Below are 288,358 nucleotides of genomic sequence, written 5' to 3'. Positions count from 1 at the left end.
AGGATTGCAGAGGAGGAAGGCGGGGAGGGGGTGAGGCGCGCGGAGGCGGGGGGGGAGGGGCGCCTCCCCTCGTCCCTCCTCCACCGCGCCTCTCCCAGCTGCAGGCTGGGGCTGAGACCCCTGGCCGCAGCGCAGGAAAGAAACTTATTAATGAGGGAGCTGGGTCTCCTGCTTCAGCAGCTATAAACACAGCGAACATCTGGAGAGAGGAAGAGTCGGCGGCCAGACGCTGAGAACAACAGGCTGCCTCTGCGCATCCCTCCCCCCGCCGGACTGCAGCCCCCGCTCCCTCACCCACCCAGCGCTTCATTCACCGAGGGCGGCAGAGGGAGGACTGACGCCAGGCGGCTTCCACCAGGGTCCCCAGCCCCCGCTACCCCCAACGAGTTCCTAAGAGGGGTCAGACCGCTTGAATCAAATAAGAACTCCGTGCCCCGGGGACCTTTTCCCAACTCGGACCAAATATTTGTGGTTTGAAAAAGTTAAGAGAACTTTTTTCTCCCCAGCCCCCTGGGACTTCCAGTGCAATGCTGTTACTTCCTAGGATTTTTGAGAAGCGGCACTGGAGGACTGCCAACTGAGAGCTCGCATCCTCTCCGTAACTCACTAACCGCGGCCCCGGTTTCTCCCACTAGGTTACCTTCCCTCCCGCGGAGCTACAGAGGTGATTTACATTTGTGAAGGTCTTTACAACCCTTCCTACTCTGTGCTGCTGGAATCACTGCAGAGAGACACAGGTCTCTAACCCGCAGCTTCTCTTTCTGGTCCTCACCCGGCTCCCTTCTCCTTTCACTGGTAAAATGGGACACAAGGGAAGGTAAAATTGGCAGGTGTCAGAAGATTAGTCTGGGGCAGGGTGAGCGTGGGCAAAACTCCTGAGATAAGGGTGGGACACCAGGTTTCTTGGGTCACTTAAATTCACACTCAGATCATGGTGAAAGGAAAAGGTAGCATCCACTGATCACCTTCTATAAGGCCCTTTGAGGTACAGCACCCCATTTAATAGCACAAGAACTCCTTGAAATAAGTGTAAGGATCCCACCTGTTAAAGGTGAGGGGACAAGATCCCAGGTGAGTTCTTGCTCTTTCCACCACGCCCCCTAACCCTTTGCTAGGACCCAGTACCTTTCAGCTTATACTCAAAAACTTATACTGGGGCTTCCCTGGTGGCACAGTGGTTGAGAGTCCACCTGCCAATGCAGGGGACACGGGTTCGATCCCTGGACCGGGAAGATCCCACATGCCGCGGAGCGACTAAGCCTGTGCGCCACAACTACTGTGCCTGTGCTCTAGAGCCCGCGAGCCACAACTGCTGAGCCCACGTGCCGCAACTACTGAAGCCCGCTTGCCTAGAGCCCGTACTCTGCAACAAGAGTAGCCCCCACTCGTCGCAACTAGAGAGAGCCCGCGTGCAGCAATGAAGACGCAATGCAGCCAAAAATAAATAAATAAAATTAATTAATTAATTTTAAAAAACTGATACTGGAAGTGATTGTAATCTGAATATGAAATAGTGTAGGCTGGAAAGCTACCGAGGTGGTGGTGGAGGGGTGGAATAGGATGGATGCGACAGTGTAACATTGGCAAATGGGAGCAAATTCAATCCACAGCCAGAGAAACATCCTTCACTTATGGAGAAGAGGTTCAGGCATTTGTAGAAATCTCATGATCAGAAGAACAAAATGATAGAGCAAGGGCGTAGGCTAGTCTTTGTACACAGATGCTCTTCGTAATGCACTGCTAGGGCGAGGCAGATCCGCGGCTCTTCCCCCAGCCTCTCCTCCTTGCAGTCTTTGGTCCTCTCGGAGGTGGGATGCAGGTCAGGAGAGGGCTTCCTGCATTAAGCTTCCATCAGCGCTGTCCCCTGGAGGCTGCTTGTCAGGGCATCTCGGCCCCCACGGGAGCCTCCCGGGAAAGGCTGAAACCTAAGATAGGGCTACAGTTTCCCCCTTCTAAACACAACTACCAAGTCCGATTCTGAGAAGGTCGAAATTTTCCCCAAGAGGAACGGTCCCCATTACGACATCCCAGACAAAGGTACGTGCGCGCACACACACACACATACAGAATCAGAACTGTTTTGAAGAACAGAGAACCTGGAACAGATCCTTTAGAAAAGGAAAACATACCCCAAATGAGGAAAGAACAGATATGTGCAGCAGACAGAGTTTGAAAAACCGTTTTTTTTTAAACCACAGGGCCGACTAAGATGGCCAGCAGAAAGAACAAGGCTGCTAGGAGAATAAACATTTCAGAGCAAGGTGAATCTCCATTTAACAAGCCTCTCTGGCATTCCCTCAATGTTCTCAACACTTAAAAGCCAAATCAGAGGCATCTGTTTTTCCTGCTGAAACTTCCCACCTGGTTGTCGATAGCCCTTTCCAAACACTGGCCCAGGTTTGATCTCTCCCAGCCGCCTGGCCGTCTGGCCCGGGAGAGACCATGAACTCGGACTCTCAATACACCTCCCACTTGAACTTCCAAAGTTTACTTGGGAAAGACACTCTTTTGTGCTACAACTTTGCTAGTAAATTTCTTTTAGAAATTTTAAATACTGTAGTGAGAGCCAAAGTCACCCCAAACTTTATCTCATAAATAAGTGTGATATTTCATCTAGGAACCATTTCTCCTCATCGCATAAACGTAGCCTCACATACACATCCGAATACAAGTTGCTGAGAGACGAGGCATGAATCTTCCCCTTTCTCTCTCTATCTTCTCAGTTTCCAGTGCCTGGTACCGGCCACCCAAAGTGTTCATCCCATCAAGGGGTCACTTTCTGATTCAATGATACCCAGACATTTTTGGACTCTCAGGCGCTTTGGGACAATGAGTTACGGAGGCAAACGTTCATATCGCGCTTGCTTAGTGACGGCGCTGCTTTACGCTTGACATACATCAACTTAGTGGTTCTCAACGTGTGGTCTTCAGACCAGCAGCAGCCACAGCACCATCTGAGAACTTTGTGAGAAATGCAAAATTTGAGCCTTACCCTAGACTCAGTGAATCAGAAACCGTGGGGATAGAACCCCACAACCTGCGTTTTAACAAGCCCGCCGGTGACTCTGACACACTTGGAAACACTGGTGTCGAGGAGGAGACTGAAGTACAGGGATAAAGTAAGTTGTCTAAGGTAACACAGTTAGGAAGGGCTGATGGGCAAGCCCCATCCCTCTGGGTCCAGAGGCTGGAGTCTTCACCTTAGACTGCCTATACTTCCTCTCTCACAAAGAATGAGAAGTATGAATGTGGGTAGATGAGATTTTTACTGTGACCCATGACAAAAACATGCCAAACTGCATGATACAAGAAGAAAAAAAGTATTGTCTTGCTTCTCAAATCAAGGACCACAGTAACGAGACCATAGGTTCAGTCCCACGAGGGTGAGTTGGGTTTACTGTGTTCTGAAGCGGCAGACTGCTTTCCAATTCTAAGCAACTATTTTGCAAAAGTGAACTTCGGTCAGAGAGCACCTCTGTAAGTTTAGCTGTTTCAAGACAGATCCATCCCTGAAATGAAAACTACTTTGATAGTCTATCACTCTGAAAGTGTGTCATAGTTTCTGATACACACTATTGTCTTTCACGGTCATCCTAGCTCTGAGGTTCAAGTCAAATATGGACAGCTATCAGTGGATGGGCTGGACTGCGGTCGTGTGGCCGGGTGTTCAGTTGGGTCTCTGATGTCGCGCCTCTGGTTCCCTGTGGAAAGCAGGCATCGCATGACTCCAGCTGGGTCTGGGCACCACTCTGAGCTCACTGCCTCTGTCTGAAAATAGTTTGCCATCTACTCCATCCCTTCCGTGGGGCTGTGGATAAGAACTAGTCATGACAGCTAATGGTAGTGAAATTCAGGTGACCTCCTGGAGACGAGGAACAAGAGACTGACGTTTTAATACAATGCTTCTTGCTATGATGCTTGAGAGAAAGGGCTGAGGTTGGGGGACAAAACAGAGGACGAGAACAGAGGGGAGGCAGGGCCAGTGGACTCCACTCTAGTCAGACTATACACAGCAACAGACATTTCAGCCGTGTCTCATGTAAGGGGCTCCATTGATTCACGAGTCTCCCCGACAGAGGGATGAGGAGAGGCTTAGAACAGAAAGAGCCCATTCATTCATGCAGAACCCCACTCTCCGTCCCCATTGGCTCTCGCTAATGGCTCCAGGCTGATCCGGAGGAGGAGGGGGAAGAGGCGAGCCGGAGGAGGTAGAAATGAAAGAAAATGATGACTACAAGATTGTCATGAAGGAATGTACAGCTGCACAGGCAATTGCATGCAAATGTGGCTTCCTTTTTTAGCCGGAGAGTTAATGTCCTGAGATTCATCTCTTTTTCTCTTTCATGTTATCCTCCCCTCCCCTTCTTTCCCCTTCCCATTCATCTTTCAGTCTATCTTCCTTGTATCCTCCATCTCTCTACTAATGCCCACTTTTCCTTTTCTGTCCATTTCCACACACCGTTTCTTGTTTCCTCAGAACCAGCTATTCTGGCCAACCGATTATCGTCTAGTCTTGATTACTGAGTATTCTGTCCCACTCGCCTGGTAACCTCTCCCCCACTCACGTTCTCTCTCAGCTTGACTCTCTCCCCCCCTCCCTCCCTCCACTCCTCTCCCCCCTCTCAGCCTCAGTCCCTTCGGAACAGGAACAACATTCAGGGGAAGGACCCTAATGCTCGATGGCCCCTCCTGCCGGGCATTCCAGGCACTGACAGACGTGTAGTCCTTACAAAAGAAGTACCTTCAGCCCTTCTGAGAGCACAAACGTGAGATGGAAGCAGGGCTAGGGGTGGCCAGGAGGACAGGAAGGAAACTGAAGTTATAAATAGGATAAAAGGAGATGACAAAACTGGAGAGTGTTTTTTTTCTCTCTTTTCTTCTTACTCAACACATCTCCAAGGAAACGTGCTGCAGCTGGAGAAATCATCGATTGGTCTATGTCTTCATCTTCCTTCTCCGTAACCCCAAGATCTCCTTCCAAAGGACACCCATCACTGAGGAGGGCTGGACCACAGCCCAGAAATAATTATCGCAACCCCTTCGTCTGGACAGCTCAAAAGGCAAAGGAGGGGCTGGGAAAGCTAAAAGTTCTTGCGAGATCTTTCCATCAGAAGAAGCCTAGGACAGAGAGAACTACAGACATCACGTTTGCCACCAAAGCACCATTCCCACATGGAAGCTTGTTAGCATTTCTAAGCTGCAGTTGGTGACAACCCAGGCATTTTAGGACTGGTTATTATGTGCCCTCGTCTTCCCATCCTACCCAAGAACCATCAGTGTGGGTGACCCCGGCTTCCTCCTTCTTGAACAAGTAAACTGTGGAAAGTACACTCTATTACACGACTATCAGTCCTTGCATTTTAAAGCAGCTTCCTCCTGAGGTTCTTAAAATTCTTTAGAGACACTGTGTCTCATTGGCCCTGAAATAAAAACTATTTTACCTTTGAGAACTTTGACAAGGAGGAGAATCAAAAATCATCTTCACTTAGGAATTTATGTATCAGTACTTCTTAGCTAAAACAAGAGATGAGCCAAGACTCTTTGCTATGAATATGAGACATTCTGATCCTGAGGCTATGGGAGAGTGTGGAGATGACCTCAGCTACTCATAGCATGTATTAATAAGATGTAGTGAGATGTAAATTGGTAGCTACAGAAACAGCATCCAGAGCTGAAAGCGTTAAGGCAAGGGAGCTTTAATCTCTGTTGCACTGGGAGATATAAGACTTCAAAGCCTAGTGGCATGAGCTCAATACCAAAAAAACAAACAACCCAATCCAAAAATGGGCACAAGACCTAAACAGACACTTCTCCAAAGAAGATACACAGACTGCCAACAAACACATGAAAGGATGCTCAACATCACTAATCATTAGAGAAATGCAAACCAAAACTACAATGAGATATCACCTCACACAGGTCAGAATGGTCATCATCAAAAAATCTACAAACAGCAAATGCTGGAGAGGGTGTGGAGAAAAGGGAAGCCTCTTGCACTGTTGGTGGGAATGTAAACTGATACAGCCACTATGGAGAACAGTATGGAGGTTCCTTAAAAAACTAAAAATAGAACTACTGTACGACCCAGCAATCCCACTATTGGGCACATACCCTGAGAAAACCGTAATTCAAAAAGAGTCATGGACCACAATGTTCATTGCAGCTCTATTTACAATAGCCAGGACATGGAAGCAACCTAAGTGTCCATCGATAGATGAATGGATAAAGAAGATGCGGCACATATATACAATGGAATATTACTCAGCCATAAAAAGAAAAGAAATTGAGTTATTTGTAGTGAGGTGGATGGACCTAGAGTCTGCCATACAGAGTGAAGTAAGTCAGAAAGAGAAAAACAAATACCGTATGCTAACACATATATATGGAATCTAAAAAAAAAAAAAAATGGTTCTGAAGAACCTAGGGGCAGGACAGGAATAAAGACTCAGACGTAGAGAATGGACTTGAGGACATGGGGAGGGGGAAGGGGAAGCTGGGATGAAGTGAGAGAGTGGCATGGACATACATATACTACCAAATATAAAATACATAGCTAGTGGGAAGCAGCTGCATAGTACAGGGAGATCAGCTCTGTGCTTTGTGACCACCTAGAGGGGTGGGATAGGGAGGGTGGGAGGGAGATGCAAGAGGGAGGGGATATGGGGATATATGTATATGTATAGCCGATTCACTTTATTGTAAAGCAGAAACTAACACACCATTGTAAAGCAATTACTCTCCAATAAAGATGTTAAAAAATAAATAAAAGAAGAGAAGATAATTATTGATTAAAAAAAGAAAGCCTAGTGGCATGAACAGGATTCATGCTTATACAAACAAAATCTATATTTTGTTTAGAATTTTAAAGGATCAGCTTTTTCATCTGTTAAAATTTTAAGTCCTTAAGTCTAACCTGTGACCAGCTACAATATTCTCTCTGCCGCCTCATGAAATGGGTAGATAGCCGAGACCTTTGCATTTATGCCTGGGGGAACTGAGATGCCACGCAGAAAGTGGCAGCATAAATGTTATCCTGTCTGAGATCCAAGATAGTACCAGAGAATACCTCCTAGATCAAGGGCTATTGAGTCAAGACAATATGGAACACCGGAGTCGATTTCATTCTGCCCCGGAGAAGCGGACTTCCATCCTTCTCAACCTCCACCAAGCGCTACGGCATCTCACTCTGTGTCTGTCTATTTTCAGTGAAATATACAGTATGGACCACAAAGCAAACATTTTCTTTATTTCTCCACTATTATAAAAGAAGTTTACCATATAGTTTTATAGGGTAAAGAGATACTGAACAAACAAAATTGCATTTAAGTTAGTTTCCAGTGGCTTTTCCCCTATGTACTTCATCAGAATTACATGTTTTCAATCTGTAAGAGTTATGAAATTTCTTATGCTAAGAATTCATCCTGGGAGAAAACACTGGCTTTCTGGTACTTGGATATATTATCATACCCTGATCTCATGAAACATTGAACTTAATGTGAGAATCAATCACTTCAGAAGCCCTACATTTATGATTTACATTTTGTATTAAAAATAAACCAAAAAAAAAAGCTGGCAGGTGAGCAAGGGCTAATGGAATTTGTGAGAAACACAGCGATTCTGGCAAAATAGAATGGAGTAAGGACTTTGAACTTCTCCAGTCCTTGGGAGAGTGGCTTCTGTTCACCAGAGGGCAGCACCATGACCAGCAGGTTAGGAGTGAAGGGAATTTCAAGAGGAGCTTCTGTGAGGAAGAGTTAAAGAGAGAGAAAGGGGACGAGGGAAAAGAAGACAGATGCAGGCGGGCCTGGGCAGAGCGGGAGAGGATGACGGAAAGAGAAGACGAATGGAAGAAAGTATGTCCTGTAAGAAGGCTGACTAGTTCACACACCCTCTGTCCATCTGTCACACTTCATGACTGCAAACCTTCTAGGTCCTTTGTCAACAGCCAGGCTGAAGTGGGTAAGGCTCGGGACAGGCACAGTGGAGAGAACTATTTACAAAATGAAGACCTAAAGCAACCTCGCGTGGGCCCGTTCCTAAAGTTTAGTCTTCCTGTCACTGGAGAATAAAGTCACTCAAAGGGACTGAAAAGTCCTGGGACTTTCCATAGAATAATAGCATCTGGTACCCACGTGAGCCAGGGCAGCTGTGACGGCAGAGGATGCAGGATGCAGCCCTCATCCAATTGCCATTGTCCTTCAACTCCATCCTCAGTCTCAGCCTCCGTTTATGTTCCTACCTGAGCCGCAGTGTTCAAGACCAGTGGGCACTTCCTGAGTGGCCATCTCATCCCAGAAGGGGTAGCAAGCTCTCGGCGGGTGATAAGTGGACTGGAAACCACAGGCCATTCGAGGATCTTCGTAAGAGCTGAGAGGTCCCTGCCTCTGTGACCAGGAAAAAAAGGAAATATATCAAGATTCCCTAATGGAACAGCAACTTCATATCATCCGTAAGTAAGACTCATCCACAGATGATAACAGAATAGAACCAACTATTGATCACTACCTCCCATCCAAAAAAAAAAAAAAAAAGACACAGGGAATAGGAAGGGTTTCTGACTTAGACGATGTATACATTTATTTTCATCCGTTTCCCCAAGCATTTGAAGAATTTTTTAAATTTTCAAATAAGGACCCATGGTTAATAGCAAGGCAGAATCTTGGTCATCTTTACACAATCCTGGCATTTTTTCTTTTTTATGTAACCTTACTCTATAAAAATACCATGAAAGGATATTCCTACGAGACATTCCATTATCATAGAACCAATAAGTGACAAATGCCAAAGGAAAAAAAAAATGGACCTAAATGATACAAATCACTCCTTTTTCAGTTAATCAGTGTGCATAGGTTTTAACGATATTGATTGGTAGACTGGAATTCTCAGTTTTTCCCAACATTTGGGTACTTGTGCAACTCTCTTATCAGTTTTATAGAATCCACAAAATATACTCTCCACCCAGTACTCTCTAAGTAGGACAAATACACTATGTGGGAGACCATGATTTGAAGTGTTTAAGACCCTATTCTTTGAAGCCACATATACATGGATTCAAATCCTGGCTCCATCACTTACTGATGGGGGCCTGGGCCTGTTCCTTTATCTAAACCTCAGTTTACTCAATTATAAGATGGAAATAATAATACCTACCCCATAAGGTAGGAGGATTGAATGAAATAATATGTGTAAGAAAATAATACATAAAGCAAAACAAAATATGAAATACATGTCATAAAATTATGTATTCCTATATTAAATGCATGTAATAAGGAGTGTACATGGAGCCTAATATAAAGTAGGTATTAATATGAGACCCTTAACATTCCTGGGATTAAGCAAGAAGGTTAACAATTAAGACACTAAAGAAGGAGCAAATTCATGGAAAGAAGATTTCCTAAGAATAGGAGTCTAGTCTACACTGGCCCACCCTCAACTTTCTTTTCTTCTTTTTTATTCTTTCTCTCTCCTGTTTGGCCCCTCCACCTCCATAAAGACCCCAGTTAAGAAAATGGAACTTTGCTAGAATCTGATGTGATTAAAACTACCAACGTTAAGGTGCTAATTAATGAATGTAACCCCTCAGGTGGAATTCTCATCCCTGAAGAGTAGCTTGCTAACCCGCAGTCAGAGCCTCTAATTGGAGAACCCCTTACATCCTCTCTCCCCTTGAGCGGCAGCCCTATTACGTTAGAGTCAATCATTCACTGTCTACACTCTTCCCCATTTTGCAATCATCCATTCGCTTAAGCTCAGTAAAAATAGCATAAGAGGGTATATTGGCACAGAGAAAAATGGCAGTCAAGACCAAAATGTAAAAGGAGGTTCTGTGCACATTAATTTACGTGATATTTTTCATAATATTCATAAAATCATTCAGACTATGGCTGGATGAAGTTTACTTCGGGGCTGCTCCTCTTCCAGGTGGGTTAAAGGTGCTGAGAATGGAATAAAACCCTGGGGACTGAACGGAGTCACATTGAGTTCTTGTCTATCAAAGGCTAACGTCCTTGGCTTCCGCTACCAGGAGGCCCTGGTGAGAGCCACAGGAATACAAACAGAGCAATGGCAGTCCTGCCGTTTATGTTTGGGACCGATATTTAGGGAAAACATCAGAAAGAACGCTCAGCTGAGCTCCGGTCAGAAAACGTCTCCTTAATTCCGGCATCAAACCATATTGCTGACATTGTATTTTAATACTGTAAGCTCCTGAAGCAGCTACATTAAGATTTTCTTTTTGGATCCCCAACAATCCTTTGCAACAGAATCAATTTCAAGCACATTTCCTAGATGAGCTGTGTGCTCTCAGTGTCTATCCCCATTTTTTCATATAGAGTATTTCTCAAAATTCAGTGTCAAGTATCAGAGTTGTAGGAATAGGGTCTCGCGCGAGGAAATTTTGTATTTAAATGGCTTAAAGGAGCACTCTAAGTGACCTGGCCCTGTCTTCTCTGGGAGCAGTGTGTGCATGGCTTGCCTAAACCACAAAGTCCTTGTAAGAAGGCAGTAGGTGGTACCAGTAGGATCCTTGTAGACAGGTGGTGGGTGGTTTGGTGCAGGCCCTGCTAGGATGGTGGGGACAAGAGGAGAACTTGAATTCAGGTGAAAAGGTTGAGGCTTTCTCTGCTAAGGAAAGGTCACTGAAGGTGAGGCATGATTCGCAAAGAGGTGTTTAAGGAAAATGATCTGAGAGCGCTGTAGAGGGGAGATAGAGGGTGGGAGTAAGTGGTGGGTTAGGGAAAAAGCAATGAGGTTCCAGACCCAGGCGATGACCACGTGGCCATACAGCAAGTCAGCACACAGCTTTGACCAACAACCACGTAGAGCATCTCCTTGAGTTTCGTGATTGGCATTTTTCGTGGAGTCTCTCCAGCTCCCACAGCAGGCTCTTTGTTGTCGGGGAGGGTTCACTTATTATTTTATACAGGGAAGTCAATTTTTAAGACATCTTTCCTCCTTAGCTGTCCTCAGTGGTGCCAGGGGAACCTATTTTTAAGAAGGAGAAGGAGATAGTGCGCCAAGCTTACCATGAGCCACGAACATCTTTGCTCACAGATGCTCCTGGGAGTATCACGACCCTTGTCACCTAGACACCTGCCTGTTTATTAGACATTTCACAAACTGACTGAATACCTATTTCACAGAGTACGAAAATGACATTTTTACTCAAGAGAACCACAGAGCCAGTTCCGATTCATTATGAAACCTTCTCAGTTGAGGAGAAAGAAGCTGCTTATTAACAAGTCAGAAATCTGGGAAGCAAAGCACCCACCTCCGTGCTTGACAAGGGCACCACCCAAAACAAGTTCAACCTCTTCCTTTCCTGGCTGCTGGAGAATGGAGGTGAGTTCAGGAGATGCAAGCAAGCTTCCTAGCCCCCATCACTGTTTAGGGAACCCATCTGATGGGTCCTCACTCATTCATCCCACAGGAGATTATTGAAAGGAACTAACGTATGTCGCACACCACCCCATGCCCATCAGTGATCTAAGCATGATGGAGAGATGGTCACGTTTAATCCTCACCATAGCTGTGCAAGATTGGTATTCTTATCTTCATTTTACAGAAGAACAAATTGAGGCTTTCCGAGGGCAAGTAAATTTCCAAAGACCACACAGCTAGTAACATAATGGGGATAGAATTCTAGTCGAGGTCTACCTGATTTCAGATCGTCTTTTTCTGTATCTGTGCACTGTGAACCTTGTGTGGCTCGGACTGCTCAGGCAGGGAGGCTGCCATCCCATGGTAAGTACTAGAGGGATTATGATAATGGACACTTGTGAACAAATCTGTATCACACAACTAGTCTGTGCCAACTATTATGTGAGATGCTAAGAATACGGTATGAGCAATATATGAACTTTACCCTCAGCAGTGCACAGACTAGTAAACAGGAAATTACAGCAAGGAGATGTGACAGGGTTAAGTACCGATGGGTAGGGGGAGGAGAGTCACAGCAGGTAAGACTTCCTAGAGGAAGCAGATTAAGGTAATAACCGAAAAGTCAAGTAAGATTTAGCCTAGAACATGAAGGTCTAGAGAGCAGAAGAAGATGACACACCTAAAGGTGCCAAGGAACGTAGATGGCGATGTAAGGAAGGACCCGAAAGACTCGGCTTGGCGATTTAGATAAAGACTGCTGTTTGGAAGTGACAAGCATGAGGGCAAAGTGTGCTCATGGCAATGAGAACGCTTGCAATGGAGAGCAACTAGCAAGAATGAGAGCTGGAGGGACAGTGTTGAGGGTCAGAAACACCAGACCAGAATTTGGCTGCAGGAGAAAGGCATTAGAGGTTGTATTAAAGCTAGTAAGAGTGACATGGTGACTCAAGATGTCCTAGAAGGACCCATTCGATAGCGCTAAGTCAGATGGACTTAGCAGGATCAGGTGAGGAGGATGACAAGGCAGCCGCAGTGCCTGCAGAGCCAGGTCACAGCCTGAGGCGTAAAGGGAAAAATCAGTACTCCTGATCCTAACTGTATTTATTTATATTAATTTATTTTTTTAATCAATTTATTTTTGGCTGCCTTGGGTCTTCGTTGCTGCGTGCAGGCTTTCTCTAGTTGCGGCACGCAGGGGCTACTCTTCGTTGCAGTGAGCGGGCTTCTCACTGTGGTGGCTTCTCTTGTTGCGGAGCACAGGCTCTAGACGCGCGGGCTTCAGTAGTTGTGGCTCATGGGCTCAGTAGTTGTGGCTCGCGGGCTCTAGAACGCAGGCTCAGTAGTTGTGGCGCACGGGCTTAGTTGCTCCGCAGCATGTGGGATCCTCCCGGACCAGGGATTGAACCCGTCCCCTGTGTTGTCAGGCGGATTCTTAACCACTGTGCCACCAGGGAAGTCTCCCTACTGTATTTAAATTTTTTAGTTCTTTTAGTAATTTTTGCATTCATTTTGATTGTCAAAATTATTGCATTAAGATTTACGTAGCTTGAGTACTGTGTTTGGGGGCCACCCTTCGGCTTTGCCCCCACTTGAATGCTTCCCCTCAGTGCTGGTACTGAGCAGTGGCCAGTTATGAAGAGTTGGATTAAGGTCATGAATGCAGAGGTGAAGAGGAAACTAGAAGTGTAAGATACCTTTCAAAGGAAGAGTCAACATGATTTTATGGCTCATAGGAGATGAAGGCAAGGGGGGATCCAAGATCATGCTTAGATTGCTTGCTTTTATGATAGTGAAAATGGTGAGTTTAAGTACGTAAGTAAGGAGGTTGGAAGAATATTTCTCTTTTGGTTGTGTTCAGATGGAGAGATGGCAGAGCAATTTGGTGCAGAGGTCCCTAAGGTGGCAGCATGACAGGAGAAGACAGGAAAGGATACAGTTAGATCTAGAAGTGTAAAGGATCTAGGTAAAGTATAGAGTCAGGGAAAATGGCAGTTAAAAAGAAAAGAGAGGGCTTCCCTGGTGGCGCAGTGGTTGAGAGTCCGCCTGCCGATGCAGGGGACACAGGTTTGTGCCCCGGTCCGGGAAGATCCCACATGCCACGGAGCGGCTGGGCCCGTGAGCCATGGCCGCTGGGCCTGCGCGTCCGGAGCCTGTGCTCCGCAACAGGAGAGGCCACAACGGTGAGAGGCCCGTGTACGGCAAAAAAAAAAAAAAAAGACAGAAAGGATCATAAATGGCTCTACCGCATCATCCAGCAATTGCATTTCTGGGTATTTATCCAAAGAAACCAAAAACACTAATTTGAAAAGATATGTGCACCCCAATGTTTACTGCAGCATTATTTACAATTGTCAAGATACAGAAGCAACCTAACTGCGCACTGATGGATGAATGGATAAAGATGAGATACACACACACACACACGCGCGCACACACACACACACACACACACACACACACAGGAATACTACTCGGCCAAGAAGAAGAATAGAATCTTGCCATTTGCAACAACATGAATGGACCTAGAGGGTATTGTGCTCAGTGAAATAACTCACACAGAGAAAGACAAGTACTGTATGATTCCACTTACATATGGAATCCAAAAAACAAAGCAAATGAACACTAACAAAACAGAAACAGACTCACAGATGCAGAAAACAAACTGGTGGTGGCCAGAGAGGAGGTGGGGTGGAGGGATGAGTGAAATAAGTGAAGGGGATTCAGAGCAGTTATCAGATAAGGAAGTCATGAGACTACAGTGCACAGCATAGGGAATATAGTCAGTAATATTGTAATAAGTTTGTATGGGGACAGTTACTAGACTTATCGTAATGTATAAAAATATTGAATCGCTATGTTCACTTGAAATTAATATAATATTGTCAATTATATTTCACTTTTGAAAAAATGGATCTATGAAGTTTCCTGTCGTTGGGAGGAAAAGTAAGGGAGAAACAACAAAGAAGGGCTAGTTAAAGACACAGGAGGAAAAACACAAAAGTGCTCGGTGTGGGAGACACCAAGGGCAGAGCTTCAGAACCGTGTGGGTTAGCAAGCGGCTGCTAAGGAGAGGGTGGTATCCACGCAGCCTTGGAGGGCCTGGGTCCCCAGGTGTCTCAGGAGAGTGTGCACTCCTGCCCTGCTGTGTCACACGCTGTGAGGAGCCTCCCCACCCCATCTCCAGGGACCAGCACTGCTGTCCTTGTCCTCTGACAGGCTTCAGAGGACTCGAGCCTGCAGCCTAAATGCTTTGCTTTCCGATCCTGGAAAGAAATAGCATAAAAGCCCTGAAGTCTGGAAACTACTAGGACGAGGGACACGCACTTGTCTCTGCTCCAACATGAGCCAGCTGTGACGTCACCTCCACAACCGACCACTGCCCTCCTGCTGCAGTCAGGGCTTCATGTATGGTATTATGTCCCCCTTGTTGCCCTGTCCTGCCGGTTCCCCTCTCCGATGCTTCCACCAGGGACCTCCGTCTCCCCGCCCCACCCACGCGGCCCCCTCCCTGTGGCTACTCTTCACCTACCCCCCAGCCCTGCCAAACCTCCCAGCATTGCCTCTGCCCAGAGGCTTCCTTCCCTCCACCCCCTCCAAAGACCCCCCCAATTGGAAAAGAGTAGTTTTTCAACACTACATCGCAAACTGATGGCGGCCGCCTTTCTGTAAGAGTTCGTTTCTGTCTTGAGCCAAGCAGTCTTAAATGTCCAGGCATTTGCTCCGCAAACCCTTCCTGACCCTTCTCGTGTATGTGTCACTCAGAGCACAAACTCTGTGGGAGTGCATCTGTCTTTCCCTTAACCGACTTCAGAATTTTAGGGTTTAGCCTTAGTACCGGGCCGTAAACATATAAGACACATAAATATTTCTAGATCCTGCTGCTTAAAAAAATATACATGCCCAGACGCAAAGCTGAGTTAACACTGAATGGATGAGCACAGGGGTTTGCCATCCGCGGGGATAACTCCGCATCATTCTAGGCCTGGCATAGACGTTCATACCCTCTGGTAGGAAGACAGGAGACTGGAAATCAGGAAGCCTGGGTCTGAGTCCTGCTCTGCCCCTAAGGAGCTGCGTAGCCTCCAGCCCATCTCTTAACCTCCTTAAACCTTTGCTTCCTGAGGAGGTTGGCCCCAGTGATCACCAAGTTCCTTTCCAACTGCAAGTCTCCTTTCTGCTGATCCATCCACATTCTTTCTCCTGATCTTGTAACTGACAACCTTCATTTGATTTAAAAAAAAAACCACCCCAGGGTGGAAAAAAAAAGCCTAGAGAACCGGAAGTTGTCATCATTTAGATTCATGACATACAAGGTCCCCTTGAAATGCATTAACACCTTCATGTCGGTCATGCCGTTCTGCCACCACCTTTCCCATTTTTCAGTAGAGAAAGTAGAGTTAGGAAGTGCCTGCCTAGCTGCTGAACCGCCCAGGGGCTCTCACATGCGAGGCGCCAGTCTGTGCAATAAACGGGGAACTTCTCATCTTAAAACCTTTCACCTCGTTGCAGGCAGTTGCCCTCCCAGGCTGGCCTGACCGACTCCGCAGACCTGTCATCGAGTCTGGGCTTCCTCATCCTCAGAAGATGCTAGACCAGTCAGCACCTCTTTACATTCATGGAGAAGCGCTTTGGCATCGCTGGGGAGGAGTCTGGGGCAGACTGTATCTGGGGCACCTCTGCTTCAGGGGGGCACGTGCATCCTGCTCCCTCGAGAAAGGAAAGAGGCAACACAGAAACACCCCTCAGCTCTCCCACCAAGGGGGAGGGGGCGAGGGTGCTGCAGCCACAGGAGAGGCAGGAACAGACAAAATAGGAAACCCTCAAAGGGCGATTTAATTTTAGACTCAAGGCCAGGAAATTCTTTTTAAAACAATAAGAGTGATGGGCTTGGGCCTTGGCGAAAGGGCAGGCCAGACCACTGTAGGTTTCTGAGACAAAAGAGAATCAGAAGCACAGAGAGAACAGAGATGGGAACAGCGGATTCTGCTCTCCATGAAAAGCTGTGCTTGGCCCCCACACGGGCCACGTGGACCACAGCTGAGGCCACCCTGAGACGCCCCCAGGCCTGGGGCTGCAGACCAAGGTGAGGGAGGGGGGCAGTGACTGATGCTGCAGCTTCTCACGCCAGCCTGAGACCACAGCCCCCTCCACTCAAGATATTACTCGGTGGGACCTGCTCCAGTTCTGGGCGCCTGGACTTGACATTCTCTTGCTGAGAGATATGGGGCGTGATGCGTGTCACACATCAGCTTCCACTCGCTTAGCGGGAAGCCTTCAGACTCCCAGCGACTCCACGGGGTGCCAGCCCCAGGCATCCATCCCAAGTGTGGAGACGGAGGGTGAAGCTGACTCAGAGCCTCCTGATAGGACATTGGGAGAACCTCCCATGGTGGAAAAACTGGGCAGGAATTTCGATTTGCTCAGCGCTCTACAAAATGGAGTTCTGGGGCTTTTTTGTCCTAAATTCAATTCAGCATGAAAAAGCATATGAATCCATGAATTGTCATAAATTCTTATCCATCTCCACATTTCTTAAGAATGATCAAGATGCGTTTGATGGTAAGGAGTTTCCTAAACCAGGAGCCGGGAGATCTGGACCATATTCCAGATCATACTTCTAAGCTCAGGCAACTTAATTTAACCTCTCAGGACCTAAATTTCCTGATATTAGGAGATGGCCTCTAGGTTACAGTCTGGCTCTAAAATTCTCCAGTTTGTGCTAACTAAACACAGTATCTTAGAAAATCCCCACTTTCTAAGATGCTGGAAAAATACACGTCTCTTTTTTCCTTCACATTTTCTGACTCCCACTAAGAGTTACGGCTATAGATCATTTCTTAAACATAACGTTCCAGCAACCTCTCCAGAGGTGAAGCCATCATCACCCCAAGTGACAAGAAAACATTTTCTTTTCCAGTTTCCATTTACATTCTAAATTTCTTTTTCTGTATTCTCATTTCTCTAATCTGGAATACCTGATCCACTGCTCTCCAGGATTCCCAGAGAGAAGGAAAAGGCATGTGTGCTAAGTTTCATAGAAACGAGCACCAGCCCTTCCCAAATTCCCAAGAAGCGCAGGGACTGCACAGACACCCCTGTGAACACATCCTAAGGCATGTGGGGTGGAGGTGAAGAGTGAGAACAGCACTGGCTAAGAAGGGAATTGCTTCCCAAGGAAGCCCAATTAAACTGCAATTACTCAAGATAAGAGAACCAGGTCTGTTTACACAATGGGGTTGTAAACCACCAGCCCATTACAAGAGAACTTTGATCTGGTGGCAGGAGAGCTATTTCTAGTGCAGGGTACTGATGAAGCAAGGAGGTTTCTCAACAAGAATGTCTCCATCTTGACCCCCACAGCCCCATCTTGCTCTGGAAACACCCTTGTGTGGGCAATCAGTGGAACCATCTCCACTCCTCCCTGTATGTGGCCATCTCACACGATCAAATAATCCAGAGAAACATAGAGAAGTGATGGTAAACACAGGGAAAGGGAATTAGCTGAGGTCATGTTTGTGGCTGGTATCACAATGACCTGCTATGGTAAGTTACACTCTGTGCTTATCTTACAGATGAGGACATTGAGGTTCAGAGGGAGTAACGTGCCCAAGGTCACATGGCTGAGGAGTAACAGACCAGAATTTAACTCAGGTCTTTCTGACTCCAAAGCCTAAGTGCCTTCCATGGTACTTGGCCGGGCTGTGTCCCACAGCTGCCTGGCCCAGGATGGAAGGCTCGGAGCCTCCCATGTGGTCTGGCCCCCTGGACAGTTACTTGCCCGGCATATCGCTATATTCCCAAAGGCCTGAGCGCTGAGAGCAGGTGAGTGGGCGGTCGTCTATTCCTTCCCTCTGTACAGTTCAAGGTGCTTCCTAAGCTCACATGGCTCGGGCCATCGATCCTCAAGGACCTCCTCCGCATCCTCCTTGCTGGGGAGGTAGCCAAGGACAAGGACGTGTTTGGTCAAAATGAGGGGCAGCCCATCCGCCAATGCCGGCCCTCCCCCAGCTCTGTGGACTCAGCGGCATGAAGGGGAGGATGAGACAGGAGAGGACCAGGGCTTCGAGGGACTTCCAGGGCTCACGGCGGGCTCACTGAGCCAGCATAACAGGAAGGAGCGCTTCCTCCCCTTGGATGAAAGGGTCCCTGACACACAACCCATATAAGTACCTGAAAACGTCACCCCCTCCAACACAATGGCCAGACAACTTCCAGAAGTGTCATTTCCCTACCACCCCAGCTGTGATATCACTTCTTTCATGAAGGTCTCCCGAGAGGCTGACCTTACAAGGGAGAGAACTTGTGTCCTGCTTTTGACAAAGGGGTCCCGAGGCAGATAATGTGAGTTCTGTGTACAATGGCCAGTGCCCGAAGTATGGGATGAATTTTACAACTGTTGCTGTGATTATTTTAAGGCTTCCCCTGGTACGGCAAATGATCGAACCACACTAATGCTACCTCTAACACACAAACAAGGAATCTGCGATTTAGCAGTCTTCAGAGCCTGGAAACTATCCGTGTCCTAGTTTACAAGATTGTTTCTTGGACAACTAAAGCAGCCTGCTTAGCAGAACCCCTCATAGCATGGATATAGTCTCACTTTTTTTTTCTTGTTTAAGATTTCCCTTTCTAACGCAATAATTACAAGTAGATACACACAGTACCACCCCACCTTCAAACCTGATCGTGTGTGTATTCTAGGGCAGGGCTTCTCAACCTCGGCACTACTGACATTTGAGGCTGGACAATTCTTTGTCATGGGGAACTGGACCGTGCGGTGCAGGATGCCTAGCTGCACCCCTGGCCTCTACCCTCTGGCCAAGAGCACTCGTGCCCGTCAAGTTTTGACAAGCAAAAATATCACCAAATATCCCCTGGGGACAAAATCGCCCCCAGATTGTAAAGCAATTATATTCCAATAAAGATGTTTAAAAAAATCAGCCCCAGATTAAAAATCCACTGTCCTTATGGTTTTCCTTTCACCCTCAAACTTCCCATGCCCGGGACAGTTTCTCTTCTTGGTGGCCCAGGCTAACTAACCCAGAGACCAGGGCGCCGGCCAGGAGGACCTGAATGATCAGATTAAGCACCACTGGTTGAGCTCCAGACAGTGAGGCTAGAACAGAACTGAGAAGACCCAGGTGCCTGGGACGTTAACGTTCTCGTCTGGGAAAGTCAATGAAGCTGTCCTCGCTCCTCCACAAAACCTTAGATTGGGATTGAGAGCGTGAGGTTTGCTAGTTTCTCTCATATGTCAATGTCCCGAAGGTATATTCTGTAGACAATGTACAAGTTCTTTGACTGTTATGACAGCCCAGCCTAAAGTTGGATGGAGGTTGTCTGTAGGAGCTGGCTCATTGAACTTGAGCTTGTACTCACCAATTTTATTTACCTTTTTTTTTTTTTTTTGCGGTGTGCGGGCCTCTCACTGTTGTGGCCTCTCCCATCACGGAGCACAGGCTCCGGACGCACAGGCTCAGCGGTCACGGCTCACGGGCCTAGCTGCTCCGCGGCATGTGGGATCTTCCCGGACCGGGGCACGAACCCGCGTCCCCTGCATCGGCAGGCAGACTCTCAACCACTGTGCCACCAGGGAAGCCCTATTTACCTTTTTTTTTTTAAATTAAAAAGGACGTCAGTGAAGAAGTCAGAGGACTTTTCTGTATGTTCTATGGTTCTGAAAATTTGCCTAACCAGTTCCAGTGATGGAGAAACTGAGGCCCACAGAGAAGTTATGAGCAAAAGTGCTAGAACAATGACATAGAAGTTCTCCCATGTAACTTTCTGCTATTACCCAAGCAACTCTGAAATATGGGAGTGAAAAGGATCCCACGTGCTGATAACGTTTTTCAGGTATGGCTGCTGGGTTTGGGGATAAATGGGTTCTTTGTTGTGAAACCAGTGGAAACCATTCAAAAGGCCTTAAAAATATCCAGGGTATTCAGCCAGGGCTGGGGTCTTCAGTTGAAAATACACACTTAAGAGTTGTTCTTGGTTTTTTTCTAAATCTCATACAATTTCCAGATGCCCTGTCTAGGATAACTTAATATTATACCTGCAATGTGTATACTTGTAATAAAATTTATTTCAGTGCCTAAAATAAAATAAATGCAAATTTGCATGGCATCGCTTTTTCCGACAGGTTATTCAACTTTTTTAATTGGATTACAATACGGGCAAAACGAACTAGGCTGGCATTTTTTTTTTTTTAATTCCTGTCCTGCCCCTAGGTTCATCAGAATCATTGTTTTTAGATTCCATACATATGTGTTAGCATACGGTATTTGTTTTTCTCTTTCTGACTGACTTCACTCTGTAGGACAGACTCTAGGTCCATCCACCTCACTACAGATAACTCAATTTCGTTTCTTTTCATGGCTGAGTAGTATTCCGTGGTATATATGTGCCACATCTTCTTTATCCATTCGTCTGTCGATGGACAGTTAGGTTGTTTCCGTGTCCTGGCTAGTGTAAATAGAGCTGCAGTGAACATGACTCTTTCTGAATTACGGTTTTCTCAGTGTATATGCATAGGCTGGCTTTTAAATCTACTTTTCCAAGGCAATGACACATTTTGCCCTGAAATCACAATATCCTTGTTTATTTTAACAAATCTCTACAAAATCACCTTTAAGAAAACTTTAGTGTCATTTGTGCTGACCTTAGACGATAACCTTTGTGTGAGAAGCAGCAGGAGCCTTTCCCTGGCAATGCCTCCAGCCCTGTGGACCTCAGCAAGCCTCTTGGCAATTTCTAAGCGGAATGGAATAACTTTTGGTCTGGACTTGTGTGTGTGTGTGTGTGTGTTTTACACATATTTCTGAAGTAAATTGTACTCTAAACGTTTTCCTGATTCTAATTTTTTAATAGTGAAAGGCGTTTATATGAAAACAGAAGCCACTTAAAAAAGAAGAAATATGTATTACAGAACAGCCAGTGAAGAAAGATGTGTTAATCATTCCTTGAACATAAAATACCTTTTTAAGTAATTATTTTTTCAATACTACAGAAAATAATTTTCAAACACGTCAAATCTTTTGATATACAATTACAGTGAGAGGTCATGGCAAACTGAAGGGTACCAGTTAAAAATTCTGCAGAACCTCAGACTGGACAAAGCCTACAGTCAAAAAAGAGCTCTGGTAGACTGGAGTCTATATAGACCCATAAGCGTATTTGGAAGAGTTAACAGTAAACTTATCTGTCCATATCCAGATTAAGTAAAAAAAGTTCAACATTTATGATGGCTATCTCTATACAAAAACACGCAGAATTTAGAATCAATAGCTAATGATTCAATGCTAATATTAAAAGTTCACTTAACATTGGAATCAATGAATGACAGCATTACGGGATCTCTCACACAGTAAATTTATAAGAAATTTAGCTGAATATTTCAACTGGTCAGCACATAGCTTGGGTGAGAGCCTTCTTCCCTAAGAGCAAAAAACCTTTAGTCCAAGTTTAAAGTTCCTTTTACCCCTCTTATTCTAGGACTCAGGAATTTTTCCTACTAATTTGTTGTTGTATTTTATTTCCAGTTTCAAATTCTGTTATTAGAAAGCTTGTATATTTTAGCTTTTATGTATGAGAAGAAAAATAAGTTCAATTATGCTAAGAATAGGTGTAAGGTACCTCAATGTGTGAAAAACCTTCACCAAATGAACTGAGCTGTGAAAAATCACCTGGCTTTAACCGTTACTCATGTTTGAGTCATATTCTCTGCAACACAAAAATCTTCCTCAGTAAATCTATCAGTCTTGGATGTTTTACTTTATACGGTGATAAACAGACAGATAATCTCACAATGTAGCCCCTCCAAAAAACTCAAAGCTCATTCCAACCGTGGAGTTGGGTCCCCAGCTGCTTCTGTCCAGGAGATCAGAAAGCAGGAACCGAGGGAGGAGAGGGGACGGCACGGTGGGCAGGGGGAGGGCAGGGAAGGGGTCCCACTTACCACTGCTGCAGGTCGCACTGCTGAGTAGGGGGCAGGGCCACTCACTGCAGACTCCACAAAGTAGCTCATCACGCCGTCAGCACCTGTGTGGGAAAAAGCATTCACTGAGCCACTGGGTGCAGAACACGTGTGGACCAGCGACCAAAGGAGGGCTCGGAGCAGGTCTCCTTAGGAACCATGGCGTTCACTTCTTTGTATTACAGAGAAAGAAATTAAAACGTAGAAAAACAAAGTGGCCAACAGAGAGTAAGGCAGACCCCAGACAGAGCCAGTCCCCTGACTGCAAGGTAGCCTGGATGGTGACGGCTGCTGCAGACAGTAAGCAGTCAGAGTCCATAAAAAGACCCTTTAGGGGGTTTCTGGGCAGGAATGGGTCTTGTGTGTCTTTTTAAAAAACATTTCCATTCCTGTATCTCCCTCCCTCCACCCCAACCAGGTCTGGCCCTCCATACGAAGTGTGGCATTTGTCAACTGATGAAGGACGGAATAGAGAAAGGATTGGAGAAAAGAGGGATGGAAAACCTCCGTCGAGGAGGCATGTCAACCAGGACCCTGAGACAGATAAACAGAGAGAAGACCCGAAAAGGGGAGTGAATATTATCCATCTTGAAAAAGGAGAAGGGCTAATTAAATGTCTTGTTGAGAGCTACTATCTCCATTCAAAGTCTGAATGACCATCACGTTTGAGGAATGCTCTAGCGGAAGGGACTTTCCAGTTAGCTGTCGGTCATCAGGAAAATCGTTTATATACAAACATTTCTGTTGAGCCAAACGCTCTCTAAAGTACACTAGTTTACACACTTTAATAAGTTCAATATTACACACTAAAAAAATGCCTTTCTTGAATGATTTAGAAGATTAAATTCCTAGATATGTCATTCAGAGGCCAAATTCCTATTGTTAGGGAGTGCATTTGAGTTTGCACTTAGCTACTTTCCACTTTGTATTTGTCTGTCCTTTTCCTTTATTCTTGGGAATAATTAAAGCCACTGACCCCATTTCAAGAAATATAAAGAATACGATACGTCTTATGTTCAATTTACAACTTTGTTCACCATCTTGATACAGCTTGACAGCCAATGAGCGTATATATCTTCTCTCATATGAAATGTATTTAAATAACATAGTTAAGGGACTTCCCTGGTGGTCCAGTGGTTAAGACTCCGTGCTTCCACTGCAGTGGGCATAGGTTTGATCCCTGGTTGGGGAACTAAGATGCCACATGCCACGCGGTGTGGCCAAGGAGAAGGAAAAAAAAAGCTAGACTTCAAAAATAAGTAAATAACATAATTAAAGTTCTGCACTACAAAGTTATACTGAGGGCTACCATCACATAGCAACTAATGTCATACAGTTGAGAAGTAAGTTAAAAATCTTCTGAAGACGTAAATTATCCCAGAGCTGTGCTTATTGTTTTTAACTAAAACGGCACCTTTTTATGATGTCTTTTCTCCCCAAAGTAGAAGCCGTCAAATTAATATTAATTTTTAAAAAGTAAAATAGCTAAGGGTACCTATGTTTCTCAAGATGTTGTTTTCTAGTTTTTCAGGGACTTGATGGCCACAAATGGCCCTTAGGAAGAATTCCCAGGTGGCAAAGCGGAAGAGTAGAAAAAGATCAAAGTCTCTAGTCCAAGGACACTGTTCCCATCTGGAGCCGTGGTCCCCTCTTCAGTGCTTCTTTCTAAAAACAGTAAGCAGCTACCAAGTATCAGACCCCGCGCTGGGTAGAGGGCCTGGAGTAAGAAGCAGCCGACCACAGGTCGGTGTGGACACCGCCCATATACTGTACAGAAGCGTTGCTGCTTTTCGTCTTAAATTCAAATTTTACAGTCCTAATGAGTCATCATTCACCCATCCACCTGCACTTCACAGTTTTGGATCTACTCAGAGATGAGACTTCAACGTTGACAACATAGATTGTGTCATACTGAGAACGGCATAACCAAGATCTGATTCCGTAGGGAAAAGTTGCTCATCCCTCCAGGGACCCACAGGGCAGCCTAAACCTTTGGGAAATGTCCAGGTGTGGCAGTGCTGCTTTGCGCAACCCATCCAGCCCTCCAATTTCCTCCAAAAAGCCCCCCCCGGGCCCCCTGAGTCATCACAGACCCCAATTATTTATTCAACAAGCACGTCAAAGGCTTCCTTTGCCGGGAACTTGTTAATCATTCAGTAAATAATTACCCTGTGCCTGCTATGTGGGTGCTGGAGATACACAGGTACACAAAGACCCCGCACCTCTTGGACCTTACGTTCTATCAGATCCGGGACAAAGCTGAGACAGACAGATCTCCATCTGCAGGCAGTGGGGAAGACGGGCTCCCACAGAACTAAAATACAAGGTGGTGAGGAGGTTACCAACAATATGGAAGAAAATAAGCAGTCCGTTTTGCCAAAGGCTGGGGAACAGGAAACCATGGAAGACTGCACAGTGCGAGGTGTGACCACATGGCCCTATGGGTCCTCCCTAGACTCTCAGGAGCAGCAGAAGACCTCTACCCATCTGAATTCCTGTTAGACTTACACCTTTGTAAAAGAAAGCACTTTTGGAATCAGCAGCCTTGTCCTGAAGCCCAGCTCTGAGGCAACCAAGAGCAACCTTCCTCCTCCTAACAACTCTCCTCGGAGCTGGGAAAAAGGTTTAGGGGAAACGTGTTTTCTCTTTCGGATGGACAGAGTGAGTGAGGAACCCCCTGGGCCCACATATGGTCCGTCCTGAGCTGGGCTGAATTCTCGAAGCTTCATGCTCTGTGACTGACGCTCCCCTTGGGGAAAAGTCCTTTGCCCGTGGAGGAAGCTGGAAAGAGGGAGTTGCCAGGGCACTCAAGGGTTCTCATCTCAGGAAATAACTCTGGGACAGAAATGGATGACGGCTTCATTATTTTCTGGAGAAAGAAAAAAAGAACCCACCCTGTTTCCACTTGTAGGTGGTGACACAGACCAGCTGCTGTAGATGTAAACCCTTTCAGAAAAACTGTTTGGGTAAAAAAAAAAAAGTTTTTTGACGTGTTGGCCGAGGAGAATTCCCTCCCACATGACAGCTATTTGGACATCGGCTGGACAGACTTTTTTGTCTTGGCATTATAAACATTTATGCCTAAACACAAAACAACTGTGTGAGTTCAGATTTACTCCCCAGCCTAGAGGCATCCAGAGGCTTGTCTGAATGCAGAAATGGTTTGAACCCTTGGTAACAGAGAGCCGTGAAGAACTGCGTTCATTTCCTTGAATGGGACCAGCAGTGCCGGAGCAGCAGAGTAAAGTTGTCCTCAGTGAGTTTGTGCTTAAGAGGCAGCTGGGCTCCCAGCTGTGGTCCTCCCTGGCCTCCAGGACCCAAGTGGTCCTCCCCGGCCTCCAGGACCCAAGTGGTCCTCCCTGGCCTCCAGGACCCAAGTGGTCCTCCCTGACCTCCAGGACCCAAGTGGTCCTCCATGACCTCCAGAACCCAAGTGGTCCTCCCCGGCCTCCAGGACCCAAGTGGTCCTCCCCAACCTCCAGGACCCAAGTGGTCCTCCCCAACCTCCAGGACCCAAGTGGTCCTCCCCGGCCTCCAGGACCCAAGTGGTCCTCCCCGGCCTCCAGGACCCACTGTAGCTCCATTCCTCACCACCGCACTGATGTCTCCACTCCTCTAACTAGAACTCTGTTGTTTTCCCTGTGTTATGTCTCACGTCCCTGCCCTTCTCCCCCGATCACCTCTGTTAGAAACGCCTTGCTACCCCCTTGCTCCTCAGGACTAACTAACCCCTTCTCCTGAAGCTTCTAGATTCATCTCAGAAGTTTTAGCCACCAGGGATCCTTCTTGAACTGCTGTTCATCCCAGCCTGGGCTGGCTGTCCCTTCTCTGTGTTCCCCACGTGTGTTTCCCTCACTGCGCACAACACACTGTTTTATAAATGCCTGTTTCTACCCGCCTCTCCCACTCAACAACTCAGAGCTACCTGAAGGCAGACACTATGTTTTTTTCATCTTTGTATCTCCAGAATGTAAGACAGACTGAGGGGTGTCAGAGAATTTTTTTTTCAATTAGTGAATGAATGAAAGAACAAATAAATTGGTCTCGCAAGACTGAACATGTAAGAGATAGATCAGAAGTAAATGTATTCGATTCTCCAATCAGAGGCTCTGAATAGACTGCAGATCTGGGTGGAGATTCACTGGAAGTAATAGGTTTGTTTCGTGATCCCTTTCTAAGTGAGAACTCTTTCCCTTTATTCACTAGCCATTCAATGTCGCCTCATCCAGAAGCCTTTCAACCACCTCATGTAAACAGCAGCTTCCTGCTCCTGGTCTGACACTCAGCTGCTCCTTTCTTGTGTCCCCGACTCCTACCCCACTAGAAGTTAAGTCTGTCGAGGACAAAGTTTAGTGTATTTCTTCACTCTGAATCCCTAGATCCTAGGCCAGTGTTGATAGGCAGCTGGCACGCAAATAACTGTTGAAGGTGAGAGTGTAAGTTACAAAATTTTTACAAACACCTGAACTCATTTAAGCCCCTTTTTTTACGGGGCTGGGGCGAAGACTCGGGCCAAGCTGAGACTGACACTAGCCCACCAGCCACCTCTCCTGTCTATCCTCACCACCCTGGACTTTCAGGATAAAAATGGGCAAACCGTGCAGAGGGAAAAACAGGTAGCGGTTTGGTTTCCATGGGCATCTCACACCCAGTAAAGCCTTTGGGACTCTGGGGAGATCGCGATTCTTCCTAAAATACATGACCGCCCCTGGAGACTCCTGCCCCGAACAAGCCCAGGACCCAGGCCAGGATCTACAGGCTGACACTTCCTTCCATCCAGGTCTCTCCAGGGGCGGGGAGGGTGATACACAGAAGGAAGGGAGCGGGGGACTTGGAGGGGTGTTTCAGGCCAAGGCAGCAGAAGAGCAGGGAATCCCAGAGACCAGGCTTAGTGGAAGCTGAATCCAGTTCCTACCAACTCTGCCCCTGCTTGGCTGCCTGTCTAGGCGATAACTGTGACATCACTTAAGGGTTTTTCATCGGGGTTATATGCTCTTCAAAGAAAGACTATGCCTTTAGGTAAACAACCCCATAAACCACACTTCAAAATGTTTTCTTTTGAAAATAATTTTTGCCAAAATATATATATTTATTGAGAAAATTACAAGAAAAATACAGAAAAGTCTATCACGAATGTCAAAATCACCTGAAATTCTACCATCTGGAGATAATTGTACTGATACTTTATTCAACGTTCTGCTGGGTATTTTTTAATGTGTCCGTACACATATACACACGATCAGAATTTTACCTTCACGATATTATTCTCTACCTGCTGTTCTACAATCTGCTTTGTTCACTGACATTTGCATGATGTTACGGATAGTTTTCTATGTCAATAAATATAGTCGTACATCCCAAAGTATCCAGCTGTCGAGGATTCTATTGTATGTATGCATCCTACCTTTCTTAATGAGCCTCTTATTACCATAAAATTTATTTGTTCCCAATTCCTTGTCATTATAAAAGTTCCTAAAATATTTCCTACTCCCATTAAATGACAAAAGTGGTATTTTGGGGACAAAGAATATGTACAGTGTACAGTCTATATTTGAATACATATTGACAAACTTCCTTCCATGAGAGAGAAGCCAGAATTATAGTACCACCAACAAACCCATTGTGATTTAAAAGTGACCTTGCCCTCTCACCTTTGTGTTAGCCTATAGGTCAAGAATTATGGCTATAACATATGAAGCCTGCACGCAGGGAATACAAAAGTGCAATAAAGCTGTCACAGAAAATACAGATGATGCATTTTTTTCCTCTTTGCAAGTTGGACTGGAATGCAGGAGAAAAAGAATTCGGTTTCCAATAGGACTAGCCATTCAAAGGACACTTTCTCCGAATGACAGCACCTTTGCCAAACTAAAGACAACAGCGTCACCCACGTCACCGAGGCAACACCTTTCATGTGCAATGGAAAGAGTTTGAATTTCTTCTTTCCAAATGACAGGTAAATCTGTTTTTAAAGACTCAGACTGAGTGTTACCTCTTTCAGGTAGTTTTCCCTAAAACTTCTTCTCAGTTAGATAGACATTCTCGGTCCTCCAGCGTGGGATTCACTTTCACAAGGTACCGACCAAAGTTCAGAGTACTTCCTGCATCTCAGTTTCTGCTCCTGCATCATGAGTTGCTAGAGAGTAGGGACCGTGTGTCTTTAGCTGGTACACCATAGACGCGCAATACTCCTGTTGACTAAATGAAGGAAAGACCTGTACGTGAAGAGTTAGAACGCGAAGAGTTATGTCTCAGTGCTTGAGTTTATCCAAGACAGTGAAGATATCTCTGGGACCAAAAAAAGGGACATCACCTGTGATGACACGTGTCCGTATGCAACCCCAAGGTTAGATTTCTTTAATGTTAACTGCAAGCACGATCATACTTTTCTCTAAACTAACAGACATACCCCATTGACGAGTCGATTGTCTTCCAGTATCTTCTTTCTAATTCTCTCGAGTAGTCCATTTGTAGTTTGCAAATCATTCTAGATCTCTCCCTTGATCTGGCAGTGTAACAGAAGCTACCGAGTCCTGTTCTCCAAGAACTCAAATGTAAGCAGCTTTAGATAGCTGAACAATCCTCACTCCCCCAAGGAAACTCTGCGGTTACCATAAGTAGAAAATAAACTGGTAAACAGAATTGAAGATGGTTTCTCTCTCTCATTCCTAACTCTGTAAGAACCTCATTTTCTTGACTATTCCAACATGACCGTAATAAACATTCCTTCTTATTTCAAGGAGCCGGCACCCACCCATAGAGGCCATGTTCTGATCCATGTGCTATTGGCTTCTGGGTCTTAAACTCAATCCACCAACTCTTTCACTAAGTTCATGAGGCATCAGCTCACAGATCAGTGAACGCGTCAGTCTTGTTTCTCCCCGCCTTTACTGCTAACAATCCCCCAACTCTTACTTGAATAGAGGCTTGAAAATGACTCATGTCCATCTCCTATTTCTCTGAAAACTCTCATCTCCTAATTAAGCATAAGGCTTTCAGGTTCTTTATGAATTGACAGAGCTCAACTAACCTTTCTTAGAACACTAAAAATGGACTCTTGCTATTGTAATATTACGAGTCACTCACTAACATCTCCTGAAAGAGACAAAGAATATAAGATGGTTTTAAAATGCTGAACCATAACAATCAGGGGATAAGAGTGCCTCGTAGACTATTTTATGTTTCCTCCTCCTGGAAACAAATCCCTCTTCATCGCTATGCTGGAATGGCGCTGTCAACACTGGGCAGAATGGTGCTATCTGTCATAAACATCAAGGGAATACATTAAAACCTGTCCAGGAATTTTATGAGCACAATGTCAATCCTAGTCTCTGAAACTTTTCAGAAACTAATGCTCTGTTCTTTCTAATGTGGGAACATCTTTTGGAAAACTAAAGGTAACATTCAATCAGCTGTTTGACTGTAGAAGTGGCCACAGCCTTGTCTTCAAATGCCATTCCTCAGATCCTCTATCGAACCATGAAATTCAGCAAATAACCACCATTGTCCTTCAGACGTACTCCAGGGCCACGCACATAGTAGGCACTCCACAAATAACTAAATAAAAAATTGGGATTTTTATCTAGCTAGCTGGTATTGAAGAGCTGCTCGGCCCTGTATTAGGTGCTATGGTAATTCCAAAAGTGAGAGTAATTCACTTTTCTTCTTTACATAGTTATTTTTCTAGTTGATGAGATGAGAAAAATGATGACCTTGCTACTCAACAGTGGGGTCCTCGCAGACCAGCAGCATGGACAGCACTTGGGAGCTGGTAGAACTACAGAGCTCAGGTTCCACTCCACGTGGTTCATATGCACGTTAAAGTTTGAGAAACCCTGGTGTAGGTAATGTATTATGGGTACATAAAAGATGAAGAAATGACTTACGGAAGGATGCTAAGGGAAAACTTCAAGAGAAGGTGGCGCTGAAATGGGCCTTGAAAAATGGGTAGCTAGAGGTATGCACAAAGATTCAGAAGCGAGAAAACAGTAGATTAGAGAACAGGGAATAATCCAATAAGCAAATAGATTGTGGGGAAAACGGGAGATGAAATTGAAAGATACTTTAGGGCAGATTATCATACCAAAAGCTTGGGCTTTTGTAGTATAGATATAAAAGCATGATTGCTTGAGTTTTAAATAGTAATAATAATACTAATAGTAAAATTAACAATAATACATTACTAAAATTAAAGTTGTAGTATAAAAAATTGGAATTGTTTTCTTACTAAGAAACTAGAAACAAAAAAGAGCAAGCTGCAGGAATGATGTGAAGCATCTTGGCTTCACGAGGGTGGCTATAGCAGAGGTCACAGTATATGAGACTCTTGGCCACGTCGAACCCAGAGAAGACCTGCAAGCTAAATGTCAACACTTACCCCATAGTGGCTGCCAAAGAAATCCTTCAGGAGCCTAGAAGTTTAAAGAGTTACTTTTCAACTCACAGTGTGTGGAGTTATGTCAGATATAATCTAGAATTTAGATATGGTTCTGGGTCTTAAGAAGCTCTCCACAAAACTGAGAGATGCCCTAAATATAGAGATAGCTATTGAGAGAATGAATGGTGCCAGGAGAGTTTTAATAATGCCCTTTAACATTGAACTAAAGCACACCAGCTGCCTGAACTCTCTCAAATCCAGCGAGCAACTTCTTGCACTATGTCTGATGGTCATTTTTCACAGTGAGGTTTCATTTGTTCTATTGCCCAAACTGTAAGTTTCAAATTTCCCAGCATACTGCTAAACAGCTTCCTGGCATACTTATATAAAGAGGGATTTTGTAAAGTCAATGAATTTGGGAATTGGAAAAATCTCATGAAATCTGCCCATTTTCTTTTTTTCTTTTTTTAACATCTTTATTGGAGTATAATTGCTTTACAATGACGTGTTAGTTTCTGCTTTATAACAAAGTGAATCAGTTATACATATGCATATGTTCCCATATGTCTTCCCTCTTGTACCTCCCTCCCTCCCACCCTCCCTATCCCACCCCTCTAGGTGGTCACAAAGCACCGAGCTGATTTCCCTGTGCCATGCGGCTGCTTCCCACTAGCTATCTATTTTACGTTTGGTAGTGTATATATGTCCATGCCTCTCTCTCGCTTCGTCCCAGCTTACCCTTCCCCCTCCCCATGTCCTCAAGTCCATTCTCTAGTAGGTCTGTGTCTTTATTCCCGTCTTACCCCTAGGTTCTTCATGACCTTTTTTTTTTTTTCCTTAGATTCCATATATATGTGTTACCTGAGCCCAGAGAGGTTAAGTGTTTAGCAGAATGATAAAAAGAACTCCAGGTGACAGCCTATGCATTGACCGGGAGTTCCTTACCGAGTGTGGGTCACGGGCAAATTTCTTTATCTCACAAAGTCTTAATTTCCTCAACTCTAAAATGGAGATAATGATACCAACCCTTTCAGAATTATTGAGGAGGGTTAGAGAAAATAAAACCCTTGCATATTACTTTATACATGATAAAATGGTCAATAAATAATGGTTATTATTATTGTTGTTGCTATTTTATCACAGTGCCTGGCATTAGTAAGCATTGACTAATTAACAGTCATAGTGGTTTTTATTCATTATTATTTTACTGCCCAAAGTGGCAGAGGTTATTTATTCAGATATTAGAACCAGAACCCAGACAGCCTATATCCCTTACCTCTTTTTCTAAAAGACTTGCATTTAAATAATCAAAAAAGGATTCCCTTCCATAATCATAGGTTGAGTAGCCTAATCAAGAAATTCACAGGAGAAAAGTGCCACAATTTCTATTGAATGGCAGTCTGTTTGTACCATTGTTATGCCTAAAACCAAGAAGTAAGCATTCTTCTTACAGTGAGGAGCAAACTCATTGAAAGATTGCATAGCACATATGGGGAAATATTGCAGCTTCCTGAGATAACCCGATATCTTTTTGATAGAAATGTGAATCTTCCGTGGAGTAACACTTTGGCAACTAGATATAAATATAAGGAAGTTATAAGCTGCAACGGAAAATATTGCGAGAGGATTTGTTTGTTGGGTTTTGTTTAAATTTGTTTTGTTTTGTTTTCTTCTTTTTCTTTAGAACGGTGCTTCCCAAACTGATTTGCATAGGAATCATGTAGGAATCACCTGAGAATCAGGTTACAAGGCAGAGACTGACCCAGCAGGTCTGAGGTACAGCCAGCCTGACGGTCTGCACTTCCAACAGGATACCCGGACATGCTCGTTTTGAGTAGCGAGGCAGCGTCTGGATCACTTGGTTAAATTCATGAGTGGTTATAACAAGAAGGTGTTTGGATGGCAGAGGCCACCGAGGAACAGGCAAGAAGAATCCGGGCCACACGCTGAGCAGAGGTTTGATTTTTATCTTAGCTGCGACACAAGCCCAGCCAGGGAGAATGTGCAGCTCAGCACCCGTGCCCACCTCTCAAGCCACGTGCCAGGTAATGGCTGCATCTGACAAGGCTTCCTGCCTTTCCTAAGAAGCCAGGGTTTGAGTTATTTCACCTCTTATGTCAAGAAACTGGCATCACCGCTCTTCCCCTACCGAGAGGAAACCTTTTGGATTAAGGATCACTGGAGAGCACCAAAAGGCACTATATTTTTCACAATTTTAAGGGACTTAAATCTTTTGGAAATTCTTTGTACTATGTTTTGCAACTCATTATGCACCTAAAATTATTTCAAAATGAAAAGTTAACACATTTTAAAAATGCACAAAAGACTAAAACCCTGGGAGTTTCTACTTTCCCACATCTCTTGAAAATACAGATTGCATTTCCCTCATTGAGAATATTTTCTTGACATCTTCACTAAAAGTTTGCTGCTTGACTTCATTCTAGTAAGTACTGTCCAAACTGTGCCCTCTGTTTTCTGGATGCAGCACACCAGCACGTGGTCAGCAGGAATATGGAATCTACCCTCTTCTCCGAGAATCAAAATTGATCAAAAAGTATCCTTCCCTCACTGCCCTAGGTAACTTTTTCTTTTCCATCTGCTCTCCCAAAGCATTCACAGACTGCATCACATCACTTAACAATTATCTTTTATTTTTAATCTCTTTTCAGGTAACATCTTGCCTCCTAAAATAAATTATGTTGATTCTTTTTTAAAATGAAACATATATTTCTCCTTCTGTGTCTGTCACAGCACCCCACGAGGCTCGGCACAAGGGAGAAATTCAATCAATATCTGTCCCATTAAGGGATAGATTTGCTAATCCCATCAACCTGACCTTGTAGCCTTTCTTCAGAGTCTGTGTCTTTCTAACAATGAATCATTAATCCACAGATTCCCCTTTGGAAAATTGGCCTAAGCCACGGTATTCTCCCAGATAAGCAAACCATCACTCTAAGCAGAAAAATTTAGCCTAAATTTGTGTAAGTGCCTCAAAGCTACTGAGGTTCCTATGAGATATGACTCCAGCCACAGCTCTGAACTCACATGCCTTTGCTTCTAATCAGGTCCCACCACCAACCAAGTCGTTCATGGCACCAAACCTCGGAGTCCTCATCTGCTACATGGGGATAACAAGACAGCCCACCTCACAGACTTCATTGTAGATTAAAGAAGGAACCCATGCAAAGCACCAAGGGCCCTGAAACATACCAAGTGCTCAGTAAACTTCGGGGATGAGCGTCCTTCCTTGGGTGGAGTGGAGAAGACCAGGTATTATATCCAGAGAATCATCTAGATTAAAAAGTTTGAGTTCCCTAAAGCTACATTTTCAGTAGAGCAGGGACAAAGAAGATGAAGGGCAAAAGAATGAGTTGTCTTCATACCTAAGGTGGCCCAGGATTGCAAGACCTCACAGGATTCCCCTCAAATGCCACTAACTTGCTGTTCACCACATTTATTTTGCTCAAATACTAAGTACATTTTAATTCCCATAAAGAAGGAAAGAGAGAGACAGAGGAGGGAGAGGAGGGAGAGGAGGGAAGGGGGGAGGGAGAAAGGATGCTCCAGCTCCCTTCTGCTGGTTGATGCAGAAGTGGGAGTTTTGAGTGGGTAATTAGAGAAGGAACATTGCTGTGGAAAACAGATCTGATCACCAATCAATAAAACCATGAGGAATGGCAAACTTTAATCAGTAAGAAATCAAGCAAACACTTTGAGGCAATCAACAAGGGAAATGGCTGTGGCAACTGCTTGTTTCCAGAGCATTTGTTTGCCCTCCAACTCACCCTCCCTGGGCACCTGCACCCACACACCCAATTTGTTACAATGTTACTTCAGACTGTCCCTCAGCCTTATTGGCAGTATTCTATTCTTCAAAGCTCTATGCTATTTACAACTATTCTCTCATCTTCATGAGATAGGTGGAGCACAAATCATTATTCACATTTCTTTCATTATTCACATTTCAGAGGTGAAGAAAATAAGGCACAGTCATGTCAGATAACTTGTTCTGGGCTTCCCTGGTGGCGCAGTGGTTGAGAGTCCGCCTGCCGATGCAGGGGACAGGGGTTCGCGCCCCGGTCCGGGAGGATCCCACATGCCGCGGAGCGGCTGGGCCCGTGAGCCATGGCCGCTGAGCCTGCGCGTCCGGAGCCTGTGCTCCGCAGCGGGAGAGGCCCGTACCGAAAAAATAATAACTTGTTCTCAGTTCCAAAGACAGTCTCTAACAGAACCCAAGCACACTCTACTTTCCTGACTCCAAAGCCAGAGCTGGTGCCAGTTCTGACCCTCATCTCCTTTGAACTCCATTATCATCTGAGGCAGGGAACTGGCCCAGATCCATGCTGTCAACCCGTTCTCCAAGGTCACAGCCGACTCATGTTGAAGGGTTACACCCTGTTACCCACCCTCCCCTAGGCTCTACTCTTGGACCTCTTCGCACCTCTAACAAACTAGCACCTCGGTGTAAGGAGCCGGTAAGGCAAAGATGCCCTCTCTGTAGTCAGGCCCTCAGCTTCCCACGTACATCCTCAGCGGCAGAACCAGGACGGAAGAGGCTGCCTGGCCGCCTGCACTGTTTGTTTTTTCACTACTGAGTTGGCAAGGATGTTGATTTACAATTAGAAGCAGCACGCTTCTTCAAATATTAATATTAATAACTACAATGTAGAACACATGAAAAGGTCTTTTCATCTTCAAAGCACTTTGCAGACATTAACTCATTAGCTCTCCCTCCCCTCCCTTCAGAAACAAGACGTAAGGAAGAATCTCCACAGTGATAGTGGCCACTCAGTGCCCTCCCTGCCCGGCCCACGCCTGCAGAAGCAAAGGGGTTTCTCTTTAGATAAAAAGAAAGCAGGTGCTGCCATCCAGAACCATAGTTGTTGAAAGAGTCAGAGCGCCAGGCATTTTACAGATGAAATGGAGCTATCAGAGTTACCGTTTTTAGAACCTGGATTTCCTGTTGTTTAACAAATATCTCTCTTTTCAGTTGCACGGTAATGGTATGAAGTAGGAGGGAAAATGGCCTTGTGACTTACAAAAAACAAAAATCTTACCCAAAAGGTAATAAGGAAAACCTGCAATCGAATGCCTTGATCTTGGTAACCCAGTATCTTTTGAATAGTTCGCCTACATGAAATGCAACTTTAAAAGGGGGTAACAGAGATGCTTTAATAGTAGAGGAAAAGCCCCCAACAAAGTGAGATTGCCAGATATAAAATAACCAATGGAGGAGAGCGGCCCTCCACACCCCCTGCTTGTCCATAGTGCTGCCCAAGGATTCAAGCTCTGTGGTGGAGGTAAAAATGACCCTCCTTGACTTTCAGAATCCCCCTGCCTCAGGTACAAGTCCCAAGGGAAAAGTACAGTCCCTTGGAAAACTGTGAGTCACAGGACAGGGAAAAACACCAAAAAGGCTAGTTTGACCTCAAATCCGTAGCAATTTCCTCAAAATAAGGGCAATTAATTAAGCTACTGAGGTTAAAATAAAAATTTAAAAAAATTAAAAAGTAAAACAATGGCTCACTAGGAGTGTAAGAGAAGAAAGGAAAGAAATGTCAACATTTAACTACAGCTTTATTTCTTTGGAAGGGCTCCAATATGTGAAGAAAATTCAGTTTCTGACAAGTGCTCGGCGAGTGCCTAAAACGTGCATATGCTTTTGCTCTTACAAAACAGGGGAAAGAGAGAAAAGGTCTTGATTTCAGACTACTCTAACAAGGTTAGGAAGTATTTTTGAAAATGGTTATTAAACAATTGAATTGAAAATACAGAAAAATGTGAAAAGAGAAAGCCGCTTGTATCCTGAAAGTCCCCATCAGTTTACCGGTTAATTCCACCAAATGAAAAAAAAAAAAGGAAAAGGAAAACGGACTGCAAAGTTTTAGGCAGAAACTCACACCCCACTTACCACTTTGCCGGAGAAACTGGGTGAAGAGTAGGTCCTGAGTGAGCTTCCCTCAATGTCTGTGGTCTCTTTCCAACTACCTGCGGGAATCCTCTGCTCGGAGGCTAAAGAGGATGCAAAGACCATAATGTTTCTAATAGAGCTGCCTCCTTAAATTAGGGGGTGTGGTCAAGCCCAGAAAAGCTGGAAAAAAGGCAGTGTTCCACTGGCCCCTGACTCCATGGAGGCAGCCACTAGGACAGGCTCTGTGGTCTAGATGGAAAAGCAAATCATGTTACTGGTTAAGGTAACACCGGATCACAACCTTAATTTATATCATTGAAATTACCCTTCTGTTAAATGTAACTCAGCCACCAAAAGTAGCCGGGAGGGAGATGAGCAAAAGAGAATTCCCTCAGTGGGATAACTCGTGTTTCAGCCTTTGCCATTGCTTTAGATTTACCCTCTACTGAATATTTGAATATTCATGACTCACATTTCTTGACCTTCTCCTCCGAGCCCTCATTTAACCTAGGTCAGGGGTCAGGAGAGGGCTATAGCCTCAGGGCAGGAAAGACTCAGAGAGCAGACTGTCTACCACCCCATCACCTGCTGGGCTTATCTCTAGTAACCTGGCTTATCTCTAAAAACAATAACGTGATGTGAAGTGTGATGTTTCCTAAGGAAAAAACTTAATTCTAAGGAAGAATTAACTCTCTCAAAATGAGAGCTGGGGGGCTTCCCTGGTGGCGCAGTGGTTGAGAGTCCGCCTGCCGATGCAGGGGACACGGGTTGCCCCGGTCCAGGAAGATCCCACGTGCTGCGGAGTGGCTGGGCCCGTGAGCCATGGCCGCTGAGCCTGCGCGTCCGGAGCCTGTGCTCCGCAACAGGAGAGGCCACAACTGGGAGAGGCCCGCATACCGCAAAAAAAACCCCCAACAAAACAACAACAACAATAACAAAAATGAGAGCTGAGGATTCTGAAAATTAAGTCTGGCTTTAGGTGATCTCTAAAATAGATTAGTTGTAGTGACTCTGATTCCTAGTCCCTGGTGCAGGAATAAAAGGGCAGAAATATTCATATATTCCTCATTTAGAGAAAATATAAACAATGTGAAAATCTTGTTCTAGGTGAAAATATACAGCACTTTATATCCACATGTTCAGAACCGTGGTAAGAATATTACAGTATAATATCATTTCTCTGAATAGGATTATTTTATTACAGAATTTTTTTTTTTTGGAAAGTCAGTATCTGGCTTTGTAATTTAAGGCTTTTATCCTAAAAGTTTCCATTTACTTTGAGCAATGGATGGGAGTTAAAATGTGCCATGGTTGACTCCTTTCCCTTTCTAATGAAGACACAGAGGCTCAGCTTTGAAAAACTGTGAAGATATAGTAAGTGTCCTTCAGCGCAACGTCATCCTCACCCTTCACTGTACAAAGGTAGCAATGCAGTGAAGATGGTGTTGTCATGAAAACAAGATTTTACGGCTCATCTTCTGCCTTTGCACATTAAAAGTCTTAGAGAAAAGGAAGAGATAGCGCTATTGGTTCGGTTTTGTTTAATAACTGTCTGTGCCAGGCACTGGGGGAAATGACAAGTCCACACTGGAGTGGGAAGACAGACACAGAAATCAACCATCTCGATCAAATGTAATACATGCTATGAAAGAATCTGTGAAGAGAGCTACGGAAGCTTCAGACTGTCCCCTGCAGCCCGGTCAGCTCCAGCGCACCACCCCATTTAAAAAGTCCATGGGCAATTAAACCAATCACAACCAATTATAATTGTATTCACTATGTTTGCAAGAGAGTTAAAAAAAAAAGCGATGTAGAGAAGACCCGGATTCTTGGCTTACATGGGTGTATAGTGTGATTATTGCAGACCTCTGGGGTCTGGCATTGTCTACACAGAATTCACATAGACAAAAACCCTTTAGAACCTTAGGGCCAACCTACCATGGTGGCCAAGAGCATAGCTAGAAATCTAAATAGTGTAAAATAAGCCACACCCCTGCTGAGAGGGCCTAGAGAATGCCCAGGAAAGCAGCAAGTTTTGTTTTAAACAGTATCTTCGAAAATAGAGCATTAGATGAATATCTACACACAAAAGAATGAAGGGGGACCCTTAACTTACCCCTATACAAAAATTAACTCAAAATGAATTAAAGACCTAAACGTAAGCGCTAAAACTATAAAATTCATTAAAAAAAAACATAGATGGAAACTTCATGACATTGGGTTTGGCAATGATTTATTGGAATCACACCAACAGCACAGACAAAAAAAAAGAAATAATAGATAAGTTGGACTTCATCAAAATTAAAAACTTTTGTACATCAAAGAACACTATTAATAAAGTGAAAAGGCAACCCACAGAATGGGAAAAAAATTTCAAATCCCTTACAATAGATTACAGGATATATAAGGACCTCTTACAACTCATGGATAACAACAAATAACTCCATTAAAAAATGAGCAAAGGAAAAAAAATTTAATTAAAAAAATAAAATTAAATATTGGGATTTCAAATAGATGAAAAAAAAATGAGCAAAGGACTTGATTAGATATTTCTCCAAAGATATACAAATGGCCAATAAGCACATGAAGAGCTTGTCAACATCACTAACCATTAGGGAAGTGCAAATCAAAACCACGATGAAATACCATTTCACACTCATGAGGATGGTGTGTATCAAAAAAGTAATAAAATAAATAACAAGTGTGTGTGGAGAAATTGGAACACTTGTTCATTGCCGATGAGAATGCAAAATAGTGTAGTTACTACGGAAAACAGTAAAATGATTCCTTATAAAATTAAACATAGAATTACCATGGAATCCAGAATCCACTTCTAGGTGTATACCCAAAAGAATCGAAAGCAGGGACTCGACCAGATGTTCGTTCATAGCAAGATTATTCACAACAGCCAAAATGTGGAAACAACCCAAACGTCCATCAACAGATGAATGGATAAACAAAATGTGGTCTATACAAGCAATGGAAAATTATTCAGCCTCAAAAAGGAATGAAATTCTGATACCTGGTACAACATGGATGAACCTGGAGGGTAACGTGCAAAATGAAATAAGCCAGATGTGAAAGGACAAATGTTGTATGATTCCACTTATATGAGCCATCTAAAATAATCAAATTCATAAAGACAGAAAATACAATAGAGGTTACCAGGCTCTGAAGGGAATGGGGATTGGGGAGTTAGGGTTTAATGGAAACAGAGTTTCAGTTCAAGATGATGAAAATGCTCTGGATCTGGGTGGTGGTGACAGTTACTTAATGCCACTGAACTGTACACTTAAAATGGTTAAATGGTAAATTTTAAGTTATGTATATTTTACCAAAGAAAAAATATAAATATACTTTTCTGAAGGAAATATGTATAGCATTAGGGTTAAGTAGACCATCTGCAGAGAAAAGGCTTTCTCCTCCACGTGAATGGTACAGGGCAAAGGTAAAGGTAAATGGTCCTCAAAAGAAGAGGGTATTGGGACTTCCCTGGCTGTCCAGTGGTTAAGACCCCGTACTTCCACCGTGGGCGAGGGGTGCAGGGGTGGGAGCGGGGCACAGGTTCCACCCCTGGTTGGGAAATTAAGATCCCTAATGCCACGCAGCCAAAAAAAAAAAAAAAAAGCCACCACGTGGCAACAAGACCTGAAATGGCCTCTGTTTAAAAAAAAGAAGAAAAGAAAAAGGTCTGAACTCACAGGAGGAGCACAGGTTCTCCCTCCACCTCACAGAGCCCTCAGCTCTGTCATCCATCAAACAGGGGCTAATAACACCAGCCCAACCACATGAGGTTGTTGTAATCACTGTATAATTGGATGACTATCGAAACAGTAAACTGGAAAGGCAATATTGGTTGGTCTTTTCCATGCTCTGCTATATTACATTCTATGGAGAAGGACCTCAGTTGAGATGACTCTATAGTTTAAGATCTTCAAGAAAAATAATTAAAGCCCCGTGACCTCAGGGACATGTATACCTGTGGAACTTGAAAAAAATAGATACGTGTATATGTAGAACTGAATCACTTTGCTGTACAGCAGAAATTAACACAACATTGTAAATCAACTATACGTCAATAAATTATTTTTTTTTAAAGAATTGTTTACTTACCTGAAAGAGCATCTTCATAGCCCAGCCTAAAGGATGGTAGTTTCAATATCATTTAGACCCAGTTGGAATAGGGCCTGAATGAATGTAGAATAATTACCACCAAGCTCTTTGCTGTTTTTACTGTGAAGAACTCTTTTTTCTTTTCTCAGCATAACAAGCTGCATTGCAAGTTAGTATCTCCTAAGAGGAAAAATGTGGAATTGAATTCCCAGAATCTCAGCCTTGCCAGGATGCTCAGCCCTTCCACCATCAGCCTTCCCTCCCTCCCACCCAACCCCCAAAATGCAGGAATGCCCTTCACAACGATCTACAATGATTCTTTTTTTAAAATTTTATATTGGAGCGTAGTTGATTAACAATGTTGTGTTAGTTTCACGTGTACAGCAAAGTGATTCAGTTCTACATATACATGTATCTATTCTTTTTCAAGTTCTTTTCCCATTTAGATTATTACAGAATATGGAACAGAGTTCCCTATGCTATATTGCTTAGCATATAGCATATTCCCTATGCTATATGCTATGCTATATTGTTGGTTATCTATTTTAAATATAACCGCTTGTACACGTCATATACAATGATTCTTTACACCACTGTCAACGCACAAAAAGAGGTAAGTCTGAACTGAATGATGGCTTTCAATGTAATGAGAAACAAAACGACATCTCCCTTTATTGCATTTACATATTATCTCTTCTTTCTTTCCATCTCCCTTGGAAAAAACTTCTGATGCTTCAGAAGACTCCATGTACACAGGGAAGCAGTACCCAAACAAATCACAAAGACTGAGTAGGGGTAAAATCCAGATACCTTTACAAATGCAATCGTCATCAAATATGGAAGAGGCCGCAGACTATAAGATGAAAGGAAAGCAAAGAGCGGAGAACCTTTGTCTATTCGCGCTCCAGCTCTGAAACTTCTTATCCTGCACTTTGTAATGAATCTATCTCCTTTCCGTAATCAGAAGCCAAGTCTTTGTCTTGCGCCACAGACGAATCAGCTGTGGCACACGTACGGGTACATGCACATCTGGCCCCCAGGTGTGGGTCTTTCTGTGCGCCAGGGAGCCTGTGGAGAGGCTGGGCTTCTCCGCAGGGTCCTCCCAGCACCCCGCACCCCTGCAGGGTGGGGCCACTTCAACAGGGCTCGAACCAGCTTTCTGTTGTTTCCTAGCACTCGATGAGGTATTTGACATTTGGAGCTGGGGTAGGACCCCAGATGGACATCCTGCAAAGTAGCTTCGATAAAGCTTGTGGAACGTGCGGCACCAAACTCGTTCTCTTGGACCCACCGAGCATCCTCTAGATGCCATAAATTCACAAAGTTCCAAGCATCCTTTAGATTCCAAATTCACAGAGAGCCAGAGTGGATGGTTGTATGATACACTACAGCCCACTGAAAACCCATCTCTAGTCACCTCCTTCTTGGACTCTATTCCTTTCTCTGTATATTTGTCACTCTGCCCCCGTTCCCTCCTCCGTCAAAATACCTTTACTTTTTCCCTCTGCCAATCGAACTCCTACCAAGTCATTTTTAAATCTCAGTTTTTAATCACAAAATTAATATGTGGTCCTAGCTTATTCAAACAATACGGAAGAGGTTGAATTAAAAACTGGAACTCACCATCCCTGCCCCCTTTCACCCAATCTCACATGGAAAGGTTAACTATTGTTTACAATTGGATGTGCAGCCCCCTAGACCTTTTTCCTGTATGGTTTCCGTGTATAAAATACACATTATATGTATTTTCCTGCAACTTGCTATCGAACACTTGGCAGTGCATTTACTGGGGTCCACTTTCTATGTTGGCCCCATCTGAGTGACCTCATTCATTTCAGCAACCAAGTCTTAATGCTTCATCATATCTCATCAGTTCCAGCTCAAGTGTTTTTTCCTCTGTGTCTCCCTGACACCCCAGTCTTCTCTTCCTGCACTTTTTCATGCAGAGATCATCTTGCTCATATGTTGTCACACTGTGCTATGAAAGTGTTCATCTCTCCCTCTCATGTCTTTCCTGCCTTATCTCCTCAACTCGAATGTGACCCTGGAAGGGCAGACATCCCTATACGACATAAAGTGCCCCCTCAGCAAACTCCCTTAACGTAACGCACATTCATATGGACTGGATGAGTACACAGAGTTATGGCTTGACGGGTCAAAATATCCTGCAGGATGACATCATTTTTTTGAGATCTGCACAAATCACCTAAGTATTAAGTAGTCATTTCTGGTGGCATGGGAGACTTTTTTGTTTTATTCTTGTTATATGTCTGTGTTTTCTGATTTTCATACACTGTTCTGTTCCATTCAGGTGAAGGAAAGAAGCACATTTTATTTTTAAATATGTGACTTTATTGGTCTAAGATGACAGGAGAGCACAGTGTGATAGCAGAGACTCTGAGGTTAAATTGCTGCGACTTAAATCCCAGCCCTTCTATGTTACCATGGGCATTTCATTTAAAATTTCTGGTCTTTGTTCTCCCCGTATGTAAAATGAAGACAGTGATAATACACCTCAGGGTAGCGAGTGCTAAGTATTGAATTCATCGAGGTTTTACTCAATAAATACTAACCATCATTATCAACGGCAAGGCCAGGGCTAGACCCAAGGCTTCTATTTTCCAGCCCAGCGTCATCCTCCCCACATGCCATGAATCCTCAGAGGAAAGCCCAGAAGCTGATTTTTCCTCCTGGCTGGAGTGCCGGGGTGCTGATCAGGAGAAAAGCGACTGATGCAGCACCCAGTAATGCAATGAGGACCTGCCTGATGAGAAAGGGATCCTCCTGGGTCTCTACAAGCACAGCGGCAGCTGGGTCTTGGTGGGTCACACCAAGTAACATTGACCACATTCATTTTTCCCTTTGAAACTGTGTAGTGATTACAGATCAAGCCCGGTCTTGGAGTCAGGGCCACCTTCCCAGGACTACTACAGGGTTACTCTTTGAAGCTTCCAACCATGTTTTCTAGTCCTGATTTAGAAAGCAAACCAATTTCTTTCTTTTTTTTTTTTTTTTTGAATGAAAGATTCCTTGAATTCTACAGCACTTTACAATTTTCAAAAGTTTCACACACATGATTTCATATAATCCCATAATAACACTAAGATACTAATTTGAAAAGATACGTGCACCCCAATGTTCATAGCACTATTTACAATAGCTAAGGTATGCAAGCAACTTAAGTGTCCATCAACAGATGAATGGATAAAGAACCTGTGGTATATACTAACAATGGAATACTACTCAGCCATAAAAAGAATGAACTTTTAGCAACATGGATGAACTTGGAGGGCATTAAGCTCAGAATTAAGTCAGACAGCGATAGACAAACACTGTCTGATATCACATGTGTGGAATCTAAAATATACAATAAACTAGTGAATAAAGCAAAAAAAGAAGTAGACTCACAGATACAGAGAACAAACTAGCGGTTACCAGTGAGGAGAGGGAAGGGAAAAGGGCAATATAGGAGTAGGGGGGAAGAAGGGTTAATATTGAAGGCAAACAACTTTCCTTGGAGGGACGCTGAGCCCTTTAATACATTTCCTGACCTATCAGGATAAAGTGGCCCTAAACTGCCCCCTTCGTGGGAGGCTGTAAGGGCTTCTGTAAGGCAGTCCAAACTCTGCTTTCTCCAAGGTGCTCAGGAAGTCAGCACCAACCTCCCACTCTCTTTGTGCCTTAGACATCTCTCTTCCCGTGCCCTATGCCTGGCCTAACTCAGCAGTATCTGCTCAGACGAGATATGCTTCCCTGAACAGAACTATCATGACCAAAAATTCTAGAAGCCATAAGTTCATGAGCTGGGAAGGATCTTTAGGGATTCTGCATCATCTTTTAGGTAAGAATACAGAGTCAGAGAAATTAATCTCTTGGTTAAGAGAATGCTAATAGATAAAGTCACGATAAATCTTCGAAGCTAAATGATTAGCCTTTCTGTAGGAACCATTATCAGCTGCATAGTAAGCATCTTGGGTGAGTCTAAGTCTAGGTTTGCAGCTAGAGGAACCAGTACTGAAGGAGCAAAATTCAGGTTAATTGAACAGTTGATGGAGTAGTTCTCTCTTTTTCACACCAAATGCCTGGGGATTCAGTTGATAGCTCAGTCGTCAGTAAACCAGGGAGAGGAAAGAGCAATCCATGTACCACAAAAATCATCATGGATTTTGCTGTTTCAAAACATGCTTAGGGGGCTTCCCTGGTGGCGCAGTGGTTGAGAGTCCGCCTGCCGATGCAGGGCACATGGGTTCGTGTCCCGGTGCCGCGGAGCGGCTGGGTTCGTGAGCCATGGCCGCTGAGCCTGCGCATCCGGAGCCTGTGCTCCGCAACAGGAGAGGCCACAACGGTGAGAGACCCGCCTACCGCAAAAAAAACATGCTTAGGAACAAAAGTCCAGTAACCACAGTCAGCCACAGCCATAAAGGCATTGAGAAATTTATGGAAAGCCACATTCATCAGTTGTTAACGTACTCATTCTTTTGGCCTGGTGCTCATGAATGATTAGCAGTAGATTGGTTCGTTTTTGAGCTTTTTTTGGAACACCGTTTCAACCAAATGCCAGGTTTGCTGCGGACATCTTTATCCTGGATACTTCCCTTTTTCCTCAACATAGCCAAGACAGTCCCTGAACTCAGGGACCAAGGAGACAAGCTAGGAATAGCCAGATGTCTCAGACACTCATCTACATCTGGTTTCGACCTGAATTCTACCTCTGCAAAGAGGCTTTCTCTGACCACTGGCATCTCCCTTCTCTCACTGGACTATGTCATCTCATTATATATTTTAACAGTGTACCACTTTCTCATTTGTAGCAAAACTTATATTGGAATTATTTGTGTAATGTCCATCTTCTTTGTTTATTGTAAAATCATGGGGGCAAGAAATGCATCAACCTCATTCACCCTGTTCCTGCAACTCTTATCACTGCCAGAAATCGAAAGTGAAGGCTATATGAGAATCTGATGGGGAGATGAATGAATGAGTGGACGGATGGATGGATGGATGAACAGATGGATATATGGATGGATGAATGAGCAGGTGGGTGGGTGGATGAACAGATGGATAGATGGATATTTGAATGCTGCCTATATACTATCCAATTTACCCATAATTTCTTAACTTTGGTTCTTTGATCTTTAATTTTTCTCCCATTGCCCATTGCTCCTGCTGTTGTCACAGAACATGATACCAAATTCTGTCACCCAACTCTGTCCCTAGAGTACACATCACACCACTGTTTCAACATGAACTTTTTTTTCAATCAAAACAAACATGTCACAAGAATAATTTATCTTTTACATAGCACAGAGTGAAGTGAAGAACTGACAATTAACCAGAAGACTCAGGCTGTATAAACAGACAGAATGAGTCACCACTTCACACCAGATTTCTTTCTGTCTGTTATCTGGGTTAATTCAGTCTACAGCTGGTGAGCTTTTCCTTTACCATTGGAGTAGTTGCCGCAATACATCATTCATCTTGTTTTTCCTTAAGAATAAGTAAGATGGAAGCAATTGACTTGTGATTGCTGGACTGAATCTAGACTTTCGGGTTTTATTTCCCTCCTAGTTTGTTTTCTAAGAGTTGCAGATCTAAAAAATCCCTGAAACATCTCACTCATTCTTAACAATGGCTATTGGACACAGAAAACTCTTCACAGCACAGAGGTGTGTAGAAACGGGATCCTAGTGTTAATTTGGAATGGGATGAGCATGAAGAATGGAAAGAGATACTTTGGTTGTACAATCCAGTATTCTAACTCCCCAATAAGCATACAAATGAGTTACTTATAGCACCATTTTTTTTTAATCAAAGGGCCAGCTAAGGAAATCACAAAAGCTTGAACTCCATCTTTGCACCATCCAGAAAGCGTGTGGACTAGCAAAGATGCTGACCTTGCTCCCAGGGAGAGGTTTCTGACTGGAGAGAATCTGGCTCATTACCTAATGAAGGGCTGTCTCTTGCAACCTACATCACAGCTCATCCTTGACCAGAGCACAACAGGATACAGTGCACCACTTCTTATCTTATTTTGGTGGCATTTCAAAGGTGAGTTTTTAGAAATGTTGGGTGTTTGGATAACAGATACTTCTAAAAAGGGCCAAAAGAAACAAAAACAGTAAAAGTGAAAAAAGCATTGTTACTTCTAGCTCAGAGTAGGGCAAAATCCTCTGATGGGTCAGAGTTACAGAAGGGCTGGTACTTGTTCAGATTGTAGAGGTCTGCTCTCTCAGTGATCAAAATTCAAGGAAGCTTAGAGTAAATAATTTATATTGAAAGTATGTTCTTACTCTTAAATCGTTCTCCAAGATCAAACTTCAAGGACTTTAACCTTGACTCCAAGAACAATTCTTCCTTCTGTCTTTTCCCAGGTACTTATTATCCTTTTTAATCCGAAAGTAATCTATGTTTACTGTTTAAAATTGGAGAAATATGGAAAAAATAAAAACAGAAGATTAAATTTATCTATAACCCTCCCCCCGCTTCCAGAGATATCCAGTAATAACATTTCCATGGATAATATCTTTCCAGTCTTTCTATATAGATAGGTATTTTTTATTTTATAAAAAATAAACTAGATCATATTACACATAGTATTTTAGCCCATTTTTTCTTAACCTACTTTTAATGCCATAAACAGTTGCCTTTACAGTATTTTATCTGGTATGTTCACATGCATTCCTAAAGAGTCTAGAAATTTAGCATAAGATTGAGCCTTCATTTCATACTGACTCTTCTAGCAATGAAAAGAATCATAAGATCTGGATTCAATTCCTAGTTTGACTAACTAGTTGTGTGTTTGGAGGAAAGGTCTCTGGGCATTGGTTTTCTCATCCATGAACTAAAGATCATATACTTCATTTCTAGAAAGTTTAAGAGGAAGACTTCTGACACATAAATCATCCAACACACAGTTTAACTGCTCCTCATTGCTTACTATGGACACTCCATATGAGAGGGATTTCCCCTTTTCCTTCATTCTTCGATTTGCTTTCCCTTTATTTTTCCATTTCCTTTCCCCTGAAACAATGAAATGTGATGCCTTTGATCTGCTCATCAGAAGATGGGTGGTTGGCCTCTTCCCCATTTCTGCAAACTCAGCAACAGTCTCCTGCTGTACAAGGTCTGTTCTGAGCCCCAAACACAAGGCAGGTACTTCTATGTGTGTTCCCACCACCGGGCTCATCTGAGCTCCGAGCCCCTGGTGTAGAAACTGACTCCTGGAACTTGAAATAAGTCTCTGCTTTCTCGAAGGCTCCAACCAGAGACAGTCTATGAGAAAATGTAAAAGGCACATTTATTTTCTTTGGACCAGAAATAGAAACATAAATCTCTTCCTCTTTTAAAGGGCCCAGTAAAGATTTTGTGTTCCACATCAAAGGGAAGCTAGGAAGAGACAATGTTTTTCCACTGTAGCCGATGAAAATGGATGGGAGACTCGATTCACCCGTGATTGGGAATCTAAAGGAATCCCTGAGGTCTGATACAGTAGTTCACAGAAAGGTGTGCCAGGTTTCCTGAATTCCACATATGATCCTGCACAACTGAATTCTTAAGGTATTTCTCATGCCCATTGCCTGCAAGAAAGGACAACCCGCTTCCCTTCAGGTCTAACCAAGCTGCTCATGTAACTGGCCCAAGACCAACAAAGATCAAGAGATTGAATACAGATTAGAATTTTATCTCTGCATATTTCTGGAGTCTGTTAATTTGGGCATCTCAAGAAGAACGAGCATCCCACCAGAGAGCCTTCTGTAGCATATCTATAGAGAAGATATGAAGAAGTGTCTGATGTTTAATTTCATCACGAATGCCATTGACCCCAGAGACTTGTGACTCTGGTGTGAAACAGGAGCAGAGTGAGGAGAAGCCCTGGCGCATTGCATTATCTCGAGGCGCTGATATTCCCACGTAACAGCAGCAGGATTCCAAAGAGTGGCGGCATCAGAACACTGAGCACCTTCCTTCTTGATTATTTCTCTCCCATCCTTGTTACTAAACGTAGCAGTAATCTTCACGGAACTAGGCATCTCTCCCGGCTGTTGCCTACGGTCTTTTCTCATTGAGATGCTGAAAAATAAAATGAGATAATAGAGACAGAAAATGCTTTGAAAGTGAAATGCTTTGCATATGAAAGGGACTGGAGAGTTTGTTTATGATAGCTCTGATGAATCCTGCCTTGTCTCCCTGCAGCAGACGTTATAATATTTCATTGTTGGAATTGAAATGGCCACATAATAGACAAGTGTCACAGAACTTGGATCAGTAGATAAACATTACAGGGAAGCATATTTCAGATCAAAATGATGAAGTGCTTTTGAGCATTTAGAGAGCTTTTGAACGTGTGGAGCCATTCAAAAAAGAAATGAGAGCCTGGAAAAGCACTGGATCCGTAGGACCAGCCAGCAGGGATGCTGTAGAGAAGTTTCTTCCACCGGACCAGATGATAGCTAAGGTTCCATCCAGCTCTATGTGATTCCACTATTACAATGATCTCTACTGCTATTTTTAAATATGTAAAGGGCTGTAATGTAGAAGAGGAAGTAGTTCATTTCAAATGCATCAAACTAGGTCTAGTTGATAGAAGTTATAGGAAGGTGAGCATTGGCACAGCAGAGGAACAACATTCAGATATTTGGAAATGTTATACAATTAATTGTTTCAAACTCAAGTAGATGTAACTATGGGAAAGTAATCTGACCAAAGCCACCAGTGTTAGACCACAAACTCCTGATATTTAATCCAGTTCCGGGTTCTCTGTCTCACATGCCTCCCCCAATCCAAGGCCACACATACTTGGCAAGTATATATTTTAAAAATCAGGGAGTTCCCGGGCAGTCCAGTGGTTAGGACTCCATGCTTTCACTACCAAGATCCCGGGTTCAGTCCCTGGTAGGGGAACTGAGATCCCGTAAGCTGTGTGGTACAGCCAAAAAATAGATAAAATAAAGATAAAAATCAGAAGACAGCCATGTATAGTGACTGTTTGCTGAGAGTCCTCCTCTGGTCCTGCTACGTTATAACTCCTTTTTTCTTAGGCTTTCTTTTTCAGGGAAAAATTAAATTAATAGGCTTATGCTACTCTGAGGTCTACAGAAACTAGACTGCATTGAATAACACCTCTTGATGGGAATGCTCTGTTTGTTTCTGGGTATTACACATGGTCACTGCCATTTGGAATACTCTCCTCACCTTTCCCTTAGCAAAATCTTATTCAATCTTCATCTCCTCTCCTCTCTGAATCTCCCCTGCCAGACTTTACCCTCTTACCAGTAGCATCACTACAAGATCAGGTATCACCAGTAGCATTACTATGGGATCAGGTATTCACATTCCCAATTACCTTGTCCATAAATCCAATAAGCATTTGCTGTCTTACATATTAGTTATTTGTTTACACTCAGGGTAAAGACTATGACTTATTTATTTTTGTATCTCCAGCAACTCGCTTGGTGCCTGGTCCTTAGGAACTTCTTAGTATAGGTTTATTTGGTTGAAAATATGCATACGTTTTCATTTATTTTAGAGCCTAGAAAGTTAGTTGCAAATCCCGTGACAGTCTCCAATGCAACGAAACATGGGTATCTTAAAATTTTAGATATATTTATGAATCCCCCCCCCAAATGCCTTTTTGGGCTACTATGGAAAGGGGTCAGAGAGCAAGGAAGCTCTTACCTCAGGGCCTTTGCACTTGCTCTTCCTGATGCAGTTCCATGAAGTTCCCTCCCTTGCTTCACACATGTCACATGAAGATGTTCACTCTTCAGTGAGGTCTAGCCTGACTATCCTATAAAATAAAACCATCCATCTCCATCCTCAGTATTCCCTATCCACCTTATTTTTTCCCTAGTACTTTCCATCTGACATACTATGTATCCACTTGTTCATTTGTTTATTGTTTACCTCCTCTCTCATCAAAAGGAAAGATACTTTGCAGGTTTTGTTCATTGCTGTATCCCCTAGAAGTATGCCAGGCACATACCAAAGGCTCAACAAACATTTACTAAACAAGTGACTGACCAATGAGTGAATGAATAAATGAATTGTTGAAATTAAAAAAATAGGATTGCCCAATAAAAATGTCAATAACATGCCTGAAAAAAGTCAAAGTCTCTTGGAACAAAGAACAAAAAAATGTAAAGAGACATGAAATATCAAATAATAAAGTTAAGAGACATAGAATATCAATCCAGGATGTGCAACATTCACCTCATAAATTTTCCCAAAATAGAGGAGAGAAAATAAAAGGGAGAAACTATTAGAAGAAATTTATAAGAACTTAAGAAAGTCACCAATCTTAAAATCAAAGTTTCAGTCAAGGATAAGAGAAGATACAAAAAGCTTTTAGAAAGATGAAGGCAAGTCATCTACAAAAGAATGGGAGTAAGATTGGCATCAGTCTTCAAATTAATAGCACTGGATGCTAAAAAGTATTAGTCATATCTTAAAATTTTTGAAGAAACATTATTTTGAACCGGAAACTCTATACCTAAACTATCAATCAAGTATAATAATAAAATAAAAACAGTTTCAGACATACAAAGAATGTGAAAGTTTACTTCCCATCAAGCCTTTCTGAAGAAATAGGATGTAGAGTCACCCTTCAGTATCTGCAGGGGACTGGTTCCAGGATCCCCCATGGATACCAAAATCCACTGATGCTCAAGTCCCTTATCTAAAATGGCACAGTATTTGCATATAAATTATGCACATCCTCGCATATACTTTAAATCATCTCTAGATTGCTTACAATACCTAATACAATGTAAATGCTATGCATATAGTCGTAAACACAATGTAAATGCTATGTAAGTATTTGCTGGCATGTGGCAAATTCAAGTTTTGCTTTTTGGAACTTTCTGGAATTTTTTCCCAAATATTTTGGATCTGAGCTTGGTTGAATCTCAGGGTGCAGAACCTATGAATATGGAGGACTGACTGTACTTCAGCAAAATAGAAATTGAAACAAAAAAAAAAGAGAAGAAAATGAGATCCAAGAAACAGTGGACCTTATCCAGGAGAATGGTATACAGTAGGTATAAAAAGCAATCATAGAACAAGAGAATGTCTTTAAAAGAAGGTAGATTCCCTTGTAACATAATTATTAAAAGTTTGGATGAAAGGTGAAAACATAAACTGCTTTAACTAATAAGAAAAAAAAGCAATCAGCAACACCAGGAAAAACAAAGAGCTATATAAGAAAGTCATTATGAAAAATAGAATGTGATCTCATTTTAAAGAATTCATGGAACATAAGAAAGAGAATTCATTTGATACTAAAACTTGGAATATTTTTCAAGTTTTCAATATTTTTCATTGGCACACAAGTTTAGTGACATAGAATTATACCTCATCCCATAAAGTCTAATTACACAACTTGGTCCTGTGGTGAACCACCTTAATATGAATACATAGTCATCTGAATAGAAATGGGTTTTCAATTTTTAGAATCAATCTGTAGACCAAGCATGAATGACTTAATTATGATAAAAATTGAATGCAAATATTATAACTTTGGCGATATTAGGAGGTAAAGAGTATGTGAAAAGGTGGAGAGAAACATAGGCGTGCTAATGTCTTCATTTCATATGACATGAGGTCAGAGTTGTTGTCCCAAGATGATGAATCAAGAAATTAAAAATTGAGGTGTATTATTCAAAGTTATAATGATAACTAAAAGACAACTAAGAACTAAAAAAATTATTTAAACGTTGGGAAATTGATGGGGCTGGGTGTAGTGTAAGTGAGCTACATTTTTTATATTTTATATTGATGGTCAACTGGTATGGTTTAAAGTGATTAAATCAAGAAATAGCAGAAATGTATTACATATAACATGGAATTAGCCACCAAAAAACTAAAAATATGAGTAGTTGTCACTTCTTGGAAGTGTGACTAGCTGTGGGATGAGAATGTGGACTTTCACATTTTATTTCATAACATTTTGTCTAGTTGAACTTTTCATTGTCACATGAATATATTATTTTTATACTTAAAAAGAAAAACAGGGGCTTCCCTGGTGGCGCAGTGGTTAAGAATCCGCCTGCTAACGCAGGGGACACGGGTTCAAGCCCTGGTCCGGGAAGATCCCATATACCGCGGAGCAACTAAGCCCGGGAGCCTCCAGCCCGTGCTCCGCAGCAAGAGAAGCCACCGCGATGAGAAGCCCGCGCACCACAACGAAGGGCAGCCCCCGCCTGCAGCAACTAGAGAAAGCCTGCGCGCAGCAACGAAGACACAACACAGCTAAATATTAAATAAATTTAAAAAAAAAAAAAAAAAGAAAAACAACTCTACCTTTTAAAAGAGAAGACCATTTGTACTGGAAGATGCTGGCCTGTAACCATTTCCCCTATGACATTTGGTATGTCAGGATGAGAAAAATCTGACCAAGAAAATTCTAAAAATACAAATTTGCCTTTATTTTTCTCTGATTTGGAGTTCAAGGAAGCTATGAGGACCTTTGGAAAGACTGCAGAATTTGGAATCAAAAGAAAAAGTAATCCTAGAAAAATCTTTTAACAAATTTCTACGCCTCCGTGCTCCCACCCTTCGATGGGGTCTTTGCCCATAGCATTCTACTCCTTTATTCAGGGTCCCAAGGGGATGAGACCCGCAAATCCTAAGCTATAGGAAGCACTGCCAGTGTTTCCTACAGCTTATATGAGCCAGGAATTGTGGAGAAGAGCCGGGTAGCTCTTCTGAATTTCAGGCATGCAAATGAATGTGCCCATGTTTAAATGACTCGGTAAGATTTCTAAGTCAACAGCTCCAAAGCCCCCTGTGGCAGAATCAAACTTCTGTGTGAAGGTCTTCTGAGGAAGCTACTGACTTACTGAACACCCTGCAGCCAGCCACCCACACAACTCAGAGCACACCTGGAAACATGTTGTTTGTGTGGGGGGGTGTTAGATGGGGAGCTCCCCACACAGGGACCTGCAGCCAGCCTCAGCCTCCTTTCTCAAAAACCTGGATTCTAATCATTTGTCAGCAGACTCTGAGTAACAGCCATTCTACTGCCCTGGGCTCTGAGAAGACAGTAAAGGTGCCCTGCAGAACTCCTCCCCCTTCTCCTCTAAACAAAGGGCTCTCCAGTTCCCCTCCTGAGAGTGATGGCGTTTCCACGGGTGCACTGGGCCAGGGATGGGGGTGGACAGGAAATATACAGAAAATAGAAAACAAAAATGATTTGTGCAAATCCTCATCTGGGAAGCCTGCATTCCTGGTTGCCTGCATTTATAATATTAAGGGGAAAATTACAAATAAGGCAGTCAATGAGTTAGTATGAATCAGATCTTTGTTCCTTGGCAAACCCCCGCCTGGAAAGCTGAGTGCAGGCTTCCCATTGACTTGCAGCATCAATTTAATAGAAATGGCTTTAAAATGCGCCTGACGCCCATTCTCTTCCCAGGAGGCCAGAAAGAGTAAGAAAAGGTGACCCCACAGCTGGATCCCCTGTGGTCTGGCTTATGAAAGGGGCAACCTCTCTGCAGTGTCTATGCACTCCCCCCAAACTGGGAAGGAGTTGAGAAAATGGTCCCCTGGAGGGAGCTGGGAATAGAGAAAGGGAGCCAACAAGAGCAATCGTTCTCCTGGCTCCATCGTATACCACCCACATCTGTGGGCTGGATACTCTCTCTGAGGTCAAACCTGCCCTCCCCAGTTACCCTTCAGCCAAATGAAGCAAAAAGAGGCAGCCAGACACCCTACAGTCCGGGCAAGAAAAAGAGACTAGACCGTGGGTTTGAAAAAGAGGGAGGCCAATCATTTCATCCATGTGTCAATTCCTGTCCAGGTTCAAAGTGCTCGCAATTTTAATTCATTTGTCTTCCAGGTAAATTTGGGGGGCAAGCCCATATTTTCTCCATTTAATAAATAATGACATCAAAGCTCAGATTTGATTCAAGTCATAGCCGATGTGCACAGATAGGACTGCACTCTGTTCCTTGGCCATCTTGTTTTCTGGTCTTTGCCCCAGGCCACTTTACCAGTAGATATCATTATGCGACCAGAAGACAAGTGCTTGACAACAGAAATTCTAGCCACTTGACTGGAAGTTAAGGTCTGGGGGGACACTTGCTAGAGGGGAGACTTGAGCCCTGTCTTCCCCACACAGAGCTGGGGCACTAGATCTCATCACAATGACTACTTCCTTTTTTACAAACACTCAATGACGCCAGCATTCAGATCTTCTACTTCACTGAAGCCCTGCCACCAAAACAATGGAGGTGTTGGACTACGTGTTTTCCCTGCAGACCTAAAATATAACTCCAAGGGGGTTATTTTTATATTATTATTGTGTATTATTTTGTTTTTTGTTACTTATCCCCTCTGGTCGTGAGTTGGCTACACATCCTAGAACAGGTGGGTTTGAATACCTCCCATTCTAATTTTAACTTCCACATGAACAGATTAAACCTGGATGCCTTGATACCTCATTTTCCTGTGCTGATGGAAAGTAAAAGTCAACCCTTCTCACACTGGACAGCTCGCTTTTTGATGCTCCTGCCATTACTGACATGGCAGCTGTCAAAGCAGTTCGCCACGGAAAGACCCGTTAGCTCATCTGATCCCATCTCTCTGCCAGGACAGGATAGAGGCCCTAAAAATGCTTCCTGGTCTAATGGCTGTTTAGGGGGTTATTCAGCCGAGGTTACAGCAAGCACGGCTTCAAAAAACAGGAAATAGAGTCTCACCTAGGTGTGCAGCGGAGGTTTTCTTCAAGCCAAGCTTGCACTCCCGTGCAAGGCTCTTGGAACCTCATCTGCCGTCAGGGAGCTGAAGTTGCAGCTCTGACAACCCTCGTAGGACCTTAGGAGTATTGCATATTCCTCCTCACATCACATCAGATGCATGCCTGATCAGAAATAAAGAAAATGATATCAGCTCATGAAGTTCCTAAATTGGTCCTAACTCACAGAGCTCCTTATGGACAAGTAAATTGTCTCATTTGTCTTTGATTGTGACCAACACTTAAAACACTCAACAAAATTTTAATTAATTAAGACTGGGTGAAGAGGAGCTCAAGTTTATCAGAGAGAAGGGTGAGGAAAAAAGACACGAAGATTCTGGGTTCATTAGTATGCGAGTGGCCAAGGTGAGTAATGTCTCAGCTCAAATTCAAGAATTTCCCCTCCTAATAACTACATTGTTGATATTAATAACAGCTAACACTCACTGCGTACTTACTACTTGTCCAGCCCTGAGCTAAACATCTGACCTGCATTATCTCATTTAACAGCCCCTCGGGGAGATTTTATTATTATTATTCCCATTTTGCTGAAAGAAAAACAAATGAGGCTACAAGAGGTTAAATAATTTGCCTGAGGTCACATCCAAGCAAATATGAATTCAAATTCAAGCTAGTCTGACTCTTCAACCCATATTATTGACCACAATATGATACTGTCTTTCTGCTCTTGGCTTATTTTTGGAGGAGCAGTGCTTTCAGAGAAGAGAAGTGAGAGACAGTATCATTGCTGTCATCCATCATGTAATTTTAACTCTGCCCTCGCTTCTGGGAGGTACCTGTCCTCCTTTCCCACCCGCCTTGGTCCTCACCTGACCCTCACCACGGCTTCCATTGCTCCACTCTCTCTTTCTTTTTTTAGCGTGTTTTCTACCAAAACTCTGAATGATGGGTGAACTAGAGAACCTCTAATGACAGTCAGCACCTGCCCACTCACGCCCTCCTGACGTGGTGGTCCACTTCATCTGGTGGATTTCAAGATCCTCTCCCTGTGGCACTGGTGTCGTTCATGCAGGTGAAGAGGTTTCTATGAGATCTCACGTTCATGTTGGGCATAGGATTATTCTTTTCCTTGCATGTAAACCACACTTTTTGATTTCCTTTGATCATTTCTGCATTGCTTTGAACATTATCTTGATATAAAGGGGGAAATATGAGGCCTCAGGTATCAATGTAAAGTTTATTGAAAGTCTAAACACAAATACGCATCTGTAAATACAGCGTATGAAGAGCATGAAAGGTGATTCATAAGACCTAGGTTCAAGCCCAGATTTCCCAGTCAGTTCTAGGAAGCCTTGGGAGGGTCTCCTAAGCTCTCTAATCCTCAGTTTCTGCAAAGGAAACAACAGTGCTGGGTGGTAGGTCCCTCTAGGGCCCTCCCAGCTTTAAAATCTCAGTGTTTTTGGACCCCTGGCCATGCTGACCCTGATGCGAGCAGGGGAAGAATGTTCGTTCTGAATAATTGATGTTGCCGAAGCAATAGCAGAAGAAGATGGTGTTTTCTTCCCAGGATAGCCAGGTGAGAGGTGTAGGTAAGAAGATGCCCAAGGAACAGAAGATGTGCGGCGGAGCTGAGTTAGAGCGAGCTGGTCTGCTTGGGAAAGGACAGAAATGCAGAGACCCTTCCCCCAAGAAAGTCTCCTTGGAGCCCAGCTGACGATGCTGGTGACTCTATGTTGGGTGGTCCTCACACTCTTTCTTGTAAGAAACCTGTTACACGATGGGCTCAGCAGGATTAACTCATCCAAACAACAACTGGGTTCCAGATATTTTATAAGAACTGAAAATAAAAGATAAAGTCAGATCTGTTCTTAGAGATGGACGTTTATCAGGGGAACAAGGAAGAAGATGATCTCCATTTTTAGTGGAGGCTTGTACAGAGTTAGAGGCGGGAAGAGTTAGGGATACTAAATCTGGGAGAACCCTTTCATCTCCAAAATTTGTATAATTGCTTTTTCTATTTGAACATCGCATTATCTAGGGCATTTTGTACCGATCAAATTCTCTTCATTTGCTTCCTTGGGGCCTGAAACACTGTATCTAAAACCTACTATCCCCCGTGCCCCATGGTTTACCAGGATATATTATTTTATACCCACTCATAATGTCCTTAACTATTTGATGTGTGATAAGTCCTTGTTCCCCAACACCATACAAAGCTTCTGAGGACAGGATTGGGACTTTGTTCATCAATACCTAACCTAAAATGAAGTACATCCAATTTATTCACCAAATATAGAGGGCAGTTCTTTCCCAATCTGGGCACGAGGTAGAATCTCACTTCCCTGCACCCTGGAAACTGGGAGTCGCCTTAGGACTTGCTTTCAGTGATGAAATTCGAGCCCTCTGGCAGAAACCCGGAGAACGCCTGAAGAGTTTCAGCCATTCTGCTTTTCTCTTGCGCGTGTGTCAGGTGACAGCTGCGGAGCAGCCAGGGGCCCAGAGTGACTCAGATGCCATGGCACAAATTCCCTGCCAACCTGCGATGCTCCAGTAGCCTGGTAGGAAGTGTAGCTTGAAGCACTGAGGTTTGGCCCTTGTCACCACGGTGTCACCAAGCCCGGCCCGACTGGTACGGAAGTGCTCCACAACTATCCCCTAAGCTCTGTCCCAGTGGCTCGATCATAGCCCATAAGTAGGATATGAATCAACTAGGTTGGCAATGCCCTGGGGAAAGCTACCTCCACTGGAATAGACTTTGCTAGGTCTGCCTCATATGCCCTTGTCCTGTTTCTAGAAAATAGCCTTTCAAAGCCACTGACATTTCATATTTTTCTGCGTGTCTTCCTCTTTGAAGCTACTTTCCCTTAGCAGGGAAGGTCTCTGTCTTTGCCTGCAGAATTTAAAAGTCAGAATAAAGAAATGCCATGAATTGTCCTAGAAGAGGGCAGAGAACCTTGGGGAGAGTTAGAAATAGATTGTCTGAAGGAGTGTGCAAAGATTGGAAAGGGAGGGTTCCACGAGAGAGAGCTTCCCAGGGACCTTGGTCAGGACCCACTGAGACACTGAAATCGATGGTGTCAGCCCAGTCCCAGCATTTAATTCACCTACTGGGTGACTCTGGGCACGTTTCCTCAACCTCTCTAGCCACTCAGTTTCCTCATCCGGAAAACAGGGTAAGAATAGAAACCAGTTCTTGAAGACATAGAAGATAATTGAAGACACAGAAGATAACGTTCCTTATTAATAAGGAAAAAAATTATATTATGTGCTTTTTAAAACAGTCTTAAATAAAGAAGATAAGTGAGATCATTTTCTAGTGCATTTTAAGTGTTCAAAAAAAATGATAGCTCTAAGGATAAAAAAGGATATGGAAACATTCACCCAGGGCCCTGGCACATGAAAGGGTGCTCTGCTGGGGTCCAGCCTCCAAGAAACTCTAACGCGTTTGCCCAGAGTGCACTGATGTGGCCATGGGCCCTCACACAGGTGATGATGATGCTTTTTCAGATAGCAGAGCTTGCCTCAACCTCCGCCAGCTCTCTGGAAAGTGCTCAATAAGGTCTTGAGAAACAAGGGAGACCGTGATGAATGACGAGGTCAAATCAAGGGAAAACCTCATTTTTCCTGGGCTGAGTTCCAGGACTTTGCAGAAAGTGAGAAGCCGTTGGCCTTCATTCTGTTCACCTGACTTTGAGACACTGGCCAAAGGTCTCAGGACAAAGGGGAACATGGAAGGTTATCTGTTCCTCACCTGGGGCCATGCTTGTCCTCTTGTTCCAACTGGAAGTGGCCCCAGAAAGGGGGAAAAGTTTGCTTTTAGTTTCCCCACCTTCCTTTTCTGTGCCCTCACTGGGTATCCTACCTGGACCAAGGCAGCTGAGGCTTTCTTAAATATGATTCCCTCCCATGGAGTGGAGAAAACCAAAGGTTTTAATTAAATATCTGAAGCTGATCACTCTCACATCAACTCTTTTGTTTATTGTCCCAAAGACTTAGTTTCCTGGAAATCGTAATAACCACTTTGGAGTAGAATAATTACTTTATTACATTATAGTAGTAACAGATTTTAGTTCTACTTGAACAGCAAAGACCAAAACAGATTCATTTCTGCTTCTGTAGGTAAAGTAAAATCTTTTCAACTGGATAAAATTCCCTTGCTTGCTCACTCCCTTTAATCTTCATCAATCCCTCCGCTCAAGAAACATTTATTCTCTACATGGTATTGAACTAAATGGGGCTAGATACTGAGGACAACAAGGTAATTAAGACAGAGTCCCCAGCCCTCGTGGAGCTGACAGCCTGAGGAAGGAGCTAGATACATAAATAGATTGTAAAGCCAGGCAGTAAATGCAGTGTTTGAAATACGGGCAGTGTATCACAGAGGAGGCCCAGCAATCCACCCTGGAGAGTTCAGGGAAGGCTTCCTGGGGGAGGAAGCACCTGGCCTGAGTGTGAATGAGACCTTAGAGTGAAATAGGTAAAAGAGGCAGAAGGGGAAGGAAAGCAGGGGTGGGATAGAGGAGGAAAGGTTAATTCAGGCAAAGGGACACAAGGAAGCGAAGTGGGCAAGGAAGAAAGCATTTCCGTGTTGCTCCAAGAAGGAGCTGGGGAAATGACAAAACATAGAGATTTTCCTTGCACCCAGTAAACTTTCATTTTAGAAGGGACACAGTAAAGTGCACCCTTCCTCCCTGGAACCACCTCCGTATTCCATCCTCCATGGATTCCCAGGTACATTTAATTCAGGGTGAAAATGGAAGAAAAAATAAAACGTGATTGTCTAAATGTTCAAAGCTCTCTCCACCTCTCTGTCTCTCTCTCCCATTTTCTCTTCCCTTTGTGAGCACCAAACCCCCAATGGTAGGAAGCATTAGTCTAAAAATAGCCCCTCTCAAAGACCCAATTTTTTTCTGAGTTTCATAAAACATCTGCTGAACAGTTTCCTATAACTGTTTTTGGCCATTAAATCAAAGCCGGGAGAAACAATGTTCTGTTTCTGCCTTGAAAGCAAAGAACTACCATCAGGCCTTCCTCTCAGACCCCTACGACAATAGGCCAGAAATAGACCAGGGAGGCTTTGAAACACCTTAAGGCCTGCGTCTGAGCAGGCAGTTACTGGGGTCTTGTTTTTCTTTCTTTTTAAAGAGGCAGAAAGAAAATCTCTTGCTCGTCTCCCAAGAGCAGAAAAGAGACTCACATAGGCAAAACCTCACGGGAGAGGGTACACTCCCCCATGCAAATTGCCACCTGCAAGAGCAGGCTGGTGAGATGCGGGCAGAGATGTCAGATATGTGGTCCCGGGTTGGCAGGAACAGCCGCGTGGGGAGCAGAGGGTAGGGAGGTCGGCGTCTGACTGTAGGGTCGAGGTTGGCTCTGGGTTCTGTCTACTTGCGGGGCGCCCACTGGTTCGTGTGGCACAGACGTGGGAGTTTGCTGGTCCAGGGGGGAAACTCACAGACACAAGGTCTAAAGACCTAGTAGGCACCGTCCAGACTATGCTTCCAACCAGCCCAGGGTCCTGAGCAAGACATTTCACCTCTCTGACCCCGTGTTTCTTCTCACCCAGGAGGTTCGAGCTGTTCTAAAGTGAACAAGCATTGGTGCAATAGCTGCTGGGCCTGACAATCAAGGCAGACGGAGGAAAGAGGAGGAAGCCTGGGGTGATGCAGTCGGGGAGGCTGCCCGGGGCTCAGCTCAGCAGCTGGGGGTCAGGCTCAAGTGCAGCTCAGTGCTGGAGGGCAGCCGAGGGGCCGATCTGGGCAGAGCCAGCAGAGCTAGCCGTGCTGGGCGCTGAGACTCAGAGCTCGTGTACAAGACCTAGCTGGGGGCTGGGGGCACACAGAGCTCGATCCAGCCCCCCAGGGGAAGAGGCGGCCAGGGGCACCTCCTCTCTCTAAGAGAGGCCTGCAGTCTGTGCGGCCAAGTGCAGAATAAGTCACAAAAAAAAAAAAAAAAAAAAATCAAGGCAGCCTCTTGGTGCCAAGGGACGGTTGGAACAACAGGCGAGAGGACCTGTGACCCTGCCGCTCACGGCACAGAGCGCTCACCCATGGTGTGTCTGCTGGCCTCCCTTGACGCACGCTTTGGCCTCAAGACGTAATACTGCCTTAAAACAGGCGATACTCAGTGCCACCTTCGGACTAGCTCAGAACAGAGATGGCCCGGGGACCCAGCTGCAAGCACAGGTGTGCGCGGGTGGGCCTGAGGGGAGTCCGTAGCGCAAGGCTGACAGGGGGCTGGGGGTGGTGAGCTGTGGCCCTTCCCCTGGATCCAGTTCCTTGTGGGTCTGCGTGCTCGCTCTCTGTTTGGGCAGAATGGCCCTCGCAGGTTTGGGCTGACACTAGATTCCACGTGTCATGTCCATCAGAATTTGTGATGGGCTCAGAAGGCCGTGGAGGCTGACCTGTCTAGTCTGCGGACACAGCTGGGTGGATGCCAAGTCTGGGATGGTCAGAGCAGAACCGGGAACCGGAAATGTGTGCCCTTGTCATGGTTTGTGGGCTTGTCCTGAGCAGAGAACGGAGCCAAAGGGAAGCAGCGCTCTTTTCTTTCTTCTCTCCTCCTTCCTCTTTCTTTCTTCTCTCCTCCTTCCTCCCTCCCTCCCACCCTCCCTCTTTTCTTCCTTCTTTTTTTCTCTCTCCCCGCCCCCTCTTTCTCTCTCTCAGTAGATGCCAGTTGGTATCGGTAGCACTCTGGGAAGAGTTTAATTAAAATGACATCGATTAAGATTTTATCCCCCCAGATGAAACCAAAAGCCAATTCAGGTGAAGAAACAATCCCAACTCAGTTGTAAACCCTCATGGAATCTGCCTGAGCGCCCAAGATCCAGGAGATGCCACACCCACACTAACGCTGTGAAGCCAGCCAGCGTTTGGCTTGTGAGTGAAATAGTTTCTGCACACTTGTCACTTTCCAAGGCAAAGAGGGAGGCCTATTTATAGATCTATATTTATTTGATAGAATAAGCGACAGCATTGAACTGTCTGCTTTAGGGATTGCCTGATGCAAATTTAGTCTGTGTGTGCGTGCGTGTATGCGTGTGTACGTGTGTGTGTGTGTGTGTGCGCGTGCACTCACATGGGCCAAGCTGGGAAGCAGTGAAGACTAAGTCGGGCTGTGCTCGCAGCTCCTGAGCCCCCGCCTCACTCTTTCCCGGCCACTAAGCATGGAAACCTGGACCTGGGCTTGCTTCTCCGTAGTGTTACTGACGAGCAAAGCGTATCTACTACTAGTTAAGCAAAACCAGCTCAGCTTGGGAGAGGAAAGTGGCTTAATGTCAAATGGGTCATACTGGGGGCTCCCACATTGTAACTGGGGGAGAAGCGTCATAGATAATAATTTTTTAAATGAGTCTATTTAATTTACCATTTTACTCTCACCTGCCTGCCCAGGGAGACAAAAGACAAGCCCTCAGCTTCCGTGTATCAGGCCAGGCATCACCCGCAGGGTCGGGCAATAGTCAGCAGATCCTTGGATTTGCCACAATTTCTGAACCCAAGTGCCTGTCATCGTCCCAGTCCTGCTGCGAGCCCTGGGGAGCCGCCCTGCCGCAGGTGGCATGGTGACTGCCACTCACCCGGGGTGCCTGGGGGCCACCCGTGAAGTCCAGGGACAGGCCCAGGCCCACCTGGAGAAGCGGCTCCGGGGGCTGCTGTGAGGTGAGAGCTCTGCGCCGGACCTTGGGCACGGGGTAAGGGGCTCGTCTCCCCCAGTCTCTCTGCCCTTGGCCAGGGAGGGGAGGGCAGCCAGTGTCCTTCCTGCTGCTTCTGAAACCCCCGCTGTGCACCCTCTTCACCCTCTCCCTTCCTGTAGAAAAGAGCCTCGGATCCTCGTGGGACGCAGGTGTGAGCCTGACACCTGCTGTGGGCGGGAAGGAACAGGGACCGTTGGGGCCTCTCAGCTGTGCCCACGGTGGGCTCGCATCACGGGGTGAGGGCAGCTGGCTCCTCCTGGGCCGCGGGATCTGGACAGGATGGATCGCGTGGTTGGAAGAGGCTCAGGTGGCTGCCTCTGTCCCCAGCCTCCCAAGGCCGTGTGCTCGGTGCCCAAAGAGGTGGGACTTCTAGACCTTTGTCTCCTTGGAGGCCGCGGGTTTGGTGGGGCTGAGAGGGCAGCAGGTAGTCACGGGACCTCACAGAGCTGGGCACCGGGCCTCCAGAGTAGGTTTCTTGAGAAAGAACCCAAAGTGTAGGGAAGGAGTCTCTTCTGGCAGTGTTTACTGGGCCGAGGTCACCGGAGAAGCCAGCCGTGGATGGACAGCCCTCCCTACACAGGGATGCAGCTGCCTGCACAGTGCAACACTGGGGAGACACACACAGACACGCACACACGTTAGACACACACACACAGACACGCACACACGTTAGACACACACACGTTAGACACACACACAGACACGCACACACGTTAGACACACACAGACACACACACACGTTAGACACACACAGACATGCACACACATTAGACACACACAGACACACACACACGTTAGACACACACACACAGACACGCACACACGTTAGACACACACGTTAGACACACACAGACACGCACACACGTTAGACACACACAGACACGCACACACATTAGACACACACACAGACATGCACACACGTTAGACACGCACATGTTAGACACACACAGACACGCACACACGTTAGACAGACCTCGATTCAAGCTTGGCTCGTCCACCTGGTTCTATGCCTGTGGGCCCAATACCTCCCTGAGCCTCACATCAAATAAGATGACACATGAAACGTGTGCTCACATTTACTCAACCAAAATGTATCAGGAGTCCACTCTCTGCAGGCCTGTGCCAGGGACCGTGAATACCACAGAGAACAAAGCCAACACGCTGTAACGGGGTCACAGCTGGGGAGGCAGACAACAGACGCGTGAGCAGACCCGTGAATGTGAACTTACAAGTTGTGACAACAGGCCTGAAGGAAAGTCCTGGCAGGGAGCACGGGGGGGCCGGGGGAGGGAGACCCTGCTCTATCGGGAATGCTCCCTCAAGACGTGGTGTTTGGCCACGACCTGTGGGTGAAAGACGCCAGCCTCCAAAAGCAGCAAAGCTCCGTCCACTACAGAGCGTCTGCGACATGTCACCAGGCTCTCGGGACTGGACGACAAAGGTCCCGCCACTCCCGGTGAGGGAGAGTGGTAGTGAATGCCATTTGCAGCAACATGGATGCAACTAGAGATGATCATACTAAGTGAAGGAAGTCAGACAGAGACAGACAAATATCATATGATGTCATGTAAATGTGGAATCTAAAACTGGACAAATGAACCTACTTACGAAACAGCAACAGAATCACGGACATAGAGAAGAGACTGCTGGTTGCCAAGGGGGAGGGGCTTGGGGGAGGGATGGAGTGGGAGGGTGGGATTAGCAGATGTGAGCTTTTATATACAGGGTGGATAAACAAGGTCCCACTGCACAGCACAGGGAACTATATTCGATATCCTATGATAAACCATATTGGAAAAGAATGTATATGTATGGATAACCGAGTCACTTTGCTGTACAGCAAAAATTAACACAACATTATAAATCAACTATACTTCCATAAAAAAGACAATCTGATTGAAAAGAAAAATGAAATTTTCTTTAAAAAAAGATAATAATGACTTAAGCACCCGAGGCAAATAAGAGCGCGTGGTAGGGATGGGGGAGCGGGGCGACGGGGCTGTTGCCAGTTCACGTAGAATGGTCAGGGCAGATGGGCTGTGGAGGCGACATTTGGGCAAAGACTGGAGGAAGGTGAGGAAGAGAATGGACGTCCATCCAATCTGGCTTCCTCCGTGAGGCCACCAGCAGGGGCCGAGCGGGGAGGTGGCGAGGAGGCCCTGGTCGGGCTCCAAGCAAGAGGAGATGGGGCTCAGCCTGAGGGTGGCGGAGATGCAGGGGACGCACGGCAGCAGGGCACTGGACAGAGCTTAGGAGTGGAGGCAACATTCAGCTGACCCGCTGAATGTGGGTCAGGAGAACCAGAGGTGTTAGCAGGGCTCTTGAAGACCTCGGCTCAGACCCAGAAGCAGGAAGAAGCTATGTCGGGAGAACCAGCGTCCGGTTGTGGCCACAGGAATTCCGAGACATCCATGTTGTGAGTTCCACGTGTACCTGGATTCAGAGGGACTTTGGGCTGGAGCTATCAGTGTGCGGTGGTCAGCTCTAGATGCTTCCGAAGCCGTGAGACTGGCTGGATTCACCGAGGAGGAGAGGAGGATTGAAAAGAGAGCTGGGGACCCTCCAAAGTCAACAGGAAGCTCAGAGGGGCTGAGTGGAGACCAGTGAGGCGGGAGGGGGCCCAGAGGGAGGGCATCCTGACAGCCCAGGGAAGAAAGCACAGCAAGGAGGGAGGGGGGGACCGTGTCCCACGGCGGTTGAGTGGAAAACAAAAACGAGGACTGAGAACTCACATTCTTCTTTCACCTGAAGGGGTGTCCAGAACCTCCCACGCAAACAGCTCCCCAGTCTTGGCGGTACCCTCCCCGCCCCCATCTGACACTCCAGCACAGAAGCCTCCCAGGCACAGAAGTCCGGGCAAGGGGCACCGCTGATGGAAGGTCTGTTCCAAAGCTGCAACCAGCCTTCGTCTGTGGACTCATGAGTTCATGAATGTAAGGAGGAGGGTCGCAGAAAGTGGAAAGAAGCCTGAGGGAATGGGGCCGCTGGCAGGAGCCTCTTGATAGGAATGGGATGCAAAGCAGAAACTAAAGACAGACCTCCACAGTCCCTCTTCCCGAACAATTTCTAAATTTCCATCTGATGCCTACGCACCTCTCAGCTAAGGGCAGGAGATACGAAAAGAAGCCCTGCTTTAGCATCAAGACAGCAGCATGTGAGGTCAGAGAGGCATGGAGGGAGCACGCAGGGCAGCATCACCTGAAGCCCCAGGAGCAACCTTCCTGCTGCCCCTCTCCAGGCTGTTTATGGATAGGAAGGCGGCAGGCTGGGCCACAGAGAAGAAAGCCAAGGCCCCTCTGCTCGCTGCTGATAACTGATTCCACAAGACAAGCAGAAGGGGTCCAGACTGAGATCTAAGAAGATCCAGACGCTGGCGCAGCGGCCAGTTCCGGAGGTATGACAGCTCCTGGGGAGAGGGCCCCCGCTGAGCACCCCCAGCTCAGAGCCAGGCCCCTGGGCAGAAGAAAGGACCATGTCTATAACCTGATCTCCACAATCCTGGCTGCTTCACCGCACCCTCAAAGGCATGGCCCAGGCCCTATACAGTTTGCAGAATCAAATGTGAGGGGTTCAGCACGTGCGTACTAACTGGAATGAGAAGTGTACATTCAGCACCCAGCCAGGTGCTTTAGATGCCTTCATAGATTCCATCCTCACACACAGCCTCAGAAGTCAGTACTAGTCTGTCTTCATTTGACAAATGAGAAAATGAGACTCAGAAGGAGGAAGTAACTTTCCCAAGGTTGCATAGCTAATAATGGCCACACTGTGGTTCACATCCAGCCCATGCTACTTCCACAGTACCCTCGGGCTTGCTGACTTAGCTGACCACTGAGCTTAGATTCCCTGATAAGCAGGGGAGAAGGACCATTCACACATTACATGCAACTTTCCTGCTCCTCAAGTGTTCCACATCAAGAAAGAAAGGGAGAGAGGACTTAACAAAGCTTGGTACCACTTACCAAAAAGCACAGTCCACATGTTTCTGGGTCCTCCCATCTCTGCATCTTCCCTTCTGCAGAAAAAAAAAAAAAGTAAATTGCTTAGTTCCTTCTCCCATGATAGAACAAAGACTAGAGGACAAAAGCCGGGAATGATGAAGTGACAGGCACAGAACTGTGGCATATCAGCTTGACCCGTATCAAAAAGGTGATAATTGAAACGAGATCTGTCCACGTGTCTGGAAAAAATGAGCTGCCCTAGGAGGGAGGCTCTCCTTCCTATCTTGTAACCACTTGTCATCCTGCAAGACAGATGGGACAGAAACACCAGGAGGTGAGGAAAGAGCCAGAGAAGAGAAAGAAACGGAGCGATGGAAAATGAGAAACAGGAGGAGGAGGAGAGAGAGAGAGAGAGAGAGAAAATGAAGATCAAAAGACTGGGCATGCTTACTTCTAAGTTATCTTCCAACCTTCCAAGTTTGTGAGACCTAGTGATTTAGGGGAATGACCCAGAACCTGGAACTCCAGGGATTTCACTGGAATAATCCAAGTGAAAAAGAAAAGGAAAGCTTCTAGGTTTTCCAACTTCTTGATAACTAGGAACAGAAGACAAGACCAAACACCGGCAGAGAGAGAACTTGGAAAACAGAAAATCGGGATGTGAATATGTGAGAGTGGATCAGAGATGAGCAAAGAAAGAAAAGTCATTGAAGGACAGAACAACTGGTGGGGTGGAGGTGAGGAGGCAAGATGAACCTGATCACCTTAAACTTAACCTATCCTGACCTTCAGATCCAAAGCAGGGACCACACAGTTCCCTATCCCAAACCTTGTTGCTCCTTCCTGGCCCTAACAGCCACCTGTAATCCGTGGTTTGCTGACCTCTTCAGGGTTCTGAGTCCCCCGATAGACTGTGAGCTTGGTGAGAACAGGAGGGGTGGTGGGTGCTCGGTAAACACTGGTTGGAAGGATGGATGGAAGGATGCACAATGGAGTTTTTTTGCCCAACGTGGCGGATCCTCTGAAGATACGTCTCAGACACCACCCCGTGCCCTAGGCTCCGAGCTACCTTTCCCAGGGCTGTGCTCCTGTTGGGATGAGAGGCTCCCGCAGAACAGGAGACAGAGAGGAAACTGGCCCAGAGATTCGACGGGCAGGATTGGCAGAAGCATTGTCTTTTGTGTCCGTTCATCGGCCAGCCTCCAATCTGTGCCAGAGTTGGGGGCAGTGGGGAGATGGAGGAGAGGAACCTTTGCCATGGATATTAGAAGAATAGAGAGTTTGAGCCAGACCCGGACGTTTTGTTGCAAGGCATGAGAGAAAATGCAGGAGGGCAAGGACGGCCTCTCCAAGCTGACGCTTGGCTCAGCACAAAGTCAAACAACTTTGTCAAACAACTCACAGTGTGTTTGGAAGGCAGAATCCTTGGGTCCTGGACCAGCCAGACCCTAACTCCCAAGTCAAATCCAAAACACATCTTCTGTAATTTTTCAACAAAGATCTTCTACTCTGAGCCAGACACTGTGTATTCTCCATGCTAGGGACAAAGCAGAAAATAATACCAGCTAGGACCCCGTCCAAATGGTGCATACAGCCACTGGGGGAAAGTGTGTAAACAAGGAAGTAAGCACGTGATTGCATGTGTGCTAAGTGCTGTGGAGGAAAGCATAGGACGTTCTGAGGGCATCTGTCAGGGGGATCTGACCCAGTCAGGGAAACTGCCCCCCAGGAAGTGACTTCTAGTGGCCCCCTGGGAAGTGGAGGGTGGGTAGGAGTGACCCAGCCAAAGAAGGCAGGAAAGGAGGTGGAGTGGGAAGGCCCTGTCTGGAGGCAGCCTGGCCTGTCCGAGAGACAAAGAGGCTGGGATGGCTCCAGTGCAGTAAATAAGAACATGCCCGGAGACTCCACCGAGGACGAGAAATAGAAAGACTAGGGACAGGGACGTGAAGACACTCCTGCTGGTAGCGTCAAGGTCAAGGATGTTGAAGCTAATCCAAAGCAGGAGACGTGCAGATATGTCAAGCTGAGGCCTGAACTCTCCTGAGACTGGCTCAGGAACAAGGCGGTCAGCCTAAGAGGCCCACTGTGCCTTAGGAGAGGTGGGGCGGGAAAGAGGAGTCAGCTCTGCGGAGCCAAAGGCCCCAGGGCCTCCCAGCTAGGGGCCGGGAGCAGCATGTGGGGCGTCAGGGGCTAGGCCAGCCATCGGGATAAGCTGTGCATAAACAAATGCTAAGCTATGCACTGCAGACTGGAGAGATTGCAAGGACTCAGAAAAATCCTTAGGCTAAAATAATTGGGGGGAGGGAGGCTTGGAGAAGGAAGTAGAGAAGGTTAGACTTGAAAAGCAAAAGATGGGCAAGACTGGGCCATTTCAAAAGAGTGGGGAGTGTTCCCGGGGGTGGTGGGGACTGCAGGAGGTCTGCACCCTGATGGGGGAGGGATGCCTGACCAGACAGAGTGATGCGTCAAACCACTGGGGCACCCGGCCAGGAGAGCCCTTTGACTTCTGGCCAGAGGATTCCCATGAGGGAACCACAGGAGCACTGAGGGTTTTGAAAGGGGGGCACCGGAAGTTTCGGCAGAGGGTGACGTGCGCAGAGCAGAGGAGGAGAGAGAAGCTAGTTAGATGTCACAGCCATCTAGGCCCTAACAGTGTGGGACCAGGGGAGTCATAGCGGGTGAGCAAGAAAGTGCCGAATCCCAGAAACATCTCCAAGGCAGCAGGTGGGAACCCTGCCCCTGCTTGTACTCCTAGATCCAGAGTCTGAACGACTAGGAGTATGGCCGTAGCACCACAGGAAGGGAGAGAGGGGGCTGGCGGACAGATGGGAGAGGGGCACTTTAATCGGGGACATTTTAAATTTCAGCAAAGACAGTTTCAACCCAAAAGTCAAAGATTGCCAAACTTTTTTTTTTTTTTAGTGGCCACAAAAATCTTAGGAGGAAACTAATACATAAAATAGATTAAAGGAGGTAGCTGAAGATACTGACCAGACTCGGGTGGGATTAGAGTCAGAGATGAAGATTCAGCGTCCCCAGCCTAGAAGTGGTAACTACAGACATGCAGGACATCACTGAGGGTGACAGAGCCCAGTGCTGAGAGGCGGACGTTCCTATTTAGGGACAAAGGGAGCAGAGGTGACCCGCAGCCGAGCGTCCAGCCTGTGTCCCTGCAGTAGACAAACACATCTTCCCTCCAGGACTTTCCTTCCCCCCCTCCCCCCTCTGATTCAAGGCTCTGACTCCTCTCCCTCTCCTTGTGTGGTCCCCTGCCCAACCTTCCCCTCCTCCCCCTTCTCTTTCTCGCCTTCCCCCAGCTCCCCTGGCACCCCTCCCTCTCCCGTCCCCACCCCCCCGGGCCGTCGCTGGGGTCTTTTTGGTCATGGTTTATTTTTAGCTCCTCTGCCATCCTGAGGATGTGAACCATATTCCTGAGTCATGGTTTTGCAAGGAAGCAGGGACAGACGGCTCCCTCCACTTCTCTGAAGATCGCTTATCAACCTCTAGCCAGACCGGCAGGGCTGAGAGCTTAATCTGCCAGTTCCTCTTCTGGATGGAGACCCCAGCTCAGCCTCTTAGAGAAGCAGCTGCTTCTGCTGGTGCCAGAGAAGCAACCTGAGCTAAACTCACTAGGTCCACGTCACATCCTCCGAGAGCCAGTTTCAGGGAAACGGACCTTCTGGGAGCCTCTGCTGCCTGTGGCATTGAAAGCGGAGAAGATGCCTGTTCAGAAAAGGAACAAGGTGAAATTGACTCTAAAGAACCCTGAATTGGAGTCCAGAGACAATAGCTTGTCAATTCTACTCAACAAGTATTTACAGAATCCCCCTTCTGTGGGAATTGCCAGTCTGGGTTCTAGTTTCACCTGGGTGAACGAGACAATTATACTAGATTCTAAGAAGGGCTTCTAGCTGTTTTTTTTTCCTTTTTTTTTTTTCCCTAGCTATTATTGATCAATTTCCCTATGCAATGCAACATACCAGATCCTCAGAGACGGCTCTGTCATTATTCATAGGGAGAAACTGAATCTCAAAAGGTTAACAGAGCCAGCCAGTCAGGATTTAGAATCGCTGTCAGTGTCATCCAAATCCCAGGCATTTCCATGTCCCCCTCTGCCTCCCTGGACCTCTTCCAGCCCCAAGCTTTACCTGTCCTGATGCAGCAGAATCACAACCAAGCCGCAAATGTATCCCCTTGCCAGGGACTCATGCTGGTAGCATGAAGTTAGGGTGTCAGGAGTTCACAGTGATTAGGGGTTTGGAGACCCTTCACCCTCTGGACAATAACGGAGCAGATGCCATGTTTGGCTGGGAGTGGGGACAAGCCCCCAGGTCAGGGACAACCAGTTATAAACATCTAAACACATCACATCCCCTGCTGGCCAATATCCCCAAATGCGAGAGAAAGAAATTGTGTTTCTGTGACACTGTTTCACCTGATCCTACAGCCCAAACACCTATAATGGTATCATGTCGTGTCAAATGTGACAGGATTATGGACTATAATATCACAGTATTAAACCTTGGAGACCCAGCTTCTCCCTGGCCATTTCATTCCCTTCTACCTTCTCTCTCTCTCTCTGTCTCTCTCTCCTTTTTTTCAGCAACGCTCCCCTCCCTTCAACCCTACACACATACACCTTTGCCTGCAGCTTGAGAATCTCGGCTTGCCTTTTAGATGCTTTGAGATTTCCCAACAGAAAATATAAAATCATGTGTAAACACACAGCTGGGTGAGAGGTGGGAAAGAGAAATACGTCCTGAATCCACTCTGTGACTAGTTTCTTCCAGATGGACATAGACGGTCCCAGGGGTGTTGCTCTAAGAGGGGCTGATGTGCTGACCCTGAGGCAAGTCCTAGGACCCAGCGGATCCCTGTAGGATATTAGTCACTCTATAAAACCTCCAGGCCAGTTTCCCAGGCTGTGGGGCCTATAGGCAATTTCCCATAGGGTCTCAGAGCCTGAGAACCTATGCCTCTCGCTGCTTGGCGGTGGGTTCGTGTTGCATCAGATGTGATCTGCCTCTTAAAACATGACTTCGAAAGTGTCCCCAGACAACACTGTTAACTTTCTCAACTTCTCTCCCACCCGGTCACCCTCCTCCTGGCCACAAAGCACATCAGAGCCTGGAGGAGCCTGGAGTCTCCGCCACATGCTTGTTTCCAAGATGGCTCACGGGGAGCCCCGGGGGTGACCCTGGGGCAGATGAGGGAGCAGTAGAGAGCTGAGGGAAGAAAGTCTGCTCCCCAGGATACCTCTGAGAGGACCCCGGGACGGAGAGCGGTCCTCACACATTACCCAGCATGAATCCCGCCACAGTAGCCCTTTCTTGGATTTATTTCCTGGGTCTTGGTTTAAAATCCTCCCTTCCCTCCCCAGTGGCCAATTTCATCTTTGGAGTCCTTGCCATGTTATGACATTCCTCTGCAGCTGGTAATCAAGTGTAGGGGAGGTGGCAGCCATATCTCATCAACGACTGGGCAAGGGAACTCATTTATTCGTTATTTATTCCATCTCTCAGACCTCTAGGTGGCTTATTTCCACAGAAAGGAATTCTGATTTAGAAGAGGGAGACAGATCAGAGCGGAGAGAGATTAAAAGAAGAGGAAAGCGTAGGGCATGTGGACCTGCAGCAGACAACATGCCAGTTAGCTGTGTGGGCTGTGCCCTGTCATCTGACCCAGGGAGGCTAACCCAGGCCCAGCCTGCGTGTCTTATGCGGAATGTTCTTGTCTTTTTTTTTTTTTAAGAATTTTTTTGATTTGGACCATTTTTAAAGTCTTACTGGATTTGTTGCAATATTGCTTCTGTTTTGTGTTTTGCTTTCTGGGCCCCGAGGCATGTGGGATCTTAGGGATCGAACCCATGACCCCTGCAGTGGAAGGCGAGGTCTTAACCATTGGACTGCCAGGGAAGTCCCAGAATATTCTTGTCTTGATGTGAACACAGTGGACGTGCTTTAGGGATGACCCCCGGGCCTGTTCCTTCCTCCTTGCCCTGATCGCCAGCAGCCTGAGTCCCCGAGTCTGGGCCTTGATCTATCCCAAAATAACAGCTTAGGACAAAGTGAAAAGCATTCCCCCTAAAAAGTACTACCGGTATTTTTAGAGTATTGTCACTCTTGATGGGGAAATATGTGAACGTTATCACTTTGGCTCCGAGGCTGCAGAGTCAACCAAACAACACACAAGCACAAATGGTTTCTGGAACCTGAGGTCTTATCCTCTGTCCATGGGCAGAGCCAGCGGGTCTTCAAACCCCTGGCAGGGTCTCGGCCTCCCACCACTGTCTCTTTCTCCAGGTCTCACCCAAGAAGCTCGAGTCTGACTCGGAAGCCGAGCTTGAGGGCAGGAGGAGAAACCGAGGCATCTGGAAGAGGACAGACACACACCCAGCTTGCCAAGTTCTACACCGACTTTCTGAGCGCGAACGAGATCTAAGCCTCTGGGTTTGGGGCTGACTTGCGCTGGCCTGGGGTGACTTCCTGTTTTTGAAGAACAGAGGTGGGTAGACGCTCAGAGCCATAATCTGGGCACCAGTCAGCTTTGACACAACGGTCTTCTCCTGACGTAAGCATCAGCGGGGCTGATGAGGTGAGATACAGTTACCCCAGACAAGAAGTTTCGAAAGCCATGTGGCCATGGGCTTCATTGAGAGGGGAGGGGCCCTTCCCTGAGCTCCCAGCCAGGCTGACCGGCTCTGGTCACCTTTTCCTGTCAGGGAACAAAGAAAGCGGCGCTCAAAGAGGGTGACAGAGTCAGAGACACACGCTCGTCGCTGGGAGCTGGCTCTCTTGCTAATCACAGGAAAAGACCTAAGGCAGGGCGGGGACTCCTGAGCAGGGGCCGTGGGACTAAAGGGCACCGTCGTGTCAGCAGGACAACAGCCGTACTAGATGTTCTGGGCGAGACCAGCTTCAATCTGCCGTCCAAATGTGTGCGTATGTGGGACCTCGCTGTCAGACCCCGGGTCCTCCTGCCACAGAGGAGGGGAGTCACCATGCCCACGGGCCATCCTGCTGGGTCAGCTCGGACCCGGCTTTGGGTCAGGAGGCCTTCCCGACGGCGCCGTGGAGAAGAGCACAGGCTCCACACGCGCCCCCTGGGTCTCCACACTCCTTGTGAAGAACAGCCACTGTCCCCACCCGACATGACGCCGTGGGGGTCTTCCCCCACCTCATCCCTGAAGCGTGGCAAACCATTCAGTCAACAGCGGTTAAAGGAGTGAGGCCTTGTAGGAATCTACTATTTATCCCTCCTCAGTCTAAACTTCTTAAGAGCGGGGCCTGTGTCTTCTGTACCTCCTAGGGCTGTGTATACGGTCGGCGCTCTAACGAACAGGCTTTCATTAGATTCTGGCTCTGGAAGAAAGGAGAGAAGTAAAGAACAGGAAACCAACAGGTGGGAGTTATGCTGAGTCATACCAAGAACGCACCCACCGTCAGGCCCTTGGCCCAGCAGCCCTCTGCTGGGGTTCAGTCTCACCCCAGCCCGACAGCACACCGAGGGCTGCTGTGCTGCCCTCTCCCACCGACTTCCATTTTCCCATAACATTCTGTTTGCATAAGCGTTTCCACGTTTCACTCAGCGTTACCTGGTCTCCACAGAGCCCCTAAATACCCACCGGCAGAACCCAGCAGATCACAGTCCAAAGACACAAAAGCCTGGTTTTTACCCAGCAATCCAGACTGACTGCCACCCACCTTCCCCAGGGATGAATTTCTTCAACCAGGAAAAGCACAATCCGTTCAGGGTGGGGTAGGAAGTAAGAGCGGGAAGCGGGTGAAAGTCCTCCTGATCTAACTCTCTTCTGATGCCCAACAATCGCGGGCGTCTTCTGATGAACACGTTTTGCACTTAGCCACCATCCTGAGCACCGCATGCTAGCGTATCCGTTTCCATCTCTCACTCTGGATGGGAGGCACAGAAAGGTCAAGGGCTCGCGTGAGCTGCCAGGAGACCCAACCTGGGGCTCAGGTCCCCTCAGCCCTGGAGTCGCTGTGCCAGTGGCCAGGGGCAGCACAAAAAAGGCCAGGCTTTGGGCTCGGAGAGACCTGAGTGTGAACTACAACTTTGCTGACAGTGTGACCTTGGGAAGGAATTTAAACTCACTAAGTCTCCGTTGATCTCATGTGAAAACGAGAAAATAAGATCTAACCCCCCAGGTGGGTGTGAGATAGAAAACATAAGGTGCCTGGTCGGTGTCTAGGCATGGAAGTCAATCTTTCATTCTGTTGGTAGAATGCCAGGTACCATAGGAGGCCCAGCAGAGATTTCAAAGATAATTTTATGAGCTACCAAGACAGGGAAGAGATGAAGAGGAAGACAAAGAAAGAGAAAAAGCAAAAGAAGAATGAAGAGCAGTTAGCAGTCTATCTGCGTTGAAACAATAAGGACACTAGTAAGCCCACAGCTTTGTGGAAGGTGAACATTGGTAGCCACAGGTAAGGCTGTAAGGGCTGTCACAAAAATGTGTCTGGGGACTTCCCTGGCGGTCCAGTGGTTAAGACTTCACCTTCCGATGTAGGGGGTGAGGGTTCAATCCCAGGTCGGGGAGCTAAGACCCCACGTGCCAAAAAAACTAAAACAGAAGCAATATTGTAACAAACTCAATAAAGACTTTTTAAAAAAATGGTCCACATCAAAAAAACATCTTGAAAGAAAGAAAGAAAGAAAGAAAAGCATAAGAAAAAACAATGTGTCTGAAGGGGGGCGGACACACTCTCTGTGGAGGACAGCCTCACATGGTGAAAACTGAAGTGGGTCTTTATGGACGAGGAAGAATCCAACAAGGAAAGGAAAGGGCATCTCGGGCAGAAGGGATCGCACATGCCAAACACCAAGGTGAGATCGCTGGTACCGGGTGGCCTGCGTGGTGGTGCATGGAGGAGAAGCCACGAGAACTGGAATGGAGATGGCCGGCAGGGCCACACCGTGATGGGCCCAGCTTGCCTGAGCAGTGGGGCTTCGATCCAGGGCCTCAGAGGTTTCCAGCAGGGGGCAATGGGGGCAACAGGACCAGATTTGCTTCAGAAAGATGACTCGGGGGCTGTGTGGGGGTCATGGGGGAGGGGAAGGGGACGGGGGAGTCAGCAGTCTCTCCAAATAGGAAGAGCACACAGGTCGGTGGCCCCACGTAGTCAAGGAGTATAATCTGCAAAGCCAAAGGTGAGCTCCAGACTTGCTAAAAAACGCCCATGTAACTTGGGTTTCCTGGCATGGGCTCTTTCTCCTGCCCTCCTATCTCTGCTTCCCAGCTGCTTTCTAATCCCAGAGATAAAGGTGAGTAATCCAAAGGAAAGGGCCCCCAAAACGAAAGGGACTATTTATTTTAAGTAGATTGACGTCGGTAGGAAGGGGAAAAAAAAAAAACCTACCGAGGCCTGAATGGGGAACTATGACATTCACACAGCCCGGCCATTGTGTAAAGAGAAAAATTCCTCAAGATTGTGTTTGTCCAAGAAATCAGACAGTTTACAGTCCCTGAGTCAAAACACTCAAAGATTGGAAGCCAGGGTTTCCTGGGCTGAACCCAGTTACTAAATAAAATGAAAAGGAAAGAGCAATTAGAAGCTGGGGATTGTTGGGAAGCGGGTGGGGTTTGTTCCAAGGCTCGAATCCAACAGATGCGACAGAAGAAATTCAGGGAGGAGGCCCTTGGGTTTGCCAGCCGCCCTCCCCACCACAACGGGCACTGCCGTGTCCCATAGTGAGACCTTCTGGGGTCTGGAGATGCCAGGGCCGCTGTGGCAATTGTGAGCCTGGCCAGGTCTTACACGGCAGCCAAGCTCATCGCAGAGATCAAAAGACACTGGCCCTCTTCTTGCTAATTTGGGGAACAATCTTCACTGGTGTCCTGCAAAGACTGACCCCCATGAGGAGTCTGCCCAGCCTCCTCCCTCCTTCCTGAAATGTGGCAAGGGCAGGGGTGGGGGCCTTTATCACCTATGGGAAAAAGAACTCATGAGCAGAGTTATCCAGGTAGGAACAATGGGAAGGAAAATGGGGACAGAGAGAGAGCAAGATGTTGCAGAGGCTGCCCCGTAACATCCGAGGCTCCTCCCCTCCTTCCACGGCCCCTGAGCCCGCACCCCCGTGAGCTCAGGGGTCACCGCCGCACGCAGGCTGTGAGGAGAGAACGATCTATGGCAGCAGAGCCCTTATCAGGACCACCCTGGCTGAACGCTAAGGGTAGAAAGACCAGGATGAGGACAGATGATGCTTGACACGTAATGCCCCAACCATAATGCTCCCGGTCACTGACCGTGAGCTGTTGGTAGGAAGTTAGAGTCCAGCTGCCGCCTGCCTGGGGAGAAAACACACCAGCCACTTTGGGCCTGACAGTGTGTGTTTGGGGTTGCCCAGTGACCCTGGACATTGCTCAAATGGTTCCCAGGTGATCACACCTCGGTGGCCTTCAGAGGGTGTGCTTTCTGGGTTGGGGTTACCGATGAAGTGGTGAGGCATCCCCCCCTTGAAGGTTCTCCAGGATTGAAGTCCTAAAGATTGCCTTTGATGAGAGCTCCTGCAAGGGTTTCCTCGTGCTGAACTGAGGATAAGGTTTAGCGCAGCTTTCCAAGTAATGACAAATTCAGAGGAAGTGTGAAATTTCTTCCCGAAGGTGAGGGGCAAAACCATTTAATAAACAGATGAAAGATGAAAACACCCCATCGAAGCCTGTAAACAATTAACTGTATCTCTGTTTATTTCAAAAAAGCAGATGGACTTGTTTTTTATAAATTAAAGGGCTAGATTTTTTTCTCTCTGAAGTCCTTTTTAAGGAAAGCTCTCTTTCCACGACTGACCCTTCCAAGAGCAGAATGAAGAGCTTTCTGGAGTCAGATCTGATTCTCTGTGTCCCCGAGGAGTGTTTCACGGTCGCCCACACTGCATGGCAGAAAACAGAGCTGTCAGACCTCAGCGATGCCTTCAAAGGACTTGGGGGGGCGTATCATTAATATTCAGCTCCATCTCCACCCTTCTCTGCTGACGTGGGTCGGTGCGGAGCGCGGGGGTGTTTTGAAACAGTGTACACAGCCTGGATTGGAGCATAGTTCAATCCACTGAAGTGGTCTCGGAACCTGTACGCGGGACCAGGCTCTGCCCCGACAGGCAGCACTGCATGCCTTCTGGGTCTTGGCCCCTGCCCCTTCTCCTTCCACTTTCCAATCCTAATTTTTGTCAGAAAAGGTGCTGTAAACTAGAATCACACGGAGACATGAGGGGCTGAGTCATCCATCCCTTATGGAGGCCTTTGCACTGTACAGAGCAGAAGAAGTCAGGCCAGGGCTGCAGGAGATGGATGTGACCGTGAAGCCAGGAAGGCTGAGACCAGAATGGGGGCCCCAGGGAGAATGGGCCTCTGAGCGCCCTGCAGACCCCGCCAGATTTGCCCTGATGGTTCTGCTGGAAGTGAGGACTTTTGCATAAAGGTGAACTTTGGAGGGTGAGGGGAGGCATGAGTTGGGGTCGGGGCAGGGGGAGGCAGAGGGATGAGATCTTATCAGCACAGCCCTGGGAAGTCCTGCAAAAAGGGAGGAGAGCCAGCCAATGAAGCTGAGTGATTCCATCCTCAGCTAAGATCTGGTCATTCAAAGACCCCTGGACTTAAATCAGAGGACCTAGAACCTCCACAAAGCCCCTCCAGTAGCTGTGTGGCACTCCAGCCACCTTACTGGTCTGTACCCTATAAAACAGGGTCAGTCACAAGAGATTATTGGCAGAGATGAAAAGGTCTAATGCACTTGAAGTTCTCTCCATTCAGAGATGGGCAGAAAATGCTTGCCACTCATTTCCAGGAGCAGTGAGATTGGAAGCGTTTTCCTTCAAGCCGGGAGCTCTTCCACACTTAGCTCATGCCTGGGAGGAGAGAAAATAGCGACCACCCGAGTGTGCACTGTCTATGGGATAAAAGGGTAATCGTGAGGCCTTTGACAAGTCTCCAAGAGGCTGATGGCAGAGGCCAGCATCCGGGTCAGGCCAGGGAGTGGGAGCGCGGGACTGGCAATGCCCCAGGTGGGCATGGCCAGTGCGCCAAGAATCTGGACCTTTCCTGTTAAAATCTTCCAGGAAAGCCACCCAGTTTGGAACCTCAGATTTGGAAAATAAGCAAAGGGAAAATTGGTCCCAATTATTTTCCCTTTCTCTCTGACGTGTTAGATTCCTGTGAGCAGTAACCAGAGGCAAACATTTGTCTTCTGCTCTCAGTGGTCAGCTAGGCTAAGACTCTGTCCCTGACAGGGTTAAGGCTGCAGAGTCTGACACTGTCTCCAGACTTGTGTGTGCGCGCGCGTGTGTGTTAAGGTAGCTTTATCCTTTTCTTTTTAAAGTACTTGGAGCAAAGAAACAACACACGTTGCGATAAGCTTGACTTCTGAAAAGTCCTCTCCTTCCTGCAGGGGAGCAATTTTGTTTTTTAAGAGCTGTTTGTCATAAAGACAAAAGTCTTAGCAGTTGGGATTTCAGCCTTGGAGTTTCCTTTTTCCTTTCATCATGTGTAATTTCAAATCGTGCTGCCGTCCCTTGGCCCGAACTTGGTGAATGCAGCTCAATGGTGCCCCCTGAAGGCCAACAGGAAGGAGTGCAGCAAGAAAGGACAAGGTGAGGAACCTGTGGGAACCAGCCTGGAAAAGTCAGGGTCTCCACCCAAAGGCAGAGTCAGTAAAACCAAGTTGTCGCACTCCTCCCCAGCTCTGAGGCCACCAAGCTGGCTACGCATGTCGGAAAGAGACTGGACTTTGGCACAGGACAGGCCTTGGATGGAATTCCGGCAAAGACAAGTTACTTAACCCCCTGACTCCCTTTTCCTTTCTATACAACATGGATGCAAAGTAACATTTTTGGATGACTTACTAAGCCACAGGCTGTAGGGTTTGGCATGTGTTAACCCATTTCATCCTCCCCAAAGCCCTCTGATTTCTGTGCTATGATTATCCACTTCATACACATGAGAAAACTGAGGCCCAGAGAGTTAGAAACCGTCACAGCTGGTAACGGGCAGGACCAGGCTGGAATCTGGGTGGTGTGGTTGGGAGCCTGGACTCAATCAAACATCCCACTACCTCCCAAACTACCCCGCGGGGCCCCTGGAGCACTGGGAAGAGAAATGTCAACTGCTTCACTCTGAGCCTGGCACAGAGTAAATGCTCAATAAATAGGAGATAGATTTAATAATTATTAGGTTATATATAATAGGTTCCTATTAGGTTCCCATTCTTGGTCAACCAAGAGTGACTTCTCTGTGCCTCGGTTTCTTCATCTGGAGAATGAGTCCAAGGAAATGCCCTCCCAGGCACCTTCAAGTGCATATTTTATGCTAACCTAAGATTCTCATAGACTCTACTAGACAAATCAAGACTTCACCTCTCAAGACAACTTCTAATCAATGAAAAGAAGTGGTTGGTGGTCCTTAAGAACACCTCGAGTTCAGTGACATTTAAGCCACTTCTGTTGACTCTTGAGAGAGACACAGCACATCATGGACGGCAGGCATGAAAGCCAAGACCCGTGGGTTCTCCCCTCTGCTCTGCCCTTGCTCAGGGTTCTTGGAGCCTTTGTAGCAGGAAGGCTGGTTAGGAGTCCTCAAGATGTGATGAGGAAGCAGGCTTGGAGGGAGAGGGTGGTCCAGGGGCTCTCTGATGTTCTGACCCTCTGGGCACACTAGTCCATCCTGTAACACAGAGCCGATGTTCTCTACCCTCAACTCAACTGGATGTGGCATCAGAGGAAGAATACATGCAGGCTACAGTCTTGCTAGCTGGACCGAGCTCCTCTTCCCACTCTCAGGTGGGAGGGAGAATCCAAAACGAGTTAGCTCCCAGCAATAGAAGTTACCAGACACGCAGGGAACTGGTAAAAAGCAGTAACTAAGAAGATGCTCACTGCGATTTAAAACTCGATTAACTCCTGCTTGAGTGGCTTATTTTACTTAGCACACCGTCCTCCAGGTTCATCCAAGGTGCTAAATGGCAGGATTTCCTTCTTTTCAAAGGCTGAATAGTATTCCATTGTATACACGTATGTACCACATTTTCCGTATCCACTCATCTGTCAATGGAGCTCTACGTTGTTTCCGTATCTTGGCTACTGTAAAAAGTGCTGCAGTGAACGCAAGACTGCAGGTATTTCTTCAAGATCCTGATTTCAATTCTCTTGGGCAAATGCCCAGAAGTAGGATTGTTGGATCATATGTTAGTTCTATTTTTAATTTTTGAGGTACTTCCATACGGTTTTCCATAGCATCTGCACCATTTTGCATTGCCACCAACACTGCACAAGGCTGCCAGTTTCTCCACAACCTCACCAACTCTTGCTGTCTTTTTTTATTTTTAAACAGCCATCCTGACAGATGTGAGGTGATAGCTCATTGTGAATAGAATAGAAAATGAAATAGAATATGAAAATTAAGTGCCAAATTAACGGGAAAAGAAACAAGTAAACAGCGTTTGGGCGACCGGCATTACCGCAACAAAATAAATTATGTTATGGATCTAAAATATACAATTAGCTCTGCCTATAAATTCTTAGTATTCTGATTCTTGATGTTAACTTGTGACAATAGGAGAAAAATTCAGTTCAGGAAGAAATTCCCAATGATACCTGTTACACACACACACACACACACACACACACACACCCCACACACACACATATGTTGTTATAAAGAGAAACTTCTTAACAGATGTAAGCTATTATATATAGGATGGATAAACAACAAGGTCCTACTGCACAGCACAGGGAACTATATTCAATATCCTATGATAAACCATAATGGAAAAGAATATTTTTAAAAAGAATGTACATATATGTATAACTGAATCACTTTGCTGTACAGCAGAAATTAACACATTATAAATCAACTATACTTCAATTTAAAAAATCATGTAGTCTAATTTACGTTTACCTCACCCCATTTGGGGGTTATAGTACATGATTATTGCCATCATAAATACAATTAAGATGTAAAAATAAAAAGAGAGAGAGAAACTCCTTCTCTGTGTACTTTATTGTCACGAAAAGGACAGGTGAGTTTAGGGCTAGGAGGGAGGCGAGAAGCTGGTTTTCTATGGGGAAGGGTCTCGCAGCATCCCTTCCAGCCAAATTTAGGATACTTTCTTTGGAGAAAGGAGAGGTGCAGAGTTCCTCCCGGTGTAGAAGTGAAGCCCGGAATGTCCAGGAAGCCTGGCTTTTGCTCCTCACTAGAGGATGCCCCTCTCGGCAGCCTTCCTGACTGCAGCGCTGGGAACCTGTGTTCTGCGCCTGGAGAGACCCCTTCTGCTCAAACGCCGGTGGTGCAACGCAGCAGACACGGAGATCTCACAGGAGATGCTGGGAAACAGGCGAGGCCAAAACCCAGCGGCTGGGCAGCCCCTCTGGTCCCTGAGGCGTCAGGGCACCGCGATGCCCTTTGCTGTGCTCACCCTGGACCGCGAGTCATCCAGCAAGCTCTGCCCAGCTCCCACACTGGGCGCTGCTGAGGACACAGGTGGGCAGGCGAGGACCCTTTTCCCAAGATGCTCAGAGCCCGAGGCAGGAAAGAACCAGTATGCACGATGATGATGTGGTGGAGGGTCCTTGCCAGAGGGCATAGCAAGGCAGTGACCACCCTATTGGTGGGACACACAGAACCTTTTCAGAAGAGGAACCATTTGAGTTATTGGGAAGGACCATTCACCAAATTCAACAGGGGAAAGAGGTTGGTCAGAAAAGAGTGTGCAAAGCCGCGGAGGTCTGGGGATAGGGGCCTGGCACAGGGGGACGCCGGGGATGTTCGGGGGCTGGGGCATGCCGTGGGAAAGGTAGGATGGGGGGTGGGAACCCAAGCTGAGGGCTTGCAATTTGGCCTACCGGCAACACAGAGCCGCCTTGGTTTTTAGAAGATCCTGGAGATTTACAAGAGAAACCTGAGACTCTGCCAGGATGCCTGGCCTGGGGTTGGAATGACGCAGGGACAAAGTGACAGGACAGTGACCTCCTAATGAGCCAGGGACATCGTCTCTTAGCCTCAGTTTTTCTGTCTACAGTTCATTTATCACCTCTTTCCAGAGGACAGTATGCTGCACTGATGACCAAGTGGCTGGCTGTGGAATCCCCAGATCAACTCCTAATTTAAAGCACATTATCACCTCAAAGAAAAGTCCCTTCCCTCCACGGGACTTCTGGGGCAACCAGAATCCAACTGGGAGGAGATTTGCAACAAAACAGGGGTAAAGAGACAAAAAAAAACCCCAACAAATATGTTAAGAAAGAAAAGCATCACTAAATTCACCTTCACAGCACACACTGTTTTTAAGAAAGGTGAATCACATCAACCCAGCCATACTGGGTGACAGAAGAGGTGACAGAAGAGGTGACAGCTGAGCCAGTAAAGAAATGACTAGTGTCCCCACAGACCCGGACCTTTAGCATCTCTGTAGCCTTTTTAAATGTCCATAAAAACAGTGGTCCCTATGAGACCAAACTGGAATAACTCATTGAGAATCAGAAGCCTGGATCCCAGCTCAAGCAGAGCCTGGCCTCAGGTGGCTAGACCACCAGATACCCAGGGGCCTGTTCGTCCTTGCTGCCCTGGGTTCTGGGCACCTCCTGCCATCTGGGCATCCTGGGTACAGAGAAGAAGGGAAAAGTCCATTTGGCAAAAAGGACCAAATGGAGGGATTGCTTTGCTCGTCCAGAAAAAGCATAATGGCCTAAAACTCCTGGAGTGCTGAACCGAGCTGAGCCCAGGGGATACCCCAAAGCCTGGAGCCTCACCCGCTCCCACAAGCTCCACAGAGGAAGGGGATAGCCTCACAAGTTCCTGTTACCAAGCAGGAGCTCCAAGGCAGGTAACGTGATCCCCCCCGGGTCCCCACCCCGTGGCTTTCTCATAACACTGCTTCCTGGGGCGCACAGGCTCAAAAGCTGCCTGCAGTCCTCTTTCTGAGAAGGAGAAGGAAACGGGGGTCCCTCAGATCCTGGAGGGGTCCCTCCTCAAAGCTTCTTGCCAGAAGGTGTCCACTCATTAGGAAGGGCAGCCCACTCAGGCCCCAAAGTGCAGGGGCCGTCACAGCGAGCCTCGGGTCTCCCCCTTCTCCAGTCTAGTTCATGGTTCCTGGCATGCACTAGGTGCTCAGGCACTGCTTACTGGGTGCACTAAGGTGACAGCAGGGTTACGAGGTCTTGGTCGCCACGATCAATCATCGTCATCATCAAACAGCAGCAGCGTCTAAGCTCCTGCAGCCCAATGTCCTAGGCGCTGTGCCGCAGGAGCTCACTGAGATCTCCCAACGACCCCATGAGGTGGACACCCCTATCACCCTCTTTTCCAGGTGAGAAGTTGCTAGGTGACAGCAGTGCCTAGCAGAGCTGGGCTGCACCCCAGGCCAGACCCACCTGCCCCTGCGCACAGGTGTGCCGCCTCTTAGAGACACGCCCTCCTTGCCCAGCTCACCTGGGGTCTCAGCAGTCCCTGGTGAGGCTGTGGCCTCCTTCCTGCCCAAAGGGGTGATGACGGAGCCAGGACACAGCTTCCTCCCCACTCTCAAGCCGGGATCAAGTATTGTGACATTGACCTCTTCTCCTGCCTGGGCTTTCATTCATTTGGAATAATCACTGAGTGTTTATGATATGTTCTTCTGAACGTGCCACGTGTGGGTCTCTGGAGGTGTGTGACTGTGTGTTTGAGGGGAGCGGGGAGTGAGCAATGGAGAGGCGTGAGCAGGAACCGCCATAAGCAGAAAGCCATTCTAACTAGTCTCCTTGCCTCTAACTTCTCAACTGCCTTCCCAACCACCACCCACTCACTCCCAAATGCCTGCCTTCCTAGACGACCTCCAGGGAGGCATCTTAGGTGCCCAGAGTCGGCTTCTGTCCATCAGCATCAAGTCGTGAGAAAGCACAGACGGTCGAATGCATAAAACCTACGTCTGAATTCCAGCTTCACTGTTTACTAATGGATGACAGACCTGAGCCTCAGCTGCCGTCTGTAGGGCAAGTCTTTCTTTGGTGCTCTTGGATGGGATAACCAGTCCCAACCAGACATGGTTTGGACTGGGTCTGGAGTACATGTCAGGGGAGGAAATGGAAACACCAGATGAAAACTGCCCAGGGAGTATGCGTGAGGAGAGTAAGTGAACTCTGATGGTGGTGGAGAGGGGAGTGTCGTCGAGAGAGACGGGGAAGGAATTTTGCATGTTCACAAGCCAAGGGGAGCAAGCAACAGAGAGTGAGAGAGACGCTAAGACACAGGAAAAGAAAGTTCTGATTCTTGGAAGACACAGAGACAGCCAGGTGGACAGGGAGGCAGGCAGCTTTGGATGAATGAGCCCCGCACCGCGGAGCCTGATGCCTCCTGTTCAGAGCTGGGGAGAGGCGTAGAGACCTGTGTAAGCAGCCAGTGGCACGTGGGGAAGATCATTCCCGATAGGCTCCCCTTTTTTTCTATGAAATGGGAAGAAGAGCAGGTGTGAGAATCAGAGGTCAGAATATTTAAAGGAAGCTTGAAGTGAGGTGGGGGAGAAGCAGATGGTGAGGGTCATGGAGGAGAGATGACCCCAAACCGGTAAAAGCGTTGCTGGGAAGCTCTGAGTCCAGCTGAGTTCGGAGACCATAACTTTGAGTCGAAAACTTGTAGTTTTAAAATGTCCTTTAAAAATGGTAGAGGGTGGGCTTCCCTGGTGGCGCAGTGGTTGAGAGTCCGCCTGCCGATGCAGAGGACGTGGGATCGTGCCCCGGTCCGGGAAGATCCCACGTGCCGCAGAGCGGCTGGGCCCGTGAGCCATGGCCGTTGAGCCTGCGCGTCCGGAGCCTGTGCTCCGCAACAGGAGAGGCCACAACAGTGAGAGGCCCGTTACCACAAAAAAAAAAAAAAAAAAAAAAAATGGTAGAGGGTGATGAAATGTTGAACTGAGGGCTCCTGAGGCTGGACTGGCAAGTGTCAGGGAGGGGACAAGAGAGCAAGAGGGTGTGAGAGCAGCAGCAGGGAGCTGAGTGGACGAGAAAGAAAATTGGCCGAGGGGCGGGGAGGAGGCCCTTGGTGCGATGACCGCGTCGTAGGGATGAGCAGCCTAGGTGAACGCAGCTGATCTCAAATACCTGAGCTTTGGTCCAAAATTATTTTGGAGCCCAAACGGACCTAGGATTTGAGACAGAATTAGGTGCTCCTTCAGGCGGGCGCAAAGGTCTTCATGGCTGCCTCTGTCCCTCAGGCAATGTCCCCCCATTTGCTACTGCTGTAGCTCCTAGACTCTGTCCCAGAGGAGCAGCTCCTTGCTGGGAGCAGTGGGGAGGGACCAGGGCCACCACCAGGCAAGCCCGGTGCCCTGGGTGCAAAACACAAGGAGAGCTCGGTCTCAGTGATGGGTGGGTCGGGTCAGCACTGCCTGCTCCCCTGCAACATGACCTGTCCTCGGTGCAGAAAGAATAAAACAAACACGCCGCCCATTGTGGAACCTGCAGACTAACACTGGCAATAGTGTAGAAACAGGCATAAAAGACAAATGAACAAACTCTAAAGCAAGAAACAGAATAAGCAAGGTACAAACATGCCCTGCTTTGGCCAGGAGAAGAGCTAGGAATCCAGACCACCCGTGTTCTGTTTTCAGTGTCCATACATGATGGGCGTGGTGAGGACCACCCCATCAGCTTGGGCTCTAGAATTTACTCCCTGCACCCAGCCGTTACAAGCATTTGATCACCTCCCACGTGCCAGACTTTACAACACCTCGAGGTCCTTCGTTTCTGGAAGTTTTCAGTTTTCAGCCCTGGGGCAGCCCAGGAGCTATCGTCCTTGGCAGGACCGACTAGGGAAGAGCAGCCCCGAGGGCCTGCCGCCTGGTGGCCACGTCGTCTGCCTGCACATCCAAGGCAGGCAGACTTCCACCCAGACTTCAATGGTAGAGCAGTGGTTAAGAATCCACCTGCCGAGGCAGTTTTTTAAAAAAATAAATTTATTTATTTATTTATTTATTGGCTGCAATGGGTCTTTGTTGCTGCACGTGGGCTTTCTCTAGTGGCGGTGAGCTGGACTACTCTTCATTGGGGTGTGTGGGCCTCTCGTTGCAGTGACTTCTCTTGTTGCGGCGCACGGGCTCTAGGCACGTGGGCTTCAGTAGTTGTGGCACGCAGGCTCAGTAGTTGTGGCACGTGGGCTTCAGTAGTTGTGGCACGCAGGCTCAGTAGCTGTGGCACGTGGGCCTCAGTAGTTGTGGCACGTGGGCTCAGTAGTTGTAGCACGTGGGTTTCAGTAGTTGTGGCATGTGGGCTCAGTAGTTGTGGTGCACAGGCTTAGTTGCTCAGCGGCATGTGGGATCTTCCCGGACCAAGGCTTGAACCTGTGTCCCCTGCATTGGCAGGCGGATTATTAACCACTGCGCCACCAGGGAAGCCACCACGAGGAGGAAAGGCCCTCAGAGACCTTGAATCTCTGCCTTCCGGCTCCCCACCTGTTTCCGTGAATCAGAAGACACTGAAATGTCAAAGTAAACAAATAGCAAAGCTGAGCTGCCCAAGCTTAGAACCTGAGAGGGCTCCCTAGGGTCCCCTGGCCTTCCAGACCCCAGACACCCATGGTCAGCTCAGAATCTCACTCCTGAGGAACCAAAGGCAACAGGAGCCGCTGACCGGACATACGTTTGCTTCTCCCCTCCCTTCTCTCTGGATTGTCCCTCCCCTATCTCTGGCCTCCACGGGGCTTTGCTTGCAGGGGATCCACGGGAAGCAGGGCCTTGGGAACCTCAGGAGCATGACACGCCATCCCATGGCCCACAAAAGTCCACGGGGTCCTCTCCTAAGAAGTTTCTCATGTCTCAAGGGAAAGGGAACAGATAAGGACGCCCCCGCACACGCGTCTCTGCCTGTGCCTGTGCCCGTGCCCGTGCCCGTGCCTGTGCCTGTGTCCCTTGACTCTTTCCACTCCCCTTGTTTCTCTCTCCTACAAAAGGTTGAATCCCAAGGAGGCCGAGATTGGTACCAGCCGTCTGGAGAGAAGGGAGACCCCAGCAAACTATATTTCATTCAACTGTTGTCAAAAGCCAAACAGGAAAATCTAAGAAAAATAAAATGGATTTTGGTTTTAATTAGCGCGTTGACGCTGTGCTCCCTGTTGGTCGTATTTTCACTGTGTTTGATGACTGTGTTGACACAGCCTCCGGCTGGCGGGGGGAGGTCCTCCACGCTTTCTATTCCCTCAAAAACCCAGCTCAAAGGAAAATCCGCAGCTCCCAGCAGACTGGCCTCCTCCCTCTTTAGTGCTCTTGGCCTTACATCCTCCTTTGTAAAACAAGTATTTATAAGAAAACTAGGAGGACCATTGAGCTGATTTCCACACAATGGAGATATTTGCTAAGAGGTCATCCTGTGCTTTCTGCTGTAACACCCAGGGCCTGGGCTCAGATTGGTCCACAGAGCCCTTCTCAAGCCTCATCTCCCCCCATACATCCTGCCCCAGACACAGGGGGCTGCTCTCCTCCCGGACCACTTCAGGCTCCCGCACAGCTTTACCCAGGGTCGTTCCCCCTCCAAATCCAGCTGGAAAATCTTGATTCACCTTCAAGTTCGTGCTCAAATGCCCTGAGAAGGTGTCTCTGATCTGACCAGAAAGGGCATGGTGCCTCTGGCTCTCATAACACTGTGCAGGGTCATTATTTATTAGCTCTGTCCATCCCACTGCACTCAGCTCCTCGTGGCCAATGCCGATCCTCAGATCCCCAGGAGGGAGATGGAGCAGTGCCTGCCTGCGAGGGGCACTCGCGATCCTTCTTGTTCAATGAATAGGTGAATGAGGGGAGACATAGATAGGGAATAGGAAAAAAGAAAGAAAAGAAAGAGGGAAGGAAGGGAGGGAGGGAGGGAGGGAGGGAAGGAGGGATGGAAGGAAGGAAAGAAGGGAAGCAGGGAGGGAAAGAGAAAGGATGGAAGGAAGGAAGGGAGGGAGGGGTGAAACTGGGTGTCCCCATTTCCAGATCCTCAAAGCCCACGTCAGCAGGGCCTCTGCTGTAGCATCTACCTCTGTCTCTCAGGTAATAGCCACCATTCTCCAGATTCTTTAGTTCCTATAAAAATCACATGTTTCGGCAGAAACAGATTCACGGACTTAGAGAATGAATTTATGCTTACCAGAGGGGAAGGGATAGATTGGGGGTTTGGGACTGACATGTACACACTGCTGTATATAATAGATAACCAACAAGGACCTACTGTAGAGCACAGGGAACTCTGCTCAATATTCTGTAATAACCTAAATGGGAAAAGAATTTGAAAAAGAATAGATCCTTGTATATGTATAACTGAATCACTTTGCTGTACACCTGATTGACACAACAGTGTAAATCAACTCTACTCCAATATAAAAATTAAAATTAAAACAAAACAAAAAAGCTCAACCAACCAAACAAACAAAATCACATGTTTTGGGTTTCATGCCTTCAGGACTAGGGCAGTAATAGCAGAGAAACTAATTCGTATTCTAGTATCAGTGAACCAGGGTTCTTAGTTAACATTTTGAAATTTAACATTTGAAATTTCCTTATTTAACATTTGAAATTTCAGCAGTCTTTACTGCCTTAACCTCAGTGAGTGAGGGTAAGGAAATATCACTTCCTCTGCCAGGGCGTATGTTTGTAAGGCAGAGGGGAGACTTTGGAGCTTTTTAATGACCTGCAGATTTTATTCTGCTCATCTGCTTGCACCAAAATAACTGCTTTGTCCAAAGCTGAATTCAGCCCAAGAGGGTCCCTGCCCCTAATAGAGGCCCTTGATCTCAAGGTCTCTGAAATCCTCCTTTGGAATCCACAGAGGAAGTCAGAGGATTTGGAGTAAGTGCGGAATGGAGCAGAGAGATAAGGAAAAAGAAGGAAGGAAGCAAGGAAAGAAAGGGAGGAAAAAAGAACTACTTTGGGGAGTGTTCAACACAATTTGACTCCCCTGGTGCACATGCTTCGTCCATGAGCTGAAAGACTTTACAGGATATGTTGGTTCTGATGGAAACAGGAAACTTATGGAGAAGTGTCCAGAAGAGGAACAAGTGTTTCAGAAGATAAACCAACACTCTGTAGACCCAGAGATGGTGCTCAGTTGGGCACAAACTAAGACCCAAACATGGAGCGTAGCCCCTAGAGGCTGTGGTCTTTGCAGCTGCCACTGTTGTTGCCCCAGAGAAGGGCGCTGAAACCATTATCTAAACGTATAAGCACATCTGCCAATCGCTTTTTCCTTAAATACCTAATATTCCAGGCAAATGAAATCTAATGTCACGATAAGCTGAATGGATCCTGAGTCCTCACTTCCTTCGATAAGCATAAAGAGTCTCGGTCAGTTTCCGCTCCATTTTTCTAGGAAATCATTTCCAATACTGGGGAAGGGACCCCCTCCTACGTGCTCCCAAAGTTTCCAGGACTGTGTTCTAAAATAACTGTCCTGTAATCACCTGATTACCTGTCCGAATCCCTTACTATATAAACTCAGATAAGGCAGAGACTAGGTCCTATTTACTCTGATGTCCACAGCTAAGCACAGGGCCTGGCACATGATAAGACGCATCCGCCCTCTGTCAACCTGGCACAAGACAGGTATTCAATTAATATTTGTTGGATTGAATCAATTATTGGTCCCGTGTGATAATAACGGCAAACGCTTCTCTAGGCCAGCTGATCTCTGTATTAACTCAGTTGATCTTTACAACAATCCTCCCGAGGTATACACTAGTATTCTCCAGGCAGGAGAAATGAAATGCCAAGAGATGGAGTTCTTGCCCAAGGACACTCAGGAAACTAGCATCACAAGCAGGCTCTGGACCCAAGACAGTCTGGCTCCAGAACCCATGCTCACAACGTTACACAGCTCTGCTACTTGTAACTTTTAGAAACTTCCAATTCAACAAGCATTTACCCCAAATCAATGATTCCAGATCCGGAGGTAGAAAGATGAACAAGCTGTGAGGCCCTGAAGGAACTGACAGGGACCCCTCATGTTAAGCAGAGTCAGGGCTGCTTCAAAACACTGGAAAACTGAGTTTTTCTCTCCCAACCTCCTTGAATATTGAAAAGAGCATGCTTTGCAATATACGAGCAGAAAGGCTCTTGGACCTAAAGTGCTACAGAGACCCCTCATTAATTCAGATCTTCCCCACTATTTAAAAGTTTCCACTCATTCCAACTTTGGGCTGAGATCTCCATTTTTGTGATACATGAAAAAAAACAGTATCAACATAACCATGTTACAGGAGAAAAATTATTCCACCACTTCAGAAAGTATATGTTATAACCATTTGATATGGGAATTACTAATAGATATTCTGTTGTAAATATTCACTTAAGCAAGGTCTCTCTGGCATGGCACTAACATCACCAAGCTCTGAGCGACAGGTCCATCCCTGGCATTTGCGGGGTCCAGGGGTACAAATAGAGGCCAACACAAGGTATGTCTAAATATTTAAAACTTTAACGCAAGCTAACAAACTGGAAAATAAATATGTTCTATCCTCCTAATGTGATAAATAAAACTTTACAACACCACTTTTTTTTTTTTTTTTTTTGTGGTACGCGGGCCTCTCACTGTTGTGGCCTCTCCCGTTGCGGAGCACAGGCTCCGGACGCGCAGGCTCAGCGGCCATGGCTCACGGGCCCAGCCGCTCCGCGGCATGTGGGATCCGGACCGGGGCACGAACTGGGTCCCCTGCATTGGCAGGTAGACTCCCAACCACTGCGCCACCAGGGAAGCCCTCTCACTGCATTTTGATTTTTTTTTATTTTTAAATACTTTATGTCCTATTGACAGTCCTAACATAAAGATAAAAGGTAATTCTACCCAAAGTGTAAACATTTTGAATATATTTTATCAAAACCTCAAATGAAAGTGAATGTTAAAAGGGAGAAATTAACGGTTACCTTTGTTTTACAAGTGCCCTTAATCTGGTACCTAATTCTCTACCATTGCTAAAAACAAAACACCAAATATTTCTCCTGCCAAGATCTTCTTTTTCCCCACCTCTCTCCATATTCCCATATGATGAGGTATTTAGAGCATTTTACTTCTCCTTCTTATCCCAAAAGGAATCTTTACAGGGTTTTTCAGGTAAAGAAAAACCCCACTTCAACTCATTTTGTTGAAATTACTTAATTTTAGAACATTATTAGGATTTCCCTTCCAGTCTATATGGTCTAATGGTCTATACCTTCAACAATTGTAATTTAGCACTTATTAGACATTTCCACCCATTTGTTTTATTCATTAGTTGGTGGGTTACTTGACCATCTCCTCACCTCCACTGTTGCAGATAGGAAGTCAGATGCTAGTCTGATAGCTTCTCATCTATACATAATGTGTTCTTTTTGTCTGGAAATTCAAAACAGATTCCCTCTTACTTTGAAGCTCTGCAGTCCTACAAGAATGTGGCTATCCACATCCACTATTTAATGAGTACTTAGTGAATGTTGGGCGCTACTCTAAACAATTTTCCCATATTAAATCTAATCCCTGCAAGAACATTTCGCAGTAAATATGATCATTTTTCCATTTTACAGATGAGAAAACTGAGGCTCAGAGATGAAGTACATGGCCTAAGTCCAAACAGCTCATAAGCGATGGAGCCAGGCTTGAAACCCAAATGGCCTGGCTTCAGAATCTGTGCTGTTCACCACTCACCACATGTGTAGCTTTTTTTTTTTTTAATTAAACTTGACTGGACCTTAGTCGCTGCATTGATTCCACAGACTTAGGCTTTCTTTCAGCTCAGTTGTTTTAATATTGACTTTCTTTCATGTGTTCTTTCTGGAGTTTAATGCATCCCTTCCTATAGAAAGCCTTCCTTGGTCCACTGAGGTGAGTCAAATTTTCCCTCCTTTACTCTCTCAGAGTACCAGGGACTTGAATCAATTTCAGGCTGTAGCACATGTGATCTTCTGGTTACTTGTCAATCTCCATCAATATAATGCAAGCTGCTTAAAAGCAGAGAATGTGCCACGTTTGATGCTGTGCCCCCAGTATTTTACTTTAGTGTCTGACGTGTAGGTTATCAGTAAACATTGGCTACTTTTAAATGAACGGAATAAGCTCTGACTGCCAAATACACTATGCGCTGCTGGCGATTACCCTAGCAAGCACTTCCCTTTTGTTGCCCCACAGGTGTTTCTAGCTAAGTCTGTGCAATGTCTGGTCTGCACCCACCTGTCTTACAGGTTCACACCCAAAGGTCTGTTTGCAAGCATCCTCTCCACTAACTTCTTCCCTCATAATTAGACTTCGGCACTAATTTTTAAGCACATTTTAAACACCCTACTAGAAGGAACAGAACAGTTTTAGGAGATGTAGGAGATCTCAGAGTTACCAAGAAAAGAGGGTTCTATGCACTCTAAGAAGCAGGAGAGGGTCTGGGCTTGTAAGAGTCTTTCAGAGGGCAGCACAAAGAAAGTTTATCCCAGACTGAGGGTCACACGTCCACCAACCACCTGCTGTGTCCTCAGGCTGGTTCTCGCCATTTCTCACCTTTGCCAGAAGTGTTCACCTTAGTTGATGAAGATTTATTTCTATGGTACCGTCTCTCAAATTTTAAAATGAAAGTAAGAAATAGTATTGGGCCTCAAAATAAGTCCTCCATTTAAGACTCTACCAGCCTCTCATTAACATTCTTATTAAGATAGAAAAAGAGGAAATTCCCTGGTCGTCCTGTGGTTAGGACTCTGTGCTTTCACTGCGGAGGGCATGGGTTCAATCCCTGGTCAGAGAACTAAGATCCTGCAAGCCACGCAGGGTGGGAAAGAAAGAAAAGAAAGAAAGAAAGAAAGAAAGAAAGAAAGAAAGAAAGAAAGAAAGAAAGAGAGAGAGAGAGGGAGGGAGGGAGGGAGGGAGGGAGGGAAAGAAAGAAAGAAAGAAGGAAGGAAAGAAGGAAAGAAAGAAAAGGAAGAAAAGAAAGAAAGAGAAAGGAAGGAAGGAAGGAAGAAGGAAAGAAGGAAAGAAAGGAAAGAAAGAAAGAAGGAAAGAAAGAAAGAAAGAAAAATGAAAAAGACGAACTCACAATACCCAAAATGAAGACCATTGAAAGAATCTGAGAAGACTTCCCACTGACTGTATGTCTGGTAGAAGCTGACTGACAAAAACAGCCAAGGGTGTAGAGAACGAGGCTAGTCTGTTCCCCCTGCTCCCCACTCAACTCTGCTATAGGGCTGCGAGATGGGAAACCAGGGCGCCAACTTGTGCCGTGTGGACACATCCATCCCCCAGGGGGCCCTTTCCTCAGCCCTGTCTCACACTCGCATCGGTCCTTGCTTCCACAGCTAATTAGAGACTATAAATTCAGGAGTAAACTGTCCGGAAGCTGGGTTCAGGGCACTGGAAGCTGTGCACTGCCTCCCGCGAAGCATAAGCGTCAGGAGGGACAGAGCAAGGAGAGTCCTCCAGGCCATGAAGGCTGGAGCTTACAGGTGTTCTTGTGGCCTGCAGGTTCAGCTTGATGGAGAAGAGTAGACTCAGGGGGTAGAAGATGCCAGTAGACCAAGCTAGCTGAGACCAGCCAGACCCTGGGAATGTAGCTAAGTCCCGAGGGTCTATCAACCTGACATATACCTGATATTGAAATAGAAAGGGGATTTAACACGTGCCCAAGGATGCAGAGAGTATACACAAGCAACCCACACACTTTGAATATTGGCAAACATTTTGTTCGGTTGACCACGGGTCTTATGAAAACAAATTGCAGAACATGAGAAAGGGCCCACCATCTTAAAGTCTCTAGAAAATATCAGACTTCAATAGAACACCCAAAGGTATGGCCTCTTTGAAAGAGTAACAGAATGCCCAAGGAGAGATAGGATGCGATAAGTAGGAAAACTACCAACAGATAAAAAGGAGATGAGTAAGATAATGGAAGATTATAAGCTAATGAAAAATACAACAGCAGAGTTACATGGAAAGCAGGAAAAAGAAGAGTTGAAATTGCAGAAAAACCGATTGGTAATTGGAATATAAACTTGAAAAGTTCTTCCAGAATGCAAAGTAAAATAGTCGAATGAAAACAGAGAAAAGATACTAGACACAGAAGACAAAGAATGAGAGTGTCTCTGAAGAATAAACCAAAACCACTCAACCAGAGTGGTCGTCAGAATTATAACACTTTTTTGAGGAGGAAGAATGTGTCCTGGAGACCAAAAGCGTTCACCATGTCCAAGGCTAAACAACAACAGCTGCATCCTGGAAATGTACAGTAAACATAAGGATAATAGGAAAACACCCTACAAATATGCAGGTAGGAAACCATGTTACCTACAGTGGAAGAGAAATTAAGATTGGTGGAGCATTTATGGAGAATATTGAAATAAAAGAATTAAATGCTCATCGATGATATCTTTCACTTGCTATCTTTTTTTTGTATTTTATTTTTTTAATTAATTAATTAATCTTTAATTGAAGTAGAGTTAATTTACAATGTTGTGTTAGTTTCAGGTGTACAGCAAAGTCATTCAGTTATAAGTGTGTATATATTATTTTCATATTTCTTTCCATTATAGTTTATTACAAGATATTGAATGTAGTTCTCTGTACTATACAGTAGGAGCTTGTTGTTTATCAGTTTTAAATATAGTAGTTTGTAACTCTAACCTCAAACTCCTAATTTATTCCTCCCCCACTTTCCCCTTTGGTAATCGTAAGTTTGTTTTCTATGTCTGTGAGTCTATTTCTGTTTTGTAAATAAGTTCATTTGTATTATATTTTAGATTCCACATATAAGTTTCACTCGTTATCTTCACAATAATAAGCCAATGTTTAAGTTATTAAATAATTCAGAAAATATAATGCCATACACGTATTTTGAACACTCATACCAAACGAGGGAAGAATTTCAGAAACCAGGAACGGGGATGTCATGGTGTCATCACACGGGCGGGTAGCATTTACAATGAAGTACATCTAGAATTAAACCAAAATAATTGCTTTAAACCATAGTTACAAAATTAAATGCAAGTGTCCGAAGTGGTTCTAAAAGAGAGAATAGAGAATGCAAAAAAAGGATTTTGCAATCATCATTTGGAACAAACACTTAAGAAAAGGAAAAAGGTGTCTGGACAAGTCAAACAGCTTAAATGCATTTTCTTCTATAGGAAATGCTTCAGGAAGCAACTTTGCTCTTTGGATAATTAAAGAAATGCAGATTAAAAAGATTTTTTAATGTCAAGGTAATCATAATGCAGTTAAAAGTATAATGCATTCCTTCTAAAGGGCTGCCTTCCAAAGCCTTTCTCACCACCACAGCTCAGGGTTTCACACAATCAACTAACCCTTCTCTTCCCTCCCAACCAGACCTCTCCCATCAACAATACAGCATGTTGGAGTCTGCACTCCTTAAAATATATTTGTATATATCTTCAACCCCACATCTCCTTCCACCCTGGTGATTGTCAGTCTTGGTTGTGTATAAGCATCGCCTGGGGGCTATAAACTATCTCAGCGCTTGCGGCCAACTCTCGGAGATCCTGTTGTAATTGGTCTGGAGAGTGGCCTTGGCTTTGGGACTTTTTTAAAGCGCCTCAATAATTGTAGTGTGCAGACAAGGTTGGGACCCGTGTTAGCCCTAACTCTCTGCTCCCCTTCTCAGCAAAATTCCTCGAAGTTTTTCACAGCACTTGTTCCATTCTCTTTTCACCTAACCTCTCCTCAATCCACAGTAACGCATCACTTCTCTGAAATAGTTCTTGCTGAGGTCACCAAAAGCCCAAATGCTGTTAAATCCAAAAGATGCTTCTCAGCCCTCATCTTTGCTGACCTCCCCACAGCTCTGGACACTGGCTATGGCCCTGCATTTCTTTTTTTTTTTTTTATATATAATATTTTTTTAATTACTTTATTTATTTATTTATTTATTTTTGGCTGTGTTGGGTCTTCGTTTCTGTGCGAGGGCTTTCTCTAGTTGCGGCAAGCGGGGTCCACTCTTCATCGCAGTGCGCGGGCCTCTCACTATCGCGGCCTCTCTTGCTGCGGAGCACAGGCTCCAGACGCGCAGGCTCAGTAGTTGTGGCTCACGGGCCCAGTTGCTCCGCGGCATGTGGGATCCTCCCAGACCAGGGCTCGAACCCGTGTCCGCTGCATTGGCAGGCAGATTCTCAACCACTGCGCCACCAGGGAAGCCCCGGCCCTGCATTCCTTGATGCCCGCTCTTCCTTTTGATGCTGAGACTCTGCCCTCTTCAGCTTTTTCTGACTTCCCTGCTGTTCCTTTCAGTAGCCTTTGAACGTTTACGCTCCCTACCCAGCTCCTAAAGACCTGCTCTGGACAGTTTTGTGAGTAGGACTCTCGCTCGTTTTCTCCTTCGTGAAGGACAGTCTCCTTCATACCCATGATCGCAATTTCCATTTTATCTTTGAGGACTTGTAGATTTGCTTCTCCAGCCTGGACCTTTCCTATGCGCTGCAGACCCACGTGCCCGCTCCCACGTGACTTCTCCCATGACAGGCTCTCCTGGGCGGACGCCATACTTGTGACGCTGTCTCCATGCGTCATGCTCCAGGCATGGGAACAAAGCCAGGAGCCAAGGTTTCTCCTTGACATCTGCTCTTTCACTCTCCATATCCAACCTGTCCCTAAGCCCATTCCTAGTACTTCCTCAGCATCTCCTCTCCATCCACATCGTATGTCATCAGGGAAATGCAAATTAAAACAACAGTGAGATACGACTGCACACCTATGAAAATGGCCAAAATCCAGAACAGTGACAATACCAAATGCTGATGAGGATGGAGGGGCAGAAACATTATTTACTGGTAGGAATACAAAACGGCACAGCCACTGTAGAAGACAGTTTGCAGGTTTCTTATCAAACTAGACACATTCTTACCATATGATCCAGCAATCATACTCCTTGGTATTTACCCAAAGGAGTTGAAAACATGGGTCCACAAAAAAACCTGCACACGGATGTTTATAACACTGTATTCATAATTACCAAAGCTTGGAAGCAACCAAGATGTCCTTCAGTAGGTGGATGAATAAATAAACTGTGGTACATCTAGACAATGGAATATTATTCAGGGCTAAAAAAAAAAATGAGCTATCACGCCATGAAAAGACATAGAGGAACCTTAAATGCATATTTCTAAGCGAAAGAAGCCAGTCTGAGAAGCCTACATACCATATGATTCCAACCGTATGATTTCTGGAAAAGGCAAAACTATGGATGTCAGTGGTTGCCAGGCAGCAGGGCAGGGTGGGGTTGATGTAAATAGAGCACAGAGCAGTTTCAGGGCAGAGTAGCTTCAGCGCTCTCTATGGTGCTGTAATGATGGATACATGTCATTGTACGTTTGCCTAAACCCACTGAACATATAACACCCAGAATGAACCCTTAGGTAAACTGTAGACTTTGAGTAATTATGATGTGTCAATGTAGGTTCATCCTTGGTTTAAAAAAGAGGTACCATTTTGGTGAGTGATGTTGATATAGGAAAGGCTATACATTTGTGGGAGCAAGGGGTGTATTACATGGGAAATCTCTATAGCTTCCTCTCAATTTTGCTGTAAACCTAAAACTACTCTAAAAGAAGAGTCTCTTAAAAGAGGAAAAAGAAAAAACCAAAGGGCATTAGGACCAAAAAGACTGGAGACCTGAGTTCAAATTCTGTTGCTGCTTTTACAAGGTATAAGATATTAAACAGTTCTTCTAGTCACTCTGCAGTTTTCCTGCGCTATAAAATAGCTACCTAAGAGACCTTTCTCCACTGTCACAGGAAGGAAGAAGGGGACTATGGAGGCAGATATAAGATGCAGATCTGGTGGCAGGAAGTTAAAGGGATTCCCATTGGATGGTTTCTCTTTTCCCAGTGAAGCAGAACCACCTCCGTAGGGCAGGAGGTGAAGTGGGAGTACTAGAGGTTCCAGGAGGTTCCAGGAGGGCCAAGAAGTTTTAAAATAGTCATGCAAATGTGGGAGAGGAACATCATAAGACCGCTTTCGCAAACTAGTAACTCAAATACCTTTGGAAGGAAAATATGGTGCATTACAGCACCGTACAGAGCGCTGAAGCTCCTCTGCCCTGAAACTGCTCTGTGCTCTATTTACATCAACCCCACCCTGCCCTGCTGCCTGGCAACCACTGACATCCATAGTTTTGCCTTTTCCAGATGTCATACAGTTGGAATCATATGGTATGTAGGCTTCTCAGGCTGGCTTCTTTCACTTATAAAGGAAGAAAGGATTGACTTTAAAATTTTAAGCTATATCATAGAGTTTTGGTTTTTTTTTTTATCATAGAGTTTTGTGATTAAAACAAAAGTCAGCTAAGTGTGTGAAATGCACGATACAAATATAAAATAGCATCATGTTAGAAGTCAGTGGTTAATGAAAGGATTCACTTACCAGACATTTGCTCTGGATTTTCAGTAAGTCCATTTTATAGGACTATTGATAAGCATTTTCACAGGGGTCACCAATACTCCTGTAACCATGCGGACAAATGGCTAGGTAGCACGGTAATTTACCTAGCTTTTAGCGTTATCGGACTAAGCAACTTTATCAGGTTAAAGTTAACTCAACCTGGAAAAGATAAGTTACTTAAAAAATAAATAAAGTGGCATTTTCCTGGAACCAGCAGAAGGGGTGTGTGATAAAATAACATAGCAAGGGGTTGTATGATTAGGGGAAGGTTTTGTAGGTGGCTTAGAGAAGGGGGTCCTCTGCCAAGGATGCGGGCGAGATTATCTCTAAACTCTTCTTTTCTCCCCAACACCAGGTAGGGGGCTCTATGAAGTGCCATTAAGCTTTCCTTCAAAGGCTCCAACAGGGCTTCCCTGGTGGCGCAGCTGTTGAGAGTCCACCTGCCGATGCGGGGGACGCGGGTTCGTGCCCCGGTCCGGGAAGATCCCACATGCCGTGGAGCGGCTGGGCCCGTGAGCCATGGCCGCTGAGCCTGTGCGTCCAGAGCCTGTGCTCCGCAACGGGAGAGGCCACAACAGTGAGAGGCCCGCGTACCTTCAAAAAAAAAAGGCTCCAACAGCTTACTCTCTCCACCCTCCGCCTTCCAGCCCAATGAAAACTATGCCTGGCATCCCAGCATTAGGGAAATTAACCTCAATGGAAAAAATAAATTCTTACGTCTAGTCCCAGCTCTCAACAAGAATACCATAGCTGTTTCTTGTGAGCACCGCAGTCTTGTTTGACAACATAATGAGATCTGGTTAAACAGATGAAAAATGCCTTAACCTGAGTGTTTATCTCAACCCTGCCAAAGCTTTCAGCCCCTCAGGCATTCCCATCTCTGCAGAGAGGGTCAAGAACCTTCAGTGGCAGCCCATGGCTGTGAGCTGGCGTCTCGCTACACCAAGCCACTTGGGCAATAGCAGAAGGCAGGAGTTCCTGTCAGTTTGAATTTCCTGAAGTGTACTGGCCTGTGTCATGATCTCAGTGGTGTCTGGGGGCAGTTCTTCGGTCAAATCCCTGGAATAGAATGGAACAGAAAAGAGAGAGTACATGCAAGAAACCAGCAGGAGGACAGGTTGGCAAGTGAAACTCAGCAGTTTTCTTCTAGGGCTGGGTTGGTGCGCGGGGCTGGGACCCCGCCAACAAATAAACCTAAGGGGGCACCCTCTCGAGGTTCTAGAGGACCAAACTCACAGTGTAGGCAAAGTCTGTAATGCAGGTGACTAACTGGTCATCCCTTTCAAGACAAGTCTACAGAGAACACAGTGAAAGGGATTTGGGAAATCATCTGATTAAAGCAAACAAGGTATATAGCCAATCAGGATCATCCTGAATGAAAAATTCAATTTAACATACGAATATTTAGTGTGAGAATTACTCTCACCCATCCGACGTTTTCCAACCCATGCACCATGGGGTTTTGCTTTCTAACCAGATGTTTCTCTCTCTCTCTCTAGCACAGATCCTTAACACTCCTCCCATGATGTTTCACTTACGCATTTATGTGGCTTCCCCCGGTCGACCGAGCTCCTTGAAAGCAGGGAATTATCATCTCCCACAGACTTTCACTCCTAGAAGATGCTCCATAGAAACACATTAGTTGAATTCATTGATTTAGTGAATAGAATACGGTTATTTGAGAAAGAAAAAAAAAATATATGCCGTAAGGTTAGCACTTTGATGTCTCCAGGAACTACAGCCAGATCGTCATGCACACTTACCAGTCATACTCCCTATAAAGGGATTTCTTTCGCCTCAAGACAATTTCCCCAGCTGCTTCAGAGAGAAATCATCTTCACCTCCGCTTCCTGTCTCAGTGCTGGGCAGCACTGTCACTCAGTTAAATTACCTGTGCTTCCCCACCTAGACTTGATTTTAACAGAGGATCAAGTGATTGCCAAAAAGACTCTTGGAGATGTAGAAGGATATCAGTATAACTAGATTTTTGAAAGTTTGGTACGAGACCCTTAAGCAAGTGTCTTTACCTGGTATTCATTTTCTTTCAATGGTTTATTTTAGAATACATTGGATTGGACTGGATTGGACTGGATTGGACTGGACTGGATTGGACTGGATTGGACTGGACTGGATTGGATCAGGTTGGACTGGATTGGACTGGATTGCATTGAATTGGATTTAAGCTGTTAGTGTCCAAGTGTTGCCTCCTCCACCAGACCGTAAGTTCCTCGAAGGCAAGGAAGGGCCTTGAGTCTTTACCTACCACCAAGCTTGGTACACGGTAGTTACTCAATATTTGCAGAATACATAGGTAAAAGAGTTACTTGGGAATGAGCCCGAAAGGATCCAGGATATACCTGTCGTTTCTATATTTGTCTTTGCCCTCCTGTGAGGCGGATGGTGTTGCCCTTTATTACTCTTAATAATGATGACCTTTGTAATTGGGAGGAAAACCATACACCTTAGGTGCCTTGTGTGAAGGTTTTATGTATATCTGTTTTGAGGGTTTCACTTTCTTTCTTCATGTGCATAATGAAATGCACACCAAATGGTTTAGATTGTACAGACTGCCTTCCCCAGATGCTAGCCCATCCGAATCCCATGGAAGCCTTCAGTGGGGACCACGAAGGAGCAGAGAGAGGAGGGAAACCACACAGCAGAGCCCAGTGGGGTGAGAGGCAAAACTGGCAAGAACAAAGGAGACCCGTCACCAGCGTTCCCTCCCGACGGTCTCCACAATGTTAGAGCTGAAGTAAAGCTGCAATTCCCCCCGAAGATTGAGATGTCCCTTTTAAAATGATCTCTCCAGTTATCACTGGGGCAGCGTGCGTCTCAAGGGTCGTTAATCTCCCACCCTCCACCCTTCACCCTGGGCTCTGGGGGTGTCTGTCTAAGAAAGTAGCTTCCAGAGGGGGTCAGTATTCCCTCTTAGGAGCCCCCAGAGCAAATGACTGAACAGATTAGGACGGATTAGACAGATAACAATTCAGACCCTTTTACAAGCACATTTTTCACTCGACACTCAAATCCCCTTCTGTGTCCCAGGCACGCACAGCCCAGCGACTGGATAGTATTACTGAAATATCTCTGCACCAGCTGAGTGCATGGAACTGTGCAAAGCCAGATGTTCTTGTAACCCTGTTTTACTGAGTTATTTATATCCATATAATATTTGACATTTCCTGTGTTGTTAAAGAGTTGGGGGCCCTTGACGTATTTTTAAGAGAACAGTGCCGACTTTTCATTTTTTTCTTTGATGCCCAGCACCAGCAATAAGTAATATAAAGAGGGGCTATATTAAACAGATGCTTTGCTAGCTCAAGTCTACCTTATTTTGATGCCTTTCATCTTAACTCATCTTCATGAACAGAAAGCTGCTAGAGTCATCTGAATATATGAATTAAGCCTATGATAAGTGCACGCCCACGGGACTAAAATAAGTCAGCCGATAGACAAAGAAAAAATTTAATAAATATTAAGAATATATTGGGCTTCCCTGGTGGCGCAGTGGTTAAGAATCCGCCTGCCAATGCAGGGGACATGGATTCAAGCCCTGACCCGGGAAGCTCCCACATGCCGTGGAGCCACTAAGCCCATGCGCCACAGCTACTGAGCCTGTGCTCTAGAGCCCGTGAACCACGACAACTGAGCCCATGTGCCACAGCTACTGAAACCCGTGTGCCTAGAGCCTGTGCTCTGCAACAAGGGAAGCCACCGCAGTGAGAAACCCGCGCACCGCAATGAAGAGTATCCCCCCATCGCTGCAACTAGAGAAAGCCCGTGTGCAGCAAAGAAGACACAACTCAGCCCAAAATAAACAAATATATATATATATATATATATATATATATAAAATCCACATTTCTAGGACTAAACTTTATGCAGTTTGGTACATGAAGTATATTGTCTCTGAACTTGATAGATGTGGAAAGGCCTAGTTAATATTTTTCCAAACTTAGTAAAGTATGAGCTGGAAGATTTCTCTGGCTAAATGAAATAATGGAAACTTTATAGAGTTAAAAGTACTTGGTTGATCCTACCTGGTAAGGATACCTAAACTGTACATGAAATTTGATATCATAGAAAGTAACCATTCTATTTCTTTGTTTATTGTAAGGATCCATTCACAAATTATTCTTTTTATTTTAAAGATTTCCAGATTTTTAAAGAGCTTTCTCCTTTATAGGATGTGACAGGGAGGGGTCCTGGTTTACAGTCCCATCTTGATATCTTTGACTGCTCTACCCTGAAAGCAAAAGTCATAGAAAAAGAGAAGTAAGATGTGAATTATTTAGGGTCTCTTTGGTCTTCAGAGTTGCTTTATAAACGTTTTCAAATCTCCCTACACTAGTTTTGTTTGTTTTTTTGTTTGCTTAAAATCAGCTTCCTTTCCTAAAAGCAGAGGAGGTATGAGTATATCATTGTTTGGAGAAACTTCCAGAATACATTCTTCCTTCCACTATATATCTTGTTCCTACTCATCTCACTCTGTATCCCCCCTCACTCTCTGAAGCCGAGGACCTTTCTGACAAATCAAATCCTTCCCACCAACTTAAGGAAACGAGATGCCGGGGCCTGCTGGTGCCCATCTGAGCACACGAAGCCTGCCTGCTCCAATGCTGCAGTCAAATCCCTTGCAAATCCTCTAAGCTGTGCTAAGTCTCTAGTCTTCAAATAATGGACAGATCCTCTTGAAACCTATAGGTCAGGACAGCCCTCAGGGTGCAGGCTTGCTCACTTGTACCACCAGTTCCCCAGACCTTTACCACTGATGGCGGCAGGTTCTCCACTGAGTCCTTCCAGGGTTGCTCCACTGCTACAATCAGGATTGGGGATAGTATATGGAAGGCCAGCTCTGGACCACCGACCAGGGTTCTAACTGGGTCTGCATCTCTCAGATTCTTCGGGACCCAGTTAGCCCACTAGTCTCTGGCTCCCACGTGAAGAGCATCTTTGCTCACCTCCTGAATTCTTGATCTTTTTCTTTCTACTCATAGTCAAAACACTGCTCTTTTCCTTGAAGGATTCTCAGGATTTTTTGTTTCACTCAGCATACGTTGTCCATTTTTGCTTGTTTACTATTTAGCTCAGAAGCTTCTCCCTACGGCCATTGACAACCTCTCTCCAACTCTAGAAAATCTCGCACCAGCAGACAACTTAAATCACTGGGACAACAGTCACAAACTGTTAGCCGTAGTGTTTGGGAAGATGTAGAATTTTGTTTGCAGTCTTCTTTAAGCCTTCAAATCCACTCACCGAGTATATTCCTATAGCAGCCTTTCCTTTTCTGAAGCATGAATTTGAGCATCAAATGCCGTCTATTTTCTCAGGCTGCCTCTGATGGAAAGAAGACTCAAGGAACTTCCCTCGTGGTCCAGTGGTGAAGAATCTGCCTTCCAATGCAGGGGACGTGGGTTCAATCCCTGGTCGGGGAACTAAGATCCCACATGCCACGGGGCAACTAAGCCCGAGTGCCACAATTACTGAGGCTGCACGCCTCAACTAGAGAGCCCGCGTGCCGCAAACTACAGAGCCCACGTGCTCTGGAGCCCACGCACCACAACTAAAGAGAAAACCACACGCCACAACTAGAGAGAAGCCCTCACGCTGCAACGAAGAACTCGCGCGCTGCAACAACAACAAATAAAGATCCCGCGTGCCACAACGAAGACCCAAGGCAGCCAAAAAAATTTTTTTTATTTTAATTAAAAAAAAGAAAGAAGACTCAACTCCAAGAGATATTCATCCAAAAAGCTCAAGTCCAAGAGATATTCCTCGAGAAAATCTAGGCTTTTCTTCAATTGATTCACCCAGTTGCAGCCTAGAGTTTATCAAACAAAGATCCCAAGGTTTGACTTTGGGGTGGGGAAGTTCATTTCACATAAAGACTTTCACTGTCACAAGTAATACTGTGAACCTGGCACCTTCTCCAAGAAAATTGGATTGATGGATGTGGATAAGTTAAGGCTACCCATCAATATTATACTAGGATTGGTAGTAGTAAAATTCCTAAAAGTGAGAACCGTACGTTTAAGTCTAAAGAATATTTATCCAGATGATGGAGAAAAAGAATGATATAAATTCTAGAAGCGTTAGAAGACATCCTTACAGAGCATCACAGATTAGCATATGAGAGCTAGATGTAAATAAGAAAACATAAGCAAAGGGTCTAGCACAGTGCCTGTCTTATATTAAGCACTCTGTGAATTACAGCTAGACTCAGTATGGTTATTATATCAGGCAGACTCTCATCTTCAAATAAATAAACAGAGGCACATGGAGGAAGAACTTTCCTTCTGCCAAGCCCAAGCCACCTCTCCTTACTCCTGCCCCTAAATCTCTGCTCTCAAAGCAAATACTGTTTATTAGACTGGTCAGAGCAGCCACCGTTCAACCCCCAGTTCCCATCCTCTGAGCATAACATTCAGAAATGCTTCAAAAACAAACATCCAGTCACCAGATGTCCTTAACATCTGGCTAAACCCATAAAACTATCCTCTGCCACAACTACCTCCTTCCTAACTCCAAAGTGTAAGGAGAACAGAAAAACGTATGAAATCTCAAATGTAGTGAAATAAGATCTTGACATTTTCATCTTTGTAATTTTTTTCTTTCTTTGTTGTGTGTCCTGACTCTCTCCTCATTATTTAGAGGAATTTACAGTCTATAAGAAAAATTTTGACTTCAATACAAGAAAATTAAAAGAAAGGAAATTCTAATAGTCGCTTCTTTTTAAAGTTCTAACCTAAGCTCTTATGAATCAACAAGGAAGGTCCTAAGTGTAATGGGAAATAATGTGTATTATCATGATGTGTATAAATCAGAAAGAAAAGAAAGTGATCCTACCCTTTGCCGTAAAGAGAGTTGATGATGGGACCCTGGGTTGGCGGTAGCAGAGCAAAGGTGCTGAGGTCAGGACCTTGGAACTTGTCAGGGGCCGAGACAATAGGGATAAACCTGAGGGAATAAGGAGGAGGGGGGAGGAGTCAACGGAGAGACAGTCAAGCATCCTAGCAAGCTGAACGCAGGGGGTGAGGTGGAAGGGGGCTGTAGGAACTGAATGCCCAAAGACCATCCCTCTTTGTTCAAAAGGTGCATATCAGCTGACCTCAACTCTTTGGGGCAAGAGGCTTTCATCATCAGTTTCTTGCAAAAGGCCTGTGGCTCCTCCAGTAGGAGGATCCTTGACCAGCCTCCAGAATTTTGCTGACCCTGAGTGTGGGTATCAAATTGTGAGCAGTCCACTCGTATGGACCCCAGAAGAGGATGGGTTGCCTAACTCCTAACCAAGCAGGAATGGCATGGAAACAAGAGCTCAGCACTGGACCCTGGGGATGTCTAGACCAGGGTCTGTCAACCTCAGCACGATTGCCAAGTGGAGCTATATGATTCTTGGTCTTGGGGACTGTCCTGTGCTTTGAAGGATGTTTAGCAGTATCCCTGGACTCTACCCACTAGATGTCGATAGCACATCATTGCCTCCTAGTTGTGACGATCAAAATGTCTTCAGACATTGCCAACAGTCCTCTGTGGGAGTGAAGGGTGCAAAACTGTCTTCATTTGCGAACGACTGGTCTTGACGGTAAGGAAGCCCTCCCTTATTACGTGGAATCTATACCCACCTCCAGTATTTCAGGGCAAGATATTTGTGGCCAGTAAGCCACTATCTACAATTTGTGACCAGTAAGCCACTATCTCAGACATCTCAGTAAAGTGCGTTTATTTTAAGTTTCAAAATATTTGAAGCACTCATTATTTCCATTAATACTCCAACACGTACGCGTGCACACACACACACACACACGCACGCACTTGTAGAGTGGTGGTAAAAACAACTCCAGCACGAACTATTTATTTTTCAAATGCAATAAATAAGTACAGTAGTTAATGTGAAAGGGAAATTTGTATTAACTTAAGGATTAGGGGGCAGTAACAGAAAGCTAGATGATCACAGAATAAACAGTAAAACACTGAAAATGGGAGCAAGTCTAATACAGAATTGGAGAGTGGTGACAATTTTTGTGCAGTTGACAATTTTTTGAACTCATGCTTAGGCAAGTATCATTATCTCCAAATACTAGTGAGCTCCCCCACTTACCAGATGTCTAATATTGAAAGAATATTAATTTTTCTAATGCTTTTTATTCATCTGCAAAACGGAGACATAATGACATACTTTATAAGATTGCAATGCAGATTAAATGAGCTCAGTCATTAAAGCAATTAGCACAGGGCCTGACGTTTAATCATCTCTCAATAAAGTTAGCCACTATTATTTTCAGTATAATGGAATAATTGAAGAATTATCTGAAGAATGGAAGAATTGAACCAACAAAGGGTGGTAATAACGTTTTACACAGCATGTTTTGAAGCTCTGACTTATATGATCCACACTCAGCCTTGTGACCTTGATGTAGAGATTATCACACCCCTTTAACACGGGCATCGAGCACGGAAGTTTGACTGACCTTTTGCTCCTGGGCACATAATTAGTACACGGTAGCCCAAAACTCCAGGCTAGAGCCTTGGATTCCCACCTGAGTTCTCTTTCACTGGGCCCACTCTACACCATGCTAAGAGTCTACACCCCTAGACAAGTTAGGATGATTTCAGCTAAATTGAATGGCTTGAACAATAAGGAATTTTATTTGCTTCTATAACTGCATGTCTAGAGGTTGCACAGTTTCCAAGAACGTGCAATCAGGACTCTGGCTACGTTTCCCTGAGATCCTCTCAAGATGCCTTGCTCTGGGCATCAGCCTTGTTCTCAGAGCAGCTTCTCTCTTGCTCTTAAAAAGGCCACCAACAGAAAATGAGGCAGAAAGAGAGAAAATGGCTATTTACCGTTCTTCTTAAAAATGGAAAAGGGTGTTCCCAGGAGTCTTTGATATCTTTGCCTCAAACAGAATAAGGTCATATGACCACTCCTGAACCAAGCATTTCAAGGAGGGAATTGCCCTGGAGTCAAATTGTGGCCCATCCCTGGAGCTGAGGGTAGCTCCACAGTCTCTGAGGAACTCAAGCAGTGCAGGAAGGCATACGCCCCTTGCCAGGCTTCACTCGGGAAGGAAGGAGGAGGGACTGGGAGGCAGGTAGGCGGCCATCAAGCCCTTTATGGTGCCCAAAACTTAAAGCTTCCTACTGGGGGCATCGCCAGCTTCTGCTTTCTTTGTGGCAATCATCCCACACCCCCCAAAAAAACAGTTTTAGATGAGGGACTTCCCGGGCGGTCCAGTGGTTAAGACTTTGCCTTCCACTGCAGGGGGTGTGGGTTCAATCCCTGTTTGGGGAGCTAAGATCCCACAGGCCTCGCGGTCTAGAAACCAAAACATAAAACAGAAGCAGGGCTTCCCTGGTGGCTCAGTGGTTAAGAATCCTCTTGCCAATGCAGGGGACACGGGTTTGAGCCCTGGTCAGGGAAGATCCCACATGCCACGAAGCAACTAAACCCGTGCGCCACAACTGCTGAGCCTGTGCTCTAGAGCCCGTGAGCCACAACTACTGAGCCCGTGTGCCACAACTACTGAAGCCTGCATGCCCAGAACCCGTGCTCTGCAACAAGAGAAGCCACTGCAATGAGAAGCCCGCGCACCACAACTAGAGAAAGCCCACGCGCAGTAACGAAGACCCAACGCAGCCCAAAATAAATCAATTAATTAATTAATTTGAAAAAACAGAAGCAATATTGTAACAAATTCAATGAAGACTTTAAAAATGGTCCACATCAAAAAAAAATCTTTAAAAAAAAAAAGAGTGTTAGGTGAATCTAATAAAACCCTCAACAAGGAAGTGAGCTTGGGGGAGAGTTCTGCGAGATTTGCAGGAATCATGTACCCCAGAAGATATCCTAGAGACATTTATCAAAAACAGGAGAAGTAATGAGTCAGAAGGAAGAGCTGCTAAATGCATGAAATCCCCCCAGAGATGAAAATGCCATGCACTTGAATTCCAAGGACATCCCACCAACTGCTTCATGGTCTCTCCTGTCATTTAATTTGCTCCAAATAACAAAAAGCAGCTCTCCATCCTCGGTTTGTTATTTAACACGTTGCAGAGAAGTTGGCTGGCCGGCTGTTTATGAACGGTTTCTTCTCTGAAACATCATAAATCCTTAGCAGTTCTTCCAGTGTTGGGTTTACTCTGTTTCCAGGTTTTAGCAGCAGCTGATCCACAGATACGGCCTCGTAATGGCCTGAAGATGTCCCCTGAGAATAGGGATGAGACGCTGAGAAACCATTCCCTGTGAGCCAAGGAAAGACGGCTACTAGGAAATGCTTTCCTCATGGGTTTGGGGCTTATGTTCAATCTTGTGCTGAAAGCCGCTGTGGGGAGGTGGAGAGAGGGCTTCCAGTGCAAGCAGAGGGGAGAGCGTGTTTTCACAGGTAGAAGAGGAAAAGAGAAGGGGAGAAGCATGGAAGCGATGGGTGACTTTTGTTGCTACGCTGCTTCCTGAGCTGCCACCTCCCCACCCGGAGCCCACACTGCAAAAGCAGCATGAACCGTCCAGGTCCCTGCAGGCCACCAGATCCCCTGCACCGTGCCTCTCCCCTTCCTAGCACAAGACCCCAAGCCCTCACCACTCACAGCTGAGCCCTAAGAAACAATATCCCTAAGAGGGAAGGCTGGCAGCCTGAGAAAGCTGAGCTTATAGTTTCAATAACTCAGCTGCCCATTAAGTTCTGACCAAACCCCTCGAAAGGACTTGTCACCACGACCCCTGCAGGACATCCACTCTTTCTAGCACTATCCACTCAACCATCATGCCTGGAGCCACAGCCTCCAGAAACTCAGCCACCAACTCAAGTCTCCATGAGCAAAACAACCAGAGCTGAAGAGCAATGGGGCAAGAGAGAGAAAAGAAGAGGCTGCTTGTTGGTGAGACTTTTCCAGCACTCCATATTGTTGGCTTGGGGACCTGCGTGCGCAGTGGGTCTCGGACCTCGGACCAGGGTCAGGGGTACCATGGTCTCCCGGAGACGTCGCCTGCCCGGCCAGGCACAGTGGCTCCTTTTCACTTCACACATGGGCTCACTAAGTTCTGAGAGCTGAAGCCTTCTGTTTCTGTTTATTTGTCTTGCGTTGTGTTGTTTTATTAACCAGAACTTGAAAAGGAGGATTTCTTTGTTGTGTTGCCATTTGGCAGAAGACTAGAGGTTACAGAAGCAAGCAGAGCCTAAACATTTTTCTTTAAAACTCGATGAAAGTTCCTTCCAGAGAGAAAAACTATATCCGATTCCCTGTCTCCCATTGAACCTCTGAAGGACTTCCCACACCTTACCTTCCAATAACAGAACCCTAGCCAAGGCAAATGGAAAAACATAAATTTTTGCACGTAAAGTAAAAAATCAGAGGGTGCAGACAGGCCTGTGTCAACAGGGTATTTTTAGCTATCAGTGAATTTTTAGAATCAAGTTGTAAGGCATGGTGCTCTCCACATGGACCCGGGGTGTGTTTTTTAGGACCTCTGCTACCCATGGCTCTCCTCACCTCATTTTCAACAGTGGATAATATCCCCATTTAAAAGACTGGGAAAACAGAGGCCCAGATGGAGGGAGAGTGACCAGCATTATTTTTTAGGGATTGAACAGCAGAGATGACGATCGAGATGGGACAATTCGTTGATAACTTCACCTCTTGGGGCAGAGACTCCAACTTGCATCATTCGTCATCTCTGTTTCTCAATATTCGCTTGCTGGCTCCCTCCCTAGAATTAAGCACTGCCCCTTTGTTAGGCATTACTTTCGTCTTTCTCCATCACAGACTTACTTCCTCATCTTTAAGCTCAGAAAAGAAAAAAAAAAAAATAAGGGCAGAAGGATTTCTTCCGCAGGGATCTCAGAATCTCTCTCCTGCCTCCTAATAGAATGGTTTTAAAACCGAGGGTGACAGTGAACGATGGGCTCTGGCTGGGCCCTGCCCCTTATGCCAGAAGAGGAGGTGACTGCAGCAGCTCAATTTTCCCTCTGTTTCCCTCAACAGTCACGGGTGGCTAAGTCTCAACGATCAAGCTGTGGCCATTAGAGGCAGGAAATGGAATCGGAGAAGAGAGACATAGACTTACCCACCATGGAGAGCCCAGGGTGCTTCAAGCTCTCCCACGTCCCCAAAGCCCCACCAGACATGCACCTGAACAAATCTCCAGGGGGCCCAGTGCACTTCCTGGACTCCTGTTAACCTGTGTCTGGGTCCCCACTAGCTGATGCTGCCCAGTCACCTTTGAGGGACTGTCCTCAGCTCCCTGAAAAACCGACTCCACAGGGTCAAGGAATGCACCAAGCTTTGGACTGTGAATCCGGTGGTGTGGTCCCAGCCTTGCCCCTAACCAAGCAAAAAAATCTGAATGCAAATTGCTTCGCTTTTGTCACCAGGGTTCATCAGCTCTGAGTACAGATCCGTAGGTAGAAGGACAGAACACCGAGGAGGTGGCGATGGAGACAACCTTCCCAGCATCTTTCACTCCAAGGTTCTTTTCTGTGGCTAGTGCTGCCTTTGATCAAATTGTCCACGTGTGTAGAATCTGTAGGATGACACTCATCCGTATAAATCATGAAGATTTGGGGCTCCATAAAGTCAGCTTTTCCTGAAATCACACAAGAGTAGTGAGAGAATAAAGAACTTTTAAAAAAAAGCAACTAAACAGGATTGTTTATGAACTAAACTCAATGAATTTCTGAAGTCAAACAACTCACTTTTCAACCCACCAGGTTGTGTGTGCTTGTAAACGGGAGAGGGCTTGCCTACATTAGTGATTAGTTCAAGAATGCTATTAGATTATCATGCTGTCTGTTTAAAAATCAGTCAGCATTCAGTCACTTCTACCTTTGGTTTTTCTGATAAATGACAATTTATGAATAATACATCCCTTTCATGTAGACTGATTTCAATGGAAATAATTTAGCAAATTTTTATTAGAAGTTTTTTCCAGGGACGTTGCTACATTTCAGAATAGGTACATTTTGGCAACTGCAGCTACTGAATTCTTTACAGTTTGGTAGAACCAAAAGAATCAAAAGACAAGACACAAAATGGAAGAAAATCTTTGCAACCATAAATCTGATAAAGGCTATGTGTCCAGAGTAATGAAGAACTCTCAGGTCTCAACAGTAAGAAAAAAACAATAAAATACCGGACAAAAGATCTAGAAAAAATACTTCACCAAAGAAGGTATACGGACGCAATCACACACATGAAAAGATGTTCTTCATCATTAGTCATTAGAGAAATGCAAATTACAGCCAAGCCCTGGTAAGTATTGAGAGCAAGTGGAATCCTCAGACCTGCTGGGAGGAATGCAGCCTAGTTGTCCTTCAGTAGCTGAATGGATAAATAAATTGTGGTACATTCGCAAAATGAGTACTACTCAACAATGGAATACTACTCAGCAATGAAAAGGAACAAGCTACTGATTCACACAGCAACATGAAAGAATCTTAAATGCGTTTTGGTGAGTGAAAGAAGCAAGACCCAAAAGCAACGTATTATATGAGTCCATTTACATGACATTGTGAAATAGGCAAAGTCTGTGGGTGGAAAGCTAATCCCAGTAATTGTCAGGGGTTGAGGGTGAGAGGAAGGGCAGCACAAGAAAATTCTAGGGGTGATGGATAAAGAGGCAACGGTAAAGATGAGGTGATGGTGTTAGATGGTACTATGGTGATGCTCTACATTTGTGAAAAACAGAACGGTACACCACAAAGCGTGAATGTTACTGTATGTAAATTTTAAAACTCAACCCCAATTTCAGGGGAACCCAAGTTGGGATGCAGAGTATGACAAGTGAAATTAACTGCATTACAAAGGAATGACATAACCACACTCAAGGGCTGAGGAAGGAACATGACCTAAGTAACTCTGGGAAACATTGCGTTGAGCAGATACTGTAAGGCTAAAAACAAAAGACCCAGGCATAAACTCTGTATTTTAGTTGGGCGAATTTTTTCTTCCCAGGGTATGAATTAGCAATTCTGAAACAACACAGGTATACTCTGGCTGAACAAATAAATAAATATATTGTAGAGAGTAGATGTCAGATTTGTCACTGTTGGAGAAAGAAATAACAAGTAAGCAAAGAAGAAATGTTAGGATGGACCCTATGGTATGGACTGGCATCTGAGGTGTCAGCATTAACTCATTTTTAAACATATGTCTGTACAGATGGTTATGGACTATGGAGTCCATATGTTGAAGCCCTAACCCTCAATAGGACTGTATTGGGAGATGAGGCTTTTAAGGAGGTAATTGAGGTTAAATGAGGTCTAAGTGTGGGGCCCTAGTCCAATATAACTGGTGTCCTCATGAGAAGAGAGGGAGGGATGGTCATGCACACAGGAAAGGCCATGTGAGGACACAGAAAGAAGACCACCTACTGCAAGCCAAAGAGCAAGGCCTCCGAAGAAACCAGCCCCGTCACCACCTTAATCCTGCAATTCCAGCCTCCAGAACTATGAAACTGAATTTCTGATGTTTAAGCCACGCAGTCTGTGGTATTTTGTTTAGGCCACCCTAGCAGACTATGACACAAATAGAAAGATACAGAATGGAGGGTCTTCCATGGTGGTCCAGTGGTTAAGACCCTGTGCTTCCATTGCAGGGGGCACGGGTTTGATCCCTGGTCAGGGAACTAAGATCCCACATGCCTCATGGTGTGGCAAAAAAAAAAAAAAAAAAAGAAAGATACAGAAAGGAATACAGATACGTGTGTTTACTTAGGTTAGTGTACACACATATATTTCCTTACTCTGTCTGCTGAGAGGGCCTAGAAGCAATAGCACCTAATAGCAAGGAGCACAACCAATTACCAGATCTTGGTTTCCAAATACCGTTCTGCTCTACAAGGAACTGGGGATCCTTGGAGGAGCAGTTGATTCCAGGGCTGGGCAGGGAAAATGCAAGATAATCCTGGTGCCAGAGAGTAAGAAGATGCTAAAGGAAAAAAAATCAGCAAGGATGGGACATGTCAAAAGGATGCAGGGGTCAATCTGAAAAAGTTCCCAATGGCCCAAATGGAACAATTTGAGACAAAAAAAAAAATAAATGGTAGTAATGAATTACAATCCAAAGGAGAAAATAAATACCCAAGAGTCCACACTGCAGAAAGGAAGGAGGGAGGGAGGGAGGGAGGGGAGGAAGGAAGAGAGGGAGGGAGGGAGAGAAGGAGGGGAGGGAGGAAGAAATAGAGGAAGAGAGAGAAAGCAAGAAAGGGAGATAGGGGCAGGGAAGGAGGAGAAGGGACAACTCTTTCTTACAAAAATTTCCAGTTAATAACTGTAGATGAAGGGAGAGCATTCACCATTAGAGCACCACAGTAATTATTGCTCAAGGTGAAAGCCAACTACAAATGCTAAAATTCTTGAGCAAAAGTGTAAGGTCTCAAGGTCTCAAGATATTTTCCTCCCCAAATACTTGTTAATTGCAAAGTGTCTTTCCCACCCCCCTCCCAGATTCTTATTAATTGCAAAGGGAAAAAATAGTGACTATACAGGGAAGTGTCCTGGTCAATAGCACCTTGACCAAGGGCTCAAGGTCAACATCACCAGTAATAAGAAAGGTCAGTGTCATGGATCCTCCAGAATGAGGAGATGCAGGAGGCACTTCACCTCTGTGTGTTCTTCCCCCCAATACAAAACCTCAATCTAATCATGAAAAACTTCAGAAAAACCCACAGTGGGACATCCTACATAAAACCTCACCAATGCTCTTCCAAATGTCAAGATCATGGAACATAAGGAAGGACTGAGTTACTATAACAGAGGAGGTGGTTAAGGAGACCTGACGGTTCCGTGCAACGTGGCTCCTGGACTGGACCCTGGAACAAGGCAAGGACACTGAAGGACAATCAATGAAATTGGAATAGTCTGTGGTTTGTGAATGGTATTGTACTGACGCTAAGTTTTTATAATCATGCCGTGGCTATGTGATATGGGAACGTCAGGGGAAGGGTATGCAAGCTACCTCTCCTATCTTTGTGACTCTTTCTCTGGGGGTGAAGGGAAAAGAAGTGGAAGGCAACATTGGATGCTTTAAACATGGAAAGAGAGAAGGGAGTGATAAAGTCAGTAAACTGGCAGTCTTAGTGAAAAACCAACCCCACCACCACCTAAAGGAGATGGAAAGCGCTCTTATTTCATGGACAAATGGATAGAAACCCAGCAAGGGAATATGAGATTAGAGGTTAAAAGGCCTGGGGTCTAGCCAGGCCCTGCGGCTCGCCAGGCAAAGTGTGACAAATTGTTTATGTAATTACTTAGATAATGTCTAAAACACATTACTTAGATAATGTATAAAAGATGATTCTAAGAGACTCGGGTTTCTCATTTATGATTCAGTTTTCACCAAGTAAGAGGTGGTGATAACAGGAATCGTGTCACTTACTGAAATAGCATGTTTAAATATTGCCGTGAGAAAAAGCAATTTCTGTTTCAGATTCTGTTTTTCCATCTGGAAATTGAGTAGGAATTTCTCTAGGGTCCTTTCCAATCACACATGACTCTAAGGGCTACATAAAACATATCATGGAAATGTTATAATAGTAGAACAAGATCAAGTTTTCTATGTACGCGCATGTCATTCTTTGACAGAAGTAACATGTGAAATCTTTATTACCACAAATGACCTTTTCAATAGCACATGTATTATGACTGGAATAAAAATTACCCTAAAGATAAATGTGGGAGGTGAGGAGAGGCAATTCTCTTTACAGAAGCAAAATTTGTTTACAAAATTTGAAAAACGTTAAGCCATGAAATTTATATAGCTGTTTCCCCAGTGCATTAAAATGTGACCTAATTTTAACATCACCAATGTAATGGTCCAGAGTTTATCCGAGAATGTCAGCTGAGTATTCACGCAGCATATATATGTGGGTGAGCTTGTGTGTGTGTGTGTGTGTGTGTGTGTGTGCGTTCAAGCACGTAACTATGGATTCTTTTTTCTTATTCCAAGTGTAAGAAAGCTGTATGAAAAGTGTGTCTGGAAAATAACCACCTCTGTAGCTTAAACGCACACCACTGTTGATCTCGGTGGGTGCCCACTTTCCCTGCCTCAGCAGTTGAAAGTCAGCTAGTACGTGGCCTGAGCATCAGCCATGTGTACCCTCCATCCCTGTCCCCGGTGGGGCAGGCAGGAAATGCCAGCCTCCTCACAGGAAAGCCTGTTGCGGTGAGATTTCCCGATTTACTTTATGAAAGCAAGAAGGCCAGATACAGGGGCAGATAAGCCCTCAAGATTGCAAGTCCTTATCGTCTCTGGGTCCTGGGCCCTACAGCTATGACCAGCTTCTCTGCTCGACATGCAGGCCAAAATTCAGTTTGGTTCCAAATCGAAAGGACTACCCAACTGAAAAACTGTGATCGTCACCCACCCTTGTCAGCCTTTGCAAGGACACGAGGCGAACGACTTGCTGAATTTTCACCATGGGTGGTATTCTGGCCGGGAGAATTCCTAAGGAAACGAAGAGACTGGCTCTCCACGTGGCTGCACATGGCAACCACCTGGGGGCGCTGCAAAAATATTGGGGTATCTGGTCCCCAAGCTAGTAGCTAAAGCCGTGCTGCCTACTTGACTCCCGTCCAGCTGACTCGCGAAATGTTCGGTGGGCACCCTGCTGCCTGGCTCGGATTTTTCCCTGTTGGTGTTGCTCATATAAAAAGGTTCATGGAATGAAAAGGGAAGGGACCTCAAAAGGGCAAGCCAGCCAGCAGAGGTGGCCAGTTGAGTTAACAAAGGACGTGCAGGACTCACTCAATTAAAATCAAGCAAGTTCCGGTCAGCACCGCCCAGGCCAAATCACTCTCTGGTCAGAACTTGGGGAGGGGAGAGATAGGGGCAGGAGGGGAATATTACCCAATGGAAGGGGAGCCCTATTTCTCCGAGGTCCACTCTATGTCCTCTGTTCTAGTCAATTTTTGTAAAATTGAACCAAAGTCATCACCTAAAGTAGCAGCACACAGGCTGCATAGAGAGTGACATATAATTTCCTACCCTTTCCATAGCCAACTTAGCAATCCCTTCGAAGCAACAAGAATTCCAGAGTTCAAATACTCAGTTCTTCATGCCACTCACAAGTCTGATCTTTTACAAAGAGAAAATAGGATTTGGAATAAATCTATGTCCCTCTTGCCCTCAGACAAAGATCTAGGAGACATCTTATTTCACAAAGTCTGATTTAAAAACACACACTAAGAAAATGAAAACATGTCCTCCACTTTTGATCTCTTATCTAGGAAAGCCAGGTTCCCTCGGAGGAACTCACAAGGCAGGCGGTGGGTCCCCAGTGTTTATTGTGTTAAGTGGGGTACATTGTTTTGCGTTCAGCTGTGAAGTGCACTGAAGTGATACTGAGTGGCCATGCTCTCTCCGGGACCCCACTGTCCCCTGTCTGTCAAAGCTGAAGGTCACCAAAATAATAATAATGACACATCAGACCAGTATTTGATCAGGCAAGTATTTACATAACATCTTTTTCCTCTAGAAGTTGGAAGCGCTCGGCCAAAAGGCTCTCGGTTCTCAAAAGACTCTCCTCAGACCTTAGTGTGAGGAGTATTGTTTACACCTCTCCTCAATCAACCGTTTCCTATACCTCACCCCACTCCTACCACCTTCATTAAAAAAGATGTCAAAGACCTTCATGTCAAATAGAATTAGCATTGGCCCAGCTTGGCTTTTGTCTCGGTTTTTTCCTTTTTTTTTTTTTTAAATTGGGGGTCATTAAGGAAGGAAGGGGGCAGACTGTCATCCAGAGCGAAGTCAGAAAGAGAAAAACAAATAGCGTATAATATCGCTTACATGTGGAATCTAGAAAAATGATACCGATGAACTTATTTGTAAAGCAGAAATACAGACGCAGACGTAGAGAACAGACGTACGGATACTAAGCGGGGTGGAGCGGGGGGAGTGGGATGAATTGGGAGATTGGGATTGACACATACACACTACTATGTATAAAATAGATAACTAATGAGAACCTACTGTATAGCACAGGGAACTCTCCTCAGTGCTCTGTGGTGACCTAAATGGGAAGGAAATCCAAAAAAGAGGGGATATATGTATACGTATAGCTGATTCACTCTGCTGTACAGCAGAAACTAACACAACATTGTAAAGCAACTATACTCCAATAACAATTAATTTAAAAAAAGGAAGGAAGGGAGCAAATGCTGTGGCATCTATCGCCCTCTCCAATCCTCAGCAGCTAGAGTAAGCCCACTTTTATTTCTGTGGCATTTTTCTCAGCGGTGTCTCAAAGGGTTGTTTTTTTTTTCAACTAATACAATTACCTTCTACCTCAAAGTTGCAATGGATGGACCAGCTGTCTCACTCTGTAATTATGTTTTCAATCCTTTAGTTACCGATTCATTCCCCCTCAAACTATGACGGCCACTTTTTCCACAAGAGGTCCTGAACCCGGTGCTCTCTTTTAATTCTATTCTCCTTCTTTTTTAGGGTTGAGTAAGACCAGACTGACAGAGCAAAGATAACATGGTCTTTGCAAACTTTTGCCTTCTCAGAGATAGCAAAATAATACCACTCAGGTCCTTTATATGACCCATCCTCCCACCCTGGCAAACGAATGAATAAATGAATGGATGAATAAATAAATTTCATTCAGTCAGAAGAAACATCACCCTATCTGGAATCACACTGGAATTATTACAAAGGAAACGTTCCACAATTTTTCAACAGGAACAGGGATGGAGTCCATCTCCCAAAAGCCTGGAAAAATATAACCGTAGAGGAAATTAGTAATATGCTCCTTAGAATTACGAAAATTTATAAGCTTATTTATAAAATAAGCTAGAACAGGCCTCGGGATTATCTAATAAAATAAAATTAGCTAACTGGTACCCATGAGAAGATAAGGGGGAGAAAAACTTGCTTAGGGAGTTAGAAGAATGAATCTAAAGTATATAAAAATCTTTGGTCTTCAGAGCACTTCTTTGCCTTAATGCATGGTCCCATTCATTCTCCAGTAACCTCACCTCTTCATCCCCAATCCTGGGAAATTTTACGTATTTTAGATTTATAGATGGGGCCGAGGGGGTGAATCTGTCAGCTGGGGGGGGACCGTTTCTCTTGTACCTGTTGGGATTGCTGATCCCATGCTACTCATCCTAAGATAGATCCTCTTTTACACGGAGGATGTGTATGAATGTGCCAATGTGTGTGTGTGTGTGTGTGTGTGTGTGCATGCGCGTGTGCTGGTATGTGATGGGAATCAAAGGACTGATTAGGTCACACACATCTTGGAATCTAAAGAGCCCCCGTCTGACCGCTCTTCTCATGGGTTCTGTTCTACTCACTGCCTCTATTTCCTGGACTTATCTCCCTGGGCAAATTTCCCACCCCTTCCCTCTCCTTGTAATTTCCAGGAGCCCAATCTAGGTTTACAGTCTGTCCAGGGCCACAAGAGGACACAGACAGTGAGAGATAAGGAGTGCGACACCCTGCTGACTACACTTTAAAATCTGAAGTTGCTCCTTGGAAGAGCAATTTCCTTCCTTCCTTCCTCCCCCATCATTACGAGCAAAAGCAAATAGAGGACACTGAAACTCAGTGTGGTTTTGGACTTTATCTGGGGTGGAAAGAACCCCAGAGACAGAAACACTGCTTTACACACAAGGCCACACATGACCCAAAACAGTGTGGATATAGACATTGATCATAGATAGACATTGATAGACATTGACATTGATCATCATAGCAAGCTCTAGAAATATTGAGTCAACATAGTCAATTCCTTTTGCCTGCTTGGAGAAACCAGATCATGGCAAAATACTATTCCTCAGTTGTCCTAGTCTGCGAGGGCTGCCATATTAAAATGCCAAAGTCTTAGTGGCTTAAACCATCTATTTTCTCACAGTTCTGGAGACTAGCTGTCCCAGATCCAAGTGTTGGCAAGTTTGTTTTCTCCTAGGCCTCTCTCCTCGGCCTGCAGTTGGTCACCTTCTCGCTGTGTCCTCACACAGTGGTCTTCCTTCTGTGCTCTCACATCTCTGTGTCCTATCTCCTCTACTATAAGGACACCAGCCCTTTTGGATTAGGGCCCATTTTTTTACCTTATTCACCTCTTTTTTTTTTTTTTTTTGCAGTACGCGGGCCTCTCACTGTTGTGGCCTCTCCCGTTGCGGAGCACAGGCTCCAGACGTGCAGGCCCAGCGGCCATGGCTCACGGGCTCAGCTGCTCCACGGCATGTGGGATCTTCCCGGACCGGGGCACGAACCCGTGTCCCCTGCATCGGCAGGCGGACTCTCAACCACTGCGCCACCAGGGAAGCCCCCTTATTCACCTCTTTAAAGGCCTTATCTCCAAACATAGTCACACTCTGAAGCATGATCAGGGCTTTAGCGTATGAATTTTAGGGGGACACGATTCAGCCCCTAACACCAGCCATGAGGAGCAAAACCAAGACTGGAACCCAGAGTTTCTAACCCGAGAATGTGAATTTGCCTTTGACTCACATCCTTTCCCAGGTTAAATAATCTCACAGAATTACAGCACGCTCCGATTGGAAGGCATCTCGTGATGATCTCATCATAGCTCTCTTATTTGCTAAATAAAGAAGCCGATCCTACTTGTGTTGCTTAGAATCCTAGAGCCCATGGACGGCCCAGCTTGGTGCCACCCAGATATTCCCCCACTGGGGACCTTTCTTGGATTCCAGTCTCCTGATCTCTAAACGCTACACCAGGGTCACCTGCCACCCAGGCCCTGGACTGCAAATCTACATCCCAAGGAAGCAGCTTGGTACAGGCTGGTACCTGGAGCAAGAAAGCCCCCACCCCTTCTCCTTTGGAAACAGTTGGAGGGATAAACTGGCTTTCATGAGTCTTCCTACCCCTTCCCCCCCCCACCCCGTCCTCCTCTCCTTTGTGCCTTCTTATGGCAGCTGTTACCAATTTCAGCATCTTCTTCTGGCAAATCGAAGGTTCCAGGTGACTAAGGGAGTTGGTCATATCCTCCTGGAGGATAGATAGCCTGGGTCTACTCCCACTCACCCCTGCTCCCAGACTGCGTGGTCAAGGCCAAAGACATCCCTAACACTCCCCTGCCTCGTACGTGCACAAACAAGGCAGGCTTCCAGGTCTATGTCCAGTTCTGAAAAGAACTCCAGATTATTCCTCACTTCATTCTCAACTCATCTGTTTTCCCAGGACCAACAAGATTTTGGTCCAAGCACCAACCTGTGCTCCGCAACAGGAGAGGCCCGTGTACCGCAAAAAAAAAATAAATAAAATAAAATAAAATAAAATTACCGGAAGAGTAGGAAATAGGACACGTGCTCAAGCACACCTCACCCATCAACACACACACACAGAACGCTGAAGAGTCTGGTACAGAACCTGGAGATGGGACACCTCCATCAGCTGACCACACGAAGTGTGCTTGGGAAGAGGGATGATCACACACTCCCTGGTTGAACCATTTTTGTAAAAATGAAGCCAACACATAAGCAATGATTTCACATCACCCTGCAATGCAGAAAATGAATCAGGATCACTCACTCAGCTGTAATTTTCCCGTCAGTTTCTCCTTAGTAACAATGCCACTGGTGCCATGTGCTTGTTCCTATTTCCTTCTTTAGTTTTTGGCCAGAAAGGAGGAATGTAGGTAAATAATCGTTCTGTTTCCCTGCCTGTCAGTTTCCGTGTGGACAGAAAGTATCCAGACAAACTCCGCTCCTGCCCTCAGGGAGCTTACAGTCTAATGAAGGGAACAAACCTTAGACAGATGTGTCTACAAATAAGGATGTAATACCAATTGTGAAAACATAAAGAAAAGGGTTAAAAATCTAGGGGCAGGTACTCAAGGGACCTCTTAGAAATCACCTTCAAGAGAAGGAAGGAAGAAGGAGGGAGTGGGAGGGAGGGAAAAAGAAAATACAGGGAGGACAAAGGGAGGAAAAACCTAATCTGGGTGGTGGGGTATTAATTAGACAATGTGCTTCATTTTCATCTCCTCTAAGATAGCTGAAGGCTTCATTTTCAAATCTCTAACTTTCCTAAAAAGAGCTTACCTTTGAAATGCATGGCATTAGTGTAGTATTATTATCTGCTCGGAAGAGCACCTTCTGTTTTATTCGTGGTTGTGCAGAATAGTGTTTGTTCCCTTTAGGAGGAAAGACAAGCTCTCCAAGAATCCCAGGAACAAAAATACGGGGCCCTGGCTCTGGTACTTCAGTCCCTACCCCTCCCCAGCCCTGTCTTGTTTTCCTAAGCCGTGGCCAGGAATGTGCTGGGCGGGGGCAGCCCGGCTGTCAGCGCTGAGCCCGGGCAGCCCCAGTCACGGTCCCAGGCTGGCCTTTCACCTCCCAGCTCTCCCGGCCGCTCTTATTAAGCAGCAAAATGTTTCAATATGTTGAGCTTTGGGGGGAGGGACGGAGAGAAAAATCGGGATATTGTTGAGAAGGAAATAATGAATAACCCTGACGCCCATACCCCCCACGTGGGGAGATCTGGGTGATAAGTGTGCTTTCTCCAGAAATGGAATCCAAGCAATTGCCTTTTGGTCAGAAATTTCCAGAGCCAGTTGGAGGGGGAGGAGAGGACAAGGGGGGAGGGAGAAAGGAGGAAGCAGGTACTAAACAAATTTTCCCAGTGTCCAGTACCAAAGTAGCCAGAGATCTGGGTACCCCAGGAAGGAAGAGGAGGGGAAACCTTGAGAAACTGAGACTAATTATCAGAGGTGTACAAAACTGTCGGTTTTGTTCTTACAAACTGACACACTCTCTACTCTTACCTGTCACCTCTGCTTTCTTCTCGCCGCCATCCCCCACCTCACAAAGTTCTGGTCTGGGGGCCTGGTAAGCAGTTCCCTTTTACAGGAGACTCTGGAGAGGGGGGCCCAGTGTGTGAAAACGGCCCAGGGTCTGTGGAGAATGAATGGCCCTGGGAGGGGGCACCTGAAAGGCAGTGCGAGCATGACCCACAGATCGGAGCCCCGTTCAAGGCCAGGTCTCCAAGTGGCCTGCAAGCCAAGAAGTGAGCAACTTTCCAAATTTCAAGAAAAAACAAACCTGAGGACCCAGACAAAATCCCTTAGTAAAAGTGTTCTTTTTTAATCAAAGTATAGTTGATTTACAATGTTGTGTTACAGCCAGAGTGTTTTGAAATGTATGTGTATTTTTTAATCAAAACCCCATAATAGTGTTGGTTCCCTGACACTTGCAATCTACTTGCTCTTATAGATGCTACCTAGAACATGTGAGTTAGGAGGTATATGCCTGGAGAGGACCAAATAAGAGAAAGGAGTAACTTTTAAGGAGGAAAAACTTAAGGGCTTGAAAAATGAAAGTAGACATCATTCATATCATTTAAATTGGAAGAAGAATTCTTTGTGCTGCAATCGTTTGAAACTAAATAATCAGCTTAAAGAAGGCCCTGGTTTCGACGTCTCCTCCTGGCTTGACTTGGTTGTGTGTCTACATTTATGATACGTGGTGGTTTCTGGTGATCCTTGACATTTCCTAGTAACACAGAGAGGTTTCTGGAAAAGCAGCTGGGGGCAGATGGGTGGCTGTCTATTAGAACAATTCATCAGACAGCAGTTGAAATATTGATAAGAAAGCGGAAATCAAATTAAAAGACGGAAAAGAGAGAGGAAGAGGGAGTGGGACGGAGAAAACTGGAGAGAGCCGGCGGAGGCGGAGAAGAAAGCTGCAGGACGCAGACTTGAGTGGTTCCTGCGGCCCCCGAAGATGTGCGGGAGCTGAGGCTGCCTGTCTGGATACGCTGGAAAGAAAGGCAAACGTTGACTCTGGGCAGCCAGCAGGTTTAATTCCATTCTGCCAAGGATCAGGGGTCTGGGGGCAGAGGATTCACACCAAGAGCTTGAACGCCCTGGAGTTGTCGGAGTCCAGCCCCTGCTGGCGGAGCAGGAAGGGGTGTCTAAGGTGGGTGCTCGTTTGCGAGGGATCTCTGGGGGTGATGCAGGGTCACGGCTGCCTGCTTGAGGTGCAGCCTGGAGGCTTTCTGGGGCTCCTTCTCTCACTCTCTCCCAGGCTTTCTTTTCTGTCCTTTTTCCCCCCCTGCTCACTCTTCTTGCAAATTTCACTCCAACTTTCAAAGAAAATGGGGAGACTCTAGAGCAAGGGCACCAGGGGAGAACAGTGAATGGGAATCTAGGAGCCTGGAGAAACGTACCTGGTCCCTGAACTTGTGTGTCTGTTGTGGCTTCGGGAGCCAAAAAGCTGGAATTCGTTAGTGGGGAGAAAAGCGTTTTATCAGAAACACATTGGCTGCTGTGGAAGCTGCGCCCTGCCACGTTAGAGATGGCTTAAGAGAAGGAAGGGAAGGAAGAGGAGAGAGACAGCCGCCAGACTTGGCCAGGCGGGGAGAGACTCACACAGAGGCACCTGGCCTCCTAGGGTAGCTTTTGCGCCCTCCAGTCCAAATATTCAAACTTCAGGCCCCACCTCCCCTGCCACTAGAAATGAGGCCTCCTCATTCATTGTCTTTGTCTCTGCTGGGAAAACTCGATTTCTTCCAGAAGCGGTGGCGGTGAGGGGTGCGCTCTGGGAAAGGGGCCTCCATAGACCTCCAGAACCTTGAGCCAGGGGCCCTTCTAAGCGGTCCCCCAGCAGGGAAGAGGGAGCCAGCTGGACGCTAGTGGAGCCCTGGCGGGTGGGGGTGGGTAGGGGAGTCAGGCAGAAGGTCTGTGCCCCGAGGGCCGCAGCGTGGGCAACTCTGTAAATATCTGTTTCCTGGAGCCTCGGGCTGCAAAGCTGAGGAGACCTACCTCTATCCTGGCCACCTTCTCTCCTCTGGCAAGGGCACACCCCTATCCCCACCCCTGCATCCCCAGGTATGAAACTACGCAGGCCCTGGGGGAGACGGGCATCTCCGGCTGCCGATCGAGGGTTACAGGACTGTAGGCAAGAGGCCCAACGATGTGAGCTGGCTCTCACCACCACCCCTTAGCCTGGAGCCTGGGGGACAGAGGCGCAGGGAGGGTGACGGTGCCTGCACCCCACCCTCCCTCACTGGTCCAGGTGGATGGGAGCCTCCCAGCCCTCCTGTCGTCTCTCTTTTGCTCTCCCACTTCACCCTGCCCCCCACCGTCTCACCCTTGCTCCGCTCGCGGGTGACTGAGGTTTCTCCCACCCAGGTTGGTTCTTGGGCCTTCCCGACCCTTCCTCACCCACCCAGGATGTTTCAGACAGTCCCCGACACATCGTCTTACGTCAAGGTAAGACATGACAGCGTCTTTAAACAGGTAATGACACCCCCAGCATCCCCCGACCCTCTCCCCGGACCTAGGGTTCCTTCCCCCTTTCCGCGGGAAAAGAGGCGGGTGGAGCGGACCACGCTCTTACCAGATGGGTGTGGAGCTGGGGCCACTAGCTAGACTGGATGAGGATGGCGCAGACCCTCGGGAATCCCTGGTTGAGGACCAAGCCTCTTGGCCGCTTCTCTTTGGGAGAATGTAGGTGGGCGAGCCTGGTGAGGGCCGTGCAGGAAAGCCCAGACGCCGGCACCAGGACCCGCGGGCCAGCGTCCGGTCCCGATGGGTCGTGCGCCCACGCCGCGCCGTGCACAGCAGGTTCCCCGAGTCAGGGGTCTGTGTGGACAAGAGTGTGAGGGTGTGAGCGCGTGCGTGTGGGTGCGGGCAAGTGATCGCGACGCGCTTCTCTTACGGGTTCGACACCCCCGGTCCTCAAGCCCACCTTCCTCGGCTCCACCGGCCCCTCAAAAGCGCAGATTCCTGTATTTGAAGGTATATCGAAGGGGGTGGGTTGCTTTTTTTTTTTTTTTTTTCCTTTTCCACAGCAGTTCCCAAGAATGTAAACAAACCGAGGCCAGGACATCTGGGTTACACGTTTAATGAAAATCCGCCAGCGGGGCGGGCCGAAGGTGCGGAGCTGCCCGGGGTGGGGACCGCGGCGAGGTCCTCTCGCATCCCAAGCGCGACCTCCCGCCTTCCGGGTAGCAGCCCAGATCCTTCCCCAGCTCCGAAAAGGAAGGACCGCTGCGGCTTGGCAAACTAACTCCCACCTCCTTAGGTCTCGGCTCCGCCCCCTCCTTCCCGAAACCCCGCCCCGAGAGGCCCCCGCCCCTCCCTCCTGGCCCCCTCCGCTGCGTCCAGCATCCGCGAAAGCCGGGCGGAGTGACCGTCTGCGGGCACCGGGCACCTCGACGGCGTGGGGACTCTCGGGTCTGATCTGGGCGCGTCAATTTTGCGTCCAGCCCTCCTCCTGTTTCTCTCAAGGGAAATCTGTGGACACCAAGTAGCATCTTCCCCGCCTGTGGTCTGAAGGAGTCCACATAGTCACTTTGGGGAAGCCAGGTTTTGGAGGCTTGGCCGGGAAGGGCTGTTTAATCTATCAGTGATGAATGAATGAAAAACGAGTCAATCAATGGACGGGTAATCAGTAAACGGATGGGTGGATGGATGCCTCCCAGGAGGTGGCAGAGCAGACACAGACTACAGCGAGCTCGGTTCGCGGCGTCCAGGTTTCCTGGGGGGTTATGGGCGCGGTAACCCCTCCCACCCCACCGCTCCCGGGACGCGGGGCGCAGCTGACCCGGCTCTCACTCCGGGCTCTGCCCTGAGGGCCGCGAAGGGCCCCGGGGCGGGGCGCTGCAGTCTCTCTCCCATCCACTGGGACCCCCGAGCCTGCACACACCCGGGGACCCAAAACCTTAAGGATGACCCAGAGGGGCAAGCGGGAGCCCGGGAGCCTGACCCAGGCCAAGAGTCAGAGAGAAAGCAAACGGGCCCCGGCGAGTGGAGGGAGCCGCTGGGGGAGGGGGAGAGGGGCGGCAGTCTATGAGCTCCGGCCGCCAGGGGAGCCGCTCGCCGCAGGAGCTCCTTTCAAGGGGAAAAAATGGATTTTTCGGCAGCCACAAAGTTTGTATTGTTGCACAAAGAGGTGCATTGATGAGGTCGGGAGGTCCGCATGGCGGTGACAATCTTGGGTCTGTTCCGCAGACTCCCTACGCCTACCATTTGCCAGAGGGGCACAAACAGTCTCCGGCCGCCAAGCCTCGGCCATCCCGCCTCAGCACTCGGCTCCGATATTATTGGCAAACACGGCAGGTCCAGGCGCCCGGGGCCCCAGGAGCCAGGAGACGAGCCGGGCCCTGGGGAACCAAGGGTGCCCACTCCACCCGGGCAGCGATCTGGGTTCCAAGTGCTCAAGGAGGACCGCGCAGGAGAGAGCGTAGGGCGGATTTGAGGCTGGAAAGAGCAAGAGAAAGGTGAAAAGGGGGAGAGCATTGTATTTGTACTAACTTATTTAATATTAATAACAACCCTAGGAGGTGGTCCATTTTGCAGATGAGAAACTGAGGCATTGAGAGGTTAATGTAATCTAGCTTGCAAGGGGCAGAGCCAAGATACAAACAATAAGGGCGAAGTTGTGCTGACCGCCAGGCGAGTTCTAGACACTCACTCCATCTTTACAACAGCCCTTTGAGGTAGATCCTATTATAAAGCCAACGTACAGATGCGACATTGAAGCACAGAGAGGTTAAGGAACTTGTCCAAGGCCACAGAGCTGGTAAATGCAGAGCTAGAATATAAACCCAAGGAGCCCGGTTTCCCAATGCGAATGTTCGACCAGGACGTTCCACTTGCAGGTATCAGGGAGAGGCAGGAGACCCAGTGGAGGAACCCTGACCATGTCCTTGCGAGGTGCCCGCACTGGGCAAAGCACTTGGCAATTCCAGCGCCAGGAGCACATCCCCGAAGACCTCTCGCCGCCCCACTAGAGACTGACAGGGTCCCCCACTTTCCCTCTTTACGAGTCTCCCAGACTCCTTGTTCTCGCTCCCCCTCCAACCAGCGTGCTGGTTCAGCCCACGCTGCATTCTGGGGGAGACTCCCCCCAACCAGAGGAAAAGAGGCTGGTAGCCCCAGAATGTTCGCAACGGCACGGCCCAGGGGCAGCATCTGGCCGGCAGGTCCTGAAACGGCGTTTCAAGGACACAGGTCTGTACTTTGCATGCTGTTTGGGGCGGCTGGGAGGCAGGGCGGCTGGAGATTTGGAAAGGCTGAATTCTCCCTTCCCCCAAAGCCCCCGTCTAGGCGCCGCCACCGGGTGAGGGTCCCGGCACCTGGCTGGTCTCCACCTCTTGTCAGCCTGCGCTCTCTGGTCAGTCTCGGACTCCCTTGGGATTTCCTCCTCGACGCCGCGTGGTCTGGGGACCCGGCCCCGGAGCGCCAGGGGCTCGGGGCGCAAAGACCCTCCCCCTCCCGGGCCCTCCCGCCGCCGCGGCCTCCCACGTAGCGTTTTGAACCCTCTTGGCGCTAAGGCAAGAACGAGCGTGGGGAGCGGGCCGGGCCAGCAGAGGCTCTAAATCTTCCTTCAATCTGTGAGTCGATGAAGTCTGAGAAACAAATTCAAAGCAGGCGCGCCTGCAGAGCCTTCCTGCAGAAATATTCCCCGGCATTCAAGCGCATCCAGGGGCGGCTCGAGCTGCCTTGTTTGGCTAAGGTCAGACGAGACTCGAGTTCTCCAATAAAAATAAATCTCAAATTAATTATGGCCTCGAGCGAGGGGCCAGACACTTGAAGCTGCAGTTGTGCAGTCTGGAGTTTTGGCGCTCGTTCGCCCGTCCCTCCCCCGCGCGCCCTCCCCCACCCCCCTTGCCAGCTCGAATACCCGCCGAGGACGCCGGACCGGAGGGGCCGGGAGGAGGGAGGACGAAAGGGGAAGGACCCGCCCGAGACGCCCTGCCAAGCCTGGCATCTTTCGGGGTTTCAAGTGACCGGAGGTCCCGAGGTCTGGAGGCACCCCAGGGACCCGGCTCCGGTTTTCGCGTCCTCCCACCCCCCAACCCGGGCTGGGACCGAAGAAGCCCGGGAAGCCGCGTCTGGAAAGTCTTGACCGGGTCAAAAGGGCTGACATTGAGCGAGCCAAGACACGTTTCACCCCGCCGCTCCCCTCCCGGGGGAAGCAGGACTTCCGCATCTTTGAAAATATTGTCAAGTGCGGATGGTGCGAGGCAAGTCGCCCCACCACAGTTGCAGTGAAAATGCTCCAGGTCCAAAGGTTCCCTGAGTGCTCGCCCCCGTGGGCATGCGTTCTGCAAGTGACCTTAGACTCAGAAACGTGTGGTGGGCTCTTTTGTTGGTTCCCCCCCCCAACCCCGACCCCCGGTTGCTGGCTTTTGTTTTCAGTGCGGGTTCGGCTGTGAGCTTCCCCTGACTTGAAAGCCAGCCGGGGCTGGTGGAGTGGGCAGGACGGTATTGGGCATCAGCTCCTGGTCACCAGCCCTGCCCAGTCTGGGAAAGGGAGAGGCAGGACAGTCTCTGGTGAGCCAGGAAAGAGGGTGTGAGCAAATGCGTGGGCTGGGGTAACCAGCCCCTAGCTGGGCCAGGAGAAGGAAGAGGAGGGGGAGGGGAGAGGGCCGAAGAGGGGTGAGGAGAGAGAACGGGAAGGATTCCCCCTCCCCAGCTCCAAGACCGTTTTCATCTGTAGCTGCTTCACCACAGGCTCTCTATCAATTTGTCTCAATGCAAACATTCGAAATATTCTCTTTGGCTGCTCGTGAAAACAATGTGAGCTGCCAGGATCAAACCATCTTTCCAGATGTCTGGTGGTTACCACATTAAACAGGGCAGGCTTGTTTACTGTTGTGTTTGGTTAGGGCTTTTTTCCCCCTTCAGGATTTAAAAAAGCAGCAGCAGCAGTGGAGTGGGACATCAAACCCAGAGTTACATAAGTGGGCAGCCCTGCCCACTGCCATGCCAGTGCGGGTCACAGGGAGACTCAGGTTCCCTCAGAGGGCTCTCCAGAGTTGGGGGGCTCTTCTTTCTGGGTGGAGGACCTTGTGAATAGACAGGAGCTTCTGACAGAGGGGCTGGTAAACACTAAAAGCCGCGGCCCCAGTGCCAGTCAGTGAGTCACTAAGGGGTGACAGTTGTACCAGTGCCAGCCTCTTCCCCTCCCCACCATCTTCAAAATTACGAAATTGCCAGAAGCTTTGGTTTTACAGGCAGAAACGGAAAGTGCTGTTGAGTTCCACAGCTCAAACAGGAGGGCAAGTCCTCATTTTAATCTAGTTCCACACTGAGTTCTCCCTAGGGGAGAGGCAGCTCCTGCTAAAAGGAGTTGGGGGTACTAGAGATGTTGGGGTGACTTACTGATCAGAGCAGTGAAGCCAATCTGTTATTTGCCAGGCTGGACAGGAGGTGGAAAGAGACACCTGGCCACTGTTTTGCCACAGAAGTGCCTTCTCACATATTAGGAAGACCGGGTGTAGAAGGGGGAGACGCTGGCTGGCCTGCGATGGCCTTTAACGGCCTGAGTGTTTGCCCAGCACCAGGAAGGGGGCCTCCGGCGGTAGACTGGAGTTCTCTCTGCCTGAAAGAGGGGGAATGTGGCCGGGGGTGCCGGGTTTCTGGTCAGGTCCGTGTGGGAAGCGGTTTCCCCGCTCCCTTCTGAAAGCCTTGTTGTCGTTTGAAGGTCGGCAGAGTCTGGGCTGAAAAGGAAACAATTTGGGGTTTGAAAGGATGTAATTCATTCTTCCTTTCCCTTTAACCTCTTTCCTCTCTGGAAAGCATGTGGAAACGCTGAAGGGAAGAGAGAGAGGGCGGGCGTCGGGGCCGAGGGGAGGAAAGGGTTAAGCCTGATTTCTTTTAATTGAACTCCAGAACTGGTGGCCCCAGGCAAAGGGGGGGACTGACCCCGCTAGCGGTAACCAGATGTGGCGGTCCCAGGGGAGCCCCCGAGCAGACCCCTGGATTGAGAAGCAGACAGGAGGTGGGGGGGGGCGGCCCGGCCCCCATCCCACCCCCACCCCATCCCCCCACCCCTCTCCCCCGTACGCACACCGAGTCACAATTGCTGGCAAGCTACACCCGCCACTCCAGGTCTGGTCACGTTCAGACCCGTGTCTGTATTCGAACCCAAAATTGGAGCTGAATTGATGAGACTAATTTCGAGAAGGGGGTGGGGGGAGGGAGGGAGGCCAGCGAGCTCTCGGGCTCAACTGCTCCTGAAGAAATAAAGAATTAATAAGTCACCTTTTTCGCCGCTGTGGACACCCTTTTGAAAATTTTTCTTTCCAATTGACTCGGATCTCCTCTGGATTTTTTTTTTCCTCTTTCTCCGGGTGGACTCTTAAATAAAAGTGAGAAAGTCCAAAGCGTGGTCTGGAGAGCGTGGACAAGGTAACCTGTTTCGGAGGAGGTCGGGGAGAAGCGAGTCAGGCCGAGAGCGCCCGGGGGTCCCCTCGCTGCGCCAACTGGAGCGGGCGGCGGCACTGCGGAGGGACCCGGGAGGTCTCCGGGTCGTGGGGCCCGACAAGGCGGGCCGAGGGGAGGTTGGCCTCACGGCGGGGTGGGGATGATGGTCTTGAGCCCCGGCCCCGGGGGTCTCACCCGGGAGAAGTCTGGGTCGGTGTGGGGATGTTGCCTGCTGTGCTTTGGAGACCCGCCGGCCAGCCTGGAGGGATCGTCTCTCCGTAGTGTAGGTTTCTTGGGGCCCAAGGTGGCATTGCATAGGCGGCTTTGACCCGAGTGCCAGGGCTTGGGCCGTCGGGTTGGGGTATGTGCCAGGGAGTTGACCCTAGAAGGCGCGGAGCAGTGGTCTGGGGTGCCGCAGGTCCCGGCCCTCGGCGGGCGCCGGGACCTCCCCAGTAGCAGAGGGGCCGAGGCGCTCCTCCCCGCGTGCGTCCCTCCGCTCACAGCTCGCTGGGAGCCGAGTCCACGCCCCCGACTGCCGGGGTCCGTCCGAAACCGCCCCGAGTCCGCGTCGATGGGTGAGCCGCTCCGGGAGTCTGCGCGACTCCGCAGCCGAGGGCCCGAGTGGAAAAATTCCCATTGGATGCACTTTCTAATGGTTGGTCGGCTTCGGTCTGCGTCCGGATCTTCCCGGGCAGTAGGCTCCAGGTTATCCCCAGCCCGAGTAAACTCTCCCGCCCCCCGCCTCCCCCCCACCCCCAGAAAAAGTTTGACTCGGCTGGAAAAAACATTAATGAACGTATCTGTGGGAAGAAACGGAAAGTGAATGAGTCAGGAGGGCCACCTTCGGCCAGCGGCCCCTGGAAAGGAAGGAGGCCAAAGGCGTTCGGTGTTGGACTTTGGGGGAAGGTGTGGGGGGAGGCATGCAGACTGCGGGAATCAGGGCGCGGGCGCTGGGCGTGGACCCCGGCATTGTTCCCAGCTCGCTCTTATCTCCCGGGAGCAAGTATCCTGTGGGCGCAGCGCATGAATGTATCTGGGCATCTCCGCGTGTATTTATATAGTGTGTGTGATGCGAAAAGCAGGACCCGCGGAGGGGAGGAAGAGGGGGTGTGAGGGGGGGAGAGGGAAGACGAGGGAGAGCAGAGGGGAGAGAAGAGAAGAGAGAGGAGAGCGAGAGACAGAGAGAGAGAGAGAGAGATAGGACTTCCTCCCCATTCGCAAAGTGAAGTCACTTCCCAAAATTAGCTGAAAAAAAGTTTCATCCGGTTAACTGTCTCTTTTTCGCTCCGCTACAACAACAAACGTGCACAGGGGAGCGAGGGCAGGGCGCTCGCGGGGGGCACGCAGGGAGGGCCCAGGGCGCCAGAGAGGCCGCGCCGGGCTAATCCGAAGGGGCTGCGAGGTCAGGCTGTAACCGGGTCAATGTGTGGAATATTGGGGGGCTCGGCTGCAGACTTGGCCAAATGGACGGGACTATTAAGGTAAGCGACCGGGCGGTGGGCGCGGAGCGCTGGGGTCTGCCGGGGCGGTGAGGCGGCGGGCAGGCTGGGCGCGGGGCGCCGGGGTCCCGGAAGACGTGGCCACTCTCCCTTCCTTCCGCGACCCGGCTTCGCGCCGTCTCCTCCCGCGCTCGTGTGGCGAGTCTCGCAGGCGGGGGCGAGCCGCCGGGCTTCCCGCCGAGGGCGATCTCCCCCGCACCCCTTGCCCGGAGCGAAGCCCGGCCCCCTCCCATCGCGCTGCCGGCCGGGCTGCGGGCGGCGGCGGCGGAGGGTGAAACCCGGGGAGCCGGACGCCGATCGCAGCCGGGGGTCGGAGACCTCCGGGGCCACCACTCCCACCCGGCGAGCCGGGCACCCCGGCCCCGGCGCTGGGCACCCGCCCGGCGGCCGGCTTCCTCTCCCCCGAGGCCGAAGACGGCGGGGGCGGGCGGGCAGCCGCCAGCAGCCCGGGCCCCTGCCGGGAGGGCCCAGGGGCAGGCAAGTGGATTGCTTGCAGGCGGATCGGGGTGCGAGTGAGTGTGTCTGGGGCTCTGTGTGCGCGGGCTGCTCCAGATGGAAGCCCTGTTTACATGTCAGCGCGGGCCGGTTTCCCTTCCTCTTGGTACTTCTGTTGCCGGGCTTTCGGCGCTCGGGAGCTGCCGGCTCCTCGGGACTAACGGGCCGGCCTCGCCGCTCCTCCACCGGGGCATCTTTTTCCCGGCCGGTCCGCGCCGCTCCGCACGCCCGACTCCCGCGCTCCGCGCCCGGGCTCCCACCGGCCTCTCGAAGAGGGTCCCGCGCCTGCGGAGCCGCTCCTCCTAAAGTGAGCGGCCCTGTGCCGGCGGCCCGGACGACTGCCTACTACCCCCCAGCCCCTAGCCTCACCCCGCGCCTCGCGCCTGGGTCCACGTTACCAAGTGCAGCCCAGAGGGACGGGTGAGGGTCTGGGTTTCACCGCAGACTTCACGAGGGTTGACTGCCTGCTCCCTCTGGAAGGGGGAAGTGGAGCCAGAAGCAGAGAGGAGGGACAGCCCCTAATGAGACTGGCCTTAAGAGGCCCGAGAGGAATGAATGGGACCAGCAGTTGGCTGCGAGGCTGTCCCCCAACACCAAGCCCGAGTCGGTCTGGAAAAGCTATTAGGCTGGTGAGGTGGGGACTGGCAAAGCCCGCCATTCCCAGAACCCAGAGGAATCGAGTCTTTGCTCAGGGCTGAGGAAGAGGATGTTGGGCTTGGAGAATTCAGGAGATTTTTATCATTTGGGTGGGGTAGTGGTTTTTATTTTCTAAGTTTTTTTTTTCTCTCTCTCTCTGAAAGTTTGAAATATGCTGACTTAAGTAAAAGGCACCAACAGCAGGAACTTGAAAATGTGGAGATGAGATTACTGATTGTATTGGGTTGAAGGGAGCCTCTGTGAGCCTGGGTTCCTCTAGTTTAAAGTGCATGGGTGAGAGGGCATTCCTGTAGGGAGGTGGTCACCCACCGGTCATTTCATGCCAGTTTCTCTTCTCATTGGTGGGTGCGTGCAAGTGTCTCAGTATCCCTGGTTTAATAATAAGATGCTCCGCTCTAGAAAACTTCCCTCACTAGGATGCTTGCCACTTACCCAGAAGGCCTCCAGCTGACCCGGAAGGGTGGTAAGATGGCTCCGGGGTCTTGATGTGGACACCCTAAGGAGAAGTGCAGCAATATCTCCCTGATGCTCAGACCTCTCGGCACAGGCCCTGAGGGTAAGGAGGAAGCTGTGGTCTGTGAACCCAGGATGTGCTAACCTCTGTAGCTGCAAACACAGGGATTGGCATGGCCGTCAATGAGAACAAGCTTAGACCAGGACCCTGGCACGTCATGCCAGGGTGGGAGTGACAGCATTCCTTCTCACCTGGGTGATGGGAGCCTGTGAGTCCTGTCCAGACCCTCCCCCGGAGCACCCTTGTCTCTGATCCAGGTCGTCTGGCTGCTCTTCTGGTGGGCAGAGCAGTGACTTTTCAAGCAGGCTTCTTCACTGCCCAGCGTTCTGAAGGATTGAGTGTTTAGTGTATATTTTGGTATTGAGATTGTGTGAAAGCCACAGTTTCCTGTTTACGGGTGACCTTCGGATCTCGGAGTTCCCAGACCCCAATCCCACATTGGTTCAAACACTGTGTTTGGAGAAGACAGTGGACAAGGAGAGGCCAGGGGACTTCTGGTCTCTGTGCGAGGATGCACAGTCCATTCAGCCAGTATGAGCTTCAAACTCTTTGTAAAAGTGAAATAGTGGGACTAAATTACATCTACAATAGTGCCTTTCCAATCCTTTCAGTTCCTAAAATATCACGCTCACATGCTCTTGCAAGAACATGTACCTACATGTCCACGAAATCCAGTTCTAGGCTGAGAGAGGTCAGAAGACACCACATACCAGGTCGTATTTGTAGACACAGATTCAGAATGTGTGTTCCCAGTTTGAATGGCCTTGACAAGTCATCTTTGACTAATTCTGGCATGTGATTTTTATGCACCTGCGTATTTCTTCCTTATACATGAAGCATACTTATATTTCAAAATACCTCTGGGTCTCATCACTGGGGAGCTGTTTGGTCCAGAATGCCAGGGAAGTCTGGATTCCTTTGTAGAAGCTCTTTACTTTGTGTATAATTTGCACAACTTCGTGTGATTACAAAATCTTAACTTCATCACCCTTGTTATAGTAAGTCCTTCTGTATTACACTCTCTTCTCCTCTCCAAGAATGTCTCCTGGGAAGGCTCCGAGCATCATGTTGGGAGCACCAAAGTTTGCAGGAGGCCTTCTACTGTTCTTCTGCCACAGATAAGTTAGCCTAAATATTAAACAACACCCTATACCACCCTGCTCCCCACGGTGATGGTATCAGTTGTTGAAAAGCACGTGATACTGGTTGCTGCCTTAAGAATGACCTGGTTTCCAAAACTGCACCTTAGTTCTAGGCAATCTTCAATTGAATCTACTTATTTCATCTAGGGAAGCTTGATTCAGTCAATGCACATTGTACCATTAAAGATGGGGAAACAGTCAGAGAAAATGCAGACCTGGTGAATGAAATAGGGAAATGAGCTGGGGACTCCGAGTCAGAAAACCTGGGTTCATTCTCAGTTCTGCTGCTCAGTTGCTGCGTGTCCTATAGCAAGGCACTAAGCTTCTGGAGGCTCAGTTTTCTCATCTATAAAATGGGGCCAAAGAACCTCTTACCATAGGTCACAGTAAGGATTCAATAAAGTCTGGTACCTTCGTTGACTGTACATTAGTTGAATTTCTCCTTGGGGACAGGGCTTGTGGGGATCGATTGGCCAGAAAATTAGATCATAGGTATGGATTTATTATAATAGGTATTTCATTAATGCTGTGAATCTTAATTAGGGGTCTCTTATGTTCCAAGGCTCTGGTTTATGTGTTGAGGATAAAACAGGGGTCAAAACCCTGCTGGAATTTACACTCTGGCGGAGGTGACAGACACATAAATAAATAATTCTATGTCCAGGGTGATACAACTTCTGAAGAACAGTAAAGCAGGTTAGGGAGTAGAAAGCGATGTGGTTGTATCAGGCAGAATGGTCAGGGAGGATGCTTGCGATGAAGTGGCAGTTGAGCAGAGATACTATCAGCTTTCACCCTTTACCTCAGCATCACACAACCAGTACATGTTGGGAGAGCAAAATGGGAAAGGAGGGTTGAGGTGACGGCTGGGCTTTGAAAACCAGCAGAGTCAATGAGCCAGACTGGCCCAGGCTGCAGGTTACCACTGACAGTGCATGTCCAGACGGGAAACTTCAGGATGGGGTCCCGGGAGAAAGCAGCAGAGAGATGGATACCCGGGAACAGAGACTTTACTTCTGTCATTAGAGGTGGATGCTGCCTTCACTCTGAGAGTGACCCGCTCACCCACCTGCATCTTTTTTTTTTTTTTTTTAACCTTCATAGCGCCTAGATTCACGAGAACTCCAGGCAAAACAGGCTGTGTCTTTTTCTCTGTCCCGTGACCACATAGAATTGCCTCCCTCGGGGAATTACCCGGCAATGAATCCTATTTGTTTGTGAATAATTTCTACCACTTCAGCTGCTGTGCAATCTTCAAGTTTTCAGGTTTGCAACTTTAGAGCTTTAGAGATTATTTAGCTGCATATCCTTCTTTTATGAGAAGGGAAACTGAGGCCCAGAGTTTACTGAATTATCCAAGATCACATGGTTGACTAGTGACAGAGTCAGGGTGAGAATGCAGGGCTCCTAACCCTCAGGCTAGTGTTCTTTCCACTATACTGTGAACATTTTATTTGCTTTCTTTACATTTTTATGAGTTATAGAACCCTGGAGGCAGTGTGTTTCTGTGTGTGTGCGTGTGTGTGTGCGAAAGAGAAACAGACAGACAGAGGGACAGAAACAGAGACGCACAGAGAGGGACAGAGACAGAGAGATAAGGTTTTAAAAAATATCATGGAGAACCTGACTCTTTAGACTAAAGACACTTCTGTTATTTAATGAAAAATGTACTGCTACCATCTTGAATTATTTCCATAATTCATAAAAAAATCCCAAATTTCTGAATAGGATTTTTACATAATATATTTTTTTATTTTTCCAAAATAAACCCTTCTCTTTCTGTAGACAAACAAGGTCTCCATAATCAGGAGACAACAAAAAATAGAGTATTTTACTTAAATAGCCAATAGGCCGCTCTACAGACCAGGGACAGGTGGGCTGAATTCCTATTTCAATTCTTTTAATAATTGAATATTTGACTATTTAAATAAAATATATTCAGATGCATTAGAACATATCTTGTGGCCCAAGATATGTAGTCTGTGTATTAAGTAGGTCTTCAATAATAACCACATTATGTAAGATTTAAGATTTCGATATCTCTTTCTATTTGGGGTCAACCAGTTAATTTGGTATTGGTTTTGAAAGGTGGTTGATTTAAACCAAACCTCTTTTTTAGAAATGTAATATTAGACAAATGCTAGCACTGAGTTGCCCCAGCCAAAAAAAAAAAAAAAAAGAGTTGGGAAAATTTGATGATGATGAACCACCAGGCAGGATTTCGAATGGTCTGAGGCCTTTATCCTCCCTCAAACGTCAGAAAATATCCCCAAATTGTAAGTCAACACTCAGGCCATCGGCAAGGTCCTCGTCTTCTGTGGGAAAAGTCTCATTCTACCTGAAGCTTGATAGAAAGATTTTCAGATTAGGGTCCAACTGTCTAGAGTTAGAATGAAAAAAAAAAACCCCTACTATTTTCATTCATTTTAGACATGCAGTTGCATTATGTAGGTATAGAATATTTTTTTTGTTTGCTTTAGTTTTGAATAACAAGACTTTCCTTTTTGGCCTGTCTTGAAACAGTCTTTCTATCTTTTGTTTGTTGTTTTGTGACAAACTGAGAAGACTAAAGGCCATTGGCCACTATCTACACACACACACACACACACACACACACACACACACACACACACACACACACACACACACACACACACACACACACACACAAGCTCACAAAATCTTCAGCCAGCCATAACAGCATTTTTGGAAATCTCAGAGCTGCGCAGGTGTCTTTCTCTCTGCAGAAGACTACACACTGTTTCATTTTCTGTTGCTTTAATGATGTTTATCTATAGTGTTCATCCCATTCATGTGCTAATTCATCAGTGGGACAGTATTACTAAGTGATGTCACTCTAATTCTTCTACTGACCTGATAGACCCAACATCAGTAGCCCACGGACTTTGAGATGTTTCCCCGGAGGCAATGGATGGGGTGTGTCTATCCCCACATTATCACCCGTAGGACCAATATCTTGGACATTTGACAGAATTAGACAATCTATGGAATAACCCTTTTCCGTACAAAGCTAGCTGGCCTTATGGGAATTTGTCATCTTAACCCCATTGGCATCGTAAGCTGATGCCAGCTGTAGCAATGCAGGTCAGTAGGTCTGCTGCATGGCTGTTAGGCAGGAGCTGAACTAGGTATTAAATGCTATCAAGGGCTTCCCTGGTGGCGCAGTGGTTGAGAGTCCGCCTGCCGATGCAGGGGACGCAGGTTCGTGCCCCGGTCCGGGAAGATCCCACATGCCGCGGAGCGGCTGGGCCCGTGAGCCATGGCCGCTGAGCCTGCGCATCCAGAGCCTGTGCTCCGCAACGGGAGAGGCCACAACAGTGAGAGGACCGCGTACCGCAAAAAAAAAAAAAAAAAAAAATGCTATCAAGACACCAGGCTGGTGGCAAAAGGGCTGCTGCCCTCGAGACAGAGCAGGAGGAGAAGCCGTGTGTGTGTGTGTGTGTGTGTGTGTGTGTGTGTGTGTGTGTGTGTGTGTGTGTGTGTGTGTGTGTGTGTGTGTGTGTGTGTTTGCACAGCAGAATGCAGTAGTGTTCTGCTAGCCTCAAGGAACGAATGAGCAATTTCAACTGGAGAGACACAGAAAGACTGAATAATGAGAGTTATGTGTTTAGTCCCTTCTGTTTACAAAGTATTTTCACATACACCCTTGCATTTAATCCTCAAAACAACCCTATGGGAAGTAATATCATCACAACTCTGTTTTATCGGGGAGAAATGAAGGTTCAGAGAGGTTAGGTAACTTGCCTAAGATGACAGCTAATAGGTGACAGATTTGGTTTTCAAGCCCAGGGTTTCTGTTTACAGAATACTTGTTTTTTTCTACACACCAGTCACACTGCCTCTTGGCTTTGAAGGATGGGTAGGACTTGCACAGGAAGATATGGTTCAGGGGCTTTCTAGGAAAGTGGAATACTTTTGTTGCGGGGGGGGGCATATGAAGGAGAAGGTAAGAGTGGAAATATTGGGTGGAATTAGATTATGGACGACCTTAAATACCATAAGAAAGAATTTGGGTCTTACCAAATACATAGAAAGGAGGAATCACAAAATTTTTAATAGAGGGGTGATCTAGGTAATTGTACACATTTCAGAAGACTTCCTGTTCTCACCCTGCTCCTTAAGAAATGGAGATGGAAGCGGCTGCGTCACTTATCAGAGGCCATAAGAAGTGAGCAGCAGAAAGGATTAGAAAACCAGTGATAAATTCAGGCCCCCAGACCATGCTATCAGCTGTGTTTAAAGATGTTTGTTTATTAAATATGGAGTCAAGAGAGGGAGGAGAAACTCTGTTTCACCAGATCTCATAAAAGTGTGATTATCCTTTCCCTCCTTTGACTGTGTGTTCTTTCGTAGTTGTTCTAGAGATTTCACCACAAGCTGTCTTTTCAACGGGGCCATCTATCCTGGGCTACCACTTTAGTTCCTTTTGAGAATGAGTCAGCAGAGAGTAAGTGAGAAGAGACAAAAGGAAAAGTTGTTTCCCTGAAACTCAAATCCAATTTCTATGGAAATGCAGACAGATCTGACAGACTTTCATCGGTTTGCTGGGCCCGTCACCGCACTTAGAAATACTGACATTTCACCCAAGCAAACCCAAAACTCAGAGAGTTAGCACCATCTTTCCAAGCAGGATCAGAGATTGTGTGTTCAGATGCACTTTCAGATAATTCAGATCAACTTTATAACAGCTTCAAAATGGCTTATACCCACAAAAATGAACCAAAATACTGAATATTTGAGACAGTTCTCATCTTTGGGGAGCAATGTGCCTGCCATTTAGATCATGATCAAAATTCCAGAGTATGTAATTTTTCAAGCCACTTCCAAGAGAACGCAGACTTGAAATGTGAAATGTGTTCCCCACGGCAGGGCCCATTTACTCAGACAGTGCCATGTGTCCCAGGTAACAAAAGACGGTATGTCACATCCCAGTGCACACTTGCAAGCGGCCAGCATTACAGGTGTCACGGGAACTTTAACTCTGCATTTCTAGACATATGTGGTTTTCTCGTGTCTACTGGAATCTAACATACCAGGAGCAGGGTTGGTAGGTCTGAATATATGGGAATTCACTGATTTTTCATGGGAAGAAGTCTGAGAGTGAACAATTTTGCAATATTGTTCATGTAGCAGAAATGTGAAAACAAACAGGTTAATATTATAAAATTACTCAGCTTGTGAGTCGTCAGTGCTTTTGCAATCTATATAGATGCATATACTTACATCAAAATTCTTATGCCTGAGAGTCCTTTTGTCTTCAGGTATTTATCACTTAATTCATATTCGTGCGTTTACTCATTCAACTAAGTGTTGAAAACTATTGCGAGGCGCCGTGCTCCACAGAACTCCACATAAACGAACAAGAGCCGGATGCCTTCAACTGTTTCTTCCAGGCTGCTAGAGAGTAGAAGTTTCTCTGCTTACTGATTTTAAGCTCTGACTATTGGAGTTTCCAAAAGAAGCAGTACTCACTGGGGGAATCTTTATTTGTGGCTTTTTATTATAAGGAAATGTAGGCACATTTTCCCAAGAGTAACACCCAGCTTATAATTTCCATTGACCCTTTATTCTTGGCGATACTAGTCCATTGTATGGACATTTTTGGAAGTCCGGGGCTTCAGCCAAGGAAACTCCTTCTTATTATTATTCTCCCTTTCTCAGCTCTAATTCCTCTATATATTAATGTAAAGAAAAATGCCATAAGTCAAGTGAAAAGATAAATGAGAAACTGAGAAAAAAGATTTCCCATACATCAAACAGAGGGCACGTGTCCTAAGATATAAAGGCCATTTACAAATCAATAAACAAAAAGACCTCTTAGCAGAAAAATAGGCAAAAATGCTACAAATAACTGCTAGAAAAAGGAATGCAAATGGCCAAGAAGCATATGAAAAGAATCTCAAGCATGTATATATTCAAATGAAATTAATGAAGTTCCAACAGTTATTACCTATGAGGATAGCACAGATTAAAACAGCTTAATAATGCCTCATGTTAGAAAGAATAAGGGGAAATGTCGCTCTCTATCCCTGCTGGTGGAACTCTAACTTGCTACACTCATTCTGGAATGCAATTTGGAAACAATTATGGCGATGTTAAGTATTTATACAAATTTGATAATAATTCCAAATCTAAAAATGTATCACACAGACATGTTCACTCGGATACCAAAGATACACAGACAAGATGTTTATTGTAGCATTGTTTGAAATGGCCAAAACTGGAAAGAATCTAAACGTCCATCAATACGGAACTAGATACATAAATTTTAGAAGACTCATATAAAAAAAATCATGCAGTTGTTGAATGGAATAAAATCAATTGTCTATATACACTGACTTAGAAAGTTCTCCAAGGTATACTAATACATGGGAAAATGCAAATTACAAAATATGTGGTCCCATTTCTGTAAAAAAAATTGAAAATATTTATTTATATTTGTTTGTTTGTTTGTTTCTGGATAGACCCTTCCAGAAATTGTCTATGCATAAATAATCATACATATGTGTGCGTTTTCAGTGTTTTGCTTTGTTTTGGTTTTTTGTTTTGGTTTTTTTTAAACAGGGGCTGCCTTTGGGCAGGAAAAAGTAGACTTTTACTTTTCACACTATAAACATGTGGTGTTTGGCTTTTTCAATCACTAGTATATATTACTTTTATAATTTCAAAAACTGATGTAAAAAATGAAGAGGGACAATTAGAAATAGATTTGTAAAAAGTAAGCTGAGCACCATCATTCTAGCCCCAATGTGCTGATCTCAGAGATTTGGGGAATCCCACTTTCACAGTAAAATATGGAGAAAAATTGTCCAGCCAAGAATCCGGGGACCTGAATTCTAGCTCCAGTTCTACCCCAAACGAGCTCTGAGATCTTAAACAAGTCACTTCACGCCATCAGCATTTGTGTAAATTTCCTCATGTTAAAGATGTTCTCATCTATAAATTGAAGGTATGATTTCAAAAGTTTCTTTTAGCTCCCGTGTTTATAAGACTCTGATCCCAGGCAGGCTTTAAAAGCATTTCTTATTTGGGGACGTGGGCGACTGAACTTCTCACAGAAGTTCCATCTGGGCCCATGTGGCTCTTCTCCACAATCCCAAGGATAAGTCGTAGAGTGTTCTTGCAGCCAGTTGGAGGCTGGGGGTCTTAGGAGGTGCTTCCTGAATTTCTGTGAGCTGGTGTTTTTATTACCAAGTGACACTGGAGCTGTGTTAATCCCTTTGCATTAATGTAAGCTAACAATGGGGCCTGACTCTGCTTTGGGGTCTTACACTCTTTCCCAAAATTTGGTCTCATTTAAAACCCAAAACACATTTGGTCCCAAGTGCCTTTTCCTTGGACTTTTTAAAAATTCTGTTTAATTGAAGGGAAATTGAATTCGTCTGGTTTGGATTCATTTACACTTACTCTTTAAAAAAAAAAAATTTTTTTTTATTTTGAGGACATATTTGATGTCCAGAAAGAATTTTGAGCCTCTTAATGAGTTTTCTGGGAGGCTTTTTTTCTTCTTCTTCTTAAAACAGGAAGTGGTGCTAGGCTTTGGGCAGACACAGTCAACCCTGAAAGGCCCCAGTTCAGCTGGAAACCATATCGCCCACCATTTTGCATGAGCCCCAATGGCCCTTGCTGAGGCCATTTTTTCCTTACCCCTCACCTGAGGGTAAGAGATGCACTCACCTTCCATCTGAGGGGAATAGCGTTGAGGATGGGTAATCACAGTCAGAAGAAGAAAAAGAAGGAGCTGTTTATCGAGCTCTTACTGTGTGCCAATATCTGTTTTCACCTTTATGGACATACTTTTTAAAAAATTTATTTAATTCAGATATAGTTGATTTACAATGTTGTGTTAGTTTCTGCTGTACAGCAAAGTGATTCAGTTATACATATACGTACGTTCATTTTCATATTCTTTTCCATTTTGGTCTATCACAGGATACTGAACATAGTTCCCTGAGCTATACGGTAGGACCTTGTTGTTTATCCATTCTACATATAATAGTTTGCATCTATTCAACCCAAATTCCCAATCCATTCTGCCTCCTTCCCCCCCTCCCCTTGGCAACCACAAGTCTGTTCTCTAGGACACATTCCCTTTTGATCCTTGTAACAATCCTATGCTGTATGTACTCTTTTCATTTTGGAGAGGTGAAGTGACTTACCCAAGGCCATCAAGATAGAAAGTGGAAAAGCAATGATTTGGACTTTATCCTGTTAGCCTCTGAAATTCATAGAGCTTAGCCACTGTGATCCGTAGCCAGTTTGCCACACACATGTCCAACCCATCTCTCGAGGACCTTGCAGGTGGCAGTGGTGTTTGTCTAAGAGACTCCCACCCTCAGTCCGCACTGGGCAGATTCGTGGCCTCGCTCCACCCTCCACACCCTCTCCTGAAGAAGGCCTCAGCCCTCTATTCCCCAGGTGAACGTCGCTGCCTGACTTAGCTGGCAGGTATACTGGAGAGCAGGCAGGCAGGCGAGGAGGAAACCAACAGGTTCTGTTTTACTTTAATGAGCTACCAAGATGATTAAAAAAAAAAAAAAGTTTTGTAGCTCAGTAGAGAATAGCATATTCTGTGACTTGACAATACCTCCTTCTGTACCCTTCTGTGTTTTCTCCTCCTCTCTCCAGCTCTAACTCTTGCTGTCTTTTTCATTCTCTTTCACTCATATACACACACTAACTACACACACTAAAAGAAAGCCCTGGTTTTGGGGGGGTTCTATAAAACACAAAGAAAGGAATGTTTTGCAGGGTTAAAAGGAAATCATCGAGAAAGGCTAACTTCAGGCTCCAGTTTCTCCTGAATAGCATTTCTTGTTATTTCAAGGCTGATTGACTTATAACTGCATCCCCAGCCACCTCACATCAGTTCCTTTTATCAGCTCAAGTGAGACTTCCTGTGGACTGGCCCAGCTTCCTGATGTATTTCCTTTTTCCTTTGGCAGAACAAAGAAAACCATAGCTCCAAGGATCCTTGGAACCAAACATCATTTAGCCCTGAAGAACCTATTATTTTAAACTTTTCGTTCTCAATGCGGAGGCCGAGTGCCTGGCTTCGCGTTTTTTTCCTGGCACTCTGTATGGCATCATGGTGGACCCTGGGTGCAATGATGAGGGTCAAGGAGGCACTCAAACTCATCATAGTTGTAGTTCGATTTCTTTCAAAGCGGGAAAATTAACCCATTCTCCTCACTGACACTGCACGAGCCCCCCGACCCCGTACACACATACACCTTCGGGAGTCACATGGAATATCTCTGTGTATAGGGCTTGTGCTTTTGTTACCCTGATTCAACATAATCCATCAGCAAAGAAACTCTCTTATTTAGAGATTTCAGCCTATTTGTGTGTGAAGTTCTAACTCTAGAAACATGCGTATAAGAAAAGAAGCTTCCAATTATATCCAAAGGGTCATTGACATCAACAGAAGAAGACATTCCAGAAATTGGGGTAAAGGCGCTGCTTCCTTCTTTGGCCTGGAGGGTGCCGTATCACCCCTTACCACTTGGCCTTACCTCTTCCTCTACACGTTATTTCTGAAAGGCCTTGAGTGTAATCCCGGGCGAGAAGAGAACACTAAGAGAGCCGCTCATATCTCTGTCAAATTCCCTAATGCAAATATTGCAAGTTGCCAACTTGAGTACCCCTGAGATTGTTAGAACACAAGAGGCCATTGCACAAAAGAGGTAACTGAGTCTTCAAGGTGTGATGTGTCTAAAGATGAGAATTGGGCGGGAGACCCTGGCAGCAGAACTCAGGTATCCATTCCCCTAAACCACACATTCCACCATAAGGGTGTTTCCAGAAGCAAAGACAGCAAGACTTATCGAATCCACAGGCGTTCCTGCTTTCTTTGCCTTTCAGTCTTACTCCCTGGCCGTTGTGTAATTCTCCTGTGGGATCAAACACCGCACTTTCCATAGGAGCCACCCGGGCAGCTAAGCAGTCATGCAGCCACCCAAGTGCAGCTCTTCTCTTTACAAAGATCACTGATTTGAAACAGAAAACAATTGAAACTGAAATGTAGCTCCCCTGGCAAGAGAGGTATTTTTAAGACAAGAGGAATTATCATGGGGAATTCATATGGATTTTTCCCAGCCCAATCCTCAGTGTAATCATCTCTAAGTGTCAATGCGCCGATTTTCCTCAGAAAATCACTCAGAAACTATATGGCGTGAGGGGAGTGTGTGAGGGCAGGTGCTAAGCCTCACATAACCTGCTTTGGGGATGCCAGGGGAAGAGGGTTAGAATGTCTGCACCTATACATAAAAGCAAGAGATCTTTCTTCTCTCGGCTCTGTACTCTGCTGCTGGCTCTGTACTCTGCTGCCAGCCCTGTACCTAAGTCCATGACCGGTCAGGAATCCTAGAACAAAGATCCATGCGTTATCTCTCCCAGCCCACAAAATGCTGTCTGTAGAAAACCATATAGGTACAGTTATCCCCCGGTATCCCCGGTGGGTTGGTTCCACCATGGATACCCAAATCCGCCGGTGCTCAAGTCCCTTACAGTCAGCCCTGCGTAGCTGCAGCTTCCCCGTCCACAGATTCAACCAACCGCCGGTCAGAAATACTACTACCTCTGCGGTTGGTTACACCTGGGGGTGAGGAACCTGCCGAAAGAAGGGCCGACTGTGCTGACCTTGGTTTTCTCAACAGTAAGAGCATATTCGGTCAATGGGTATAGGTAATCGTGCTCAAATGGGGTCCATGGTGCAACACAGGACTTCCCCAGAGGTCAGGGACTTGAGGGGCACCTGTACTTGCTGCACTTTTCGAGAAAGGGGAGGGAGGAAGGGCAGACTACTTTTCTGGAAATGTGTTTCAGGAAACTGGCATGCGGAGAATTTTCCCAGGGTGCCTCAGGAAAGGCATCCAGACATGTGGATTTGCGGCTCTGGACCTTGGGGCCTCTAAGCTCTTCCTTCTGGAGATCTGTGGTTCCCTATGTACTTACTGGATCTGTAAGGCCAGAAAGGGAGACTGTGGTCCCCGCCCCCTGCCTTCCCAGAGTTTGCATGGGAAGATGTTGCAGAGCGGGGCTGGGTTTGGAGCACCTCGGAATTCGTGACTTCTTCCCATCAGTTTGGACTGTGTATAACCCAGATTTTGTTCTGCCCAGAGCACCCTTTATAAAAAAAATTTAAACCCTGTGTGTATTTCATGGGAAATTTCACATGCCTGTTTCTGATTCATTTCCAATTAAAGGCTCAAAATGCTGGTTTTGTAAGAGCTCTTTGATGATTCAGATTCTTGTTGGTTCATCTTTTTTTTTTCCTCCTAAAAGTCCACAGAAGTTTAATAAATGTTGCTCAGACATTTGCATGCTTAACTGTTCAAAATAATTGGAAACAGGAGAGAATGTTTACTGTATGTGCACAAAACGAGCACATTTACGAGGCGAAAGCGAGAGACAGATGCCTCGGTGAAGGTGGCTCTTGTGGGAAAATAAGGAATATGACCGAAGGTAGACACCTTGGTGTGCCCACCGCTGGGAGGGAGGGGTGCTCTGAGCTCAGTTCCTCTGGAAGGGTCAAGGGAGTGTTACGGGAAACACACGAGTCCCTCTTAAAGCAGCCAGCCAGCATCAACAAGCTGTCAGTGAGGCAGTCGGTCTCATCAGAGATGGACCGACCGGGTCGAGTGGCGTTTTCCACAGGCTGATGCTTCTTCCAGCTCCCTTCTGACCGGAGGGAGGCAGCTGTCTGCAGTAACAGCAAGCCTCATCCTCCACCCCTTCCTTCAATACTCGTTAGAAAGCCTTGATGGTGAACCTACCTGGGCACAACTCTGCACTAAATGCAGAAGAGACTGATGAAGCAGGTCCCCCAGGACACCTGGGAGAGGTCCCAGGTTCTACGTTTGTACCAGTCCCCCTAAAGTGCTGAAGTGGGCACAGGGTGTGGGGTAATCTGACCTCCGCTCCTGGCTTTGCCTCAGGTTGGCTGGGTAACATTGGACAAGTTCCTCTCCTTTTCTTAACTTCAGCTTCTCCATCCACCCAAAAGGATGAAGAGGGGCCGTAGTACAAACCTCTTCTCCTGTGGCTTTCGTGAAAATCTGGATTGATGAGTTGCTTTGAATTTCTTGAAGAAAAGCATCAATTAATTACTACCATTTGACTAACAGTTGGGTGGCTCGTTACATGGTTGTTGTCAATTGTAAATCATGGATCATTTCCATTCCTGAGCCTTGTATGGACATCTTACTGAAGAGAGATCACCCTTCTCTCTTTATTGTTAGGGGCTGGTTAGCCCTCTTTAGCCAGAGTTACAAAATGTGACTTTGTGTTCACACAGTGTAATGCAGGGATGCTGTGTGCCGGCTGGTGCTTCTTGCCTAAGAAAGGTGACACAAGACTTTTATTCGGGTGGGCAGTGAGGTGCTGTAATGTTTTGCAAATTATCGTGACGGTGGCAGAATGGCTCTGGGAAAGCCCTGTGCAATTCGAAGTGTGAAAAATCTAGGTTTCAAATTGGTTGTATGATCTCGGGCCAGATATTAACTTCTCTAATCTCCTCCCTTCCTAACTGTAAAATAAGACTAGTAATGATCGTAATAAGTAATATTAAGTTTTCCACCTGCCTTACGGACCAATGATAAGAATCAAAATAAGTGTGGAAGGAAAACCACTTTGTAAAGAGCTTATGTAAATACTGGTTATTCTTATCATAGATATGACTCTAAGGTCGACATTTGAACATAACAGATAATAAATGTTGCTTAACTTGAGTCCACTGGGCTGCTTTTTTCTGGCTTTCACGGTTCCCGAGACTGACTTGCATTTGGTAAAATTTGTCAATTAGCTATTTCATATCTTTGCCAGTATAGACATTCTCCCCTATGAATGCAACAGTACAGACCAAACATCACCTATTCCTCTCCCCTCCCTCACATCCGGTCATTGTTCTCCTCATGAAACTCCCAACCCCATCAATGGGAGTTTTACGTAAAGCCCCGATGGCAGGATATGAGTGCAGCTTCAGGAATTCCAGGCTTGTGCTGCTGATAAAAAGAGCTGTGGACACTGAAAACACCAGAGAAACAAAATTCTCCTGTCCAACCTATGCCACTCAGTTTTTTTTGTTTTTGTTTTTACTTTTGTCTCTGCCTATAAAGAGTGAAGAGCCCTCCTAGAATGTAAACCACGTATCTTGTACCACGTCCCCTTGTGAATGGTTTTTAGATGCCCATCTAGCGAGCCAGACACCTGCTGCCCCGTTCCCAGTTGTCCACTTAGGCCACCTCCTCTGTCTTCTCTGTGTCCCTGTGGTCATGGGTTACGGGGATGTAGGGCAAGGCCTGACGTGGGTTGATTCAGAGGGAGCTAACATTTCAGTCCTTCTATGTGCTCTGCTTTACAATCCCCTTCCAGAAAGAAGAGTTTTCCAACCTAGGAGGGACTGTAGGACTGAATGGTCCTGATCAAGGAATGTGATTGTTTAAGTGTGGAAGGAACTGAAAGATTTAACCTACTTGAGTGTGAGTGAAGGGGCAACAGTGTGAAAGAAGTCATCTGCCTTGAAGGTGGTCCTCTGCTGGGGCAGAGGGCAGGAATGATGGTGTCTCTTCCCCCATGTATGGAGACTCGACAGGCGAGCTTTGTCTTTGTTCTCATCCCGCATCAGTAATATTTTAGGAAAGCTTGTATCTCTGTCTTCCATGTGACATTACACAACCAGTATGCCTGTGTGACCAGAGGTGGAGTGAAGGGGAAGAACATTTGCCCCTATTCTACCCACACTGAAGTAGCTAAGTGATGATGAGATTTAAAAACTGGAAAATGAAGTTGACTCTTTTCATTTTAAACTGCTGATCCAGACATTTAAGATTGAGATTAAGAGCTTCTCCTGACATCTTTTTTCTGAACGTGTTGAATTAGGGATTAGGGTTTTCTTCTTAGCCAACAGAATTGGGATTTCAAAGTCCACGCGGAGGGCATTGAGCTGCTCAGACACTGATCTATTAGCTCTTTAGGAACCTCAGTCCGGCTAAGATCACCCTACTGCTGCTTTCTCCGTGAAAACAAATGACCTCCAAGATCCGTACGCTGTATTGAAGGAGCATTCTGTGTTTTTCTACACCAAAACCACCGAGTGGAGGTAAAGAGATTAGAGAGCGTCTCAAATATATATTTCAAACTATGAAGAGCATCTCGCTCATGGAAATTAATTCAGCCTTGCAGAAAATTCATTTTGTTTGACAAATGGTCTCCATCTTTGGAAGACTGGATTGTATAAAGGTTCTGGACACCCATCCTACCATCTTAACCACAGCCAATGTCTTGCCTAAATTTATTACAGATTTGGAAATAGCTAATGTAACAGTTTCTCATCTTTTTCATATAGCACTAAATTTCTGGTTTTAAATTGTTGTGGGTGGAAGGGAGAGCGATATTTTCTTGGGCTGCAGAAGGCTCAAACTTCTCTCTTTGGAAAGTATTGATGTATAGGAAACCTCATGAGAGATGTAGCTCTTGTACAATTTTTAGGATAAGAGATTTGGAAAACTTCATCAGTACTTCTCAACTTACTTAACCTGATCTTAAAGGCAAAGCAAAGTGGAAGATTAAGAAAACTGTCATTATCTGGGCTGTCCAATAGAACTTTCTGCAAAGGTGGAAATGTCCTGTTCTGTGCCGTCTAATATGTAGCCGCTAGCCTAGCCATTCAAGCAGCTGCTGGGCACTTGAAATGTGGCTGGTGCAAAGAGGAACTAAATTTTTAATTTCATTCTATTTCCTCTTAGTTATTCTACATTTAAATAGCCACAAGTGGCTAGTGGCTCCCGTATTAGACAATAAAAGTCTATATATTTCAGGTCAAAAACGTCTTAAAATCTGCATTCAGTTGGAAGGTATATTTATGTGGATTATTTTTATCTGAGTCAGCAATGTGTGGTCCACATGGAGACTAACACTTCCACTGACTGTTATGACTGATATTAAAGCAAAAACAGATGAAGGGTGGATGTCCAGCGTTACCCAGGTACTACCAGTGCTGGCCTGGAGCTGGAACCAAGGTAACCATCTAGTCTCTCGGCTTCATCACCAATTCTACACTGACCTTTAAGAATATAATGCTTTCTTTTCCCATTTATAAAATGGGTGCACTTGGAATCTGCCACAGGGATATTCACAAATTATGATTAAACGTATACTGGGCTTGTCAAAGAAAGGTGTGGGCTTTTCCTGTAGATCTTTTCATTGAAAATGACCTCAGCCAGAGAGAATCCTCTACAGCATGGTGATTTCAGTTTCCTCATTTGTAGAATACTGGCATCGTGCTCAACTGTTTTTAAGGTCGTTTTCAGCTCTAATGCTTTGTCCTGCCGTGAATATATGATTTCCTATTACAGAGGATTCCATGCTATTAACAGAGACTTGGCTTTTCTAGTTCCAAGATCCTTATAATTCTTTGTAGGTAGATTTCTCCTTAAGTATAAAGGTGAGCAAAGCAACTTACTTAGCAAACAAGTAGCTAGAGTGGTGACTTTGAACCTGTTTCCCTCCAGTGAGTGTTCCCTGGGCTTGCATTGCTTTGTGGTGCTCTAAGTCACTGAGACCCGTGTGCTTGGCATGTCCAAGGCATGGAGCAATTTCTCTCCTTCCTCCCTGGCCCTCACCCGTGGACAATCAAACGTATGACGTGGTCTACCTGCTGTGGCTTTGGAATGCCCGTGAGGAATAAACACCCAGTCCTTCTCTGGGGAGATCTGACCTCCTTCCTAAGGCCTCTCTAACGAGCAGAGCTTTGGTGGCTTTTGCTTTGGAAGTCTTCAGTTGGACGTCACTGGGAAGGTCCATCCTATGTATATCACTGAATCAGTGGCACGCGTTTCTGAGTTGAATTGTTTAAAATCAAGATGGACAGATGCCACAGAGGAAATAGGGCAAAGGTCCCTGCAGTCTAACTCTCCATGATGGTTTTAGGGGTGATGAGCCATTGTGGTCCTGCTTCTCGCTCACACTTGCCCTCCAGAAAGGAGAAAATATGGATCAACCCTCAGGCCCCTGTGAATGCCCAGTTCGAGTCTTTGATCACCTCATGTTGATTACGTATAAAATCCGTCATTGGTCCCATATTTCTAGGGCTTATGCATTTGCAGAAAGATCTCTCTGCAGTTTGAAATCTTCCACCTTTGCTCTTTTCAGATTGCATCTGGAAAAAGGGGAGGAATGTGCGTAGAATACGATCCTGTGACCGTGACAATTCTGTCACTCCTGGTACATTGTGGCGAGCATCAAAGTGTGGGTTTCTGTGGTTTGCTGTCAGCTCCTTGAGGGCAGGCGCTCTACCAGTTCACCTGTGGCGCCTTAGCACCTAACACATATTTGTGCGTTTATTGAGCACCTTCTGTGTGCCAGGCACTGGGATACAGTGGTAAAAAAAAAAAAAGACAGGCAAGGCTTTTGCTGTGACAGAAAGTGTAGTGAAAGAGATATTGAGCCAGTTATAAGTGCAAAGAGCTCGGTGAAAAAGGAAGTAGAAGATGCTTCAGGAGAGTATACTATGGGAACCTAACCTAGTCTCAGAGGTGGTAAGCTGGGGTAGGCATGGAGGAGAGCAGGCCTTCGAGAAGTGTTTGCTGAATGAGTGAATGAGTGAAATGCAGTTTTCCTACAGCTCTGCTAAATGGAGTGTCACAAACCTGTGACTCTGACTGTAGTCCCTCTAGGCATTGTCTGTGGGTCCCTAAGCCATTTTCTTCAGTGAAGGCAAGTAAAGTGGAATAATGAACATCGTGAGAGGACAGTAACTTTCAAAGTTTCAAAGACGCGATCAGACTAGTGTTTGAGCACATAGAGTACCTTTGCATCGGTTGGCATGCGTTGAATATGCAGCGCATCCAGAACGGTCAAGGGCAGGAAGAGTCCAGAAAGCTTACTTCCATCTTTGAAGACTTCAGTCGCGTTTGGGATGGACCTGTCCTCAGCTTGGTGGACCTCCTGACTGGCAGAGTGAGGCAGCTCTTGGGCACACAGAGCTCTGGAAGCCGTGCTTGCTGGCTTTGGTATGAGCTGCTCTCTGCTCTTCAGCAGGTCCTGGATCTCCTCATGCTTTGGTTTCCTCAACTGCAGAGCAGGGAGATTCTGCCAATGATAATTTTACCTCGAAGCAATGTTGTAATAAAGATGGCCGTAAATGCATTTTGCAAGTTCAAAAAAAGAACTAAAAGAAAAAAAATGCCTACTGAAGAGGCATGCTGTCTATATGTGGTGTTTGCTAGAATTTCAGAGGAAGCTGTCTGATCTAAGACGGTATAGAGGATAAGAACGGGGATTGGCCTTCAAGATCTTTTCTGGAGTGGCTGCGTCCTTTACCTTATTATTACTTGGAAACAATTTTCACAGGAGATATCAGTAATGTCAATAATAATATTATCATTAATATTATTTATTGAGTAGTTACAGATGAACCAGGCCCTGTCCTGAGCACTTCAGTGCATGTTAGCACTTCATTTCCACCACAGCCTGTGGGATACATCTATCATTAGACTTTACCAGTGAGAGGAACCCAGGCACAGAAAACTCAAGTTTCTCATCAAAAGTTATGCAGCTCGTAGGGTCTGTCTGATCCCAGAGACTTTATTCCCTACATATGTGAAATATTTTGAACTTTTCAGAATAAGAGCTCAGGGTTGCTAAGTGACTAAACATATACGATTAATTATTCCTGCCCCAGAATACAAGCGTGTTAACATTAGTAGCTGTTTTTACAATTCCTTTGGCCTTCTGGTGTTCCACGTGCCTCTTCCTGACTGGACAGGCAGACCTCCGAGGTGTCGCGGGTTCGGTTCCAGGCCGCAACAATGAAGTGAGTATCACGAAAGCAAGTCACAAAATATTTCGATTTCCCAGTGTGTAGAAAAGTGACATTTATACTATACTGGAGTCTGTTAAGTGTATAGCACTGTGTCTGAGAACCTTCGTTAGAAAATACTTTATTGCTAAAAAATGCTAACCAGGATCTGAGCCTGCAACAAGTCGTAGAAGAAACATTGAAGATCACTGATCACAGATCCCCGTGACAAACAGGACAATAATGAAAACGTTTGAAATATCGCAAGAATTGCCAATGTGACACAGACGCAAAGTGGGCAAATGCTGTGGGGAAAATGGCGCTGACAGACGCGCCTGACGCACCGTTGCTACAAGCCTTCAATTTGTAAAAAATGCAGCATCAACGAAGGTCAGTAAACAAGGTGCGCCTGTGTTGCTCTCCTGTTGTTTAAAGCGGGGAAAAAAATATCTTTTTCAAACTTGTCCAAATACAAATGAATTGCATTAAAACCAGTGAAAGCCAGCCCTGAAGGACCGAAGTTGAGGTGTCAATCACGTTTGATGAGAACAGATTGTGTAAATGGAGAGAGAATGGGAGGATCTAGGCTACGTTTTATTACCAAGACCTTAAACTAGTTTTAAGGGTCCTTTTATTACCTCCTCTGTCCCCCATCCCACCTCATTTAGTTGGATGCTCCAGGGAGAAGACAACATTTCTACCTTCTTGAAATGGAAACAATAGACTTTGCCTGTGCTACTTTTATTTCCCCACTGGGGAATCTGAGCGATGACCTGACTGAATTCCACCCGTAAAGGTCAGGCTTTGAATTCAAGGCAGAGGAAAAAGCGAAGAAAACATTTTGCAATGATACCCCCCGGGGCCCGAGCCCGCAGGGGCCTTTGCTCACTGCACTGTGGTCTGCTGATAAGGATAACGTGGATGACAAGTGGAACATTTCCAGGACAAAGGAAATTCCCTGTTTCATTGTTCAAAGGAAGCCCCCCCGGCCCCCCCACCCCACCCCCACCCGTCCACTCGGGAGAGCAAGGTTTGGGGCACATGTCGGCGGGCAGGAGAGGCAGAGAGAAGCTAGGGGTGCAGTGAGATCAGGGAGCCCCGACGGGGTGGGAAGTCAAGAAGGGGTCACTGCGGTTTATGGCATTCATCGAAGTCCAGAGCCAGACTGTTAGTGACGGGGGCGCACGGGCTGGGAGGGTTAAAAGCCTGAATCGTACAATGTGGCCCATTGAGGAATTGCAGAAAAAGCACCAGGAGATTTAGAGAAGTTGATCTGGTTTTGAGTTTAAATTCTGGACCTCCGTCTCTCCCCACCCCCTCCAAGCCAAAATGTCAGCAAAGGGCCTGGTTTCCCTTTATGGAGTGCAGAATAAACAGATCTACAGCAGCAGGAGAGGGGCCCAGTTCCCCAGCCCGTAATGCCAGAGCTGGGGGTGGAGGGCTGTGGGGAAAAGCAGTTATTCTTCTGTCTGGTTAGTATTTGGCATTGACTTTCATTTTCTCCAACCTCTGTTTTCTAGAAGCTTGCCTGTACGGGAAGTACAGGAATAAAAAAGAAGCTGATCTGAGGGGGTTTTCTTTCCAGACTTCAAAGGAGGTAGACTTTTGGGTTTTGATAGTTTGGGGAGGCATTTGCAAAATGAACACTGCTTTGGGGAATTGAACCCAGAGACCAAGCTCTCAGCCACTGGCACGTCGGAGCGCACGGCTCTTGCCCTGGTGGATCCCAGTGCTCTCTCCTCCCTGCTGTCCTCTCCCAGCCCCCGGGAGTGCGCCGAGCCCCGACACGGCGGGGTCAGCTGTGGTTAGCCTGGCCGCAGGACTCTGCATTCCTTCTGGGCTTTGCTTGGTTTGGGTGGGTGTGACCACGAGTTTACTCTGGAGAAAACTGAGACAAAGGTCTAAATTGGGTAGGATCTCGAATCTAATGACTTGTTTACAGATGCTGTACTTTTTCCAGGGCAGGGAAGAGGACAGGGCGAGCTGGTCACTGCAGGCACATTGTTGTTTTTGATTCTAAGGAGGTGGGATCGTTTTGGAAAGCAGCAGGGCATCTCCTGGCAGCCAGTGGGCAGAGTGGCACTCTGTGTAATTTTCCAAGGTGGGGAGGAAGCAGCAGAGGCCGCGGCCTCTGCCCACCAGCCTGACTTCCGGGGCACAAACTGCTCTGGGGAGAGTGCGCGCTCCTGCCACATGAAAGGCCCTGTGTCCTCCTCCTGCAGCTTCCAGTGATGGGGAAGCTAACCCTCTTCATCCTGCTTCAAATGCACCCCAAGCCAGGGTACCCAGCAAAGGATGTGCACCTGCTACGCGGCCAGGGAAACAGGGCAGGACCTGTGTAAGGAGAGAGGCGATGCCCACAAGGCCCTCTCTAGTAGTAAAGCAGGTTTATTAAGGTTGTGCTCTAAGGTGGCATTTAATGATTGCTAAGCGTAGGAAATTCCTCCCCCTAAAAAGTGCACTGCAGGGCTTCCCTGGTGGCGCAGTGGTTGAGCGTCTGCCTGCCGATGCAGGGGACACAGGTTCGTGCCCTGGTCCGGGAAGATCCCACATGCCGCGGAGTGGCTGGGCCCGTGAGCCATGGCCGCTGAGCCTGCGCGTCCGGAGCCTGTGCTCCGCAGCGGGAGAGGCCACAACAGTGAGAGGCCCGCGTACCGCAAAAAAAAAAAAAAAAAAGTGCACTGCAGATTGGAGGCCTTCTGCTTCCAGATTCTGGCAGTTCTAGAGCACAGAAGGGCTGCTTCCAAGACACTTAGGCCCCCAGGGTTTACCCCAAAGGGTGGGGTTGGACCGCAGGGCAGGCAGGAAGTGCCCACGCCCACGGGTGCCCTGGGGACTTGATTGGGCCCACACCCACCCACGAGATGGATATTGCACTTAGCATTTTATGAGGAGGAAACTGAGGCCCAGAGATGTTCAGTGATTCACTCAAGGCCACACAGCGGCTACATTTGCTACCCTGCCCCTCCTCTGCACCCAGTTTGCACAGATTCACAAGGCAAGGCAGGGACCCACGTGTGCCTGAGCTCCTCAAACTGAAAATGAGGTGAAGTGGGTGGCTCTAAGGTGGAGTCTGCCCCTCTCCTTCAGTTGGGTGTGGCTGATTCAAAATTGCACTTCAAGAGAGCGTGCGCCAGTCCGTGAGGAGAGGAGAGGAGAGGAGGCCAGACCACACGGCACTGAGGATTCTTGCTTTGCAGAAGTCCTCCAGATGTTGCCCTGGGGGCATCTAAAGTGGTGTGGGGGTGGTGAGGGTAGGTGTCCCTGGGAGCCTCTGAACCCTCCAGCAGGGAAGTCTCAGAGATACTGGCATCCCCAGGAGACTCTGGAATGGAAGGGGACTCCAATTAAAAATAGCATCAGCTGCGATAACCACCCACTATATAAATACTATAACAGCTAATGTTCCCTTTATCCTCTGTCACTTAAAAACTCTGTGATGCTGTTCACTCATTCGAATGCTGAGAGGTGGCCAGGGCAGCTAGTATAGCTGGAAAGAGAGGCAGCCTGAAGCCCTCCACCCGGGGTTCTAATCCCAGCTCCTGCCGTCAACTAGTTGGGATACAGAAACGATTCTCCCCATCTCCTGAGGCTTCCCCAAAGCTGGTGACCCAGACCCGCTGCTGAGCCCACCACCTTCCCGTCCTCTCCCACCCCGGCTGGGGTCTGACCCGTGGCGAGGCCAGGTCCAGGTCTGCGGGAAGGAGTAGGTGGCAGGATTCCTCTCCACTTGTTTCCTGCACCTGGAAACAAGCACAGCCGCCATTATTTGGATGACTTATTGTTTAGAGCTTTTGTTTGTTTTAGTTTGGCTTTTAAAAAAATTTACAGAAAGAAACGTGCAGATTTTTCAAATTTCAGTTGCTCCCCTCTACTGCCTGTCCCAGCTCACCACCTTGCCACTGGCCAATCGCTGGATAAATCTTAGTTAATAGCCACAGACTGTGTTATTTATCTGTGCCCCCCGTAGGTGGAGAGTCAGTGAAATGGGAGAAGCGGCAGAGCAGCTGAAGTTGGACTCAGTGGAAAATCCAGCAGTGCAGATGTGGATCCAAATTGGGCTGAAAAATCTCATGAGATCAGGCTTTCTTGGACTTCCTGCTTTTAACCCAAGCAGTATGTTCAACATAAACGAACTTTCGGTATTTTGAAACTTCCGTTTCTGATCTCAGAACCTGGAAGTAAAGAGCTGTTGTGAACATTTCCACAAATTTTGTCATGGTTATTCTGGAGGCCAAGTCCAACCCAGTAATTATGGAGCTTTCGGGCTCACTGGGACCACAGCAGCCTGCCAGGATGGCGATAGAGGAGGGGAAAAGGCTCTCTGCTGAAGGGTCTGGGATCGGGAGACACAGGACCGTGTTCAACTTCTAGCCCTGCCACTTCCGGCTGTGTGACTTAACCTCTTAGACACTTGGTTTCCTCATCAGTTAGATGAAGAAAATATACCATTTCATAATGTTGTGAGGACAAAATTGTGTGTGTGTGCATGCGTGCGTGCAAACCTGCACGCTCAAGTTCTCTCCTCTTTGCTCACATATTTGTGTATGATGTGTGCATATATGGCTGTATGGTACATACATGTCTACGTGTACACGTATACCAAATAGAGGTGTGTGTGCCTGTGTGTCTATGTATTATTTATTTATACCTGGAATAAGTTCCCCCAGGGGTCTAAGGCAGCCAGTTTCTGATAGATGGGGCACTTGGAGGTCACTGAGGTCTGCCTAATTCACTGTCCAGTGTCCCTCCACACCCAGGCACTGATGGCTCTGGATGCAAAATGCATGAGAGCTCTGAGGGTCTGGAAAGATGTCAGGCAGTTTGGAGTAACAAGTGAGACTTACTCTGGACTTTGGAAGCTGAGTTAGGTTCATCACATGTGCGTTTGCTTCTAGGGCCTCTTGTTTCCTGGAACAAGCTAACAGGAGTGTCAGGCAGGCAGGTGCAGTAGGAAAGCAAGGTGCTGTCGGAGCCCTGCCCAGGCATTGGCTGGAAGGAGCAGAGCTGGGTAGGGGTGAGAAAGGAGGGGAGAGCGAGCGAGAGAGAGTCAGGGACAGGAAGGTAAAGTGCATTAAAGCCACCCAACGCCGACCAGTCAGCTGCCTTGGCAAGTCTATGCTGCATAGGCTGCTACTTCTTTCCTTCTCTGCTTTTTGGCTTAAATTTTTCTTTTACTCATTAAATGTATTGCTTATTTTTATGTATTTTTTAAAACAATAATTTCCAAAGCAATACATCATCTTTGTATAACATTTAGAAAATACAGAAAAATCACAATTGAAAAATACCAAAGCGCACCCCCAGTCTAACAACCCAGAAAACAACCTATTAATATTTGGTGCCTTCCCTTCCAGTCTTTTTAATACAAATATATAGACACACATGTCTTGCTTTTATATAACCAGAATCGTATTGTTTTGTAATCTCCTTTCATTCTCTTCGTATTCAATTATGGCCATTTTCCGGTATCTTTAGGTATTACTGTAGATCACTGTGTCTAATGGATGTACAGTTAAACCATGCATAAATGTTAAGTGCTGGGCTTTTCGATAGTATGTGTCACCTTGTTGCTCTCCAACTTCTGGACCTGGGATGGCATTTGGTAACAGGGCTAGACTTCTTTCTTTTTATTTTAATAAAATATTCTTGATGGGCTTGAGAAATGAGCCCATGTGAAATGCTGAAAATGGGATGTTAAAGCAGCCGCAGGATCCCCCTTGAGTCAGAAAATAGGGCCTGGGCTCAGCTCCTTGCGTCGCCCAGATGGAAGCTGGCCCAGCCCAGGGCCCGATCTGATAGCGCCAGGACACCCACAACTCTGAGTTTCCTGCTACCATGAGGCCTCTTTTTTGCATAGGCTGTTTGACTTACACATACGTGGAAAGCAGCCACTAATAATAGAAGAGCTGCCTCTTTCCTTCCATCGTCAGGCCCCGCCGCGACTGCTCAGCGACTCCGCGTCTGGGGCAGCTGTCTGCCACACCTCTGCCCTCCCAGCAGTAGGGTCAGCTGGGCTGCTTGTCAGAAGGAGGCCAGGCCCTCCCCGCCCGCTCCATGTGTGCTGGAGGCTGGGAAGGTAGCTTTCTGAGGGCTCTTTGTCTAGTGAGGGAGCGAGACCTCTCTGCAGCAGGAGGCCCTCTGGCCACCCCCCTGCCTGTCCCCCTCCACCCAGCCAATGATCGTTCTCCTCCAACCTGAGCTCACTCAGCCAGCCTTGAGGAGCTTGAACCTTCCGGCAGCTTCCGGAGACTCAGTCCTCCCCGGCTGGGTGCTGGGAGGCTGTGAGGGAGCACCAGCAGCTGTGCCACTTCGCCCAGGCATGGTGCCTCGCAGAGCTGGGCCAGCCAAGCCCTTCGTCAGAGCCTGGACTCAGCTGGTGCTGCTTTGTCCATCATTCATCCATTCCACCAATAAGTACTTTTTTATTATTATTATTTTTGTGTGTGGTACGCGGGCCTCGCACTGTTGTGGCCTCTCCCGTTGCGGAGCACAGGCTCCGGACGCGCAGGCTCAGCGGCCATGGCTCACGGGCCCAGCCGCTCCGCGGCATGTGGGATCTTCCCGGACCGGGGCACGAACCCGTGTCCCCTGCATCGGCAGGCGGACTCTCAACCACTGCTCCACCAGGAAAGCCCTACCAATAAGTATTTAGTGCCTCCTGTTACAGGAACTGTGCTGACAGTATCGACAGGATGGAGGATGAAAGAGGCCAGACCCCTGCTCTCATGGAAGACACAAAGAATATAAAGGGAAGCAACTAGAGCTGACGAGTTTATGGGGGGGGGCTCTCAGGGGAGACACCTGCCAAGTTACAAAAGACCCTTGATACCCCTCTGTCTTAGGGTTCACACTGGGAGCCTGCCCTTAGCCGGCTGCACAGCCTCTCCTGAGCGCACAGCTCTTCCAGCCGCTGAGCTGCAGAGACACCATCTCTTTGTGCAAGATCAGTTATTGGCTCAAGCGCACAGCCCCACAGACCCTTGTGGTCAGGGAGTTCCTAAATGAACTCGAACTTTGGGGGCTGGGATCTGTTTACTCTTGGCACACTGGGATTTCCTGTTTCTAAGAAAATGGGCTTAGATGCTCAGCTGCATTAACCAAACAACATGTTGACGCAAATGGATCTGAAGCTTGCCAGCTCCAGACTCTCTAGAAGGTCGGACTTGGGAATGAGGCATTCGGGTGACTTTCCAAGCCCTGAGTTCCAAACCAGAAGACTCAGGCTAGGTATCTATTGGGGAGACCTCCTTTCCTACCCTTCCAGACTGAACTCCCCCCAAGTGACCTTAAAGTCAGAGACTCCCTGGTCATCTTGAGGCAGGGATGGGGTGCGGGGACCTTGCCCCTGTCCACAGCTGGCCCTAGATACAGGCATCCCAGTAGCTGTGCTGGGCGGCTCTGAACGACCCATCCCCTAAAAGTCTCCCTCCCCAGTATCCCATCTGCCTGAAATGATCACCATGAGCTGATTCCTTTGAGCCTCAGGAAGCTCAGGTCAAAATGCAACTTACTCATTGACGTGACTGTCTGAGCTGATCTTAGCAAGGTCCTTTGACTATGGCAAACCTGGCAAATTCTGACTGGGTGTGGGGAGGGAGAGAACAGGAGACGTTGTCAAGGGATGCTTTTCAGAGAGGCCCAAGCCAGAGAAGGGAGCACAGGAGGGGGATGTTCAGACCACGAACAGAACAGGCTGGGGACACCTTGGTTGAGTGTAGACTCCAGAAAACCACCTGACCTACTTGGCTACAGGTGGCCCTCCCATGGGGCATTCCCTCTCTTTCCTGTGGCCTCGGGGTCCCGGCACACTCTGCAGGGCCGTACCAGATCAAGGTCCAGGGAGAATAGCTCTCTCTGCTGGGGAAGATTCTACAATGTTTATCAGTATTTGAACCAAGGGACTAAGTAATATGGCTTCCACAGGAAAGCGCAACTATGTGAGTCAGCAACGTGCCAATTATTGGAGAATTTTTACACCGCAGGACTTAGAGTCACTGAGATGTTGCTGATTACTATTGCCTGACCAGGGGCTGGTCGGACCACGTAAAGTTCCCTTGGGAAAACCCACCATCTGAGGAACGTGAACGTCAAGGCACAAAGTCAGCGGAGGAGCATCTACCGCAGTCGCTCATTTTGTATTCTGATCGTGCATCAAGTATTGTGAAGTGTGCTGGGGGGACTCTCCAGAGAATCAGGAGAAAAGAAATATCCGTTGACAACTGCATGCAAGTCCAGAATAACAGTGGAACGGTGAAAGGGAAGGATCAGGCAGTATAAGCGGATAAGCCAAAAACAGATCAGAAGAAAAGGGAAGTCCCTGTGGGTTTGGACTAGTGTGGGAGGGCTTCCTGGAGGAGGTGTGCTGTGATTCAGAAAAGCTCATCTTCACGGGAGTCTATACCATTGGGTAATAAAGGGCCGGAATCAACATCTTTACAGACATGGGCGGCCCGTGAGCAGCAACGGCTGTGGATGATTCCGTGGAGCTTGTGCACAAGGATAGAGACATTTCAGAAGTGGAAATCAAAGAATTGTGTCCCTGATGCCATCTGTGTGCTGAGCGCCAGGAGGTGGCCACATGTGGGAAAGAGAAGGAAAGAAGGAGAACAGGTGCAGGAAGACCCTGCTGGGGTTTCCAAGGAATAGATGGATGGAGCTCATTCTTTCTTTCATTAATTTCATCGTCAGACATTTATTGAGCATCTGCTATTTCCAAGCACCTTGCAGCATTGAGAATGCAATGATGCGTAAGTCGTGGTCCTTGTCTTTGCTGAGTTCAGAGTCTCCCGATGGACACAGGCGGACTTGAATACTCACTCTAAAGAAGGGTAAGTGCTTTCACAGTACTGTGTACTCAATGTCACAAGAGACCAACTGAAGAAACAACCAACTCTGCAGGGAAGAGCTGGGCTTCGCAGAGGGCAGCTCACGATGGAGTTTTTGTTGTTGTTGTTGTTGTTTTGCGGTACACGGGCCTCTCACCGTTGTGGCCTCTCCCGTTGTGGAGCACAGGCTCCGGACGTGCAGGCTCAGCGGCCATGGCTCACGGGCCCAGCCGCTCCACGGCATGTGAGATCTTCCCGGACCGGGGCACGAACCCGCGTCCCCTGCATCGGCAGGCGGACTCTCAACCACTGCGCCACCAGGGAAGCCCTGGAGTTGGTTTTTTAAGTGACTTGGAATTTACCTGGCAGGGTATTCCAGGGAGAGGGAGCGAGAACGGAGGAAAGAATGCCAGTAAGAGCACCGCACGCATGGCAGAGCTGGTGGGGAAGCTGGAACATAGCTAGGGCTTGCGCCTAAAAACTGTAACTTTTATATCAGGCTCTAGAGAATTTGGATTTTATGTTGTAGACAACAAGAACCTCAGTACATGTTTTTGTAAGAGAGTATGACCAGCAATATGCTCTTCAATTCTGTTAAATAAGCATTTATAGAGCGCCTACTACACTCACTCGCTGTGCTGGATAGCTTTATGGGTCACTCAAAGAAAACATATTCCAAGCCTTCAAGGGACCCCCAATAATTGTGGAGAGGAGCGATGGAGAGGGTGAGGAGAAACGAGCGCAAATAACTTAGATGCAAGGTTGTTCCACAGGGGACACAGGTCTACGGAGGCAGAGATTCCCAGCAGCCCCATGTGTCCCTGCCTGCTCAGACCTGACTTCGAGGCCCAACCATTTCCCATTTCCTTTCCTCGGTAATAGCCCCAGGATTCTCCCTCTTGCCTCCAGCAAAAGTGCTTTTATCAGCCCCCCAGAGAACTGTGGGGTTCAGGTCGGACTGCCAGCAAAGAGGGGATGCCCCAAAGCCACCCAGAATAAGCCTGACAGCTCCGTGCCCTGCCTGGCCTCCATGCCCAGCCCAGGGCTGTGACTTGAGGCTGGGACTCTAGGTGTTCGGTTTAGATAAAGACTATAATTAGCTGCCCCAAACACCCGTGAATGTGAGAGGGGGAGGGGGAGACCTGAACGTGAATAGCTGTTTCTGGAGTTGTTTATTTCTGGCTCTCCTTCTTGCCTGGAGTCTGTGTGTTCAGCTAAATCCTTCTGTTTGCCTATGCAAAGGAACCCACTAGGTGGGCCTGAATTGGACTGGGAAACTCAATCAGGGTCTTCCTGTGTCTCCCCCCTCCTCCCCCTTCTCATCCCAGCCTGCACACCTCGCTGTCCCTACATGCACGCACCTCTGAGCAGAGCCAGGGAGCTGGCAGGCCCCCTTCGGATCATAACCGAAAGTCTTGGCCTGTCACAACTCACCTGTGACCACAGGCAGCCAGGGGCCGGGGATCCAGGGCCCACTTCCTCAAATCCACCCTGCCCACGGACCCCCCAAGAGCGTGTCCCCAACAGAAGCCTGCAGAGCTGGCCAGGCAAGGCCGAGACTGCTGCACAGACCTTGTGCGTGTAGTGCATGGGTTATAGCAAGACAGCTTGTCCTCCCTTTCTGTATTCTCTCTCCTTTTCTTTCTTTTCTCTTCTTGCTCTCTTTTTGACTGAGTTGCCTCAGGGCTGGTGGTTTCAAAACTAGCAGCTGCAAACTTATGAAGGAAAAAACCCAAACCACAAAAACCCGTCTTGTGAAAACTGTGTGCCAGTCTAAAAGCGGCAGGCCGTGCGGGAGGAGAGGCTGCTCACGTGTCAGGAGCACAGAGCGTGAGGGTCACGGCTGGGTCTTCACAGTGGCAGGAACTGTAATGTGTCCAGGGCCCGGGGGAGTCAGGGGCAAGGCAGGAGAGGCCTCTGGAGGAGGGCAGAGTCGTAACCGGCCAGGGAGGCTCTCAAGAATGGCTGTCTGCATCGGATGAGCTGTCTGAAACAGTCTGGCTTCCCAAATGCAAATCAGACCAGCTGTCACCACCACGTTACTGGCATCTTCCGCCAGGAGACCTGAGGCCCGGCTTCTACCCTAAGTCCACTCAGAAGCTTTTGAAGCGCCTGTACGTGTGTCCTAAGGCCTGTCTCAGTCCCATCGTCCCCAGCTAACACCCACTCACACTCACCTATGTGTTCACACCTTTTGGAACACCCTGATTAAACAGAAAGGTACCTCCCCAAACCCAGCCCAAACTCCTACCCTAGTTGCTAGTTCCAACCTACCACTCAAGGTAAAGGTGTAGGAAGGGCCTGACAGGAAATCCTAAGACCGTTTCCGAGAGAATCAAGTCCTTTTCGGGCCCAAGATCGGAAAGAGTCGTCCTCAGAAGTTTCACTGAATGTTTAGGCTGGACAGGGGAGCTCCTGAGTGACATTGACTGACCTGGGCTACTTCTTCTGACCTCCCTCCCAAACGCCACACCAGTATCATCTTTGGCCAGCATGAAGGGGGTGCTCGCATCCTTTGGCCAGATCACTGGGAGATGTGCTACGGACAGCAAGAGCAGGCCATCCGTAGACCCACACACAGAGACCACCGAGGCCAACCCCGAGAGGCCCCCGTGGACCACACTCATTGCCAGGCCCTGTGGGAAAAGACAAAAGACAGGGGGCAAAGCACAGCTCAGTGCAGAAGAGCCCGGTGGACTCCAGCTGTAAAACAAGGCCAAAGAAGTCTAGGCTAAGTGTATCAGTATTTGAGGAGAAGCGAACTTGGTGAAGTGATCAACGCTGGGTGGGGTTAATGACAGAAGGCTTCAAGGAGGAAGTAAGTTCTGAGTAGAGGTTGAAGGAGGGGAGGGACAACGGCCCGGGTAGAGGAGGGAGAAGAGGAAGTGTGTCCTGTGGGGGGAGGGGGCTGGTTTGGGAAGGGCGAACGCTGCTTGCCTGGTGGCCCTGGGAGCTGGGCCACGCTTGGTGGTTCCACCTAGAGTTAGTATCATTTGCGTATATTTTCAGGGCAGGAAGAACGATTTATTGACAATAGCCCTGCTATGTAGTGGCAAGAACGTAGCCTTTGGAAGGAGCACATTTTAGCATCAGCCGTCTGGGTTCACATCTTAGCTCTGCCACTGGTAAGCCGGGGAACCTCGCAAGCCTCACCTTCCCGAACTATAAAATGAGGGGATTACTTCATACGGCTACGGTGAGAATGAGATGCAGTGAAATAACTTACGCAAAGGGCTTGGTTCTGTACCTGGCAAAGAGCAGCTCTTAAATCAATAGTGACCCGTCGTGTCGATTGTAAAGCTTACAGATTAGAAAGGCAGCCACAGAAAACTGCTTGAAGTCCCTAAGGGAGAGAGTGTAAGCAATTGGACTCACGCTCATCTCAGCAGGTCAGCCCTGTGTCAGCCTTTCGGTGGGATTAAGTTAGCCAAGGTTTGAGTCAATCTGAGTGCTGGGTCCACAGCAGTGAGTGTGAACAGGGCCGACACATCAGCTTCAAACGCTGGCCTGTTGCAGCCAGAGGCCCCGGGGCAAGGGTTCAAGTCCCGTCTGATGGAGAAGCAGGCGCACGCACCCACGTGTGCTGATAAATGTTTAACAACCAGCTCTCCAGGGTGTGTAACCTGTTTCCATGGTGTCAACACTCCCACCGTGGCCGCCTTCAAGCTGCCAGCAGTGACACTGAACCTGGGGCTGGGAAGAGACACGCGCGGTGAGGTCTCCCGATGGGAACCCGCTCCAGCATCCATGCCTCCTGCGTCCCCATCCAGGTGCTGGGAAGGGTGCCCGTCCCCTGGGCCGGCCTGGTTTTGCTTCTTGTTTGTTAAGCAGAGGGTGAGGCGTTGAAGGGGGAGAGTGGTATCCCTGCCGTCTCCTCTGTCCTCCACTGGGTAGAAGTAAAGTTTCCCTCCCAGGACCAACTTCCCCTCAGGCCACTTCCATCCTGACTAGCAAGTTCGTTTTCCTCACAAGCTAAAACAGAACAAAACAAAACAAGTGCTCTCTCCAGGAGGCCTTCAGCTCTGCTTTAAGAGGGGTCAGCAGGTGCAGGCCCCAGAGTCACCACCCTTGTTCTGGGAGCTAATGTCCCCCCTGCTTCGCGCTCCCTGAGCTGCAGTGGCCACTCAGGGAGCTGATGAGGCTTCATGTCCTTTGCGGAGTGGCCGCAGCGTCTGACCTCGTCCTCTGTGAATTATCCGGCGGCAGCCGGCACAGGTTCCCGGGACGCCAGAGCTGGAAGTGGCTTAGGGATGGTATGTGTGCCTACCTGCTGCCAGGCGAGGGGATGGACGGGGTCAACCCCCTCAGCTGGGGCAGGTCTACACCCAGACCTCCCTTTCTTGCCCGTGTTTTCCTCAACCATTTCTTCCTTCATTCCTGTGGCCCCTGCAGGTGTGAACTCCCTCGGGGAAGCCTCTTCTTTCTTGTGTGTTCCCCGCAGGCACCCAGCACAGCCCTGGACAGACTCGTGGACTAGCTGATGAGCAGATCTGCTTCTGTTTGCAGTAAAGGAAGTGATAGGAGTGGTGGGAAAAGGAGCAGAATCGGGGCAGACCCCCCAGCAAATTCCGTCTTGGGATTCCTTCCTTCAGTTACCGGAAGTATCTTGTTTCCACTCCCCGTATACCCCAGCGGGCATCACCAACTTTACCTGAATACCTGGTGTGCCTGCTTCACCTACACCATGCTGAGGGATGCAATAAACCATGTAAGACTAACCACAGTCCATTAGCACCCTAGCTGGGGGGTGGGCTGAGGGAAAAACCTACGACTCCCCGAACCTGTACTCCAACCACCGGAGCCACGCCTTCTGCCTGGGGTTCTCTTATTCCTCGTTGGGCTCCACGGTGACGGCAGAGCTACCGGTGCCTGTCTCGGTCCACGAGGAGGTGGCTGGGCTCCTGTGTGAATCCTAAGGTGCTAGAGATGGGCAGCCTCGTAGTGTCATGCAGGGAGCATCTGCCTTGCACTGGCATCTCACTCCGTGACCCGGTGTGGATAAGGACACGAAGGACGCTCGGCCAGGCTTTGCCAAGAGACCTTGTTAGGCTCCGTGTTTAAAAGAAAAGAGGTAGGGGGAGGGATTAATAGAGCGACAGGAAGTGAGCTTATTATATTTATAAACAATGAGCCCATGTTCGCATTTCAGGTGTCCTGATTCATCTCGCAGGTGGGTGGGAGGAACCGCTGGCAACCTTTCACTCAGGGGTCCGGGTTTTGGAACAGGATTTCCTCTGCAAGTTGTCAAAGATCAGATAAAAGTCTTAATCTCAGGCACACACAGCCATAGGCCTTGGCCCCTGCCACCGTGTGCTTGACTTTCAGTCATGAGACTGAACAATGGTTCAGGACTCAGGACGATTAAAGAGGTGGGAAAAGAACTGGGGGAGGCTTGGGGGATCTGGGGCTTTCCATGAGAGATGCAGGCCCACTAAGTAGGAACCCCGGCTGCATCCAGCTCAGGTCTTTTACTCACTTTGCCTCCATGCACCGAGGAGAAAGCATGCAAAGGAGACACACATACCTCCCACCATTTTTTAAAGGATGGAAACGAGAGGCATTCACTTCTGCTTCTTGAGCTGGCTTCTTTTGAACCTGCTTGGAAAGCACGTCCCAGCGTCGGCTGGGGGACTGTGAGATGGGGAAAACTTGTAAACTGTTCTCTAGAATCCTTGTGCTAAAGGGATGCCTAGTTTTTCAAAATGCATCTGTAACTTCAACGTCTTTTCAGAGTAGAAAGAACCAAGACTTTCAGGAACCCCCTTTACTGAGTGGCACTCTGCTAGGGAGAGCTCTGCGATGCTATACTGAACCACACCTGTCCTCCCAAGCTGTTCTCATCTCCCAACACAGAGTTTATCTGTGTTGGCTGAGCCAACTGACTCAGAGCAAGAAGTTGTGGGTCCTAGAAACGTTGAAGAACTTGAAATCAGAACGCTGCAGTATTCCTCCCGCTCTGAAGTCCCATTTTGATTTCTGTTCTCACCGCCTCCATTCTGCCTGCCGTGTATGTCTTTGGTTGTATGGGTCCCATGCTGAAAACTTCACCCATCCTCTCTCACCGCCTCGTGATCCCCATTTTACAGATGAAAACCTGGTCTCAGAGAGGTTTCCTAACTTGCCCAAGGTCCCCCGGTGCACATTTTAGACCAAAGCATTTCCATCCATGCTTCACGGGACCAGTGTTTCAATAGCTCCACTGTCCCAATACTCGTCCCGTGTTCATTCAGCGGGGAGAGGAACATGGTGAAGGGCGGACCGCTGCTGCTAAACCCATGGCCCAGCTCAAGGACGTGCATTTCAGTCCAGATGGTTGATAAATAAGCTGGTACTCCCAGGAAGCCACTTCCAGAGCGCTGAAGGGGGCTCTGCTCAGAGGACGGACCTGGGCTGAGAGGTCTTTCTCCTTCCCTTTGGCTGCTCTTGTGTGAGATCAGAGGGGACCCCCCAAGTCTTGACACCACGACTACCCTGTCAGCCCTGCCTCTGCTAGGATTCTGTGGACTAGACCAAGGCTGTGTGATGAACACACCACAAAGGGGTGTGCTTAGTTATTTGCCAGGAGGCTGTGATGGGGAGGAAACAAAGCCTAATTAGTGAGTTTCAATCTGTGGAATGAATGATTTTCCCAGATGGGCTGTGTTTTAGAGGCTCCTGGAAATCCTGCATTTTTCCACTGCTGTTTCCCACCCTTTCTGAGCCTCAGCTGAATGGATCCGGAAATCCTCTGGAAAAGAAAATGCACGGGTCTGTTCACCTTGAAAATGAAGAAACCAAAAAGGCGAAATGCCCCTCTTCCTTCTCAGGTGGAGCAATTACTTTTACAAGCACCTAGGAGACCCCGAGGAAAAGGCGAATGCCATGTCCTCTCCCGGTGAAAAAGCGCACAAGAATCTGTGCAAAACAGCACCTTTGGATAAACACAATGTGGCTATATATATACCGCGGCCGTTTCCTGTTGCTCTGCAGCTCGCACAGCAAAGGTGGGGTGAGGCCGTGGCCATAAGCCACACGGTGACATGTACATTAGCCGTGCCCTCTGCTTCCTGTACTGCTGACTGCCCGGGTGGACCAGCTCAGCACTGTTCAGAGCTGCCCAGCGGCAGGGAGCCCCCAAGACCTGACTTGGGGTGTCTATGGGTGTCTGCGAGGTGCACTCCCATCCTCCCCGTTACCGACTGCCTCACTGCAGATTGATGTCAATGCGAAAAACACCAAAAAGCCAGCAGCCAACATGCGTGTCTAACGGTCTGCTTGTGTAACTCCTGCACCACAGAACGAGAGGTCAAGTGAGAAAGGGTGGTAACAGATGGAGCGGCCCCTGTTCTGTTAAAGGGGCAGCTTCAGTAAAAACGTCCTTAGTGAGGTTGTATTAAAAATCATTTGGCGAAACCCAAGGGTCACAGCCACGTGCTAGAAACCCACAATGCCAGGAACGGCAGCCATGATTGGACTCTCAGAGTGACCTCTCAGCTTAGGATTCCAAATGCTTGAGTAGACATCTCACAGTGTCATTTTGGAGCTGCAGACAAGACTCCCCCTTTACTAAGCAGGGAAACGTAGGCACCAAAAATGCAGAGACCTGCCCCAAACCTAGAGCAAGTCAGGGGAAGGGACCGGCAAAGGATTCACCAGGACCCACCGTTCTCCATCTCCTAAGCGAGCGATTGCCACCTCACTCCTGGGCACTGCCCCCCTCCCCATGCAGGAGGTCTGGGGTGGAACCTGGCATTTATTTAAAAGCTTTTCAGGAAGTTTTGTTGTGCAGACAGAATCACTGTAGCTCTCAATCACTTCGCCTGACATGTTCTCCATGAATTGCTAAATTAAAACGCTGGAATTTACCAAGGCAACAAGTAAATACTGAATGCTTACTGTCTGCCGGGCTTGGTGCTAAGTCCTGGGTGCAGGAGTAAACAGACTAGACCGGTGATTCTGCCTTCAAAGAGTTCTGTGTAGTGGGGGGGAGACATTAATCCCACTTTTGCACAAATGAGTATTAAATTCTAAATGTGGTTCCTGTGATGACAGAAGGGTAGAGAGAAATAACTCAAGGCTGGATGTAAGTTCGTCTGAGGAGTCACAGCAAGGCCCTCTGAAGATAGGATATTTACATGTAAATGACAAAGAAGGACCATGGAAGGAAGGACCATGCATCACTGCTTTTTCAACACAAAACCAAAGCAAGTTATGATTCTAAGAAGCAACTACTTACCAAAAAAAGAGAAATGATTGCTCTCTCTCTTTTTTTAATAACTAGTTCATCTCAATTTTTTCCTATTTATTTATTTTAAGTATCTATTTTGGCTGCGTTGGGTCTTCATTGCTGTGCGTGGGGTTTCTCTAGTTGCAGCTAGTTCGTTGTGGTGCGCGGGCTTCTCATTGCGGTGGCTTCTCCCGTTGCAGAGCACGGGCTCTAGAGCACAGGCTCATCAGTTGTGGCGTACGGGCACAGTTGCTCCACGGCATGTGGGATTCCCCCAGACCAGGGCCCGAACCCGTGTCCCCCACATCGGCAGGCAGATTCCCAACCACTGCGCCACCAGGGAAGCCCGAAATGATTGCTCTCTTCAGTTCAAGTGCATTTGTCTTTACCGAGGGAACCGTGCCTCCTTCTCCCAATAGTGGAGGTGGTTTATGGCCGGAAAAGAGGGGAAAAATGAGACGCAAGGAGGTAGGGTCCGCCGATGACTTGTGATAAAAGTCCTATTAGTGCACCTCATTGCTGGGAGGGAGGGAGTGAGTCTGCGAGATGTTCACAGGTGCTTTATGCAAACAGGATTCTGTGTTCAAATTAGTGTGGGAAGTACTGGCTTATACACACATACAGAAGCCTAGGTCTCAGGACTTATCAGAACCTTACCTGTGTTTCAGGACTTATCAGAACCTTGCGCACGCTGATATAGATCATGAATCTCTAAGGGAAGGAGAGGGGCAATACCTTCTGCAGTGTTTTCCAAAAATACGTGATGGTGAACATTTTTTTTCAATGAGCACCTAACCTAAATTTGATTCTGCCTGAGACCCACTTGGGCAGAATAATAAATGCTGATAAATAAAGGCTGATTCACTCCATCTAGAACGGTCCCGGCAAGCTTCCTTTTTAATCAACACCTCAAGTGATTTTGAGGCAGCAAATCCAGGAACCACACTTGGAGAAAAACTAATAGGACTAGAATTCCGAGGGGCGTCTCAGCAGCTCGGCTTACTTCCGTGACCAGCCTTCCTGGCTCCCCGTACTCCTTTAAATCTGGTTTATGCTGGGTGAACACAGCTACGTTATTGGGCCAGGACAGACTTTTTTTAAAGTAATAATAATAAGCAAAATAAGTCAGAGACAGCAAATTTGCCCTTGGTCTAGAATCTGTTGGGTGTCACACGTGGAGCTACAAAGAACACCTTTGTCATTTGGACTCGGTTGGCAGGAACACGTGTGCGGTATACAACGTGTGGTATACGTACGATGCTGCGCCTCGAAAATTCCTGAAGCCGTGCAAATATGGGGGTCCAGCAAAATTGTTTCTGCAGGATGCGCCGGCCTGTCTTTGTATAATTAGCCCTGCTCTCTAGCCACCTCCCTTGCTTTCAGATGGAACAAAAGTGCTCAGAAAGACACTTCTTGATGCATTCATATGCAAAGAAGTTTGTGGTTTTATTTTCTCTCCCTCCTGTCCTGGCCAACAGAAGGAAAAAGGGTGGAGAAAGGGGCTCTTTGCGGGGGTGGTGGTGGTGGTGGTGGGGGTGGACTCTCCAGGCCCCTCCTATCTGGGTTGCAATCAGCATCCCGAGGAGGGGGGACCGAGCACGTGACCGGACAGGGCTTGCTGCTAAGAGGCAAGGTTCAGATTACTCACCTGGGCCCCAGCAACCCCCCAGAGCTCCAAGGACTCCGCAGCTGCAGACAGAAAACACGGTCGGTGTCATTCCTAAGCCCAATTTGCCAGAGATTTGAGTTGGTTAAAAGAGAGACCGGAGGTGGGAAGAGGAGACACAGAAAGAAAAATGTGAGGAAAAATAGTGTTTTCTTGCACATTCAACAGCCCTGCCTTGTCCTTTTCGGGACAGTCAGCCAAAAAATTTAGGGAAGGCTGTACTCGTGTGTTTGCCAGAGACCGAGATTTTTGTGCAAGGCAGGTCTAAAGATGAGTTTTGTGTAAGAACACATACATAGAACCTGGTTAAAAGTTCAGGGTGGTTGTGACCCAAACCATGGTGACAGAAGAAGTGAAGTACCTTTCCTCAAAGATAACTGCACATTGAATGTGTTTGTCTTTCTGACCCGCACGGTCTGCATCTTGCTGTGTTTTGCTTGGTTTGCACTAATGCTCTAGCTGGTGGTCATTTGCTCTTGGTGGCCAGTTTCGCTTCCTGGTTTTGAGAAAATGGCAGTGAGGCCTGTCGCTTGGGCATACTGTGTCACTGCAGGAAGTGTGCAGTTTTAAAATGTCAAAGCCAGCAGCCTCCTGTCCGGTGCATGCCATCCATCAGCAAGTGTCTCTGGACCCCCGAGGAGCCCACTGCCAGTTAAAACGGTAACTGAGAGATAAAGATCTCGCCTCAAGACTGCCTACCATCTAACCAAGGGCGCGAGATCAAAAGGGAAGGAAAAATTGCATTAACAGAAAAATAATAAATGTACTCATTGCTACAGTGTTTTGGGGCACAGCATGCGTCAGAGAAAGGGTGGCCCCATGGGAAGGGCTGGGTGTCTGGGGTTCAGAAGGTGGGCTCACATTCTTCTCTGACCAGAAATGAGGTCTCAGTCTTTCTGTACCTTCCTTTCTTCATCAGCAAAATGGGGGAGGGGAATAATACTACCTACTTCTTTAGTTTATTATGGTGATTAAATACGATTATAGGTGTGGGAAGGCTTCTATTCGGATAAATGCGTTACACTATAAAATAGTCTAAAAGTTTAGTTATTATTAATGCTATAGTAACAGCATGGAGGGAAATCAGTCTAGAAGATGCATCTTCTGCTATTTCCACTAAAAAGAGAGAGAGGCAGAGACTGAGCTGAGTACAGGAATTAAACCAGCCCAGGACTGGTTTAATTTAAGCCCCTCACTCTTTGCTTAATTCCTCTGTAATAACTTAAAGGTAATCATGGTTATCATTTGTATTGAAAGATTTAGGATGAACTTATCATGTCTAAGATTTGGAGAAATCCAAGAAGATAACATACTTCCTAAGACACCATTTGGTTTTAATTTTCAGGGAGCTGACCTTCAATTTAGTAGAACTTTGTGACCGTGTAGTTGGTGTAATTCCTTAAGAGATCAGTTTGATGATCAAGAAATGATCATAGTGGTTATCAGTATTATTAGGTGTCTAGATAAGGGAGGCGAATATAAGGTAACTTTATGACATCTGTGTGATTATGATTTCCTAGGTAGCTAGATGAACCAGGAGTCTGAATTTGGCTGTAGTTGGAGAATAAATTGTGAAATGTTAATGAATTTCATAGGCCTTCCCAAGCCTTCACCACCCTTATGTGCTGGACCCCCTTGGAAATTCATCTGATTCCCACAAGCAGAAAATAGGATTAAGAATAAGATTTTTTTTTTTAATTTTCCTTCAAGGATCTCATGTGCTGGTCTGAGGAATTATTTAATTCCACTTTAACGGGAAGACAGAGGCCAGTTGAAACAAGCAGCTAGAATTGGGGACGGGTTGATCCTGAAGATTCCTAACACTAAAACTTGCATCTGGTATCAGAGGCCAAATCTGTTCCTTGGGCATCACCAAGGAGGCCATCTATCTGCTTGAGCACTGAGACTTTCCTATTTCAATCGTTCATCCAACCCCACTAAACAGGAAGTGCAAGCTGCTCGAGCTGAACAAGCAACCGCCCCCCAGGGCCCCCCTCCCACCCCACCCAGCATAAGTACATTGTTCTTTGCTTTCCATTCATTATGATGAGCTGTGTACATTCATTTCATAGATGCAAGGCAATCAGAAGTTGTTAGAAACAGAAGACCTGGTGATAATTCTTATCCTCAGGAATTTTACTCTCAGGAGACTTCCAACAAAAGGAGTCATACGAATTGATAAACTACAGCTTTTGATGGTGATATTAGCAATTCTTAGATATTACGAATTCTTAGGCTACGTACTTGTAGCAGGCGCGTCAGATCTAAGATTCCGATTGTTGGCTTGATACCCTGAATCGGTTTGTCACTTGACCAACTGTGGAGAGGCGAGACCCTGGAGAGAGTTCCTGAGACACACTCATTTCAGACACTCCCGAAACGTGCCAGGTACAGATAAAAATCTCCACTCAAGCTATGTCATCTAAAAACAGAAGCCTATGGCTAATAGGACACCAATAAAGTGTGTTGTTTAATGGCTTTCCAGGGCAAATGTCCAGTAAATACTGTACGATCAGAAGAAAACTAGAAAGAATGGTTATTTTTTTGATTCTAGAAGAGATAGATGACTGCCACTTTGTCTATGTGCGTTCTTTCTGCTGTAATACTATTTGCATACGTTAAATATTTATAGCTCAATTTTTAGTAGTTTCAAAATGCATTGTAATTTGTGGGTATCTGTGTGTGTGTGTGTGCGCGCGCGCGCGAGCGCAGGTGTGGGGAGGGCAGTGAAAAAGATTAAGGCCTCTTGTCGTTGGTGGGAGAGTCTGACTCAGCACGCTAGACCAGTCCAGCCCAGTTTCCAAAGGATGATACTAACCAGATGAGTCTCCCTCCCCAAACTCCAAGCAAACGTATTCTAAAGGATCAGTGTACGTAAAAGAATATGGGTGTCTGAGTTCTAGAGGCATATTTCTGCAGTAGATTTAACTCTTATAATGACAGGGACTTCTGAAAACCCTTAACTGAACTTGTTGAATCCAGCCAGCTACGCAGTGATGATGGTGTGGGCTCTCGGTGGGAGCAGGAGATAGAGACCAAGGGAAGGAAAGGACCTGGGGCCAGCATAGCTCCATCCCCACATCTGTAGAGGGGAGGGGAGCCTCTCTGACCACCTCCCAGCATTATCTTCCGGTCTGTCTTCAACTGGGAGCTGAAAAACTAGACTAGGAAGCACAAAGTCAGGTATTCATGAGTGAGACTGGTAGGACAGACACAAATGGGGCACATTTGCATCTCTCCAGACGGCCTCCACCGTACCTGCACACTGGCCCCTCTGCAACACCGGGCTTCTCTCCAGGTTCAGCAATCTTGACCCAGTCCTAAGTGGGGATCTCATCCAGCCCCACCCCCTCCACCTACTCTCCAAACCATGAATTCAGCCATGAACAAGATGTTCCTTTTTCTACCCTTCTTTTCAATTTGATTTTTAATTAAATAAATAACACGAATACATTCCTGTAAAAAAAAAAAAAATCAACTAAGGGCAGAGCCCCCTGAGTCTGGGGTGAGACCACACCCCAGTCTCACTTCCCATCCTAGAAGTGGCCATGAGGGTTTATTGAGGGGCCTAAGACACATTGTACAAACGGTATATCACTTTTTCCCTTAGGAAACTTTCTTTTTGGCTGAGTTCCAGTTACTCTTGCTGTAATGTGACTTGTGAGGTTTTTGTGGAGTTTACTTTCTATCCAACTGCAGATGGTCAATAGTAGGTATAATACTGAGGCTTGGCAGTCAGGTGCAGAATTGCTTAATTAAAGCTTGTGTGGAAATAACTCGTTATCTTTACGGATATAAATAGCCATCTGTGGTTCCTTGAGCTAATCGTCACCCTAGAACTTGGGAGCTGGGAGGGATAGCCAGGTTCTACCACTGAGCTTTCCGTCTTAGTCTTGGCAAATCTTGTCAACATTTTACCCTAGTATTGCCTTTGTGGTTGCATAATTTTTAAGAGAATGTGCTCATGGGGAGAAAACGCTCTCCGTGCTATCCTCACTCTCCCCCACCCTTCTGCATTAGGTACCATCTTGTCCCACTCTTTCATTTTACGAAGGAGAAGTGGAAAATCAGAGAAGCAACCTTTGCTTAGGACCCCAAATCAGGCATCACCAATACCTTGAAACCTAGGACAGCCAAGGCTCCACCCTTTTTGCATTACTCAAGTGCTGCAAAGCTCAGAGCTCCCCTCCACCCTGGTTCATCCACCGCCACCCAAGCTTTCCAGATCCTTCCAGATGCCTTGCCCAGGCTCAAGGCCATTCTGATTTCTGAGTATCTTCTAGCTACTGAGCCACTGCATGGGATAGAATGAACAGAACCCAGCTTTATAGCCAGAAAAATCTGGGCTTTCCTTCTGCCACCCCACTTCATGCTGTGTGGCATTGGATAAGTCATACCGCCAAGCCCAGGCTCACTTTCTTCCCTTGTAAACCATCTGTCCTCCTTAGAGGGTTGTCATGAGGGCCAGATAACACAACGCCTGTAAAAGCACTTGGGAAAAGAAAATGTTGGAGATAGATAATCATTGTTATCAACGTTTGACTCATCCTCTTATGTACAGGACTGAAAATATTTCTTCCATTGATGTCAGAACAAAAACGTTGAACAAAGCAAAGACCCAGGGCTGCATTTCTGCTCTGGAGTCCCCTGTGTTACAGCATCCGTGTTGGGCTTTCCAGTGTGTAGACTGAAACCAAACAAAACAAAACAAAAAAGAAGAAGAAAAAGCAGCAGCAAATACTGCTTGGTTTTGCATTTTCCCTTCTGTTTTCTGATTAGAGTCTCTACGGCCTGTGAGCGCAGAGAGAACCTCAAAAGATTGTGCTCTGCGGATAAGCACCCAACCCGATGTTTATCAGCACTTATCTCCTGCAAACTCACTCTCTGGAGGCTTCAAAGACGGGGGAGATCTCTCAGCCTCGTTCTGAGGAGGGGCAGGCCGCTGCAGGGCTTCGGCTGCAGGTGTGGTCCCAGAGCCCTTGCTCCATCTTTCGGAACATGGCGCTTTTGTTCCTCCTCGTGCAAAAGAAGGAAGCAGAAGGTTTACCCCATGTTCAGGGATGGGTACTGGGGTAGAGGGAGCTGTGGAAGGAAAGGAATATTTTGAAACAAGCTCTGAAAGGCTGAAAAAGTAGGTGAAGCTGGGGAGGGGAAAGCAGACTAGCCCCCCCACCTTCCCTCCATCCCACCCGCCCACCCAGTCCTTAATCTGCCGAACAACCCATCGCACCTTCCAAAGGTGTTTGAACTCCCTTCATTTGCTCCCAGCTCACCTTCCCACACCTCCTCGGGGGCACCCACAGCTCGCAATGCAGAGCCGTCGTCAGCCCAGTGGGACCCTGGGAGGGAGGGAGGGAGGGAATGGGGTGGGGGTGGGGGGAGCCAGCGTTTTATTAGGCTGTTGAATTTGATTTATTAGGGGGGAAAAAATCCTTCTCTCGCTTGCCACACAGGTTATTCTCAAAGTGAAAACTCTATTTTACTTTGAAAAAAAAAAATGGTGAAACTGCCTACAGTTATGAATGGAGCTCTTTGTTACCTTCCAGATCGACAAGACAGACTGTTTGGTTCATGTCTGTGAACTAGCAAAGAAGTGCGGGGGCCTGGGAGACAGATGTGGCCTTAATTGCATGGAAATATTAGAAGATCTTTAAGCCGTTTTGACAGGATTTTCCTCCTGCCGCAAGAGCAAAGGGCCACGTCTGAGCTGCATCAGGTCTGGCCAGACCCTCTGGCTACGCCTCGTGTCCCCACGTGTGCGGGACACATGGTCTTGATTCACGTGCTCTGGTGTTAGAGGGAAACAGAGGCCTCCTGGCCGTCAACTTCTATGTATGGCTGTGCTCCACGAGTGCAGAGAGTAATCTCCCAAGAAACCCTCTGACCCAAAGTGGGAAGGGCAGCTGTATATTGAAATAACTACTCGGGATATGTGTACACACGTGTACAGGGAGGGTGGTGGTCAGATGGTCTCTATCGGAAAGGTATGCTCGGAAAGCTCTCGAGGGACCCACACGGGGTCTGAAAGAGTAAATGTGCGATCACAGCAAATAACGGTACCTAAAGACAGCATCTTTCCTATCCTTTCCCCTTGGCGCTTACATTTGGTGTTTATAGAAGGACTGGCCCATTGGGAGTTCTGACATTAAGCCAGAGAAATCCTTGAACACTGTTGGGCTGTCAAAGACCAAGACCCCATGAATGTGGTCATCTTGATTTCCTGTCAGCCGGCCTGACCATGGGCCCACCATGCTCTTACCCCCTCCTCTTCCCCTAATCGTCCCAGTTAGTTTTCTGTGTGCTTAGAGGATGCATTTAAAAAAAAAAGTGCCTCTATTAAAAACAATTAAGAGGATTTATCTGCAGGGAGGGAAGGGGAAACCCCTCTAAAACTGTAGCGGTCTCTTTGGAATATAAGAGTGAATATTTCAGATTAACTCTTTCTCAATGAGCTCAGACCATCAAATGTTGACAGGTGGGACCTGGAGGGGGTCCGTGCCGTAGGGGCCTCCCTTCAGAGGCTTAGGTGAGCTGAGGCATCCTAATGGTCGGGTCACCTCTCAGAGGTGAGTTGGGGTAGAGTGTGGTTTGGTCGCTTAGTTGATGTTGGGCCACGGCCTGGGAAGGATGGGGACAGGGTGGCCAGAAAGGAAGGGAGAGAAGGTGCAGCGGCAAAGATCCTGTTTGCATGCAAACGTTGATGTTATGGGAAGAAGGGTTTCCAGGCAGAGCTGGCACCCAGAGCTCTGGGCTGCGCCCTTCAGAGTTGCCGGTCTCCTAAGGGCTAAGCCTTCCAGAAGCACCCGTGATGTGTCACGGGGCCAAGAGTGCAAAGGCTGAAGCTCTGGTTTAAAGCACAGTCGCCACGCACTGGGACTTGGGCTCTGGGGCTGAGCAGCCTGCCAGGGTGCAGGGAGTCTTACTGTGGGGTCCTCCCACCGTGCCTCCAGATCGCTCAACATCCGGGTGTTGTTTGAAGGCCCTGCAGTGAGAGCCACAACCTTTTTCTAAAGGGAGAAGGTGTCCTTCCAAATCCCTTAGGAAGAAGCCTCCGGAGGTCGGGGCGCTGTGTCTAGGCCCCCTTCTCCCTGCTCTGTGCTCTTTAGATGCGGGATGCAATGTTTCCGTGAGGTCCCAGCTGAATGTTTGTGACCAGGAAAGTCCCTGCCGTACATTTATTGACAGGCAATAGAGTGTTAACACCCTCCCCTCCCCTCATTCCTGCTCAGTTCACTGCTCTCCCCTCCTCTGAAATCCCCCTGCCTTGGCAGTTGTCTTCTGTCTACTTCACGCCCTGCCTCTTTCTCGGGACGCACTGCTCAGCTGCTTTATCGCTTTCGGAGATGCTACACCAGGGTATCTGGGAAAGCCATCGGCCCGGATTGTTGCATGAGCTCACGGTAGCATTAAAAGGCAGCGCCTTACACTTTCCAGAGTTCTTTTGCAGACCTCGCTCTTCTTTAATTTGGTCCTCACAACATACCGTAATTCCTACCGTATTTAATTCAGGATGTTCCCCCATCTCCCTCTCCCAGCATCACCTCCCCCCGCCCTGGGCACAGTCGTGATTGCACAGCAGACTTGGAGAGGCTGCTCACTTCTCAGGGGACCCTCTATTCACAAAATCACTTACAGGCATTTACTTCACTACGCAGACACAGCCAGATCAGCAGGAGGGAAAGTTTCTACAAATCTCCTAATTCCATTGCAATCAACAAATGCTATTAAAACTCTCTGATGTCATTTTCCACAGACACATTCTTGACTTTTTATCACAGTGCCTGGAACAAGGCACATGTCCAACCAATATGAATGAATGCCTCAGAGAAGGAATGCTTTTTGTGACAAATATGTTTCACGATCCCATAATGAGACAGGACGTGTTCAAGAAATATCCAAAGTGACCGTCACACATTTTGAGTAGTACGTAGACCGGCCACCAAGCACGAGTGTCTAGAGCCCATGCTGGTTAACGTGGCAATCCCTAGCAAATGTGGCTATTTCAATTTAAATTAACTAAAATTTAAAAATTCAGCTCCTCAGTCACACGGCCCACATTTCAGATGCTTGTAGCCACCAGGACTAGTGCCTTCTGCGTTGCACAGTGCAGACTGGAGAACGGTTCCTGTCGAAGAAAGTTCTACTGGACAGCGCTGGTCTGAAGGACCAAATTCAAGAGTTTAGTTTCTTTCTATGTAAAGGGATCATAGGTTTATGTAAACAGTTTTTGTGTCTTAATTCCGAGTTTATCACAAGACTGAGGTTGAAGAGGATACAAACCCTCGTTCCTCCTTTCCACAATCTCTAACACTTTTTCAAGTCGTTCAGGATGGGAGACCTGAAACCTTTCTTGGTTTGGGATTAGAGAGAGCAAGGTGACGACGGGTTCCAAGAAGCACGGGGTTGGGAAGGTTGACACTGTTGGCTGTGGCCTTCTCGTGAAAATCACCAAGGCCTACAGAACGTGGGAGATCCCAACCGTGAAGAAACCCAAGCAGAAGTAGCAGCATGAGAATTGACAGTCATCGACTGTCAGTGGATCCTGAAGTAAAGGGAACCAAGCAGGGAAAGGAGCTGAGGTTTTCTGATGAGGTTTTGGACACCTCCTCATGGCTTTCCCACCTAGGAGAGCGGTTTCCCATTTCCCATAAGTTTTTGGAACGTCAAGGATTAAGCCTTACTGCCATCATGACTCCTGTCCTTGGGACAGACAGACAGGCGTGGCTTCTACGCGGCAAGGCCGGTCCTTCCAGAAGCTTCCAAGAGTCAAACACTAAGTACGCTTTATAGAGAAAGTAACCAAATCAGTCCCAAGTCCCTACGAACTGTCAGGGGGCTTCAGCTGGGTTTTCTGCTCAACCAGCTTTACTGAGAGTGACAAAGAAAATACCTCCATGTAATCCCACTGAGATGTTTTCATTGGAAGCCCTTGGCAGGACTTGTTCACAAAATATCTGCTTTTCCTTATAGATGGATGCCGAGAGACAGGAGGCCCAATGCCAGAATGCCTAGGCTTGGCACTCAAGTCAAACGAGTACGAAGGCCAACCCAGTGGGTGACTGCTTTGAGGGTGGCTGCCAACCGAGAGACCAGCTGTGTACCAGAGGCAGAGTCTGAGCTCCAAGAGGAGCGATGCCTGGCTTCTTGTGTGGAGACCAGGCTGTCCTCGTTTCCCCTTACCTCTTCCCTGGAAGGGGGGGGGGCAAGGGGCTGAGGCACACTGCGATCTCTGAGTTACCATAGATGGGGCAGCCCCATAGCGCATCAGACAAACCAGGATAATTCTGAGAGTGAAAGGAGGCATTATTAAGCATTTTCTGGCACAAAAGGCATCAGTTGGGACCATCGCAGGCAAATGAGGCTATAGGATCGATCTGCTAATCGATGATAGGACTGAAGCACTGGCTCAGAACTGGCTCTCGCCTAGCTCGGTCTTTCGTGTTTTGGTAAAGAAATAGGCCCGGAGAAATGAAGTGCTTTTCCTATCTTAAAACCCGTGGATTAGAATAAGAAGGTTAAGCTTAAGGAGTGCTTTACTGTGTGACAGGCACGAGTTAGCATGCTAATATCATCATCGCTATTTTACCAAAAAGGAAACTGTGGCACAGAGAGATGAAAGAATTTGCCTAAAGTCACAGAACTAACAAGAGGTACCAGAGGCAACATCTCTAAGGGGCCAGCACTGCGCCGTTCAGAGCAAGGACACAGTGGGGAGCCCTTCGGCTCACCCCATCCTCACATTAGCCCTTTGCAGTAGGTTCTGTCATTGTGCCCATTTTAGGGATGAGGAAACCAAGGTATTCGTAAGTGTTAATAACGTCTGTGGAAAACCACAAAGAAAATCCATCCGTGTGGGATTTACTTTCTGGAGAGACAGAGCATCAACCTGTGAAAAACTACAGTATCCAGAAGGAGTTAAATACAAATAAAAGCAACGTGACACGGCAGTCTAGAATAAAGTGCTGAATCAGCGATGAGATGGAAAGTACTACAGCCTTCAGCAGAGTGAGAGGTTACTGCGGTGAGCTGCAGGGTGGCAAAGCTTCCTGGAAGACGTGGTGGAACTCCAGGTGTTCTAGAAGGTCCCTTCCACCCACTTCAGGCTCTACTTCCTCCAGGAGGCCAACCCCCAAGGCCCTCACTCACTGCCCTCCCATCCCCCCCACATAAGTCCCCTACATAAGTCAACCTTCTCCCCAGATTGAGCACCTTGGGGCGCATTTGTCTTTGCATCCCCTGTACTGAATGCCTGACATGTAGAAGGTCCTCCATAAAGATTTGGTGAAAAGCTGAGATTTAATGAGGCAGAGGGGATGAGGAAGGGTCTATGCAGGGATGTCTGGATAGAGCAAAGGGAGAAGAAAGCTGGTGTCCACATAGGTGTTTGCAGACACGCAAAGAGCAATCAGAAATCTGTATTATAGAGATGTCTACAGGCCAAGCGTGCTGGGGAGAAAGGGGTGGCAGGTCTTATATAACAAGGGGAGAAACTATTGAAAATAGGACATTAAGTCCATCAACAGAGGAACGGATAAAGAAGATGTGGTACATATACACAATGGAATATTGCTCAGCCATAAAAAGGAACGAAACTGTGCCATTTGCAGAGACGTGGATGGACCTAGAGACTGATACAGAGTGAAGTAACTCTGAAAGAGAAAAACAAGTAACGTATAGTATCACTTATATGTGGAATCTAGAAAAATGGTATAGGTGAACTTACTTGCAAAGCAGAAGTAGAGACACAGATGTAGAGAACAAATATATGGCTATCAAGGGGGGAAGGGGGCCGTGGGATGAATTGGGAGATTGGGATTGACATATACACACTACTGTGTATTATATAAAATAGATAACTAATGAGAACCTGCTGTACAGCACAGGGAACTCTACTCAGTGCTCTGTGGTGATCTAAATGGGAAGGAAATCCAAAAAAGAGGGGATATATGTATCTGTATAGCTGATTCACTTTGCTGTACAGGAGAAACTAGCACAGCATTGTAAAGCAACTATACTCCAATAAAAATTAATTTAAAAAAATAGGACATTAAAATGCAAGAGAAGGAACAAGAAAGGGGGAAACGAACAGAAGGTACAAATGGAGTAGAGGAGCAGAGTACAGTAAACCCAGGAGGTGGGCAGAGACGGGACCAGGGTGGCTGAGCCGGCCCAGAAGACGGACCTCTGTGGGCACCTCCTCTGGTCACTCCCATCCTTGTGTTGCTGCAGCAATCTGGTAACCATGTGCCCTGGGGCCACAGAAGAACTAAACACCCTGGCTAGAAGAGCTGTGAATTTCCAGATGTGAAAGTTGGAAATCCTGCACACTCAGGACTAGCTGGGCCTGAGGTCACCCAGCGTGGCTCCTTGGGCATGAATCACAGAAAGGAAACAGCTATTAAGCACTGGGAAATGGATTCGGGATCCTCTCTGCCCAACGCCCTGGAGAAAGTGAAGTCAAACGGAGTCACTCGTGCTGGGCCCCGGGTGTCCATAAAGGTGAAGTGGACTCTCCCTTCTCCCTGGCCAGGGCCAGCAGGGCTCACAGATATGGACACCCTGCTTCTTGAGGCTGGTTTTGCTTTTGCCCCCCTGCCAGGGTGCTCCCTGGGTGTAGCTGGAAGAATAGATCGAAGGGCCCCTACGTGCTTGTTTCCTGCCGGGCTTCCTGTGATTATGAGGGCACCCGTTGCCACGGAAACCATCACATAAGGAAATCAGCAGATAAGATCACAGCTTCTAGGAAAAGGACCTCGAGTGCTTTTTTGGTGGGGGGGTGCGGAGTAGTCGGTGGCTTCGTGTTTAAATTTGAACAAGAAACGGTCACTGGGTGCGGCGGGTTAAAAAAAATGGACAAGCCTGGGTGCAAGGCTTAATGTCTCGTGGCCGAGAGTGAGCCGGAGGTCTGGCTGGCAGCAGAGGTGCTGGCGGGAGAGGGACGCTCTCGGTGTTTCCCGTCATGCTCTGGGGTTCTTAGCCGTCAAAAAAATTTGTTGCACACCTGCTAGGTGCCAGGAACTGTGCAAGCTGCTGGATGCAGACAGTGACTAAGATTGACGTGGTCCCTTTCTTTGGGCTGCTTCTAGCAGCAAAACTGATCTTTGAGACAAAGGATGGGAAAGTTCCCAGGACCCGTGGCGTTGGAGAAGCACCCAAGGATACATGCCATCTACATTTCCTCCCTTCCCAGATGCTTGCAAAAGACGTCAGAAGGCGTCATCAAGACTGGTAGACCAATGTCTGCTTCCCCTGGGGTAGCCCATCGTTTCAGACCTGAACTGCCTCTGCCCCCTTCTTCCCTTCATCACTCTCTTGTCACCACAGACCAGACTGAGCTCGCCTTGGTCCAGCTAGCAGGCCAGAGCCATAAAGGTCAAGCCCCAAGGGAAACTCTTAGAGCCCCCTACTCCCCAGTCTCAGGAACTGCATCCCATTCCCCGGCCCATCCCATCAGCCCACGATGGGGGAAATTCAGACTCTGTGAGGACGCACTGCAGCCACTCCCCACCAGGATGCTTCTTCCAAGCTTTCGGCTCTCCGTGATCAGGGCAGTGAGGCCATTCATCATCGTCAAAGAGCATTAAACGTTCAGTAGAAGACGGTTAAAATTTGCCAGGAACCAAGAGGTTAGGGAGTTTGCCAAAGTTGCACAGCCAATAAAGCCCCGCATTGACCCAGCTGGCAGCCTGTGCCTTTTATTGGAACGGATTTTACAACGGCACCCAATGGAGTGAAGAGAGCGGAGAAGTGGTTTGCTTCCTTTGTACCCTTTGTCTTTGACCCCTCCTGCAGCAGACATGCTCGGGGACCCTCTGGGGGACAAGGCGGCTCCCAGCCCGTCTCATGCCACCACTTCCGCAATCGGAAAAGCAGGGCAAGGGAAACATTCTGATGTATAACCACTCACGTGGTGCCTCGGGGGCACCAGGGCACCAACTTCTGGTCTTGGAGCAGAGTCCCAGAGGACCCGTGGTGCCAATCTTCGACCCTTTAGTCATCATCATCCCGGGGCAGAGAAGGGCAGGAGGGGGCTCAGAGCAACAGCACTGAGCCACCAGTGTGGAAGCATCCTGTATTTTTAATGACTGGTACAGCCACTGCTGTGCAACCAGGCAGAATACAGTCCCAGTGCAAGGGACGAAATCCATTGGGAACTACGGCTGGTCCGGTGTCCAGGACGGCCGCCTTGCCCGCCTGCTTCTCCCCATGGCATCTGGGGGTGTGTTTTGATGGTTGACAGTTCTCTCTTCATCATCACCCCTTGGCACCTGGCAGGGCTTTATTTAACCCTTCCAGCCAATCAGAACTGGCAGGAGAATACGGGCTTGATTTCACAGAAGAGAACATCTAAGCTTGCCAGTCACAGCGAGGCCGCACATCCCACCCTCTTGCCACCCTGTCCCTTGGGAACCTCGGGGTCCACCTCTGCGGTCAGGTCACTCCTTATTATTAGAGAGGGGCTTGGTCCCCGGAGTGTCAAATGTAACAGGTTATACACAACAGATCATGGCTGGCCTTTTCACACTCCCCATCGTCATTGAGGGAAAGCAGCTTGAAGAGTGGTCAGCCCCATTGTAAAGAAACAGAAAGGGCAACTCACTGTAAAATGTTCCCTTCTTGGAGCTCAGACTAACCTTCTATCTGCCTTCCTGTTAGTATCCACATTCAGCACTTTTCTTCTTTTCAGCATTAAAGTCATTCTCTGTGGGAGGAGAATGTAACTTTGATCTTTAGAGATCCCTTTAAATGTGGTTAGGGTCAAAAAAGTGACTGTGAAAACTCAGTGTCAACAGGCAAAGGCAAATACCCATGGGAGACGTGGAGAAGCATCTAATGGGAGACGGTGATTAACAGGGGCCTCCGGCTCTGGATTCTGTTACATGGCCATCTTTATGGAACGCCAAGACCCTCTCCTCTGAACTCATTTAGGCTCATTCCCTTAATTTATTAAACTCCATTAAATAAAGTACTTTCATCTGCAGAGGATTCCCATTCCATCTTCTAGGGACTTGGCTGGCTGCCTTTCTCTTGGGCGGGCCACAGCAGAAGCCCCCTCCCCAGTTAGTGAAGATCTAAGCGACAAGCAGTGGGCATGGAGGCCTGGGGGCGGGGCGGGGATGAGGTTAGAAATTTCAATAAGCTGCTTTAGAAATCAGCCAAACACTGAGTTTCCAGGGCCGATTTGGCCGTGCGGCAGAGCCCAGGAAAGGATTAGACAGAGTTAGCAAACGGGGAACGGTTTGGGGGGAAGAGTATAAGCGTTGCAGTCAGGCTACGGGTTGGAGAGTCACTAGTTCAGGTTTCTTTACAGTAATAGGAGAGTCCTAACTCACATCCTAAAAGGCTAAATGAGGTGATGGTTGTGAAAGTTCCTTGAAAGCTTCATGTCATCACATTATACTTGTTCTGTTTGTTCTAATTTAAAAAGTGGTCCCTGCTTGTTGTTTGTTTTCTCACCGTTGTTTGTCTGGGGTAATTCCCCTACATGGTTCTCAGAGGAGTCAGGCCTTATGGCTGAGTCTGACCCTCCCTCACTGTACGAACCTGGAGAGGTTAGGCTTTGGGCCTCCGCTTCCCCACGGAGTCTGTCCTGGCGCTGACTGCTGCCAGCCCCTGCCAGGAACCATAGTGAGAAGGTTACTCACACGATCCTCCTCTACCTCCTTTGAATATGGATCTCTTGTTGCTGATTAAAGCGATAGGAGATGCTCCAGTCGCTACATGAGAAATCACCCCCAAATCTAGTGGCACAAAACAATTATTAATGCTTATGAGTTCTGTCAACCTTCGTTGAAGGTTCCTCACTCCCAGGCCTGGAGGCTGATGCTGGCTGGTGGCTGGTGGCCTCAGCTGCTGTGTGTGTGGACCTCTCCATGTAGTTTCTCTGCTCGGGCTGGTGTGGGCTTCCTCACGGGATGGTGGCTGGTTTCCAAGGGCTAGAGGCCCAAGAGAGAACGAGAAGCAGGTGGAAGTCGCAATGCGTCTATCACCTGCCCTTGGAAGTCCTGCAAGGCCACTTGTGCCACCTTCCACTTGCTGAGGCGTCATAAAGTCTCCTCTGGGTTCAAGGGGAGGGAAGTAGACGCAGCCTCTCGGTGGGGAGTGGCAAAGGTTGGAAATACTGATGTGGCTGTTTTGGGGCAAAGGCAACCTTCCCGACCTGAGCAGGGTACCTGCGCTGCTCCGCGCAGAAGAGCTTTCAGTTAAAGTTGGGTGTCTGATCGATGTTTCCACCTTCTTCCTTATCCAACTTTGCAGAACATTTACCTCCTCTTCCCTTTGGCACCTGCCCTCTGTGGGATGGAAATAACGGGCAATATTTGGGCACAGGGCTGGCAATTAGAAGGGAGGGAGAGGCCAAAGATTTGAGCAAACTCACAGGAGCCACCTCTCCTGACACTTCAGATGAGAATGTGCTGACCAACCCCCCAGCGCGCGCACACACACACACACACACACACACACACACACACACACACGCTGCTGCAGAGCTTGCTGGTTTCCCAAAACAGAGAAGACAGAGGACTTTGCTCCCTAGAATCCTGTCTGCATTTTGTATGCTCTCTGGCTGCCAGGAGAAGGGACTTCACGTCATTATGCAAAGGATGTAATCAAAAGCCACAGCTCGCGGGCTCCCTGCGGTGACCCAGGGATGAGCTTTCCAGAGGCCTGGTCTGGGAGTCGTGGACCCACTGAGCAGGGGCAGAGGCAGGGAACTCAGTCTGGTCGCTTTTGACATCTTTTTCACTTGCTCCAGCAGAGTTCCTGAGCCACTGAGAGCTGTCCTTACAAGTTTCGGGGCAGGACGGGGGAGAGGAGGGGAAGGAAACGACGTAGGGTCAGTTCTTCTCAGGCGCATCTTTTGGGTCATTCCCTGTGCTAGAAATAAATACTCAGCCTCATTGTAAGAATCAGGAAAGGGTGGGGGGAAATTGGGTCTTTTCCTTCTCTAACTCCATTTGGCCCATCACCGTGGCCTGTGTGTGTCCTTGCTGCACATGGACGACGGCAGACATATCTTCCATGCACTCCTGCAGAGAATGGGGAGATCCTCACGGCACCCTCTCCAGCATTTTCCCCCTCTGCCTGCATCTCTGCTAAGGTCTTTGGGGATGCAGTTGTTGGCTCACCCCTGATGTCAGCCCGGCCATCATGTGGCCATGCTCTGACCACATCCCCCATCACTCAACTGATGTGAGCATGGAAAATATCCTTTGCTTAATCTAAGGGAAACAAATGGTGGAAGACACATCTGCTGGTATTTTTAAAAAAAAAGGAAAAGAGAGGGGAAAAAAGTATGTATGACAAATTCCAAACTAAGGGAAGTTTATTTATTAGTGAATTCACAGTTATGCACGTGGCATTCTTCTGATATTTACTACATGCCTGAGGTAGGATGAGTGGGTGCTGGCCACCTCCTCTCCTCGTTTGCAGGATTATTTCAGTGCCTTATCTGTGCCTCCTAGAGGCCTGAATTCAGAAGCTAGAAAGAGAGAGAGGGCTGAAGCTGCAATGGAGCAATCTGATGGTTTGCAAGGAGAAGGAGAAACATAGATTAGGAAGTAGGTTCTCTTTTCTAGAAGCCCATGGCATCTGCATTTCAAATCCAACTATTATCTTCAAACCCTTTCATTTTGAACCTTGGGCAACCTTGGTTACTTTTAAGTAACCAACACAGTTGAGAAGAAGGAATCTCTCAGGCTTTATCTGTCTCCCCTCGCCCTGCCCCCATCTCCAACCCAAAGGGTCCCAAGGCATCTCTCAGCATTGTGCTTCTTTTAAAAAAAAACTTTTTTTTTTTTGTTTGTTTTGTTTTAGTGTTTGCTGTGTCCTAAGAACTTTAGGCTCTTGATTTAGGGAGTTCACTTACCTCGTTTTATATTTATTCAAAATCTGCCAGATTAGGTACTGTTATTATCACCATTCTACAGATGAGGAAATGAAGTTTGTAAAGTATAAATAAATTGCACTAGGTGGTGCATTGACGACTAACTGATGGAACTTGGACTGGAACTCAAATCTTTCTGACTCCAAAGATTGTGCTCTGTGTACATCTCAACAGACATAAAGAGTTACCCTCAAAGAAGTTATAGTCTAACTGGGAGGTGGATGGTAATGGATAAGTGCCCAGACAGCAGATCTGAATTGGAATCCCAGGTCACACTCACTTGCTACGTCACCTGAGCTAGTGAGTTCACTTCTCTGAATATCCATTTCCTTATCTGAAAAATAGAGATGATAACAGTACATCCCTCGGAGAATTGCAGGGAGGATTAAATTAGATCACTCAGGGAAACTGGATTTGCTCTAAATAAATGCTATGATAATCGTCTGCTACTTTGATCTGTTTTCTATAATGATGACAGGGATGTATTATAAGTGATGTGTTAAAGGCACCTGAACACAAATTGGGTAAGAAGCACCGAGACTAGTGCCCTCTGGCCGTGTCCATCTGCTGGCTCCCTGGGCCAGCAGGGCATCCTGGGAAGGAACGCTGACACAGTTTGGTCAGCATTTTTACGACCAGTATGACTATCCACTTAGCTCGGAAGTCAAGCTGCCATTCCAAGCAGTTGCCCTTGCCTGAGTGCTCTGGTAAACGGGTCAAGTGGGATACTGTTGTGCTGGACCACTTCCCTGCTTGGAGTCAAGGGGCCCTGTGCCTCCCTCTGGGTCTAGGTCTCAGTGGCCGAGGGACCAGAGCATCCTAAGTGACAGGCCTTTCCTTCCCAGCACTCAGCAGAGCAAAGGGATGTGCTTCGCAGAATCCAGTTACTAAGCAAGTCAGGGCTGACTTCCCAGGGACAGCGACAAGGGCCGAGAGAGACCCCAGACTGAGCACCACACGGGATTAGGGCCACGCCCTCTGTCCTTCCCAACGAAGTCAGTTTCCCTGCCATGTGCTCTGCAGCAACCCAGACTCAGCAAGGCTTTAAAGGATCATTTGACTTCCTCTGAATGAAGGGATCAGTGTCAGGTCCAAAGTCAAAAGGAGAAGTGAAGGAACCCAGCCACCCCGAGAACAGTGTGTGAACGTTTATGCTGACGTTCTCTCTGTCTTCAGCCCATCATCCTGGAGGTAAACACCCAGCAACCATCCCTCAGTATAAAGGTCTTGAACCCCAACTGTGTACTCATTCCTATAAAGAGTTTTAAGTACAAGTAAGAGTTTCATGTTGAAACTTTTATAAGTTTTAAGAATTTAAGTAAAAGTAAACAGCTTCTAAGACATGGGGAAAATAACAAGAGGCACAAGTGTGTAACAGGCTATAGGCACGTTGTTGATCCGACGGCCAGCTGACAGCTCCTCAGCTGGGCAAAGCAGCTCCTTGGTGCCGACGCCCCCATCAACTCTCCCCCAGGGACTTCCGGGACCCCCAGTGGGGACAAGGTTCTGTCACACAAGCACGACGGCCACACTCACCTCAGGCCGTGCTCCCGTCGGCCTCTTCCTGCCCCACGCCCGTCTTCCTACAATGCGCCGCTGCCCCAAAAGCAGCTTGGAAAAGGCTCGCCACTGCCCGTTGGGAACGTGCCGTGGGCTTGGTCTCGGGACACCCCCAAAGCTCCAGCCTTGAATGGCAAAACGCCGTTGTTTCCTTTCGGAGCCAGTGTGAATCTTCTCCCCAGCTCTCACGCTCCACCAGGACCCCGAAGCAGCTTGTCTGGGGCCTGGTCTCCCCAAATCTACGATCCCCACTTCATGGTCCTCATCTCCTTCCCCTGCTCGTGTTAGGTTTTCTGATCCAGTCCAGGAGGCCAGACAAGGAACCGTTCTCTAGCATCTTCTCTCTCCCCAGCTTCTCCCAGCCACCAACTCTTTTCTCCACCACGTGATGAAATTTTTTAAGAAAGCCTTTTCCCTATCAATGGCTGCAAACAGAAAAGTGTGTGTGTGTGTGTGTGTGTGTGTGTGTGTGTACGTGTATGTTTACCCAAGCAGTAGTCTCACTTGACCTTTCAAAGCTCAAATGAGTCACAGGGCATCATTATCAGGGAAGGTTTCATGGAGCAAGGAAGATTTCATTTACCTACAAAATGGGAAGAATCGGATGTGTGTCCGGAGCAGGGGGCAAAGAAAGGATGCTCCCAGCGCACGGGCTCACAAAGTCTAAGACACAGGAGGGCACTTGAAGGCCTGTTTAGTGGAGCAGTGGAAACAGCGAGCCTGGGGCAGGAGGTGCAGCCTGGGCGTCGTGAATGGGGAACGTGGACGGTGGGCCGCCGGGGCGAAGCTGAGTTCTTGGAAAACAGGCAGATGAGAATAGATTTGCGATGGATGAAACCGAGGATGCTCTCGGAGGGAGCTGAGCCGGGGTTGTGGCAGATGACGGTATTTACAGCTTTCAAGGGAGCTGGCGGGGGAACGTGCAGGGTGGGCTGGGTGAGGGACTGGGTGCTCGCTCACGGAGGAAAGAGTCTGAAAAACACAGCAGGGGGAGCTGAGGACAGGACTGGACAGAAAGGGGAAGGAGAGGTGTTCTGGAGTAAACCAGGGTCCTCTCCTCCTGTGACGTGGCCCCTTTGACTGGAGTTTCCTTTGATTGTGAACTGAAGGAAACTTTTTCCCAAAATGAGTTCAAACCGGTTTTGTACCATTTACCACACTGCACTTTGTCCTGTAAAGCATTTTTTCTCACTACTTAAGAAGTCTCTCCTTGGTCAGCCCCCAGAAATCCCAGCTTGGTCTTATCTGGCCTCTGTTGCAACCTCTTTGCTGTGAACCCTGGTTTCACCATCTGCTTGGTCCCTCTGACTTGACTACCCTGCTTCTCTGCTCCCTGACCTGCCATCTCGGGGGATAATGATGGTAGGGAACTTTGCCCGAGTATCACTATCCCCGGTCCTGCCTCCCAGGCCTCCTGGCCTCCGTTATTCCATCATCCTCTCCCCCAACCCAGAGAAAAGGAGGTGGAAGAAATACTTTAACTGGAAACGCCAAGATTTGCGCGTGATCAAGCAAGCATGTCAGCCGCTCTCCACGGCGGAAGATGATACCCGATTCCTTAGGTGTAGTCTGTTTTTGTAGCAGAACTGGTGACTGTTCATCCGTCACCAAAAGGGCATTCGTGAGTCCTAGTTGGTAATGCATCTCCACTCCTAGTGTAGAACCCCAGGAAGTTCATGGGCTCAGACTCAGGCCTCTGGAAGATGACAGTGACTTTTCAAGTTGACTTTTCAACTTGGAACCACTGTGTGCCGGGAGGACAGTTCAGATCCCTGGTGGAGATCTGAACTGGGATGTGGAGCCAGCACGGATCCCTAATTGAAATGGACGATGGATATCATAACCAACAGACAAATGGTTCCAAGAAGCACAACTTTCCTCTGAGTATGACACAGGGCAGCAGGTGGAAAGTGAAGGGCCCCAGTAGACTTTAGGTCTGAATCAAGGGACCCGCCCTGTCCTTTCCATACTGTGCAGGCAGCTCAGCTTTGAAACTGCCGTCTCCGGCCATGTCTATGCTCTGCAAAGCCTTCTGGTGTAGGAGCAGACTTCCCGGTCTATGTTCCAGTTATTCTTTCCTGATCCCAGCCGGAAACAGCTGCAGAAGAGCCTCTTCCTTTGAAGTATGGCTGTCCTCCTGCTGGGGTTGAGAACAGCCGTGGGAGAAAGGGCGACACTTAGCTGGTAGAGCAGATTGTAATTTTATAGGTATGGGAGCGGGGGCTAAAGTGAAGGTGCCACAGTAGGGCTGCGATAGCAAAATACCACCGACAGTGTGGCTCAGGCAACAGAAATGCATTTTCTCCCAGCTCTGAGAGCCGGAAATCCAACATGGGGTGCTGGCGGGTCCTGAGGCCTCTTCTTGGCTTGCAGATAAGCTGCCCCCTTGCTGCTTCCCCACATGGTGGTCCCTCTGTGCCCACCACCCCTGGTGTCTCTCCACGTTTCCAAATATCCTCCTCTTATAAGGACATCAGTCATGTTGGATTAGGACCTACCCAAAAGGCCTCATTTCAACTTAAGCATCTCTTTAAAAATCTTATCTCGAAATACAGTCAGATTCTGAGGAACTGGGGTTAGGGCTTCAACATATGAATTTTAAGGGAACGACTCGGACCATAGCAGGTGGCCTAAGAGAATCTTTACTTGAAGCTAATAACCATCAAAGCTAACTTTACTGGGTGTCACTCTGTGCCAGAGACTGTGCTAGACATTTCTCCTGTAATATTACATCACCTCTCCACGATTACAGATTGTGTAATTATACTTAGATTATATTGATTATAATTAATTCTAGATGGTGAATTACTACCTTTTCTGAAACGTGGTCAACTTGATTTGGTGGAATTGTGTGATCTAGTGACGATCACACCCCAGTCCACGACCTGGGTTGCTGTGATCTGCCATGAGCTAGATGATGAGGGGATCTCATTACCCTGCTTTGGTCGGTAGACCTCCGGAAAGGGCGATGCTGCCGCCGTTCTTCGTCCGCCGTCTCCACCTGTCCCGGCAGGTGATGGGACAGTAGGCATGGGAAGATCAGCCCTGCCTCCTCCATCCACATAGCTGGGATTCCGCCCTCTTTCCTGGGCAGGCTGAATCCTCACAATCAGGGCTGGAAACTGTCATCTGAAGGAATCAGGCAGGAAAGGATGAAGGAGCACTGTGTCCCGGGGAGGCAGGCAGCCTCCCATCTGCATCTCAGATGTGTAAGATACCCCAGCACATCCTAGAGCACCTCTAAGCAAACAAGCTAGACACCTGTACCTAGGTTTTCTCATTCAATCACCTATCAACTCTGAAAAAGCTATTCTTATTCCTGTTTGCAGAGAAGAAAACTGAAACTGGAGGGGACCACAACCCTGGGCCTCACCCTTCTTCCCTGGTGTGGCCTTGAGCCACATACTTAACCTCTTCGGGTGGGTCTCACTGGCCTCACCTGTAAAAGAAATGTCCCCACTCCTATGCCCCATAGCTTGACTGCTTCCCCAGCTAGTAAGGGGCACTTCTGTTTATCCCGAGAGAGCCCAGGGTTCAACCACCACCCCAACCCACGCGTGTGCTCTGTGTGACCATTCTTCCTGGCCTTCCACTCCCCACACTCCTTTCTGGGGGTCCCAGCCTATAGACCCAACAGATGGACACACTCCCGGCGGTCTGCATCCCCGCTCCACTCCCCAGACTGCCTCATCACCCAGGGTACCCTGCAGAGAACCCATCAAGCTCGCGCAACTGGGCAGCCCTGGGCCAGCCTGCCGGTTCCCAGGGAGGGTAGGTGGGGAGTGGTGCTGGCTGAAGAGTGACACGGGGCTTCTGTCTCCTCTCTGCCCTCCAGGAGGCTCTGTCGGTGGTGAGCGACGACCAGTCCCTCTTCGACTCCGCCTACGGACCGGCGGCCCATCTCCCCAAGGCCGACATGACCGCCTCCGGGAGTCCCGACTACGGCCAGCCCCACAAGATCAACCCCCTGCCCCCGCAGCAGGAGTGGATGAATCAGCCCGTGAGGGTCAGTGTCAAGCGGGAGTACGACCACATGAATGGGTCCAGGTAAGCCCGCCAGGCCTGTGCTGCCCAGGGTCGGGGGCTGGGGGAGGCTGGGCCCCCTCCCCACCCCACCCCCGGCTTGCTCCTCTGGGGCTGGGTCAGCAGATCTGGCACTGAGGGGTGTCTGCAGCAGACGGGGCTCTGGTGCTGGGCCGGGGAGCCCGAGCCAGTCCCCAGAGAGCTGGGGTGAGAGGCCGGAAGCCCCCCTGCTCTCTGGGCTCCGAGGCAGCCCTCAGGCCCACGACACTAACGGGCACTTTTGGAGCATCTACGTTACGTCAGGCCCAGGTGCAGCCCCTCTTAGGGATAATGAAGCAATAAGACACTCTTCCGTGTCTTGTTCCAGATACTTGGCCTCTCTGGGTGGGTCTTACCAGAGCAAAGATGACCAAACCATTCTTGGAGTAAAAGTCCAGGATGATGATGAGGGTGAACACATCTGAGGGCTCCCCATGCGAGGGAGGACATGTCACACTTGGAAAGTGTGTTGAGAGTTAGTGCCGCCCTGGGCTGGGAAGACTTTGCAGATAGAGATGGACAGGAGAGGACTGAGGAGAAGAAAATCATAGCGACGAGGGAGAGCACACCTGGGGGACGGGTGGCCCAGGGTCCAGTCCTGCCTCTGAACGTGGGCCAGTTACGGGTCCCTCTGAGCACCAGTGGCCTCCTTTCTGCACGGCTGGGGCATTTACTCTTCCATAGGCTTGTTACAAGGGTCGACAGTGATGCTGTAGGAGAAAGGACCCAGGACAGGGCCCTGGACTAGGAAAGCGCTGGATATCCCAATAGTGACCGTCATGAGCCAAGGTCGAAAATAGAGAACATGGTGCCTCGTTCATGAAACGTCAGGCAAGCCAAGGGGCCTACAGCACAGGGAGATAAAAACAGAAATTGAGAGAGCGCCCTGGGGCTTCCCTGGTGGCGCAGTGGTTGAGAGTCCGCCTGCCGATGCAGGGGATGCGGGTTCGTGCCCCGGTCCGGGAAGATCCCACATGCTGCGGAGCGGCTGGGCCCGTGAGACACAGCTGCTGAGCCTGCGCGTCCGGAGCCTGTGCTCCGCAACGGGAGAGGCCACAATAGTGAGAGGCCCGCGTACCGCAAAAAAAAAAAAAAAAAAAAAATAGGGAATGTATTCCACATGCAAACGCCCACTTGAAACATAGACGTGACATCTGAACATCATCAGATCTGTGACTTGAAAGCTAAGGATCATTGTACACAGAGAGTGGGGAGGGGAGAGTCGGAAAGATAAGTAAAGAAGTTAGTGAAATATCCCAGGTAGGAAATCAGATGGTTCTGAACTAGAGTGATGGCACTGATTGTGGAAATAAAAGTGGAAAGACACGTGAGGGACATATCCGGGGGACAATTCACGGGGCTTAGGTGGATAAATATTGCACTGGGGGGAGGGGTTTGTGAGAGGAAAGAATCGAAGATTGGCAAAGCTTGGATGTTTCCAAGAAGGACAGTGCCAGCAGCAGTCACGGGGGTAGGAGGAGGACATGCTTTGAGTAGGGATGTCAACGTTGCCCATCAGATACGTCGGGAGCAATCAGTAGGACATTCAGATAAAAACATCTACGAGGCCCTGGAAACCGAAGCTCAGATACTACTGGGGTCTGGAATTTAGGCTTGGGCATCATTGTGGAAGAGTTCTAACTGTGCTGGTGGATGAGATCACAGAGGAAACAAGTCTAGAGAGAGCAGGAGGGCTGCACGGGTGGTGGGGAGGCCCCCCCCGGATGGCCCTGGTCTCAGACCTGCCTGTGGAAACGCCCAGTCCCAACACACTCCAACCCCACTGACCCAAACCAGCCACTGGGATCCCAGCCACCTCCCCAGCCTCTAGGATTTCAGGGGGGCTCAGGGGGTCCGAGCCAGGAACCCTTCGGGTGAGTGAGTGTCTCTCCACAGAGAGAATGAGGGTAACGACCTGCCCCCAGCGCAGGGAGGACGGAGTTTGTCAAACATCTTTCCACGTCACCATTTGCTCCCACCACTCTCCCATGAGGTCCATATTGTAATTGCATCTTGACATACAGAGGCAAAGTGGGCTTTACGGTGCTAAATGACTTGCCTGAGGATTCAGAGGAGGCGGTGCTGGCCCCGGAGCCCAGGCTCTCGGATCCTGGCCCCCCGCGGCCCACCTTTCCGCCCCCTCTGCCTGCGTGTTGTGCCTTTGCCACCGTCTCACGTCTGCCGACACCCACCCCGCAGCATGGAGGGCCGTTCCGCAAGGCCTCCCAAACCGGCCTGAACACAGGCACTCCCGATGTTTGCCGGCAATCCAGATCCACCCTTGGACAGGCTTTGGTCTGTTGTAGCCTGAATCCAACCCCCGCTCCCCTCCACTGCCCTTGCCCCACCCAAGCACCTATCCTTCTAAGCCACCTGGGAGCACCCTTCCTCCTCCCACTTCCTCTTGCCTTCCTGAAATCTCGTCATCGGACAGCAGCCAGAGTCCTCCTTTCAAAATATTTAACTTTCTTGCTCAAAATCCTTTAACGGCTTATGACAAAAATCCAAAGTCCTTCAGCAGTCCTCTGACACCCTCTTCACCCTCCACCCCCGTCTCTCTCCTTCCGTCCACACCGGCCACACAAGGCTCTAGCTGCTTCTGCATGCCAAGCACGTGTGTTCCTTCCTTCTGGAACATTCCAACTCCATCTGGTCTTCTGACTCTCTCCTTCACTTGTTTTACGTCTCTGCCAGAATGTCCCCTTCTCAGAAGCCTTCTCTGACCACCAGATCTAAAACAGCACCCGCCAGTATTCACCCTGCTTGGGTCCTTCCCGGCTCTTGGCACGCCCCTCACTAAAGCGTGGGCAGGGCTTCGATTGTTTACCGGACAGCACCTGGCACGTGATCGTTGGCTGTTCAACACACGGTTGGTAAATACGTGAACGAACGCGTGGCTAACGCGAATCAAAGGTGAAGATGTTCCTCTATAGTCATGTAGGTCATCCGTGTACGAGCCGGGACAGAGACCCAAGTGAGCTGGCAGCGCCTCAGACCAGCCTGTGTCTGTGCTCAGGTGAGCCTGCATTCGTGAGCTGACTGCTCCCTCCCCTACTGCCAGGGAAGCCTCAAGCACTGCAAGATACTAATCCTGGGCAAAGAGGGTCCCCCAAGGAAATCAGTTTTCAGAACCCCCTTGCCAGCTCGTCCCTGGCTCCGGTCACACCAGAAGCCAGCTGGAGACGAGTTGTGTGAAGACCCCAGGGACCAGACGTGATATCTACCTGGCCCTGGTTACACAGAGCAGCCCCTGCTTTTGATCTGCCCGTCTTGACCAGAGTAGGTTGAGACTGATGTAGTCTCAGCCCTCCTGGGAAACAAAGAAGATCCAGTGGACTCTCAGAGCCAGGCAGGCTAGGTGCAGCTGTCACTGGCACCTCATAAATATCCTCTAAGTGCTCACATGGAAACTGGACGGGTGGGCAGCAGGGAGCAAGGATTTTCAGAAAAGATGTCTTTTCTTAAGATGGAACCACGTCAGATCCCATATTTGAAAACTCAAAAAGAAACAGTGTGTTGAAACAGATGCCGGCCTATTCAAATCTCTCACCTGCCACTCTGTGCTTCTGTCCTCCAAGTAACACTGATGATGGTACTTTTAATGCAAAAGATAATTCCTAACTTCAGATGAAAAAACCAGCGTGTAAAATTTGGGATCTCTTGGCTAACAGACTGAATCTGTGCTTTTCGAGGCAGTAGCCACTGGTCACACGTTGCTTTGGAGCACCTGAGCTATGGCTTATGCAAAATGGACATGTGCTTGAAATATATTTTAACATACTGGCTTTAGAAGACTTAGTGTAGAAAGAAAGTGAAATATCTCATTAATTTTTTATATTGTTTTTATTGAAATGATCATCTTTGGGTGGTATTGAATTAATATATGAATACATTTTAATATATTATTAAAATTCATATTACCTTGTTTTTTTATTTTTAAAATGTGGCTACTAGAAAATTTTAAATTATATATGTGGCCCCTTCCATTGGACAGTGCTGGGCTAGAATGTTTTGGACCGTCCCGTGATTCACTGTGAATTCTCTCCATGTTCTTTGTTAACTTGGGATTCTGAGTTAGTTGATGCTTATCAGAGACCCCACAGATACATGTGTCACTGGAGGAGGTATCCTGTGCACCTAAAACTACAAGACCCTTCTTGCTTCCTATGCCGCTGGCAAGTCACAGGGCCTGGTGGAGAGACGGAGGTCTGAGGAGCTCATCGAAATTCGAGCTTGCCCGCGTTGAGGAAGGTTCGCTCTCTTTCTCTGTACCTTCCCCGTGTTGAATCTGTTAGCATGAGTTGCTCTTCAAACTGTGTGGCACACAGGCTCTGTGCTGGATGTAGACTTCAACATCTCGATCCAAGCTGTGGTCTGCAATTAACTCTCAGCTTCATCCTGTCCCAACCACGGGTTTTGGGGATAACATCCCATGAAGGAAGAAAATATATATCAACTTATAGAGGGGAAACGCAAAGACCCGCTTGCCTGACCTGCTGGACCAGAGTTTAGCATTAGTCTGCCCCGACGCTCCCTAGACTGGCCAGCAGGATCCAGATGCCCTTATTCAACACCTACAGACTTCAGTTCTACATACAGGAAGACGAGCCTCACACATCCTGTCACTTCTGCCTCCAGATGCAGAGTCCCTTCCTAAGGTGCTTCCTAAAGTTCTGAACCTCACAGTATGAAGCATGCCACACGTAAGCTGGTGGGAGGCGCACTCAGGGCTCTGGAGAAGCTGTGAGCATCTGCTGCGTACGAGTTAGGGTGATGGCTTCACTACAGGTGATTTCTTGTCTTGATATTTGCTTTTAACATATTGCATCTCCTTTTCAAAAACACAAAAGACATATGCACACATCTCTGCATGGCTCCTACGGAAATCCTAAAGACAGCACAGATTTGCTTAATTTCCGTACAGTGTACACGTGTTGTGGAAGACACACATGATGTGGAAGACACGCCTGATAGTCCTTATGCAACCACAGGGCTCCAGTAGCCCTTGGGACCTCACGTTAGCTGTGTGGATATCGCGTATCCATTGACAGTAAGCCTGGGCTGCAGATCTGTGGGTCTGGGTGACATACCCTGAGTTAAGTTGCTCTGAGTTGAAAGGGAAGGTAGAGAAGATGTTTGCATAGTCTGAAGGGGTTATCTTTGGGCAAAGTCTTTGAAATCTCCTTTTATCCAAATATTCAAGACTTCTCATCTTGTTTTAAATCACTTGACCGTTTGCAAGGCACTTCTGGAAACCAACAGTAGCCTTTTTAAAGCAATGTTCCCTGAACACACACAAGTAAAACCAGAGGAGTAAAGAGGGTATGTCCAGCGGTGAAAAGAAAGGACAAGATTGCAGGGTCACGACTCCTTTGCTGTGGCCTCCGCTGCGTGGCTTTCTGAGCCACGGCTGAACGAGAGATGCTCTGAGTTACACTCTCAGAGCCACCACCTCCTCCCCGCTCTATTGTGGCAGCCCCAGGCCCTCCTGTCACCTGTCCCAGTGCTATCAGCTGCCTGTGGGCCCTGACCCCATGCTAGCTGTAAGTACAGGTCTCAATACAAATCAGCAACATTATGGGCAAGCTGAATGGCAAAAACCTCTCTCCCTCCGTGCGTGCCCCCCCTTGTTGTCATCGGGCCTCTTCACGGGCACCAGCTGCCTCATTAAAGAGCAGCCTTTATGCTTGCTTCAACTGTACCCCACTAACCCCCCCACCCCCTCCTCGCAGTAGCTGGGGAGGCCTCGAGAGAGGCCTGTGCTGCCTGCAGAGTCACAGAGCCGAGAGCCCCAGCGTGGAGGGGAGCGCGGCAGGTGGGTGGCGAGGGCATGGCTTTCCCTCCTTCTCTTCCAGAAGTCAGAGGAGGGCCAGCTTGCGCAAGGGCGGAGTCCAGGGTGGTGGCCAGGGCTTTTCCCTTAGGGCGCCCCTTTGCGGATCTTAGGGTCTGGGACCAAGGACAGGGCCTTGTTCCCGGAGGAGAAGCAGCCAGGCGGGCGAGAGGGCAAGCAGATCACCTTGCCCCGCTGGGGAGCAGGTGCGAACACGGGGCGGGGGAGGGGTTGGACCCTGAAATATGGCCACTTCTTTGCGATAGGAAACGAGAAGGTTCCCATTACTGGCCGGCCCCCGTGGTCACCCTAGCAGGAGAACCCGGGGCCTGACCCTGTTCAGATTTCTTCCCCGGGGATCTGGCCTGGCCACCCCCCCCCCCCCCAAGCAGGTGCCTCTCTCACCGTAGTGCTCAGACTCCTTACCAGGTGACATACCAGGCAGCTTTTACCAAACAATTCCTCTTTCCAAATTTATTTTTCTCTCCTCCTGGCCCCAGGGACTGGCCCTGCCCCAGGCACCTATGGCATAAGGGGTCATTTCACTGCGATGCTTTCTGAGGTCTGACTTTTCACCACTGCATGGCAAGGGGTCCGTTTTGGGCACAGAAATCCCCAGAGGCCCAGCTGACGTGGAAAAGAATTTTCACAACTTGTCTCCCCGATGTTCCCAAAGTGGGGCGCAGCCCACGGAGGGCAAGTCCCCTTCCGCCACGCCCGCCCCCACCCGACACCGCCCCCTGCAGAAAGTTCTCTGGCCCCGCCCCCTCGCAGAAAGTTCTCTGGCCCCGCCCCCTCGCAGAAAGTTCTCTGGCCCCCGCCAGGGGAAGTGTGTGCTCTGGCAACCTCACCCTCTGCACTGCGTTCCCAGCCAATGAAAACGTTGCTCTCTTGGTTAAAGGCCAACTTAATCCTCCAAACTTCTGCTGCACTCGGGTTGTTTCACCATGGACAAGTATGCTGGGAAAGGCTGCCAGGCCGTGGTGGTGTGTGTACGTGTGCGTGCATGCATGCATGTGCGTGCATGCGTGCATCTGTGCGTGGGCCTGCATGGGTGGCCTATGCGCCTGTGTGCGCATGCGCCCACTTGCGGTTAGCCTTGAGGAGGGTGAAGGAGACCCCGCCAGCTCCGCAAGTGCTGCGCTCAGACGCAGCACCAGGGTCTTTCTGGGACTGCTTCATCTCAGGCCAAGTCTTTCTCCAGCAGAAGCCAAAGGGCCAAACTCTGGTGCAAAGCCCCGATGTGCTACTGCCTCCTCTCAGACTGCTATGGGGACATTAAACCTTTAACAATCTGGGGCTCTGACGGCTGGTTCTTGGTTCTCTGCCTGGAAAAACAGTAGGCGAATAGTAAAACCTTAAATTCTAACATGTGTAAGTTATACATCTTATTTTCATTTTCAGCCCATGTTCCCCTCTGTAAGACATCAGGAAAAAATTACCGTCTGACTTCTAATATCTCAGTGGGGCATTTATCTCCCAGCTATGATAAGTGATCTTCAATATTTTTTTCCTTTCAGATTAAGAAACAAATTCATTTAATTTTCTTTATTGAATGTGCTCTGGCCTCCCCCACCCTGCCGAGTCCCCGCCCTCCCAAGCTGTTACTCCCTTCTCCCGGCTCAGCCACTGCTCTCCTGCCCGCGGGGCTTCGGCCTTTGCAGGACGGGCGGGTCGATCTGGCACAACCCTGGTCCTTAAGGCCTCGGGATGGTCTGTTCCTGCCCACAGCAGAGTGAGGGAGGGCAGCGGCCAGGCCTCTGGAAAGCCCTGTGAGGTTCTGCGGCCCGGAGTTGGCCGGAGGTAATCTGAACCTTATCTGAACTCCCGGGTCTGAAAGCCTGGCTTGGAGCTCTTGCAAGGACTGGCTGTCTCCCAGGTTGCCAGAGCTGATGCTCCCTGCTCCAGACAGGGCCGCAGCCTTTCCTTGGCCTCTAGTCACCTCCCTCAGTCCTGCTGCTGCTGGAGGGGCTGAAGGGAAGCGAGGGCAGGGTAGGATGGCACTGCCTGGGCGTGCCTGATGGGGGCAGTTCCATGGCCCTGGGCTCGGGGTAGGCAGAGTGTTCTGCCAGGCTGCTGTGGGCACCAGGTGGCCACAACTGAGATGTCAGCTCAGTCATCGGACAGATGCTCGTCGCTGAGCTGAAGCCCTCTGCTCCCACACTGCAAAGTATCAGGGGCTAACCTGGCCGTGTACTTCTCTGGTTTCCTTAACCATAGAAAGGAGATATTAACCCTTGCCATGCCTATCCTGGCAGGTGATTGGGAAGTTCAAATAGAACATTGTATGAGAAACACTTTAAAATGATATGCATGCAACAGAAATAATTCACTCCAAAAACAGTGATGGCTCACCCCCTCTGTAAGGCACTATAGAGAGGGTTTAAAAAGGTGTATTTGTCTAAACCCCACTTATACGGGGTGCCTAGAATAGTCAAATTCATAAAGTCAGAAAGTACACTGGTGGCTGCCAGGGGCGGGGGATGGGGGGCGGGGAAGGGGAATGGGGAGGCAGTGTTTGCTGGGGACAGGGTTTCAGTTTGGGAAGGTAAAACGTTCTGGAGATGGATGACGGTGAGAGTCGCACAGCCACGTGAATGTACTTAGTGCCACTGAACTGTCCAGTTGAATATGGGTAAAATAGTATGTTTTGTGAGACTTTTACCATAATTTAAAAAAACTTAAAAAAAAAAAAAGTCATGGCACCATCAGGAACCTCCCAATCCAGCCAGGGGAAGGGCACCTGCCAGGCTAACCATCACATCATGTGACAAGTCCTAGAGCCATGGCAGAAACAGGGTGCTCGGGGAGCGGGGAAAGGCCTGTCTGGGAGCGAGGTCGAGTGCACGCGCCTCGGGACCGTAGGTCGCCTGGCCACAAGGCTAAAAGTGTCAGCTGCAGGCAGAGCGGGAGGGCAGCAGCGCCGAGCTCAGAGGCCCAGACTCCAGTCTGAGGGCAGCGAGGGGCTGCCAGAAAGTGTTTAAGTACCGTAATTATAGGACTGGGCTGGGATTTGGAGAAAACTCTGGTGGCTGCGTGGATAGAAATAAAGCAGCGTCAGCAGCGTCCTCGTCCTCGTCATTCCACCAAATGGGGCTGGGCAGCGGCTCCACGGATGTGCCGGTGGCAGCGGTGGCAGTGACGCTGATCACTTCCTCTGGGCTTTGTCTTTTCTTACTCCAGGGAGTCTCCGGTGGACTGCAGTGTTAGCAAGTGCGGCAAGCTAGTGGGCGGAGGCGAGTCCAACGCCATGAGCTACAACAGCTACATGGACGAGAAGAACGGCCCCCCTCCCCCCAACATGACCACCAACGAGAGGAGGGTCATCGTCCCCGCAGGTACTTTGGGACCCAGTTCGCTGGCTGCCACCCACGTCCTCAGTCTTCTGGGCTAGTCGTCCCAGTGGGCACCTACACCTTCACCTGGTACCCTGTTCTCTATGGACATGCTTCCTTGGGGAAGCTGCACTTCCCACTTTCTTCCCTGGCTGCCCTCCAAGACAGTTTCGCAAATGTCACCAGAGCCCCGAAGCGCAGATTCTGGAAGCCCTGCCCTCTAACAGGTCACGTCACAGAGTCTAGCCTTGGCGCCTGGTTCCACAGGACGAGGCCAAAAGGAATCCCGGGGACACCCAGATGTGCCCACCCTTGCCTTTAAGGAGAAGAGTGGCTACAGAGGTCTGTCCATCAGGCAGGCGCTTCCGGGCAGCTGCAGGGTCTCACCTCTCCAAAACTGCAGGCAGCTCTTCCAGATTCAAAACAGAAGTAACTGTATTTAACAGAAGGAGAGGCTGAGCATGTGTGCGGCGAGGTACGTCATGAGGTGAAAAGAGGCGATTTTTCCTAGGTATTGGTGCTTTCGGTTACAGAAGATAAAATCATTGTTCAAGCCTTCCGTGCATTGGCTGGACCCTCCGCCTCGGCTGGTGAACTCAGCTGCCTGGTTGAAAAGGGAGGAAAAACTACCATGTGTAGAGTCCATACCAGGTAGAAGGAGCCAGGGTGCCCAAATCTGAAGCAAAGTGAATGACTTACCCAAATCAGTTCACCAAGGAGGCCAGCCCCTTCCATTTGGACAAGTGTAAATGCAGTTGTGTCTGAGCGCCAAGGGTTAGGTGTCTCTTTGAGGTAAATCCAAAGGAATCCGCGGCTCGGTCCAGAAGGTGTGGTTTTGTAACGGGCCGCTCCGTCCTAGGCTCTTTGTATGTTTCCCTTCCATGGGAAGCCGTGTGTCACCGTCTCCTAGGAACACAGCCACATGCTTGTATTCTGGGCTAGACTCAAGGTGGCAGGCGCGGGAGGTGTGGGAACAGGTGAGGCAGGAGAGGGGTGGACCAGCGGGAACTTTTCTGTGCCCGGCAGGACTTGCAAACCGCTCAGAAAGCATGTTTATTTCCTTTCTCCACAAGCGCGTGACCTCACAGAGGAAGGGGAAGAATAGCTCCGTATACCGAGTGCCTCTCGGTGCCAGGCGCTGTGCAGATGGCCTCATCCCTACTTCTATCTTGTAACGTCCGATCTCCCCTCCCCGGGAACACCAGCTAGGCGTGTGTAGCTCGGGTGCATTTGTGAGAGGCGAGAAAACGGTGCCTTCTCCTTTATTATAGAAAGAAGGCAGAAATGACGCTGAGCTAAAGCTGGCCTGGAGGGAAACTTCTGGACTCCCCCCATCGGAGCCGAACCTCTCCAGGCCTTTGCTGACTTGGAATCAAACCCCACCCTCCCACCTGCACACTGCTCCTCTAAACAGCGGCCAGCATGGGGAGGAAATCTTGAGGACAGAAGAGTTAAGAGGCCAGAGGTTGTCTCTGAACCAAATGTTGACACCATTTCATTTCCATAGTCACTTTTGGGCGGGGGTAGGGAAGGGGTGGGGGGGAAATGACCAGACTGTTTGGTTGACCCTTCAACTCTGAAGTGGTGTTGAAATACTTTCAAAAGGAGTATCAGGATGGCAGTCTTAGGGGGCGAGAGTAACCCCAGCAGTATCAAAGGGTTTCCAAAGCACTTGGTGTCATGAATTCCCTACCTAGGGATTCACTTCATTGTTTCACCTCTGGCTGGGTCCAGAGGTGAAGGATTATCCTCACACATGTTGGTCAGCCTCCTGGACGTAACAGAAAGTCTCATTTGGGCAAGTCCACACATCAAGGCAATAAAGCATCAGTGGAACAACCAACCGAATTTATGGTGGGATTTTAAGACGAGTATAAACGAGGTCCCTAGTTCACCACCAGTTCCAAGTTCCGATGGGAAGAAACTAGGACTCAATCATCCAGGAAATATATTTGGAAGAGCTTAGCATGCTCCACAGCGGAAAATTTATAATTCAGTGTGCTGTAAAAGGAAGAGAAAGAATATTGTGACGGAGCCCAAAGCAAGGGAGGAAATAAGAAAATAAATAAAATCTACAGGGTAAAATTGTATTTGAGGCCTTGGATACTCAAAGTGAGGAATTAGGAGAGGCAGAGGCAAAGCTGATGAAAAAAAAATTAATATGCTACGTAATCCAAGTTCCCCCAGGACACTTTTCTTTAGAATTCTGAAATGGTGCAAAATTATTTCCATTTACCAATGGTCTGTGCCTGATTGTTCCTGGAGAGCAGAAGAGTAAGACAGAGCAAGAAATTTATCTGAGAGACAGAGAGAGAGATACAGACTTGTACAATGAAGCCCCGAGTAGCTCCGCTTTTTGGGGTGGTGACAGAGCACCTCCCGGGGGAGCTAAGGCAGGATGGTGAGAGGGGAGAGGAGAGGAGGCTTGGGGTGGGGGACCCTCAACTAAGTGCAGTCCTGGGAGGATTTTGACTGGAATTCCAGCTCAGACTGGGACTGAAGGTTGAGCTGGGGACTTAAGCCTTCAAGACGCCACTTCCCAACTGCAAAACGAAGAGAAAAGCCACCTTGCAGGCTTTTCTCGATGAGTGAGAAATGGCACACGTGGAGCAGCGGGCACCTAGGAGGCGTTCAGAATCTGGAGTGTTATGAGTTACCGGGCTCTGGGTGGTTGGCATAAACCTTGTTTCTTTCCCCACAACCCCTCCTAATCATTCAGACCTGCTCCCATTTTTGCCAAGAGCCTTCACAGACCCTTAGAATGAGAGGTGAGGTGGTTGAGAGGTAGCACAGATATTCCTACCCAATGAGCAGTCCAATAAAACAGGCCCAGTAGAAGTTGGGGACCATCAAATCTCCCCTCCTCCAGGAAGCCTTCCATGACTCCAAATCCACAGTGACCCCTTCTGCCCACGAGTTCTCGAACTGCCACAAGAAAAATCTGCTGCTTAATTCCGTGCTTTCCTGCCCTAGCGTTTTGTGTGGATCATCTTCCATGAGCGCAAGACCCATGTAGCTTTCTTCTGTGATAAGCATATTTAACTGCATATTGGACTCTCTAATAATTGGGGGCCAAGGAAAGACGTGGTGATACATGATAAGATATAAGGGCTCTGCCTAGCGTGGAACCTGCTAGGACTCATCACCAGCACTCAAAGTACACATGCTCCCCATATACACACACCTGGCTGGGGAGGAGTCTGAGGGTCCCAAGTGGAGACCTTAACAACCTCAGTCCTTACATTATGTATGTTCACTTGAGAGCTAACATGTTTTCTCCCTCCAACACCATTTCCCATCTTTTTTTTTTTTTTTTTGCTGCGCTGGGTCTTCATTGCTGCACGAGGGCTTCGTTGCCCCGCAGCATGTGGGATCTTAGTTCCAAGACCAGGGATCGAACCCGTGACCCCTGCATTGGAAGGCGGACTCTTAACCACTGGACCACCAGGGAATTCCCCATTTCCCATCTTTGGGGATTTAAATATCCTAAAAACTTTGTCAGGATGATTTTAAAGAAATTTCAACACAGCTGTCTCCAAAGGGAGAAAACCCAGATTGGGGTTAAGTTATTAAGACTAACACCACTGGGTTTTCCAACTGCACACATGGAATTGTGGTCCAAGTGTCCACGTACATCTTCTTTTCTGCAGCCATCGGAGAGATCACTGTTCTTCCGTGAAATCACTGATGTTCTTAAGATACAGATGGTGGCCCTGGGTGTTGGAAACTGTGCTTGTTTTCATTTTGATGCCACCATTTCTCAGGCAGAGGTTTCGGTTGCCCTCCAAAGGCTTTAAAGAGAACGCCCTGTCCAGATGCGTAGTGAGGCGTCTAAGAACCTTTCCAGAGCGCTAAGTGGTTCAGGCAGCGCCAGATGTGACGGGGCCGGATGGGCATTCTGGGAGGACCATCTGGGAGGGAACCACTTTCTCACTGGGGGGAGGGGGGACTGAGGAGGGGGAAGGGAGGGGAAGAGGAAGGGAGGGGAGAGAGTTGGAGATGGGGAGAGAGGGAGAGAGGAAAAGACAGAGGAGAGAGGCAGAGACAGAGAAGGGGTGGAACCCTGCGTCCTGCAGCCTTGCTAACAGCCCATCTCCCCTGCAGACCCCACGCTGTGGACGCAGGAGCACGTGAGGCAGTGGCTGGAGTGGGCGATAAAGGAGTACGGCTTGATGGAGATCGACACATCTTTCTTCCAGAACATGGACGGCAAGGAACTGTGTAAACTGAACAAGGAGGATTTCCTCCGAGCCACCTCCCTCTACAACACGGAAGTGCTATTGTCACACCTCAGCTACCTCAGGGAAAGTAAGTACCTGGTCCTTTCCCTTACACCCCAGGGGCTGCAGCCCAAGCCCCCAGGGCTGGGAGAGAATTCCGCCCAGCCGCTCAGGAGGAAGACTGGTTCCCACGGAGCCAGCCCAGGGAAAGGAGATAGGGTCCCGGGCTGTCGGTTTATGCTGGGCGGTTGCTATAGGAGCAGCCCATCTGGGTGTCAAGTTGCCAAGGTCGCACGGGCTCCCAGAGACCCTGCGAGGGGACTGACCCAGTCCTGCCATGACAAGGGAAGGAAAACGAGGAATGGAGAAAAAGTAGGGAGCTGCAGCCCCGTGGAGTCTGCCAGAGGCGAGTCACACTCTTCCCATGAGAACAACTTTCCAGAAACTACTTTGCCCCAAACTATAAATAGATGGACACCCTGGCTGGTATTGTCTGGAGCGATGATTTAAAGTTCCTACAGTAAACTCTAGATTTACGTTTTGGAATATTTACACGTTAAGTTCCTCTTATTCTTGGGGTCACTCTGGCACCCCCTAACCCACCTTTACCCGCTGTTACCTACACACCCTTCCCAACTAAACAGGAAGCGTAGCAGATGCTGCAGGGGGGTTAGGATCTGTCGGAAGCTTTCTCCTGGCAGAGTCAGAAGGCAAAGAGCTTTGGAAAGGGAGAGTTGATGAAAGAAAGTGCGCGGTTGTTCAAAGGATTTATCCGATATGAGGCTTCCCTATTGCCAAGTCCCATCAATTTGATATGAATTTCATCTGATACGAAACATACACATCAGAACAGAATTTTGATAAACGTGCTAATAACCTCAGCCTGAACTCTTCACCAGAAATACAGGTGGTATATCGGTGACCCCAAGTACCGAAGGACTGTTCTGTGGCCAGAAAAGATGGTCCTAAGATGGGGAAGTGGAAGCTACAGGAAAACAGTTGTGGATTCATTCTACAAGGGGGCTTTCTAACAGTCAGCCCTGCCCAAAGATCCACTGGCAGCCTCAGGGTGCAGTGTCTGCTGTCCGTGGCTGCTGGGAAGCTTGCAGGAGTTCAGCTTCGGAAAGAATGAGGTTGATGATTTTAAAGCCCGTTTAACGCTGAGATCCTTGGACAGTGCCCACGGGCCGCTTTCCCTGGTCTCCTGGGCTCTGGGTTAGTTAGTTCTTCCTCCGTGTTCCGTTGTCCAGTGGGTCTTCAGCTCACCGTTCCTGTAATCTTCTGTCTCCTGCAACAGTGTACTCTGTGGGGTAGGGGCAACACACCCTGGGTGTAAAAATGAAAGAATTTGAAAATGCCTTCGGAAGTTTCCACTGGTGCCTCTGGGCTCCCCAGTCACCCTCCGAGGCGTCTGGTAAGCAGTGGGATTGTGTGGGTGATGCCGTGTATGTTAACACCAGAGGAATGACCTCATGTCTGAGTCTTGCTGCAGCATGAGGTCAGCCCAAGAAATGACAATTTCAAAAACGGAGGCAGTTTTCCACCCAGTTTTTCTGAGCTTTGGAGAATGAGCATTTTCTAACAATCTGTATTTCTTTAAGTGTTTATAGAATTTGTTTAGAAAGGATCTTTGCACAGAGTCCTGCAGTAATGCTAGCTGGGCAGGGCAGGAGGTGGAAGTGGGCACACAGAAGCTGGGCATGAGAAGGAGAGACCAGCAAACCAAAAACGCTGACCGATTCTGCCTTTCTGCCCCTCCTGGTGTCATACGGCGGGAGGTCTGGGAATCACTTTGTGGGAGAAGAGATGGACGGCAGTGTGGACAGAGAGCTTGGAGCACTTAAAGGGCCCAGTTATCAGATGCCCTTGTTGAGGGCATGTTCAAGCACGTTCTGACTGATGTGGGGAGAGCCCATTCAGACCGTGTGATCCCAGGCCCTGCTTTCTGGCGGGTCCATAAACAACTGAAGTCCCCGCTGGGACTTCCTCTCACAGAAGAACCCAAGCCACAGACCCTGAAGCAAGACCAACCTATGCTCAGAAGGCCAAGGAATTTCATAAGGTGGTCGTGGGTAACTGTTGAGGAGGCTTTCTATCGGAGGAGAACAGATAAGAAAGAGCAAAGGAATAAGCAGGCTGGGAAGAAGTGGACGCCAGAGGGTTGGGTTTCTGGGTATATGTCGCAGGGCATGAAAAAGGGTGGATTTCTTCTCTTCGTTCTTTCTAAGAGTATTTGTAGAATTAAGGAAGATGCCCCCAAAGCATAATAATATGAAGTTTCCAGAAAGGAGCTTATTAGCGGAGCAAATTTCCAGAGTTGAGTGGAGATGAAGAAAGCACATATATGAGACAAAGTTGAGTGCAACAGCAAAATATAAAGGGGTCTGAGCAACGACGCAAAACCATGTCTGCCTGCAAAAACAAAAATTAAAATACTTGTATTAAGGTTCAAAAAAACTTGCCCCAGCATAGTGTTGTACTGCTCTAGAGGCCTTTTGAGGAACCTAGACTTAAAATGATCTGCTATCATGGAAACAATTTTTGATTCATGCCTCTTGTTAATTGGGGTCCACTTTCAGCTGCAGCCTCTGGGACCCCTGGTTGGGGGGGATCCACTGAGACGCCTGCAGGAGGTCACGTGCATGGTGGCTGTCTGCTCTCAGGACTGCTGGGAACCCTGCAAGGCCCACCGACTTGCCTGCAAACACCATATTGTTTTTCCAGACTTACTTCCAGTGGATGTTTTGTGTGGAGGCAGGGAGGCCAGGGCTCTGGGGAGAGGTTGGGGCAGCTGAGTTGAGGCCGGGAGAAGGGTGCTAATGCCTCGTGCATTGTCATATGTCCTTTCGTGGAGGAGGGGGTGGCGTTCAAACAGTTCCACTTTGGCAAGAGGTGGAAGGAAAAGAGCTGAGCTCCTCAGCACAGAGGGAGGAAGTGCAGTGGGGCTAAGGAGAGTGGATAGAAGAGAACTGGAGCCCTTCTAACTTAGCCCCGGGTCAGAAGACTGCAAGGCAGCTGCGCCTCTCCAGAGGCGTCTGAGCTTTCTGGACTTTAGTAGAAAAAAGAACATGGTAGGATTGAGAAGCTCTGACACCAGATTTACACTTTCACCAAAGGTGCTCGAGTATTTATTCGGGTTGTCAGAACAGGAGCTATACTTTCAAATTTTAAAAACCAAACTTCAAATTGAAAATGTATTTTCCAAGGTGGAGAAGAAATAACAGTGTCCTGAGCCCCCCTGTCTCGTGCTAGGATTTACCTGGCCTGCCTGGAGGTTCCTGTTCTCCATACCCTGGCTTTTCAGCTGGCCCAGACGGAGTGACTGTACCTTACATCCCTCTGTAATGTCACCTGCACTTGAAATGGGAGGAGGACAGTGGGGGCCGGGTCTGGGGAGATGCCCACAGTTCTTGGGATCATTCCGGAGTCTCCTGGGGACACCCGGGCTCAGGCTGCGTCTGCCCAGGTGTCACTCACTTTACGGGACAGACAGGGTGCCCCCTTGTGGACACCATGGACAAATAATTATAAATCCCCATTTTAAAGTCAAAGCAAATGAGGCCTGGAGTGCTTCGGAAATTGGTTCAGACGTGCCCAGCCCCTGGAGAGCAGCCTGGTGTCCGAGACCCAGGCCTCCTAAGGCCCGGGGTGCAGCTATGCCCACAGCCTCACGCTCTGAGGGCAGAGGCCAGGCTGCACAGACAGCGCCCGCTCACCTGGGCCACCCGGTCTTTCCCTCCCCTGCTGTGGAATTAGCCTCACGCCCCTGGGGCTCCTGTGTGGAGGGCCAGGCCGCTTTCCCCACAGCATTTTCTGTTTTCTTTTGTACCCAGAGATAAATGCTTTCCGAAAACTTCCCTGTGGCCTCCTGGAATGAGGCCGATTAAGCCAAACCTATCTGCACGCCAGCTCTGCCCGTCTCTCTTCCGCGCGGCGCCCCACACTCTGGACCTGACGGGCAGCCCTTTCAGTATCTCATGCAGGCAGAGGCCGTATTTACAGTCTCGGGCTGCGGGAAATGAGATTGGGTGTCACAAAGCAAGATTGGGACGGACCTCAAAGGAAGTGGGAGCTGTCCCCAAACGGCAGTTCAGACCCAGGGCCGCTGGGGGGAGTTTGGGGTTTCTGGGAGTCCAAAAGGTCCTGGGTGGGGCAGCCAGAGACAGAAGGAAAGAGCCTTTGTTCATTTTACAGAAAGTTGTGTTCCGTCTGTCTGTCTGCGTCTGACCCATGAAAAATGCTAAGCAAATGCGTTTGGAAATAGTGGCAGCGCTAGAGAGATGAAATATATGGGGTGACAGGGAGACCACAGCAAAGGTATCTATCTTGGTTCCCATTTTTAATTTAAACATAATGGAAAACACATTTTGCGTTTTGTGGTGTCCCCACCGGCCGCCTCAGATGTTCCGGCAAAGGTGATGGCTCTGGGCAATTAAGCCAGTGAAGTATTATCCCTTCCAGGCCGGGTCTGACCGGTGAAGGAGAACAAAAGGCCAGATTTCCCGGGACTCAGTCGTCAGCCAGGCCTGTTGTTCAGGACACAGAGCCTCAGGAGGGAGGAGATATGGGAACATATGTATATGTATAACGGATTCACTTTGTTATGAACAGAAACTAACACGCCATTGTAAAGCAATTATACTCCAATAAAGATGTTAAAAAATTTTAAAAGAAAGAACACAGAGCCTCCTTCCTCCTCCCTGCCCACCTGCACCCTCCAGCCAGAGCCATTGATGGCAGTGCAGAGAAAAGGAAGCCCGGTTTCCAGAGGCTGGCAGTGGGGCGCGCGAGGTGTCCGCAAGGCGGGAGACAAAGGCTTTGGCACTCAGACGGCCGTTGTCTCGTCTGCAGGTGCCCCAGAGGAAGGCCAGGTCGGCTCGTGGGAATGTGGAGCTGGAGAAAGCCCGATTGCTGGGCTCCACCCACACCTGCAAGCTTCACTCTTCATTTCCATCCTCTCTCAGATCCCAAATACTGTACCAGTGACGGGTGGACGCGACAACGGGAAATTATTTTGTCCTTGTGCTTTCCCATTGGGGAGCCTATTCCGTTCTCAGCAGCAGCTGCTCCGTGCTTTGCGGGGCCCCAAATACATAGATACACATAGAAGCCCTCATGTATATGTAAATACGTAAACAGACAAGGCAACAAACGTTTTAATTAAAGTATCACAGAGAGAGAAGTGCAAAAACCATAAATGCACATGTCAAGGAATTATCACAAAGTGAATCCACTCACTCATATGAGTCCCTCCAGGTCAAGGGGGAGACTAGAAGCCCCCGTGTGCCCCACTCCATCACCCCCACTTCCTCCCCAAAGGCAGCCACTGTCTTGATTCCAACACCATAGGTGAGTGTTGTCTGTTTCTTCGATTTAGCCTGGAGGCTGCAGGGTCTGCTGGGCTGAGAGCAGATTTTGTAGATAGACCAGAATGGGCATCCTGCCTCCTGGGCTTTCTGGCTACGTGATCCTGGGCAAATTACTTGACTTCTCTGAATGTTGATTTCATCATCTGTGTGAGAATTAAGTGAGAGAATAGACAGAAAGCATCCGGCGCACGACGACAAGCATCCCGAGAGTGTTGGCTCCCCTCCTAGCATCACAGCCTGTTTCCTCTGACAAGGTGGTGTTCGCCCCACGCAGAAGGTGACTCAAAGGAGGAGAGAGAGATATCCAAAGCCACAGAGTGAGAGGTCAGGCTCCAGGGAGGACCTTCTTGCATCTGAACAAATTCCTTTAAGGAAAGAGTGTGCCTTGCCACTCTCTGTAGCCTGAGGAACTGGTTAAGTAAAAAATGGGAGGAGAGAAGGGAAAGTTGGTCCCTTGGGAAGGAGGTCAGACACCCCAAATCAGCCCCTCCACAGGGAAGGCAGCCTCTCCTTCTAGGAGTGAAATTTGAACCAAGAACAGTCTTCAGGGCAAAATCCTTCTCCTAGGTTACCATGAAATATGTATTTCATGCAAGCTTTGCAGAGGTCAAACGACCCTTCCTCTTGGCTTTCTGGGAGTTTCCTCTGGAATTCACGTGTGCCCAAGGAAGAACTTTCACCGAGGGGGAAATTTAATAAGTGCGGTTTATCTAAGCTTCGTGCTCTCAGCTACATCTGCACTAATGACTCAGGCAGTTCGGTCCTCCGAGACCATCATTTTTCTTTATTTGCTCCAGCCGTGAGGTTTCCGCCTGAGGCCGAGAATGTCAGGGACAGAGAGGCAGACATTCTTGGTCTTACTCCAGAGACTGTTTTCTCTTCCCTTGGAACACTTGTTTCCATTTCTTAACCTCCTTCCAGTCATGGAGGATTATTTCTTATTGCAGCAGAACCCATTCATAACTCTAATTCCAGAGAACAAGGCAAATGCCCAGCAAACTCTTTTATAAAGAGTTTATTGTGTGTCATTGTTGTGTCTGTGGGAGAAAAGATACAAAAATAGTCTTGATAATACCTAGCGTGTATTGAACATTCATTCTGAGCCAAGGTCTGTTCCGAGCAGTTGTGTGTATTATTTTATTGACTCCTCATAAGAACCTTATCAGGTAGGTGTTATTATTAGCCTGTTTTATATAGGAGGACCCTATGGCTTAGAGAGATTGGGTAAATGGATGGAGGTCACCAAGCTAGTAAGTGATAAGAAGCAGGTCTAATTCTAAACTCTCATGTGCATAAAAATTTATATTAAACGAAGTGCAAGGAATCACTTTGTCCTTGATATTTTTGAGAATGGAAGAACCAAACGCATCTGATTCTCGGCTATTCCAAGCGCATGACCGCCTCCTTTCTAGAGGTGTCTCCACACAGCCACACTTTGGCATAGAGTTCTCTCAGTACCATCACCGCCCCTCTGCTTTTTTTGTCTGGAACTGTTGCAGAGCTGAAAGGAATAGTTGCTCAAGCCCAAAGTCAGAGGTTCTAGGCAGTTGGATGACTCTTCCAAAATTCTCTCTTCGTCATCTGGCCTGGAAGGGCGCACAGCTTCTCTGAGGCACGCAACCAAACGCCCACAGCTGGGTGAGGCAGCCACTCCACTCCCGTGTCCCTTCCGGGACTTGAGACTAAAAATAGGAGTGTCTGACAGCCCATTCCCTGTTCCAGGCCCTGGCACCCGAGTCCGTCCACTCGGTCCCAGGGAGCAGGCAAAGGATGGTTTAGAAGGATGTTTTAGCTCCCAGCACCCATGTCAAAAGCTTATAAAAGCAGATCCCAGCCCACCTGATGGTGCTTCAGAGTTTCCACGGGAGAGCCTCAAGGAGGACGACAAAAATGCCTGCGTTTCCAAAATAAAGCTCTTGGATTTGCTGGAAACAAAGGCACACGTCTAGTTTTAGGAAAGAAGGGAGAAGTTTTTTACATGCAACAACAATAAAAAAAAGAAAATGCCCAGACTAAATCTACTAGAAAATGCCCAGACTAGAACTGCTTTCAGTGCTTGCTAAAAGTAGCTCTGCATGAACATTTAATTCTAAAAGGTTGTATATCAGCACCCTGTGATGACAGAAAATTCAGCGGCTTACGCCTCACGTTGAGCTGTATTCTCTTAGCTACGCATAAAGGGAGACAAAAGTTACTCCAGGGAGCGCTGCCAGCCCCACCCTTTTCCCAGCTCCTAGCACCCCCTTCACCAAGCACCTTGCCCACCTGTAAACCCAAAGGACATCACAGTGGGAAGAAAGTGGCCGGGCTTCTCCTCCGGGGCGTGGCAATACAAGCTGCAGTCCAATCTGGCCAGCGCTGGCCCACGGACAAGACAAAACAAAAACAAAGAGGAATGTGCAACAGAGGCCATCTTCAGCCCGCAGAGAATAAAATATTTACTATCTGGTCTGTATAAAAAGTTTGCCACCCCCTTTTGTAGCTCAAGGCGAAGAAATCAAGATCCAGACACGTAAAGTCCCTCATTCACGGTCACACGGGAAGTCGGTCGAAGGACCAGGACATGGTGCCCAGCCCTGTGTTCCTGCTATGACATAGTGTGGACCCCAAGAACTCTAGAACCTTAAACGTGGCTGCTGGGAGGGCTGTGTGTGTCCCGCCCATGAGCATTCTGTCCTACCTTCCTCAGACCCTAACTCCAGGAAGCTATTACAGTCCTGCGTGATTGGCCCCCCAAATGGGTGACATTAACTGTTTCTTTCTCTCAAGGACTCAGTCATCTGTCCTTCCATCCTTCTCCCTGTCTCCTGCCCTCCCCACTCACTTCTCATCCCATCTCCTAGTCTTGATCTCGGAAGAGTGTCTTGGTTATAACCTGATGCGTTTGCTTCGCCTTTCAGGTTCACTGTTGGCCTATAACACAACCTCCCACACGGACCCGTCCTCACGACTGAATGTCAAAGAAGGTGAGTCTGTTCTCTCACATGTAGAATTGTCCTCATTACCAGCCCAGCACAGTCCACGATGGTAAGACTGCGGTGGGGGAACCTCAGGTGTGTGTCCCAACTCTCTTGTCCACTCAGCTTTTCTAGAAGCCTAAGCTGATCCCCCTTATGCTGCTCATTGCAAAAACATGACAAGGTTGTAAAATATCTTGTGATAATTCCATAAAGATGCGACTTGAGGTTGTTACTCCATGAACGAAAGCGTGTTGCTCTTGGAAGGAAACGGATGCTGCTCACTTTCAAAACCAAAAGGCGGGGGATTTCTTTGTTGAAGGAAACAAAATGAAGATTTCAAGGATTCTTGCAATGTCATATTTTCAGGGGGGTGTTGGTAAGAAATTTAAGCGATATCAATTCATTTTTAAAGTGGTGATTTGGAGATTTGGTCTAGTTGCTTTGCTTTGGTTGAAAGAGAAAGAAAATGGTCTCAGCCAATGGTTTTCGCCAGTGAGGGTTTTAGCAAACATTACAATACATTTCTCAGCATCTTTATTCATGAAACAACGTTGTGGAGATTTCCTGCTCCAGACACTGTTAGATTCCAGGCATTTAAACAAGTGAATGATTCATGGTACCAGGTTTAAGGGAGAAAAAATGGGAGTGAAAAAATTCTGCCTGAGGCAGAAGAAAAATTCCATGGAGGAGGGGCATTTTGAGTGGGGCCTTGAAGGATGAGTAGGAGTATGAAGGGCACTCTCTTCCTTGGCTCTCTCTCTTTCAATACTTTTTCTTTAAGGCACACCTGCTGCATAGAATGAATGAAGGCAGAAGTTTTCAGTATTGGTTGCATGGAGTTAGCACAGCATAATATTTCAGAGAAACATAAAGCTCTTCTAAGGCAAGAATCTTAGAGACATTTGGTTCAAAACTGTTTTCGGTTATGGAGGAAACAGAGACCCAGTGAGCCTGGGTGTCTTGACCAAGTTCACACCTTCGATCACATTAGACTTCCTGTTTCCTTTTAACAATTTATAATCAGATGATGACCAGACAATTCTGTGGAGGAAAAATTCAACATAATGAATATGTTTGTAAACTTTCCTGGTTTTCTGTGACTTTCTTCACCTCTTACCCCACCTTGGGCCAGTCTCTGCTACTGTTTTCTTTCAAAGTCAGAGTTATTGGCTTTTGCCATAAAAAATCTGAAGTCATATTGACTCATCATACAGTCCAAGCCACATTTTATTAGGTGACCCATTTACCATCATGTTGCAAATGTCCATAAGAGACAAAATATATTACAGTGTCAAACATATTAGATTGAGGTCGGAGCACCTCTGGTTTACTTTGGGGAAATCACTTCATGCCCTGAACCTCAGTTTCCTGTCAAATAAAAGGGCCAAACTAAACCAGTAAGAGTCACCCCTGACTGTCGAGCTCCTGGCTGCTGCAGGTGAGGGTCTGCTTTCGTCCAGGGCCCCTCTGCTCTGATCTGGTTCACTTACTGAACTTCGTTTCGTCTGCAGATAGGGATCCATGTCTTGGAAGGAAGGAGGGAGAGAAGGAAGAAGGAAAGGAAAGAAGGGAGGGAGGGAGGCAGGAGATCCCTGAAAACTCCTCCAGTTCTGCAGGCTGGGACCTGCTAACTCCACCAGGATTAACCAGGGAGACTCTGGGGGCAGAGCCTATGAGAGAATATCTGATATTGGACGTAAAATACAGATTTTCGTTAAGAAGCAAGTTTTTCTGGGTTGAACTGCGCTGATAAACGATTCATTACTCCTCCAGGGGTCCTAGCTTTCAGCCTCTCCCCTACCTGCGCTGCTGTTCCTTCCCTCGGTCCTTTTGTGAGTTTGTAATGCCACGCTGGGCTCTTTGGGGCTTTCGCAGGAGCTGCCTCTCTTCTGAAATGAATGAACTGCAATATCCAGGCAAGTGCGCACTGCAAAGCCCTCAGTCAGGTGGTGCTGGGCATTTATCTCCCAGCATCGGCCCTGGCCTCCAGAAACGGTTACGTCTGCGCTTTGCAGGTGCAGCTTTTGTCCCCAGTAAAGCTTTCCACTTGAGTTGTCTTGCTGCTCTGTCGCCTTCCCCCTCCTGAGGTGGTCTGGATCTGTCTAAACGGCCCATCGTCCGCAAAACAAAGTACATTAGCAAGACAAAGCTAGCCACGCTCCTCTCTCCCTGCTTTTCACCCTCCTCCCCACCTCTCTCTTCTGCTTTTCTCTAATAGCTATCTTGGGTTCTTAAAATATTAAATGGAAAAATAAAGAGAAGACGTCATGCAACCTTAGCTCCGTCTTGTTTGAATAAGGCACATACACAGCCCCAAACAAACCGAGTCCAACAAGAGGACCAGAGCTCTGTGTGTGTGTGTGTGTGTGTGTGTGTGTGTGTGTGTGTGCATGAGTGTACGTGTTTATTTCACAAAGGACAGGTGCTGGCATCACGCACAAAAGAAAGAGTTGAAGAGATAAATGCTTCTATGAATGCTTCTTCAATGTGCTTATCAAATGAGTATGTCTTTTTACTTTAAAATGGCATAATCATCTTTCCAGCTTGTCTCTTGAAAACAATTGCACTCTCTAAGGGTTATTGGTGCCCAAGAAGTAAGGCTAGATTTTAAAAATTCATTTGTAGCAGTTTTTAAGCTTTTTCCAAAATTAAATATTCTATGGTCACAGATTGGACCGAGCTAAAACAATTATGCTCTCTCTACCGGATACCAAGGCTAATGCACTTAAGAAAATAAATTAGAATGGAAGCAACTGCTACCCATTTTCAATGCAGCCGCCACTGTCATATGTATAGGATTCTGCAATGCCTCAGACACTTTCACGTGCTTTGCCTCTGCTTTTAAGCCCGGCAACTTCCCCGAGAGGTAGATTGAATCAGCCCCATTTTTCAGACAGGGAAAGTGAGGTTCAGGACTATTAAATGGCTCCCTGAAGGGCACACAGCTATTCAACAGCAGAACAAGGATTCAAACCCAGGGTGTAGGATTCAAAATCCCTTACTTCAGATAGTCTCCCTGACAAACACAGCCTTTCCCTTCTAGCTGGCTTTTCATGAAAGCAATACCTTGCCTAAATGTCGTGTGGGTGGAGATGTAAATTTTTTCCATTATTTTTCTCTGTCCCTGCAGTTTTTCTACTAACATCTCCATCCACATCCCTGCACTATCCTCTCCTCCCAAAGATGAATTCATACATAACCCCTGCTTGGCACTACCCTCTACTCCTAACTGCACAGAGAATGAGCTGGAGAGCTTTTTAAAATTACTGATGCCCTAGGAAAATATTGTATGACTCCACTCATAGGAGGGACCTTAAATGGGCAGATTCACAGAGACCAGAAAAGTAGAATGATGGTTGCCAGGGGCTGGAAGGAGGGAAGAATGGGGAGTTATTGTTTAATGGACCCAGCGTTTCAGTTTGGAAAGATGACAGAGTACTGATGGTGATGGCTGTGCAACGTGAATTATTTAATGCCACTGAAATGTACACTGGAAGATGGTCAAAATGGTAAATTCTATGTGATATATGTTTTACCACAATAAAAACTGCAAAAGCACATGAAAAGATCTCGACACCACTACTTATTAGAGAAATACAAATCAAAACTACAATGAGGCATCACCTCACAGCAGTCTGAATGGCCGTCATCAAAAAGCCTACAAATCATAAATGCTGGAGAGGGTGTGGAGGAAAGGGAACCCTCCTATACGGTTGGTGGGAATGCAAATTGATGCAGCCACTGTGGAAAACAGGATGGAGATTCCTTAAAAAACTAAAAATAGAGTTACCATATGATCCAGCAACCCATTCCCGGGCATATATCCAGTAAAGACAAAAATGCTAATTTGAAAAGATACATGCACCCCAATGTTCATAGCAGCCCTAGCTATAGTAGCCAAGACAGGGAAGCACCCCAGGGGTCCATCAACAGATGAATGGATGAAGAAGATGTGGTACATACGTACAATGGAATATTACTCAGCCATAAAAAAGAATGAAATAATGTCATTTGAAGCAACATGGATGGACCTAGAGATTATCAAGCTAAGTGAGGTAAATCAGTTAAAGAAAGGCAAATATTATATGATACCACTTACATGTAGAATCTAAAAAGTAATACAAATGAATCTATTTACAAAACAGAAACAGATTCAGACATAGAAAACAAACTTATGGTCACCAAAGGGGAAAGGGTTGGGGGAAGGGATAAATTAGGAGTATGGGATTAACAGATACACACCACTATGTATAAAATAGCAACAAGGATTTACTGTATAATACAGGGGGAAAAAATATATATATATATCTGAAAAAAATACAACAGAAGTAAAAATAAAAAATGTTTAAAAATACTGATGCCAAGGTCCCAGACACAACCAACTGATTCAGAATCTCTAGGAGTGACAGCTGGGCATTGGGAATTGTTTCAAGCTCTCCCCGTTACTCTTAAACCTGCAGCCAAGATTGAGCAGTGCTGACCTACACGGCAGACAGGAACCAGAAAGAGGAAAGGGAGACCCGTCTCAGAGCCACCCAGGTTGTCTTGGAGACACACTGGGAGGTTGATCTTTATCTTTCCTGGCCCCAAACTGACCTAGAAAAGACAGAGCAGGACCTCATGTTATACTAATGGAAGAGCAGGTTGAACTGACCACTGGATTATTAGTTCTTTTTCATCCTTGTCATTGATGAGGTTATAATTTTTATTGATATTGATTCCAACAGCTTTACATGAGTCCATCCCTTCAGCTCTCAGAAATCCCATTCTTATATGTTCTCATCGTGTGTATCTAAGTAGTCATTGGGATTGGTGTTGGTTACCTGATCTTATCCGGAGAGCACTGGGGTTCTAGAAGTTAAATGGCCATTCCAAGTATTGGGTTGGCCAAAAAGTTCGTTCTGTTAATGAATACATTGTTCAATAAAGTTCTTGGTGAAAATGAAAGATGTGTCTTATTTTTGCTTAAAACTGAACGAACTTTTTGGCCAACCCAATACGTGGGAGTCCCGGGGCCCGGACTGAGGATTCTCTAAACCTCGAGCTCCGACCTCCATGCCCAGGGATGAGTGTGTCCGCCCGGGATGCAGGTCAGAGCTCCACCGTGTTTCCGGGCAGCCTTGCTCTGGGCCCTGCCAGCGCATCCCCTGGACGGGCAGCAGCGCTCTGCTTCAGAGCTGCTTTGCATCCTAAACCCTCATTTCCTTAGCTCCTTGTGCTGGATCTGTTTAAATACCTCTGAGTCTCCAAAAGTCAGAGGATACTGAGCTCCTTGTTTATTAACTCCTGGAACTCATAAAGCGGCCCGTGGAGGCTGAGCCTCTAGCCCCCGCCCGGGAAGCCTTTCAGGACCCGCTGTGAAATGCAAACCCACGCAGGTCACCTGCGGCCGGGGGTACAGCCCTGGCCTGCAGTCACCTGGGCTAATGTATAAAACGTCTGTCTTCTTGCACGCTGAGTGTGGGAGAGACAGGGGGAGAAACCACCTTTCCATGTCCTTCAGAGTGAAATGCCTAACCGGCGCTGAAGATTATGCTAATGAGAGCCCTGCTTCTCTCAAGGAGATTTCCAGATGGCAGGACCTGTGCCCATAGCCGGGACCACGGTTCTGCAGCCCTTCACTGTCTGCCAAGCATTTGTACATCTATTACGTCGTTTGCACCCCTCACCATCCCCGTGAGCTGGCAGGGCTGATATTATTATTATCCCCGTTCTGTAGATAATGGAAACAAGGCACAGAGATAACAGGGTCCGTTTGAAGTCACCCAGGTCTTAGGATAGAGCAGGGCTCCAACGTAGGTCTTGCTGTTCACTCCTCCCTCCAGGCTGCTTCTCACCTCATCATCTCAACATATTTCATTCAAGCATCTGACATCTTTTTAAAAAATTTATCTTATTGAAGTATAATTGATTTACAGTGTTGTGTTCATTTCTGCTTCACAGCAAAGTGACTCGGTTATACATGTATATACATTCTTTTTCATCTTCTTTTCCATTATGGTTCATCACAGGATATTGAATATACTTCCCTGGGCTATACAGTAGGACCTGGTGGTTTATCCATTCTCTATATAATAGTTTGCATCAAGCATCTAACAAACATCTTAAACCTTCTTTAATTAATGCTCTCCATTTCCCCAAGGCAGGTATTTATCTCATATCTCAGCCTTAGAGCATATTGGTTCAAAACCCAGGCTCTGGACTCAAACAGGCTGTGTGACTTTGGTCAAGTCACTTACTTTTTTCTGCCGCAGTTTCCTCACGTATAGAATGAAGGCAATCTTAGTGCCCCTTCAAGAGGGCTATTATACTTAGAAATCACTTACCAGGGCATCTGATGCACCAGTAAGTACACAGTATGCTTGCTCCATGGATTACAGCAGTAATTAGGATTTTATCACAAAATCATTAGAATGTTCTTGAGGGTTTACCACATGCTGACACTACACCCAGGGTTATGAAAGACACCATATCAGATGGCGTGGTAACACCGTAGATGAGATGGCCAAGTTGTTTAAAATCTTATTCGGGAGATTCACATATGGAACGATTAAGGAATAATATGAAACTGCATATAATCAAAATGCATGTGACCTACAAGAAGTTCCCTAAGAGAAATGAAGGGATGAAAAATCATTAAATGTTAAAGTGGACCATCCACTCCAAACCTTTCATGGAACAGAGGCGATAGGAGGCCAGGGAAGGTGTGGGTTCCCCCAAGACCACACAGGAAGGGAAGGGCTTCTCTCAGGACCTTAGTAAGGACTCGTGCCCTCCTCCACCCCGTTCACGCATCTCTTCATTTATTGAGAACCTACCATGTATGGGACGCTAGGCTGAGCTTCGGAAACGTGGTACCCAGCCAGCTCCCCTCAAGAGGATGTAGTCAGAGATACAGATGGGCCTGTAAGTCAGTGCTGCGTATTGACTACGGCTGCTACAGCACCACCTCTCGGCACTTTCCCCTGCATTTGCAGCGCCTGTGGGGTGTCCTTGATGATTTAATGATGGAGGTCGTAGTGAAAGATGGGAGGCCTCTGGAAGGACCCAGCACGGTCGTGCTGGAAATGGGTATCGAATGAAGGGAAGGTGGGCATCAAAGACCCAGCATGTCTGGATCTATCCTGTGCGGGGGCTGCGTGTGCTCGGGCTGGGTTTGGGGGACGGGACCAGGTGGGCTCCCGTGGGTATACCTGAGTGTGCCCCCTGGGAACACCAGGGCCTGGGTGTGTGACGCGAGCATGATGGGGGAGCCTTGGGTGGGACTCTTAGTGGTTTAGACGAAACCGAAAGACGGGTATAGTGTCCCTGTGTGACAGGAAGCTCAGCAAAGGAGCCAGGGATTTGCTTCAAAATAGTCAGGGCAGGGAGGGGGCATGGGTGGGGGGAGAGCTGAAGTCAGGTTGACCGTGAGTTCATGCTTGTTAAAGCTGAAGGGCCCTTCGGGGTGCAGCAGACTTTTCTCTCTGCTTTCCTACATCTCCAAATTTTTCCATGATTTAAAAGATGCCCCGAGAAGTTTTGCTTGGATGGAGAAAATGTAGATGCGTGCAGAATGTGGATTCCTGTGCCCTGTGTGTGTGGCAGTGAACAAGGGTAGCAGGTTGGGGGCCCAGCATGGGGGGTGGGCTCGAGGCAGCAGCCTGAGTCAGGGTCTCAGGGGGTGAGCGTGTGTTGGGCGGGGCCTTGGGCCGTGTGCGTATTGCCCTGTGCGGAATGGCCAGTGCGGGTTGGTCTGGAACACGTGTGCCTGAGGAAAGGCCTGTAATGCTGTGAGGTAATCGCCTGTTATTTTTAGGGAGTAAATAACATCTCTCATGGAGCAGGTTATGTGGCTCCACGGGCTCTGTCTGTGTCCGCTAATGTGCACTTAAAATTTGAGGGTATTCAGGCCTCCCAGGAGAGCCTGTTAAGAACTTTGTCATTATATGTTTTTCCTTTATGATGAACTACCCCTAATCCATTTTTAGCAAAAGCAGGGATGATTGCTGAGTGTGTGTGTGTGTGTGTGTGTGTGTGAGTGTGTGCTGTTTCTGTGTCCAAAGGCAAGATTTATGATTATAGAACAGACAGTAGCTTGCTCTCTCCGTTTTATTTTTTTTTAATTGTTTTCCTTTGAAATTCCAGACTTAATGTTTTGTCTGCTTTCAATCTGACCCTCTTTGGAGAGCTACATGTTGTGTGTGTGTGTGTGTGTGTGTGTGTGTGTGTGTGTGTTTTCACCAGAGAGAGATTGAGAGAGCGAGAAAGAGAGAGAGAAAGAGAGAGAGAGTGCTGGAAACAAAGAATCTTTGTCTGTAAGCTGTAGCAGGCAGGAAACCCCAATCCCGAGGGAGCTGAGCCAGCCAGCCCTGTCCTGGAGTCAGACTCCAGCTCTCTGAATTCAATTTGACAGCTTGTCTGGGACACTTTCTAAGTAACCATTATCCTTCCTTTCTCTGAGTAAAAGAACTGTTATTTTGTTCCGTGGGTGTGCTGTGTGCGCTGTTACCGCATGTGTGGGTTCCACAGCGACTAGAACACACTCTCTCTAAATTATTGGAAACACTTAGCCTGTTTCCTAAGACAAGTGTAAATTTGTTCCAGGATAACGATGCAAACGGCTTTCCGTGTTGCACGTTAGAGGCAGGTAGAGGGATTTCGCTGGGGCATTTTGTTTAGTCCCAGTTACGGCACGACTCCCCTTATTTGAAGGAGCTCTTCCATCTCAGAAAAATCTTCAAAGGAATAAAACGTACACAATTTGAATTCAAATTGTGTACGTTTTATTCCTTCGAAGTTTTTTTTTGAAATATGTATAAATATATCTTCCGATGATCGTTCCCCTCAGTTTCTGTGTTTGATCGATTAATTGATAATTTTTAAAGAAATCTACCACCATAGGTCTCTCTCATCTCGGGGAGGGAATTCCAAGGTCTCTCTCATCTCGGGGAGGGAATTCCAAGGTCTCTCTCATCTCGGGGAGGGAATTCCAAGGTAGGTGGGTGTCAGCCGTGAGCCCCCAGGGTTTGAGACAGGCAGGCACAACTGGGTGACCCCCTGGAGTAAAGCAGGCACTGCTCTCCTTTCTCCAGCCACTCACATCAGTTGACTGCCGCAACCTCATGAGGGATGGTGAGGCAAAACCCGCCCTTTCCGGAGTGTGCAAGTTTGCAGGCTGTCCAGGTCCCGCCAAGCAGGATGGACAGAGGTACCGTCCAGCGCGGCCTGGGTCACTTCGAGGTCTGGGTGGAGTGACAGCTTGGCCAGCAGCACAGTTTTTACCCATTTAGGTCCCGACCAAAAAAATGTGTCCTTCAAATGTGAATGGATTCCTGTCTAGACCATTTCAAACAGAACTTTGAATGTTTCCCGTTCTCCCATTGCCTGACATACCATCCTCGGCTGTCTCGCTCCCACCCCAATCCACACCCTATGAGCCACACTCACTCTTGGTGGCCCAGGTCAGACGATGTCTCCTCAACCACCCTTGCCCCACGGCACTTTGCTTGTACCCACTGTCTTCCCAGTGAAGCATCCGACAGAGTATAGCCAACAGCCTTTGGTCTTGCAAGACCTGATGCATCTTGGAGGCAGGGACAGTGCCTTAGAAAAGGCCATGTATGTATGTATGTATGGATGGATGGATGGGTGGGTGGATGGATGGATGGATGGATGGTTGGATGGATGGGTGGGTGGATGGATGGAGGATGGATGGATGGATGATGGATGGATGGTTGGATGGATGGATGGATGGAAATTATAGACAAATTGCCTTAAACTACTCCCCAAGGACTTACTGTAAAATTCACCCTTCATGATGTTTCTAAATCCAAGAGTGATGTTTTGGCCTCGTCCACTGCAAAGATGGGCTCAGGACTTGCCTTTCCCTTTCTGCCACAATTTCCCCTTCATTTGACCCCAACGTGATTCCTCCCAGGCTGTGATTGGTCCCACCCAGAAGTAGAGGGAAGAGCTTGCCGAGAGCAGATTTCAGTAACAAGGTGATCGTTCCACATCATCCCCTTTTGCCCCATTTTTTATCAGCTTACACTCCCCTTGGAGGCCCTTCAGATTTGGGTCCTCTTGCTACGGGTGCCACTGAGAAAGAGGCCAAGGACAGGACCAGGACAAGGGAAAGTCATATTGCAGGAAAGGTTAACTCCTGCTCATTCAACCCTCCTTTCCTCACCTTTCTTATCACCCCCCCCCCCGCCCCATAACGATAACAACTGCCATTGATTGAGGGTTTATTCTGTGCCAAAAACTTTTCTATTCACTTCATTTTTACACTTCCTAACCACCTTATGTAGTTGGTACGATTATTATTCCCATCTTGCATATAAGAAAACTGGGGCACAGATGCGTTAAGCTCAAATGGCAACGCTAGTAGGAATCAGAAGGCAGCACAGAGCCTGTTACCGCAGCCCACTCCCCACCCAGGCAGTGCCAGGCCCCCAACTGCATCTCCCTCTTCCATCCAGCACAACATGGAACGGCCCATTTCTTCCAGGAAGCTGATGTCATCTAGTTGTTAAGAGGATATGGTGAGATTCACTGATTTCTGCTATGGTCCCCAAATCAGGACCCTCACTCAGGGTACTCGGTTCTTGCATTTCAAGAAGCATATTAGGTGGCTTCACAGATGTCCTTTTCTTTATTGTGCTTTATAATTTACACAACATTATACATTTTGTGTATTTAGTATTACATTTTTAAAAATCAAAGAAAGAAAGAAGAGATTTAGAAAAGGAAATGCTATCCTGAGTAACACTCTGTTGATCAATAAGGATTGCAGTAAACGTAACTTAAAAAAACAAGGGTGGTGGATATTAGCTCGATACATCTAGTTGTGAAATTTCCTCAAATTACAAGAGGTAGGCAAGGCCTTGCCTCAATAAGCTTCATTGACCCATGGCTCTCCAGGAAAAGGAAGGAGATCAGCATCACCTGGACCATTTTAAAGACACAAGCCAGGCTGCTCCAGCATCCCAGCCTACACCCCCTTCTCCATCCATAGGTGCCCTTGGTTGGCGAAGTTGGAGCTGAGTGTTCTGAGAGTAGGCATCTCCCACTGCTTATGAAATGCTCGCCCCACACATCACCCCCCCACCGAGAGCCAAGTTTCACTTGAATACTTAACAGAGACAAAATGTGCCTTCGTTGCTCTGCATGGGCATCCTTTCTGCCATTGCACCATGGGTCTCTCCTCTTCCCTGTGCCAGCAGGCATCCTGGCCCCTGGTATTGTTCCTGGCTGCTTCGAAGTGCCCACTTTGGCCTTCCTGCCCGCTTGGGCATCTTCCGTCATGTTTATCAAAACTGCTCTTACATGCGTCCTCGGAGAATCTGATAGGCGCCACCGTGCTCTGCAACGTCAGCGAAGGTGACAGTGAAAACATGAACCCTGTTGCACCTTAATAAAGAAAAACGCTTTATGTAAACCTCAGAGCAGGAGGGGAAGAGGTGCAAGGCTGTGGGAAAGGTATTTGGGGCCAACTTGACCTCCAGAGCACCCCTGCAACTGGACTCAGCCAGACAGCTGCTCCACCCGCCAGTGCCAGGGAGGGGTGTCCCGGCGGTGGACACTCGGTGGGTGAGGTGGAGTGCCACCACAGCTCCACTAACTTGTCAGTGGCGTTTCACACTTACTGAGTGGGCCGTTTGGGTTTTGCATTTCCAATTCATCTCCAGACTCTTGACTACTATTATTTTAGCCCTCCCGTCCCTACCAGGTTTCACTTTGACTCAGACATTTCATCCCATTCCAGATTATAGAGCTTCGACTCAAAATGAAATTGGCCTTGGTTGATGTAACGCCATTTCCATGACCGCAGGGTCTTGGTTTGTAATAGAAGCTGGAAGTGATGGCTGTTAGCTGTGTTGAGGAGTGGGGGTCCCAGAGTACTTTGGGAAGAAAAGGCAAGGTCCACAAGTGCTCTAGGTAATCCACTGGTGGCCACCTCCACACACAATCTTCCAAATGCATTTGTTCTGCAAAATACACTGATTTTTAGAAATTCTACAGAGAGGTTGTTTGAGGGTCAGTAGTTGCTGAAAGTATTTAAAAGAAGTTTGTTTATTCCCACGCTCGTAAACCAAATTTTTCTCCATCTCTCTTCACCTCTCTCTCCCTCCCCTCTCCCTCCCCCCCTTCCCCACCCCAGAGAAAGAGAGAAGCTTTTCTCCTGCCAGACAGAGGTATAGGGACTTGGGGAATCTTCTAGTGAAAAGCCAGGGCATAGATAGCATCATTTGTTATCTTAAGATAAAAACCTTTCCCAAGTTCTTTTTATAGATGTAACATCATACTCTCTTCAGAGAAGCCCATATCTAAGATAATAAATAATTATTTCTCATGAAATATCCTTTTGAGAGAAGATAAAGTCTCTGAGGAAGAAATACTATGGTTAGAAACACTAACCCATGTGGGCTTCTCCCCTCCAGCCTCAGAGATCTGTAAGCAATCCCATGTGAGGATCAATAAAAAGTTTAACACACCTCTGATGAAGTTCAAATTCGTGTGTTAGGCATATTCGAAAGAGAAAGTGGTAAATTACGCGAGATTATTACTTTATCAAAATCCAGGACATCCTTCAAAGCCCAATTCAAGTCCCACCCTCGTCAGGATACTTTTTCCTTACCCACAAAGACTACAGTCTCTTCTCGGGACCCTCTCTCAGTCACTAGCCATCAATGGACCTAATTACAGATTATCTTATCATCTTTAATGGTGAGTTTTGTCCTGTATCCCTTTTTTCCAGCCCTGTAGATATTCAGTAAATAACATTGACAGCTGATAGATTCACTGGGGAAGGAAAATCTAGTTTGTCAACTTAATTAAATATTTACTCAATCCTTCTGCTTCCCTAAACAAAGAACCAGAAGAAATTAGCCTTGGTTGACACAAGAAAGATTAACTTCTTCCCAAGGAATAAAACTCTGGAAAAGAAAATCAGCTATAATCTTAGAAGACATTTGGAGTGTGTAAAGCATTTTCACATGCATGATCTCATTGATTCTCAAAAGAACCCTGTGAGGATTAAACAGGCTATTTGCTTTTCCAAATTCTTAAATTTTAGGAGAATAGTTTTTTCCCCTGTTGCGGATAGGTTGACAGATTCAGAGAGATTGTCACTTGCCTCAGTTCACACAGCTCATAACTGGCAGAGATGGGTGGGAAAACAAGGAGTTCTGAACCTCAATCTAGAGTCTTTTTCCATGGCAGTGAACTGTTTCCCTGTTTGGAATGGAATAAAGAGAAATCATGGAATTCCTTCCCATGAAAATCTTTAAGAGCCCTTAATAACACCACAAATGACCTTAGACTTGATAAGATTTAGGGACCCCTCTTCCAAAGAAATGAAAACCGTTCTTGGTATAACTATGAAAACTCTTCGAGCTTCAAAAGTCTTTGGCCTGCCCAATATCCTAGAGGAGTTGAGAGAAAGGCAGTTTTTCTGCTATGAGTCATACTTTCAATTTCTATTAAAATTCTTATATGGCCACATATGCTTTCTCTCAGGCTTTGGGCCTCCAGGCCTGTGCTAATTTGCATGTCTGGTTTAGATAATGACTGAAGTCCCCTCCAGCCTGAAAAGAAACCTCAGATTCTATTATATAAGTGAGACCACATTCCACCTGCCCAGAGTTGATGGTTGTCTTTAACTCCTGTGCTTTTTGATGTGTGGGTGCAGGACACAGAGGTGGGAGTGTTCCAGGGCTCACCTGCCAGGCCACAAAGATGGAGTGTTCCTTCAGGGAGAACTCACCTGTCCTCTTCTCAACCACACTGACCCCTCAGAAACGCCCTTTCCTGCAAAACGCTTCAGAGGCAGGTCAGAAACAAATCCTAGGAAGCGCTGGGATTTTAAGTTTCTTCATTTGAATGGCCTTCCTAAGTCAGTGTGATTCTAAGACAACAGAATTGGCAATTACCCTGATTCTAAATAGGCAAAAAACTGGTGAACTCTTTAATAGACTAAGCTCATCTCGCCTTTTACTATCTCTCACCCAGACATCAAAACGATACTGTCAAGTTTTTTAGCTTATTTTTTCGTCTTCCAACATAAAGTAATTCTCACAAGGTAAAGAGCTGCTAACGAGGGATTGCCTTTCCAGAAGGGCTTTGAAATCAGTGTTGGGCGACCCAGTCACTTTTCATAAGAAAATTATGGCACTGTGGAGAGCTTTATTTCCATAACATTAGATAGGTCAAGTCTTTGTTCAGATTGTGTTGTCAGCGAGGCCCTCCCTGTCCCAGCACCATCTGCTCCCCTTCACCTGTTTTCTTTTTCTCCATACCACTCACCACCTTCTTATATACGATGTCGTTTACTATTTGTTTTGAATGTCAGCTCCCAGAGCAAGGATGTATGCCTGGCCACCATTGTATTCTCAGCACATAGAACAGGGCCTAGCACAATTGTAGACATTCAATAAAATGTTGTTGAATGAATGAATGTGAGTGGGATGTGAGGTATTAGCTAAGCCCAATAGCTGGTGCTGGGAAGAGGAAGAACCTGGGGTCAAGAGAAGGAAGCGAGGTGATAAGATACAGTCTGTGTCTTCCCAGAGATGCTCACCAAGAAAGGGGCATAAGTGCACAAAGAATTACACCAGGAGGCTGAACAAGATGAGGGCAATAAACGCGAGACCTTCACCGGTGAGCCTTTGCAGAACTCTGGAAGAAAGAGATGCAGAAGCTGAATCATGCAACAGATGCAAGACCATCCCGTATCGCCAGAGAGTGAGGGCGACCCAGCTGAGGAACGCGGATGGGAGAAGATCAGATCCGGGCTCTCAGCAGAGCCCAGAGGGCTGAACACAGACTGCTTCTCATTCACCTTCAAGCCCTCTTACCTAAGGCAGCTGTTAGGTTTTCTTCTTCTGACCCAGAATCCTCTTAAACCTGAGGCAGATTTGACCCAGGAAGGCTGCAATTTAGTTGCGTCTGCAGGGCCCAACATGGAGGGGAGTTTGGGCAAACACCCAATTAACTGAGTATAAATTGCTTTTCCACACAAGGCGGGCCCCCAAATCCCACTTTGAGGCCTCATCAAAATAAAGAGGTCGTTTAGACTCGTGTGTCATTTAGACACAGAGCCCACGGGAGGGACGAACTCGAGCGAGGGTCCCGGCTTGGTGGGGAGCCTCGTGAGACCGTGGCGAGGCTGTGCCCACAAGGGTGCCACTGGCCTCTCCAAATTCTCATCCTTGAAAGCCATCCATTCTTCAAGCATTTCTCTCACGTGTCCTTTCTTCCCTTTGCACGTGGAATGTCTTAAACAGTAGTTTTATTCTCCTCCACACAGCGGGGCCGGCTCTGAGGCTGAGGGGCTGTTTGGATTCCAGGACAAGATCCTTGAGCAAAGGAAATCTGATCCAGGATGTTTTTTTTCTGTGCGTTCCAAGTTTAAGGAAAGCCTTCCCTAGATATTGCCCTCCTCCTGAGATCTCCGTGGAAGCCAAGATCCTCTGCTGCTCTTTAGAACATAAGATGCCCCTGAGGTAAAGGCCGAGCTACCCTTATAGACGGGGTTGAAAGGAGGTGAGGACCCAGCTTGGAGCTCCAGGGCTGGCTGGGCAGGGAGCTGGGGGAGCTGACCGTCAGGGGAGCAGGAAGGATGCCAGGTAAACCCTCAGCCTGGTAATATACCAGCAGGCACCAGCCAGAGCCAGCTTCCCGGCCGGCGATTCTAAACTGGGATACAGGATAATCCATTTCTTCTTCTAAAAGAGAGCCAGCGTTTATTCTGATTTGGGAATCACTGATCTCGGAGCACAGGAATTATGCTTCCTCTTTTGCGCTTCTCTTCACTTTCAGGGCCTCCTCTAATGACTTTTGAACCTCAGTTCACCAAGGTCAGCATCTTAGAGGTGCAAACAAGATGGTATAGACCACGTGTATACTGTGTATATTTTTAAGTTGCCATTTATCAAATGCTTATTTAATCCCCTTAACAATCCTCTAAAGCATTTGTTATTAATCCTTTTTTTATTGTGGTAAAAGTCACATAATATAAAACATATTATTTTAACCATATTTAACTGTACAGTTCAGTGGCACTAAGTACATTCACATGGCTGTGCAGCTCTCGCCATCATCCGTCTCCCGAATTCTTCACCTTCCTAAACTGAAACCCTGTCCCCAGCAAACACGGCCTCCCCGTTCCCGCTCCCGCCGGGGCCCTGGCAGCCACCGGTATGCTTTCTGACTCTATGAATTTGACTATCCCAGGGACCTCGTATAAGTGGAATCAAACAGTATTAGTCTGCACCTAATGTATATTGGAATGCGTTTTTAAGGCTAACTTAGAGAAGCAGAACCTGGGGTTCAAAAGGAGGAACCCTTAGACAGAGATTGTTTGGCACAGTAGATGGCTGAGCTGGGGTCCCAACCCAGGGTGGACTGATTCTAAATGCCACATCGTAACCACTGACCGCCAGAGAGAAAGGATGTCTGCACTAGGGCGTCCTCGCCCTCCACGACCTTCCACAGCCCGGGCGCCAGTCGCCTTTGCACAGCTTTGGAGGTGGGGGGCCAGGCCAACCGGTCAGACATCTGGTAGTGGTCGCCGGCAGGGGTCGTATGGAGACAGTGGCAGACGAGGGGCCGGTCCTGAGTTGAGAAGGTTCGGGAAGCAGGGCAGGCTGTCCCGGGTGGGCACCACAGGAGGGAGAGCCCAGAGGGAAGCAGAATGGGGTTGGTGGCCAGTGGGGCCCTGCTTCTCCTCAAAGGCTGGGCCTCTTCTAACCCAGGGCCTCAGAGGGAGGAGGGGTTTGGAGGAACATCTCGTCCTCTGCCAGCAGCTAGGATGTTGCCCCCATGTACAGGCTTCCCTGTATGGGGGAAATTCTGGGCGATGCGTCTCCCTCCTGGCGGACTTGGCTCTTTTTTGGGAAGTTTGGGGCTTTGGGTTCAGGGTCCCCTTTATTAGAGCTTTTCTCCTTTGGCATCCTCAGTCTTCCAAGAAAAGAGGTCTGGATCGGACTGAGAGAAGCTTCTGCCCTGAGCAGGGGCGGCCTTGCCCGTTCTGCTGAAAGGTCTGCATTTAGAAGCCAGCCTTTCCGAGGATGAACAGGACTATAGGTACTGCCAACCAGAAATTCGAAGAGAAGTCTCAGAGAAAATCCATCTTTTTCTATCCAGTAATCGGGAGCATGGTCTCATGTCATACGGGATGAAGAGAGAGGCTTTTGTGCTGGTGTCTCTGCCTCTTTGGCCTCCAGGTGAGGGCATGACAAAGTGTGGAGCTGTGCGTTGCCTGGGACATTGGGCTTTCAGACAGTGAACCGTCGGCATCCGAGCAGAAAGAGATGTCTTTCCGGAGATGTTTGGCCAGGTTTCTAGGACCCGTTTAACAGCTTCACACAGAAGCTGAGTTAACGCTGGGACGTCTGCGAGAAAGTCACGTCCAGAGAAAGTTTTCCCCTTCCCACAAGGACTTTTCAGAAAAAAATCTCCATGCTCATACTTCTCCACCCCGGGAGGCTCTCCTGGAATCTAAGAGGCCACTTAGGGTCAAAGTCAGCCGCACCGGGCATCCCATGATGGAGATACTGTTCAGACTATTATATACTTGAAGCTGAATTACCCACAATGCCTGGCAGTGCCCAGATTCCCCAGAATAAGGCTCTGGTCTCTCTTTGCTTTGGCAAAAATTGATCTCAGGACCGCCTGAAACCATAAGCTCCAGGCAAAGCCCTTCTGGGAGGACTCCTGAAAACGCATCACAGTAAGATTCGTCATCAAGCCAGGGGTACCAGCCTTCACTGAAGTAAAAAGTGAGGGTCAGAATAGGGGTACTTTTCTGCTGCTCAAGCGTCTGCCACCACCCAGAAGTTCTGAGACCAGCTGCTCTGTGGGTCTCTAACGGTCACATTTTTGCCCTCTGTGCCCTTGGCCACTCCCTTAAGTGTGTGTTTTGAGAAGTCAGTTCTCAGAAAGCAGACAGTATGCACCCTTTTCAGGATGGGGGGGCCCAGGGCATGCTCAGGCTGCCTTGTGGCCGGGCACACCCCACTGGAGAGCAACCCACGTGCTGACGGGCAGCCGAGGGTCAGGGAGCTCTGGCACAGTCGGGCGTCAGGCCCGGGGAGGAAGAGTGTTTGTGCAGGAATATGAGTCGTTGGGTAGCTCCGGGTCCAGGATTTTCCATGTTGGTTGTAGACATATTTCTGTCTGTGTGTCTGGGACTAGAGCTGACCGCACTGCTGAGTTCTCACTTGTATGACTTTTAGGAGGAAAACAAGCCCTCGTTTCAACAATGACGTTGTTAAAACATATATGAAACAAAAAGCCGGCCACCTGAATGAATGGCATGTAGCCCTGGGCTTCCTGTGGGGACAGGTCTCAGCCTACGCCCTGTCATACATGGACTGTTGTCCATTCTGCTCAGAGAGCAGCCAGGGTTAACAGTCTATACTCATCCATCTCCCATCACCCAGACTGGGATGCCCTGAAGACTTCATTTAGTGGGGAGCAGCTGGGGTAGAGGCTTTGAATTCTCTCCAGCTAGGGAAAGAGTGAACAACAAGAGGAAGTGTGTGTGTTTAGCAAGAAGGAGAAAATAATTGGCCCAGTTATTCATTCATTCAACAAATATTCAGGGGGTGCTTATTCTGGGCTGGGTACTGTTCTAGGTGCTTGGTTCTATCAGAGAACAAAAGAGGGGTCCCTACCCTTATGGACCTGACATTCAGGTGGGAGATGTGGACAATAAACATCATGGATTAATTATTGATTAAATTAGGTGATAAGTGGAAAAATAAGAAGTAGAGCAGGGTAAGGCGGATAGAAGCAGGAGAGGGGGGTTAATGTGTATTTGGTAGGGCTGGCAAACGTGTTTCTGGGTCTGAACATTTTAAGGTATTTAATGATGCAAACACAGTACTAATGTTACTTGCTAATATTTACCGAGTTTGATGCTGTGCTGGGCGCTGGGCCAGCTGTTTGCTTGGATATCTAATTTAATCTGCAAGGCTGCCCCAGTACTTCCAATCTCTAAGGCAGAATGCCAGACCTTAGCTCTTGATCCTGGCCTTCTCCATCTTCAGCTATGTCTTTGCAGTAGGACTTACTCCAAAAACACTGGCTTTCATGTCAATCTTCCATTTAGGAGATGACCCCACAAACCCCAGGGCCCACAGAGAGCGTTTGTTAAACTCCCCAGTAAATGGACCCAGGTGTCCTTTGTAGACTCAGGTGCCAGTGGCAGGATTTTCCATGCAAGTGGGTAGGAATGAAAGAGCACATGGGAGGGAGCCTGGTGGCCTTTGCTGCTCTGATTCTACACGCTGCTCCGGGACCCTCGGCTAAAGACGCCCGCTCACGGCACGGCCCGCTGCTGTTTATGGCTCAGTTAACTCCACAGGAGGACACAGTTCAGGCTGATGGCTGGTGGCCTCTCTGTTTCTGTCCCTTGCTTTTTTCACCTACTAGGGGACTTTAAGGTTGGTTGGGACCTCGAAAGTCCTCCCGGTCAGGCTTCCCCTCCCAACCCCCAAGGCATCACGGGAAAGATGGGGCTGTCAGACACTTCTCTGATAAAGCCTCAACTTCCAACATGATTGGGCGCTCAGAGAAAGATCCAGCCACCACCTGCCCTCTGTTGGTTAGAGGGAATTCTTCCAAGCATTCTCTAACTTTTGCCTGTCTGCAGTGCCCCCAGAGCTAGAATAAAAGAATAGGAGGAAAAGTTGGCAAGACGTCAAGGATAACTATAGCCCAAAGCCATAATTTGGACTAAGAAAAAAGGTTTTTCTGAACGAATATAACATAGCTTTAGAGAAGATGCAAGAGAGGATGGAAGCCTCCGGTAAACTAAGGATTGAGAAGAAACGCTGATTAGAAAACTCTGAGTCAGAGATATTATCAGTGCAGTAAGTCAGAAGTTAAGTCACACCAATTCCTGGAACTTAGCAATTTGCTTTTTCTCTTTCATGAATTTGTCACTTTCTATTCCACTTTCTGTTCCGTTCCTGCTAGATTCATCTCCTTCCCCCAGCACCCACCCCATCCATCCATCCTACACATCACCACGAGCTGCACTCTCCACCACACCCTGGGTTCGTGGTATTGCCACCTGCCCCAAGCCTCTCCTGGTTTCTTCCATGGCCTGTAACCCAGAGCCATTAAGCTGGCTGAGCGGCCATGGACCTGGCCATGAACCCGGCCTCGGCCCTCTCTTCCGTGTCCCCCCACTGCAGTCCCACAGCCCCAAGCGTGGTTCCCCGCATCCGACACGTTAGCATCTCACTGCTCACTTCCGCCATATGCCCACTGGGTATGCGCACTCTCTCCTTCCCAAAGAGGCCTCACTCAAGTCACCCCAGACCCAGTCACACTAGCCTCTCCCTCCTTCACCCCCAGTATCTCCAGCACTCCTTTGGTACACCACCCATATTTCTTCACAATCTGTTATCGTCTCCTATTTAAAGGCAAGCACTGGGGACTTGTGTCATATTCGTTCACATCCACTGTATAGCCAAACACACAATACATGGCAGAAATCAGTCCCAGATAAATTGCTGGAGGCCTAACCAGCATCCCCCTCCACCAAAGAGAAATCTTGGAAGAACCCGGCCTTTCCTCGAGGATACCCCAGCCTCGCACACACTCTGCAGACCCCTGCAAGACAGCCCAGAAGATACCCATGAGAATCTACAACCGCATCCCCAGCTTGAAAACAACTTAGGTTCTTTGTTTGTTTTTGTTTTATTTTGTTTTTAAGCAAGCACAAGAATCTATTTGCAGGAGGAATTGTGAAAAAAAAAAGTCAAAGAAAAATAAAAACAGACGACTCAAACGAGCCGAGCTTTGTCTCTCTTTTGCCCCCTTCCCTCCCCTTCCTCCCATCTGCATCCCCCTCACTTTCTGTTTTGCTTTTCATGCCAATTGCTAAAGACTGTAATTTTAAAACTGCACTGGCTTTTCCAGAGCCAGGAGGAATGTGCATCCGCACGTGGATTTTTCCACAAGGAAATCATTCCTGTCTTTTGGTTCTTCTTAGCCAGAAACAACAAGAACAAGCCATGGGACCAGCCGGTCCGTCTTTGCAGTTCTTATTCTAATTCGTTTGAGAGGCTCAGAAGGGGTGGAGGGGGATGGTTTGCGTTTCACCCCGCCTGACCGTTGTTTGATGAGGTTTGTGCTCCATTTGTTCAGATGTTTTTTATGGTTTCTTTGTTGTTCATGGAAAGACTTTGAAAGTCATCATTCTGTATCCTTAAGCTCTTCTGCTATTCCTGCTCCGTGTCTCAATGGGACTCACACCATGAGAAAGGAAAGGAGGATGTTTCCAGCCAGTCGGTTAAGCAATTTCTGAACGGGGTTAGGGAGGCATGTGTATTCTTTCAAGAAAGGGGTTGGGATCACAAATGTTCCATGTCAATGGAGTGTCCGCCAAGGCGATCTGGAAACCTCTCTGCACTTCCAGGCAGGAAGCATCTCTCCAGCCCCTCGTTTCTGGTTCCAGCCACACCTCTGGCTTTTTTCCTTTCTCTGTGGTCATTACCCAGCCCTCTTCACTATCAGCAAAAAAGCATGAGAGGCCGAGGAGAGCCCAGACGTGCCCACAGCATCAGTGTGCTGGAGTGAGGGGTTGGAGCCACCACCAGGGTCCTCACTGCGAGACAGTCTGCCCGTGAGCCTTTAATCTGGACGTGACCCATCTCTCCAGAGCTGCTTAAAGGGCTTTGCTATACAGCTTCAGACATTTTTTTCTTGCTAAACTTAGATGATATTTGTAGAATGCCTTATACGATGCTTCACACGTGCTATCTCATTTGATCATTACCTGTCTTCATCCGTTCCGGCTGCTGTAACAAAGTACCATAGGATGGCTGGTTTACAAACAAAAGAAACAAACTTCTCACACTGCTGGAGGTTGGAAGTCTGAGGTCAGGGTGCCAGCGTGGTCAGGTTCTGGTGAGAGCTCCCTTTTGGATTGCAGACACCTGACTTCTTTTTGTGCCCTCCTATGGCAGGAAGCAGGCAGACATGCTAACTCTGTGACCTCTTCTTGTAAGGGCACTAATCCCATTCGTGGAGGCTCCACCCTCATGAGTTAATTACCTCCCAAGACCCCCGCCTCCCAATACCGTTCCACTGGGGGTATTAGACATCAGTGTATGAATTCACGCAGGGGACACAAATATTCCGTTGATAACATCAGCACGACCCTGTAAGGTAGGTAAATCATGTAAATTTTTATTTCCGTATTTTAAAAAATTGAGGCCCAAGGATGTCTGGATTCATCCAAGGTCTCACAACAAATGATGGAAGGACAGAATTTGGAACCAGCCCTATGACTTCAAATTCAGGGTTCTTTCCATTACTTGGGCTCCCAATCAGTGTGTCAATGTTCCTTCCATTCATTCCCCTTTGTCCCAGGGGAAGAGTACACTTCTGGAATTTAGTGATGCTAGAAAAGTTATTGCAGAATTCTCCAGGTCACTAAACGACAATCTTCACGCAATCTTTCTAAAGAGCAGGAGATGCTGATGTACCTCTATTTGTTTTTTCCATTAGACCCTTCCTATGACTCAGTCAGGAGAGGAGGATGGGGCAATAACATGAATTCTGGTCTCAACAAAAGTAAGTAAACGTCACTTTATTCTTTGGGAAGAAAACCTTTTTCTGAGGACGGGGTGGAGAACAGGGTCATAAGATAAAGGAGGAGAGGAGTGAGCATTTTGTTTTCCTGCTTTTTGAATGGCCATCAAAATTAATTGCCAGTGTAGGACCTGTCAGTGATACCTAGTCCTGGAAAGATGGGATTTTCACTCAGACCTGTGAGTTTTGTTTCATTGCATTTGGCTTTAGAATTTTTGAAGTTGGAAGCTTTCCCTCATGACAAGGTCTGTATGAATGAAAAATCATCAGATTCGGACTCTGTCGTTTAAGTTACGATAATGACCCTCTATGGCTTGGCTTTTCTAATTGTCAAGATGTAGTTATACCAACATCTCTACCCCAATTTCATGAAAGGCTGAGAAGGAGGATAACCTGATGAGGGGATGGTAGGGGTCTGACACATCAATTTGTGCTGAAATCGGACCCCAAATCTTCCATTAAGGGAGTAGCGGGAAAGACTGACTCATGTCGTCCCGACCCAGAATGTGTCAATCCTGCCATCTCTAGGAAGTAAAATATCAAACACAGAAACGGATGGTGAAGGGAATTCTTGCAAGAAAGAGGTTGGGACTGAAAACTAATGCCAGCAATAACCACCATCCCTTTTAATAATATGCCTTATCTGTTTACTCTGCCCCCAGCCCTTGGCCCTGTGGGGTACACAGTGTTGAATCAGACATGGACCAATCTCTCAAGCAGGGGAGAGGAGTCATGCACACATATAACTCTTTCCCTCTGGGCGGTATCAGGAAGACCAAGTGGACCTGGGGCCATATGATTTGGCTCTGCAAGGAGAGGCAGGATTTGGACCCGCAGCAGTGGGGCGGACTGGGCCTCCCAGGAGAGGTGGGGCCAGGGAAAGACATCAAGGCTGACATGTCTGACAATCAGGAGGACTTGGGTTCCTGGGGTTTAGGATGCACGAAGGGAAATAAGTCTGGAAAGGTAAGGAAGGGAGGGCAAAGATGCCAGGAAGATAGACCTCAATGCTTCAGTCGACAGTGAGTCACTAAGGTTTTTGGATGGTGGGATGTAGTGTTTTAGGGAGATGAAACTGGCTAGATAGCATTTGATGGGTCGGTGGGAAGAGAGAGAAGTGGTGAGCACGCCAGTCAGATGAGTCCATAGACGGTGCAAGAAGCAGTGCAGCTCTAACATGGAGACATGACGACAGGGGTGGAAAGGGTGTACCTAAGAGTTGCCATGGAGGGGAGCTCACAAACATGGAAACGCAGGAGCAGGTGACCTGTGCTCAAATGTCACCTTCTCCTTCAGGATCTTTCTAAATTTTCATTAGAAATGAAATCCGCAGCCCCGATACCGTTAGACATGCTCTTCTACATACTTACTGCTGTTTATCATTGTCTCCCCATTAAAACGTAAGTTCTAGCAGGAGCCACTGGTTCAGTGCTGGGTTCTCTAGTATCGAGAGCAGTGCTGGCACAGAGTAGATTCTGGATAAATATTTATAAAATAGAATGAATAAATGAGTAGCGTGAGCGAATGAATGAATGAGAAAGCACATTTGTCCTCCTTCCAGGGGGGGGCGTTGGACGAGGTGTTCCCCTCCCCTCGTGGAGAATGGCCCCACTTACCGTATTTCTCTTCTTGCTGCAGGTCCCCCCCTTGCAGGAGCACAAACAATGAGTAAGAATACTGAACAGCGGCCCCAACCAGGTACCTGTCCATGATGTGCGAACCCTCCTTTGCTTCCTATGTGGCCCTTGGTCCCACATGGTCAGCGGAGGAGGATTTAGACAATATACGGCATTTGTGTCTTTCATAGCATCCTATATTTGACACTATAATAGATCTGTGAATTGGGGACCTGACACTGGAATCACATAGAGACTCGTGGAATATCAGAGGTGAAAGGAGCCTAAGGATTAAAATGCCTCATGTTGTAAAATAAAGAAACTGAGGCCCAAAGAGGTGAAGTGATTTGCAAAAAGCCACACGGCTGGTTTACGGGAGAACTAGAGCTACCATCCCAGACTCTCAAGTTGCTCGACCAAACGTTCCCTGTGGTGGATCTAGTTAATTAAGGCAGAGGAACTGTTAAAACCATGGAATTGGAGACTCTTAGTATGGAAAGGGAACCTGGAGACATCTAGGTCTACAACATCCTCCTGTAACATCTCAGTCTTATGATTACCTCACCTCCACTTGAATACCTACAGCAACGGGGAGTTCACTACCTGGCTAGGCTCAATTCTACCATGTGAGCCAAAGTCCCCCTCCCTGTATCTTCCATTCAAGCTTTCCAGTTTGCCCTCAGGAGAGGTCTTCCTCCCATTCTCTGTGAAGGTCCTTCATGTACCTAAAGACAGCTGTTGTGCCCCTTCCAAGCCCAGCTTGGTCTTCTCTGTGGGACAGAGCTAAGAGTGAGCTCCAAACAAGCCACTGCTTTGGGATGGACAGACATTGTTTTCCATCTCCACTGAGGATAAGCGAGAGAAAGTTGACCTACATTTCCTCAGGAAGGCTGAGAATTTGCTGACTGTGAAACACACATCAGACAAAGAGGACTTGACATAGGGGATTTAAAGAATCCCCAACAACAACGAAATTAGACATTACCTGCCCCAAATATTTTAGTTGTCATACCGTGTGGATAAACAGAGGTAGACTAAGAGGGCTTAAGGACTCTTCAAGTTAATTTGTGGTTGTAAGCAAAACCCCCAAAATCGTGTCGATTTTTAAAATTATAATTATGAAAATTGTAAAGTATCAAACTTACGATAGCAGGGCCAAGTTGCGATCCAGGTCTCCACCGTGATTCCCTCGCCTGAAAAAAAGAAGATAAACCTCACATAAGTCAATATTGCCAAGATTTCTTTTATAGCTAAACAGTCACATAAGTTTTAAGTAAACTGAGATATTAAGAATCATTTCATAGCTAAAATCCAAATTCTGGTTGCTGTTGACATTTCCAAGCTTAAAATCAGGGAAGGTTATTCTAGAAGGGAACTGGGGAATCCAGGAACCCAACCCATCATTTTGCAGATGAGAAAACCGATACCCAGAGATTGTCCAATGAGTTATTTAGTTTATAACTTTGCTGGGCTAGAACCCAGGCTGCTTGATTTCTGGGCATGTGTTTCTGCTACACCAGAAAAAGAGAGACGTGTAAAGTTGTCAGTAATAGTTAGAGCTATTAAAGTCCAGTCATCGTTAGACTTCTTTAAGCCCATTTAATAAGCCATACCTCACCTTATTCATGACGATTGAATATTAGCTAGCTCCCTTCCAAGTGGTTTTACTGTTCTGTTTTAGGTAATGACAGCATTACCTACAAATTTTAGACACCAAGTATGAAAAAATGATACTATTTCACGTTGTTTCTGTAATTACGGGGATAAAGACGGTAACTGGTCAAGATCTTTGAGGTCTGCAAAAAAAGGCAGTGCAATTTTCTGAAATCAGGCTTTCCTACGATATTGAAATAAAAGTGTAAACCCTTGGGGGTATTGTCATTGTTAATGCTGTTGATTCTATCTTTTTAATAACAGTGAAGCAAATTTCCTTTCTTGTTTCCTTAGATCCATATCAGATCCTGGGCCCGACCAGCAGTCGCCTAGCCAATCCCGGTGAGTTTCCTTTGACCTGAGAGGTCGTCTTCCAGAATGTTCCATAGCTTTGTGTGGTCACAGGGACCTCCTAGGTGTCCTCAGTTCAGACACCTGACCTGGGAGTAGCATGTACTTCTTTCCTTGAAATGTTCGACCCCTGTTTCTCTGGTGCACACAGGAGAGGACAGGACTTGTCATGATGGTGATAATGTCCGTTAGCTGGAGATGCTTCTGGACAACAAACATTTTAGCCCTGTGTATCTGCACTGAGGTTGAGATAAGTTTCAGTAGGGAAAGATGGGGGGTGGGGTACCAGGAAACAGTTCCAGCCAGCTCACGGCAACCTTCCTCACGTAAGTGAATACATATTCCAAACGCGCTTTAGTCTTGACTTTAGAAAGTATTGCAGCATTATCTGGCTACATGAAAGAGGTTGCAACTAAAATAAACTTGACAGTGTATTTTAAGGGTCTGTGATTAAGCTAACTCTCAAGCGAGCTCTAAACGAAACTCACCTCCTGTGTGAGCTAATAGGCCCTTGCAATAGAGAGACGGGCACCCAGGGAATTCCTGCTGCCTGTGTCTCCAGGCCGGTCCTGCTCAGAAGGCTGGGAACGCACCAGTTCCCTCTCCTCTGGTTTCCTCTCTGCCCAAGTTCTTCTCTGTAGAGCTTAGAGCCAAGAGCCAAGCACGAGGGCTTAAGGAACAGTCCAGGTCCCATCAGCCTAAAGCGTTGTCACACCTTCCCCCCGGGACCCTGAGGGACTTCAGCACTGAGTAAAGAGAAGACAGTGATTCAGGCCTTTATAGAGGAAGAGAGTCAGCATCTTGCCCAGAAGGGTGGGGAGTGGTTTGCCCAAAACCACACAGCTGGTTCTGGGCGAATGTCACCTGGCCCGGGGCAGATTATCTTACCATCTAACCTTGCTGATCACACCAGCGTCAGGGGCCAGTGGGCTCTGACCGTAAAAATAAATCGAGGGATTCTTAACCAGGGTGAGAGGACCCTTGCACTTAGGAAATTAGGTTCTGACTTCCCAGGCTGAGCCTCTGTTTCCTCCTGTCTGCCTCGCTGCCTGCAGGGAGCGGGCAGATCCAGCTGTGGCAGTTCCTTCTGGAGTTACTGTCGGACAGCGCCAACGCCAGCTGCATCACCTGGGAGGGGACCAACGGGGAGTTCAAAATGACGGACCCCGATGAGGTGGCCAGGCGCTGGGGGGAGCGGAAGAGCAAACCCAACATGAATTACGACAAGCTGAGCCGAGCCCTCCGATACTACTACGATAAGAACATTATGACCAAAGTGCACGGCAAGAGGTATGCCTACAAATTTGACTTCCACGGCATCGCCCAGGCCCTGCAGCCACATCCCACCGAGTCGTCCATGTACAAGTACCCTTCGGATATCTCCTACATGCCCTCCTACCACACCCACCAGCAGAAGGTGAACTTTGTCCCTCCCCCCCCGTCCTCCATGCCGGTCACTTCCTCTAGCCTCTTCGGAGCAGCGTCACAGTACTGGACCTCCCCCACGGGTGGCATCTACCCCAACCCCAATGTCCCCCGCCACCCAAACACCCACGTGCCCTCACACTTAGGCAGCTACTACTAGACGCTTCATCACCGGTGGCCTTCTCGCTGAAGTCCCCCTCCTCACACTTCTTGTTGGACATACGTGGCCTTGAAGAGAAAACAAAACTGGATGCTCTCTCTTGTTGGATAGAACTTGTGTACCTGTTCTTTAAAAACGATTCTTTTTTTTTTTTTTTTTTAACGTTGGTAACTCCTGCTTCCTCTACCTTGAACAAAGAGATGGATAATTCCATGGGCCAGTATGCCAGTTGGGAGTCTCAGTCTCCTGTCAGCCTACGAGTTGAATATTTAGATTACTGGAATAGTTGTGTCATGGTTCTGGGAAAGAAACCGTAGATTTATATTTTTAGGACCAAAGCAGTTACTTATCGACACACGGGTCTCATCTTGGACCTTGAAGGGTTCATAGGATAAAGAATCATGGACTTAACCAGTTATGCTCTGGTTTGAGACTTAGTGAAAATAGAGGCAGGAAGCTTATCATCTTATCTTAGGAAGACCTAACTCAGTGGATAGCAAACTGGAACATTGGTTGTAAGGCTAGTGAAGTTTTCACCCAACTGGAATTTCAGAGAAAGAACAAGTGTGTATTTAAGAAGCCACGGGCATTGCAAAATCTTTCTCAGTGGGCAGTAAATATGCACTAGGCTGACCATTCTCTCTGGAAATAGTCAAGATATGAACTAAGAAGTGTTAATGCAAATGCAGACATTCCTGAAAGCCAGAGAGTTAAATAACTTTTTTTTTTTTTTTAAATAATGACAGTGGGTCCCAGAACTTTGAAAAGTCCTAGGGATTTCTAAACACAAACAGATTCGCAAGTGCTGTGCGCTTGTCAGATCAGTCCAGGGTCCACCAACCAGAAGGCAACTTACTGTATAAATTATGCAGAGTTATTTTCCTATATCTCGCAGTATTAAAAATAAATAATTAAAAAGTGAAAAAGAGTAAAGAAACGAGTTGACCTCGGTCACAAATACAATGTTACTATCAAATCAGTCGTTATTTTTTTTTAATGTAATTTGTACATCTTTTGTCAATCTGTACATTTGAGCTGTTTGTATGTTTTTTATAGCTGGTTTTTAAAAAAGCATAATGTGACTTATTGCGGAAAAGAACACGGGACGTTCAAGTCACTGACTTACTAGAAAGAGAACCACTGGTGTTGTTATTTAACAAGTGAGCAGAAGCAAATCAAGGCAAACTCTTTAAACCATTCCTGCTTTGGAGATGTTTGTAAATAACCGAACTGCAACAATCATAACTTGGAAAAGAACAACCAAACTTTCCCTTGTGCATACAAGGGATCTTCCTGCCTTATATATGCAATATATTTTTTAGATATTAAAATATATATAATTTTGCAGGTAATCATTGACTTTTTTAAACTATATTAAGTGTTAAGCTGACAACTGTCAATGAAGACTATGTTGTACAATAATTTGACTAAATAAATTGTGCCTTTTTCTCTCAGAACCGAGGACACCGTTTTCTTATTTACAACCAGCATTCTCTCCCCTGCCCCCACCAGGTCCAAGGGTTTTCCCAGGGGAAGTTTCCTATTGACGTCTTCTGGCACCATGAAAACTTTTTCACATGTACATGCAGCAGAAAGTGTAGGATCAATTCGGTTTTTATTGTTGTTTGTATTAGTCAGGGTTCTCCAGAGAAACAGAACCAATGGGATTTATACGGAGATTTACTATGAGGACTCGACTCATGTGATTCTAGAGGCTGAGAAGTCCCCCGGTCTGCAAGCTGGGCACCCAGGAAAGCCAGTGGTGTGTGATTCTAGGCAACTAGGGAAACTAGCTGATGGTGTAAATCCCAGTTCAAGGGCAGGAGAGAAGTCCCACCTCAAGCAGGGAGCCAGGGGTGAATTCCTCCTTCCTCTGCTCTTTGCTCTATTTCAGACCCTCTGTGATTGGATGAGGTGCTCTGGCCGGCGTTGGAGAGGGGAGTCTACTTCACTGAGTCCACACATTCAATGCTGATCTCATTCAGAAACACCCTCACTTACATACCCGGAAATACTGTTTAATCTTGGCCACCGTCAAATGGATACTTAAAATTAACCTTCACGTTGTGCCTAATGTTTGCAGAGATTTTTTTTTAATATTATTTAAATCTTCCTCCAGCCTAAAAGGGTTTTATAGGATGACAGCCAAGGCCATGGAGAGTCTGTGTCCAAGAACCAGAAGAAAGCAATCAGGTCCATCCAGGATAGACCTCATCCGTTGGACTTCACTCTTGCATCACTGAGCACCTCAGACCCAAGTGGCCATCCCCCTGATACTCCAGCAGAGAATCAGACGGCCCAGCTGCCTCTGGTCCTTACCAGGAGCTTATGGCCCATGTGGATTTTTAAGATCTTTTTTCTTCCCAAGGAAGAAACCGGCCTCAAATCGTTTCACTGTTAGTTAGCTCATTTTCATTTCCTCTATTTTATAATGAAAACGAAGGAGGTTTGGAAAGTCCTTGATGTTGTGAGAAATTAGACTCACAACATTGATCACCCTGTAATCTTCCCTGGGTGACAGTGAGTACCTTCTAGACAATTTGTCTACCTAAACGAAAGGAGACATGTCCCAGTTAAATTTTTTAACTTGCACCCTGCCATTAAAAAACGTAAGCAGGGCTTCCCTGGTGGCGCAGTGGTTGAGAGTCCGCCTGCCGATGCAGGGGACACGGGTTCGCGCCCCAGTCTGGGAAGATCCCACATGCCGCGGAGCGGCTGGGCCCGTGAGCCATGGCCGCTGAGCCTGCGCGTCTGGAGCCTGTGCTCCGCAACGGGAGAGGCCACAACAGTGAGAGGCCCGCGTACCGCAAAAACAAAAACAAAAAACCAAAAAATGTAAGCAAATATTCTCAATGTATGCACATTAATTTATAAAGCATATATAAAACTGTTACATTATTATTATCTACCTTATAAAACAAACACAAAATAAACAAGTTTAAAGAGTGATATAAAAATAAATTGTAACTGAAATTCTAATGGTTTCTTCCTACTTTCATTGTATTGCATATCTCCCACTGTCAACACTCAATAAGAATGTTAGTCTTTAGAGGAATAAATATGTATGTATACACCTGTATGGGTTTTCTAGTGGACTTCTAAGAAAGAAGAAAATAAAAATTTGATATAAGTGGCCTAAGCATAGAAAGAGAAATGATAAAGGCCAGGGATGTTTAAGAATTGTCTAGCTGGACTCTTTTGCAAATCTTTTTCTCAGCCAAGTAATTTTCCCATCAATTTTGAATTCTGCTAAGTAGTCATTTGGGGAAACAGAGGCACATACCTCTGACTGCTGTGAGAAGGATGGGATGCTGAGACCCTGGAGAGGTCATCCTTTTAAGAGGTTTTCTTAGTATGTCCTATTCAAGCACTGGCTAAGACCTTTAGAAGGTCTTGGAACTTTGACCAAATATTGCCCCTAGAATTCATCCCCCCATGATTTATTCCACATTTAGGGAGCTGGTCCACTCGTAACAGGACCAGGACACCATTTCCTCCTTAGAAGCATGTGTATGGAGTGAGGACTGACAGTCCCTGTAATACTCGGATTTAGGGTTTGCTCACTTACTCCAAGGCAGCCAGCTGACTCGTCACAGAGGACACACACGATCTTCACCATCCTGGCTGCTAGCCCAATCTTTCCCCCACTCAACCATTTTGTACCGAGGCCATGAAGCGCATTCAGTCTAACAGACGGCACGCCAAGCAGAGCGGAGCATGGCAAGCCCGTGGGCAGTTCTAATGGAAATCGTCTCCCCCACAGTTTAAGATGCTACTCAACAGCCCTTTTGAGCAGGCAGTCATTGTGTGTGTGTGTGTGTGTGTGTGTGCCAAAAAATATCGTCGACTCCCATGCAAGGGAAGCTGTATTTTCCAGTCTGTTGTCTTACAACATTGTTAATGGTCAATGACCACTAGGAAGGTAATAACACCTAACATGATCATTATTTTATTCAACCAATGACATGGACATGCAACTGAACCATCTATGTGTACAATGTTTATTTAGGCCATGAGTCATGCATAAAGTGTGGGCCCTCACACAGGTTATCACTAGCTTAGACCAAACGAGAACGTGAGGTTCCAGCACTCTCAGGTGGAAGAGAACATCTGGCTCTGCACTAAGCCAGGGAGCTGCCAGGCCAAGGCGATGGCTGGTGAGGAAATTAGAGAAAAGCAAAACAAAACGACGTGCAGTGCTGTCCTTAAGTGGTCTGGGGGCTTCGTTTCACACTCTACTTCCTCTAAAATCTATTATTAACACCCATTATGTAAACTTGTTACCTTAGAAGCTATTGAAAAGGTACCACTTTGGGAAGCAACCCTCCGGCAAGGCTCTTCTGCTGCTGAGCCCTGCTCCACACCTAGCCGGCGAGCTGCTCCCCCCCACCACCACCGCCCGCAGGTCTCCCTTTCATCAACAGCAGTGATGAGGCAATAAATGGTGCTTAGCCTCTTTGGAAGGAGAGGGGAGACAATAAAGAACTGGAATGGGGGGCAGGAGACGGGGTCCTGGTGCACAAACAGAGGCTTCAACTCTTCTCATCTGAGTTTTGCAAAAAGCACACTGGCCACTTCATTCTACAGAAAAGCTACTGAAATCGACACTGCATTCCTTCACCCAGGGAGTCTGGCTGAAGGATTCTGAAAGGTCGGCTGATTTCAAGACTACAAATCCCAGCCTCCCTTGGGGGACGGACACTTCTGAGAGGAAGTGATTTAGCCAGTCAAACCTCTAGGGTTTCAGCCAATTGAGAAAGGGGATGGAGGGAAGCTTTGAAAAGGAATGTCTGCTCAGCTCACACGCCTGGGGTCTGTCTCCGTCTCTCACTCTTACTTGGCCTCCTCTCTAATTGTTTCAGTCTGTCTGAGCTGGTAAATTCCTAAGCTCATAGTCAATTTACACTTAGCTTAAAAGCTCTAGGGGGAAACAGAAAAAGTTTCCAGGGAGACCACTCACCTACCATGGCTCAACTAACCCTCTGGATTTTAACTGTTACCTCATGTGTTTTCTTAGTGGGAGGAGAGAGGCAATTTAGGCAGATAAATGAGCAGGGATGTAACTCCAGAGGCCCTGGGTTCAAATTCTGGCCCTTCCACCTACTGGGCAACTTATCTGCACCTACGAACTGGGGAGCTGAGTAATAAGTCCCGCAAGAGTTCCTGTGAGATATTAGATGACACACATGGAAAACCCTTTACAAAATACTGTACAGGAAGTACATATGCATAAATAAAATCATGTATATAATATAAAATGTATATATATATATATATATATATATATATATAAAATCACTGTTACCTGTTAGTGTTTGCTAAGTTTCTCCAAGAACTGTTATTAAGTCCTTGGTAACCAGAGAGCACTCTGTCTGGGGGGTGCAACACAGTGTAGGTTTTGTTTTACAGTCAGAAAGGCATTTTCCAAATGAGTGAAAAGTGGGAGTACATTGGATTTTCCCCATCCCCGGCTCTCGCCACACCCCACTTGGCCTCCTGCCTTGCACTGGTTCTGTGTACCCCTAAAGCCCAGCAGACCAGGCTTACACGCTGCAGAACACTGCAAAGGAGATTGTTGTGAAGGAATGCTAAAAATGCACTTTTGTCAGAAATGCTGTGTTGGGTTTTCAAGTCAGCTAAGAAATAGAGGCTGGGAGCTGGGATTTTATGCCTAGTAAGCTTGAATCCAGATTTTTTTGCAGACCCAAAGAGCCTGTAAGCTCCAGGAGAGAAGAGCCTCTGTTTCATTTGCTGCCTTCCTGGCCACACAGCAGTTAGTCAGTAACTATATGCTGAGTGGATACGTAAAGAACAGGGATGCAGTCAGCGCGGTCTGAACATAAGCCCAGCATTTACACCTCCCTAATTATAACTACTGTCTTTGAGCTTGATTTCCATCTGTAAAATGAGGATTATAGTCACAACCGCACAATGTTATGACAGGAGTTAAGTATGAGACTGTAAGTAAAAATGCTGTGTATGTTGAAAAGAAGGACAGAAACACCAGATACTGCTTTGGTTGATGAGCAGTCCCTCTTTATCATTCAAAACTCTGTCCTGGTCTCTGCTCTCTCATCCTAAGACAGAGGAGTCAATCGTACTCCTCCATTCTTTCACATGTTGCAAATATACCTTTTTAACTTAAAAAGTTACAAAAGCTTGAGACAGTCACAAACGTACAGAAAAGTTGGAACTGCACAAAGAACATTTTTAGGGAACCACGTGAGTGAGTTGCCAACCTGATGCCCCATCACCACCAAATATTAGTGTGTTTCCTATAAACAACAACGTTCTGCCACGTGATCTGGGACAAGCACAACAATAAGAAAATGAACATGGACGGACAGCCACGTAATCCTCCGGCACCACTCACGCTTCACTAGTTGCCCTGTTATGTCTCGTCTTTGCAAAAGGATCTCATCCAGAATCACATATTACATTTAGTTGTCACATCCCTTTAGTCTGGGACACTCCCAACTTTCCTTAACTTCCAGGACTCTTGACAGCTTTGAATATTATAGGCCAGTTATTTTGCAGAATGGCCGTCAATCTGGGGCTGTCTGGTGTTTCATGATTAGATGTTAGGCATCTCCGACATCACAGAGTTGATGCTGCTGCCTCCTCCTTGCCTCTGACAATTTCAGTGTATCCCAGGACTGACGGTGTTCATTTCGATGATGTGATTAGGGTATGGTGTCTGCCAGGCTTCTCCACTGTAAGGTTACTCTTTTCCCCTTTGTAATTAATAAGTATTTTGTGGGGAGGTACTTTGAAATTAAGTAAATATTCCATTCATCATCAGATTTCAATAAATTCATTCATTTATTTATATCTCTAAAGATGGGTGTTTTCCTATTTTATTCAGTGGGTATGACAGTTCTTACAATTATTTATTTGGATGATTACATTGTCCCCATGGGAGGTCATTCAAGCTGGCCTCCATGTCCTTTGATGTGTTCCCCTCAGTCTTTGAGCACTGTCTTGCTTTCTCCCCCAGTTACATATTTGAGGCTCCCTGTTTCAGCTCTGGAGTCATTCATTTCTCCAAATATCACTGGTTCTTTTTAGTGGAAAATGATATTTAGAAGCCAATATCAGGGTGCTGGATGTGTTCATTGCCATTGCAATGTTGTTGCTCCCAAGACCTCTCAAGTGGACAGAGCTAGGAAGCCTATGTGTATATATGCATATACATCATGTATACATACATAGACTTTTATATACATACATGCGTTGTGTGAATCAGAGTTCTCCAGACAAACAGAACCAAGAAAATATAAATAGATAGATAGATAGATGGATAGATAGATGATAGATAGATAGATAGATATAAGAAGAGATTAATTATAGGAGTTGGCTCACATAATTACAGAGGCCAAGAAGACCCACAGTCTGCTGTCTGCAAGGTCAAGAACCCATAGTGTAATTCAGTCTGAGTGAGTCTAAAGGCTCGAAAATGACGGGTGGGCGAGGCCAGTGGTGTTGCCTCCCAGTCTGACTGAGGAAACCCAAGAACAAGGAGCACCAACGTCTGAGGGCAGAAGAAGGTGGACATCTCAGTTCAAGCAGAGAAAGAATTCACCCTTTCTGCCCCTTTTGGTTTCACTCAGTTCCTCTCTGGATTGGATGGTGCCCACCCACCTTAGCGTGGGGGGATCTTCTTTACTCAGTTTACTGTTTCAAATGCAAATCTCTCCCAGAAACACCCTCACATTCACACCTGGAAATAATATTTTGCCAGCTATCTGGGCATTTCTTAGTCCAATCAAGATGACACATGGGTCTTCCCTGGTGGTGCAGTGGTTAAGAATCCACCTGCCGATGCAGGGGACACAAGTTCAAGCCCTGATCCGGGAAGATCCCATATGCCACGGAGCAAATAAGCCCATGCACCACAACTACTGAGCCTGCACTCTAGAGCCCATGAGCCACAACTACTAAGCCTGAGTGCCACAACTACTGAAGCCTGCGCGCATAGAGCCCATGCTCCGCAACAAGAGAAGCCACCGTAATGAGAAGCCCGCACACCGCAACGAAGAGTAGCCCCCAATCACCGCAACTAGAGAAAGCCTGTGCGCAGCAACGAAGACCCAATGCAGCCAACAAATAAATAAAATAAATAAATTTATTTTAAAAAAGATGACACATGAAATTAGCCGTCTCATATGCATAGACATTTGTATCTATAGTTATTTCTATATCTATACACATATCTCGAAAGCCTGCAGTTGACTCAGATGCATCTATTTCCAATCTAACACCACAAGACCCACCCCAGTTTTTTTCCCTTCCCACATTTGTTATTCTCTTGTTCGACAACAAGAAACATGGTTTCCATTATGCATAATATACATACCTACTTATCAATCTTTCTGGATGTAACCAGTCTCCTATCTCTGCTGCACCCCACCCCTCCCCCACGTGAGCCCTGCTGTGGTTCTCAATTCCCATCCTGGCTACCCCACTGCATGGACACCCTCCTTACCCGACACCAGGCCATGCCTCCATGTGGATGCCTTCCTCTCCCCATTCAAGCTCTGACGTCCTGAGACAGGCCTGGGACTGTCTGGCTGGGACTCCCTCCTATCTGGGACTCCACCCTCAACCCGCTCAAACCTGACTGCTGTGACAGCTGCACCCCTGTCCCCCCCACGGATGCTCTCTTTACTCTGCTCGGGCACAAACACCACACTCCAGGACACCCCATCTGGTGCCCCGTTCAGGCCCTGACACCACTGCACTGATACTTACCTTGCTCTGCTCCACCTGTGGCCTCAGGAATAAATACTTCTGGATGGGAAGGAAAGGGGAAGACAGGAAAAGGAAAGAGGGGAAGGAAGGAAAATGGAAAAAGGGAAGATCCATGAACACACAGTGAAGACTGCGTGTATCTCATTGACGTGTATGTGGTGGATGTGGGTGGGGACAAGGGATTACAAGATTCATTAACTTGTGGTTTTTGCCTGTCTCTGCATTCTCGCATCCAAATGTGTGTGTGTGTGTGTGTGTGCACAAAAGGGCATGCGCGCGCACACACACACACACACACACCTGCACTTTTCACGGTGCAGAATTGGAGAACAGTTAGAGAAAGGAGAGAAAGGGATGGAAATTAACTAGAGAGACTACAAGTTAGGAGCTTGTTGGGAATGGGGGATAGATGGAGAAAATGACATTTTAAAATTGTGTGCTAGCTATTTACCATACCTAAGATATGGAAACAACCTAAATGTCCAGTGACAGATGAATGGATAAAGAAGATACAGTACGTATATACAATGGAATATTACTCAGCCATCAAAAAGAATGAAATAATGCCGTTTGCAGTAACATGGATGGACTTAGACGTTATCATTCTAAGTGACATAAGCCAGACAAAGACAAATATCATATGATATCGCTTATATGTGGAATCTACAATACGACACAGATGAACATATCTATGAAACAGACTCACAATCATAGAGAACAGACCTGTGGTTTCCAAGGGGGAGGGGGTGGGGGAGGGAAGGATTAGGAGTTTGGGATTAGTGGTTGCAAACTTGTATATATAGGATGGATAAACAACAAGGTCCTACTGTACAGCACAGGGAACTATATTCAGTAGCCTATGATAAACCAGAATGGAAAAGAATATGAAAAAGAATATATATATATGACTGAGTCACTATGTTATATAGCAGAAATTAACGCAACATTATAAATCAACTATACTTCAATAAATTTTTTAAAAAATCTTGCGCTGGGTATCCAGGGGAACAATTGGAAGCAGGAGGAGGGACAGGATATGGCTGGTGAGTGTGGAAAAGCAATGCTCTGGGATATGCCTTTAATGTTTTCTGAGAGAAACAGAGGCAAAAATGGCATGACTTTTTATTAATTTTGGTTTTGGTGCAATGCTAAGACACGGCAACTTGAGACCCCAGAATCTATTTGTGTTTGAAGATCTGTGTCCTTCATTAGACTATAAAGACATGAAGGGCAGGAACTGTGTCTAATTCTTTCTTTTTATTCCTAGCACCTAGCAAGTGCCTGGCTTTATAGAAGGATCCGATACATGGCTGTTGTTTGTCAAACTGCACCTGCTGGACAGAAACTGTCCAGGCCCACTTGCCCAGCAACTCTGAGAGGCAGGGTGGGAGCCTCTGCTCTGGTTTGTTACAATTAACCCCAGAGATACATGGAGAAGATAAAAAACATGGAAGACACAGTTAAAGTATAAGACCAGAGCACTGTTATAATTTGCTAACAATTTCTACCAAGTCAGTGTTTGGTGCCAATTGGTTTCCCCAGAAGATGCAGTATTGCTTTCCTCATTGATTACTGCAGTGCCCGGAGGCCCTGGTTTTCAGAAACATCTAGTCAAGCATCACATATATTCTAGGAATACTTTCCAGACATCCCAGCTTTTCCTGAAAACTTCCCTCCTTTTGCTCTTTCTCTGTCTTTTTAGGACCTTCTACTTATCTAGCATTTTTCTGAGTAACTCAAAGTTTTGTCTTAAAAAAATAATAATAGAACATATGACCACTAAGAAACCAGTTTGCACCAGACCTCTATCTGAGAACTTCAAAAAGTAGAGAATGTGAATTTTCTATCCACAGATACTTAGTGTGTGAGGAAGAAAAATGAGCTTGCCACTCATTTCTGAAAAGCAAAGCTCATCAAATTGTAGCTTAAACCTGCTTTTAAAAGAGTATTTCTGATGATCTGCAGTCTTTTCCCTTCGCATCGAATCTTTACAAACTTCACTGATTACCTGATCAGAATCCAAGGCACAAAACTCTGATGGATCTAATTTTTCAAGTAGAGGGCTGCCACTTGGGCTCAAAGCCAGCCCTGGAAGGTCTGGGGCAAAGGGGAGTGAAGGCGGAGCAGCGGAGCAGAGCAGGAGTTTCCATCCCCGCAATGAGCCTCGTGGCCAAAGACACAGTCATCCCCTAAGCGGCTCTGCATGGTCAGAAGACTGTGTCCCTAAGGAAGCAAGCCCTTCACCTCGAGGGGATTTGCCTAAGTCCAAGAGGGAAACCCTGAGTATTTGTAGAGCTTCCAGAAAACTCTCAAGGTTCCATAAACATCACATATGCATTCAGTGTGCACTTAGGTTATATCTTACTTGGCAAGAAATACTCGTTTTCAGGACATCAGTTTTTCAGTCTGTTGAGAGTTCATTACAAACGGCCCCACAGCTTTGCATTAGCAAATGCCCAAAAGGCAATGGAGGGAAAACTGGAGTCAAAACTACGGCCTCAAACCTCATATGCAGTAGGTCCCTGGAGGAAACTCTTTCCGCCTCCAGCGTTTTGGGTAATCAGGGCAGATGGATAGATGTCCTTTAAGTATGAGGGCTTGCTGGATTTCCTGGGAGAAACTGTGACAAAAAGACAGGGGGACCGACGCTTGGTTTCCAGGACATAAGTTAAACAATCTTAATGCAAAAATACTAGTTTACTCAGAGTCAGTATCTTTAGAAGGTGAAAACCGTCCCTAGCTAAATCTTCAGCCATCTTGGTCTCTTGAGAAAAAATGGAAAGATTGGCCTAATCATGGAATTTCCTGGTCTTAGCGGATTTACAACCAAAGATTCAGCGGATGACCCAGGTCATAACTGCTGGCTGCACCGCAAATTCAATTATCCCAAATTCCGACACACCAGCCTCCTTCCTGTCCCTCGCCCCTTTCTTATCATAATCTTTCCTGGGCCATCAACCCCCCACTAGCTTGTCTGAATCCAGGTTTAATCTCAGCAAACTCGGAGCTAGGAATCAACACTGAGGACATCTCATCAGAGGGAGAAGGCCACATTCTTGATGACGAGTAGTGACATAAACGCAGCCCCAGCCTGGCCCAACCAGTGCAAAGATGAAGTAAATCAGTCTATCCCCTCTTTCCAGCCACATCCGAGTGCAGAGAAAGCAGCATCAGGATACGAGAAGCTATTTTCAAGATTTTACAGCAGGTCCTCTGGCAGCATGGAGGCCTTTACTAACTGACAAAGGGGGAAAACTCTTGAAACAGTTTTACCTGCTGAGGTTTTAACACCATCGTGCACACTCATCCTACCCTTGGTCTGCCCTTGCCCTCTCCCCAGCCTGGCCACATATGGCTGAAGAGCCTCCCTGCAGTGTTTAGACAGCTTGCAGGGAAGGTGGGCTCTGTGAGTCGTAAGAGGCAGGCAGCCACTCAGGCTTCCTGGAGAACTGGGCATTGACTGTAAAACACCCATGGGCGCTGGGGGAGATGGAGACCTCTTAAAAATGGACAGACAGCCTCCTGGAGCCGGAACAAGAAAGCCACTGGGGACCCAGGGGTGTGAGGGAGAGCGCACCTATGTTCCTACGACTAAGACACACTCCCCACATCTTCCCACCCGTCCTCCCACCACCACGGGCCTCGAACCCTACATTTAACCCAGTTAAAACGTTTGAGAGAGAAGGTTTGCCAAGCGAATTACTGTCACCTAACTCTGACCCCTCGAGGTCCATCCAGTTGAAGTCTGTGGACTGGCTGTCCTCAACTCAGGGCTCAGGGCCCAGGGGCGGCAGCCGGGAGAGGGGGGTGTCACCTATTCTGGATCAGCCCAGCTTCTCCCCAGTGGAGCTGAGGGCACGGCAGGCACCCAGACTGGCCAGCCTAGGCCATCCCTACCGACAGAGTGAGGACGACCCCGAGTGCGGGACCACCCCAAGTAGCGTCTCCTACGGAAGGAATGCCAGGCCCCAGCTACCAGAACTTATTTGGTCTCCAGTCTGTGCCCCCAAATCTTAAATTATGTTATGGAAACCCTAAAATTGTCATATTACAAAAAGATACCCCACCTCCACCGGGCCCAGACTGTTAAGTCTGGTTACATGCCGTGGTTCCATGGCATTTGGGGCAGGGAGGAACTAATACTGATGCATGTGTGGTCTCAGTTTTTATTTAACCCTCATGACAACCCAAGAGATGGACGTTATCCAGCCCAATTCCTTCTCAAGGATTCCGAGGCTCTGAAATTCGTTAGTAGGTGGACTTGGACTCTGGCCTGCTGGGTCCACCCCTGAGATATCTGGAGCTCACAGCATCTCCTGAGTCTCCTTGGGGTTTTCCACCTGCGTGAACTCATCTCCTGACACCTGCCGTGGAGGGGACAAACTGGCCCAGCGGGAGAGCTGCTTCCATCTCAGAGCTGACACATGAAGCACTTTACAGCTTTCAAAATACCTATTCACATGCTTCCTTTCTCCTGTACATCACTAAGTGTTTCACCTGTTGATTCGTCTGGCTCTCCGTGCAGGAAGGTCAGCTCCCTGAGGGCAGGGTCCCTGTGTTCTGTCTCCTGTTGCATCCCAGCGCTGGAAACCCCTGGGTGCTCAGCGTGCACCCCTGCAGCAAGAGCTGCCCCAAGAGAGGTCCGGGGTCGGATGCTCACTTTGCAAGTAAGGCGCGGGAAGCCTCACACTGCGGCATCCCCGAATCCTCATTTGACAAGTTAGATGCTCTTTGGGGCGGAAGAGGAAGCTGCTCTCGTTTCTAGAAGTTTACCTCCGCAGCAAGACTTGGCCACCGAAGAAAGATTTGGAATTTGTTTTGAGAAAGGTCCCTGGAAGCCCTCCCCACGCCCCCCCTCCCCCAGGCAGCCCCACCCCCAGCCAGGGTAGAGAGCCAGGTCTGAGCGGAGCCGGCCACCTGGCAGCCTCGCCCAGCTCTGGCCTGACCACCCAGGCCCGCGGGCTCCCCCCCCCCCGCCCCTACCCGGTCCCCCTCCGGCCCGCCCGCCGTGAATCCAGCCCATTTACAATTCCCTTTGAAAAGGTCTCTGTTTGGGTGAGCTCCTTAGGCTCTGCCTAGAGCGGCAGATTATCTGAAAATAGGTGTTATTGATCACAACCAGGTGGTCTTTGTGGAAAGGGGTCCACTTGAACCAAAATAAATATTTGCCGCACAAAGAACAAGCCGGGCCCTGTTGAGGGCAGGGCGCTGCCGGCCTCTCCGGCCTCCACGGCCGCGGGCGCGTCGGGCGCAAAACCGGATTGTGTTTCTCCAATTAGGACGGGGCCGCGCGGGGGGCGGCCGAGGGCAGCACAAAGGGCCGCCGGTTCCCCTGCCAGAGGCTCGCGGCCCGGCCCGGCTGCAGGCCCCAAGCCTGCCCGGGCCTGGGAATTATATTTTCTTTGGCTTGCCGGTGCGCTCCTTATTCTTTCTTTCTTTTCCCTCTGTTTTATTTGTATTTTCAAGTTGCCGGCCGGGCTGGATGCTGGCCATCCACCCCGCTGCCTTGGAGCGCGGGCGGGCAGACAGCCGGAGCCGCTCCGGGAGGCGCCGGGGGCCGCGTGGGTGCCAGGCTGCGCCCCTGCCCGGCGGGGCAGCGGGGATCCGGCTCCACCGTGAGGCCCTCCCCGGTCCAGCCTCATGTGACCTGGCAGTGATAAAGTGGCTTTCTTAGAAAGATGATGTTGATTCGAGGGGAGACCTTGTGTGCGGGGGGGCGCAAATCAGGAGGAAGCCGAAACCTCGTCTGACCCTTCGTGGGTCCCCTCTCGCCCATTCTACGCGCAAACGCTGCCCGGCCTCCCGCCCAGGGTCAGCTCTGACATCCCCTCAGGGGCGCTCCTGCGCGTTCCCGCTCCCTCCCCCAGCCTCTGAGAAGTCTTCACGTGCGTCTACAGATCGCAAAGCTCACCTTCTGCCCAAGGCCAACGGCGGCTGGGTGGGTGAGGGGAGCTATGGAGGAAAGCGGGGCCGCTGCTTAGTCCATGTGGGGAGACCGGAGCCTCCGGCCATAACCAACCTCTGGAAGAGGCTTTGAGGAGGCTGCCCCCGGCAGCCAGAGGGGGTTATCCAAAGCCAAGGGTGGAAGGCTGGGCCCTGAAAACGGTATGGGGCATAGGAAGCAGGAACCGTCTAACTCAGAGGGATTCTGGAAGACAGAACGGCTGGGGGCAGAAAATGAGAGGCAAGGGAATAAGCTAAGGACACAGAAAGGAGATGCAGTAAACCTCTCCTGTCCGGGTCAGATCACAGGAGGGCAGGGTGCTGTCAAGAGGCAAGAGGGGATCCAGAAAGAGCTCCCCAGCTATGGAGGCGGGTACAGACCTGGCACCGCCCTCCCACTCAGCCACAGACCCTCCCCCACCCCGGGAGGCCCTCACTTCGCTGGAGAAGACCCTTCTGGGGGCTGCTGTTGAGCGGATGGTCCGTTTGCTGGCAGGACGCTAGGTGTGCTCAGGTAGAATTTTAAGACAGTGGTGTCTACTTCAGAACATCTCTGTCTCTCTGGCAGTGATTTCCTCTCCTCCCCAGATCAAAGCAAGAGCTACCATTAAGGCCAACATGGCGTCAGCAGCAGGCCAGCCCCCGTAGAGCTGGGACGGCTTCGCCACCCAGGAGGAACCGGAGCCAGGAAGGACGCCCTGGGGGCCTCGCTGTGCCTGGGGCTCTTCAGCTTTCCCTTGGGAAGCCTCTTCCGAAGGAAATCTTGGCAACCTCGCTGGCTTTCCCTCCAAGCCTAGCGAGGACGGGCTAGTTACAAGTCCTCCCATCCCGGGACCAGAGAGCAGGAATGATCTGCTCCAGGTGAAGACGTCAGCAGGCTTGGCCACTGAGGCAAAGCAGCTCACAGTCACCAACGTATGAGCAGGTGACAACCAGAAGCGGAGTTTTTTAGAGCTAAAAATAACCTTTAAGGCCATGTCATTAGAAAACCATTGTCCAGTGCACAGGTCTTTGGAATCACCTAGGGCATCTAAATGTCCTGATTCCAGAGGTGTGCAGTGGGACCCAGGGATTCTGCATTTATAAGAAGCCCTCTCAGGTGATGCGGACACAGCCCCGCCTGGCAGACAGCCTCAGTTGTATGCTGGTAAATGTTTAATAACCGGCTCTTGAGATGGGGTGGCAGCAGGGGGCCTGATTTGTAGCATTTGTTGGTTTCCAGAGTATAAAGACTTCCACGTGGCCGACTTCAGGCAACCACCGTGAAAGCTCTGAACTCAGAGCCCGGAAGAGATGCGCCCCTCGGCTCTTGTCACTTGGACCTCCCCTGAGACCCACAGCAATGAAACGACGGTTCCTTGGGTCCAGAGTCAGGAGAGGAACGTGAATCCTGGGCTCTGCCCACGGCAGAGCCTGGCAGTCCTCTTAGTTAGCAGAAATCATGACCACGCAGCGGGGGGGTGAGCCCCACATCCTGGTGACTTTGACCACAACCAGAACGAAACCAGGAAGCAGAAGAGTAAACAATGTCGCCTGCCGTTCCTTCCTCGTCACCTTGCCATCATGAAGTTCTTAAAAATGTGGCACGGCTGGGGAAGGGCCTGAGTGCCCAGCTCCCGAGGCTCGTGTTCTCTGGGGGGGGGAAGTAAAAGAAGCAAGAGAGTGATCCTGGGAAACGGGGTAGAGTCTTGCCAAAGATGGGAGGCCGAAGAGAAGGCACTTTGCCGGCTGGCCTTGGACGATTCTAACCAGGGCCTCAGAAGCACTGGGGTGGAGTTGTGACGGGGTGGGTAGCCGAGTGAGGTCATGCCGGGAGGAACGGGATGAAGGGAAGGGCATGGTTCATCCTTTTGTGCTTCCTTACGAGCCGACATAAGAAAACAACTGAAACGAAGTTCACATGAAAAGTACATGAAAGAACAAAAGAAGCGTCTGGGAAGATTCTCCAAAGCTGCAAGTTTAGAGCCGGCTCTTATTTGGAGACCCTCCCTCGCATGAAGTCAGGTTTATAATTGTTCAGGTGTCTGCTAGTTCTTCCTCATTCAGAACTCCAGTTCCTAGAATCATGAAATTATAGCATTCGTTCTAGAGATGAGCAAAACCTGGGGCACAGAGAGGTAACGGAATTTGCCCAAGACCGTACTGCTATTCATTCGTTCAGCAGCAGCTAGAATTCAAATTTCCTAGATCCAGTCCAGGCCTAGATCTTTACCTAGATCTCTAGATACTACACTGTATTATCTCTGATTTATCTTTTTTTAAATTGAAGTATAGTTGATGTACAATATTATATGTTACAGGTGTACAGTACAGTGATTCACAATTTTTAAAGGTTATACTCCATTTATAGTTATTGCAAAATATTGGCTATATTCCCTGTGCTGCACAATACTTCCCTGTAGCTTATTTTAGCCATAATAGCTTGTGCCTCTCAATTCCCTACCCCTACCTTCCCCCCACCTTCCCTCACCCCACTGGCAACCACTAGTTTGTTCCCTATATCTGTGAGTCTGCTTCTCTTTTTCTGTTATATTCACTAGTTTGTTGTCCAAGTTATCTTTTGTTTCAAATTATTGTGAAAGAAATGCATGGCTTAAAAGAAAACCTGTAGAATACAGAATATTAAAAAATGACAATGACAATGACCCTTACGCTACCACCCAAAGATGATCAGATAGTCAAGTGCATCACTTATACTTGCTTCCACCTAGTCTAGTGGTACTCAGCCTCAGCGTGTATTAGTGTCACCAGGAAAGCTTGTAAAAATCCCTGTGAAAGATTGAAAAGTCCTAGTGCCAGGCTGTACCATTAAGGAATTAAGTCAGAATCCGGGGGTTGGTGGTGGCGAGCATTGGTATTTTTTGAAGCTCCGCATGTGATGCCTGTGTGCCACAGGTTGAGGACCACTGGCCTAGAACATTCTCCTCCCATATCTTTGCGTAGCTGGCTCCTTACCATTGGCCATTTCTCAGTGTTAGCTCCTGGGAGAGGTCTTCCGTCCCCACTCTGTCTAAAGCATCTTCCTCCCATCCAGTCATTCTGAGTCCTGACCCACCTGAATGTTCCTTGTGACCTGTATGATTATGTGAAATTTTCTTAAAGGTATTTGCATGTACTGTTATTTTGCACCTCCCCCCATTAGAAAGTAGGTCCGTAAAGGCGAAGCCCTTGACCATCTTCCTCACTGTGTATCCCCCCCGCCCTCAGCAGTCTCAGAACTGCAGGCCCTCCAAACACATTTGTTGAATGAATGAATGACTGAGTGAATGGATTTGTGGTTACTTCTGAGTCTTCTTTCATGTGTATGTACACATATGTATATATACGCAACAAAATTGTGTGTTTTTAAAAAATATTTCAAGTTTTATTTTTTAATTTAATTAAACAATTTTTATAAAATTTAATTTTATCATTTTTGGTTCATACTTCTTTCATGTGACATTTTTGAGACCATTGTCTATAATCATTACACTTGTTAAATGCGATTTGTAACGCATAGTGGTGTATTCCTGGAGCACTGCCCACCCCATGATCCTTCCTTACCCCGCCCCCATCATCTGACTAACTCTTCCTTATGCCTCAGGCTTCACCTTGATGTCTGCTCCTCAGGTACCCCTCCTTGGTGCCCCTGACAAGGTTAGGACCCCTTGTGCCTGGTCTCTCCTTTGACAACTGTGTCTCCTGTCGGCTGTCTCTGGAATCTGAGCTCCACGGCGCTCCCAGTGCATTTCGTTTTCCAGCATGTCCCAGGATTCTGCTGTGTGCCCAAATGTTTGTTGAAATCAGCATAGCATCTCACCTCATTCTGGTCCACACAGCACTAATGCCATCTCCCTGTTGTGGTACACGGAGGTCTTTCTTCACTACAAATAATCCTGTGACAAATGGCCTTGTGTACGTCTTTATGTGAATTAAGCCATTAGGTGTCTGCAGTAAAAATAATGCCATAAAATAGAATTTTGCTTTAAAATGAACCCTGTGTTTCCCCAATTGATCTCCATAGCCTTGTGCGGTTATAATCCACATCTTACAGATGACAAAGCTAAGACTCAGAGAGAATAAGTAACGCACCAAATTCATAAGAAAGCAACTAGAAGGGTCAGGATTGGGCCCTGACCAGGAGACAGGAGTTGGCCTGTTTTTGGTGGAAAGCCGTGAATTTTGACACAGCATGACCTGTGCTTGCATGGGTGGATTGTTCCTACTCCTCCTAGGGTAGTTATGAGGATTAAATGAGTAAGCTATAGGGCTTCCCTGGTGGCGCAGTGGTTGAGAGTCAGCCTGCTGATGCAGGGGACACGGGTTCATGCCTCGGTCCGGGAAGATCCCACATGCCGCGGAGCAGCTGGGCCCGTGAGCCATGGCCGCTGAGCCTGTGCGTCCGGAGCCTGCACTCCGCAACGGGAGAGGCCACAGCAGTTAGAGGCCCGCGTACCGCAAAAAATAAAAAAATAAAAAAAAAAAATGAGTAAGCTATACATGTTGAATATGTAGATATATACCAGCTCTGCCCTCACTAGCCACCTTGGGCAAGTATCTGAGCCTCAGTCTTCTCACCCATAAGATGGGGATAATAATATTATTTCAGCTTGTTGTAGAGAAAATGGAAAGTTCTTGCACTCTAGGAGCCTCTTGATAAACAGTAACAAGTGTCTCTTCTGCCACCATACCCTCTCTAGAGTTATAAACTTCTACATTGATATCATATTTACTTTTCCAAAGTCTTCCACCGTTGTTTTATCATCCCAGTAATGATTAGATGACCCAGATATCTTATGTCTCTCTGTTAAATATTTAAACAGCATAATGGCTATTAAAGAGCTTGCCGGGTCTGCGAAAGCCCTCTCTCCACAGCCTGCCTAACAGTTGGAGGCGGACTTCAGACCACTTTCACTTTCGTGATCTGGAAGTGGATGGCGCCACCTGCTGGCCAGAGGCGCTAACGTAAGGTGCCAGCTTGCTTACGACTGATGGCTTGCGTAGATTCCCCTCCCTCTCACCTTCCTTTCCAGGTAGGTCCGTAATATCTTTTTTTATTTTAACATCTTTATTGGAGTATAATTGCTTTACAATGGTGTGTTAGTTTCTGCTTTATAACAAAGTGAATCATTTATACATATACATATGTCCCCATATCTCTTCCCTCTTGCGTCTCCCTCCCTCCCACCCTCCCTATCCCACCCCTCTAGGTGGTCACAAAGCACCGAGCTGATCTCCCTGTGCTACGCGGCTGCTTCCCACTAGCTATCTATTTTACGCTTGGTAGTGTATATATGTCCATGCCACTCTCTCACTTTGTCACAGCTTACCCTTCCACCTCCCCATATCCTCAAGTCCATTCTCTAGTAGGTCTGTGTCTTTATTCCTGTCTTACCCCTAGGTTCTTCATGACCTTTTTTTTCCCCTTAGATTCCATATATATGTGTTAGCATATGATATTTGTTTTTCTCTTTCTGACTTACTTCACTCTGTATGACAGACTCTAGGTCCATCCAACCGCATTACAAATAACTCAATTTCGTTTCTTTTTATGGCTGAGTAATGTTCCATTGTATATATGTGCCACATCTTCTTTATGTTTCTGCTCCCCTGGTCACCTGATGGAGTGTCTAAAGCACAGGCCAGGTCAGCAACCAGTGCTTTCCGAGATCCATGAAGACACACTGAATAAGCCATCTCCTTCCAGGACCCACTTGTCTCTCCACTTGTACGATGACAAGGTTGGTCAGGGTTTTCACGGGGCCTTTTCACCGCTAAGCTTCTAGGACTTGGTGCATTTGCAGCGGAAGCAGAAGCAGTGGTGGGAGGAAGGTGAGTTATTTTGTCTCAGGTTAAGATCAAGGCTGGGACTAGAAAGCGAAAGGAAGTGGTGGGGCTCAGGCCGAGGGCACAAGGCACAGTATGGGACCAATCACAGGGCCAGACTCACCTTTCCACCTTGCCTTAATCATCAGAATCATCTCCTCGGCTGTAGCATCACTCAAGCTGCCATCTACTGGGAGGCTGTACCAGGCTCTGTGCTGGGTGCTTTACATACTACTTCATTGTGTATTATTTCACACTGTTGTCCTTACTGTGACCCTCTAAGAGAGGGATTATTGTTATTTACGATTTTTTAAAAAGTGGTTCATGTAAATCAACTATACTCCAATGAAAATTAATTTAAAAAAATGGAAAAATTTTTAAATCTTTAAAAGTGGTTCAGAAAGGTTAAGAACTAGTTTTAAACAACACAGCCAATGGGGAAAGCTGCATTTGCCCAAGTGTGTCTGTCTTCCAAGGCCCTGAACTTCACACTGGACTTCCTGCCTTCACCTCTGTTCTTCATCACCTCCGTCTTTTCTTCCATGCTGCCAGCAGGGCGTGTCCTTCAGAGGCGGTCCCAGGCTCAGGTCGTGTGTGGCCACCACCAGCGACATGGGGAAGTGAGAAAGCCGTCAGGATCATTGTGGTCTCTCACCGCCACTTTGAGCTCAACTAAAACCAACAGTGCTGGTGGTCCAGAGCCCGCACATCAGTGAATCGCTTCCTTTTCATGTCACTGGGACAGAGGAAGTCACCTCTGGGATGTGGACAAGCCCTCACCTTCCCAGACTCCTTGGCCGCTCAGTGCCATGGTAGATGCCTGTGACCTCTGTGTCCCCAAGGAACCAGTTCAAGGATGTGCTTCTCCGTTCCCCAGACTCACTCCCTCTGGTCCTGGTGAGCAGTCCCGCTGACCTTGGCTGCCACCTTCCTGGTGAGCTTTCCTTCAGGAAAGGTGACCCCCAGGCGTGAGGTCTGTGGGCGGCCCCAGGAAAGAGCCCTGATCGACTCGAAAGCAGAAGCCCAGGGCCCTTGCCCCACCTTCCCGCTGCATCACTAGGGACCTGGGAAAGTCATGTGCTCTCTGAGCAGGTTTCCCCTCCTGGAAAATGGGAACGCTAACACTTTCCTCCCCAGCCCCCCAAAGCGAGCTTCTGCTTCTCATTTCTCCATTCCACCCTGAACACCAACACCAGAGATAGATACCTAAAACACACATCTAATCATGTCATTGCCCTGCAAGGACCCCAGTGGTTGACTGAGAGATCCAGGATGCAACCTCAGGTCAGCACCAAGCCCCCGGCTGCTCTGACCACAGAGTGATGCTTCCCTCCTGTGCCAATGCTGTGGCCATGGAAACGCCACATCACCTCCCAGGAGACCCAAGCAAATGTCCATCCTGCTCTTCCATGAGTCTGGGACGTGTGTGCAGCGGATGCTCAGCTCTCTAGCCTACCCCTTTCCCTATTTTCAATCCTACCCATTCACTAAGCCCAGCTTGGCTGCCACCTCCTCTGGGAAGCCTTCCCCTTCCTCTGGCCCCCTCAACATTTTCTTCATACTTCAATTGTAGCACCTTATTTATTTCATTCATTGAATTCAATTTTAATACCTGTGCACAAAATTTCACGTACATGGTAGTTTCTATGACCTCCATCTCCCAAAGGGTGCCTGGATCCTCATCAGAAGGTGATGACCCAGAAGCCCTGGGAATGAAGCCCCCTCTTCCTAGCAGAGACCCTAGACCGGGTACCGGAGTGGCGCTGTTTCTCTTGAGGACACCTGTTCTGACGTTCTCACCAGCCAAAATTCCAGGAAGGTTTCATCCTTAAAGAGCTGTTAGTCCAGGCAGATCGGCTCCCACTGAGAACCCTGGTTCTGAGAATCCAGCTCATTGCCAAGCAGGGTAAGCCGTGCAGGCACTCTGCAATGGGAGAGGAATGCAAGACAGGCACAGCCATGATCTCTCAGGCTTGTAACAGCAGAGCAGGGGGCCTCTGGAGCAAGATCCCAGCAACTATAGCAAAGCCAGTGAAGGCAAGTGGGGTGGGGAGCCCACAGGTGTCAGAATTATCTATAAACAATGGTCCCTACACAGTAATCTGCAGGAGGTATCGTTAAGTGAACAGTGTTTCTAGAATGCTACCTTTTGTGTAAGAATGGGGGGATATAAGTATATGTATATGGCTTATATTTTTCAAAAAGAAATAGAATTATGATAAAACTAATGAGAATGGCTACCTTGATATAAGAGGAAGGGAAAGGAGAGGGTACAGGAATAGAAATGAGTTTTCTAAATCCGGTTCTAGGATTTTGAAACCATAGAGCCGTTCTTTGCGCGATTAACCAAAGAAAACAGTGAAAACAATACGCAAGCTCTCATCATTGCAAATAAGCTGAGACAAAGGGACCTAATTCTATGTCAGATTGCTGCATGGTCGCATAGAGAAAAGAACTCCCTCAAGTGACTTGACAGCAGTTTGTTGACTGTACATCCCAGTAGGATATATTATAAAGATTTTTTTAAATTCCCAATAATTATAAATCCATAATCAATAGTCTTCTTGTTAGCAGTAATGTCAATGCCATTTTTTGGGAAACTATTATATGCATGTTTCATAAGGCAAAAAATTACTTTCTCTACAATCAGCACTTCTCTGATTTAGCTCTGGTCCCCCAAGCTGGTTTAAGCCCCTCAGGATCCTTTATCACAGTGACAGGGACCATCCTTGCATCCTCATTCTCGCATCCCCAGTGCCTGACTCACAGGAGGCCCTCAATGAACGCCCACTGGATTGAAATGAAGCCCAAGGTACCAGGATTCTGCTCAGATTCCCCCAACTCATGGCCTATGCAGTATTCAGACCTCTGATCTTTGTCAGTGCCCCAACCAGGTCCCTTCTTCCTTTGCCCATGAAGCATCAGGTGGCCGGGAGTCCACCCCGGGGACCAGTGCTCTTGGCTTCAAACCCATGCTCCTACCCCACTTTGCCATGTTAAAAGTCATTTACTTTTACGCTTTTTTTTTTTTTTTTTTTTTTATGGTACGCGGGCCCCTCACTGTTGTGGTCTCTCCCGTTGCGGAGCACAGGCTCTGGACGCGCAGGCTCAGCGGCCATGGCTCATAGGCCTAGCCGCTCCGTGGCATGTGGGATCTTCCCGGACCGGGGCACGAACCCATGTCCCCTGCATCGGCAGGCAGACTCTCAACCACTGCGCCACCAGGGAAGCCCAAAAGTCATTTACTTTTTAGAAAGGAATTTTTCCGTCGATTATTTCATCTAATCCTTCCCTAAACCTGTTTCAAAGCTCCCTTTAACAAATAAGGAAACTGAGATTCGATGAAGTTATTTGTCACGGACCCTCTGCTAGTGAATAACGTAGCTTGGCCAGAAGTTCTTTGGGCAGATGTGGGTTGAAAGCCACTATTACCCATGTTGTCGTGAGCAAATCATTCATTCATTTACTGATTCAAAACCCATTTACTGACTATGTGAGGCAGTGTGTTGGTGCTGTAGGTACACAGAGGTGAATACAGAATATGGACACTGTTCTCCAGGGTTATCCAAGGCTCCATGTCCCCATCTGTCAAAACAGAAATATCTGTCTCTCCCTCAAATGAAGGGTTACTGAGAGATTGAAATCAACCAACCAACGTATATCTAATCAGTACAGATATTTAAGGTATATGCAGACATAGGAGATACCAGTCTCCCCAGAATATGCAAGTCCAAAGATGTTTATTAAGCCCTGTCCAGGGGCTCTACCCCATGCCAAGCAGGGAGGGGTTTCTCCCAAAGCATGAGACGGGACCAGGAACGGGTGCTGACTATGGATGGGACCCAGGTAAATGCCTGGCAGCCCCGGTGGGGCCTCCCAGAGGGTGATCCATGTTAGAGGATGTAGACATGAACGATTTTAAACCCAGAAGCTTTCTAGACAGATGTGGCTTTGAGTCCCAGCCCTGCCACTGACTAGCTAGTGACTCTGGACAAGTTCCTTACCTGAGCTGCCTCGGGTGAAAAATCGGTGGAATGATAGTACCTCACAGGATCATTGGGGCAATAAAATTAGGTAGTGTATACGAAATGCTTTAGACAGGACTTCAGACATAGTAAGAAGTCAGTAAGGCGCCCCAGAGTAAGCTTCTCCTACTATCGCACGAGAGAAACTTGGGGTTCCTCACGCGCCTGAAAGATGCTCCCGGCCTCTAGGACATCCAGGGCGGTGGAGGGTGCTTGGGATGGAGATGCAGGAGGGCCCACACCCATCCCTCGCCCCCGCAGCCCCCATGCAAGGTCTCCCTCTCTGCAGGGCTCAGCTCCAAGGAGTCCAGCTGGGTGCATCTGGCTGGGGAGATTAAATTATTTTTGAATTCCTAACTGAATGTTCTTTTAATGGAAACTTAATGACAGGCATTGAAATAGATTTCCTCCGTAACCCCTCCTCCCGCGGCGCCCCCCAACGCGGCTCTGTGTGGCCCAGATCCCGATAACCTTTATTCCCTACCCCTGGACTTTTATCTCCCCAGTGACAAACAGCCCTTGCTGGACAGAAAGAGGAAATTCCAGTCATTGCTCTCAAACTTCTGGCTTCCAAAATAAAATTCTCTATCTCCCCTGTCAAGCTTTGATTGACATACACTTCCTGGAATGGGGAGGACAACGGCCCGGGGGCGGGGCCGGGGCTTCATTTGCATTCTGGGCATCCGAGGTTTTCATCACGTTTGCTCTGGACAGGGGACAGGCCCCCCGCGCTACTCGCAGTCACCCTGTGGAGGACCCATCTCCCGTTTTATGAAAAGTCTCGAGGGAAGACAGCTCCCCTACGGTCCCCACGATCTACCAGGGAAGTTCTTTGCTGTCCATGAAAACAGACAGATGAGCTGAGCATCTCACTCCTTAGACCTGGCAACTTAGGATCTTTTCCTTCTACCCTTTCTGTCTTGAGAAATAAATTTTTAGACAGTGTCCCACATCTTAACTCTAAATAGTGGAGCTTGAGCCAACCTAAGTCCTGGAAGTTTAAACCAGGATCAGACTCTCCAAGTCAAAACCTCAGAGCAACAGAGCTAAACAACCCATTCAGGAGGAATCAGTACTAAGGGAAACTCTGGATATGGTGATGCATCATGAGATGCAGTTTTTCTTGAAAGGAAAAAGAAATGTTGAATTGCTTTTAAAAATGGGTAAATCAGTAAATAGAATTATAGAGCACACCTGTAGCAGTAGCAGTGCCTGTGTGATCAGGTCCTGGTGGGAACGCTGTTACCACATTGGAATAGAAAGCCCGCCTTTAGCACTGGCATTAAACTATGGGCAAGCGGGCCTTCTGGAACCTTCTGGAACCTTCTGTTTTCCATTTAATTTATTTACTCACTGAGTTCCTATGCCTGTGGTAACCCTTCCTTTCCAAATGTCCAGAGTTCTTATGCTGCTTTGGGGTTCCAGCCACCCCTTAGGACCATTGCATGGTGCCTGCAGGGCCTCATTTCCTCGGGGCTTTGTTAGATGTAAGTATGTTAACAGTTGCTAAAGTTTCGATGGGAATTTGCCTTTAAAAGTAGACTTCAAAGGGCAGAAAGCCTCAATCCTAATAAAGGAATATTTGGAAGCAGACGTCTTCCATCGAATAACCCAGAAAGAAAGGCCATTCGCAAAGATCCTGCTCTCCTAACGATCAAGAGGAATGGATTGCCTATGATCACTTCACTACCAGCATCCCCCAACATCTGCTAAAAGGAGCAGAACAGACTAGAAGGCATGTCTTCTGACCCTTCCGTCTATAAAGACACTACAGAGTCATAAACCCTCATGACAATGGGCCAGCAGAGAATTCCAGCTCCCTCGAACTTGTTACACCTGATTTCCTTTAGCTTTGTCAGCAGATTAAATGGCGATGCCAACACACTTACACGCACAGAGTAATCTCCCACGTGGTCCCATCGTGTCCACCGTTATGGCCATGGACAAAGTGCGCAACTCTGAACCCATCAGACTCCTCACTCATTTTTGTCGGAAGGACCAGAGTGTCTGTGTGTATCTGTACAAACTCAACCCCAGGCCTGCAAAAACAAAGTCATTGGTATCCATGACTACATGCCTAGACTCACACCGGAGTGGTTTGATGGGGCTGCATGGGACGGGGCACATCTGCACCCGACATCATGTCCTCCTGGGCACGCTGGATTCAAGACAAACTTACATCAGTTTCAGAGATTTAATGTTTTTTTTTTTTTTTTTTTTGCGGTACGCGGGCCTCTCACTGCTGTGGCCTCTCCCGTCGCGGAGCACAGGCTCCGGATGCGCAGGCTCAGCGGCCATGGCTCACGGGCCCAGCCGCTCCGCGGCATGTGGGATCTTCCCGGACCGGGCCACAAACCCGCGTCCCCTGCATCGGCATGCGGACTCTCAACCACTGCGCCACCAGGGAAGCCCAGGGATTTAATGTATTAATCAGCACACTGACAACATTTTGATTCCTAAGCAGCTTTGGGTACCATCTTTTCGAGAATACATTCAAAATAACGTAAGCAGGGAACTGAACAAGACATTCACAGTGAAAGCTTCCCCTGCAGATCAATCCTCATATGACATTGGTCTGTCTGATGAAGATGTGGTGTTGGCCCTCAGAGGAAGGAAGACCTAGCACTTTCCTTACTGTGGGGTCATATCCCATTCCCTTCCCTTTCATACTTCTCCTTTAGAAACAGCATTTCAGTTACAAACCCTCGGGTGAAAAACACAAGATATATTTTTCTCAGAAGCATTAGCAGTATTTTCCCTTCTAAACTGTCTTTGCTCCTTCAAACTCCTCACTGCCTTCTTGGAAGATCAGGAAGTAGTGTTTTAACAGATTTGAAGCCCCTTATCCCATCTAACACAAATTGGAAGAAATATCACCCTCATTTTCAAAGCAAACATTCTTTCTTGCAGGAAAGTGTTCATGGAGATTCTAGAGTGGTGATTTAGACTTTGTAAATGTCCTTGGGCCAACACCCAGCTTGGCCACAGGCTCTGGAGGTGCCGTCGAGCAGGCTGGGCCCTGTGCTCCTCTCCTGCATGTAGAGATGCGGAGTCCACGGGCCAAGCCTCCCCCCTGCTCCTCTGGAAACACGGCATGACCCAGACTTAGATGAAAGCGCCAACGACCAGGGCTGGAGAAGGCCAGAGCCTCACAAATGTTCACTGTACATCCGTCTTTTCTTATTACTTTGATTGGTTCATCTCCCCCAACTCAGGAGACAATTTTTCCTTTGATACAATCCAATGTTAAAATAAATGTGGCTTCTTTCTTATCAGTAGAACCAAAATAAGAATATCTTTTTTCCCTGATCCTATCTAAAGCTTATATCTTCTTTGGGAAGACTCTTAAAAAGATCTCATTTGGTCTGTCCATGAAGCTTTCAATGATTTTTGTCTGTTCCCATCAACACGGCATGATTTCAAACAATCTTATTCAAGATTTTATGTGAGCTCCTCTGTCTCCCATATTCCAGTCTCCTACAAACCCATTGCACGTTCTCGTGCAGTTGCCTTGCAGAGCTCTGTGTCTTGTAGGACCATGGTTATGGGGTTCAGGGACATTGCGCGGGGAGATTTGAAATGCTCTTGTCCCACTGTCACACCCCCAAATTCTTGATTGCTCCATAACGTTTCTAGCCACTAGGTATCTTCGAGATCTTGCTTTACTCACGCTGAAAAGCCACTGTTACATTTTGGTGTCGTCTGTTTCGCTGACTTCGGACAAGATGAAGTTGGGGTTGTCATAGCCTCTCTTCATCCTGGCTTGAGCATCTTTCTCATTATACAGGCACATGGCACAGTGCGGCGTCTCCACTTCCACTGTTTTGCTAAAGTTATGGAAATCTACTCGGTATTTCCCTTCCTTGGTCTTGGACACCATGGGAGCAAAACGATAGCCCCAGAGCACCTCTTCTGGGACGTAGGATGTCCGGACTTGGCAGGTAGCGCTGGTTGATTCCACCGTACCGTCTAAAAACACCACTAATTCAAAGTCCTGCTGGGGAAGGGTTTCTGCTGCCATGTGGAAGAAAGGGCTAGTGTGGTCGATGACATGGTAAATTGTCAGCGGGGAGATGAAAAATAAATTTTCATTCCCTGCGTCCACCACAAAGTTGATATTGATCTGGTCCAAAATGATGGTCTCTCCTTCAGGCGTGATGGTGGTCTTCAGAAGCTTTCCATATATGTGACTGCCAATAAGGAGGCTCTTCCGAAGGTTAGCCACTCGGATCAAGAGACAGAGCTTCCCACCCCGCTTACTGATCACCGCATGCTTGCTGAAAGTAACGGTCTTGGCGCGTTGCTTGGGTCGGGAGATCTTGGCTAATATAGCACCACACATGAAAGAATTGATGATGACCCCAAGGATAGACTGGAAGATAAGCAGGAAAATGGCAGTGCCACACTGTTCCGTCACACACCTGAATCCATAGCCAATGGTCACTTGCGTTTCCAGAGAAAACAGAAAAGCTGAGGTCAGGCCATTGATGTGCTCCACGCAAGGGGTGTGGTTGGCGGAAGGATGGAACTCAGGGAGATCTTTGTGGATGTAGGCGACCGCATACCACAGGAGGCCAAAGAAGAACCAGCTCCCCAAGAAGGCTGTGATGAAGATGGTCATTTTGTATCTCCACTTGAGGTCCAGCACCGTCGTCCAGATGTCCACAAAGAATATCAGCCTCGACTGTGCCTCTACGTTGCCAAATTCGATGTTACACCTTCCGTCTTTGGAGACCAGCCTTGCTCTTTGCACAGAACGCCCAAGAAAGTGAGTGACAAACCATTTCTGAAGATGTTTGAACATTCTTTCTGTCAACACCCGACCTGAAATCACATCAAAGAAAAACAAAACAGAACAAAATTATGTGTCTAACACTAGTGAACTAAGTGACTCACAGAAAGAGCTAACTGTCTATGAAACTGCCATTCAATACCATCCGGGTGAATGATCGCTTGGGCAAGCTGACAACCTTGTTCTGGATACCATAATGCTATCGTCAGTAGAAAATTCCCACTACAAGACCATATTGCTTAAAGATAAAGAGAAAAAACAATTCCAGGGAGATAGAAATGTAAAGGAACCTGAGAGAGCATACATCCATGTGTTTTCTGACCTTAGTCACACCCAACGTTAAAAATGTTTGTGATAACGCAGACACAGAGAACAGACTTGTGGTTGCCAAGGGGAAGGGAAGTGGGGGAGGGATGGATTGGGAGTTTGGGGTTGGCAGAGGCAAACTATTATACGTAGGATGGATAAACAACAAGGTCCTACTGTGTTGCACAGGGAACTATATTCAGTAACCTGTGATAAAGCATCATGGAAAAGAAGAGGAAAAAGAATGTATATATATGTATAACTGAATCACTTTGCTGAACAATGGAAATTAACACAACATTGTAAATCCACTATGCTTCAATAAAATATTTTTTAAAAATGTTTATGATAACAAATTATGGCCTGTACTATGATTTATTTGATAGTATTCTTTAAATGAATTCTTTTTTCTTTAATAAATTTAGTCTTAAGCTAAGCAAAACTATCTGTGAAAGCAGAAACTTGATGCACTATTTACATTTTGGTTAATATATAGAAATAAATAACTATGAAAAAAAGGCTCATCAGTATACTACCTAAAGCATCTTATGTACTGCTACGGATACTCACATAGCAAGAGATTATAATTCAATTCAATTCTCTCATTTATCTAGTGAAGGAACTGAGAAAATTTTTTTTTTTTTTTTTTTTTTTTTTGTGGTACGCGGGCCTCTCACTGTTGTGGCCTCTCCTGTTGCGGAGCCCAGGCTCCGAACGCGCAGGCTCAGCGGCCATGGCTCACGGGCCCCGCGGCACGTGGGATCCTCCCGGACCGGGGTTTGAACCCGTGTCCCCTGCATCGGCAGGCGGACTCTCAACCGCTGCGCCACCAGGGAAGCCCAGAACTGAGAAAATTTTAATGATATTTCCAAAGTCAGGTCCCTCAACAGAAATTAACACAACGTTGTAAATCAACTATACTTCAATAAAATTAAGACAGCAGCAAAGTCAGGGACCTAATCATGGCAGGATGACAACTAGAGTGTAAGCTTCCCCGCTTCCAGGTCAGAGAAATCTCTACCTCACTGTGTCTCAGTTATAACGTTTCATATTCTAACACCAGATTTCTCTGAAACGTTTCAAGAGAAGCATTGGTCAACTTCCTTTTTTTGTTTTTTGCTCGACACTATTTAGAACAGAGTTCCTCAATACTGTTTGGTCAAGTTGTATCATAAGATCCTGGAAGTTTTCTGAGTGGATCCCAAGCCTGGGATGCCAAGGTTCCCCAAAGCAATAGTAAGATGCTCACCATCGGTATCTGCTACTTCCTTCCTTGCCTGCAAGCTGAAGGATGGGGCACTCTGATTTAAAGAACCCTGCGCAAAGGTAGAACCATGTTTTATTCACTCCTCTATCCCAGCTGTTAGCACAGACCATTACTATTTATTCAATAAGCATAAATGGAATCATTCCTTGAATGAATTAAGCACTTCAAAATACCATCTGGACAAAGGTCTCATGGATGACATTATTGTAACTTCCATCTTACAGCACAAAACTGAAGGGATTTCCCCCAAACAGACAGCGCTGATGAACCCCCGGGGTCATAAACACTAGACGGTCTCCTCCCCTATCTGTGCTCACCCCACTCCCAAGGTGTGCCTGTTATGGTTGGCAATGTCTTCGTGGTATTTTTAATCAAATGCAAATATGTTTCTAAAATAGATTTCAAAATCCCCCTTCAAAAATGTGTTTATTCATACAAACTAGGAAGCGAAACCAACTTAGTGATAAATTTTAAACAAAAGTGATATCCTACCACGTTTTGCTCATGGCCTTAAACCAGGTGAAAACACAAGAAGACCCCAGGTAGAAGTGGTGATGAGAAAACCACGGCTGTGGTGGTTGGAAGGACAGGTTCTAAAGATATTAAAAAATGTAACCTGGAGAGCAGACAGTGCACTCAGAGGGGCCTGCCCCTCATGTCACCCAACCCTCATTGACCTCAAGTCCTCAAAGAGTATGAGGGGATGGTCCCAAGTGTGGCTCACCAGGGGAAGTGGTCTCTTCCTTGCCCAATCTCTCCCTTTTCTCTCCTCACATCTTCCCTAACCTTGTGTCCATCCCCTGGGGACTCTCTCCCTTTCCCAGGTTCATGGAAGCTCATACTGTTTACAAAGCTCTTCTTAGGCTGGATCTCACCTCAAACAATAACTTCTAAAGCCAACATTCATCCGTCGAATTCACATCCTCTTTGTCATACATTATAATTCCAGACGCAACTCCTAACACAGCAACCTCCGAGCTTTTCTCCCCCGCTATTCTTGTAGCCCCACCTGAATTCATTTCACTTTTGAAAAGAAAGGGTATTTCTGTAGAGCAAATGAGTCCCCCCGATTCATCTCTTGGATGAGTTTGGGTTTCCATGCCTGTACTACTAAGAAAATATTATCTGCCTGGCCTTGCAAAGAGCAGGAACGAAAGCACCCAGCTTAAAAAGAGCTTCCCCAGATCGCCCACACTTACCAACATCTTAAACATATTCTGTCCCGAAGCATCCACGGCTGGGAGAAGCAAGGAGGTAGTGTTGGGAGCTGGTCTCTGGAGGCAGGCTGATTTCTTTCAAACCCAGCCTAATTTATGGTAGGCTTTGGCCAGTGGACCGATGCTAATGTGTATTAGCTGAAAACATTACTTTGATAGTGGAGCTGTGTGGTTTAAACTCTCAGGCCAAGCCCCAAGCTGGGTATGTATTTTTTTCCCAAACCTCACATGGCTTGAATACCATCATGCTAAGACTTGACAAGCCACCAGCTAAGGTCCCTGGGTAGCAGGCACAGGTTCTGTTCTGGCATTTTCCTCCTCTCCTTTACCATGCTCTATAGCTCTCTTGCTCTTCCTCCTAGTTTGGGCCCAATACCCTTCACCAGAAACAATTAGTTATCATCAATCTCCCACCATATTCCCTGAAACACACTGAGATACTGAGATTTCTGAGTGTTCACAAAGATACAGGTGAATGATAGACGTAGGTAAGTACATGTCTGTAAGACAAAAATAAGATCACACCAGGAAAAAACAAGATACCATGTTAATCTCTCTCCACAGCAGTCACTGTTGTTTAAGAAACTGAGGTTTAAAAGCAGCCTTTATTGTTGGATTTATTTTGTAAAATCTGGCATTTACTGAAGGTACTTTCTACATGCGCTGGGTTAACCAATGCTGTTGATTTATTTACTCAGACAGTGAGAAGTTTCATACCTAGAGAATGCAAGAATACAGGATAAATTCATCCTCTGACCAAACCCATCCGTCACGTGGCAGTCCCATTATACACAGCCTATATCTGACTTTGCTTAGACAATGGCATTTAATCCTACCACAGACAGACACAATATGTAGTTTTGGAACTATTGGGTGATTAGAAGTTGGCCCTGGATTATGGAACATGCACAGTTTCTAGGTCACTTTCTGTTGAAATCAGTAAACCTTAATAGCAAGCATAGGGCTGGACATTAGCTAATATTTACCAAGTTCTTCTTAATGGCCTGGCAAAGCAAGTGAATTATATTATTGCCATCTTTTTTCTTCAGTGCTCCAGCATTCTTTTTTTCTGTAAACAGTCCATTCTCAAAAAATAGACTTTGTGTGAACTTTCCGAACATTGAGTGTATTGTGTAGGATTTCAAAGACAAATAGAACTCTGTTCCTGTTCTCAAGGAGCTCACAGTCGAAGGGGGAAGTGAGCTCAGTAACTCAGCAATTACAATGTGCTGTGGTCTGTATAATACCCAAAGGACACGTCTCTGCTCAGAGATCTCTATTAGACAGGCCATCCCCCAACCCCCTGCGAAAACACCTCAACTGACAGAAAACTCACTTTTGTGTCGATTAATTTATTTATCCTTCATTAAGCAACAGGGATGTGTGGATTCTAACACGTGTGTTAGACATCACGGAAGTAATCATTTACCAAATGGGTACAGTCCCTGTCATTGTGAAAAACCTTCTAGTCCAGGTGGGAGACGCAAACGAGCTGATAAACCGTCAAACGCAGTATGATACCTGCCAGGGCAGAAAACAATGGAAGTGCTCTGGGAGGATCTTATTTGAGGAGCAGAGAAGCGCTATGGAGACCAAGGCCTGGAGATGGCATTAGCGTCACACATGGTAGGAACTCTGTAACTGTTTGTTGAATGACAATCAATCAATTAAACAAAGCATGCATAAGAGCAATGAGTCTGCTATCACTTACGTGGCTCCCATCCAATAGAGATATTTTGAAAGAGACATTTTTGTGCAGCACTGTAATTGTAAATTGTGTATATGACAGAGGCAGGGGCACAGAGGAACTGAAAGAATTGCTGAGTAAACAGGTGACAGTGTTGGGGGACAGCGCGAGACACCGGCTGGAACCAGCAAGGGCCAGCGCACTTAGCGCCTGTGTGCCCTGTGAGATGTTCTCATCTAGACCTAGAGGAGAAACTGATACCAACAACACCCGGTCTAGTCTTGCCTCGGGGACAACTCATGATACTTCTAAAGAAGTGTGAACTCTCTTCAGGTGATCAGCCTTTCAAATTCTTGAAAATAAACATTTTCCTCCTGAATCTCCTTTTCTCCATAAAAATGCATGCTTAATTTGCATACAGTACCTATGGCAACCAAACCCGTCTGCATTTTTTTTTTTTTTTTTTTTTTGGCGGTACGCGGGCCTCTCACTGTTGTGGCCTCTCCCGTTGCGGAGCACAGGCTCTGGACGCGCAGGCTCAGCGGCCATGGCTCACGGGCCCAGCCGCTCCGCGGCACGTGGGATCTTCCCAGACCGGGGCACGAACCCGTGTCCCCTGCATCGGCAGGCGGACTCTCAACCACTGCGCCACCAGGGAAGCCCCCGTCTGCATTTTAAGTGAGGTACCTACAGTTTGTGCTCCTTGATGATATTTAAAGAACCAGGACAGAGGCCGTTCTTTTGCAGGCCACCCCCTGAGAACGAGCAATTGGGAATTTGGAGTTTCCCATGGCCAATATCACACAGCCTTCTACCCACTCCAGCACGCTCAGCAGCCACTGGACCAGAGAGAAGACGGCAAATAGATGTTGCTTTTATCTCTTATTTAGAATTACAAAGGCTATCGTTCCTCTCTATAGATGAAAAAACAGTTGCTGTAGTCTGCCTATTAGTCCAACCTCTCACAGCTCACACACAGCCTGAATTCGCTCGGGACATTTCTGAGAGTCAAGATTGTCTGTCAGAGCTAGGAAATAGGAGTTATTCAGCCTGAGAGCAGAAGTCAAATGACTTTCTGTAGTCCCTTTGCAATGGTGCTGGAGGAGAAATTCAAGCTGCCATGAAAATTGATGGCTTTGCTTCAGGCCATTAACCAACATTTCCTGAGGACCTACCATAGCGAGGCATGCAATGGGATCATGGCCCAAGGTCTCCGCCTTCTTAATCAGTGAAATCAAGCAAACTCTCTACTGATTGAACTTACTACATGCCAGGTGCTACGCTAGGAAGCAAAAGAGGTAACAGTCCCGGCTGTCAAGTTGCTCAAGTATGAGTAGTAATTCAGTCACTATCCGATAATTACAAGGCGGCAGGTTTGCTGCCCTTGAAGGGGTTGAGGACAGGGTTTTCAAGCATCCACCAGAGAGGAGACGCAACAGCCTGAAGGTTAAGCTTACACTCTTGAACACACCTTTGCTGAGGAGCTAAAACAAATACATCTGTTACCGCAGAGGACTTCCTGTTTTCTATGAAAACGGCCTCAAGCTATTGCAGGATGGCCACCCAGCTGGCTTTGCAAACCCTCAGTGCCCAGGGGCAACCAGTCAGCCAGCTCCTGGGGATACCTATACGGGAGACCTATTGTCGACAGAGGGCATTGTTTCCTTTTTGTTCAATATTCTGAGAGAAATCACCTCTGATGTCTTTAGCTCTACCAGGCTGCTCACTTGGGCTCAGCCTGGGTTCTTACATAGAACTTGGCAAGGCCGGTGGAAATAATTTTTCCTGGCCTCATGGGCATGTGAACGGGCATGAGCCTCAGGACCCTTCCAGGCTAGATTTGGGACTGCACTTCAGTAATACCCCACCTTTCCCTGGGGCCGAGTGTGCTCACATGCCCCCTCCCCTGTGAAGCCACAAGTTGCTTGTGTCCAGGGTGGGAATGCAGCACAGACTTTCCTAGGTGCCTGGTTCCTTCCAGAGAACAGAGTTTGGGAACAAGAGCCAGTGAATCATAAGGTCTGGGGGTGTTGGTGCTCTCCTACGGCACACCGGCTTCTGTAGGCATCTCTGGAGCCTGCCGGTCCAGGAGCATCACCTGAATAACTATAGAGATCTGCCATGCGTGGGGATCAAGACGGGGTGGGAGCCCTGCTGCAGGACGTTCATGGCACAGGTAAGAACCAAAGGCAGCAGGTAGGCTGGAGGAAGTCCAGCTGGGCTGAGCGCAGACATGGACTTGAATCTGTCGCTTGATGGCCAGGTGACCTGAGCAAGCCACTTAGGCTAACTGGGCCTCCGCTTCCTCACCTGTGAAATGACTGTGAGAATATGCTCTCAAAGGCTGTAGCGTGTTTTACATGCAAATGTAAAGTTCCTAGAACACGGCAATTACACAATAAATAGTAGCAACTGTTATTATCAGTTCAGAAGTTTAAACCTGTGCAGCAGCTTAACCAGGCGTCACCGACCCAGGCCACTGAGGGTCTGCTCTGCAGAGTCACAGGGGCTGTGTGGGGAAATGACACGCAGGCGAGGGACAAGGCTCCTGAGAGAGAGGGCGACAAAAGTTCTGAGAACACGTCGATGTCTGTGAACTGTACTGGCTTCAGAGCCCATCCTGACCTGTGGAATAGAAGACCTGAGAAAGCCAAACACGTCTGTATAAAGGATCTGCCCATCATCAGGGCGGAAGCCTTATCCTGGAGAGGTGAGAACAGGATAGAGGGAGAGAATTTTCCTTGGTGCACTACCAGGGGTGATGCCCTTCTTCTCTTACCACAGACATTAAGTAGCATCTGATTGTATCACTGACAATCTACAGACGCCGTTGCAAAGGAGAAAGCAACCCCAGACAGCTGGGAGCCAGCCTGGCACTACGTCTAGGTCTCGGTGTTGCCGGGAGCTGTCCGGGGGCTCACAGCTCCATCTTGGTGTTCTCTTGTTGAACCCGGTTTCACAGGATATCAACATCAGAATCATGTCTGACCACAGACAGAAACATGAACGTGGTCCAAACCATGAAAATGCCCAAATGTCCCCCTGTGCTGGCACTGTGAGGGATCCCTGCTCCTTTACCAATAACAGCTTTAGCCTTACCCGGGTCTGCTCTGCTTCTAGATAATAAGATTTATTAACATACTCCATCACAGAATTACCCCTATTTCTTGACATGTAACCCAGAGCAGTGTATTGCTTCCTTAACTCTCCCAAATCACCCAGAACAAGCCCAAATCTTGATGATGATGAAAAAAAAAAAAAAGAATCTTGATGATGTGCTGTCTAACACTCTCTCAAGCGAGGCTCCCCACCATTCCTCGGGGCACGTGTGCTCACTAGCTGCGACAAGTCAACCCCTGCTGCTCTTTGGCTGGGAGGCATGACACCCCAAAAGGCAGAAGAGGTGTAACTAAGAGGTCATAAAGCCGTTCTATAACCGATTGACGATTCCACACCATTGCTTCCAGGGGTCACACTCGCATACGTATATTTGCAGGCTTCTGTATCAGGATGTGAAAATGAAGGACCAAATGTAAATATACAAAGTCATTAAAAGGAGTTAAAATATTCAAGTTCAGTTTTTCAGTTCTGTCCAGCTAACTAGTTTACAAGGGCCGTTGGTCATCCTCAGATAATTCTACTCTCCCCGCAAAGACCTGTATCACTTCCTGGCACCTGGATTGGGACCCAGCAGGAAGAGATGTGATATTCCCACCAGGACAGCCAGCCTGGGAGTCTGTGAGGCTGGCCCCAAGCCAGGTGTCCGCAGGGTCTCACCAGTCTTTGGTGGCAGCATGCCTTTGCTGTGGAGTAGGAAACCTGTGCTTTGGAAGTTGATGCTAATTCTATGTGTATTTTCAAAGTTGTTTTTTGAAGTATTTTGGAAATGTCAGCATGTCTCGGTTCGGCAAAGGGACCCCAGTTAGGGGGGGCCCTTCATCTCTGCCTGATTCAGAGTTTTGAAGGGACAGCCACACATCCCTGGGGGCTGTGGGGAATGGTGACCACAGAGTGAGAGAACCCTAGAGGACGAGAGAAACTCACAGTCACAGGGTTGGGTCTTCTTGTCTTTTATTCTAAAGATTTTGTAAGGAGTCTATCTTCTCAACTTTAGGGAGTTTTGTACTTTACCAAAAGAAGGCATGGCTTTGTTGGCTATGCGTGGATTGAGCCAAAGTGAAGAGGATAAACCGAGGGAAACGTGAGGATGCACAGCTTAAAATGAATGAAGGGAAGCCCAGGGCTGAGAAAAGCCTCTGCAGACTGTGAAAGGGTCATTAAGACCTGGGTGGAGGGCCTCCCAGCTGTATCCTTTGTGAACAGCGCCCTCTAGAGCACAGTTCAATGGTGCCCTGAAGCGGGGACCTTCCGGGGCAAGAAGCCCAGTGTCTGCCCAGCCACGAGTGTGACATCTCTTGCAACCTGGGTTGTCCACTGGCTTGTTTACTGAGAAGCCAGCGTGGACGTGAAGTCACTTGCCTCTGTCTGAAAAGGTGTAGGAGATGATTTTCAAAGCTTCATGTATGACTGGAATTTGCAGTGACCCAAGAGCTTCTGGCTTTGGGATTCCTGTTGTTGGGCTTGGAATTTGCCAAGTTGCCTTTGCTGGGCTCAGGATTGGGGGTGAAAACACAGTATGGAAAATACGTAGTAAAACACAACAAATATGATTATCATCTGGAGAGAGATGACAGGTCCCTAGAGAATCTTGGGTGAAATTCCATTCAGTCTGTCCCAGGACCAGATGGAACCCTCCGCCATGGAAGTGGTGGGAGGGTCAGTTCTCAGGTCTCCACCATGCACTCAGGCCAGACGTCCTGAGCACCACTGTCCTAACCGTTGAATTCTAGTTTCTGGTGAACCTATAGCTGAAAATTAAATTAACACAAGGACCCAAAGGCATTTCTAGTCTCATAGCCTTTTATTCTCATTTCTATTCAAAAGAAATCCATTACAATGAAAATATCATTATACAAGTCTAGATATAAATCTTATACTGAAACCAAAACCAATAAATTGTGTTCTCGAAAGATAATATATGAACAGAAATTGCTTGTGTAGAGTAAGTTGTATGATATATGCATTAGAATATTAGATATTTAAAGGAATCCTTTACTGAATAAGTTTATAAAGCAAAGAATCACTTTTTCAAATAAAATAATCATTTTCTCACTTGTTTGGCTTGTAAAAGTATGTGTATTGGGGGATGAGTGTAGTTTGTTTTTCTGAAAACTGGACACATATGTAATAAAATAATTCTTAAATCTCTCTCAAGCACCCACCTCAAATGGTACTGACGTTTAATAAAAGAATTTTAATGTTTACCAAAAGTTGTATTTATATGTGTGCAGTGACCCCGTTATTAGTCTGACCCTTCTAGTTTTCTGTGGTTTGGGTTGGTATTACATCAATTCAGTCTTTCCAGCCCAAAAAGGAATGAATTCCATGTGGACTAGAGGCCCTGAACATACTTTCCTGAGCGTCTGCAACAAGAAAGTACACTTTGTTTTTAAGAAAACATATAGAATCCTAAGCCTTCAAGATTTATAATATAGAGGAATAATTCTGATGCCTTGAGTTTGGCACTGGGGGACTATTAGTCATGAGGCTGTACCCACAGGTGAAGGGTGTCATGTTGGGCCATCCCTGTTCCAAGAGACATGCAAAGAGAAGGCGCAGAACCCCAGGTTCCTGAGTTTGGAGGGGACCTCTGAAGGCCTTTCAGTCCTATATGCTAGCTTATGTTTCCTGCCCCAGCAACGGGCCTAGAGGGCAGGATTTAAGAGGTGGGTGTGTGGGGTTTGAATCTGGAGTCGGTCAGTCACTAGCCCTCACTCGGGGTACCATCCCATCTCTCAGTGTGTCCATTTCCTCATCTGAAAAATGGGCCCATTCATATCTATTACAGATGGATAGAAAGAGCTCAGACGGCACTTAGGCATGCAAAGTGATCCAGCCATTAACACCCTCAGGAATGCAACCTCCAGCTCTAACTTCTCTTTCAAGTTACAGCCATACATTGAATGAAAGATCCAACCGCGTCATTATCTGTGATGCCTTTAAATTCTGGGCTTTTCTTCACCAGTGTCCAGGCTGCAATAGCAGCGTGCTTCCCGGAAAGGTAATGAGAAGGGCAAGGTTCTAACCACAGGGCAGGGGATTAGCTGCAGAGCCCGCACTCCTGTGGCTCCTGCCGCTCTGCCCCGGGAGCTTCTGAGGGTCAATGATTACCAGCTTTGGCTTGGGTTCTGCCGAGCCACGGGAGTTGCATTAATGGGGCGGCACGTCACCCACCCTCCCATGTCCAAGAACTTTCTGGGAAAGCCCTGGAGGCAGAGGGAAGCAGAGTCAGCAGCCCCCATGACCCTGTAGTTCCGTGTCCTAGAGCCGCCCTTGGGCCTGTGCTGAATTCCTCCCTTTGGGGCTCTTCTTGTCACCGGGCAGGGCCCATCCCAGGGGATCCTCTGAGAGTGGGGACACTGCTGCAGAGACGTCCCACCTGCGTCCTCACAGTGTGACGAGCTACTCCAGCAACTGTCTTGCGCTGCTTTGGACAAGTGTCTGCCCCTGAAACAAGAGAGCAAGTGGGAGGAAGTCCTCTCCCAGACTCAGAGCCGGGCCAGGGTGGGCAAACCCAAGGCCTCGCCGAGACCTGCCCCCAAGAGGGCCCACGGAGCCCACGGCAGGCCTGCTGACGCACTTTTCCTCATTCCTCTCCTCCCTTCTACTCACTGGTGTGTATAGTGTCCTGGAAAAAGTGAAGTGAAATTCCACTTGACTTCCTCTTATTTGCCCTTCTAATTGTAATCAAACTGAATCACAAGAAGTCTTTCCGTCTCAAAAAGGTTACTTAACCTCTCCACAGGTTTCCCTAATAAATTGGTGATTATAATGCCTATTGGTTGCCAAGGGGATTCACTGGAAAATACACATGTCCACACAAAAAGCTGTGCACAAATGTTGAGAGCGACATTGTTCGTAACAGCCAGAAATTGGAAACAACCCAAATGCCAATCCACGGATGAAGCAATAAATAAATGGGGTTTGTCCATACAATGGAATATTATTTGACCACAAAAAAGGAATGAAGGACTGATACATACTACAACACGGTGAGCTTTGAAAGCATTGTGCTAAGTGAAAGCGGCCAGATATGGTGTTTTTCCATTTGTACAAATGTGTGGAACGGACAAATCTACATAGAGAGGAAGTTGGATCAGTAGTTCCAGGCGGTCGGGGGAGAGGGAAGTGCGGAGTGACTGTAATTGGTACGGAGCGTCTTTTTTGAAGTGATGAAACAGTTCTAATGTTGATGGTGGAGATGGCTGTCCACCTTTGTGACTATACCCAAAACCCACTATTGTAGTTTTAAGTGAGTGGATTTCATGGTATAGGAATTTGTTATATTATATTATACTATATTATATCAATATTGTATTGTATCGTATCATATTGTACTGTTTCAACAGAGCCGGTACAGGAAAAATCCACATGAGGTACCTCTTGCACGGCAGGGCTCGGCAAACTGTCCCCATCTGCGGCCTGCCTCTCCAATCTCTTCCTTTCCATCTCCTCTCCTCCCTTCTCTCCCAGCGCCAGCCGGAAGCACCACGCTCGGCCCGTGTAGGGTCCTCGGCTGAACCTGGCCCCTCCTCCTATAGCAAGTGCTACCGTGATTCCGGAAGCACCACATCCAAATTACTTCCTTGGTCATAAGAGTCTGGAGGCACCCGAAGATGCTTCTGTGCGTCCTCACCCTCAACACGCGCTCTGCCAGCAAAGGAGAGACTGCGCCTCTGCCGGCATCTGTGGGCAAGCCCTTCTCCTCCAGCCCGGCCGGTGGTGACTGGGGAAGCAGCCGAGGCAGAGCGTGGTGCCGCCCCGCCGTCCACCCTCTCCTGGGTCCCGCACGCCGTGACCCTGACCTGGCAGCTCAGGGTTTAGCCCCGGGTCAGCTCTGCCCACTCGCCCCTCGCAGCTCCCAGGGCAGGAGGTCGGGCCAAGGTCCTCGCGGACCCACGCGCCATCTGATGGGTCGCCCGGAGGCGGACGGGAATTCACTCGGCCTTGGCCTCGTCTGGCTGCCCCTCGGTCCACTGTGCTGGCCACGTGTGCCCACACTCCCTCCCCCTCTTTCACACTCGTGTGTGCTCAGTTCCATTCTCTCCTGCTCTTTCCTTCACGCAGTACATTTTTTTAAAAAAAATATATATATATATTTTGATGTGAACCATTTTTAAAGTCTTTATTGAATCTGTTACAATACTGCTTCTGTTTTATGTTTCGGGTTTTTTGGCTGCAAGGCTCTTGGGATCGTAGCTCCCCGACCAGGGATCGAACCGCACCCCCTGCATCAGAAGGTGCAGTCTTAACCGCTGGACCGCCAGGGAAGTCCCCTTTACTCGGTACATATTTTAATCTTTATTTTTTCTTGACTTTTGTTCCTTGCCCATGGCCCTTGTTGTATTCCTGGAGTCAGTGACATTAGTTATCCATTCTTAGCCCGACCTCTGTGGGGACTCAGCAACCTCACAGATGAGCCAGAATTCCATCGCACCACTGAAACCACTCGTGAGGCCACGTTCCCCCATATCCTTCCGCCTGCCCACACACACGGAGGAGGAAGGAGGGGGCGTGAGGCAGATTAGGATGGGTGGGGGGTCTGGGCTGCTTCCTTGGTGACAGCTGGGGGGGGAAGAGCTGTGCGGAGTCCAAATTCTGGTCCTCTCAAAGGAGGGACAGAAAACCACCCACTGTGCATTGTCGGAGGTTCGCCCGGCCCCTTTCTCAAGGGCAGGGCTGGATTTCCATGTACGCTTCCTGAACACGGGCCACCCCTCTCTATTTTCAGTTGCCGACCTTAAAAAAAAAACAAAAAAAAACACCTCACCTGCATTAACATAGATCACAATGACCTGTTTGATGACACACCATCAGGACCAATCCTGGATCATCACATATAAATGACATTTTGGGGGCGAAGAAACTAAAGTGTGGCCCTTGTCCCGTGGTGAACACTACTTCCTACAAACAGAAAAAGAGGCCAGTCTACCTGCAGAGCGTGTGCAGGCTCCCCGGAGCCTCTGGCCTGGAAACGCGTGGTCTGGAGTTAGACTTGAATTCCAGCTCTGCTGCTGACTGATGCCCGTCTGAGCTGACTGCCTGCGTTTTCACAGACCTGATTTCCCAATGTAATCTATTAAACCTGGAAATAAACAAGACAAAATGGAAAGTCACTAAGAAAAGCTTAGGAGCAATAAAGACCCTGGAGTTTGTGGTGAGTTACGTTTGCTTCTTCCTTTCCTTCCTTCCTTCCTTCCTTCTTCCTTCCTTCCTTTCTTTTTCTGTCTGTGTATCTCGCTGCTCTGCGCAGCCCTAAATTTCAGAGCCAAAGCCACTGTTTCCTGGTTCATTTTTCCAGTCCATCCACACTCCCAGTAACTGTACCCATTTTCAGCAATGGGTTTTTCACAGCATCGCTCTGGTCCTGGCTTGGTCCCCTTTGCTCGGGCTTCCCTGGGCCAGATGGAGAAGCGAGGATAGAAGGAAAGCCACTAGGAATTGCAAAGACCAGTGGGCTTAGCACTGACCGAAATGCTGGCTCCCCGGTGCCTGGGGGCTGTGGGGTCCGAGCTGTGGGCGCTAAGACTGAGAACATCGTTACAGAAGGTCAGTAGGTAGGGCTGGCGAAGCTAAGAGGGGGGTCAGCAGGTGTCACAAAGGTAGCGAAGGTCAGGCTGGGAGGTGGTGTGGACTCCGTTTAAACCCCACTCCTTCCACTTGTCAACAGGATAAATGACTTTGCTTCTCTGCACCTGAATGTTCTCCATGAACATGGAGATAAGAATGCCTGTTTCACAAGCTGAGGTGGGATTCAGTGTGAGAACCCACAGCAGAGGGCCCAGCACGTGGGGACTTCAGTGAGGTCAGCTTCCTTCCGTGCTTGGCGGAGCTGACGGGGCTTCATGAAGAGACAGCCGGTGTCGAGCTGGCATTTGAGGAATCATTTGAACTCCCAGGTCTGGTTTGGAGGAGGCAGCTGGCTCTCCTTGCCGGATCCGAGGACAGACTCGGAAGGGCCCACGTGAGCTGCAGAGAAAATGCAGAGGCGGGCGTGTGGCCCCGCCGGGGGGAGATGCCAGGCCATGGGCAGTATTCTTCTGCCTCTG

The 288,358-nt window shown here is 47.5% G+C and overlaps 3 protein-coding genes across 3 annotated transcripts; 1 reads left to right on the top strand and 2 right to left on the bottom strand.

The window, feature by feature from the left end:
* Positions 1-130,163: 130,163 nt before the first annotated feature.
* LOC309825628 (uncharacterized protein) lies at positions 130,164-132,513 on the bottom strand (the record flags this gene model as incomplete). The annotated part of the gene is made up of 5 exons (XM_082659275.1): positions 130,164-130,837; positions 131,382-131,533; positions 131,739-132,343; positions 132,385-132,400; positions 132,472-132,513. The coding sequence occupies 5 exons, from the start codon at positions 132,511-132,513 to the stop codon at positions 130,600-130,602; spliced, it is 1,053 nt and encodes a 350-aa protein (XP_082515401.1). The 3' UTR covers positions 130,164-130,599.
* A 140-nt stretch (positions 132,514-132,653) lies between these two features.
* Positions 132,654-245,833, top strand: FLI1 (Fli-1 proto-oncogene, ETS transcription factor). Its single transcript, XM_082661164.1, has 9 exons — positions 132,654-133,024; positions 194,655-194,866; positions 203,895-204,049; positions 208,151-208,354; positions 216,536-216,601; positions 239,108-239,173; positions 240,830-240,889; positions 242,755-242,802; positions 243,867-245,833. The coding sequence occupies exons 1-9, from the start codon at positions 133,007-133,009 to the stop codon at positions 244,394-244,396; spliced, it is 1,359 nt and encodes a 452-aa protein (XP_082517290.1). The 5' UTR covers positions 132,654-133,006; the 3' UTR covers positions 244,397-245,833.
* A 26,772-nt stretch (positions 245,834-272,605) lies between these two features.
* On the bottom strand, positions 272,606-273,724 carry KCNJ1 (potassium inwardly rectifying channel subfamily J member 1; the record flags this gene model as incomplete). The annotated part of the gene is made up of 1 exon (XM_082659912.1): positions 272,606-273,724. One exon carries the CDS (start codon positions 273,722-273,724, stop codon positions 272,606-272,608), a length of 1,119 nt encoding a protein of 372 aa, XP_082516038.1.
* Positions 273,725-288,358: the final 14,634 nt, after the last annotated feature.

Source organism: Grampus griseus (assembly GCF_964374135.1).
Source record: "Grampus griseus genome assembly, chromosome: 8".
NCBI classification, from domain to species: Eukaryota; Metazoa; Chordata; class Mammalia; order Artiodactyla; family Delphinidae; genus Grampus; species Grampus griseus.
This window is presented reverse-complemented; position numbering and strand designations above follow the sequence as displayed.

What these genes read in the sequence shown, in the direction of transcription:
- FLI1 (XM_082661164.1), top strand. An exon ending in ACGACTGAATGTCAAAGAAG is followed by an intron (nt 216,602 to 239,107) that starts GTGAGTCTGTTC and finishes TTTTTCCATTAG; the next exon opens with ACCCTTCCTATGACTCAGTC. An exon ending in TGAACAGCGGCCCCAACCAG is followed by an intron (nt 240,890 to 242,754) that starts GTACCTGTCCAT and finishes TTGTTTCCTTAG; the next exon opens with ATCCATATCAGATCCTGGGC.